General features: G+C 43.3%; 1 protein-coding gene across 3 annotated transcripts; it reads right to left on the reverse strand.

Annotated features, from left to right (window-relative positions):
• Positions 1-50,811: 50,811 nt before the first annotated feature.
• On the reverse strand, positions 50,812-242,723 carry bcl11ba (BCL11 transcription factor B a). 3 transcript variants are annotated; one of them, XM_063043649.1, is made up of 4 exons: positions 241,956-242,723; positions 236,581-236,919; positions 52,556-54,440; positions 50,812-51,293 (listed from the first exon to the last, which is right to left on the reverse strand). In XM_063043649.1, exons 1-4 carry the CDS (start codon positions 242,008-242,010, stop codon positions 51,278-51,280), a joined length of 2,295 nt encoding a protein of 764 aa, XP_062899719.1. In that variant the 5' UTR covers positions 242,011-242,723; the 3' UTR covers positions 50,812-51,277. The 3 variants fall into 3 exon arrangements, with proteins under 3 accessions (XP_062899719.1, XP_062899709.1, XP_062899726.1); XM_063043639.1 differs by having other exon boundaries at positions 50,812-54,440; XM_063043656.1 differs by lacking the exon at positions 236,581-236,919 and having other exon boundaries at positions 50,812-54,440.
• Positions 242,724-271,546: the final 28,823 nt, after the last annotated feature.

The raw sequence follows: 271,546 nt of genomic DNA on the forward strand, positions 1-271,546 counted from the left end.
TTCAACCAGGTTAGAAGATCTGGAAACACCCTGGAAGCAATTAATACATCTGAGCTGACTCCAATCACTGCACCCTTCTCTTGCGACATATTGAAGCCCAGCTTATAAACAACCAAGTTGCTCCAGGACAGTGGCAATGGGCTGACGCTTCCAAAAGCTATTTTTACTCTTAAACTTCCTCAGAATGTTGGTCTCACTGGCATGATTAGCATGTATCACCCTCGCCAAATGGTCCTGCGAAAGACCAAGGACAGCAATGCCGCTTTGGAAGTGTTGGACAGGAGTGAGCGAAGTAGTGAATCAGCACATACAAACATCAACATTTCATTTCCAGGTTCAATTTCATGTTTATTGTCGTCTGTCTGCACATATACACAACCAAACGAGACAGCATTCCTCCAGACCACAGTGTGCCCACACAGCATATATCACGCATAGCCCTCAAAACAAAATACTACCACAAATAAGTGAGTAAAATATAATTCAAAGTGCATGTAGTGTGCAGCACAGGTGTGTTGTGGAGTATTGAATTTTGTAAAAATATCGGATGAAAGCCTGAACAATTCCAGCTGACACTTTAGCTCTCTGCGAGCTCCCAGCATGCAAGGTGTCCATACAGGTTAAACACTGTAGGTTTGTTAACTATTTGCTAATATTGGCTGGATTCTTTCTTGGCCTCAGGACACCAGTGGTATGAGAACAAAAGGCCAAAGAGTTTATCTTACTCTCCATGTCTCGCTCTGCTTGTGGAACTGAACCATTTTTGATCGAGACAGCTTTTGCTTGGTTCTTGGGTCTTCACCTAGACCAAGGAATCGCAATTGATCCGTGCCTAGCATGGATCCAGGGTGATTTCACAAGTCGGATATCCGAACTCTCCTGACAACAGCAACAATTAAGTCCCTTGACAAGGCCAACAATCTACGAATCGTGAGCCCGAAATTTCTATGGAAATCTTTGTAACTTACTACATCATATTTAGCGTGGTTTGTTTGTGCTTTCTGTTTTATGATAATAAAGTAGGCTTAAGCTACTTCATTGTGCTGGCACAATTATTACCACATCTCTGGACACTCAAGCTGATTTTGGATCTTTTGGGTCTGATCAACCTAACCCATTACAATAGGGAAACAGTGAGCAGTAAACACTGTCCTAATGATGAACCCTCGGTTGTGGCCGGGTATTCATCAGTCTCACAGCCTGAAGGAAGAAGCTGTTACCCAGTCTGGCAGTCCTAGTCCTGATGCTCCTGTACCTCCTTCCTGAAAGCAAAGAGTCAGAGAGATTGTATGTTCGGTTTAGGGGTCTTCAAGAATGCTTCAGGCATTTGTATACAATGCTCCCAGTATTGTCACAAATGTGGGAAGAGTGATCCTTTTGGCAGTATTGTTTATCCTCTGTAGGGTCTTGCAGTCCTTAAGACCATAAGACACAGAGCAGAATTAAGCCATGTGGCCCATCGTGTCTGCTCTGCCAGACCATACTGAGTGTTCCATCATCCCTCTCAATCCCAGTCTTCTGCCTTCTCCCCATAAGCTTTGATGCCCCGTTTAATCCTATTAAACTACGCCTCCAACAGGCATTGGTGGTAATGAATTCTACAGATTCACCACCCTCTGGCTAAAGAAATGTTCCATCATCTCTTTTCTAACTGGACGTCTCTCAATTCTGAGCTGTGCCCTCTGGTCTTAGAATGCCTCACTACAGGAAACATCTTCTCCACATCTACTCTATCCAAACCTTTCAATATTCAACAGGTTTCAATGAGATTCCCCCCCCCCCCCCGCCTCATTCTTCTAAACTTCAGCAAGCACTGGCCCAGAGTCAAGAAACATTTCTCATATGTTAACTCTTTCATTACTGGGATCATTCTTGTGTATCTCCTCTGGACCCTCTCCAATGCCAATATATCTATTCTTGGCTAAGGGGCCCAATACCGCACATTATATTCCAAGTGCTGTCTTATAAAACCTAAGCATTACATCCTTGCTTTCGTATTCTAGTCTTCTTGAAATGAAGGTTAACTTTGCACTTGCCTTCCTTACCGCCAAGTCAACCTACAAATTAACCTTTAGGGAATCCTGCACAAGGACTCCCTCTACACCTCCAATCTTTGAGTTTTCCCTGTATTTAGAAAATAATCCATGTCTTTATTCCTTGTGCCAAAGTACATGACCATGACCCTGCATTATATTTCATCTGCCACTTCTTTCCACATTCCCCCAAATTATCTAAGTCCTTTTGGAGACAACCTTCTTGACAACACTGCTTGCTCCTACACTTATTTTCGTATCCTCTACAAACCTGGGCACAAAGCTATCAATTCCTTCATTCAGATCATTGACACAAAACTGTCACAACACCTAATCTTATGCCACACCACTAGGTCTTCTGAAACTCCAAGTATACAACATCAACTGATTCTCCTTTCTCTATCCTGCTGTTACTTAAACATATATACAGTACTGTGCAAAAGTCTTAGGCACATACATATTGCTAGGGAGTCTAAGATGTCTGCACAGTACTATAGTAATTTTATGTATTGCACTGTACTGCTGCCACAAAAAAAAGACAGATTTCATGACATATGTGAGTGATGATAAACCTGATTCTGATATGGGTCTCTACTGTGGACTGAGAGTGAGAAGGGGACAGGGAGAGAGGAATCATGGTTGGGAAAAGGGGAAGGGAGAGCCAAGGGAGCGGAAAGTAGCAGAGAAGCATTCTATAATGATCAATAAACCAATAGTGTGGCATCAAATGACCTTGTCTAGTGTCTCAGGGCTGGGTCTTTGCAATCGCACCTCTCCCCACCCCTGTCACCCCTTCTATGCCACCTATCCCACACCCCTCCCACAGCACTCTATCTTGCCATTCCCAACATCCTTTGCTCCCGCCAGATTTTAAAACTCAGTCTGTTCCACGTTGACAATTACAGTACTATGCAAAAGTCTTAGGCACCCTAGCTATACATATGTACCTGAGACTTTTCCACAGCATTGAATATATATATTGTATATATGTAAGTATGTCTAAAATATATCTCCCCTTCTGCCTTCACCTCATAATCTAGGCCACTATGCCTATGGCAACCCACATGTACAGCTGTGTGATGTTTCCTTTCTGGCCACGTTGAGTCTTACCGGACAATCTGTGAATTTATGCTTCCTATATCACTGAGAAAGTGAGCATGCAGGAAGTGGACAGGGAGAAATGGTTTACCAGAGCAATCCCACAGAATGGCACCTGACGTGGGAAACCAACAGCTTTTCTAGTAGGTCACATTACACGCTGGGTTTGACAACGCTCTAATCTTTCCTAGTTACCGATACTGTTATGCTTTTCGAAAAAAAGATTCTGCATATGAAAGATTCTAATCTGATTTGAAAGTAATGAAAATCAATCTGAAGCCATTTGGAAGTGCACCTTATTACAATGATTAACGCAACTGAACCCAGAGATATATCTCTGAGCCAAGTAGAAAAAGATCTTGGTGGATCCCTGCTTTCACCTGCTCTCCGTCCCTGAACAGTTATTCTCCATCTCTGCTTCTCCCTTTGGCTTCTTTGGCTATTTGGGTTTTTGCTCCGTGCATGCTGTTTGACAGTAGACACTCTGTTTCTTCCAGCCCTGCCTCATTCGGTCGAGATCTATCTGTGTCAGCACAGGGAGGGGTGACGCTGTGACCCAAAAAGAAAGCGCACACCGGAGATTAGTCTTACTGATATAAAACGCAAGCTTATCTAAGTATGCTTCCTTTTCTCTGAACGCAGACCACAAGGTAGGGGGTGTGTGTGTGTGTGTGTGTGTGTGTGTGTGTGTGTGTGTGTGTGTGTGACTATGTGTGTGTGTGTGTCTGTGTGTGTGTGGTGGGAGTAGACTGGGTTGTGGGTGGTAGGTGCCCAACCTGTGTGGGCATAAGACAAAGATGGAAGCATTTGCAACTTCACAGAGCCTGCCTAACTTCACAGAGCAAAGTGTTCAAGGTAATTGAATTCACTCCATGTGTAATTAAGACATGGATAAACTGCACTGATAAGACACAAGTTACAGACCAGACAATATTTTATCTGTTGTGCAGAAGGTTGGCACACCAGAACTAGACACTATTCCAGCCAAGCTGCTCTAATATAGTGACAACACTGGCATCCACGAGATGGAAATGCACCCAGGTATATCCTGTACACAAAAAGCAACACAAATGCAATCCAGCTATCTCCTGCTTCATTAGTGCCCCCTCCATCAACACCAAAGTAATAGAAGGTATTGCAACTGTCATAGTAACGTCAACTGGCACTTGCCATGACCTGATCACTGAGGCTCGCTTTGCCATGAGCTTTCAGTTCAAAACCTTGTTGCAGCTTTGAATCTAAAAGAGCTAGTCTCCAACGGTGAGCTGTGTTGACTGTCAAGTAGCATTTAACCAAGAATGGTCCTGAGGACCCATTATGAAATTCCATTTAGTAGTATTCTTGCAGGGCCAGGGGGGTGGGGGCGTGATTTCTTCACAGTCTGGAACTGTGACTTGCTCAAAGATGACCGCTGGAAGCCAATCATCTCAAAACTGTGACCTCTCCCAAGCTGTAAGCTCACTGATGATTACACAAAGAAAGCACAGCAGAGCCTCTGCCTCTGTCAGAGCTTACGAAGACTTGACATGGCAGCTAAAACTTTGACAAACTACCATAGATGTGTAGCAGAGGAATATTCATTGGCTGCATCATAGTTTGGTATGGAAGCACCCTTGAACAGAAAATCCTACAGAAAGCTGTGGATACGGCCCAGGTAAAACCATTCCCCTCCAATGGAGAGATTCCTCCTCCGAACAACACTAGTGAACCAGATGTGTTCTTACAAAAAAAAGGCTCACAAAAGCATTCAGTCATTCATCACAAAAACAGGCCCTTCAGCCCAAAATGTCTAGACTGATCCCATTTGTCCAAATTACATCTATATCCTTTTCTATCTTGCTTATTGAAGGACCTGCGAATAAACATGGCATGGAAGGATACAGACCTAATGTCCACGTGCTTTTCTGCTTTGCTGCTACACAGGTCCATGAATAAACATAGCAATTGTTTCCAAATGCACAGCCTCCTCTGGTAGTTCACTTCCAAATATCGAACACTATCTATGAAGGAAAAACACCTTCCTCAAATTCCATTTAAAGCTCCTTCCTTTCACCTTTAAATCTACACCTTCTTGCTTTTGATTCCATGGGAAAATGATTCTATCTACCTTTTCTATGCCTTTTGTTTCATTATATACCTCTCTTAGGGCACCCCTCAGCCTTCGTTGCTCCAGCGAAGAAAGGCACAGCCTACCCGATGTCTCCCATTAGACTCCTCCAATCCAGACAGCATACCAGTAAACCTCCTCTGCACGCTCTACGTTGCAGCCACATTCTTCCTACTGTGTGGCTGCCAAAACTGTACATAACACTTCAAGAATGGTCTAACCAGAATTCTGTAACGTTACAACATATTGCTTCACTTTAAGAACTCTTTGCCATGACCTATGAAAGCAAACATGTCATATGGCTTCTCCACCATCGTATCCACCTGTGTTGCCATTTTTCAGGGATCCATGAACTTGAGCCCAACAGTCCCTGTATTCATCTACATTCCTCAGCACCTTCCCATTTACTGTATACAGTGCTGTGCAAAAGTCTTACTAGATATAGCTAGGGTGCCTAAGACTTTTGCACAGTTCTGTAGTAATTTTATGTATTGCGCTGTACTGCTGCACCAAAGGAAAAACAAATTTCATGACATATGTGCGTGATGATAAACCTGATTTTGATATGTCTCTGTTTTGGACTGAGAGTGGACTGAGAGTGGGCAGGAAGTGGGGAGTCATTGTTGGGAAAAGGGGAAGGGAGAGGGGAGGAAGTGGGAAGCACCAGAGAGACATTCTGTAATGATCAATACACCAATTGTTTGGAATCAAATGACATTGCCTGCTGTCTCAGAGCTGGGTGTATCTAGACACCCATCCCCCGCCCTTGGCAGACCTTCTCTGCCACCTGGCCACCAGTCTCGCACCCTTCCCACGGAACTCCACCCTCGCCATTCCCAACTTCCTTTGTCCACAACAGATTTACAAATTCGCTCTCCGATACACGTTCACCAATACAGTGCTGTGGACAAGTGTTAGGCACCCTATCTATATAAGACTTATTCACAGTACTGTACAGTATGTCTTAAAATACACCAAAATACTTCCCAAAATACACCAGCTCACACTTATTAGGATTAAATATCATCTGCTGAAGTTTTGCCATGTTTTCCAACCGATTTATATTCTCCTGTAATCTTAGACAAACTTCCTCATAAAGAGCATTAATTTTGGTGTCATCTGCAAACTTACTAATCCTACCTCCTATATTCACATTCAAGTCATTAATATACAGGCTATTCATTCTTTTTCTGTGTGTGTTCACAGTCTTCTGCTGCTACAGCCAATCCACTTCAAGCTTCCATATGTTGTGCATGAAGAAATCATGGCAGTGCCTCTACTTCCTTAGAAGTTTACAGAGATTCAGCATGGCATCTAAAACTTTGACAAACTTCTGTAGATGTGTGGTGGAGAGTATATTGACTGGCTGCATCGCAGCCTGGTATGGAAACACCAATGCCCTTGAACAGAAAGTTTTACAAAAAGTAGGGGATACATCCCAATCCATCACAGGTAAAGCCCTCCCAATCATGAAAGCAGCATCTGTTATCTGGGATGCCCAATCACCCAGCACATGCTCTTTCCTCGCTGCTGCCATAAGGAAGAAGATACAGAAGGTGCCTTAGCATTCAACCACCAGGTTCAGAAACAATTACTACCCCTCAACCATCAGACTCTTGAACAAAGTGGATAACTTCACTCAACTTCACCCGCCCCTTCATTGAAATATTCCCACAAACAATGGACTCACTTTCAAGGACTCTTCGTTTCATTTTCTTATTTCTTCTTCTTGCTATTGCAGAGTTTTTTTTTCTTCTGCACTCTGGTTGAAAGCCCCAGTTCATTGATTCCATTATGGTTACTATTCTATAGATTTGTTGAGTATGCCCACAAGAAAATTAATCTCAGGGTTGTAAATGGAGACATATATGTACTTTACTATAAAAATTTACTTTGAACTTTAAACTTTGAACCTTGTGGATTCAAAGATGCTCTTCTGCACACTACTGTTGTAATGGGTGGTTGTTTCAGTTACTGTCACCCTCCTGTGAGCTTGGACCAGTATGGCCATTCTCCTTTGATCTCTCTTATTAAAAAGGCCTTTCTACCCACTGATCTGCCGCTCACTGGGTGTATTTTGTTTCTCGCACCATTCTCTGAGATCAGCAGTTTCTGATATACTCTGGCACCAACAATCATGTCACAATCAAAGTCACATAATTCACATTTCTTCTCCATGTTGGTGTTTGCTCTGAACAACAACTGAGCCGTTTGACCACATCTGCATGCTTTTATCATTGAGTTGCTGCTACCTGATTAACTGATTGGATATTTGCATTAATAAGCAGGTGTACCTAATAAAGTGGCCACTGAGAATACAACCTGTCAGACACAGTAAATTAACTCAAATCAGATCACAGAACTCATCCTGGCTTTGAATTAATTAATTATGTTACTTTCTTTTCAAAACTAGGTGTGCATACCAGCTCATCCAGTAATGGATCGGTTGTACCAAGTAAGAGCTAGGACTATCATGTAAAGCCTTAATTTAAAATTTTCCTAACCACCGACAGACTTATGACAGTAAATGATAGATTATTTGACTAAAGTTATCCTTCAGAAGTAGTTCTCAGGAATCAATATGCATGAAGGTTCAAAAGATAACATGATTAAAGGGTATGATCAGGAAGTGCAATGTGTTTCCATATATGGGCATACTGCCATTGTATTGGATGATGAAGACATGTGATATACCTACTTTGCAACAGTAGCAGTTTCTGCCTAGGAGCTGAAAGGACTAACAAGCATAGAGATTGGATGTTAAAAATTTAGCTTTATTCATAAACTATTAACACCACATTCCGAGGAAACCACAGGCAGAGAAAAAGTAACTACTATGTCTGGTGGAGGCAAACCAGAACATTGGGTTATAATCTTAAAATCAAGTGCAAGCAATTCAGGAAATATTTCAGAGGGCAGTGCAAATGTGGAATTCTCACCTGAGAGACGATCAAAGATTCCAAAGCACAGCAGCCTTCCCTATCATTGCGAAAGACTTCAGAAGAGGTTTGGAGAGGCCTCTGAACAACTACTACTGTCATATCACCTGTAGGACTAGAGAAGCCAATACACTTGACTACTGTTTTACCACTATCAGGAACGTTTCCCATGCCATGACACACCCATGCTTTCGACAGTTCAATCACCTGGTGGTACTTTTACTCCCAGGGTATATGCAGAGACCAAAGACCGCAGCATCAGTGGTGAGGAGCAAGGAGGTATGGTCAAGAGAGGCAGAGAGGCACTCACATGAATGCTTTTGGTCAGTACACTGGAAAATATTCAGGGATTCATCTTCAAATCAGAATGAATATGCTACAGTTGACACTGACTTGACTAAGCCTGTATGAATGAGTTTCTGCCTCCAAGAGTGTACCAGACATACCTAAACCAAAAGCTGCGGATGAAAGAGGAGATTCACAGTCTACTGTGGGCTAGGTCTGTGGTGTTCAAGACCGGTGATCCAGAACTACACAAGAAGTCCAGATACAATCAATGGAAGGCTATTTTAAGAGCAAAATAAAACCTGATTCTGATTGAAGTTAGAGAGTGAATTGGAAGCACATCAGCTCTGGCAGGATTTGCAGGCCATTACCTTCTACAAGGTGAAACTTAACATCATGAATAACTGTGGTGCTTCACTCCCTAATGAGCTGAATGCCTTTTCTGCAGACTTTGAAAGGGAGAATAAAATACCCCTCTGTGAATCCCTGCTGCATCTGGTAACCGTGTGATCTCTGCGTGGAGGCCTACATCAGATTACCTTTCAAAGGGGTGAACCCTCACAAGGTGTCCGGCCCTGATGGTGTACCTGGTAGGTCTCCGAAAATCTGTAACAACCAGTGTTCAAGGACATCTTCAATCTCTCACTGCTACAGTCCGAGGTTCCTATCTGCTTCCAAAGGGCAACAATCATACCACTGCCCAAGAACTGCAGGCTAAGCTGCTTCTATGACTCACCCAGTGGCACCTACATCTACAGTGATGAAGTGCTTTGAGAGGCTGGTCATGGATAGAACCAACTCCTGCCGAAGCAAGGACCTAGACTCACTGTAATTTGCCTCTCGCCACCATAGATCTAAAGCAGATACAATCTCAGTCACTCTTCACTTGGCCTTGGATCAGCTAGACAATAGCAATTCTACTTCTGACATATGTCTGCAGGACTGTGAAATACATAAACATTTACATATAACATATGCAAATGTATACTGATTATGTATTGTAATAGAGATCAAAGAAAATTAAGGTACAATACAGAGGCCTATTACGTGCTTTAGAACTAAGTCAAGTGTCTTTGATGTAAACCAAGAAATTGCAGATGCTAGAGATCTGAAATAAAATCAGTAAATGGTCATTGTCAGTCAACAACAAACACCAAGTGCTGGAGGAATTCAACAGGTCAGGCAGGATCTGTATACTGGTATAAACAGTCGACTCCTCACATCAACTGTTTATTCCCGCACATGGATGTTGCTTTTTCTGCTGAGTTCCTCTAGCATTTTGTGTTTGTCGCTTGGGTTCCGGCATCTGCAGAATCTCTTAAGTTTAAGTCTGTCAGCATTAGTGAAAAAAGTCACTGAAGTTCCAAGTCATCAGAGGAAAGGACTCGGACCTGAACTGTCAACTGTTTTTCTTTCCACAGATGCTGCCAGACCTGCAGTTTCTAAGATGTGTTTGTACCCCACACTGCTGTGGTACTGAGCACATTTCTTTCGATGTGCCTTCTGCAAAAGTTCCACTGACAGGAACAAAGGTACAAATCTAGGCCTTAATGCAATAGCACATGTGCATTCTAATCTAATTCTGAAACATGATTTATTGACCAAATTTCAGTAGCGTACAACATGTATTGTATTCAACACTTTGAGTTCCTCCACCAAATTGTCTAATGGTTGAGATTCAGGCATCTGCAATCTCTTGTGTCTCCATTTGACTATATGGCGATTGGTCAAACTCCTTCTTCCCCAGAACATACTGGGTGCAATACTACACTGCCATCAGCTATTTGGTGCAGCATCCTAGCACAATATATGAAAGCTACAGTGAACTGTCAGGTCAACAGAAAAGATCATTGACTTCAGTCTACCTTCACTGCAGACCTTATATCTGTCCAATACAAAGAAGCAGGAAAAATCATTCTGGACACTACCTACTCTACAAACTCATCATCATCACCTCTGGCCCCCTGACCCTCAACACAGGAGCTCCCCAGGGCTGTGTCCTAAGCCCCCTCCTTTACTCTCTGTACACACCTAACTGTGTTGCTACGCACAGCTCCAATCAGCTAATTAAATTTGCAGGCAACACTACATTGATTGGCCTTAACTCAAATAATAATGAGGCATCTACAGAGAAGAAATCATCAGCCTGACACAGTGGTGTCAAGAAAAACAACCTCTCCCTCAATGTCATAAAACAAGGGAGCTGGTTGTGGACTACTGGAGGACTGGAGACAGGCTAACCCCTATTGACATCAGTGGATCTGGGGTTCAAGTTCCTCAGTATACACATCACCGAGAACCTCACTTGGTCTGTACATATGGGCTGTATGGTGAAAAAGCACAACAACGCCTCTTTCACCTCAGACGGTTGAAGAAGTTCAGTATGAGTCCCCGAATCCTAATGATTTTCTACAGGGGCATAATTGAGAGCATCTTGACTGGCTACATCACTGCCTGATATGGGAACTGTACTTCCCTCAATCACAGGACTCTGCAGAAAGTGGTGCGGACAGCCCAGTGCATCTGTGGATGTGAACTTCCCACTATTCAGAACATTTACAGTGACAGGTGCGTAAAAAGGGCCCTAGGAATCAGTGGGGACCTGAATCACCCCAACTACAAACTGTTCCAGCTGCTACCATCCGGGAAATGGTATCGCAGCATAAAAGCCAGGACCAACAAATTCCAGGACAGCTTCTTCCACTAGGCCATCAGACTGATTAATTCATGCTGATGCAACTGTATTTCTAAGCTATATTGACTGTTCTGTTGTATATCTTACTGTACATATTATTTATTACAAATTACTATACTTTGCACATTGCACATTCAGACAGAGATGTAATGTAAAGATTTTTACTGCTCATGTATGTGAAGGATGTAAGAAATAGTCAATTCAAATCAATTCAATTCAATATGCCATTGTATGACATGGGCAATCATGGCCTTCCATCTCACTTTAATCTGAGAACTTCTAATAAGCTCTTCCAAACTTTTGCTAGTCCATCCCTTGATGTTACTCATGAATGTCAGGTGCTATCAACCACAACTTTTTCTTCCGTCAGTTTTTCTCGTCACTGCAAGATGTTTAAGCTTGTCTTTTTTCATTTTGTAGGGTGTGTGACCTTACAAACTACCTTTTTCAAAAGCTCCCTTCTGGAGTGCACTATAAGACTGTTGAAATAAAAACTTCACACCATCTTAAAAGTTTCTTCTCCCAGGCAGTTAATCTGCCCAATCATTCTTGTTTGTCCCTACCCGCTCTATTACTCCCATTACTACACTGCATTGTAGACACTTTTTATAAGGCTATTTGGATTTTAACCATATAACCATATAACAATTACAGCAGAGAAACAGGCCATCTCGGCCCTTCTAGTCTGTGCCGAACTCCTACTCTCACCTAGTCCCACCGACCTGCACTCAGCCCATAACCCTCCATTCCTTTCCTGTCTATGTATCTATCCAATTTAACTTTAAATGACAACATCGAACCTGCCTCAACCACTTCTGCTGGAAGCTCGTTCCACACAGCTACCACTCTCTGAGTAAAGAAGTTCCCCCTCATGTTACCCCTAAACTTTTGCCCTTCAACTCTCAACTCATGTCCTCTTGTTTGAATCTCCCCCATTCTCAATGGAAATACATGCTGGTGTATATGTACAGTATTTATACACATTTTATTCTATATCCATACTTTAACCTCTAACTTTATATATAATTCTTTGTAATCGTTGAATTACTTGCATGCTTTCCATCCGTGCTGAGTTGAGCGTTGAGCTAGCAACTTGGCCTTGTAAAAACACACAAAATGCTAAAGAAATGGCAAAGTTGCCACCCAATGCGCCACAAGACGTGGAAAGGAAGAACAAAATTGTTGACTGTTTGTTTTGTTTGCATGTTGCACCAACACACTGCAGGAAATTCCTAATACGTGTAAATATATATGGGGAATAAAGTTGATCTTTGTTCTTTGCAAAGCACCCACTACTGAGAACTCTCTCTATGCAATAGTACTCCAGCGATCAACATTGACCCCTTTGCCATTTCCTCAGTTAGACTGTGGTGAAAGGATTATTTGCTGTACAAGCCGTACCTCACAGAATATTGTCATTTGAATAAAATTAGCTTTGAAAGACAACCTTCTTGAGTGATTACAAATAAAAATTTGACAAAATATAAAAGTGGAACAGCAGGCACTGTAGTTCAACCTAAGTCACCCATGCATAAAATGCTTTGACTTTTTATGAAAAGACATGATAAACTGCTGTATTAAAACAAATTTCTCTTGAGCTTTTACCTTCTATTTATTAATATATAAAATGGAACTGCACCAACTTCTCAATGTTGCATTCTCAATTGCTTTGCTAATAATATATATGCAGTAAATAACATCTATTTGCCTTCTATTAATGGTTATTAAAACAATATTTAATTGTAAAGGAGGATGTATCAGAACACTGAATGTACGGAAGGGTTTCTTTGAACTTAAAAGTGAGCCTTAATTGAAATCAACAGAGATATCAGTGGCAATTTGGTACGCTCAGATCACAAACGATTCTTCCTTGTGTTTGGAGTGGCTTGGGAATTCCTGAGCACAGCCTCATTTACAGTAATCGCAGCATATGAGATTTCAAGTGTTAAAAATTTTTCAAATCTTGCTCTTTCTTCATTATTGAGAAACCTTTTGCTACCTAAACCCAAGAATTATGTAAATCTCTAAACTTGCCTGTAATAACACACAAAAAAAAAGCTGTGTGAAAATTGCAACCTATTTCATACCATTGTTGTCGGAACTGACAAGACAAGACACTTAATCCCACAAAGCAGCCAAGAGAATGTGCCATAATGCTTTGCGTAGGCAGGGAAATCTGAATATCAAAAAAGAGCTTCACTCACACACCTCAGAAGTGGCACTTTACTGAAGTGCACTTTCCTTTCAGCACTTGTTAAAGCTGTAGTAATCTTCTTTGTTTTTTTTTATTATTTTCTATCTTCTTTCAGACCACTTTAGTGTACCTTCAAGGTAGCCTACCTTTTATGTTAATAAAGGCGTGTGAGTGACTACATGGTGAGCCAATGTGTTCTGTGTCGAGCTCCTGGAGTATCATACAACACTTCACAATATTGGCGATCAATAGGCAACAGAAAGGTACCGGAACCAATCATCATCTAAAATTCCTTTCTATGGTTGAGTTGCGTTGTTCTCCAATGTTGGCAATTTACATTTCAGAAACTCAATTGTGATGTGGGGAGGAAATTTCGTCGCTGAACCTTCTGTGCTGTGGTCTGGAATTTTGTCTGCATTGGCACACAAATAGGTTCAATGGGTCAAATGGTTCAATTCAATATCAGAGAATGTAGACAGTAAACAACCTGAAAGTCTTACTCTTCACAGACATCTATGAAACAGAAAAAAACCCCGCAAAGAATGAATGACAGAAAACAGAACCCCAACGCTCAACCTCCCCCCAATGCACAAGCAGCAGTAAGAGCATTACTCCTTTCTCCTCCCTCTCCCCAACTTGCTACAGCAAAATCACCAATCCCCACGACCTAAAATGCAAGTAATAGAAAGTCCCCAGGGACCATGATCTAGAGTCCATCAAAAACTACTGTCCATTCCAACAATCAACATCAGACAGGCTCCCTCTCTCACTAGCACTGGAGAGAGAGATATCACTCCCGCCACAGCGAGAGGGAGACCAACAGCTAGCTGTTTCAACATTATAATCTGCAGCATCACTTAATCGAGTTCCTCCAACTTGAGAGCTTGCATGAGAGAGAGAGAGAGAGAGATTGGATCGAGGTTTCTTTCTATCATGGGATTTTGAGCTGGGTGTTTTTAGACCATAAGACCATACAGAAGCAGAGTTAGACCATCCAACCCATTGACTCTGTTCCACCATTCCATCATGGTTGATTCATTATCTTTCTCAACCCCATTCTTTTACCTTCTCCCAATAACCTTTGATGTTCTTACTAATCAAGAACCTATCTACTGTACCTCTGCTTTAAATATGCCCAATAACTTTACCTCCACAGCCGTCTGTAGCAATGAAGTCCACAGATTTACCTCTTTTGGCTGAAGAGATTCCTCCTCATCTCTGTTCTGAGGGTTTTTAGTCAATACTTACTGTTAAAGTATCCCCGTTTAGGAAAAGTGTTGCAACACAGTGACATTTACGAAGCACCTGAATGAACATTTAAATCACCATGCACATGAGCTATGGACGAAGTGCTGGTAAATGGAATTAGTGCAGATAGCAACTGCTTTTACCCCTCAATCATAAGGCTACTGAACCAGAGGTGATAACTTTACTCAAATTCACTTACCCATCACTGAAATATTCCTACAACCTATGGGCTCATTTTCAAGGACTATTCATCTCATGTTCTCCATATTTAATGTTTATTGATTTGTTTATTATTGTTCTGTTTGTTCTTTTTTGCATTTGAACAATTTGTTGTCTCTTGCACATTGGTTGTTCATCTTATGTGTGGTTTTTCATTGGTTCTATTATGTTTCATCGCACTTACTGTGAATGCCCACAAGAAAATTAATCTCAGGGTTGTATATGGTGACAAATGTGTACTTTGATAATAAATTTACTTTGAACTTTTGAACTTTGAATGTTGACGGTCAGCGTAGATATGGTAGGCTGACAGGTCATTGTGCTCTGTGTTACTCTGTGACTGCGGTATAGATGTATCTCAGCTGTAGAACACGAGAACAAATAGGAGGAGGGCCATATTTGCCATTCGATAATCTGGCCCCAGCCTCCACTCCACTTACCTGTCTGATTCCTCAAAGCTCTTTGTTTCCCTGCGATCAAAGTTACATCACATCAATGAATCTCAGGATTTAGATAATTATATTCAGTTGGGTATGCTCAGCAGAACAGGCAGCTCCTGGAGCCTGCTGAGAGCTTCCATCATTAACTGTAGATATGTCATGTGCAGCATTGTATATTTATAATTAATGAATCAACTTTGGATACCTCACTGAGAGTAAATGTGTATCACCATTTTTTGACAGAACATTACAGAAGCATTCTCAGGGAGATGAGGCAGTAGATGCTACACACAGTAGCTACTTTATTAGGTATTTCCTGTACCTAACAAAGTGGCCACTAAGTATACAGTCATGGTCCTCTGCTGCTGTAGCCCATCCACCTTAAGGTTTGACATGTCATTCATTCAGAGCTGCTCTTCCACGCACCACTGTTGTAACATGTGGTTATTTGAGTTTCTGTCAGCCACCCCATCAGCTTGAACTAGTCTGGCCATATTTCTCTGAATTTTCTCATGAGCAAGGTACTTTCGCCCACAAAACTGCAGCTCAATGGATCTTTTTTTCTTTTCTCACCGTTCTCTGTAAATGCTAGAGACTGTTGTGCATGAAAATCCCAGGAGATCAGCAGTTTCTGAGATACTCAAACCACCCTGTCTGGCACCAGTCGTCATTCCATGGACAAAGTCATTTTTCCCCATTCTGTTGCTGGGTCTGAACAACTGAACCTCTTGACCATGTCAGCATGCTTTTACGTATTGAGTTGCTACCACATGATTGACTGATTGGATATCTGCATTAACATGCAGGTGTACAGGCGTACCTAATAACGCGGCCACTGAGTGTATACTCAGTGCTACAGTCTGTGATCCCAGTATTGGACAGTGGGTGCAACCTGTGGCGGTGAGATCACACGTAGCAAGAAAGCTCGGCTGCCCACACCATCCAGCTGTAATAGGAATTGCCCTTCTAAACTGTTGTAAAGTCACCACAGAATCGCCTCTGCTTTTTAAACACCTGCACAATCCCCAAGCAATCCGAAGCGGGATGATAGCGAGAAGTGATCATAATGGGACATGGCATTGTGACTCATTTGCGGCTTTAATTAAGTTTGTCAGAGTGAATGATTGGGTGTTGCGTGAAGGAAACCAGTAGACTGATGGCATTATCACAAATTAGATATTAAGCCTGACAGCTCTTTTCATTTTGGCCCAGTTTGTATCCCACCCACCTCTCAATATATGGAACACCATTGGTGGGAGTAGTCGTGGAGGGTTCTGTAACCCACTTGCTCAGCATGCAGGCTGACAATGAAGCAACTTGAATCCTGCGCAAACCGAGCTTGTAAACAAAAACAATACTATTATCAGGCAGGCACAGCCACAAAGTTAATTCTTAGCTTACAGTTAAGCTGTCGTATGCACCGACTTCAGGTTCTGTGAGGATATATGGAAGGCTGATCTTAGAGCCTAATAAGATGTCACTGAGTCTTAAGACTATAAGACATAGCAACAGAATTAGGCCATTCAGCCCATCGAGTCTGCTCTGCCATTTAATCATGGTTGATTTATTTTCGTTCTCAATCCCATTCTCCTGCCTTCACCCTGTAATATTTGACCCCCTGAAGGCACAGACACAGGAAGGATGAAGCAGTATTCTAAAGGGAGGGTGAGGTAACCATGGCTGACCAGGGAAGTCAAAAACAGCATAAAAGCAAAAGAGAGGGCATGTAATATAGCAAAAATTAATGGAAAGATAGAGGATTGGGAAGCTTTTGAAAACCAGCAGAAGGCAACTACAAAGGCCATAAAGAAAGAAAAGGTGAAATATGAAGGGAAGCTAAACAATAATATAAAAGAGGATATCAAAGGTTTTTTTTCAAATATACTGTAATAAAAGAGAGATGAGAGTGGATTATCAGGCCACTGGAAAATAATGCTGAAGGGGTAGTAATGGGGGACAACTAAATGATGTATTAAATTACTATTTTGTGTCATTCTTCACTGTGGAAGACACTAGCAGAATTCCAGAAATGCAAGAGCGTCAGGGAGTATAAGTGAGTACTGTTGCTATTGCTGAGGAGAAGATGTTTGGGAGGTTGAAGAGTCTGAAGGTAGGTAAGTCACCTGGGCCAGATAGACTACACACCAGGATTCTGAAAGAGGTAACCAAAGAGACTGTGGAGGCATTATTAATGATCTTAGAAGAACCACTAGATTCCAGAATGGTTCCAGAGGACTGGAAAATTGCAAATGTCACTCCACTCTTTAAGAAGGGAGGGATGTAGAAGAAAGGAAACTGTAGGCCAGTTAGTCTGACTTCAACAGTTGGAAAGATGTTAGAGTCTATTATTAAAGATGAGGTTTTAGGGTACTTGGAGGCATGTGATAAAATAGGCCAAGGAATCATTGTTTCCTCAAGGGAAAATCTTGTTTAACAAATCTGTTGGAATTCTTTGAGGAAATAACAGGTGAATCAGTGAATGTTATTTATTTGGATTTTCAGATGGCCTTTGACAAGTTGCTGCACATGTGGATGTTTAGCAAGGTAAGAGTCCATGACATGAGACCTTCTTTCGCAGGAAAGGTACTAGCATAGATAGAAGATTGGCTGACAGGCAGGAGGCAAGGAGTGGGAACAAAGAGGCCTTTTTTGGTCGGCTGCCAGTGACTAGTAGTGTTTCGCACGTGTCAGTGTTTGGACTGCTTCTTTTCATGTTATATGTCAATGATTTAGCTGAAGGAATTGATGGCTTTCTGGCTAGGTTTGCAGATGATACGAGTATAGGTGGAGGGGCAGGTAGTGTTGAGGAAGCAGGGTTTCTGCAGAAGGATTTAGACATTAGAAGAATGGGCAGAGAAGTGACAGATGGAATATAGTGTAGAGAAGAGCATTGACTTTGTAGGGGGAAAGGAACTGATAAAATTTCAGGACAAAATCTTGCATCAGGACCCTGCAAAGTTTAGATCCAAGAAGTCAACAATTCCTTTCTCCCCACAGACACTGAATTCCTCCAGAAGTTTTTGCTCCTGTTTCCAGCATCTCTTGTGACTCCTCCTTTAAGGAATTTTCCTGAATCAATTTTATCTACCTATCACAATTATTTACTATTATTTTAGAAAAATAATCTGCTTAGACCATAAGACCATAAGATATAGGAGCAGAATTAGGTGATTTGGCCCATCGAGTCTGCTCCAGCATTTCATCATGGCTGATCCATTTTCCCTCACACCCCCAATCTCCTGCTTTCTACCTGTATCCCTCCCTGCCCTGACTAATTAAGAATCTATCAACCTCTGCCTTAAATATATCCAATGACTTCGCCTCCACAGCCACCTGTGGCAATGAATTCCACAGATTCACTGTTTTCTCATTTTCTCCATTCTAAAAGGATACCTCTGTATTCTGAACTGTGTCCTCTGTTCTTAGACTTCCCCACCATAGGAAACATCCTCAACATCCACTCTATTGAGGCCTTTCGATATTTGGTAAGTTTCAATGAGGTCATACTTCATTCTTCTGAATTCGAATGAGTACAGGCCTAGAGCCATCAAACACGCCTCATATGACAAACCTTCCAACCTGGAATCATTTTCATGACCCTCCTTTGAACCCTCTCTAATGTCGACACATCCTTTCTGAGATAAGGGCCCCAAAACTGCTCACAATATTCCAACGTTATAAAGCCTCAACATTATATCCTGGCTTTTATATTCTAGTCCTCTTGAAATGAATGCAAACATTGCATTTGCCTTCTTCACCGCCAACTCAACCTACAAATTAACCTTCATGAGGAGATTCTGCAATGTAGCTTTGTTTTGGTATTACAAAGACGGTAATTGGTTTATTGTTGTTGCATGAACCAAGATATAGTGAAAAGCTTTTGTCTTCAGGCCATGCGTACACAAGTACACTGAGGTAGTACAAATGGAAAATCAAGTAGAGCATTACAGTGACAGAAAATGCAGTGTAGGTTGGCAAACCAAGTGTAAGGGCAATGCCGAGATAGATTGAGAGATCAAGGGTTTATCTTATATAAGAGGTTCGTTCAAGAGTCTTATAACTGATGATCTTGCCCGTTACACCACTGGTGCCTAGGGCAGCAGTGAAGGTCCTCTATCTCTGGCGATATTCAGGGTGCCCATCATCATGTTGGTAGTTTCCTCTTGGCTTTCACTACTGTCAGCCACGTGAGTCCCAGGTGGAGACTCAGGAATAGCATCATACTCAGATGTAGAAGAATTCTTCATTGCTGTTTCTCTAACAGATTTGCTTTACCAGTCAGGGTTGTTACCCCAGAACTGAATCCCCGAACCTTGAGGAGTAGTGGACCACTCTTAGTCTGTCCTCTACCTTTTGACCTGTTTGGCATGGATGACCCTGCCAAGAGTCAAACCATTAAGGCCCTGACTCCAGCTAACATAGCTCTCTGGGTTATTCAGGCATGCAAACATCCAACCCATGAGAATGTTGCGGTCCTCTTGGGGGGAGTCTAACAACAACAGGGTGGTAACTGTCCTTGGGCCTGGTGGTCATGTTTTCAAATTCAAATCAAATCAAATCAAATTTAAGTTTAATTTCAGCTTTTTGTACCTTCTGCCTGATGGGAGGGGAAATAAAAGAGATGGACCAGGATGGGAAAGTCCAGTGATTCTATTGACTGCTTTCCCAAGGCAGGAGATGCAGGTACAGTCAATACAGGCAAGCAGATTTTTATGATAGACTGAGTGCTTATATCTACAATGAAAAGAGTTCTAATTCTTTTCATAGACTTTGAAACAAATTAAATCGGTTTATAGTTCTTGCCGATCGATAGGACAAAAAACAAATGGTTCAGTTCTTAATGTACTCAAGCTGTGGTTACTAGAAATCTGAAATAAGGTCAGAAAAATACTATATATACTAAGCAGGGGACAACACCTGTGTATTCTATAAAAAAGGTCATCGTCGTGAAGTGCTACACCGCTTCTGCCTGCAACAAATTCCAGCATTTTCCACTCTTACTTCTCACCTGTGCCAGCTTAGGTCAGGTGAAAGAACTTCTTTTGGACAGGGCACATGGGTCTTCACCCCTTTACTGGCTTTAGCGTGAAGTGGACTGACCATATAGTGGTGTACTGAGGAAATGCTAGTTTACCAAAAGGGATGCTGCTCAGACAATGCTAAACTTTTATCTGAGACTGATAGCAAGATTCTGTTACATAATTTGAAAAAGGAACAAGCCCTCTCGTGATAAGAGATCTTAATCTCAATTTTAGTCGCATTTTCCCCTCAATTAGTATCCAGAACTAATTTTTTCATCTACTAATTCTATCGTTATCTAATATCAGATAAGGTAACAGGTGAGAAGCCATGACCACCAAGCCCAAGGGCAGTTTCCACACTGCTATCATCATTTAAGGTGATAGGGTGTCATTTCAAAGGAGATGTGAGGGGCAAGTTTTTTAACACAGAGAGAGTGGTGGGGTGCCTGCATGTGCTGCTTAGAGAGGTAGTTGAGGCAGATACATTAGGGACTTTTAAGAGATGTTCAGATAGATGATTCAGATACATGAATGTGAGGGAAATGTAAGAATATAGACATTGTGTAGGCAGAAGAGATTAATTAGGTTGCCCACTTGATTGCTAATTCAATTGGACCACACTATATCGTGGGCCAAAGTACCTGTACCTGTGCTGTACTGTTCTATGTTCCATGCTTTAACTAATTCTCAGGTTGTGTATGTTTCCAGCTATTCATTGCAGATCCCTGACTGTTCAAGAGCGGAACATCTTAAACAGCTGGACTTTGCGTGGGGGAGGAGGGATTTCCAGGGTTTTGACCCAACAGCAATGAAAGAATGGCTTTGTAGTTTTAATCAGAATGAATTGCGAATTGAATCCACTAGCTGTTCGTAATTGTAAGAAATGCAGAAACCAGCATCCTATTTGAAAAGCACTTGGACACACTGAAGAGCCGAGACCAGGTTGTGGGAGAAAATAGTCAGAAAATAGTTGTTTTAGTCAGCTAGCTGTGGGAGAAAACGTTAACTGTTGAGAATTGCCGACATGATGATAGTGGCCCATCTGAATGATAATAGATATTCTATGAGCTATAGGGAATAAAGGACTTAAAACCATCACTCCTTTCTCTCTCTTTTGCCCGTTACACAGCTGGAATTTAGGGCAGCAATGAAGGTCCTCCACTTCTGGCAGTGTTCACAGCTTCCTTCATCATGTCAGTGAAAATTATTAAGCCAACTAATAAAGCTAAAGGCTAACAAACTCCCTGGTCTTGATGATCTGAATCCACTTCCTTTAACTGTAGCCACTTGTTACTTAAAATTTTCCAACATCCCCTGGTTTCTAGAGAGGACCCAAATGAATAAAAAACTCTAAATGTAAATGTTCAGTACCTCATATTCTATTTGGTAACCCTCTAGCCGGATGGTATAAATATTGATTCCTCCGCCCCCCGCCTTCCTTTATTCCCCACTCTGACCTTTCACTTCTTCTCTCCTGCCTATCACTCCCCACTCCTGGGTCCCCTCCTCCTTCCCTTTCTCCTATGGTCGACCTCCTTCTCCTATCAGATTCTTTCTCCTCCAACCTTTGACCTTTCTCACCCACCTGGCTTCACCTACCACCTTCCAGCTAGCCTCTTTCCCATCCGCTCCACCATTTTTTTGGGGCATCTCTTCCCCACCCCCTTCCCTCTCAGTCCAAAACATCGACTGTGTACTTTTTTTCCACAGGTGCTGTCTGACCTGCTGAGTCCTCTAGCATTGCTTTGGATTTCTGGTGTCTGCAGATTTTCTGGTCTTTGTGATTTACTCTGAATGCATTGCTGCTAATCAGTAGTCTGGTCAGACTAACTCCTGTCAACAGGAAAATCCAGGGAATCCCATTGTTAAGGAAGTAATAGTAGAAGAGTTAGAAAATCGCAAGACAGAGTCAGCATGGTTTCATGAAAAGGAAATCATGTTAGAAAAATTTGCTCGAATTCTTGGAGGATATAAAACAAGATGATAAAGAGTAACTAGTAAATGTACTGTGCAATTACAAATTGCGTGCACATATAAAAACCCCAATCATCCACCACTCTTGGGGCTTTGGTGGTGCCAGACAGATGTTATTTCTATTAATACACAACAAATGTTTAATTCACCTTTTTAGAAATTACACAGTGTTGGAATAAATTCCTGGCGAACCTGGTGAGTTTAAAGTGAGGCTTGGAAACAATGCCCTAGTGACATTAAAAGGAGTTCAAAGTTCAAAGTAATTTTATTATCAAAGTACATATATGATGGTGGGGGTCCTTGATGATGGATGCTGCTTTCCTGCAACAGTGCTCCTTGTAAATGTGCCAAATGAAACAATGTTCCTCCGGACAAAGGTGCACAACGCAGTACCTATAACTCACACACACAACACATAAACTAATATTAACATAAATAAATTAACAAATAATAAGGTGCACTTATGACACAAGTTAAAAAGTAAACAGTATAACGTTACTGTGTCATGGTCTGGTCCGTGAAGTCCGTATTCCGGTTCACTGTCCGGTCCATCGAACCTTGATCCAGGTTTTCCTGTCTACCCTGTTTCTGTTCTTGTTGAACTCTAACTGAGGCAGCTGATTCTTGTTGGGGCTGGCTGCATAAATACCTTCAGAGACCAGGGTGTGGTTGCTGGATTGTTCTTGTCCTTATTCCTTGTATCCCTTCCTCTGCCTTCTGTTTCCTCGCCTGAAGCCCTGCCTTGTCTTGCTGGAAACTCTCGCCTCACCTGAAGTTCTCGTCTCACCTTGCTTTGCCAGAAACCTTGCCTCGTCTTGCCATCTTGTCCTGGATCCACCCTGTACCTAGCTCCCTTCCTGTCCCTTGCCTCCGCCCAGGTAAGCCAGGCCGTCTTGCCGTTACCTGTGGTTGGTTCTGTCCCTTCCTGTCCTATGCCTCCGTCGGGTGGTGATCCGTGCCCTGCCCAGGTGAACTGCGTCCTGCCCCGGAGGAGCCTGCCTAGCCTCAAGCCTGAAGACTCCAGCCTCCTGCCTAGCCTCAAGCCTGAAGACTCCAGCCTCCTGCCTAACCTCAAGCCTGAAGACTCCAGCCTCCTGCCTAACCTCAAGCCTGAAGACTCCAGCCTCCTGCCTAGCCTCAAGCCTGAAGACTCCAGCCTCCTGCCTAGCCCCTAGCCTGAAGGCTCCAGCCTCGTCCTGCCTGCCTGCCAAGCCTCGTTCTTGCCTAGTTCTGGGGTCCGAGCCAGAGGCAAGACCCAGGTACTGGGTCCCTGTCCAGTCTCTGGCTCGGAGTCCATCCTGCCTTCTATCAAGCCTCAAGCCTGAAGACTCCAGCCTCCTGCCTCCTGCCAAGTCTTGCCTCTAGCCTCAAGCCTGAAGACTCCAGCCTTGTCCTGCCTGCCTGCCAAGCCTCATACTTTCCTGGTTCTGGGGTCCGAGCCAGATGCAAGACCCAGGTACTGGGTCCTTGTCCAGTCTCTGGCTCGGAGTCCAAGCCCGGGCTCCTAGCTCTCTTGTCTAGTTCTGTTCCAGGTTCCTGGTTTTCCTGTCCATGTCCTTGCCATCGCCCTGTATCCTAGTCCTGTCCCTAGTACTTCAGTGTCTGTGTCTTGCACTTGGGTCCGTCCCCAGCCACCGCCGTATGAGATACTGGAGCTCTTCATGCGGAATGAGACCTGGGTGGTGGCAGAGAGTTCAGTAGTCTAACTGCCTGGGGGAAGAAGCTGTTCCCCATCCTAACAGTTCTTGTCCTAATACTATGGAACCTGACTGATGATAGGGGATCAAAGAGGTTGTTGGATGGATGGGAGGGATCATTTACTATAATAAGTGCCCTGCATATGCTTATATCTCAGATAGGTGTAATATCCTCTCTGTAATCCTTGCAATCCTTTGTAGGGACTTGAAGTTAGATGCCTTGCAATTCCCATACTAGACGGTGATGCAGCTGGTCAGAACACTCTCAAACCATAGAGATTTCCAACCAATAGGATAGCGGAATATTCAAGTTTTGCTGTATTTTGGATTTCCGGGAAGCACCTAATCTTGTGCTACATAAAAAAAAAAAAAAAAAATCACTGTAGAAGATAAATGTGCCCAGAGTTTGAGTTAAAATGTTGGCATTGATAAGCACTGATTCATAAAGAATTAGAGAGTTGGGATGAAACAGTTCCTTTTCAGGTTGGCTGTAATTTGTGGGTGTCACAGGGATCAGGGTTTCAACAATTTATAACTTGTATTTATGACTTGGTTGAAGAGTTCAAGTGCATTGTTGCCATGGTACAAAGATGGGTTGAGAAGCAAGATGTGAAGAAGACACAAGAAGCTTTCCAAAAGGAATTAACAGATGGAGAACAATGAGGGAAAATGTGAGGTGTGTCTCTTTGGAAAGAAGGTAAAACATAGAACATAACAACACAGACTTTCTGGACAATGAGTATTTTTTTAAAAGGGGTGAGACTACAAAGTAACACACACAAAATGCTGGAGGAACTCAGCAGGCCAGTCAGCATCCATGGGAAAGTAGAAACAGGATGAAGGGTTTCGACCCAAAACATCAACTGTTTACTCTTTCCCATAGATGCTGCCTGACCTGCTGAGTTCCTCCAGCATTTTGCTCTGGATTTCCAGCATCTCCAGATTTTCTTGTTTGCGAGACTACAAAGTGTTAGAGTACAGAGAGATCTGGGGCTCCAAGTAAATGAAATGCAAGAAGTTAGTATGCAGGTAAGGCAAGTAATTAAGTTTCAAGATTCAAAGTACATTTATTATCAAAGTAAGTATACAGAATACAACTCTGAGATTTGTCCTCCTGCAAATAGCCTCGAAACAAGGAAACACCATGGAACCCGTTCAATGCGGGTGAAAAAAGAACAAATTGCGCAAATGGCAAAAAAGGAGTGAACAATGCATAGACATCAAACATCAAACCAGGAGTGCTGTAGTATTCAGTTCAGCTCACTTCAGCACCGTGCCACTTGCAAGGCTGCAGGACCATTCTTTGCTGAAGCACCCCGGTCTGCATTAATTGCCCCAATCAAAACGCTCAAAAACAGCAAAAAAAAAGTAACCAGAAACTGGGAACACATGCAACATGAAACTCAAATCCCCCAAAACGATTCGGAAGCATAATGGCATGTTGTTCTTTTTGAAAGTGGTATGGTCTATAAAAGCAGGGAAGTTGAGGTTTGACTTGGAGTACTGTACAGATTTGATCATCATACTCAGGGAAGATTATTCTCACATTGCAAGTAGTGAAGAGAAGATTCACAGGGTTGATTCCCAGGATGAAGGTGTTGATTTGTGAAGTGAGGTTGAGCAGGTTGAAGTTTAGAAGACTGCAAGGTGATCTTATTGAAAGATAATATTCTGAGGGGGATGGATAAGGTGGATGCTAAGATAATGTTTCCTTTAATTGGAGTATAGATAACTCTACAGGAGCATAGTTTCAGAACAAGAAGTTGCCCAATTCAGCTGGAGGTGAGCAGGAACTTCTCTGAGGCCATGAGTCTCAAAAATGTTCTCCCCCAGAGAGCTGTGAAGGCAGAAACTGACACATATTTCAACTACAAGGGAGTCAAGGTGTGTGGGAAGAGAGAGAAAGTGGTGTTGAGGCTAAGACTGCAACAGCCATGAGCTTGTTGGATGGCAGAGCAGACTTAAACGGCCAACTGGCTGACTCTTGCCTCCTGTTTCTTTTGTTCTTATGTTCAGTGTGAAACTGAAATGAAACGCTTTACAAACAACAAATCGTGTTTAGGATAATTTAATTAAAACATTATCCATCTGTTTTTTTTCTCTCAGGATCAACAAGTTTTTTTATTGAGTTATCTATTGAGATACAGCGTGTAGCAGACCCTTCCTGTCCTTAGAGTCGTGCCACCAAGCAACTCTCTAGTCTAATCATGAAAAACATTTTACAATGACCAATTAACCTACCAACTGCTACATCTTTCGACTGTGGGAACAAACCCACGCGGTCATGGGGAGAACGTACCTTGAACGAGTGCCCTGGTACTGTAAATTGTAATGCTAACCATTAAGCTACCATGCTCCCCTAACTTTAACTTACTGTAACTGACAGAGAATTATCTGCATCATCAGGACACATATAAGCCAATGATAACACAAATTTTAATATACAGGTCAATATTTTGGCCACAAAGTTTCAATTTTGACTTACCAGAATTTCAGTTCAGTTGTTATTAACAGTGACTTTACAATTTATTATCCAGTTTAGCTGCCTTTACAAAGAAACTCATTATAGTTTTGAAGCTGCTCACTTTTGGGAAGTTTTAGCATTCAAGATTCCAGGGCTATTGTCAAGTTAAATGCTCTGAGTATATTTTCCTGGGTGGAGTTCAGAACAGGTTGCCATTAAGAAAGAGGTACGGGAGCCTCAGGTCCCACATCACCAGCTTCAAGAACAGTTATTACGCCTTAACCATCAGGCTCTTGAACCAGAGGATAACCTCATTCGCCTCAACAATGAACTGTTTCCCTAACCTATGGACTCACGTTTAAGGACTCTACAACTCATGTTCTCAATATTTACTGCTTATTTTTATTTACTTATTTATTCCTTTTTTGTATTTGCACGTTGTCATCTTTTGCACATCGGTTGTTTGTCCATCTGTGGTGTGCAGCTTTTCACTGATCTTCTTTTGTTTCTTTGTATTTATTGTGAATGCCTGCAAGAAAATGAATTTCAGGGTAGCATATGGTGAGATATATATGTGTATAGTATATCTTGATAATAAATTTACTTTGAACTTTGAGAATTAGGAGATAGTTGAAGGCAATGGGGCAGTCAGTGAAGGCTTATTGGAAGGGAATTTCTTCTCTTTAAGGGCTCTGAATGATCTAAAGCTGAGAACTATGGACATTAATTTGCTTACGTTTATTCAGGGCTGTGGTGAATCAATAAGAGAATGAAGGTTTGTGGGGATCGGGCAGGGAAGTGTTGCTGAAGCCAAAGATCAGAACAGCCAATGATTGACAGATCAGACTCGAGGGGATTGGATGGACTACTCCAGTTCGATTTCCCGCGTTAGCAATCATTGCACCGCTACCATTTGTATTTTAGCCTCAGCGCTTTCCTCTTATGTTAGCTTCCTCTTCTATGTTAGTTTTGTGTTTAATCTTTCTTTCTGTTTCTACGGTAGAGGTGAATTGAACAATGACTGTCAGAAAAGAAAACATCTTAGGAATGCAGGAGATGAACAGAATGCCCGTTGGGAAGCGGAAGGTTTCTAAGCATGGTGTCAGTCGGTCAAACATTCCAATTGCGTCGTTGAGTAACTCACTCTCAAAAGAAAGCAGTAAAAATCCACATTATCCCTGGCACTTCACAATTTTAACAGCATGTCACATTGAAAAAGTAGCTGAATTTAAGACTATAAGATACAGGAAACATAGAAACAGAAACATGGGATACTACAGCACACTACAGGCCCTTTAGCCCACAATGTTGTGCTCTAGAAACTGCCTAGGATTTCCCTAACGCATAGCCCACTATTTTTCTAAGCTCCATGTACCTATCTAAGAGTCTCTTAAAGGACCCTATTGTATCTGCCTCTACCACCATCGCTGGCAGTGTATTCCATGCACCACCACTCTGTGTGAAAACTTACCTCTGACATCCCCCTTGTACCTACTTCCAAGCACCTTAAAACTATATTCCATCATGTTAGCCATTTCAGCCCTGGGAAAAAGCCTCTGGCTATCCACATGATCAATGCCTCTCATCATCTAAAACACCTCTATCAGGCCACCTCTCATCCAATCGTCACTCCAAGGAGAAAAGGCCGAGTTCACTCAACTTATTCTCATAAAACATGCTCTCTAATCCAGGCAACATCCATGTAAATCTCCTCTGCACTCCCTCTATAGTATCTATAGTATAGGAGCAGAATTAGGCCATTTGGCCCATCAAGTCTGCTCTGCCATTTCATCATGGCTGATCCATTTCCCTCTCAGCGCCAGTCTCCTGTCTTCTCCCCATACCCCTTCATGCCCTGATTAATCAAGAATTTGTCTTGGGTATACCCAATGACTTGGCCAACTGCGGCAACAAATTCCATGGAGTTACCACTCTCTGTCAAAAGAAATTCCTTATCATCTCCATTCTAAATGGAGATTTATTCCTGTCTATTTCTCTATTCTGAGTCTGTGTCCTCTGGTCCTAGGCTCCTCCACCATAGGAAACATCCTCTCCACATCCATTCTATTGGGGCCCTTCAACAATTGAAAGGTTTCAAATCAGATCTGCCCCTCCCCCATTCTTCTGAATTCCAGTCAATAGTGCTATGTTCCAGTTTACAAGGCTAGGGTTTGTAACCTAAGAACATAAGAAGTAGGGGCAGGAGTCGGCCATGACCCGACCAAGCCTGTTCTGCCATTCAATAAGATCATAGTTGATCTGGTTATAGACTCTGCACCACCTACCTGTCTTTTTGCCAGAACCTTTAATTCCCCTCTTATGCTTAAAAAGACTATCTAACTGCGTCTTGAATATACTTAATGAAGTAGCCTCCACTGCTTCCCTGGGCAGAGAATTCCATAGATTCACTACTCTCTGGCAAAACCAGCTTCTCCTCATCTCCATCCTAAATCTATTCCCATGAATCTTGAGCCTATGTCCCCTGGTTCTAGACTCACTACCAGTGAAAACAGTTTTCCTGCCTCTATCTTAACCATCCCTTTCATAATTTTATATATTTCCATAAAATCCCCTCTCGTTCATCTGAATTCCAGTCAATATTGTCCCAGGCATCTCGACCACCTCATCTCCAACATCAACTTGGTGAACCTCCTACTGTCTCCAAAGCGAGTATCTTTCCTTAAGTAAGCAGACTAGAGCTGCTCACAGTACACCAGGTTTGGCCTCACCAGATCCTTGTACGATTACAGCATAACCTTCCTGCTGTTAAGCAACACACACATATAAAGTGGATTCCAGTTAATTGGGACATATCTGTACCAGGTCATTTTGGTCCAATTAAGCAGTTGCCTCAGTTAGCCAAAGTTTCATGGAAATTGTTTAAAAGGTATAAAAAAGACAAACAAAGTAACAAATTACATAGTTAAGTGAAGTATAGAACAAATTAGAAAACTACTAATACTGCTACAGTACTATCAAACTATGTATTGGTTGCTAATACTTGTTTATAGAGGAATTCATCCACATTGCATTCTTTGGACTGTAAGTTAGCAAAATCAGCACAGACACTAGTGCAGATAATAGACTGCCTGCAAACAAAGCTGTTGACAATTGCATCCTTCAGATATCCATTTTCATTTAACAGTCAAGATGATTGTTGATACATTCAAATTCTTCTTGGCTCCTAACTTGTAGAAGTAATGAAATCATTTCATTTTCACTCCCATCCATTTCAGGCATCTCCAAGCCTCAATGCTTGAAGCCGCAGTGAGCAAGATAGGTCCAAATTGTCTTACGGTTATTTCTCGCCAACTATCAGTGACAAAAATCACTGCTCTTTGAACACAAACACATGCTGTAAGGTTTCACTGCTGTGTACCATCTGTAAGGTTTCACTAATAATTTAATGGTTTCTCTGTAGCAGCAATGTTTGGGTTATGACAAGAGATAATGGGGTTTGGAATGTTGTTATTCTTTCTTGTGAGCCTGGAAGAGAAATTTTCAGGGTCTTTTGCCAGGGAGAGATGAGGAGAGAAGACGTGAATGGAGGAAGTTGGTAGACCGCCGGACGGAGTGGACTTGGAGCGAGGGACTGAAAGGTGGCGACGATCGTAAGAGGTCGATGATGGACGAACAGCTTAGCAGCGAGCTCCAACATTGCGCAGCAGACGGATTCTGAAGAATGGGCCCTTTCTTTTTTTTTCATTTTCTTTACTAACCATATAGTCAAAGTAAGAATTATAAAGCTTAATCGTTTAATTGCATATTGTGTACTGTTTGTGATTTCGGGGTACTGATTTGTAACAAGGGACACATCGTGCAGCATCAACCCAAACGAGATTTCTTAAATTTGGCCGGACCAGGGTTGATCACCCCCTATATTAAGCCGCTAGCCGAAGTGAGAGTTACACGTGCAACTGACACTATTTTAAAACTGTTCGCTTGAAGCATGGTGTAGTATCTAATGGCCGTGCAAGTGTACATAACTGTCACTAGTTAGAAACTGTCGGCAACAAGGTCCTGCTCCGACTAAGCAGCATGGTGTCCCAAATAAACAAAGGGAATCCTGGCAATGTTTTCAATCCAGTTTTGTTCTCCAAAAGTTGTCCCAAATAAGTGCTTGCCCTAATTAACCGATGGCCAAATTGACTGCAATCCACTGTACTCAAAAATGATTAAAAAATGAAGCCACTATTAAAAACAATTAAAAATTGCGGGTAAAATATAAGACTTAAAAAAGTAGAAAGCACTTAAAAAGCCATCTTCTGGTTTAAGATGGTGCTACCAAAGACGTGGGACAGCTTATTAGCAGTTCGAAAGCAAAGGAATTTGGTTAAAAAATTATTAATAACACTTTTTCTGCAGTAGATTGTGGTAAAATATCACCACAAACAATGGAGAGGCGGATGAAGCAAACACGAGAGATGTGCCCTTTTGGTGCCCTGCAAAATCGGCACACTTGGAATTGGAGCTGTGCTGGTTGGAGTGGATGACTCGGAGGGGAGAAGATGTGACGGAGGAGCTCCAATGCCCATCCAACTTACCCAGGTGCGAGGGTGGATCACTCTAAGTGCCAAAACAATTTGGTGAGGTTGATGCAAACATGAGGAATTCTGCAGATGCTGGAAATTCAAGCAACACACATCAAAGTTGCTGGTGAATGCAGCAGGCCAGGCAGCATCTCTAGGAAGAGGTGCAGTCGACGTTTCAGGCCGAGATCCTTCGTCAGGACTAACTGAAGGAAGAGTGAGTAAGAGATTTGAAAGTGGGAGGGGGAGGGGGAGATCCAAAATGATAGGAGAAGCCAGGAGGGGGAGGAATGGAGTCAAGAGCTGGACAGGTGATTGGCAAAAGGGATATGAGAGGATCATGGGACAGGAGGCCCAGGGAGAAGGAAAAGGGGGAGGGGGGGAAAACCCAGAGGATGGGCAAGGGGTGTAGTCAGAGGGACAGAGGGAGAAAAAGGAGAGTGAGAGAAAGAATGTGTGTATATAAATAAATAAGAGATGGGGTACAAGGGGGAGGTGGGGCATTAGCGGAAGTTAGAGAAGTCAATGTTCATGCCATCAGGTTGGAGGCTACCCAGACGGAATATAAGATGTTGTTCCTCCAACCTGAGAGTGGCTTCATCTTTACAGTAGAGGAGGCCGTGGATAGACATGTCAGAATGGGAATGGGATGTGGAATTAAAAGGTGAGGTTGATAACATCTTCTTCAACAGCAAAATACAGGTCCGAAGCAAATCACTGGCGGTGTGTTCTAGGCCTGGAGCGATTCACCACGGCAAGGCCCGGGTACTAAGGTGAGGTACAATATGCTGTTTGAACAATCTAAATGCTGGCCCAGGTAGACTGGAAAGGCAGGTTGTTGAGAGTTGGGCGAGATTTGATTGCTCTAAGCGCCGAGCCAATTTGGAGAGTTTGAAAATGGCTTCTCTGGCAGTGAAATCTAGGCCCAGAGTGATTCACCACAGTGAGGCCCGGTTCCTAGTGCAATTTGAATGTCGCCAGCCCATATAGTTTCTCTGCAATGCTAAGGCTGTGAGACTGCGCTTAGCTGCTATGCCTCATGTCTGTGAATTTTGCAGTGACTTGCTCCACTAATATGATAAACTGGATACCTAGGCTTTGGGCCTACTCCGAGCTGCTCCAGGGATTTGGATCTAAGGACTTAATTGGTTCAGAATGCTGTTTTTTTTGCTTGCTTCTATTGTTTGCATGGTTTATTTTGTTTTTTTTTTCTCTTTCTCTGTGGGCACTGGGGGTTGGTCTTATTTTTATTTTAATTGGGTTCTTTCAGGTTCCTTGCTTTGCGATTGTCTGTTAAGCAAACAAATCTCAAAATTGTATAATTTATACATTTGTTGTTACTAAAGACACTTTGAATCTTTGAAAAACAATTAATCACAAATATGTTAACACCATTGATTCAAACACCTCATATCATCAAATGCATACCTTCCTACCTCAGAGATGCTCCTCTCCATCAATGTGCTCACTGTTCCTGTGCCAAGTCTGATCAAATTGCAGGCAGCCAACAGTGTAAGTTGGCATTCCCCTGCTGGATTCCATGAGGAGTCCAACATCAGAAGAGTGTTAAGAAGTTGGCAATGAGAATCTCTGGTGAAGTTTGGGTCTTCTGCTTGCCAGTCCCACACTTCCTGATGATTGCAGAGAAAACTGACATGATGGAAGTTGTTTATAAAGCTGCAAGAACCAGAAAGCAGTGGAGGCCAGTGGTAATCTGGTTACAATGTAACTGCAGATTTTACCCACTCATGAAGTCTTAATAGCAATTTTTAGATGTAATTAATTGGAAAATATATTAGAGTGCATTGGTGCACACAACAGCTTTATTAAATAGGTATTTAATAACATGTCATTAGTGTAAATGAGAGAATGCTTTCAACCCTATCTTAACTTTGGGTCCCAGCTCACCTTGTTACATGACAGAATCCACATTTATAAAAGAAATGATGTTGTGTCTCAATAGGCTCTTTGAGGGAGGAGTGGGTTCAAGTAGAGGGGCATTGTCTTCCAATGGTTTTACCACTTGTTTAGTAAACATGATTCGCAAAGGCTGGAATCTGCTCACTTAGATAGAAAAGCAGGAACTGAAAAGAGGTAGCTGCATTTCACAGGAGCACCATGGAGAGTATCCTGACAAGCTGTATCTCCATCTGGTATGGAAGCAGCCGAGCGTCAGACCGGGAGTCCCTATAAAAGACTGAGAATGGCCGAGAGGATCACAGGGGTTTCCCTACCATCCACCGGGGACATTTATCAGTAGCGCTGCATACACAGGGCCCTTAGCATTGTCAAGGATCCCACGCATCCATCCATCCAGCATCCTCCTTGACTTTTACCATCAGACAGGAGGCTATGATGCATAAAAACAAGAACGGTCAGGTTGGGAAACAGTTTCTTCCCTCAGGCCATTAGAATTCTGAACTCCCTGCTACATCACATTCAAAGTGTCACTGGTTAATCTGTTCTGTACCTTACAATATTTAATTTATGCACTTTAGTTTGTTATTTATGTGTAATCTATCTTTTATCCTTACTTTCATAAGTTATTATGTGTTATGTGTACTACTGTGCTTTACACCCTGGTCCAGAGAGACTTTGTTGTGTTTGATGATATACATGTATATAGTTAAAAGACAATAAACTTGACTTGACTTGATTTGACTTGAAAGCATGTTGAAAGAAGGTATTATGGTAAGAATTAATTGAATCTAAACCAGCCGGTGGAGATAATGAAATGACTGTTGCAGGAGGGGACTTTGGGTTGTCCATGTTATGCATTTGCAAGGTTCTCCCATTTGTTGGTTGGATACACTCAGGAATTCCAGTTGCTGCTCTAAAATAAACCTGCAGCAACAACCAGCATATGTGTTCTTACCTGAATATCCAAACAGTAGATGATGCAAAAAGCCAAAAAGAGAGCTTGAGGTTCAATCATCTTGAGAAAAGGCAGTGGATTCTCAATTATAGTGTTCCCACTACAGAGCTTTGTGGGTTTACAGCACTGAACGAGATTAACTCAGAGGAGAAGTGCATTCATTTGGGGCTTCGAAACAATGCTCATAGACATCCTGAGACAACTCATTTATAATGAATTACTTTGAAGTGTAGTATTACTATTGGGTAAGTGTGGCACCCACTCCAAGCTGCACAGCTTTAGAACACAGACCATCAAATGGTGCAGGTGCTTCAGCCCACGATGTTGTGCCAACCTCTTAACCTACTCCAAGGTCAATCTCTCTCTTCGCTCCCACATGGTCCTCCATTTTTTGTCATCCACGTGCCTATCTAAGATTCTCTAAAATCTCCCTAATGTATTTGCTTCCGCCACCACCACTGGAAACATGCTCCATGCATTTAACACTCTCTGTATAAAAAAACTATCTCTCACATCACCCCTACACTTTCCTCCAATCACCTTAAAATTACAAACATGAGAAATTCTGCAGACACTGGAAATCCCAAGCAACGCATGCAAAATGCTGGAGGAACTCAGCAGGTCAGGCATGGAAATGAATAAACCATTGACCTTTCGGGTTGAGACACATCACCAGGACTGGAAAAGAAGGGGAAGACACCAGAATAAAAAGGTGGGGGGAGAGGGAGGAGGAGAGCTAGAAGGTGAAGCCAGGTTGGTAGGAAAGGTAAAGGGCTGGGCAGGAAAGAATATGATAGGAGAGGAGAGTGGACCATGGGAGAAAAGGTAGAGGAGGGGGAGGTTATAGGCAGGTGAGGGGAAGTAAAAGGTCAGAGTGGAGAATAGAAGAAGAAGGGAGGGGAAGGGAAAAAATGTACTGGGAAGAGAAATTGACATTCATCAATTAGGTTGGAGGCCACCCAGAAAAAATACAAGGTGTTGCTCCTCCCCTCTGAGGGTGGCCTCATCTTGGCACTAGAGAAGGCTATGGACCGACATGTAGGAATGGAAATCGAATCAGAATTTAAATGTTTGGCCACCGGGCAGTTCCGCTTGTGGCAGATGGAGTGGAGGTGCACTTATCCTGGGAAAAAGTCTCTGGCTTTCCAGTCAGTCTGAGCCTCTCATCACTTTTATACACCTCTGTCAAGCCACTTCTCATCCTCCTTCACTCCAGATAGAAAACCCCTAGTTTGCTCAGTGTCTCCTCATAAGACATGCCTTCCAGTCCAGGCAACATACTGGTCAATCTTCTCTGCACTCTCTCTAAAACTTCCACATCCGTGTGGTAGGTGTGAAGCAGATCTTACTTTAAAGCCATCATTTGAAGGCATTCAAGTATTAGCCTTCTAATGGTGCCCAATAGAACTTTGAATATCCATTTCAACCACCAAACTGGGCCTCAGTTTGATGACATCACCTGGGACAATCCATTCCCTCTGCACCAAAATCTTTGAAATGAGTGGAAACTTCAATTCTTGAGGGTTGCAGAAAACGATTACAATAATTATGCCCCTATGAGATCAGACAGACATTGTTCACTGCTATATTATTCAGTGAGTAACACCTAGAGCAGAAACATGCTCCTTTGACATCGTATGTAAAGTTCCCATGGAGTATATAATCCTCCTACTTTAAAAAGGCCTGTAACTTAAATATGTTACTGATAAATACTGAGCCATAGGTATTATGTATCCCCTTTCTCAGAGCCCAGTCTCAAGTGAATAATTTGGCATTACTCTATAACAACAGTGCCAGCTATCAAGAGGAGGATTAGTTAATGCAACTTTAAGTAATTCATCTCTTGATATTCGGCACTATCGTTGCAAAGCTACAGCAAGTGAAGGAAAGACAGGCTAATTGCCTTCATCTCAAGCTGTTGATGTGCCAAGTTGCTTCGATGGGATACCAAGTCATCCTGCGCCAATTTATTTCATAAACTCTTTACTGTTGGTAAACATCTTTCATCAATGTTAAGTAAATCAATAGTTCTTCCTCCCTCAGGCCACTCAACATTTTGCTCTCATGATCCTCTCACGTGGATCACTCAAGTCCTCCAGAGAGAGAAGAGATCCTTTTACTTACTGCCCGTTACACCGCTGACATTTAGGGCAGCAATGAAGGTCCTCCACGTCTGGTGGCGTTGAGAGCTTCCTTCACCGTGTCAGTAGCTTCTAGCAGAGTTTCTGCAGATGCCGGAACTCTTGAGGAACACACTCAAAATGTTGGAAGAACTCTACAGGTCAGGCAGCATCTATGGAGGCAAATTAACAGTTGATGGTTCAACTGTTTATTTCCTTCCACAGATGAAGCCTGACCTGTTAAGTTCTTCCAGTATTCTGGGTGTGGTTGCCTGCTCAAGTCCTACCTGCTTTAATCACCAACAACATCCAAGTGGCCACCAAGACAGCAATTTTAAATTCAAAAATGTTGATCATTTTGGAGCCTGAAGAACTGAATTTTATTAATATACATGGGAAGCTTTAAGTCAGTGGAAAGATGAACTTACCCTTATCAGGGGAAAAATGGAAGCTGGTGCTGGTGTCTTGCAAGGGCTACATCAGATATTTTATTTGGAGTCCTCACTGCCTTTATATTGGGACAGTATATCAAACAACTCTCGATGGTTGGACAGGTTTCTAAGAACTTGGTATCTTTAACATAATGACATTTCCCCAAGAGATTTCACAGGATTTGATCATCAGAGAAAACCATGATACCAACCTTTCTGGGGGGATATTTAAGCAACACACACAAAATGCTGGTGAACGCAGCAGGCCAGACAGCATCCATAGGAAGAAGCACAGTCGACGTTTCAGGCCGAGACCCTTCATCAGGACTAACTGAAAGAAGAAGTAGTAAGAGATTTGAAAGTGGGAGGGGGAGGGGGGAGATCTGAAATGACAGGAGAAGACAGGAGGGGGAGGGATAGAGCCAAGAGCTGGACAGTTGATTGAAAAGGGACACAAGGTTTGAGGATCATGGGACGGGAGGCCTAGGGAGAAAGAAAGGGGGAGGGGAGCACCAGAGGAAGATGGAGAGCAGGCAGGGAGTAAGTGTGAGAGGGACAGAGAAAGAAAAGAGAGAGAGAGGAAAAAAAGAAAAAAAGAATAAATAAATAAACAAACAAACAAGCAAACAAATAAAAAAAGGATGGGGTGAGAATGGGAAGAGTGGCATTAACAGAAGTTAGAGAAATCAATGTTCATGCCATCAGATTGAAGGATAACCAGACGGAATATAAGGTGTTATTCCTCCAACCTGAGTGTGGCTTCATCTTGACAGTAGAGGAGGCCGTGGATAGACATATCAGAATGGGAATGGGACGTGGAATGAAAATGTGTGGCCACTGGGAGATCCTGCTTTCTCTGGTGGACAGAGCATAGGTGTTCAGCAAGGGGGATATTTGGTCTGTTGACCTAAATCTTGGTCAAAGAACAAAGTTTTAAATAGATAGATGTGCACTATGCCCCTTATAATGAGAAAGGATTTGGCTCAAATTACCATACTGATAGCTGTTGACAACTCAAAGTCTTGCTTCTCCAACGTAGACATGATTTCTTGAAGTTCAAGGGATAAAATCAATGCCAATCACATTCCAATAATCGCGAGTTACTGGTTCAAACCTTTTCCTTTCACAGTGACTCGGTGAGAGTAGTTAACCTCATTGTTGTCCTGAATCTACCCCAGATTTCTAGAGCTAATGAAATGTAAAGCATTAGTTTTGTCTCTGTAACAAGTGAATCTTGAAAATATTCGCCTTCTTGGGCAAATCATATTTTCCAGAGGATAGAATAAATGGTGAGCACTGCACTTTTCTGCGATTATCAGTAAAATACATTCATTTCAAAAACAATCACCCCACAACCCTGAACCTACCAACAGCCCCCACCCACCTTACCACACACAATTATTCTCAATATCATGTGTTAATGGAAACTACTCTTCACTGCCATTATGTTACCTTCCTGTCATTATGGCACAACATTTCCCTGGCTATTTGTAAGCCAGGAACCTTCTGATTTCTGCACAATATCCCATGACTAGCCAGGACTCTTGTTCCTAATGGGAGAATAGACTTCTCTAATCTCAGGGGTTCACATCCTGGGGTCCATGGACTCCTTGGTTAATGGTAGGGGTCCATGGTTTCAAAACGGTTGGAACCCCCTGCTCTACTTCAAGGACTGTACAACTCATGTTCTTAACATTATTTCTCTACTTTTTTTTTGTATTTGCAGAGTTTGTCTGCTTTTGCACATTGGTTGTTTGTCAGTCTTTGTGTGTAGTTTTTCAGTGATTCTGTTGTTTTTCTTTGTCTACTGTGAATGCACACAAGCAAATGATTCATGTGGTGTCATATATGTACCTTGCAATAAATTTACTCAGAAATTTGAAATTCGATCTTGCTCTTCCTCATTATTAGCCAGTAAACTGTTGCATCTATTAGATACCCCATGGTTATGCTGAGGGCAAATTACTTAGTTCACAAAGAATGTGCTTGAAATTGTTTCACTCAGTCATCTTGAGTGCTTGGATTTCTTTCTAAAAGTGCTCAGTAGTTGCCCGTCAATCCTGACCTCCAGTGCTCTCTGCATAGATATTGTACATTCTCCCTGTGACTGTGAGAGTTTCCTCTTGGTGATCGGGTTTCTTCCCGCTTCCCAAAGACATCCTGGTGGCTCAAATGCCCACTGCAAATGAACCCTAATATAGACGATTGATTGAATTGGTGGGAATGCTGAGAAAAATGAGTGGGGGAATGGGAATATTCTGTGAGCTGGCATTGATTTGAGGTACTGGATGGCCTCATGTGTTGTTTTGAAATATACATGGTAAAGTGGGACTTGTCTGCTTAATCATCACTCGCAGACCCTCCAATCAATAAACTGGGGTCTGGCCATAATACTAAAGGTAATCAGATTGGCTGTGTTTGAGAGGGAAACCTCCCCTCTCCTCCTTCAAAAATCATTCGTAAACAGCTGACTAACGTAATTATAGCACTTGAATCAGTGTTAGAAAATCCGGGGTCTGAAATCCCTCAGAAAACTAGATCTGCGTGGTTTTTCCCTTTGTCTAGTGCTCGGTGAAGATGTTTGCCTAAGCATAAAGGAAATCTCCGAGTATGTCCCAGACCACAGCTGGGTTTTGTCTGCCAAAGCAGCCCCACCCTAGCATTAGAAGGATTTCTTGTACTTAGCATGAATTTATACTGTATGTCTTGGTGACTCAGACCTCAGGGTTTTAGTGCACTCGGTCATCTTCTGACTTATACTGCCACTGTTACGTTGATGTACACTCAAAAGCACTTTGCATTAATGCACAAGTCACAGGAGATATGCAGTCTGTAACAGCAAAGTCCCCTTGCAGCTGGTTAACTGTTTTGGAGCTTTCCATATAATGTCTGAGGAAGATCTCGATTCTCTTTTACATATATCACCTCAAACCTGAAAAGAAAATCCACGCCAGGCCCACCAGACTCAAAAACAGTTCCTTTCCCCAAGCAGTAAGGCTGATCAACACCTCCATCCACTAACCCACCCCCCCCACATGCCCCGCCACCACTACTTTATCATTTCCTGTCAACCACTCCTGTGTCGATGTATATTAGTGGTCTTATGTGTTTATTGTGTTTTATTTTCTATTACCGAGTACTTATTGTGGATTTTTTTGTGCTGCATTGGATCCAGAGTAATAGTTGTTTTGTTCTTCTTTACACTTATGTACTGGAAATGACATTAAACATTAAATGTCTGAATAGTACAATTGGTTGTGTTTGATTTGCAGATAGCAGCCCCTCGCCTCTGTAATTTACGTCCATGTAAATATAAGAGATTGCCTCTCAAAGTCCAGCCCTACGTCCCCATCGTGAGGGGTGGTAACAGGTCGGCCAGCCAACAGGGTTCTGCTGAAGCTGGATAGGCCAATTCACCGAACAGTGGACACAGTGGATTACAGAAACTTTGATGAACTCCAACCAGACCATCGAGGAGATGGGAGGTCACCAATGGCTTCTGCTCGACTGGGAGCTAAGGGCCCAAGAAGAAGATATATAATAAATTAGAGCAAGAGGATGTCATTTTGAGACTTCTCTAACTTATCTGATTATTTCCTTAACCTCGACCCCTAATTCCAGCCTGATCCCTGTCACTCTTAATACCTCTGTAATCCAGAAATCTCTCACAGCTTCCACAGCTCTCTGCATGTAGGATTTCAAAAATTTCCAATCCTCTCAACAATTCCTTCTCATCTCAGTCTTAAGCACATCTTGCTTTATCCCAGTTCTGGACTCCCCCATTAGGGGAAATACCCGTGCGGCATCAATGCTGTCAAACGCCCTCAGATCACATCTCAGCTTTCAGAACCCCAGTGAGTTCAGACACAGTGCAGTGTATACTTCCAAAGCTACTTAGGTGTGTAGTTTTTGTGGTTGTAAATCTAAAGCAACCTGCTCTGAATTGTCTAGACTGAGATTAAAACCACATATTATGGGTTGGCGAGGAAAATTGCTTGTGTGCGGATAAAGCTCATTATTGCAAGCTAATGGAATTATCATCATCCTCTGTATAAATGATTTCTGCACAGATTCACCTGGAGAGTTCAAGTGACCACTGAAAAAAAAACATTCTATCAACACCATTATTCATTTTAATTATAAAAACAAAGACAATGCTTGAAACGGTATTGCAATATACCTATACCCTTCCAATGTCTGCTGGTTTCACTTTGTCTCTAATACATCAAATTCCACTGTACAATGCCACCTTTCTATGGTTAATGCAATAAAAATTTTTTTTTTCATGAGTGAATCACTTTTTAAATTATTTCCAAGTAATTTTGTGTAAATGATAAAATTAGACTGAGAGTTTCTTTTGTGAGTCATCAATGCAAATCAACTTTGGACTGCATCGTCCTTACAGTTGTCTGCTGATGGGAAAATGTAGTGCGATTCCAACGACGGAGTATTGCAAGGTCTACGAGGAAGGTACTTACCACATCCTTGTCATCTGTTTTGTACCACCTAATATCAACAAATACCCTGACCACTGATTCACACTCTTCAGACCCACCCAGGTTTACCTTCAGATACACAGTCCTCCCTTTCCTCATACCCACAAGACCAAATCACATTATCACCAAATACATGGGTCCAAAGCCTCCTCAACCCCAATTACAGAGCCCATGACCAACTTTCCCATCACAGCACTGATAGAGGTTTAAAGTAATGGGCCAATGACTCGAACAGTAGACATCCCAGCACAATGGCTCCATTTCCAGATAAACACCTTCACCTATCTGAAGTGGATTCCTTTCAAGCAATGGGTCCAACACCATTTTCCCTTCTTCCAAATCCAACTCATTTATCCTTGGGAATTTCGGCATCAGACCAGTTGACTGGTAAAATAAGATATGAATTCAGGGCTGCAAAGCCCCAGGAGGGAGACTTTTCCTTCCCCGGGTTACCTTGGAGACTTTAAAGTTCAAGCTATGCTCCCCTAGCTGCCTGACACGTGGATGCACAATTAAACCACTCACCACATTGAAAAGGTACCTCAATGAGTAACTGAAGAGCTGTAACACACAGGATTGTGAACTAAGAGAAGTGAGATTAACCACTTTTAACCAGTCTGGCCACAATGACTCAAGTAGACTTGCTTCTGTGCTTGATGAGCTGGGACAAGCATTAAAGAAAACTTGCATTCGGCCGTGGATATGGCTAGGCCCAAAGACAGGATCATAGGCAATGGAGAGGTGATATAAATGGCTCAATTTAATATCAGAGAATGTACACAACATACAACCTGAAATTCTTACTCTTCACAGAGCATATCCTGGCTTTTAATTGGAATTAGTGGAAGATCATGCTATGGAGAGTAAACAGGGGAGTTGGACCAACCAAGCTGCTTACCCTTGACACTCTACACACTGTCTTAATCTCTCTGGGTTCATGCCAGAGATTCTGGAAGGCATGCCTGCATTTTTAAGCACCTTAACAAACCACAACAGCTCTGCAATTTCCATAACACATTTTTAAGACCATGGTGTGATAATTGACAGAATTCCTGCTGCCAAATGTTGCCCTTGCCTACAGAAACAGTGTGAGTGGCATCAAAGCAGATGACAAAAGAAATAACTGAGGCTTATAGAGAATAAGAAGTAATGCAATGAGAAGATGAGATGAGCAATTGGCTTTGAACATGGAGCCTGGTGAGAAATTCAGTGCATTCACAAACTATCGCCTGGGTAGCTTTCATTTTAGTTGAACTTGCAAGAATTTTCTTCCCTTTACCTTGCTTCATGGAAAATAGAAGGAACAAAAGAAAACTCGTAAAACAGAGCCAAGGTTTCACGATCATATTTGATTCTAGCATTTAGGTTTGAGTTGGCTATCTGTTCAGTCCTAATGTGGATGTTGTTGATATGTGTGTGTGTGTATATTTATTTATTTATTCATATATTTATATATATTTCTGCCTGTTGCACTGCTGGCATTCAGGGCAGCAATGAAGATCCTCCATCTCTGTCTGTATAGAAGGATTCTTCATTGCTATTTCCATAATAATATTTTTTGACCAATCAGCAGGGTTGTTGGCCCTGAGCTGAACTGCCGCCCCCCCCCCCACCCGCCAAACCTGGAGGACCACTCTTAGTCTGGCTTTTACTGTGTTTGGCAAAAGTGACCCTACCAAGAGCCAAAGCACAAAGCCCTGACTCCAGCCAACATACCTCTCCGGGTCACTGAGGCATGCAAAGCTCCAAATGATGATAAGGTTGTGGTCATCTAGGATAGTTAACATGTGGGACTAAGATTAAAACACCAGGGTATCAATGCAAATTTCCTCACCCTTACACAAGTACTGTATTAAATTTAGTCAATAAAATATTAGAAAATTAGAAAAACTAACCTCAACGATGGTATTCACCAAACTCTTGGATTGCTCTGGAAACTCATCTGGTGCACTAACATACCTCAGTGAAGGAAATCTGCTATCCCTACCTAGTGCAGGAATGTAATTGACTCATAATTGCAAGCCCTTCAGTTGCATCATGACTTCAATGTTAGGGCCACAGCCATTGAAGGAGCCAGCTCCCCAGGAGTAATCCAAGATAGGCAATAAATGCAGCCACAGAGACATCCTAAAGAAAACACAAATACAAATCTGGCTGGTGCATTGATTTCCTGTTGAGTTTGACAGTGAGAAATGAATTATTATTAAACTGAGGTAACAACTAGCAAAGTTCTTTAAACTGTTTATGTGTACAGCAGAAGTAAGTAAACCTTACCACATGCAATATTACTGGCAGTATGTTGGCAGGCTATAGAAAAAATCCAATGAAAACACAATCTGAGAATGAATTGCAGTCTGTAACATTATTTGAACCCCAGCATTCTAACTTGCAGCATACTATTGGGTATCTTTCATTATGCAGGACAGTTTCAATAGTGGAAGCTGGAAAAATTTTATTGTGCACATTTTCAGTCTTCTGTGACCTTTTTGATGATATAGGCATTTGGACATCTTAATGTGGAAATCTTGTCTCACTGTTGTTTTATCGTTTGAGGTTGTCATTGAAGCTTAGTGGTTAGTAGGTAGACTTACTTATTTTTAATCAGATTGTTCAGTCTCCAATATTGTGTTTGTGACAGGAAGGTTTAGTCAACCAGTTGAGATAAAACTAAAATTGATGGGCTTGCAATGCAGGAAGAGATAAATAACCTACATGATTAGTTATATATCCAATAATATTTTAAATTGCCCTACTTTGTATACCTGAGGGCCGAGGGCCGCCAACTGCAACATAGTAGAGTTTTCCCAGTGCACCTATCCTTTCTATAACGCACTCTCAGGTCAGAAACCTCCTTTTCCTGCCACCTTTGTCTTCATTTCCACCCTTAAGTTTTCCTGCCTCTGGGACACACTCTCTTACTTTTGCCATGTTTGATTTTCATGTTTCTGGTGAACCAGATGATTTACTGATACGGGGAAAAGCTTGTCTGATATAAAAAAAGGGTTTCAGCCATTAGGAAAAGATTACAGGTTATTCCTGGTTGTGATTTTGTTAATCATTCCTTTGGGCACTTATCTCACTGAAGGCAATGCCCCATAAAGGTGGCATTGCCATCAAGGACCCCCATTACCCAGAATATGCCCTCCTCCCATTGCTACCATCAAGGAGGAGCGACAGGAGTCTGAAGATGCACACTCAGCGATTCAGGAACAGCTTCTTCCCCTCTGCCATCTGATTTCTGAATGGGCAATGAACCCATGAACACCACCTCAGTACTTTTCCCTTTCTTTTTGCACGACTTATTTACTTTTTATATAATTCTTAATGCAATTTATAGTTTTTATTATTATGTATTGCAATGTACTGCAGCCACAAAACAAATGCTAGTAATATTAAACCTGATTCTGGGGTAAAATGCTCACCATCATCATATCAAGGACAATTAGGAATGGGTCATAAATATTGTCTTTGCCCACAATACCACCACCTTTAATATATAACCACCAAGAGGACCACTACCTTGTCATAGGGTTTGGAGGCTTGCATGCCTCAGTAACCCCAAAAGCTATGTTGTTTGGAGTCAGGGCTTTATGCTTTGACTTATGGTAGGGTCGCCCATGGCAAACAGGTCAAAGGGTAACAGCCAGACTAAGAGTGGTCCACCGGACCTCCAGGTTCTGGGGTTCAGCTCAGGGCCAACAACCCTGACCGGTGAAACAAAATCGTTATGGAAACAGAAATGAAGAGTCCTTCTACATCTGAGTGCGATGGTATTCCAGAGCCTCCACCTGGGACTTGCATGACTAAGAGTAGTGAAAACTGAGAGGAAGCTACTGACAATGAGGAAAGCCCTGGACTCCATTAGAGATGAGGATCTTCATTGCTGTCCTAAATGCCAGTGGCATAACAGGCAGTAAGTAACATATAAAGAAAAATGCAGTATTTACTTCAAGCCTAAAAATGTATACAAAATATAATTAATACCCTGCCACTAATAAGGTCTCATCACTAGGAGAGCGAGCTGTTTACTGTTTATTATTACCTATTATACTGCACTGCTGCTGCAAAACAACTTTGGCAACATAAGCTAGTGATATTAAACCTGATTCTGATTCAGTGGCAGCATCCATGTGGCTAATTCTCTCCTGCTCTCCCTGTCTCCATTTTGCTGGACGTACCACAGCGTCTAACTCAAAACACCTCTATTGAGAAAGTCTTGCTTCCAGGTAAAGCTATCCCCCTTCCACCAAAACCTGGCTGAGCCCTTGCTCTGTTTTCCACCGCATGAAAGGGACACCCATGATCTGAGGAATGATTTCAAAATTAAATCCCTCATAGATTCTTAGATTGCTATCCAAAACCGAGCCTACCACGGGCAATAGTGATTGACAGGAAAGCAAAATACATCCCTTTCAGCATCCTCTTGACAAGGCTCGTCTGTTCTGTCACAGTTAGAATAGACCGAGGTTGGGAAAAATTGTGAGCATTTTAATTCATTTTGTTAAATAAAGGAATCATTACAATAAATAGACACAGTAAAGTCCTTTTTATATAAATATAAGCAGTCAATTTCTTTTATTAGAAAACCTTGGATAAATTGGTGCCAAGGGATATGAAGTAAAAACACAATTATATTTATATATATATATATATATATAAAAAAGGGCAGCTGTCTACCAAATATAAAGGGAAAACTATTTTGACTATGAGCTGTAAATGTACCAATGGAATTTTGTGCGTGCTTTACCCAAAGAATGAATTCTACTCAGAAGATATAAGTTGGGCTTGAAAAGGTCCTTTATTAAAAGATGGTTAAAATAATTAAAAAAAAACATGGTGTACTATCTAATCCCCAATGATAAGTCACATTATGCCTATGATCACGAACAGATAACCTATCAAACAAAACTGATTATTACTGGCCCGGTCAATGGATTGGGTGGGCCTTTAAGACTTAGCGACGTGCCACAGTGAATCGCACAAACGTTTCATTATCATCTCGAGTGCTGTCTGATATTTTATCTCAGCCGGAATCGATTGTGCTCAACCTGACCTGTCATACCATCATTTATACAGACGCTGACTGCTGAACAAGTACTGAACTCCAGATTCTTACATGGGGAAAAAATAGGCAGAAAGGTAAAAGTTTGAAGATTGTAAAGATAACTTTTGATTTATTTTTTTTTTCACTTGAAAATGGGACAAACATTTTGGATGAGTGTATGAGTGAAATGGTAGACACAAGCTGAAAACAGTGTGGCTTAGAAAAGGGCTTGATTTTGTACAGAAAACAGAACAATAAATATTTCACAAAGCCAAGCTGATGTGACCTCAGGTCAACACTTCAACATAAAAAAAGGATAAAGTGCATCTGTTTTAAACAGAGCACAACACAAGCAATAATAAATAGTTCAAACCTGTAGTATAAGACCAAATCTCAAGTTACAATAAAGAGCTCTAAATACAGAAATAGAAAAAAAGCTAATAAAATATTTGCCTTGCCATTACAAATAGGTCCAACTCAAGTGGCATTGATTTGCTTTGCATTTTAAGTACAATTCTTAAAAATACAACAGCACCATTAAAGTGTTTGGTCATGATTAAAAAAAAACAAGCTGTGGACTGTACTTCACAGAGGCAGGATGAAACATGAGCTCTTGAACTTTGAACTTTTTATAATAGTTTTGTTTCTCGTACTTCTCCAAACAGGTGAGTTCATGATGTTGTCAAGATAGTGGTAAACAGCAGGGTGGGGACCTTAGTCTTGCATTGTGACACATTAGGGCACAAACTGCTAATGGCCGGAACACATTAGCCAGTGAAGGGCAACAACATCAGAGAATTAAATCGTACCATGTTAAAGGAGCATTGTTTAGACTCGGAACAACCTGGTGGCAAATGCTCATATGGAAATAGGGAAGTGGGGGAGGAATTATAGCCATGGAGCACAGAAACAGGCCTTTTGGCCCATCTAGCCCATGCCAAATTGTTATTCTGCCCAGTCCCATTGACACACAACTAGACCATAGCCCTTTATACCCTTTCTGCCTATGTACTTATCCAAATAAGTACTTCTCTTAAATGCTGAAATTGAACCCACATCCACCACTTCTGCTGGCATTTGCCATCTAGACTAGAAAATAAGCCCATTATTTTTAACCAAGTTTAAAGGGAAGTAGATATTACAGTTCTTTACAGGAACTCGTTCAATTACCCTTGCTTGGTTTAGAGGTCGTCAATCCCAGGTAATGGCATGTGACACCTTCAGCGGGTGTTTCCTTTGGTACTGCACATCCTCACCTTCCCCATGATGAGGAGTGACAACCTGTGCAAATAACAGACCTTTGTCTTTTTTTCCAAATGCCCATACCGAATGGTGTATGTGCCATGTCTGCGTAACAGGCAAGCCCTTGGTCACTGCCTCACTGAAGACCTCCTTCCTCCTTGGGGGGTTGAGGAGGCAAGCCCCAAAAGCTGCATTCAGTTCCTAGCCTCCCTCCCATAACTCACAACAAGAGGCACTTGTCTTTCTGATATGTACAGCTCATGTTCCTTTACCAACAGTTTTTCTTTGGAAGTCATTTGACGATGCCACAAGCAAACACTGCCACATTGTAACCAGGAAATAAACCCTGGCTGAAATGAACAGGGAACAGATATGTTACAATAGGTTCTTGATCAGTCAGGGCGTCAAAGGTTACGGGGAGAAGGCAGGAAATGGGACTGAGAGGGATAATAATGGCCTAATTCTGCTCTTATGTCTTATGGAACCTATCAGCAGAAACCGTGCTGATGCTCTTCTCTTCAATTCTGGTTCCCATTTAATTCCAACTGAGCATAATACAAGGCCGGCTAGTGGCGTAGTGGCATCAGCACCGGACTTTGGAGCGAAGGCTCCTGAGTTCGAATCCACCCGGCTCCCTTGCACACTTTCCATCTGTGCTGGGTTGAGCATTGAGCTAGCAACTCTGCCTCGTAAAAATAAGAAAGCCTGATAAAGTCCCGATGACTCCACTTGGAGTTAAGGGCTTTCTTCTTCTTCATAATACAAAGGATATCCCTTTTTAACAGGCGTGCTGAGTAATTTCTTTAGCCAAAGAGTGGCGAATTTGTGGAATTCATTGCTGTGGAGGCCAAGTCATTGGGTATATTTAAAACAGAGGTTGATCGGTTCTTGATAGGTCAGAGCATCAAAGGTTATTGGGAAAAAGTAGGAGAATGGGGTTGAGAGGAGAAACGAATCAACCATGATCAGAATGATGGGCTGAATGGCTTACTTCTACTTCTATATCTTAAGGACTTTATGTGATATCACTGTCAGTCCTCCCTTTTTCTACAGTGTATAGAACAGTTAAAGGTCAAAAGCTGACACTATTTTTGCTGTAGGTGAGTTATGTGAAGATGGCAAAATCTGACTAATGCTCTCTGCCACTGGAATGAGTTGTGAAAATGTCGATCAATACACCAGAGAAGATGGCAGAAGCCCCAAGGACAGAGGGGGTTTGGCTCCACTGATGGTAATTCAAAATCATTACACCATTTTGCCCAACCCAGGAACGATGCAATGGGTAGACTGCAGCATTGATACTAGCCTTGGCTTTATTCCATCTACCTGGACTGGGTAGGATCTTGCAGAAGGAACGAGGACATCCTTGAGAACAATGACTATCTCCAGAAAAATGGGGCAAATGAGTATCCGGACACCTTGTTCTAATAAAGAAAACTCAAACAAAATGACATAGCCAACTAGAGCTGACATAATCAACTACAAATGGCCATAGTTGCAGAGTAGTAGATATGCATTGAAATCACGGCAGCTGCTTTTCTTTTTATTTACAGAAATGGCTGAATAAAAACCCACTGGCCGATTAAGTTACTTAGCCTGTAAGCAACTTAAAATAAGAAGAGGTTAATAAATTCTGTTCATGGCTTTTAGGGAGTGAAGCACAAACATTTCAGTTCTTGAAATATTGCATTTCTCTAATGTACCAATTATTCGCTCAGGATGGTTTGTGTTCCTGTCTTTAGTGCAAATTTCAAAGTGTCAAAATACACACAATTTCATCCCACCTCTTTGCGATTATTACAAGTATTGAAGAACTGTGGAATGTGAAATTAGGAGTGAGTGATCCTGTTAACACAAGAAACCAAATGGCAGCTTAGATCAACATACACTTGTACCTGCCTCATCGGTTTTACACAGCAGCAGATCAAGGAGGCCCAAAACCCAAATCCCCACGGAAACGTTGGACTAAACAGTGCCATGCGCGCAACATGGATGCATCAGGGACAAAAAAAGAAAAAAAATGCAGAACTATTAAAGGTAGGTCCACTGTTGGGAAATGCAGTATCGATTCACTCCCACTGACAGTCTCTAGCATTAGTGACATCTAGTGGCTTCTAATACTGCACAAATCAATGTTAATCATTGATTTTTTTTTTCTTCAAGAAAGAACGGTCCATCTATTTTACAAAACAAATAAAAGGCAGAAATGCATCCAACATAAGGAAACCTCGTCCCTGTGAACATACTCCGGCCCAGGATGTACACGACATTGACTCAACCACTGTCTTCCATGCCACATACTGGATGATCCTTAAAGCAGCGTGAGATACACATGTTTTGGTCTTCAATCAGTTGGATTTACATTGATCTAACTCTGACCACAACGGATCGAAACAGAGTCTGCGTAAACAGGGAGAGTGAAGGCAGCAGATCACAAAGAAAAAGAAACTCAGAACAAAACTGGTAAAAACTGTAAACCATGCATATCCAACACGGTGGAAAACTGGGTGATGGTGGGAAAGTGGGAACTGTACAACTGAAAAATCACATTATCAGTGACCAGCAATGCATTTCCTAATTCCTTTTTGTATTTTTTTTAAACAAAAGGTCGTTACACGACCTTTTTTTTCTCCTGTACAATAAGATTTCAGAACATACAAATTATTTTTGCACTATTTTTATCCTGCCAAAATTAAAAAAATATATTATGGCAGCCTGTGTGATTTTTTTCTTCTAATCCACTACCAAAAAAAAGGTACTTTTCTTTTTGTTGTACCTTTAAAAGGACAAGCAAACAGTTAAAAAATACAAGCTGCTGTATGAATACAGCAAGTGCCTACACTATTATGAACCAATACCAAGTAACCATTCCAGAGAAACAGAGGGAAAAAGTACAGGTCAGAAGTGTGATTTAAGCAAAGCAATTACATGAATATGCACTTTTCTACTAATTTTTTTTCTTGCCTACATATGGTAGCAGTAATCGTTCTTCCCAATACAAGTTCTATACAATTTTTGAAAAAAGATAAAACACTCAAGGCAAAAAAGTCTACTAAAACTGATAGTCAATTAGACTTTACAATTACAGTGACAAGAACAATTTTAGACCCACAAATTTACTGCAACAATTTCCATTTTTGAAAAAAAAAATTTTTTTGTTTTTTTTCTCTCTCTCCATTTTGTAAAATGCCCAGGCATTCTCCATTAATACAAATACTGGTACACTTTTACAGTGATCAAGAAACTGTAATATATATATATTAAACCCCGTCACCAGTTGAATCAGAGAACCAATATACACATGGCCATAATGGCACCCATGTATTTACTAAGCAAACTTCGGGAAAAAAAAACCTCTTGATCATTCAACAAACACGCACGCACGCACACACAATATTTTTTTTGTATTTTTTTCCACTCTTGTAGATATTCAATACTGTAAACTTATTCGAGACTGAGTGCACTAAATTCTGTTCAGAACCAAAAAAAAATAAGGAGTAGCCATTGTTCCTGATGAGTAACTGTCTTTATGTTCTTGTTGGGATTCTGGAGGCATCTTTTATTTTACTATTGAGCCTTGCTACAGTGGGGCTCCCACAGTTTAAGCAGCATCCTGCAGTGTCAAATGATGAGCATAGATCGGCAGACCAGTTTCCGAAGTTGATTAGCTGGGTGGGGTGGGGGCTGGGTTAACTGGGGATTAGGAATGTTGTCACATCTTCACCAACTTGTAGCGACTGGCGTGAAGGTCCGCTGATTGCTTTATTTTGTTTGTCTATAAATTCTGGATTGTTGGTGCGTGGAGAACTCTAGAATCTAATGACGTACATCTTTCTCTTGTGTGATTTTTTTTCCTCTCTTCTTCAAATCAGCACTTTTTTTTTAAACTTCACAAAAAGTGGTTTTGCATTTGTCTCAGAGACTCATTAGGAAGATCAAGTATTCAAGGCACTCATGTCAAATCGAATGGCAGTATAAAAACTGTCAAATGACATTAACTTTTTTTTTAATATAGTGCCAGCATTGTGAATGCTACGCTAAGCAACACTGACACTTTAATCTCAGTTGTTCCCTAATGTATATGATAACCCTTTTTGGACCATAGAATTCCCATAGTTTTTCTTGTTCAGAAGTCGCAGTTTCTATAATTAAAAAAACAAATACGTTAAGGTGCGGGTTCAAAAAAAGGAAATATCTCAGGTACAAATTTAGCTCTTTAAAACACAATGGCCATAGACCATCCACTCCTGTTGGCAAAATACCTGTGCATTTCAGCAATAATGCATATCGCATACAATCAAGCACAGATGTTTTGGTAGGCATTGGCAATAATGCACTTCTGATTTTGCTTGGTTCACTTTCGCTGTGCATTTTACTCACTAGTTAGTAACACAAACTAAAAGATCGTTATTGCTTAGGTTAAATTTCTGGCCGGTATCACTGGGCACTGGATAGTAAATTCCCTCTCTCATCTGCCTGAGCTTTCTTTCTTTACTTGTCATAAACTATATTAGTTTTAGCCAGGGGGAGGGTGGGGGTCAGTGACGAAAATTGACAACGGCAGTTCCAGATTCCAGTGGCTTTTAAGATCAGTGCTACATTTCGAACCCAGTTTGTGATTTAAAAAAAATGAGTTAAGTGCTACGATTAGGATTGTGATCCGCTGTGGCTCTCCCTTTTTCCTTAAAACACAAATTGTAAGAAAAATATGTTTTTTGTGCAAATCCAATCTGCCTCACCCCAACCAACCCCCTCCTTGACACCGATGGCAAAGAAATTAAAGGAAATCAACAAAGGCGGCTTCTATCCAAGAAATTACTGTGTTAACTATTCGGTTCCAAATAAGCAGCGGCCCCAGAGAAGGGTTATTTCGATGGATCTGCACCTCAAAATGCAAGTAATCTCAGGTTTCCGTTTCTTTCTAAATAAAAAAAGAGGGTAAAATCATAAGGGATACCCTAAATAAAACAAAAGTTTCAAACAACGAAAAAATAAAAGAAAAATTGTACCTGCACATGATGCTTGAAAAAATATTTAAAAAAACAATAAATACAGAAATTATTGCACAGTGGAAAAGGCTCAACATTATTTTACTGCCTCTACATCACCCTCAGGTTTGATTGAGCATCTCAGACAGAAATTATACCTTGAAAATTAAGTGCCACAGGAGGCACTCTGGGCCGACTTTCTCAGTTAGCAATTAATTAAGCTTTACAATTGAATTTTTTTTTGTGTGTGTTTTTTTTTTGTTTTAAAACCAAGTCTCTTTTACTTCAAGGAGCTTTAGCTTCTTTCTGCTTGTTCGATTTTAACGTCGCTTGTCAGTAAGTGTTCTCCGTGCCATTTTTTCATGTGTTTCTCAAGGGTGCTGTAAACGCTGAAGGGCATTTGACAAATGTCGCACCTGTAAACCTCCTTGCCAATCTGGCCGTGCGTTTTCATGTGACGTGTCAGCTTGCTGCTCTGGGCGCATGCATAGTTGCAGAGCTCGCATTTGTAAGGCCGTTCGCCCGTGTGGCTCCTGCGGTGGACTGTCAAGTTGCTGCAGTTTTTGAACACTTTGCCGCAGTACTCGCAAGTGTCGCTCCGGCGTCCTTCCTTCGAGCTTGGCCGCCCCGGGCCGGGACCTCCCATGTGAGGGGTGCTGCCACTGCTGGCGGTGCCGCTGCGTCCGGATAGACCTCCGTCCAGCATGTCCCCGGGAGGGGTGGAGAATCTCAGGCTGCCGTTCTCCGACGAGTGCTCTGAAGAAGTGGCGAAGGGGGATTGTCTGGAGTCACCGAAGCCCAGGAAAGGGTCTTTCATGAAGTGCCTGGACGCCGCGTAGCCCACTAGCCACTGCGAGTAAACATTCTCGGAAGGGATTAAAGGCCCCGAGGGCAGGTCCAGGTCCTTCTCCATCTTGATTCTCTTTGAGGAGGCGACGGACGGAGAGGGGCTGGTGATCAAGGGGGGTTTCCGAGGCATCATGATAGGGAAGGTCTCCCCGGGCCCAAAGCTGCGCCCGTTCACCGTCCCGTCTTCTGGACGGTCCAGCTCGCCGGCGACCGAGTCCTCGTCCCCGGTGTCCCTCTGGCCGTCGGATGAGCGCTTGGAGAAGGTGTTGCGTTTTTGCTTGTCTGCCAGCACGTCCCCATAGTGCTGGATGGCTCGCAGCCCCACGTTCTCCATGACCTTGCCCAGGACACAGTGCTTCTCGTTGATGGGCAGCTTGAAGCCGTTCTCCCGGTTGCGGCTCAGCTCGGAGTCCATGCTGAAGCTGGACTCTGGCCGGCTCTCGTTCTCCAGCTCCTCCTCCTCCTCCTCCTCTTCCTCTTCCTCCTCCTCCTCGTTCTCGTTCAGGAGGCCGGCGCCAAAGTTGGTGGCTCCCCCGCCCTTGAGCCCGCAGCCTTCACCGGCGGGGTGCTCGCTGGTGCCAGGCTCGGGGGAGCTGGTGGCGGACAGCCCGTCGTCTGACCGGCCCGTCACCGAGGCCCCCTTGTGCAGGTGCGTCTTCATGTGCCGTTTCAGCTTGCTGGCCTGCGAGCAGGCGTGGTCGCACAGCTGACACTTGTAGGGCTTCTCCCCTGTGTGGCTCCGCCGGTGGACGATCAAGTTACTCTGGAACTTGAAGGTCTTGCCGCAGAACTCGCAGGACTTGGTCTTGGCCTGCGACTGTGGTGGCGTGGTGCTGCTCGGGGGCATGGGGGGCAGCGGCGGCGTGCTGAGGAAGGGCGACTTGGGGCTGGGCTGGAAGGGCTGGAGCAGACGGTGCATAGGATTGTGCCGGCTGGGCGAGAGGGGCGGAGTCGAACTGCTGTTCCCCGCCAGCTCCCGAAGCCTCCTGGAGAAGTCCATGGTCTGAGACTCCATGCCCAGTGGGTGGTTTAAGCGCATTACTCTGTCAAAGGCACTGTGATGCTGAGATACCAAGCCCATCTCGTCGGCACTAAGGCGGTCCAAGCGATGGGGGTCTAGGTGGTGCCGAGGAGGCGGGCTAAAGATGGGAGGGGTGCTGGGGAGGCGTCCGTCGCCGAAGCCAGGGTGCTCCTGGAGGATGGGGCCTGTCATCCGCAGCAGGCTGAAGGGGTTGTTCTCGCCCAGGAAGCTGGTAAGAGGCGACTGCGAGATGGGGTCCGGGCCCAGGGAGGGGGGAAGGCCAATCCGAGGGGTAAGGGGGCTGCTGGACGGGTGCGTCTCCAGGTAAATGCGGAATCCGTGTGTGTTCTGTGCATGTTGGAGCAGGAACCAGGCGCTCGTGAAGGGCTGCTTGCATGTTGTGCAAATGTAGCTAGAAGGCTCATCTTTGCCTGCAAGAAAACAGAGGAAACCATTAGTTCAATCAGGTTCACCGGCAGCCTCTTTTTATACAGTAGCTGAGTGCAGAAAGACGCAGGCAGAAAAATCATGGCGGAACACTACCCACACAGCAAACTGACTTTCCAAAAACCTTCCTTTGGAAAGTGCTGTAGAGCTATAAAAACAAAAACTTCACGCCGTCTTAAAAGTTTCTACCCCCAGGCAGTTAATCTGATCAACCATTCTAGTTAGCTAACCCCCCCCCCATATCTAATCCCTCAGTCACTGCAGTTTGTAAACACATTAAACCACTTTTTATAATTCTGCTTTCATTATAAATACATGCTGGTATTTATATATTTATGCACATTTTATTCCATTTCCGTACTTCTAACTTTATTTTTACATAATTCTTAATAATTGTCGAATGCTGTTGTTTTTGCTGCATGTCGCACTGTCACACCACAGCAAATTCCTAACACATGTCAATATGTATAGTAAATAAAACTGATCCGTGATCCTTGACAGAATTGTTCTCAGACACCAAAGACAGGAAGGAGTTGGGTTCCATAGAGGACAGGGTGAGGAAGCGCACTAGAGAGATGCAGGGAAGGGGTTCCGCAGGCGAGGGCTTGGTCGTCCCATTGAAAATCGGGCATGAACAAGGTTGAGGAGGGTGCAGAGATCTATTGGCTGGAAGAGCTTTAATAAGTGTTGTGAGGACAGTCCAGTGGAGGGCTCCTGAGCAGCGGGTTGAGACATAGATGTAAGCCAGTGAGCACAGGATAGAGCAGGGTGAGTGGGAGCTGGAGTGAGTCTGGAAACCTTGCATACTTCTTATACAGATCAAATCATTACACAGTGCATTGAGCTGGAATTAGGTAGAACAGTAACAATGCAGAATAAAGTGTAAAAGCCAGCAAAAAAGTGCGGTGCATGTAAATGATGAAGTGCTAGATCATAATGAGGTAGATTGTGAGACCAAGAAGCCATCTTATCATAAAAAAAGATCGTTCATGATTTTGATAACAGAACAGAAGCTATCACTGAGCTTTCAGGCTTTTATATTTTCTGCCCAGTGGGAGAGGGGAGCAGGGAGAATGTCTGGGGTGAGATGTCTCTGATAATGCTGACTGTTTTTCCTCAGGGACTGAGACGGGTAGACAGAGTCCACAGAAGACAGGCTGGTTCCTGTGATGTGCTGAGGTGTGTCCACCAAAAATGTCCAAGTTACTGGGAGCCAACTCATCCTTGAATGACTCATCCTGTTGTCACACATGGCAATGTAGTGGTTAGCACAAGGTTTTACAGTCCCCGCAACCGGGGTCGATTTCCTGCTGCTGCCTGCAAGGAGTTTGTACTTTCTCCCTGTAACCGTGCGGGTTTCCTCAGGGTGCTCCTGTTCCTTCCCACAGTCCAAAAACGTACCGGTTAGTTGGTTAATTGGCCATTGTACGCTATCCCGTAATTAGGCTGGGCTTAATCAGGGACGGCTGGGCAGCTCGGCTCAAAGGGCCCGAAGGGCCTATCCTCGCCGTAACTCAGGAAGTAAATTTTTAAAAAACTGCTGCACTGGTGGTCAGCAGAGGAGTGGGGAGGTGTGTTCAGGCAGGGGAGTTAGTTCATAATAAATGGTATGGGCACCGGTAGTAGGGTACAGGGGAGATAAAATACCCGGCCCCAGTGTGTGGAGTGTGTTCTTCACTGCCAAGACTCCTGACTGGTGTTCGATAAATGTACCAAGGAAAGAGGTGAGTGAGAATACCTGGGCTCTAACAACGCTGACGCAGGGAGAGGAGAATGAGAATACTTGGACTCTAACAATGCTGACACAGGGAGAGGAGAATGAGAATACCTGGGCTCTAACAACACTGACAGACACAGGGAGAGGAGAGTGAGAATACCTGGGCTCTAACAACGCTGACAGACACAGGGAGAGGAGAGTGAGAATACCTGGGCTCTAATAACGCTGACAGACACAGGGAGAGGTGAGTGAGAATACCTGGGCTCTAACAACACTGACAGAGGGAGGGAGAGGAGAGTGAAAATACCTGGGCTCTAACAACACTGACACAGGGAGAGGTGAGTGAGATTACCTGGGCTCTAACAATGCTGACAGAGCAGAGGGAGGGAGAGGCGAGTGAGAATACCTGACAGACACAGGGAGAGGAGAGTGAGAATATCTGGCCTCTAACAACACTGACAGAGGGAGGGAGAGCTAAACAGCCTCCTTCTGAGAGCGAGGGTCATCTGACACAGGTAATGCTCACTGCTGCTTTGTGTCCGGACCTTTAACACAATGTGATATAGGGGACCAAAAGAGAAACTATGTGTGCAGTTGCCCTCATCACTTGTACATTTCAATGAAAGTCAATTTTCTATTAGTCTGATTTAATGCTTTGACAGAATCAATTATAATACACACATCTAAAAGCTACTTTTAATAATTACCGAACAGAGTCTGGACTTAGTCAAGTAACATTATCTTCACTGGTGGATGAAGGTAAACTGAACACCAATACTAAAATAGGTTAACGGTTGAGACCTGTTAATCTCCCTCGAGCCGAGACCTGTTAATCCTCACATTATCAACAATTCAATTTTTTTAAATTTCAGAGATACAGCATGCAATAAGCCCTTCCGACCCAATGAGCCACACCTATTTAACCCTAGCCTAATCACAGGACCAATTTACATGTGACCAGCCCATGGACGGATTTCCAACATCTTCTCAAATGGGCATGGGAGACCCTGACTGAAATGACTGTGTTTCAGTACCACTGCCTCCTGATCTCAAGTTCAATCTGAAAGTGTCCTTTTGGTTGTCAAGAGCCACTTAAAAACATGTGAATTCATTTAGCTCCTTCCATGACTTCAGGGCTTCTGAATGGACTTTACAATGTGTGCTGCCTTGGAACTCTGTAATACAAGTATTCCTCGATTCACCAACATTCAATTAGTAATTTTTCTCTGCAATGCTACTGATCTTTTGGGGACATATCTTCCTAAATGATCTCCCTCATGTTTGGGAACATCCATCCCTCGAGATGAGATGGCCAACCTGATGAATGGTGTGATCCTGTCTATTAAATAATCTGTTTCGGCCTGATCTCCAGAAGCAAGTATTGACTCATACGGTAAACAGGCCCTTCGGCCCAACTAGTCTGCACTGATCAAGATACCTCATAAACCAGTATCTGGTCCATAGCCTTCTAAACCTTTCCATATCATTACCTGTCAACTGTCTTTTAATGACTGCTATTGTATCTAGCAACACACACAGAATGCTGGAGGAACTCAGCAGATCAGGTAACATCTATGGAAAAGAATAAACAGTCGACGTTTTGGGCCAAGACCCTGCTTCAGGACAGAGAGTCTCAGCCAGAAACATCGACTGTCTATTCATTCCCATAGATGTAGCCTGCCGTGCTCAGTTTCTCCGACATTTTGTGTCCTGACGAAGGGTTCCCGCCCGAAACGTTGACTGTTCATTTCCACGGATGCTGCCCGACCTGCTGAGTTCCTCCAGCATGTTTGAATGTTACTTTGACCCCAGCATCTGCAGAGTATTTTGTGTGTGTTGCTCTGGAACTCCAGTACCTGCAGAATCTTCCCTGTTTGCTTTTGCCCTTGCCTCAATTAATACCTCTGGCAGCTCATTTCATATATTCACCATCCTTTGTGTAAAAAAGTTGCCCCCTCAAGCTCCTACTAAATCTTTGCCCTCTCATCTTAAACCTATTCCCTCTAGTTCCTGATTCCCTGCCCTATTTAAGCACTTGATCACTTTATACAAGGTCATCTCTCAGTCTCCTACACTCCAAGGAATCAAGGCGTACCCTGTCCAACCTCCCCCTACAACTCAGTCCCTCAAGTCTTTCCAAATCTTTACTGCATGCTTTCCAGTTCGATCACATCTTTCCTACAGCAGGTGACTAAAACTGAATCTTCCTCGGGGAATTCTTCTTTCCCCTCACTGGAAAAGCAGCACTTCTGCCAGCATAGCTCTCCCTCAGTTCTGCACCGGCATTTTAGCCTAGACTTACGACTGAGACTCCGGTGCGGGACTTGAACCCAAGACTCAACGGCAGGGCAGAGGCGCGGCTAATGTCGCCGTGAATTAGGGCCTCCCCAGGGGTGGATGGGAAAGGAAGCAAAGAGATTTGGAGCGCAGCTTGTAACGCAGGAACAGCCAGCCCACTGACGGCTGTTACAAACTGAGCCTTGCACGTTATCCACGCAGGCCCCGGGTCTCTGGAGTTCCTGCTGCCAGTTCGGTATTAAGGTTGTCCACCCAGCTCATCTGCACCACACAGGGGCTGTAAGGAGGTCCCAGGAGTGGTATTCTATCCGTTTAATGAGCAACCGCATCCTTCACCTTGGGTTTTACCTACTTTTCCTGGCTTTAAATTAATCAATTAATCAGAGACAGCTGTTCAATTAGACGTCTAAAAATTTACAGGCGATCTCTACAGCCATTTCCATATGGTGCCTGATGAGGGGAACTTTAATGACCTGCTCACTGCTGCTCTACTCAATGAAGAGTACCATTAATGTTTTTTCATTAAGGCTGTCCCAGTACATTGTGTTAATATGATAGCCTAATTCTTTATCTTTTACTGACAGGAGTTAACCCTCGCCACCCCCCAAGTTACACACAGCGACAGACGAAGGCTCAAGAAGGAGCCTTCCTCCTCTGCCTCTCCTTTGTCCCCGCCCCCCGCCACCCTCCCAACTCTGCAAAAGGCATATACGTCGAGTAAGTGTCAAGATACACAGTACAAAGAACATTTATTATGTTGGCCTGGGAATTCCACTCACACTGGTGCCTGGCCAAGGGAAAGAACGCAGCAAAATAGTGGGGAGGAGATAAACCCATTGCAAGGCAGTGAGGTGAAACAGACGGTATGGCTCAGGCATCTGTTGAACACACCGTCTATTGTTCAATCTCACTGCAGCCTATAGAATTAATAATCAGCTACTGGGTGTATTGGGTGCCTCATTCAAAAATCACCCGCTATATCACTGCCCAAGACAATACTACTACCAGGCTGATACAACACCAGTGACCTCTCACCACTCCAACATCAATGCACAGCCAGCTAACACACAGTCTTTTCATTACAAGTGTTCAAGGGGTGAGCCTAAAATGTAAACTGAATTCCCACAATGAACAAAGTTTTGATATCCTCTCGCTGACCCCAGTCGGCGCTCTAGCGGCCTCCAGGCAGGATCTTCACAAAGATGCCTTTAAATGTTTCCAACCAAGCTCGCTCACAACCCTTTAGCGCAGTGTCCACAGCAGATCCGTTCAGTTCGGCTACCCCTATGGTGGAAAAAAAAACAATGCCTTGCATTGTGAACCTCTTGTCACTTGAAAAGCATGTCCCTGGCTACGAGCCACAGGAACTGGAAGGGACCTTTCGGGCAATCAATCTCTCAGTGATTCTTCACTGAATTTAACACTTCTACCTCCCTCCCCCCTCCCATTTACCAGCCTCCCCCCTTACTCTGCTCCACAAGAAAGGCATCTTGCTAGCTTTTTAACCCACACTTGTCTCCGTATCTTTTTTACCTCCTTGTAACTCAGACCGATGGCACTCAACAACTCATACCCATTGTCTAATATTTATTCTTTCTACAATCTCCTGATAATTACTTTTCATTCGTTAAATTTATTTATTTATTGAGATACAGTGCAGAACAGGCCCTTCTGGCCCTTTGAGCCATGCTATCCAGCAACCCCCCAATCTAACACTATCCTAGTCGTGGGACAATTTACAATGACCTATTAACCGAGCAACCAGTACGTCTTTGGACTGTTAGAGCAATCTGGAGCACCTGAAGGAAACCTACGCGCTCACGGGAAGAACGTACAAATTCCTTCAATGCAACAGCAGGAACTGAAACTGGGTCACTGGTTCTGTAAAGCACTGCGTTAGCCACTATGGCACCGTGCTGCCCCACTCTTGGTGTCAACTACCGCAAAATAACTAAAGATGGTGTCATAAAAGAGTGAGAGAGAGAAAGAGAAGGAAGGAAGAAAGAGAATGGAAAAATATGTATATGGGGGGCAAATCTTGCTTGTGGACTTGCTTTGATCATCGTGCTTACAGCAAGGATGTATAAAATTACTAACAGCAGAGATAGGGTCAAAGTGAAGAGTCTTTTTTCCCCCAGGGTTGGGATCAAGAACTGAAGGACAAAGGTTTCCAGTGAGAGGGAAGAGATTTAATAGGAGCTTGAATATAGTTTGGCTATATTGCAATAGTTGTGATTGTAAGTAATCTTGCACTGTAAAAGTTGCATTAGAGCAGGATTATCTACAAAAAATAAAAAGTTAATTTACTTCATTGTCTGTCAGGGTACTCAGGAACTCGGGAACACTCAAGCACCAAGTCGTGGTATAACAGAACAGTAGCTGGCTCCACCGTGCAGACTTAAAACAGGCTTGCTGAGTATGATTGCAAAGAAACCAGCATAGTCTGGCTAATGCAAACAGTGCTCCCTAAACTATCAACTGTGTTAGAAGCAATTTAAATCATGAAAACACATTTTACAGCAGATCTTTACAAGGTTGCTTAAGAGAAAATTTATTGGTGACTCAGAAACACTGGAGATTCTGCAGATGCTGGAAATCCAGAATAACACACACACACAATGTGGGAGAAACTCAGCAGTCTGTGTTTTGGGCTGAGACCCTTCATCAGGGCTCATGAGCAGCCTTGATAAAGATCCTGATCAAGGGTGCTGATCTGATATGTTGACTGTTTCTTCATTTCCATAAACGCTGCCTGACCTGCTGAGTTCCTCCAGCATTTTGTGTGTGGTGACTCAGAGGTTTGGCTCTGTGCTGGCTTTACATCTGTATCCATAGTAGTAAGACCTTATCTGAAGCCCTACCTCTGAGCCACTAGATTCCCTGAATCAGTTAATCACTGTTTTCTTTAATTCTCCTGCCTTAAACAGTCACTCCCTCCAGCATTAGAACACTGCGACCACAGTGTGCACCAGCTGCAAGACTAATTTCAACATCTCACCAAGGCTTTCCCCGTCACACCTCTTGAACTTATGAGCCCACAGCCAGAGAATGGGGCAGCAGGTGTTAGGGAATGCCATCCCTTTTCAACGCCCCTCCATGTTTGGTATCCTACCCTTGCACCAAATTACCTTGCCTTTGTCACTGTCACATGGCTGGCTTCCTATCTAACTGAATGGGGGGGGGCGGGGTACCTTCCCAATCCCAGCTATGGTAGTCAAGAATTCACCTCAGCAATGACATTCTCAAAGGCGTTCAGGAGAGTGCGATAATCGCTAGCCTCACCGGCATTTTCTCTCATGGGCCATACAAAGCAAAGGCATGATCTGAAAGCTACGAGAGGCAAGTTAGAGCACAAAAACTTTCCAAGGCCAGACTGAACTGCAAACTCGCCTCTCAGCCTAATGCACAATGTCTTCCCATGTCCAATGAGCGCTCGTCAACACTAATACAATGTGCCTGTTCATAATTTGGTTTAGAAGAGTGACATTTTGTAGTTTTATCATAACTGAGGCCCAGTGAAGAGAATAAAATGCAGACTGAAGCTGTACAACCATCACTTAAACCATCTGAGAGTCTTAACCCAGAGCAATGATTTAGATTCAGCAACTGGGATCAACTCTTCCTTAAAACCAGATTCCTTGATGATGGTGGGATTAAAAAAAAGCACTAAACAGGGTTGGACCACTTACTTTTTCAGTGTAATGTTTATATTAACATACCTGCCAATAGATTTGGGAGCTAAATGCATTGTCCTTTGAAACTGTTACCTTGTTGGGTAATCTGTTTCACTCACGAATGAGTTTGAGGCAAGAAATCTCACCAACGCCTCAGCTTTCTGAGGAGGCTGAAGAGAGCTGGACTGTGTATACCAATTCTCACCACCTTCTACAGTTGTGCATCCTAACATGGAAACTGCACTGTGGTCGAACAGGAGGGCTCTTCAATGGGTGGTCAAAACTGCCCAACTCATCAGCGGCACCAGTCTACCCACCATCAGGGACATTCTTACAGAATGGTGCCGGGAACAGGCCAGCAATATCGTGAGGGATCCCACCCACCCTGCTCGTGGACAGCTTTCCCCACTCCCATCAGGGAAGACACAAAGCAATGCTCACGCCAGGACTAGTGATATCCCCAAGCTGTCAAGCTGAGTAACACCTGCAAAATGCTACAGGAACTCAGCAGGTCAGGCAGCATCTATAGAAACAGAAACATAGAAAATAGGTGCAGGAGTAGGCCATTCGGCCCTTCGAGCCTGCATCGCCATTTATTATGATCATGGCTGATCATCCAACTCAGAGCTCTCCCCCTGCCTTCCCTCCATACCCCCTGATCCCCGTAGCCACAAGGCCATATCTAACTCCCTCTTAAATATAGCCAATGAACTGGCCTCAACTGTTTCCTGTGGCAGAGAATTCCACAGATTCACCACTCTCTGTGTGAAGAAGTTTTTCCTAGTCTCGGTCCTAAAAGACCTTTATCCTCAAACTGTGACCCCTCGTTCTGGACTTCCCCAACATCGGGAACAATCTTCCTGCATCTAGCCTGTCCAATCCCTTTAGGATTTTATACGTTTCAATCAGATCCCCCCTCAATCTTCTAAATTCCAACGAGTACAAGCCCAGTTCATCCAGTCTTTCTTCATATGAAAGTCCTGCCATCCCAAAAATCAATCTGGTGAACCTTCTTTGTACTCCCTCTATGGCAAGGATGTCTTTCCTCAGATTAGGGGACCAAAACTGCACACAATACTCCAGGTGTGGTCTCACCAAGGTCTTGTACAACTGCAGTAGTACCTCCCTGCTCCTGTACTCGAATCCTCTTGCTATAAATGCCAGCATACCATTCGCCTTTTTCACCGCCTGCTGTACCTGCATGCCCACTTTCAATGACTGGTGTATAATGACACCCAGGTCTCGTTGCACTTCCCCTTTTCCTAATCGGCCACCATTCAGATAATAATCTGTTTTCCTATTTTTGCTACCAAAGTGGATAACTTCACATTTATCCACATTAAACTGCATCTGCCATGAATTTGCCCACTCACCCAACCTATCCAAGTCACTCTGCATCCTCTTAGCATCCTCCTCACAGCTAACACTGCCACCCAGTTTCGTGTCATCCGCAAACTTGGAGATGCTGCATTTAATTCCCTCATCCAAGTCATTAATATATACTGTAAACAACTGGGGTCCCAGCACTGAGCCTTGCGGTACCCCACTAGTCACAGCCTGCCATTCTGAAAAGGTCCCGTTTATTCCCACTCTCTGCTTCCTGTCTGCTAATCAATTCTCTATCCACATCAATACCTTACCCCCAATACCATGTGCTTTAAGTTTGCACACTAATCTCCTGTGTGGGACCTTGTCAAAAGCCTTTTGAAAATCCAAATATGCCACATCCACTGGTTCTCCCCTATCCACTCTACTAGTTACATCCTCAAAAAATTCTATGAGATTCGTCAGACATGATTTTCCTTTCACAAATCAATGAGTAACAAGTCAATGTCATGGGCCTCCCAAAACCTTGAATCTATTCCTTTCCATAGATGCTGTTTGACCTGCTGAGTCCTTCCAAAATTTTCCATATGTTACTGTTGATCTCCTTCAGTACCTGCCGGCTGTGAGATCGCATAGTCTTCTAACAGACGTACACGAAACTCATAATGATCAATGTGAATTCCATTAAAAAAGCCAAATCGTGATTTCTTACGCTCTAACTCATTAGTGACTGATACAAATTACCTTACAAAACAACGGTTAAAAGGATGATGCATTTAGCTCCCAATACATTGACAGGTGTGTTAAGGCAACGTTATTCAAGTTTGCTTAATGTCATTTCCAGTACACAAGTGAAAAAGAGAATGAAATAATTGCTCCGGATCTGACGCAGGACAAAACAATAAATAACACAATAAACATTAATACACAAGATAGCTTATATACATAGATTGATTGTGCGTCCACAAAGTGACACTAAGCACTGTACATAAGGTGCCTCAGACAGGAAATGATGAAGTAGTGGTGGTGGGAGTTGTGGAAGAGTGGGTTAGTGAGTGGAGGTGGTGATCAGCCTTGCTGCTTGGGAAAAGTACCTGCTTTTGAGTCTGGTGGTCCTGGTGTGGCAGGGTGGAGATACGTCTCTACTAAAGGAGGTGCAGGGGGTGCTACTTCATCTCCGCTAGCCTGCAGGTCAACCTTGGGCAAGGTGTAGCATCTGCTTCCCCCCCTCCAACCCTCCACCCCGATCAGGATCACATGAAGCCACAGAAGTAGGCGGCGGATGGTCGTGTGAGCAGCTAGTGCACATCACAAGTCCTGATGGACGGAAGGCTCACAGTGTCTGAAGAGTATTGATAATGGCAGGGGTCGCTTGTCCTGTAAAGACGCCGCCCAAAAGAAGGAAATGGCAAACCACTTCTGTCGGAAAATATGCCAGGAACAATCATGGTCATGAGGCGATGATCGCCTACGTTATATGGACACAGCACACGATGACGATGGTGGTCCTGGTATGGACGCTGCATAGCCTCTTCCTTGATGGGAATGGGACAAACAGTCCATGAGCAGGGTGGGTGAGTTCCTTCACGATTTTACTGGCCCTTTTCTGGCATCTTTCTGTATATACACTGTGAGATCAGTGAAGGACCAAACATGCCTAGAATTTCTCCTACTTTCTCTTATTTCAAACAACACAGGAGGCCATCTGACTCATCAAGTCTGTATTAGCTCTAAGAGCAGTCACATTCCTCTATTTCCTCGAACCTATTCTCCCACGTATACTCCCTTTGTGTCCTACGCATTCCTTCACAGTTGCCTATTATCCTACCAGCCTGTCCTTGAGATGTGGGAAGAATACGTGGGGTCCTACGGTGCAGTAGGGGTTAGCGCAACACTAGTACGGCTCGCAGTGTCCTGGAGTTCAGAGTTCAATTCTGGTGCTGTTCTGTAAGGAGCCTCTGTACATCATCCCCGTGGAATGTGTGGGTTTTCCCCGGGTCTTCCGGCTTCCACCCACAGTCTAAAGACGTACCAGGTAGGTTAATTGGTCATTGTAAACTGTCCCGTGGTTAGGTTAGGGTTAATCAGGGTCATTGGGGGTTGATGGAGCAGCCTAGCTCGAAGGGCTGGAAGGCCCTACTTCGCGGGGTATTGCTAAATAACGAACCAGTGAGGCCGGATCTCACTGAAACCTATCAAATGTTGAAAGGCCTCAATACAGTGGATGTAGAAAAGATGGTTCCTCTGGTGGGGGAGTCTCAGACCAGGGGACACCGCCTTAGAATAGAGGGGCGTCCTTTTAGAACAGAGATGAGGAGAAATTTCTTCAGCCAGAGAGTGGTGAATCTGGGGAATTTGTTGCCACAGGCAGCCATGGAGGGCAAGTCATTAGGTATATTTAAGGCAAGAAGCTGATAGATTCTTGATTAGTCAGGACATGAAGGGATATGGGAAGAAAGCAGGAGACTGGGGCTGAGAGGGAAAATGGATCGGCCATGATGAAATGGTGAAGCAGGTGCGATAGGCCAAATGGCCTAATTCTGCTCCTATATCTTATGATCTTTTCGTATCAAAGTTCAAAGTAAAATTTATTATCAAGAGTACGTGCATGTCACCACATATAACCCTGAGATCCATTTTCCTGCGGACATACTCAACAAGTCTACAGAACAGTAACTGTAAACAGGGTCAATGGATAACAAACAGTGCAGATTCAAATATAAATAAATAGCAATAAATAATAAGCATGAAATAACAAGATAAAGAGTCCTTAAAGTGAGACTATCGGTTGTGAGAACACTAGAAATAGAATGAGTACAGTTATCGTCTTTTATTCAAGGGCCTGAATGTTGAGGGGTAGTAACTGTTCTTGAGCCTCATGGTGTGAGTCCTGAGGCTCTTGAACCTTCTACCCGATGGCAGCAGTGAGAAGAGAGCATGGCGTGGGGGTACTGAGGATCTTTGATGATGGATGCTGCTTTTCTACGGCAACCTCTCATGTAGATGTGCTCAATGGTTGAGAGGGCTTTACCCGTGATGTACTGGGCCGAATCCACTATCTTCTGTAGGATTTTCCTTTCAAGGACATTGGTGTTCCCATATCAGGCCTATATCTTATGGTCTTAACTAAATAAGTAAGTATATAAAATGGAATACCTCAGGTTAAAAACAAACTGCTGTGGGAATTCAGGGGACTCAGCAACAGTTGAGGGGATGAAAGAAATTGTTAACATTCTCAGTCCTGATGCAGGATTTTTAACCCAAAGCATCGACGATTCTTTTCCTCCCTCATGGTTGCTGCCTGACCAATGAGATCCTCCTTTAGCCTGTGTTTTGCTCCACGTTCTGGCATCTACAGTCTCTTAGGGTTTCTTGCTGATTTTTAAGGAAATCAGGTAAGCTTACAAAACACAGCTGGGAAACAAGGGCAAAGGTACCTCAGACAGAAGGGGAACACACACTATTACAAGTTCCACACAGAGAGCCCTGGAGCTCAGGAACCTAGTTCCTGCAACCCAGGAAGCACCGGTTCCTTCAGGTTGTCATAGCCAGGGGAGGTAGTGGGGATAAGCTTCCAAGATCTATTAAATGCTCCCAGTAGTGTGCGTCTCAAATAGCCTCTGATAACTAAGTCCAGCTCCTAGCCTTCACATGTGGCTTAGCTACTAAGCCCAGGAGAAGGAGCCAATGCGGGTTACTGGTACCTTAAAACCAGATGGTGTCCATCAGCCGTGGTTGGCAGCTAATCTAGAAGGAAAACTCTGATCTCAAACCTCCATTGCCTTGCGGAAAGACCTCTGGGAAAAACCCTGGGAGTAAACCCCAAGGAAAACTCCAAAGCTGGAGTCCCTAAGGCAGTCCTATATTGAGTTCAAAGCTGGCTGGCAGCTCCTGCGACACCACTGGTACCAAACTGTATCGGTCTCTTTGGGTTCATCAGATGTGTGGAGAGGGCGAGTCTGGTACATGAGTAACAGCTTGCTCTCCATATTGTACTGCCCAGGCTTGTGTATCACATAGATAGCTGGAACACAATATCCATGGTCAACCATGACCAACTGCTGCTACTTGACCAGGTCTCTGAGTTACTAATGAAGCATTTTAACAAGTGTAACACTTTACCTATTCAGATATCTTCCCCAAGGGAGGTTGAAATGTCTTGTCAGACCTCTTGAATGGGACATCATTTTGGATTGGTCAAAATTTTTCCACATATTTCTGATGAGTTTTTAACTTTGGCCTCTCTCTCTCTCTCTCTCTCTCTCTCTCTGTTTCAGGTATTAAATGGAGGAAAATAGAAAAAAAATCCTGAAAGTCAGTTGGCTTAAATCTTATCCATGTCTTTCCTACCCCTTCCCCACCCAGCCCTACTCCAAGGCAACTTCACTGAGTACTGCCCGCCATTGAGTACATCTACATGGAGCGCTGCCACAACAAAGCAGCATCCATCATCAAAGACCATCGCCCCCTCCCACCCCAATCATCCAGGCCACGCTCTCTTCTCACTATTACCATTGGACAGAAGATACTCAGGGCTCACACCACCAGGTTCAGGAACCGGTTAATAACCTCTAACCATCAGGCTCCTGAACGGTGTGGATAACTTCCATCACCACTACTCATAACTGATCCTATCAATGACAGACTTGCTTTCAATGACTCTTTACAATTCATTCTCAGTGCTTCTTTTAATTTGCAGCTTGTTTTCTTTTGCACATCAGTTGCTTATCAGTCTTTATGTATATTTTTTCATAAATTCTATTGCATCTTGTTCCTGTAAATGCCTGCAAGAAAACTATTTTCAAGGTACTGTAGTATGTACACATACGCACACACACACACACACACACACACACTTTGATAATAAATTTACTTTTTGGGTTTTTGAACTTTTGAGTTTGAAGCCCATCAGCTTTCAGGGAAAAGTAAGTAAATTCACAGAACACAACTATGAAGCAGGAGGAAAAGTTCCTTAGATTTAAAAAGGGGAATATAGTCTTTTTCCATTACCATGAACCAGTGACCTGGCTATGCATTAAAATGAGTTCCTTTAAATCTGGACAGATCCCTGATGAAGTACTCGGCTGCAGGATAATGGCATTCTATCGATAACAATAAAGGTGCAAAGAAATGTCCCACAAATCCAAACGAAGTTCAATTCAATTCTGGTACAGGTTTGTATACGAAGGGTCCAAACAGGATCACGGCCACCCATCCCACAATCTCTTTGACCCACTACCGTTACAGAGCAGGTACAGAAGCATCAGGACTAGGTCTGCCGGACTGGGTAACAGTTCCCTCCCCTGTTTGTAAGACGAATAAATACCTGCCACCACCGAGGTCTTGTCACCAGGACAGCAAGCTGTTCACTGTTTACCTGTGCTGTGCACTGTCACGTGCCTTTTGAATGATATTTTATGAACTTATTTGTGGTAATATTTTGTCTTACGTGCTGTGTGTGATATATGTATCATGGGTGCACCGTGGTCCAGAGGAATGCTGTTTTGTTTGGTTGTATATATTTAGTCAGATGATAACAAAGTTGAACTTGAAACATGCAGTAAAATAACAAAACACCTTCAACATAACTTGCCAGAAATAAATATGTTTTGTTTTTTTTTTAAATTAAAGCAACAACTGATATCCCAGCATGGGCTGTGTTTAGCTCAGCAATGCACGGTTATCAGCTGATGAGATTTCATGAAAATCAATCTAAGAATGGGTAATTGAAAACCTCAGATTGTTAACAGTTATGTTTTCCATTAGCCCCTTTCGTTGTAAATCTACACAAACCTCCAGACTAATCCCCCGAGTCAACGTACAGACAGTATTTTAATTTTAATGGAGCTATGCGGAGCATACATTTAGCAACTAAGTGGTAATTGACATTACACAGACACAGTCTCATAGCCACATTATATAGGTTAGCAAATACAGAGGGGAGTCATTAATGGGGCAGAGCAAACAAATGATAATGTATGTATGCAGTGCTGAATGATGTGATGTTGAGAGTGTTGGGTCTTGTGGGATTTATAAAACAGGAAAAAATGGCAACTGAGCACAAGTAAATTTGTCTCATTTGTCTATTAAATTAAAGGTCAGCCTTCTGACCTGAAACGCAATAAAATATTGTAACTTCAGAATGGGACTGAGCTGGCGCTTCCTCTGACTTCTTGCCGACACCCAGCCCTTTTGTACCTGACGTCAGCTTTGATTTACTCGACCACGTTCCCACCTCCAGGTCAAAGGGGGGGCTTGCAAGTTTGGGTGAGGCGTCAGCCCTCCAGCACCTAATATTCCAAGCTAATGCTCATGCACAGCCTGAAGGTTTGCCAAGAAATCAGAGTCATCTCCTACCCCCACCCTCCCCCAACAGCACTCTACCACCTCACCCCACACAATGGTGCAATGTTTGAAGAGATTCACCTCGTGTCTCCCAGTTGACGTGGTGAGTTGACTACGGCTTGGGGAAAGTATTTCCGAGTCTGGTGGTCCCGGTGTGAATGCTACATAGCCTCCTTCCTGCTGGGAGTGGGAGCAGGGCGTGTGGAACCCTTCATGATGTTACTGGTCCTTTACCGGCACCCTTCTGTTCGTGTATCTCTGATGGCAGCGCAGGTAGGCCGGTGATGGTGATGCGTTGCGCAGTTTTGCCTTCCTGTCTGCTGCAGTCGTCCCAGCAGTGTGGGCAAAATGACCACCTTCCGAGGCGTAATAAAGACCAGCAGCAAGAAAAGGCTAACTGGGCACTCACCACATTTACTCCTGTGAGACATGTTTATGCATGCTATTGGATTTAATTATTTAACAACTATAACTTAGATGACAAGATTTAATTTTAGATGACAAGAGCTTAGATGACAAACATGAGAAATTCTGCAAATGCTGGAAATCCAAACTAACACACACACACACACAAGATTCTGGAGGAACTCAAGAGGTCTATGGAAATGAATAAAGAGTGGACGTTTCAGGCCAAGACCCTTCTTGAAGTTGGCTGGACACCTCACTGTAAGGCTGGGTTCTTACTTTGTAGAGTGCATTTCAGCAACTATACGTGAACAATTGTGGGGATTCTAACAAAGAACTTACAGAACAAATATACCTCCTTCTCAGAAGCTGAAGACCTGCCATGTACTTTGAGCGGTTTGTGCTTTGATTCCACCGTCTCCAATTCTTTTGACCTTAACACATATTAATTCATAACTCCATCAGTACTTTAAAAAGGTTGGGGGGGTGGGGTGAATGGCAAGCAATCCGAAGGTAAAGTGAAAGGGACTTGTAAAGACAAACGATTCTACAGGATAAATAACGAGAAATTCTGCCAGAAATCCAAAGCAACACACACAAAATGCTGGAGCAACTCAACAGAGTGGAACAATGGGAAAAAGGGAAGGAGGAGGGGACCCAGGCTATAGCCATGAGAGAAGAGGTAAGGGGCCAGAGTGGGGAAGAGAAGAAGAGGAGGGGGAGCGATTTATTTTTAACCAGAAAGAGAAATTGATAGACATGTCATCAGTTTGGAGGCTACCCAGATATAAAATAAGGTGTTGTTCCTCCACCCTGAGGGTGGCTTCATCGTGGCACAAGAGGAGACCATGGACTGACATGTCAGAACGAGAACGGGAATCGAAATTAAAATGTTTGGCCACTGGAAAGTTCTGCTTTCGGCAGATGGAGCTGAAGTGCTCGACGAAGCGGTCCCCCCAATCACAACAGGTCTCACCAATGTAGAGGAGGCCGTATTAAGAGCACGGCACACAAAAGATTCCACAAATGTTAGAAATCCAGAGTAGCACATACAAAATGCTGGAGGAACTCAGCAGGCCAGACAGTGTCTATGGAGTGGAATAAACAGTTCTGATGAAGGGTCCCGACCTGAAACCTCAACAGTTTATTCCTCTCCATGGATACTGCCTAACCCGTTGAGTTCCTCCAGCATTTTGTATGTGAAGGGGGCTTAGTGATGTCACCAATCAGCACTCTCTGTTTGTTATCCTAGAACAAAGTGGGGCCTGCATCATATCCTCAAGTGGAACATCAGCTTGCGGAAGGTAATGTCTGGAGTACAGTTAGCTTCTACCCCAAGCCCCTGGTAATACGAGTACTCCTAAGAGAGGCTGAGAAAGGAGGCTTGCCCTCTTGGGACTCTCAAACAAGTCCAACTCTTAGTCATAGTAACATATACCTAATGCTGGAAGAACTGAGCAGGTCAAGCAGCATTTATGGAGAGGAATAAAGAGTCGACACTTTAGGCCGCGACCCTTCACCAGGACTATATCCCTGAGTATATATATTACAAGAGAATGAATCTGATTGCTGACTATATTCCTGAGTATATATATTACCAGAGAATGAATCGGATTGCTGAATCTATGGTTCTCACTAGATGTAATCTTCCATTAGACAGCGGAAGCTGCAGGTTGGTCCTCTGTGAGTGAGTATGTGTGTGTGAGAGAGAGAGAGAGTGGAGTGGGATGAAGTCACTGTTCAGGGCAAGATACCTAGCAAAGGCTTAACTAGAAGTTCAACACACACAAAATGTTGGAGGGACTCAGCAAATCAGGCAGCATCAATGGAGGGGAATAAAGAGTAAATATGCTGAAGGTCTCTACTTTACCCAGGAAAACACACAAACACAAGCACTGGCAAATGTCTGGTCATGATGGAGCTCGGGTGTGCAGATTCTCCTGTCAACCCAGAGAAAATGTGACCCAGCACGAGGAGATAAGATGCACAAAATGCATCAACACTTTCTCAACGGCAAAAATTAGTACATGCACTCCAAAATGTTTTCTATAATATTAAAAGGAAAGAAAAAGATTGCATGTGCTGGCAATCTTAAACAAAAATAGAAAATACTGGAAACACTCATCTACCTACGGGAAAGATGACGATAAGATTGAAAGAGTACAGAGAAAATTCACAAGCATGTTACCAGGACCCGAGTCATTAGGGAAAGGTTGAATAGGTTAGTACTTTACTCCCAAGAGCATACGACAATGTGGGGAAATTTGGTGGAGGGGTAGAGACAGAGTAAAAGGTTAAACATTACCCATCGCACTTTTTCGACTGAGGTTGAGTGAGACTAGCATGGGTCATGGGTTAAAGGAGAAAGGTGAAATGTTTAAGGGGAACATGACGTTTTCAAACTAAGATGGTGCTGGTGAAGCACAGCGATGACTTGTTGACAGCAAAAACGATCATTAACTACTTTATTAATCACACTTTTTCTCAGAAGTGATCACTGCAATTGATAGCCTGTAATTTCCCTTCTGGAGCTGAGCTTTCGAACCGCCTATATGACCTGTCATTTTTGTGGTGTGAACTAAAGTCTCAAAGGCACAGGATGGTTGCAGCATGGTGCGTACGGGCTGAATTATGGCAACAGGACCAGGGCTGGAGAGCGGGGAATGAGCCAATGTTTGGCTGCTGGATCAGACTTGAAGGTGATATGAAATGGCAGAACCAAGGCAAGGCAAATTCAAGGTGGTGGGACTCAGGCCTGAGAGCGAGGAGCAAACCGGGGTTTGACTGATTCAAGCTTGGGGCCGAATTGGAAAGGTTGGATACGGACCAAATTGAGGCAGCGGGTCCTGGACCTGAGAGGGTATTGAAGACGGGTCCTGGACCTGAGAGGGTATTGAAGACGGGTCTTGGACCTGAGAGGGTATTGAAGGCGGGTCCTGGACCTGAGAGGGTATTGAAGACGGGTCTTGGACCTGAGAGGGTATTGAAGACGGGTCCTGGACCTGAGAGGGTATTGAAGACGGGTCTTGGACCTGAGAGGGTATTGAAGGCGGGTCCTGGACCTGAGAGGGTATTGAAGACGGGTCCTGGACCTGAGAGGGTATTGAAGCGGCAGGGTCTTGGGTCCGAGAGCAAAGAATGACCCGTTGTTCGGCTGATTTAAGCGTTAGGCCTGATTGAAAAGGTCAGGGTGTCATGGCAGGAGGCCAGGGATGGGCTGATGTTCGGCTTGCTGCTCCGCGAGGTTTACTCGTCTCTGCGCTGAACTGAGGCTGGATAGACTCCTGGATAGGCTTGGTGTCTGAACTTTCCTGAACTTCAATTCTGAATGTGTGACGAGAATACACATAAATTAAGATGTTTGCTGGGCTGGGATAGCACCAGTGGCATCAGCAGTTGGTCTGCCACCTGTCCTCAGGGGAGGGAGAGATAAGGAACAATGAAGCAGCATTTGGAGATGTTAATGAAGGAGCCATCAGTCTGGGTATTGTCAAGATCGGCTCCCCCTTTGAACCCTGAACTGTTTGAAGTGATGGACAGGCGATACCCCAGCAGAGGGATAAAAAGGGACAGGTTCGCTAAGGCAGGACACACACGACACCCGAGGTAACGAGACCCTGGAAGCGGTGCGCCTCTCACAAGTCGGTGGAAAGTACCAGGCCATAAACGCACAGGGTGGAAAGGTACGATCAGCGGGAACCCGGTGTGTGTCCACCCTCGCTTGGGTGCCGGGTTCACTGCAGAGGATCGTCCGCATCTGGAGGAGGGGTCACAGTCGGTGACCTCAGGTGACACCACAAAGGACCCGACCGAAAGCTGCTTGTGAGCAATATCGCAGGTCTGTGAGTGGAAGCCGTTCTGAAAGATCAGTCGTTCTCGTTCTCTCTCTCCTTCCCCCCACATTGTCCATCGCCATGGCAACGATTATTGCAAACTGAACTAAATTGAACTGGACTTTGTGTCACTTTGAAATTGGTCATTTACCCCTAGACAATGATAGAGCTTGATTGATCCTGTTATCTTAATTCTGTGCACATGTGTGTTTATCATTGCTGAACTGTTGCATTTATTATCCTTTCGATTACTGTGTTGCTTGTTTCTTTAATAAAACTTTCTTAGATCTAGTAATCCAGACTCCAACTGAGTGATCCATTTCTGCTGGTTTGGCAACCCAGTTACGGGGTACGTAACAAATGTTATTAACTCACTTCTACTGTCTGCATGATTTTGTTCCTGCACATTGGGCGTTTGATGGTCTTCTTTTCTTAATGGGATCTATTAGATCCCTTTGTTTTGTGACTACTTGTAATCCCAAGGTTGTGTACAGTATACACACACACTGATATTAAATATACTTTGAACTTTTGAGGAGGAACTTCACTCAGAGGGTGGTGAGAGTGTGGAACGGAAGTGGTGGATGCAGATTTGATTTCAACATTTAAGGAAAATTTGGATAGGTACAGGGATGGGGAGGGTTATGGAGGGTGCAGGTGGATGGGACTAGGCTGATTAATAGTTTGGCATGGACTAGATGGGCCAAAGGGCATTTTTCTGTGCTGTAGTCTTCTATGACTCCATGACTTGTAGGTTGGGCAGCATCAGTGTAGAGAAAAGAACAATGCTGATGTTTCTGGATGATAACCTACTGTGAGGAAGGTTACCAGTCTGAAAATGATTCTTTCTCACAGATGCTGCCCGACCTGCTGAGTGTTTTCGACATTCTTTGTTAGCTGTGGTAATATTATTTTGCCGCAGATTTGCACCCTGGCGTAAGTTTTTCAAAAAAAGGGGGTTTGCTAAGCAGAGTTTACGGCGTGCGTACCAGAAATATCAACCAAAATCTTTTGTGGTGCAGATGCTGTTCTTTTACTTTTTACCATTTTATTCCTCCTCTAACCCCAGATGATAAACCAAGACCAGTAATCCGCTCTGTTTAAAAGCCATCCTCTCAAGTACGAGACAGCTTGCAGACTTGTCACACAGTACAAAAGTCATCAGTAACTAAATGTTCTTAGCTACGCCGCAATTAGGCAAAATCAATATGATGTGCCAGAAATGGTATTTTACTTTCAATAAGGCTTTCGGTTGAGTTTATTCAGAATATTTTAGCCGCCCCCAGGGGGATTTTGCTCAGTCACAGATGGCAAATAAAGTCTTCAGCCCTAGGCTACATGGTATTATGCTAATTTTAATGTCAGATGTACTTTTATATACAGCTCTATTTAATCACCCCATTACTCTGCATTTCCATATGAAAAGAAAGCCCTCAGCAGTTTGGGCACAGCCCCTATGCCCACGATGGCTGCCCTCCCCTTCAGCACCAACTACTGAATCTTGCACTGGTCACTAATACCTTTCCCCATAAATGGTTCAACAATAATGACCAAAGTTGCAGCAGCCGCTTTTCCCACAAAGCCTCCAGAATTTGCAGCAGCTCTGACACCAGCAACAAGGGAGTCGCCGGTAACCAATGTTCCAACCCCAAATAGGCCCCGTGGTTCAAATTTGCCACAGAAGACATGGCTGAGAAGATCCATTGCAGTGGATCCATTGCAGCCGATTGTTCAATACACATTAAAAGAGAAAATAATCCCAATTGTAATAACAGTGAAGTACAACCAACAGTCAATTTCTTGCAATTTTCTACAGACGTTTCTAACAGGCTGCATCACCGCTTGATATGGGCTGGGATGGTAGGGGGTGGTGGTGGGGGGGGCGGGGCTACTGCACAGGACCAAAGTAAGCTGCAAAGAGTTGTAAACTCAGTCAGCTCCATCATGGGCTCTAGCCTCCGTCGTATCCAGGGCATCTTCAAGGAGTGATGCCTCAAAAAGGCAGCATCCTTTTTTCAGACGTGAAAGAGGCAGAGGAATGAAGGGTGGGGGGGGGGGGTGGCATTACCAGTCAGGGAAAATGTTACAGCAGTGCTCAGGCAGGACAGATTAGAGGGCTTGTCTACCGAGGCCATATGGGTGGAGCTGAGAAACAGGAAAGGTATGACCACATTAATGGGGTTGTATTATAGACCACCCAATAGTAAGCCAGAATTGGAGGAGCAAATCTTCAGACAGATTGCAGACAACTGCAGAAAACATAAAGTTGTGAAAGTAGGGGATTTTAATTTTCCACATATTGATTGGGACTCCCATACTGTTAAAGGTCTAGACGGGTTAGAGTTTGTAAAATGTGTTCAGGAAAGTTTTCTAAATCAATATATAGAGGAACCAACTAGAGAGGATGCAATATTAGATCTCCTATTAGGAAACGAGTTAGGACAGGTGACCGAAGTGTGTGTAGGGAAAACTTTGGTTCCAATGATCATAACACCATTAGTTTCAACTTGATCATGGATAAAGATAGATCTGGTCCTTGGGCTGAGGTTCTAAACTGGAAAAAGGCCAAATTTGAAGAAATGAGAAAGGATCTAAAAAGCGTGGATTGGGACAGGTTGTTCTCCGACAAGGATGTGATTGGTAAGTGGGAGGCCTTCAAAGGAGAAATTTTGAGACTGCAGAGTTTGTATGTTCCTGTCAGGATTAAAGGCAAAGTGAATAAGAATAAAGAACCTTGGTACTCAAGGGATATTGGAACTCTGATAAAGAAGAAGAGAGAGATGTATGCCATGTATAGGAAACAGGGAGCAAATAAAGTGCTTGAGGAGTATTAAAAAGTGCAAAAAAAAACTTAAGAAAGAAATCAGGAGGGCTAAAAGAAGACATGAGGTTGCTTTGGCAGTCAAGATGAAGGATAATCCAAAGACCTTCTACAGGTATATTAAGAGCAAAAGGATAGTAAGGGATAAAATCGATCCTCTTGAAGATCAGAGTGGTCGGCTATGTATGGAACCAAAAGAAATGGGGGAGATCTTAAATGGGTTTTTTGCGTCTGTATTTACTAAGGAAACTGGCATGGAGTCTATGGAAATAAGGCAAACACGTAGTGAGGCCATGGAACCTATACAGATTGAAGAGGAGGAGGTGCTTGCTATCTTGAGGCAAATCAGAGTAGATAAATCCCCAGGACCTGACAGGGTATTCCCTCGGACCCTGAAGGAGACTAGTATTGAAATTGCAGGGGCCCTGGCAGATATATTTAAAATGTTGGTATCTACGGGTGAGGTGCCGGAGAATTGGAGGATAGCACATGTTGTTCCGTTGTTTAAAAAAGGCTCTAACAGTAACCTGGGAAATTCTAGGCTGGTAAATTTGATGTCGGTAGTAGGTAATTATTGGAAGGAGTACTAAGAGATAGGATCTACAAGTATTTGGATAGACAGGGACTTATTAGGGAGAGTCAACATGGCTTTGTGCGTGGTAGGTCATGTTTACCCAATCTATTAGAGTTTTTCGAGGAGGTTAGCAGGAAAGTGGATGAAGGGAAGGCAGTGGATATTGACTACATGGACTTCAGTAAGGCCTTTGACAAGGTCCCGCATGGGAGGTTAGTTAGGAAGATTCAGTTGCTTGGTATACATGGAGAGGTAGTAAATTGGATTACACATTGGCTCAATGGAAGAAGCCAGAGAGTGGTGGTAGAGAATTGCTTCTCCGAGTGGAGGCCTGTGACTAGTGGTGTGCCACAGGGATCAGTGCTGGGTCCATTGTTATTTGTCATCTATATCAATGATCTGGATGATAATGTGGTAAATTAGATCAGCAAATTTGCTGATGATACAAAGACTGGAGATGTAGTGGACAGTGAGGAGGGTTTTCAGAGCCTGCAGAGGGACTTGGACCAGCTGGAAAAATGGGCTGAAAAATGGCAGATGGAGTTTAATACAGACAAGTGTGAGGTATTGCACTTTGGAAGGACAAACCAAGGAAGAACATACAAGGTAAATGGTAGGGCACTGAGGAGTGCAGTAGGACAGAAGGACCTGGGAATACAGATACAAAATTCCCTAAAAGTGGCGTCACAGGTAGATAGGGTCGCAAAGAGAGCTTTTGGTACATTGGCCTTTATAAATCGAAGTACTGAGTATAAGAGCTGGAATGTTATGGTGAGGTTGTATGAGGCATTGGTGAGGCTGAATTTGGAGTATTGTGTGCAGTTTTGGTCACCAAATTACAGGAAGAATATTAATAAGGTTGAAAGAGTGCACAGAAGGTTTACAAGGATGTTGCCGGGACTTGAGAAACTGAGTTACAGAGAAAAGTTGAATAGGTTAGGACTTTATTCCCTGCAGTGTAGAAGAATGAGGGGAGATTTGATAGAGGTATATAAAATTATGATGGGTATAGATAGAGTGAATGCAAGCAGGCTTTTTCCACTGAGGCTAGGGGAGAAAAAAACCAGAGGTCATGGGTTTAGGGTGGGGGGGAGCTTAAAGGGAACATTGGGGGGGGGAGCTTCTTCACACAGAGAGTGTGGAAGTGTGGAATGAGCTGCCAGATGAAGTGGTAAATGCGGGCTCACTTTTAATATTTAAGAAAAACTTGGACAGGTACATGGATGAGAGGTGTATGGAGGGATATGGTCCAGGTGCAGGTCAGTGGGACTAGGCAGAAAAATGGTTCGGCACAGCCAAGAAGGGCCAAAAGGCCTGTTTCTGTGCTGTAATGTTCTAAGGTTCTATGATTCATCCACCATTAAGGACCGCCATCACCCAGGTCATGTCTCGTTCTCATTGCTGCCATCAGGAAGGAGGTACAGCAGCCTGAAGGCACACATTCAACTATTCAGACATAGCTTCTTCCCCTCTGCCAACTGACTTCTGAATGGACATTGAACCTACCTCACTATTTCTTTAAGATTTATTTTTGCATTACTTATTTAACTAATTCATATATATATTTACTGTAATTCACAAATTTTTTTTCTTTTATTTTATATTGCATTGTACTGCAGCCACAAAGACAGTGAATTTCATGACACATGCCAGTGATATTAAACCTGGTTCTGAATGGAGAAAGAGTAAGTTAACGGCGTGGTATGAAGTGATGCTCCAGAGCAGGGATTCTTAACCTGGGGTCCACGGATAGCTTCCAGGGAGTCTGTGAACTTGGATGAGAAAAGATTTACATCTTTATTTTCACTAACCTCTAACTGAGATTTAGCATTTCCTTCAATTATGAATGTAGGCAACAAACCACATTAGTATTAAGCAGTACCTGTGACTTGGTCACCAAAGGAAATCACAGATATTTTCAGATCTCATTACAGTTGTTAAATGTATAGTTTCGTTGTTTAATGAGTTAATAAAGAAGCACATATATTACTACATCATGAATTTGTTTTTTTAATCTTTTGATAACTGTCTTTCAATATAATTGGTTTTGTTTGCAATCCTGTGTATTTTATTTTATATATTTAAATACATTATTCTGAGAAGGGGTCCATAGGCTTCACCGGACTGCCAAAGGGGGTCCATGGCATTAAAAAGGTTAAGAACCCCTGCTCTAGAGGTGGAAATCGGTCTTGGATCTGATTTGGCAGACTTTTCTCACTGCTGCCATCAGGTACCAGGTACAAGAGCCTCAGGACTCGCACCACCAGGTCGCAGAACAGTTACCATCAGGCTCTTGAACAAAAGGGGATAACTACATTCATTTAAGGACTCTTCTTATCTTGTTATTTTATGCTTGTTATTTATTTATATCCACATTTGCAGAGTTTGTTGTCCATTGATCCTGTTTACAGTTACAGTTCTATAAATTTGCTAAGTATGCCTGCAGGAAAAGAATCTCGGGGTTGTAAGTGGTGACATGCATATAGAACCATAGAACATTACAGCACAGAAAAAGGCCTTTTGGCCCTTCTTGGCTGTGGCGAACCATTTTTGTGCCTAGTCCCACTGATCTGCAACTGGACCATATCCCTCCATACACCTCTCATCCATGTACCTGTCCAAGTTTTTCTTAAATGTCAAAAGTGAGCCCACATTTACCATTTGATCTGGCAGCTCATTCCACACTCCCACCACTCTCTGTGTGAAGAAGCCCTCCTGCCAATGTTCCCTTTAAACTTTTCCCCCTTCACCCTTAACCCATGTCCTCTGGTCTTTTTCTCCCCTAGCCTCAGTGGAAAAAGCCCGCTTGCATTCACTCTATCTATATCCATCATAATTTTATATACCTCTATCAAATCTCCCCTCATTCTTCTACACTCCAGGGAATAAAGTCCTAACCTATTCAACCTTTCTCTGTAACTGAGTTTCACAAGTCCCGGCAACATCCTTGTAAACCTTCTCTGCACTCTTTCAACCTTATAAATATCCTTCCTGTAATTTGGTGACCAAAACTGCACACTTGATACATTTTACTTTGAACTTGGGAATTCAGAGAGATTCGAGGTTTCTTTCTGAGGTTTAATATCACCGGTATATGTCGTGAAATTTGTTTTTCTGGATAAGAGATTAATTAAATATTTCTAAACTCTACCTCCACCTTTGTGTAGAGGTGGTAAGATGGCAGTATTGGTCTCACAAGTGGGACTATGATAATGTCACCTTGCCTCTGACTCACTTCCAAGCACCACTTCCTGCCAGTAATGCAGCATCACAGAATAAGCTTGATTTAATGAAATATACTGAGTACATCTTTGAGGGAGATCAATTTACTGGACTGCAGGGGCACCAGGGGTCGTGGCAAGCAGACACTAGATGAAGTTGAAACAAAAGATCACAGCAGGCTTGAGAGTGCTGTGCGAAAGACCAGGCTGGAGGTCTACCCTTGCTTCTATTTCTCACGTTTGCCTCTGCGCTTCACGTGTTGACTGTATAGCCGGATGTACAGAGTCTGTGGTTACCTTTTGCTCCAAATCTTGCTCGTTTCTTCTCAAAGGGTGCGGCAAATCTTGGCAGAAGAAGAAAGGCTTCCGCTTAAAGCCCTTCTCCTAGATCGAGTAAACAGTCAGAACCTTCAGCCCTCTTTAGAGAGATCAATAAAGAGACTGGTAGAAGGATTAAAAGGGAGATGTGTCAAACTATTTTTTTTTAACTAGAAGCTGATGTGGAGTTTACTGCCTGTGTTGTGTCACACTTTAAAAACTGCAGAGAGCTGCAGGTTTAAGGACCTGGATGATGGGATTAGGGCAGGTTTCTGTTCTTAAATCTGAACGGACATGTTTGCTGTCCACAGTTTCGCTCAGCAGTACATTTCTAAATGAGCCGTTCTCAGGAGCATTGCTTCCAGACCTCGATCACACCAAAAAAAAAACGGAATCAGGTTTAACAACTCAGGCGTATGTCGTGAAATTAGCTGATTTGCGGCAGAAGCACTATTAGGTGCATAAAAGTATTACAAATTACAATTAAGAAATTTATGTATATAAATATACCCTACCAAGAGGACCATAACCTTGTCGTAGGGTTTGGAGGCTTGCATACCTCAATGACCCAGAGAGCTATGGTGGCTGGAGTTAGAGCTTTATGCTTTGGCTGTTGGTAGGCTATCCTTTGCCAAACAGACCAAAGGTCAGAGGCCAGACTAAGAGTGGTCCACCAGTCCTCCAGGTTCGGGGGTTCAGCTCAGGACTAACAACCCTGACCGGTCAAACAAAATTGTCACTGAAACAGCAATGAAGAATCCTTCTGCGTTTGAGTGGCCAAGGACTGACATAGATGGAAGACTTTCATTGCCAGTGGCATAACGGGCAGTAAGTAAAATAAATTAAATAAGTAGTGTGAAAAGAGAACAAAATTAGTGAAAGAGAAGCTGATAAACAGAAAGGCCAAACAGACTGAGATGAAATGCACAGACGGAGGTTCATCTGGGTTCTATGAACCACCGGCTCAATGCCATGCTTCTAGGCTCCAGATTCCAAATGATACTACTGCTTTATATATCATCAGGTTGAGGGAGTCACTGACAAGGGCTGCATTCCCTTCCTACACACAGCTGATGGTTTAGACCAGAGGTGAGTGTATGTCTGCAGGCATGTGCAGACCAAGATCAATAGATTTCTTTCGGTAAATGTCATGAGATAATCGGTTATGCTTTTTTTTGCAGCCATCTGAATCAGAATCAGGTTTAATATCACAGGCATATGTCGTGAAATTTGTTGTTTTGCAGCAGCAGTACGGTGCAATACATAATAATGAATAAAAGCTATAAATTACAGTAAGAAATAGAGGTAGAATATTAAATTAATTAAGTAGTGCAAGAAGAGAGCAAAAAATAGCGAGGTAGTATATATGTGTTCATTGTCCATTCAGAAATCTGACAGCCGAGGAGAAGCTTTCCGATCTGACATACAGTACATAATTGCCAAATTTTATTTGATTCCAGCTCCCGTGGAATCGTTGAAAGGAGCCAGACTAGTGCTGCCTGTTCAGAGATTGGTACGGTGCATACCCTCATCACTTTCCCTGCACTACTTATTCAGGGCAAAGGCCAGGAAAGATGCAAATCTAAAAGTTCTAGCCCAGCTTAGAAGCTCACCGATGACTGTGGCCATACCAAAGGCAAGGTAAAGTGAAGGTCTCAAAACCTGACTGGCAGATCATTTCACTCCCCGCTTGTTTCCTGCTCTGTTGGGCTTGGCCTCTACCCTTTGTGACCAATCACATTAAAACAACAACCGGCATGTACAAGGTCAACCATATCACTAAACCAGCACCAGGCTGAATTGAACTTGCAGGCCTCAAGGCTTCCTCCTTGGGAATTTGTACAATGTGGTTGCTTTGCAAAGATAAATAGAGGTCACATCCATCTTACCTGGACAACGCTGCAAAGGCACTGTGACGAAGGTTTTCACCACTAACTTCCCATGAGATAGGTACTGTTAGACTTGCCCACGTCCACCCCCTTCATACCTCTAGATGTATGTCCCAAACTTTATCTTATGCTCTCTAGATTGTTCCAGTCTTATTTTTAAAGCAAGACTGTTATTGTTGACTGGTGCCAGGTCCCTCCCCAGTCTATAAAAGAGGAGCAAAGTTCAGCCATAGAACCTGCAGCAACCGAACAAAGAACAGGCTCTTTGGCCCATGATGTCCGTGCCAGGCATGATACAGACAAAATCATCCCCCCCTGCCTGCACGTGGCCAATCCCTGCCTGTGTAAAAGCCTCAGAACACCACTATCCTACCTACCCCACTCCCTGGACCAAACACCCTGCAGCCACACTCTCGATGTCAGCGGGAGAGGTGTGAATTTCAGAAAAGATGTCCCCTCGTTCTTCGAAAAGGTTTTGTGTGGGGAATCATTAATAAAGGTGGCAATCCCAAGACAGGACAAGGCAAATCACACCAGAGCAACTTAGAATAAAGACAGTGAGAGCTTCTTTCGATTTGAAAGACGTGTTAAAGATTACAATGGCCTCAGATAGGATAAAGCAAGGGTTCCCAAACTGGGGTCCATCGACACCCTTGTTTAATGGAATTGGTCCACAGCGTAAAAGCGGTTGGGAATCCTTGGGATAAAGAGAGGGAAGCTGAACCAGGGAATGCAGATTTAAATTTTTGCTCAAAAAATATGAAAGTTAGAGGAAGACCTTCTAAACAGAAAGTAGTTATAATCTGGAACTTTGTCATGGACACTTTGCAGCCCAGCTGCAAAAGGAAGAGGGTTGAGCATGGGGCTAGTAACTCTAAAAGCAACAGAAGCTCCAAAGACTTTTATCCCTGGGAGGGGAAGGATGTTCACCTGGAAGACGTAGGAAGTCATGTGGTGAAAGCAGAAGCCACAGGGCTGATTATTTTTTGGCCCAGAACAGCACACTCTGGTGACCCGCTGTTGGCAGCCTATGTCCCAGTCGGGGTGATGGGCTTTATGACCGGTTGGCTCAAACCACAAGGCATGGCTCATTCTAATCGGCCATAGAACAAATCCGATTCTCTGGGACAGATAGAAAACGCAATCACTGCTCATTTGAACGAGACAGAATGTGGGTGGCTGTGGTGCACTTGACGGAATTTCAAAATGCCCCAGTGGGGAGCTCTGGTCCAAAACTTTGCTGGCATTTTCACAGGGAGCGTGTCATTCCACTTCAGTTCGCCTCTGTTGGAGCAGATGGACACAGCTCAGGTTTAGCAGCAGGCTACTACACTAAGCAACGGCACAAAGCTAAGCTTGCAGCGTGGGACTGAAGCTGGGGGGTGGGGGAGGGACCTTTTGGTCTAGCAGAGGAAGGAACTATGACAGAACAAAATGACAGCTCTGTGTAGTGCACCCCAAGGCCCAGCAACAAGAAACCTACAGAGGAAGAGTCTTACTGTGCAGTGCTATCTCCAAATATTCCCTTTACGCACAACATGTGGCTATGTTCATTAAAGGAGACTATCCACTACACAAGGGTAAACACTCCAAATAAGCAAAATTCTTCTACGAAATAAGTCACCGAATTTCATAAACAATTACATAGTTAGCAAGTGGTGTAACCCACAAGCCGGAAAAGGGCAAATGAAACTCAAAAGAGAACTGCAGATGCTGGAAACCTACAACAAAAACAGAAAGTGTAGGCAATACTCAACAGGTCAGGCGCCATTCTCTGCCTAATCTGCTGAAGAGTTCCAGAATTTTCTGTCTTTGGTCCATACTTTCACTCTGGTGGTGAAGGTAATTAGTCATACGAAACTGAAAGAAAATAGCAAGTCCTAGTGGCAGCAGACATCTGTGGAACGCTCTGCCTCAGAAGGCAGTGGATGCCAATTCTCCAGGTGCTTCAGGAAAGAGTTAGATAGAGCTCTTAAGGGTAACGGAGTCAAGAGATATGGGGAGAAGGCAGGAATGGGGTACTGATTGTGGATGATCAGCCATGTTCACAGTGAATGGTGGTGCTGGCTTGAAGGGCCGAATGGCCTATCCTGCCCCTATTGTCTATCGTCAGACAGGAAGATGACAAAATCCACTTATTCAATCAAACATCTTCCAATATTTAAACCTGTCCTCAATTCACCAAGCCTCAGCCAAGAGAAAATTGGTGGTTTGGGTGTCAAATGTCAGAATGGCTGATGAGAAGCTGCCCATGGTTTTTTAGCAGGCAATAGTTTGGAGGAAGGGATAGAACAATATGACATACAACCCAGAAATGATACCCACCGAAGATTACCTTTTGGCAATGTGGAGCAGACCAAGTGAATTTCATCCAATGCTGTCAGCTCTATACTCCTACTTGTAGTAATAACCAATTCTCCCAAGATAGAATTGAAGAAAGGCACAGTCGACGTTTCGGGCCGAGACCCTTTTTCAGGACTAACTGAAAGAAGATCTAGTAAGAGATTTGAAAGTGCGAGGGGGAGGGGCAAATCCAAAATGATAGGAGAGGATGCTCTGTCCGCCAGAGAAAGCAGGATCTCCCAGTGGCCACACATTTTAGTTCTACATCCCATTCCCATTCTGATATGTCTATCCACGGCCTCCTCTACTGTAAAGATGAAGCCACACTCAGCTTGGAGGAACAACACCCTATATTCTGTCTGGGTAGCCTCCAACCTGATGGCATGAACATTGACTTCTCTAACTTCTGCTAATGCCCCACCTCCTCCTCGTACCCCATCCGTTATTTATTTATATACACACATTCTTTTTCTCTCTCTCCTTTTTCTCCCTCTGTCCCTCTCACTATACCCCTTGCCCATCCTCTGGGTTTTTCCCCCCCCTTCCCCCTGGGCCTCCTGTCCCATGATCCTCTCGTATCCCTTTTGCCAATCACCTGTCCAGCTCTTGGCTCCATCCCTCCCCCTCCTGTCTTCTCCTATCATTTTGGATCTCCCCCACCCCCTCCCACTTTCAAATCTCTGACTAGCTCTTCCTTCAGTTAGTCCTGACGAAGGGTCTCGGCCTGAAACGTCGACTGCACCTCTTCCTACAGATGCTGCCTGGCCTGCTGCGTTCACCAGCAACTTTGATGTGTGTTGCTTGAATTTCCAGCATCTGCAGATTTCCTCGTGTTTTAGAATTGAAGAATGTTACTTTCCTTCAACAAACGCCTCTTGCACGGGCCTCAGTTAAAAGAATTTTCTGTGCTTGTAGGTACAGCTTTATCTGCAGATTTTTATGGGGAGGGGCAAACAAAATGTAGTAACACTAGCTATAATCAGTCAGCTTTGCTTATTACTGTTAAAAATGTAAGGACCTGCGCAATATCGAGAAAGTGGAATGAGGATTAATCCAACTATTTCCCTGGAACAGCAGCTTTGGCTTATTGAGATAAACTGGAGGGACGCAGGTGCAGACACACCCAGCCCTGAGACACTATGTAGGGTCATTTGATTCCAAACAATTGATTTATTGATCAGTATAGAATGTCTCTACAATGCTTCCCTCACCCTTCCCCTTTTCCAACCATGATTCCCCTCGCCCTGCCCCCTTCCCACTTTCAGTCCACAATAGAGACCCATATCAGAATCAGGTTTATCATCACTAAAACATGTCATTTTTTTTTTGCAGTGGGAGTACAATGCAAAAGACAAAATTACTACAGTACCATGCAAAAGTCTCAAGCACACTAGCTATATATGCGTGCCCAAGACTTCTGCACAGTACTGTACCTTATTCGGTGACTTTATTAAGACTAAAAATTGAACTGACTGAACAGAGTGAATGCAGGGAAGTTGTTTCCCATTGGCTAGACTAGAACAAGGGGGTTCAATTAAGGGGTATGTCATTTAGGATTGAGTTGAGGAGCAATTTCTTCACCATGAGGGAAGGTGAATCTTTGGAAGTCTCAGCTGTGTGTGAAGCCTCAGCATTGAAATTACTCAAATCAGACCTATCAATTTCTGAATATTAGAATGGAGGAATATGGGGATATTGTAGGAAAATGGGGTTGCGCAGAGGACTAATTTTGTCCTATATAAATGGAAAAGGGAACAGATGGTTGACTACTGCTTCCAACTGAGAGATAACTTGATAGAAATGTACAAGATGATAAGAGGCCTAGATAGAGTGAACGACCAGAGACAAAAAGGATCTAGTGCTTTCCCGGCATATATGACGAATAAACTCTTCTTGGGCTTCAAGCCGGGTACAGGTATCGATTATAACTGATGTTTCAATGACAAAGTCTGCCTGATTCTTTACGGATGAATTCCTTTCCTTAGATGCTGCATGACCTGTTGAGTTCTTCCAGCGCTGTTTGTGTGTTGCTTTGGATTTCTAGCATCTGCAGACTTTCTTGTGTTTATCTTTTTGTCTTTTATTTTCATGTTTGTACTTTATTATCCCATATATAAAGCACTTTGAACTACATCGCCCTTATGAATTGTGTTCCATAAGTAATTTATTATTGTTATTCTTATTATTATTATAAAGTGCCTTTGCCCATCTGCTGTTGAAGTTCTGACCATCAGGAAACTGGACCCCCTTCCCTGAAGAAGATGGCAGAGTCTGTCATCAAAATGTTGGTTATAATCGATACCTGACCTGGCTTGAAGCCCGAGAAGAGCTTAGTAACCAGAGACATCTTCCCTAGAATGGCTAATAGGAGGGGGCATATAACTTTAAGGTGACTGGAGGAAACTACAGCAGGGATATCAGAGATAGTTTTTCTTTACACAGAGTGTGGTGGCTGCGTGGGACGCCATGCCAGGGGTGATGGTAGAGGCAGATACACGGGGAACATTTAGCAGACTCTTAGATAGGCACATGGTTAAAAAAAAAATGGAGAGCTATGTGGGAGGTAAGGGTTAGATTGACCTTAGAGTGGGTGAAAAGATTGGCACAATATTGTGGGCCGAGGGGACTGCACTGAGCTGCATTGTTCTATGTTCTGATTATTATATTCAAAGAGTAACGGAATGAAGAAATTAGGGGTAATAAAGTGGGAAGGAGAGGATAGGGGTGCAAGAGTGAGGAAGGACCTTAGCAACCATTTCCAGGCAGTCTTTTGGCATTCACTGTTGTCCATGAGTGGTGGAGAGAGCCCACTAACAGTGCAACCTGCCGCAGCACCCAACAGGCCTGCCTCAGCTGAGCTGAAGGGATTGGCACAATATTGGATATCGGCCGATCAGGACCGGGGGGGGGGGGGGCGGGTGGCGATATAAACGTGAGCACTCCCAAAGAGAAACACCAACAATTATGCACAGGATGTCACCTCGACTGGTGATGAAACATCTGCAAGTTAATTGCCAAGCTCGGCGAACACTGCAACATCAAATGCCTCAACCCGAGCTACTGATATTCACCACCATCATATACAATGTTATGTCAGTGTACCATCTGTAGCCTTAGCAAGGAGCTGTTTCAAGTCAATTTAATTATGTTTTGAAAAAACACAAGGGTATAAAGTAGGTTTTTAAATAAAGGGAATGATGCCACAAAACAGTACCGACCATGATGAGATTGGGCTTGTATGCCCAGCAAAAACATCCCACCAAAACCCTGAAGGGAATCCAACAGTGTCAAAGCCAACTTCTGTTCACACAGTTCACGTGACCATATATGCCTGCAAAGTTTACTATGTTTTCCCGAGTGGTGTGGAGACTGGTGGGAAAAGGGCAAGAGTCTGGAAAACGTTCTGAAAGGAAAACCCAGCGGCCACACACCAGATCTCCCAGGTCACCGGCTCGGTGCGTGGGAGCGACCATCGCTGGTTTACGGCCAGGCCATCACTGAAATCGTAAAGCCATTGTTTTGCAGCCTACTTCAGTTTTACAACTGTCCGACACACAAGTGAGAAAGTGAGAACGATGTTGTGGCAGGGGGAGGAGGGTGAAAGACAGGTTTTAAGAGGGGAGAGGGAAAGAGGAGTAGGGAGTGGGAAAGAGGAGTAGAGAGAGGGAAAGAGGAGTAGGGAGTGGGAAAGAGGAGTAGAGAGAGGGAAAGAGGAGTAGGGAGTGGGAAAGAGCAGTAGGGAGTGGGAAAGAGGAGTAGGGAGAGGGAAAGAGGACTAGGGAGAGGGAAAGAGGAGTAGGGAGAGGGAAAGAGGAGTAGGGAGTGGGAAAGAGGAGTAGGGAGTGGGAAAGAATAGGGAGAGAGAAAGAGGAGTAGGGAGTGGGAAAGAGGAGTAGGGAGGAAGGTGAATGGAGAGGTAGAAAGTCAGGGCAACATGATAGGGTGAAGGAAATGGGATGGCAGGTAATGAGATAGATCAATATTAGAAAGATTGGGGAACAGGGAACTAGCATAAAAGAGGAATTGAGGTCAGAGTAGATCAGACTTGCTCAAATTGAATGGTGGGACAGACTTGAGGGGCCAGGTGACCCTGCTCCTATTTACTTGAGTTATTGAGAGACAGGGATAGAAAGGACTAACAAACACTTACTTCAAAATGATCAACAAGCTTATAAAATCAGATCTGCAAATTTCATAGCCACCCTTATCTGAAAAATTGGCAAAGAAATGTATTTTTAAAACATTTTCATGACAGGATTCCTGAGGCACTCTGCATTTCTGTTAACTGTAGAACTACGGCTGTCATTTTGTGCACAGCAAGTTTCCACAAACAGTAAAGTGACAATGACCATATTGACCGAAGATAAACACTCAGCTGGAGACTGGGGCTAATTCCTTTGACCTTCATTGAAACAGTACCAAAAAATCTTTAACATCTATCGGGAACAGCAGCCAGAGGTTCAGTTTAAAGTCTGATCCAAAAGACAAGGTCACAGTAATATCATACAATAGATAATGAAGAAAAGCCTGCATCCAGTCCTTAGTCAATTTCTAAATTGTGGCCAATGCCCTGAATACAGTCTGCTCCAGAAGATTCATCCTTTGTTGGAAAACTAGATACACTTTTCCTTTAGAATATAATGAAACTCCAGGTCCCTCTCTGCTGCTTGGGCCTCTCCTTTGCATTCACAGCAGGTCAGAAGCAAGAACAAGAAACATCACTTTTACCAGTACCCTAAATTAATACCTCATCAGAATGGACTAAGCAACTGCACTTTGATCAGAAGAATGAGAAATATATTTTTTTATTTAGAGATAAAGCATGGAACAGGCACCTCTGGCCCAATGAGCGGTGCCACTCAGCAACTCATCTATCTAACCCTAGCCTAATCACAGGACATTTTACAGCGACCAATTAAGTTTTCAACCGGTCAGGCTTTGGACTGTGAGAGGGAACCAGAGCACCTGGAGGAAACCCACACACTTACAGGGAGAACGTACAAACTCCTTACAGACAGCGCTGGCACTGAATGCTCCGAGCAGTAATACCATCGCACTAACCGCTGGGCTATTGTGGCACCCTGACTGAGTCACCAGAACTGACAGGTTGGTGTTGCATCATAGGAACACTGAATCATTAGATTGGAAATGAAATACTCTTTCTTATGATGTTAGCTGTAACAAAGAATTATACACTTACAGAGTGATTCAGAAAATGTTCTAATCTGTTAAATGCATTCAAATGCGAACAATGCAAAATGCTGCTAAGTCTGAGGAATATTTGAGTTGGCCAAAGGAATTTAAAAGAAACATTCTCCAGTGGCAGTGTCCATGACATGTTTTCCTCTTCAAGGGAGCATTAACGAGATGAAAGGACTAAAGCCCATAAAGAACAATCAAAAGGAGAAAGGTAGGGAAAGGAGAAAAAAAGAATGAGGAAGTGATATGCCGGGAAGGTGGACCTATGTTTGCATAAGACCGTAAGATATAGGAGCAGTAGTCGGCCATACAGCCCACTGAGTCTGCTCCGCCATTCAATCATGGGCTGATCCAATTCTTCCAGTTATCCCCACTCCCCTGCCTTCTCCCCATACTCTTTGATGTCCTGGCTAATCAAAAACCTATCTAGCTCTTCTTTCAGTTAGTTCTGACGAAGGGTCTCGGCCCGAAACGTCGACTGTACCTCTTCCTAGAGATGCTGCGTAGCCTGCTGCGTTCACCAGCAACTTTTATGTGTGTTACCTATCTATCTCTGCCTTAAATGCACCCAATGGCTTGGCCTCCACAGCCGATTGTGGCAACAAATTCCACAGAGTTACCACCCTCTGACTAAAGTAATTTCTCCGCATCGCTGTTCTAAATGGACGTCCTTCAATCCCAAAGTCGTGCCCTCTTGTCCTAGATTGTGCAATAAAAGCCTCTGTAGAAACTATAAATTTAAACAATCTCCCTCAGAAGATAATTAGCGGGTCAACTCGTCTGAACTACGCTGCTAAACTCTGAAACTCAACACCTAAAACTATAAGGGATACAGGCTCAGTTGACACTTCTAAACACCAGCTCAAAGACCATTTATTTAACCTTGCTTTTAACTAATATCTTTGTGTCCTGAAGATGGGACTTGGCCCAAAACGTTGACTGCCTGTTCATTTCCTTAGATGTTGCCAGACCTGTCGAGTTCCTCCAGCGCTGTGCGTGTGTGTGTGTGCGTGCGTGCGTGTGTGTGTGTGTGTGTGCGCGCGTGCGTGCGTGCGTGTGTGTGTGTGTGTGTGTGTGTGTGTGTGTGTTGCTTTGGATTTTCAGCATCTGCAGACTTTCTTGTGTTTATCTTTTGACTTATATTTTCACGTTTGGACTTTATTATTCCATTTGTAAGGTACATTGCCTGCATGAAATAAGTTCTATAAGTAATTTATTATTGTTATTATTATTATTATTATTATGATAATAAAGTGCCTTTGCCCATCTGCTGTTGAAGTTCTGCCCATCAGAAAACTGGACTGGGCACTCACGGTCACGATATGCCCTAATGTGGGTCTCCTTTCCCTGGAGACACAAGAGACTGCGGATGCTGGAATCCGGAGCAACACACTAAGTGCTGGAGGACCTCAGCAGGTCGGGCAGCATCAATAGAGGAAAATGGATATAACATTTCATATCGAGACCCTTCATCTCCTCTCCATGCCTTATGTACTGACGCCATGATGTGATTAATATGTGTGGTGACCATTAACTACTAATAATAAACACAAGAGATTCTGTAGATGCTGTAAGCACAAAGCAATACACACAAAATGCTGGAGGAACTCAGCAGGTCACGTAGCATCTTTGGAAATGAATAAACAGTCGATGTTTTGGGCTGGAAAGGAAGGGGGGAGATGCCAGAATAATGTGGTAGCAAGTAAGGAAGGAGGATAGCTAGAAGGTGATAGGTGATGCACGGTGGGTGGGAAAGGTAAAGGGCTGAAGAAGAAGGGATCTGTTAGGATAGGACAGGAGGAGCGGAAGAGAAAGGGAAGGAGGTGGAGACCCAGGAGAAAAGGTAAGAAGCTAGAATGGGAAATTGAATAAGAGGGAAGAGGGAGGAAGAAAAAATTAGTGGATGGGTGGGGCAAGAGAATGGAGACAGAGAGGAAGTGATATATTGAGTGAGCAATAAAAGAGTTAAGATGCATTCGTCAGTACACAAGTGTAAAGGAGAACAAAATGATTGTTACTCTGGATCTGGTGCAGCATAAAACAAGAATACAATAAAAAAACACAAACATTTAAATACATAAGATTGTAAGATTAGTTTAAATACATAGACTAATTGGAAAGATAGCAAGCCAAAAGTCAGGAAGAGGGAGAGGGAGGGGAGGGAGTGAAGTGGGGGGAGTGAAGGAGTGGGGTAGGGAAAGGGAGGGAGAGAAAGAGGGAAGAAGAGAGAGAGAGAGAAAGAGAGAGAGGAAGAGAGGGGAGAAAGAAAGAGGGAGAGTGTGAAATAGAGAGAATGAAAAAAATGAAAATAACAGAGAGAGGAAGCGAACCAGAGAAATAAGATGAAGGAAAAGTGAGGCCATGAGCATGTGAAGAAGGAAGTGTTTTTAAACTAGCCCTGTCAGTCAGCATGGTCTGTCACTGGAAGGAACGTGGTGCTTGCTTTGGACTCCATTCATACAATGTGTTGGCAAAGGCTGCTTGGAAAGCACACAGCAAAAGTGCCGTCGGAGAAGCTTGCACTCACATCCTAACAGTTCCTTCCATCCGTTTTCTAACATCACACGTGCCAAAGGAAGCAAGAGATCAACAAAAAAAAACCTTTTCAGCGAGGGCTTGCCAAATGTTTATTTATTTTCATATTATAATGAAGTAACATGTGTTCGCAGACTGCCTTTCTGATACAGCCTCTCCTGACTTATAGAAAGTGTTTATTTAGGCAGCGGTCTTTATATACACAAATCATGACTTTGGACGTCTTCCTAAAGTCTAACAGCTACTGCTGACTTCCCCTGTAAACTATAGCTCTGGTTCTAGATGTTAGATAAGGGCCATGATTGCCACTAAACTCAAAGACATTTTTTTTGGGGACATTTCAACTGTTCTCTTCTCCAGCCAAGTGTGACTGGCCGTTTCTTTGCTAACCAGCCTTCTCTCTGTGCACTCCCCAGTCAATTAGTCTCCACCTGAGTTGACAGTGGAAGGAGTCCCCACTGATGTTTGCAGCTTTGCGTTCCAGAGTGTGGACAGAACACGGTTCGCGGACGAACTGTCCAACGTAATGCAGGGCTAACAGAAAGCTTCGATGACAACAAACTACAGAGTGGGCACAGACTGCTGGCGAACAGGTTCTAACTAGAGTCAGTTGAGTGCACTTACGTGGCCGTTAGACACTACACCATGCTTACAGCGATCAGTTTTTAAGTAGCTTCAGTTATGTGTGTTTGTGTTCAAACAGCAGTGACTAAGTCACTGATAGTTGGTGAGAAATAAGCAGTAAGATCATCCGGAACTGTTTTCCTCACTGTGGTTTCAAGCATCAGGATCGGAAATGTCAGAAATGGCCAGGAGTGAAAATGAAACAATTTCACTACCACAACTATATAGGAATTATGAGGAATTTGAAGGTATCAACAATCATTTTGAATGTCACAATGAAAATGAAGATTTTGAGGATGCAATAGTCTAAGGCAATGTATGAAGGCTATATATTATCTGCACTAAGCATCTGTGCTGATTTTGTTTGTTTATCATCAATCAAAAAAAGCGTCAGATGAATTTCTGTGCTGATAACTATTAGGAATGAATACACGGCTTTATAGTACTGTAGAGGTACTGGTAGTGTTCTAATTTGTTCTGCCTTTCATTTAAATACATAAATTGTTACTCAGTTAAACATCACTTTGTCTTCTTTATACCTTTTAATTATTTCCAAGAAACTTTGGCTAATTGGGCCAAAATGTACTGGTCCTCATGTGTCCCAATTTGAGTTTGAGGGAATTTAGTATGTCACTAAAGACGCCCACAAATTTCTACAGATGTACCATGGACAGCATGCAAACTGGCTGCAAACACCATCTGGTATGGCGTGGGGGGGGGTGCTACTGCGCGGGATCGAAATAAGCTGTAAACCTAGCTCCCTCATGGGCACTAGCCTCTGTAGTATCCAGGACATTATCAAGGAGCGGTGCCTCAAAAAGGCAGTGTCCATCATGAAGGACCCCAGGACCCCATCACCCAGGACATGCCCTCTTCTCATTGCTACCATCAGGAAGGAGGTACAGGAGCCTGAAGACACACACTCAACAATTCAGGAACAGCTTCTTCCCCTCTGCCATCAGCTTTCTGAATGAGCATTGAACCCATGAACACTACCTCACTATATTATATATATCTGTAATTTGCATATTTTTTCTATTATTATGTTTTGCATTGTACTGCTGCTACAAAGACAACAAATTTCATGGCACATGCCAGTGATATTAAACCTGATTCTGATTAATTGGAATCCACCGTCTATCACAGTAAAATATTTTGAGTATGTTTATTCTATATCCTCCCTCCTTAGTATAGATCGGTATGTGATAGCTGTATGGACACGCAGGCAAAAGAGACTGTTTCTATACTGTATGACTGATTTTAATTCTGCTGTGACAGCTTTGCTGGATTTTTCCCTTTGGTGGAGTGAGGGAACAGGAAACACTTGAAAGAACAGACTTCCAGTCCATGAAATATCTCCTTCATACTCTGGCTTCACATTAAGAATGATGCACGTCTTAAGCCACCTTTATGTAACAGATCTAAGGCTTACTGTCACTTTAACATTGAATAGCATGAGAGCTTACTTGGTTGTTGCCTGAAATGGAATAGATCCAAGGAATTCTTGGCGCTGTTAATAAACTTGTACACTGCAACACAACTCCTGGGAATAGGTGCAAGGCCTTTACAAATTTACAATTTTAAAGTGGCTCTTGAAAAAAAAATGTTCATTACACTGTGACAGCTGCAATAAAACCCATTAGCAACTCTGCTTTTCTTTAAACAAGAGAGCGAAGTGATCTATAGTTTCCAGTCCAAAATTTTCCAAATAAACATTCAAAATAAAAACTACAAGTAACACATATAACATGCTTTGGGAACTCAAGCAATGTGTAAGGAGAGGAATAAACAGTCGATGTTTTGGGCTGAGACCCTTCATCAGGACTGGAAAGGAAGGGCGGAAGAGCCAGTATAAGAAGGAGTAGGGAGGGGAAGAAGTACAAGCTAGAAGTTGATAGCTGAAGCCAGGTGGATGAGGAAGAGTGTGAAGTGAGAAGCTGGGAGGTGATAGGTGGAAAAGGTAAAGGACTGAAGAAGGAATAAAAACTAAGCAATATGATCAGGAAGAGGAGAGGATTACAGGATAAAGATTCTCAAATGATTTATGATGATATACAGTAAATCCTTCTATCATTCTTCCCAGTCAAAAGGCAATGTATGAGAGACTTGTATTAATCAGTGAAGACTGAGAATTCAAGAATACTGTGCTAGAAATGGGACCCTGATAGGACACTGAGGACCTGGAGTCCATGTGGTAGGAGCACACAGACACTCAGCATGAATGGCAGAGGGAGTACACGTCCTCGTAACTTACCCAATCACACAACCCTTCTGGGACCTCTTGCCTTGTCCACGGCAGAGTGCGTTTCACACCCCGATCGGTCATCTTAGAAACATAGCTGGTCCTCCTTGATCCCAAGGGACAAACTAGGAAGAGTTCTCAGCACCAGAGAGGTTGTGACAGTGCAGGAGACGAAGATGCAGGTAAGTTACGAGGATGAAGCCAATGCTGCAGAATTTTACTTATGAGGAGAGGTCATCTCGGCTAGGGTCATTGCCTACACATCTACACGAAACGTTGTTGCAGGAAAGCAGCATATATCATCAGGGTCCCCCTCCACCCAGGTTATGCTCTCTTCTCACTGCTGCCATCAGGAAGAAGATACAGGAGCCTCAGGAAGGAAACCACCAAATTCAGGAACAGTTATTACCAAAGGAGATAATTTCACTCAACTTCACTTGCCCCATCATTGAAATATTCCCACAATCTATGGACTCACTTTCAAGGACTTCATCTCACGTTTTTGATTTTTATTTCTTATTTACTTATTATTATTATTATTTCTTTCTTTTTGTATTTGCACAGTTTGTAGTTTTTTGCACACTGGGTGAACGCCCAGATTGGTCTGGTCTTTCATTAATTCTATTATGGTTATTATTCTATTATGGATTTATTGAATATGCCTGCAAGAAATGAATCACAGGGTTGTCTATGGTGATATGTTTGTACTTTGATAATCGATTTACTTTAAATTTTTGCGACAGAGGGTTGATTTAATGATATGTGAATTAGGAGGGTCCACAACAAGAAAGCTGTAAAAGAATTGAATGGTGGGGGGTGGGGGTTTGAAACTCAAGCAATGCGCAAGAAGCTGAACAAACTCATCAGGCCAGGCAGTACCAAAGAAGGGAATTAGAAACATCAACTGGCCACCTTCCATGGATGCTGCCTGACCCAATGAGTTCCTCCATTGTTTAATGTGTTGCTCTAGATTCCTACATCTATAGTCTCTCAGATACAGATTCACACCTAGTTATTACACATACATCGAAACATATGGGGAATTGCGTCTTTTACATAAACAACCAACAAGGTTTCAAACTGACTGCCTGAAAGTGCGTAGAGGCACAGGCCCTGTTGGATGGATGATCACATGAAGCCCTCTGGGGCTGCGGGCCCAGGAATGAGCAATGGAGTTTAACCTAAGGTCTCAAAAGATCAAATTCTTTCACGTTAAATCCCAGCACCAACTCCACTCACCCTGGCAACTGGCCTGAACCCTCATGTCAAACAATACAAGGAGCACACTAGCTAGACCCTTGCACTGAAGCTCAACTCCAGTGTTGTCCTTGAGTCTGCCAGCCAGCTAGACACTCAAGGCCAGCTTCTACGGTGCCTGACTTTCCCACACCATTGCATAGCTTGGCTGACAATAAGGTAGCACACAGAAAGGAAATTTACTGATCAGAATCAGATTTAATATCACTAGCACATGTGAAATTTGTTGTTTTGTGGCAGCAGTACAATGTAATACATAATAATAAAAAACTATAAATTACATTAAGAACTTAAAGGCATCCGTTAGTCTTGTGAGACCATGGATCTGCGCCTGGAAAGCCTTCACTCTCCAGGGCGCAGGCCTGGGCAAGGTTGTATGGAAGACCGGCAGTTGCCCATGCAGCAAGTCTCCCCTCTCCACGACACCAATGTTGTCCAAGGGAAGGGCAAGGGCCGATACAGCTTGGCACCAGTGTCGTCGCAGAGCAATGTGTGGTTAAGTGCCTTGCTCAAGGACACACAGGCTACCTCGGCTGGGGCTCGAATTCACGACCTTCAGGTTACTAGTCGAGTGCCTTAACCACTTGGTCACGTGTCCACATTTATAAGAACTATATATGATTCAATTAAATGAATACTGCAAAAACAGTTTAAAAAAAAGAAAAAAAGTGAGGTAAATTACATAGGCTGATTGTTTGGTGGAGGGGAGGAAAACTGTTCATAAACTGTTGAGTGTGTGGCTTCAGGCTCCTGTATCTCCTCTCTGAGGGTGGCAATGAGAAGAGGCTATGTCCTGGATGATGGGGTCCTTAATGATGGATGCTGCCTTTCAGAGGCATCGCCTTTTGAAGAGGTTCTCGATGCTGGGGAGCCTAGTACCCATGTTGGAATTAGCTGAGTTTACAACTTTCTGCAGCTTTTTCCAATCCAGTGCAGCGACCCCTCCATAACAGACACAACCAGTTAGAATTCTCCCCACAGTACATCTGTAGAAGTTTGCTGGAGTCTTTGGTGACATACCAAACCCCTGATAAAATATGTCGGGTTTGTGGCTTCGCATACTACTTAACAAATGGATTCCCCTCACCAACCAAGACTGAGGGATCCTTTGATAGATAACTGAGCCAACAGCAAGGCTGGGACAGAGAAATTAAGAACAGGAATAATCCAAACCAAAGCTTTTCACGGTGCAACTAATCAGGCTAAGGGGATGAGTAATCACAGGCGCTAAAAGTGTTTTAAGTCAAACAAATCTCAGAAGGAACTGTCAGAGATACAGACTCAACCATTCAGCAGGCTGGCCATAAAACCTGCAGAGTAAATTGGCAAGAGCAGCATCTGAGGATTTGCATACATCACTGGCATTTTGATGCACCGTGTCGATGTCCATTTGGCTTCATCTCATGCCAAGGCAATCACCAGCATGGCAAATGCTTCCTTATATAAACACGTCCTGACATTCACCACTACATAATCCTCTCAGATTGGCTGAGGTAACACAAGGCCTGGAGCTAAGAAGGTAATGTTCTCTTTCAAGTGTGTATGTAGGTAAGAAGGTAACATTTTCTCTCAAATGCATGTGCGTGGGCATCCTTGTTCACCTTTGTCCATGCGTATGCGTGTCTAAGCAAGACAGGGAGGTAAGACAGGGGAAGGGGGCAGCGGGTGGAGCGAGAGAAAGAAAGAGGGCCAAGAAGAAAAGCTCTACTGCATGTGAGACGAGATAGGGAGCGTGAGAGGGAGCAAGCGCACCACTGTGAGAGCCAGTGTGAGAGAAGAGAGCAAGAACTTGTACAAGAAACACAATTATACAAAATCGTACAAGGGAGTACAAAGTTATGAGGGGTATAGATAGAGTAAATGCAAGCAGGCTTCTTCCACTGAGGATGGGTGGAACGACAACCATAGGCCATGGCTTAAGGGTGAAAGGTGAAAAGCTTAAGAGGAACGCGAGGGGAAACTTCTTCAATTAGAGAGCCATTAGAGTGTGTGGAACGAGCTGCCAGCACAAGTGGTGCACATGAGCTCGATTTCAACATTTAAGTGAAGTTTGGATAGATACATGGATGGTAGGGGTATGGAGGGCTATGGTCCCAGTGTAGGTTGATAGGAATAGACAGTTTTAATCATTTCGGCATGGACTAGATGGGCCAAATGGCTTATCTCTGTGCTGTACTTTGCTATGACTCTGACATAGCAAGTGTGAGAGGTTGTGAGTGTGTGATAGTGAGTATAATATTGTGGGCAATGGATGCAGTGGGAAAGCGGAGAGCTTGTGCATGTTCTGGTCATTTCACTACTATTCTGGTATTCTCCAGTATGCCTCTGAGATTTACTGTACAGTTAACGCTTGTAGGCAAAAATCCACCAACATTCCTCGTTTAACTGGTAGATTCAAACTACTTGAACTCGCCTCATGCATACCAGGCTGGAAAAAAAGCTCATGATACTGGCAAATAGCTGGCAATAATCTGAAATCCCAGAACTCAACTTGCAATTTTCTAATCTTGGCAGGTTCAGTAACAACATTTTAATATCTGTGGACTTTCCATTAAAAACAAACCTGGTTTTATATAAACCTCATAATACTTCAATAGCCCTCTGGGGGATTGTGCTAACTCTGATCACACACAAGACCAGACTAGTAAATGATCCACATCCAGTAAAAACAACCAGCAGACAAGCTCTATACTGGGAGCTCCACAAGCATGTGACATTTCCAGTGGGTTTCCTATGGATCTCCTAGGAGATTAGAGCTGCCAACTGACTAGAGCCAAATGAAACTTGTACAGAGCGCGATTCAACTTGTGCCCAAGCACAAAACCAGTACTACTGGATAGGTCACTTGCTACACATCCTCTCTCCAAGGGGAACCAAGATTAGGTAATAGGACTGTCTCAACCAACGGGCTCATAAGGCAGACAGGATAACTTCTCTTACCCCAAAAGTGAACTGCCCACAAACAATGGACGTTTCGATTCATGTTCTCAATTGCTTTTCTATTTATTAATATTTTGTTCTTTTTCATTGATTCTATTGTGTTTGTTGTACTTTTTGTGAATGCCCACAAGAAAATAAATCTCAGTGGAGTACATGATGACATATATGTACTTTGATAATAAATTTACTTTGCACTTTGAATTTTCAACTCTCACACACTTGTCATCAGGAAAGAGAGAAAAGGGAAGGGAGAGAGGAGGTGAATGAAGGAGCAAAGGGAGAGAGTGGTGGAGAGGGCAAGGGAAGACAGTGATGAAGGGAGTGGGAAAATGGGTGGATTAAGAATAAGAGTTAAGGGTGGGATGGAGGGAGAAGAATTTGGAAAGGAAGGAGGAAAAGGCAGATGGTCCAAAAGTAAAGGAAGGAACTGAGAAAAAATGAGATGAGGCAAACTGATAATTCTTCTAGCGTTCCTTAATTTAAAATGCACACCAGCTCAGCCATGAACTGGCCCATAATAGAACAATGAAAATATTCTGTTCAGTGGTACTGAATCTACAATCTCCAAAGCAGTTTCCTGAAGGAAATGTCTCCACTTGGAGCACAAGTTCAAAGTTAAAAGTAAATTTATAATCAAAGTCCATATACGTCACCAGTTAGTATACTGAGGTTCATTTTCTTGCATGTATTCACAGTTAGTACCAAGAAACACAATAGAATCAATGAAGAACTGCACATAACAAGACAAACAGCCAATGTGCAAAAAACAACAAAATGTGCAAATACAGTACAAAAAATAAATAAGCAATAAATATCGAGAACATGAGTCATAGAGTACAGCACAGAAACAGGCCCTTCAGCCCATCTAGTCCATGCCAAATCCGTTTAAAACTGTCTACTCCCATCGATCTGCCCTCCATATCCCTACTATCCATACATATCTTAAACATTGAAATTGGGCTCACATAGACGACTTGTGCTGACAGCTCGTTCCACACTTTCATGACCCTAGGAGTGAAGATGTTTCACCTCATGTTTTCCTTAAACTTCTTACCTTTCACCCTTAACCCATGACCTCTGGTTGAAGTCCCACCCAACCTCAACGGAAAAAGTCTGCTTGCGTTTACCCTATCTATACACCTCATAATTTTGTATGAGATGAAGTGTCCTTGAAACTAAGTCCATAGGAACAAACTTCTTTACTGATGGTTGCCATTTTGGAAGATGAGATACTTTGCTTGGAATTATCGTGGTGGTTGAGAAGGGAGTGTAGAAGCTCTAGTCACTGTTCATTACGATTTTCCATCCAGCTCTTCAGAGAGAGGGAGAGAGGCAGGAGAAGGAATGCAAGAAGAACAGGACAAGGAAGAGAGAAGGGACAAATAGGAGGATAGAAAGAGAGGTAAGTAAGCCTAAAAGCAGGCTGCAGTCAGTTAATACTTGTGAAGAGCAGTCACCGCTCTAGGTCAACGAATGTGGCAGCTAACTTATAAAACAAATGTCCCACAGGCAGCACTGTGATAAGACCTGACTGAGCATGGTATGAAACTTAGCCACAACGACGGAGCTGATGCTCTACAGCATCGTGCCATGAGATTGTACACGTTCATCTAGACAACAAATTGTTATCATCAATGGCTGATACCTCCAACTGTACAATATTTTCTCAGAACAGCTTTGTACTGTACTCAGAGGGAGCAGCATTAGATCCCTACCTTGAACAACCTACACGTGACTTCCTAATGGTTTTAATGCCACACTTGAAAACAAAATCACTTCACTGTGGGCAAGAATTGAGGCCTTGCCACACGCCAACGATAAATGTCAATCAAAAGTAACTGACCCACATTTTCCACAGACTGGTGACTAAATGTCAACAGTATGTAAAGGCAGTTAATCTGGGTATTTAAAAGAGACACGGGTAGGCACTTGAAGGGAAGTCATTCATACAGGGGAAGGGGATTTAATAAACTATCCTTTAAGGAGCCAAGAGCAATACATACAAAATACCCGAGAAACTCATCTGGTCAGGCAGGGCTGGGAAGGAAGGGGGAAGATGCCAGAATGAGAAGGTGGGAGGAGGGGAAGGAGTACAAGCTAGAAGGTGATAGGTGAAGCCAGGTGGATGGGAGGGGTTGAAATACAAAGCTGGGAGGTGATAGGTGAAAAAGGTGAAGGGCTGCAGAAGAAGGAATCTGATAGGACAGGAGGGTGGACCATAAGAGAAGGGAAGGAGGAAGGGCAAGATAAAGATTCTACGATTTTAACCTATGTTTTTACTTTGCAAGTAGAATCGACAGAATAAAACAGAATCGGTGATGGACAGGCAAAAGTTTTGAACAGCTCATTAGAACTTCTCAGATTAAAGACAGATGGAAAGACGGTGATCATCCACGTCAGACAACACGGTGTATAGTGATGATGATGAGAATCAACAGAGGAAATTTTGGCCTCATCGTCTGTTTACAGGGCAAGATGAGAAAGGGTGGGAGGAGTCTCAAAGGGGTGTAAACTAGTGCGGTCAAATGGTCTATTTCTGTGTGTTAATGAAACTTCAGAACAAATCTAACACCTAAGTAAATAATTCTGTCTAAACTGGTGACTGTACTTAAAAGGTAATCCAACCAAAAATTTTTTAAGTATATTACACTCTGCCAGCCCCATGATACCCCTAGCATCCCCTTCTCCCACATTAAAGGAGCTGTCCAAACACACACAGAACAGGGGATATTTTATTAGGAGCAAACTAATAGGCAGTGTCTCCTCATTTAGCAAAAGTTCAAAGTTCAAAGCACATATATGTCACCATATACACCCCTGAGATTCATTTTCTTGCAGGCATTCACAGTAAATACAAGAAACACAATAGAAACAGTGAAAGACTGCCCCCAACAGGCCAGAAGAACTAATATGCAAAAGACAACAAACTGTGCAAATACAAGAAGAAAAATAATAATAATAATAATAAATAAGCAATAAATATCGAGAACATGAGATGAAGAAATCAATCTGGTATAGTCAATGGGCAAAGACATCCAATAAGCTGTCAAATCCCACCCTCTTTCAGACTATTTACTTAAATCAGCTTTAGCTTACTGTGTTCAATCAGGCTTTCCAATATTGACAAAGTTATAGCTGGAGCAAAGAAGGAATAACTCCTGCTGGTCAGACTTTAAAAAAACCTTTAAGGCTTAAGAGGTGAGAGATCATGACTGATATGATTCACAGAATTTCTACCACTTGCTGTATTTTTCTGGTGAAGTAATGCACTCTTAGGAGTTGCCATAGTTTCTGTATGTCCACTCCCCTGAGGAAAACTGTGTTTATTTACTGCATCATTGACTGCTGGCTGAGAGTTTGTTTCCCTGCCTCACCTCCAACTCACTGGCTGTCAATAAGCATTACTTGTTTCAGTAAAGTCAATTGCTGAGATAAAACAGATACAAATTTCAATCATTTAAAGATGCAAAATAATAAAACTAGCCCTGCAGTTCAAGTCCTGTTCAATATTTTATATTCACCCAATAAACCAGTGCGTATTCTTCTGATATTTTTGTTCAGTTCTCAAATCACATTAATTGAAGCCCTCATTCTTCCTTTATTATTCTACCACTCTAGACTATAACATCTATGATTCTTACTAGAGTGCTAGACAGACAACAGTGCAAAAGCAGGCCTTTCAGCCCATCATATGCATGCTGGCCATCATGTAACTATGAATACTTGCCTCGTTTTCCTTCACTCAGCCTGTAGCCGCCCACAGCACGGTGTTTCAAGTTCTCATCTAAACAATTTTTCAACATTGTGAGGTCATCGCGATCCACTACCCCTTCAGACAGCAAATTTCAGATTTCGAACACCCCTTGTGCGACGTAAAGCTATTTAGCTCTATGACGATATCCTGATCTTACACAGTTTGTACCCATAGAAAGTAAATGTTATCACTGAAATTTAGTATTCTGTCAATGCAGTGGAAATTTATTTTTTAGATTTAGAGATACGGTACAGAACAGGCCCTTCTGGCCCAACGAGCCACACCACCCAGCAACCCACCTATTTAATCCTAGCCTAGTCACGGGACAATTTAGAATGACCAATTAGCTTAAATCGGTACATCTTTGGACTGTGAGAGGAAACCGGAGCACCCGGAGGAAACCCACATAGTTCACGAGGAGAACTTTGCAGACGGCGCAGGACGTCAGAGATCCTTTAAGTCTTAAAGTGCTGTCTGCTCCAAGGTCCGGCTGAGGGCAATCCACTTAAAACAAAGCGGGAAAATGATCAGAAACAAATTTCTCCCAAAGACCAGTATGTGCCTTTACAGTTCAGAGGGTAATGGATAAATCTCCAAAGACATTAGCAGTAACTTTCCATAAGTAACTTCGTGAAATAAAAACACTGAGGAACTGGCAAATGTTATAAGAGCTTTGATGCTTGGAGGCTGCTGTGTTTACATTGCTGGGGATCTATATTTAAACTGAGGAGCTCTTCACCATAAGAATGCTGCACTGATTGTACTGTGTGTAATCAGTGAGCAGCATTCATTGCTGTGTCTCAACTTAGAAGTTAAGGGGAAAAGGCAAATGGGAAAGCTGCATCTCTCTCTTTCAACCTTCAACAATGCAAATCACCTTGTGAAACATTCTACGAACAAAGGATTCATCACCCCTGGTTCAGTAAGTGTTATAGGAGCAGTGGAGAAGATAGAAATGATGAAGAGACAGTTTGACGGCAGTGGAGCAGGTTCAAGGGGCTGAATGGCCTCTTCCTGCAAGAGAGGCAGCTATCACTGTTCCCAAGCACACGGTAGCGTAGCAGCAAGGGCGACGTCATTACAGCTCAGGGCGTCTCAGTTCGGAGTTCAATTCCGACACTGTCAATGAGAAGTTTGTATGTTCCTCCTGTGTACGCACCAGTTTCCTCCAGTATTCTCCCACAGTACCGGTTAGTGGATAGATTGTCCTCTTATTAGGCTAGCGTTACACAGGTGGGCTGTTGGGTGGTGCAGCTTGTTGGGCTGGATAAATAAATAAGTCGGCTTCCAGCCTTTTTATCATCAGCCCTCTACAGAGTCTGGAAACAAACCTATTGAGGTTATGTCGAAGAGGGGGGAGGTCTCCCCAAACTTCCCTGTGGCAGCCTTTTGTGCACAATCTCCCACTCTACTTTCTGCATTATATTAATGCCTACACTTCTGAAGTACTTCGATGGCTGTGAAGTGGTTTGGGATGTCTCAAGGTTCTGAAAGGTGCAACAGAAATGGAAGTAATTTTTCTCTGAAGAATAAATATACCTTCAAAATCAGGGACCGAATCCAAGCCAGCACGTCTGCATTGCTAAGCATAACCTCAAAATTGGAATTCTATCCAATATATATACTCAATTCTTGCCAACAGGGATAAAGAGCCAAATAGGAATTTTTGTATTTTGTTAAGAGTAAAAGAAATACGCAGAGCAGTATAGAGGCAGGTTACCAACTGTGATTAACTTTGACATGTTTGGAATAATTGGAATTAGTGGATCTGAGCCGTGCTGTCTTTTCAAACAGGGCTAAGATATTCTGCAAACTTTTGTCAAGTAAGAAGCAACTCTGTAGCATAGCGGTAAGCATAGCTACTACAGCTCAAGGCATTCCAGAGATTGGAGTCCAATTCAGGTGTCCTCTGTAATAAGTTTGTGCACCCTTCCCGTGACCGCGTGGGTTTCCTCCCACAGTCCTGAGATGTACCAGTTGGTAGGTTAATTGTGGCCCTGTGATCAGGCTTGGGATGTATAGGTGAGCTGCCGGACAGTGCGGCTCACTGAGTCTGAAGGACCACTTCTGTGCTGTACCTCTTAATAATTAAGTACATAAATGGGGTGAGGTGTGGGGAGGATGGGGGTTGCTGTTGTGTGACCGTTGCTTCATGAATTAGTCACAACTAATGATGATGATGCATTTCAGACAGTTTGTGTACCTGGAAATAAACAGAGAAACAACTTGCTTAGAGGCGGAATAAAAATAATTTGTTTTCTTTAAGAATGTCTGCAGACCACTATTTTAATTCATTAAACTTTGGAGAGACCCCCTTCTCCATCTGCAGAGAAAGCTGTGCTTTGCGGCACCTAACAAGTGCGAGGGACATCAGGAACTTGGTGTGATGGTAAATCAGGAATTATGTGAAGCTTGCAAGGGTGAATGTATTTCCTTCAACTATGGGGAAGCTTGTGAATTGCAAGGTGCTGTATCATTTCTGTCAGCTTTAGCTCACTAGTACCGTGCTGGCAAACTTCTGAAGATTTATGTACAAAGCAACCCTTCAGCCCATCACAGGATCAAGTCTACTGCAAACTTTGTCACCCATGCAAACTGACCCACTGTTCTTACTAGTGACTACTAAAAGCCTCTGCGTACCACCTTACTCAATGAGGCCCTCACCGCTGAGTCAGGCTGTCCCTCGCTCTAGGGACTAGTACACAAAGAACAGATAATAAAGATACCCATCCTCTTTCCCACCTTCTTTATAGGGCCTCTGCCCCTTCCCGCTTCAGTCCTGACGAGGGGTTCCGGCCCGAAACGTCGACTCGTTTCCACGGATGCTGCCCAACCTGTTGAGTTCCTCCAGCGTGTTGTGAGTGTTAATAAAGATACCCGTTATGGAGGGTGTCATCATCCCAACAAGCAAAAGAGGCTGCAGAACAAATAGAGGCCACTCGGCCCATCGTGCCCTCTGCTTGATATTGGCAGAGAGCACATGGTGCACCAGAGGAAGCTATGGCTGGATAAACCAGAGGACACACCTCCCTGGAGGAGGTCAAGTGATAGGATGGCGTGTATAGGACTAACGCAGAGTGCAAAACAGAGCTTACATCGCAAATTGGGTTGGACAGTGATGTCTGTGCCCATGTTGTCTGTGGTGCTTCTGTGTACGTATGTTGTATATGCACGCCATACGGTTAAAGCAAAGTGAATACCCCACATTCTGCCCCACACATCTACCCCAAGATGGGCCCGGTAGCGCAGATAGTGGTTAGCACAATTCTGTACAGTACCAGTGACCCAGGTTCAATTCCTGCCGCTGCCTGTAACTGTATGTTCTTCCCATGACTGGGTGGGTTTCCTCCAGGTGCTCTGGTTTCCTCCCACAGTCCAAAGACGTACCAGTTGGGAGGTTAATTGGTCATTGTAAATTGTCCTGTGATTAGGCCAGGGTTAAGTCAGGGTCGCAGGACCAAAAGGGCCGATTCCACACTGTATCTCAATAAATAAATAAAATAAAAAAATTGGGTCCACCTTCTGTTGAGCAACACAGTTTGCGTTTGTCCTGTTTCAATTATAGAACCAAACATAATGCAAAAGGCTGAGATTAAATCAAAGAAATGCTTCAAACGATACTGAAGTTGTGAGAAGGTAAGAAAGGGTTAATTGAACTCAACAGGAAAGCTGTCATATGGCAGTTCCATGTGCCCTTTCAATTATTGAAATGATCTGTTGAGCTCCCTGGGGAGATGTCACACTGCATTTCACAGCGACATTGAATGACTACAAGTTATATTAGAGGCAGCCTATTCCAATAGACGATGGGCGGTGTCACATTTGTAGACACGTGAAAGAGAATGATTGTTGGGAATGGGGGAGAAAATCTTTTTTTTGTCGAGTGATACGCAATAAATAGTTGCAATTCTACGTGGGATGGCAACAGATAAATCATTTAAAAGGATGATGATTTAATAAAAGGTTAAAGTCCGTGTTGTCTGTAATCTGCTCCATATCTGCCACAGAAAGTGATGCAATAGGCTTTCCTGTAACTTGACATGGAAACCTACAACACCCTTCCCATTCCAGCAGCCTGTGCATCACACACAAATACCATGGCTCTGTGGTATATGAAGAGACATTTGCAGGAACAATTAAGGGATGAGGTTTCCGGCATTATGGGCATGAATGAAGGAATGCAAGCAGGAATAATGCTAGCTTCTGCCCGAGTCTGTTTCACTATCAATCATGATCAAGCCTAGCCATGTGCTTCCAGTCCGCTATGTTGTTCAGACCTCATCAACCTAATGTTGGGCACATTTTCACCAAGGATGACACATTGCCCAACTCTACATTTCATCCACCTCTATACCCCACCACATAGAGTCACAGAACACTACAGTACAGAAACAGGCTCTTTGGCCCATCTAGTCCATGCCGAACTATTAATCTGTCTAGTCCCTTCGCCCTGCACACCAAACATAGACCTCCATATTCCTCCCATCCATGTACATTTACAAACTTCTCTTAAATGTTCATATTGAACCTTCATAGAAAGTTCTAAAGCTCTGACAAACTTCTAAAGATGTGTTGTGGAGAGCGTATTGGCCGGTTGCATCACTGCCTGGTATGGAAATACCAATGCCCGTGAAGGGTAAATCCTATAAAAAGTAGTGAATATGGCCCAGTCTATCACAGGTAAAGCCCTCCCCACCATTGAGCACATCTACACGAAGCATTGTCACAGGAAAGCAACATCCATCATCAGGGATCTCCACAACCCAGATCATGCTGTCTTCTCAATGCTGCCATCAAGAAGAATGCACAGGAGGCTCAGGACTCACATCATCAGGTTCAAGAACAGTGCCACCAGGCTCTTGAAGCAGAGGGGATAATTTCACTCAACTTCATTTGCCCCATCACTGAACTGTTCCCACAATCTATGGACTCACTTTCAAGGACTCTTCATCTCACATTCTCGATATTTATTGTTCATTATTATTTCTTCTTTATTCTTTATTCGCATAGCTTGTTTGTTTTTTGCACACTGAATGCCAACCCTGCTGGTGCGGTCTTCATTGATTCTATTATGGTTATTGGATTTATTCAGTATGCCCGCAAGAAAAAGAATCTTGGGGTTGCGTATGATGACAGATATGTACCTTGATAATGAATATACTTTGAACTTTCATCCACCACTTCTACCAGCAGCTCGTTCCATACTCCCACCACCCTGTAAGTGAAGAAGTTCCCCTTCATGCTCCCCTGAAAAAGTTCATCTTTCACCTTTAACCCCTGACCTCTAGTTCTAAAGCTACACACGCAAAACGCTGGAGGAACTCAGCAGGTTAGGCACCATCGATGGAAAGGAGTAAGCAAACAATCGATATTTTGGGCCGCGACCTTTCTTCAGTCTCATTCAACCACAGTGGAAAAAGTCTACCTTGCACTTACTCAATCTATACTGTACCCCTCATAATGGTGTATCCCTCTATCAAATCCCCCCTCAGTATCCCATGCCCGAGGGAATAAAATTCTAATCTGCTCAACCTTTCCCCATAATTCCTTCAAATTGGGAACATTGCAGTCAAGTCTTCAAACCCCAAAACCTGGTCAATAAATAAAGCTTCAACACAGAGCTGGTTCAAATGGGCGGGGCTGGTGTTGTGTCGGGTGAGGAGTTGGGTTGGGGTGGTGACCCTCAATGGTTAGAGAGATCAAAACTTTTGTCCTGAGGGCTCCATACCGCCCTTAGTAAAACCATTCCAATGGATGTCTTATCCCAGACTGCACCAGCAGTGGGTTAAGATAATGACAGCAATGACTAAAGCACACCATGTGTAGCTCAGCTCTTCCAATCAATAGACACAATGCTCAATGTGCCAATAGGACAGGTTCCCATTCATTCAGTAAAGTTAGGGTTAATCGCAGTTCAATCTACACAGGATTTCTGGGCCGATAGCCATTTATTTTTCTCTGTATAATTTATGGTTCTGTGTCGTGTCGTTCCCATTAAATTTCTTGCATGTGTACTTTCTTCTGAACCTTATTTTTTTTCTCAACAGTTACAGTATAAATATTACTTCATTACAGTCAATTGAAACCTCATTAATAAGAACACCTTGTCGAAAAAGACTCAATCTTTTGTTCCTCAAGAAGAGGGCCAATTTCTTTTTTTCAAACACGCACTCAAGGGACTTCATTGCAACTGTGGTAACATTAGTCATGAACAACAATATTAAGGGGACTGCCAATCCACAGGGTGTTCTAACTCTGGTATGGATTGTATTTTAAATATTGCACTTTTTATTGGTTATATTAACTAATCAGTCGCTTGTTTAGGGCCCGCGTAATCTTTCAGGAATTCCTTTCATTCTCCTTGTGACATGGTGGCTGTGGTAAGGTTTTGGATGTGTGCGGTGGCCGTGGTAGGGTTTTAGCTGGGGCTCAATCAGAGGGAGATGCATACCATGACCTTACTACACAGTAGAACCATACTGAAAAACAACCCTAAACAGGTATAGTTCTTCTATAAAGTGACAGTTACATTCCTCAGAAACTTCACCCTGATAGAAATTTGCATTGCAGCAGAAGAGATTTCAAAGCAGAGATTTAAACAGGTTTTTCCAAATGTAATCGTATAACCGTTGTGGCTTGTGTAATGCAGCAGCCCTAATCTATTAATCACATTATAACTAATTTGGTATTATGAAAACACACATTATAGCGGAAGTACCTGTATGTAGTCCAAATATTCCTGACAATAAGACAAGCATAACCTTAATATTAGGTAACGTTTTCAACATAGTCTAAGTTTAAGGCAATGATTGCCCACTATGAACATACATCTCCACCAATGACATCACGATAGCTGTAGGTTCAGAGCTGTTCACTGGTGGGTTACCCTCCAATGAAATGCAGCTGAATGAAACAGGCTGCTTCTGACTGGAAGATGGTTACATCATAGTCTAGAAACTAACTGTGATAAAGCGAAGGTTTGATGGATCAAAGTGGTTCCTCAAACCCATTTATAAGCATAACTTTTTTATTTCCCAACTCAATACTCAATCAATGAGTGTAGAATTAAATACGTAATAGCTTCCCTTGCAGGATGGTCTACTGAAACTTTTGCAGCATTCTTAACTCTGCTCTGGTGAGTAGAAATATGGCCTGATCTACAATGTACTAAAAGGATGTGAATAGGTCTTTATGCCTTAGTGCAGTGGAGTAATTTCTCCCCTCCCGCCCAACCCCTCCTCATAAGCTTCCAATTTTCTTAGCTGAGGAAATCCCATGTTTTACATTTGGCCGAGCTACCCGGTGTTAGGACATCCCTGTCTAAGATGGGACCACAGAGAGGCTTACACACTTGGGCAAGCCAGGAGCGTGGACCTAACTCTGGAAGCCAGGGTAAACCAGAAGAAAAGTGTTTACACCACTTAAGCCCAACGCAAGCAGGAAATCAATCAAGAAAATGAGCCTTGCCACTCAAGTCGTCATGGTCATGCACATTAGGGCTATCAGCTGCATGGGCTACTTGCCACAGTCCATAAAAATGTCAGTGCAATAGTAATTAACAAGCACAGACCGGCTACTGAGTAATTAGCTTTCTTTCACTAGACTACAATGAACAAGTCCATCAGGCAAGCAATGGGATATAAAGGATTTGTTTCTTTTTTAAATGAAGTATTTTGTCTTCCATTATCAGCCTGGTTAATGCAATAGGGGTGTGAAGCCAGGTACGAACCCAACTGGCTAAACCCAACTACATTTAGGGTCACAGTCATGTTCCCATGAGGTGGTCCTTTTTTAACTGTTTTATCTGTGTTGCATTTTCCAGACCATCAAACAGGTCCAGATAAACTGGTGCATAAAGCCACAGAAATGGTATCGAAGTTGGCCAGGCATTCTTTGCTTTGTTACAAGAAGTCATCCAATTAAAGGTGGTGTAGTGAGAAGGTGGGAGATATTTCTTTAAAGCTTTTACAACATGAAGAACTTTGCCAAGCAGTGGCTGAGGTAAAAGTCACTGCATTGTTCATGGCTAAATATCTGAAAGAGGAACAAGGAGATTGAGGAGAGCAGTGGGATCAGTTTTGTATCGCTCTGATGCAGAAAAAATGAGATAAATGGCCTTCATCCTTGCCATAAATTTGTACAGGTCTCTATCTCACCAGGGTTTTATACTAGTACATGAAGGGAGATTTAGCTAGGTGGCAAGAGGGTTGGGATTGGAGGCAATTTGATAAGCCTTAAGCAACCCTTCATGTAATGCCAAGTATTCTTCATGGGTTGGTGCTCATCTCATGCTTCCAATGGCTCTTAAGAGTAACACACACAAAATGCTAGAGGAACTCAGCAGGTCAGACCACATCTCTGGAAAGGAAGAAAGAGTCAACGTTTCAAGCTGAAACCTTTCTTCAGGATGACTTTGGCCCAAAATGTCAGCTCCTTCTTCCTTTCCATAGATAATCCCTGACCTGCTGAGTTCTTCCAGCATTTAGTGTGTGTTACTCTGGATTTCCAACATCTGCAGAATCCCTTGTGTCCAATAGCTCTTACTCATCCACATAACCTGTATCCAATCCACTGCTTTAAGTGTAGCTCCTAATTCCCCCTTTGGGCACCAATGAACAACTTTGCACAGTAAAGTAACAGAGTCCAAAGAGAAAATTCAGCTGAAAGATCGGTGCCTTTGTTAGTCTTGCAACAAATAAAATGAGTGGAACTCCCCAATAACTTTTCCCATTTTCATGCATTTACCTAGTTCTTTCCAGCTTATACATATGGGGCTGGAAATCCTGTTCTCATTGTTGCAAGAGTGATATCTCTCTTTCCCTTGCGGGTGAGGGAGAGCTTGTCTGAGATGTTGAAGTGTTGGGATGGACAGTAGTTTTTGATGGACTGTAGATCATGGGTTTTGCTATTGCTTGCATGGTTGGTAGTGGGGGGCTTGAAAGTGGGGGGGGGAGGAAGAGGGTTGATGCTTTTGCCGCTACCTGTGCGTGGGAGGGGGAAGGGAGCTTTAGGGATCTAATGTTTTCTGTCATTCATTCTTTGGGGATCTTTTTCTGTTTCGCGGATATCTGTGTAGAGTAAGAATTTCAGGTTGTATGCTGTATGCATTCTCTGATATAAAATGGAACCATTTGAACCATTTAGTCACTGGTGCTAAACTCACAGATAAGAAAAAAGGTCACACTGCTGTAGCTTACTTGAGGCCAAGTGACGTCCAAATAACCAAGTGGAGAACAATCCAATATATTGCACAAATGACTTAGGATTTGTTTCTATGTACTGGCATTTCTTTACAGTTTACCAATGAACAATTTCATAATGTTCACAGGTCTCCCACACCATTCTGTAGTCCCAATAAAGAACTGTTTCTTCCAGTGATATTAAGCTTAGAGATGGCATCACAGAGCTGGGACCCTGGTATTAAATCTCAGGCTCCCAAGGCTAATCTGTGAACATGTCCACAGTTTTTTTTAAGTGTTTACAGTTCCATGTACACATGCATGCACAATGACAAACCTAACTTAATCACATAGATATCATGGTCAAGTTAGTTTCAACCTCTGGATCACTAGCTCAGTCATAAAGCCATCAGACCACAGTATCCCTGATCGTATGCAATCGTATATAAGCATGAAATATATACAAACCATTTGATGTTGCGATGTTTGCCGAGCTTGGCAGTTAGCTTTCAGACATTTCATCACCAGTCAAGGTGACATCCTCAGTGCGCGGTTACTGGTGGTTCTCTCTGGGAGTGCTCGTGTTTCTATAGCACCCCCCCCCCCCGTTCAGTTGCCTTAGTCCTGATTGGCTCCCCCTTCAGTTAACCTTTGAATTCTATTGGCTCTTAGGAGTTCGTAGATGGCACCTATTTTGATATGTTTGTTTACAGAGTTATCAGAAGAGAACTATGCTTCTAAAAACACTTTGAAGAGCCAAAGAAATGTGAGCCAATAGAATTCAAAGGTCAACTGAAGGGGTAGCCAATCGGGACCGAGGCAACTGAACGGGGTGCTATATAAACACAAGCACTCCCAGAGAGAAACACCAACAACTGCTCTCTGGGGATGTCACCTCGGCTGGTGATGAAACGTCTGCAAGCTAATTGCCAAGCACAACATCAAACGCCTCAACCCAAGCCACCAATATTCACCACCATCATATACAAACCATGGTTGTGTTCATTAGTATTGAGAGTCTACATTGCAAAGCCACACACCTCCAACCCAAATTTCACAGACAGAAGCCCCTTAAAGGGGAGCACAAGTCATCAGAACACTTTTTCAGAACAGTAATGAAGATATTACATCTAGTTGAACAGAGAAAATCACAAAAATGTCTCTTCAGATGCTTTTGCAATGTACTAGTGGCTGAATGCAGTATTAATCAGCCGCTCACTTGTATCAAAGTGCTATGTAAATGGTAACGCATTGCCAGCTCTTGACTGGACAGTGTGAAATGAATAATTAATGCCAGTTTGTTATTGCCAAGAGTGAAAACATAGAAGTACATGTGCTTCATGTTTACTTACTAAACAAATACCCAGCTTCATTCAGGTGAAACACAGTGACAGCCTTATTAAGAAACGATTGCATTCCTAGAAAGTGTCCTGTATTGTGATTTTCTATTATGCGGGGCCATGTCTTAAGAGTCATAGAAAAGTACAACAGAGAAACAAGCCTTTCAGCCCATCTAGTCCATGCTGAGCTATTTAAACTACCTATCCCTATCCACCTGTACTGGGACCACAGCCCTCCATACCCCTACCATCCATATACGTATCCAAACTTTGCTTAAAAACTGAAATCGAGCTCGCGGGCACCACCTGTGCTGGCCGCTCATTCCACACTCTCACCACCTTCTAAGTGAAGAAGTTTCCCCTCATGTTCCCCTCAAATTTTTCACCTTTCACCCGTCTGCTTGTCTGTCAAGAAACACAAGTTACAAAAAATAAATGTTCTGCTTATTTATGTACTTCTCTCAATAAAAATTGTGGAAGAGCGAATTTTATTCTGTACCTCAAAAATTTTGGAATGAGATTTATAAATTTCACGATATTAAACCTGATTCTGATCCTAAATTCTGTTCCCGTAACCCAAGCAGTCAGAATGCAGGGGTCCTCATGTTCAATAACTGAGAAAAGATGTGGACATTCTGGTCCTGTTTTGCCATTTTAACAAGCATACCAAAAGGTCAAAGTGCACATGTGTACCAGATGAAAGGACATGACGGTACCCAACAGTGTCTATTACTCAGTTTTTACTTACTAATCAGGAATGCAATTAGCCACATCTGGATTCTCAATTAGCCACATGTGGCTATTGTCTAATGTATTGGACAACGCCGCAGTAAATCAACTAATGAGCAGCATTTTGTAGGATCAAGCAAGTGGCTCAAAGGTTAAACCTTTGCCATATGCTCCCTTATTCCAGGGGTCTGTGGATCGCCCTGACGAGGTTGGGCTAATGTGAACAAAAATACCTGTCAAGTAGGTGGCATCGTTACACAGATCCTTTCACTGTATCTGCGCTAATGAGCAGTGAGAAAGGAAAGCTGCCGTGGACACACACTTAACAATCAGTCAAAGGGCAAGGCCAGTATTAGAGTGTGGAACTACACTGGCGACATTTGCAAATGACCTAAATAAAAATCGGCAGTGACAGAGCAGCAATGCAGATTAAACTGTAAAAAAAAAGGGCACAGCATAGAACATCTTCGGTGTCAGCTTGTTTTAATATTTCTTTTGATCCACTGAGTTGCTTATTAAATCATTAATGGCTTTGAATATGACACCACAATTGTGACTTGAATATGGATTAATAAGCATATTATCCAGGAAAGTAGTATGCACTTTACTATAAGCAGTTTAAAAAAAAGCGTCTGGCTATGTATCGCAGCCTTGTAATTCTACACAGCAGTGCCATAAAGCTTATGAATAAAGGTTATCAGGTTAACATGTTGTCTCCTTCCCTCCCTCCGCAGCTACTGCCTGACCCGCTAAGCATTTCCAGAGTCCTCTGCTCTCACCGCAGCAATTTCCCGTTTCAGAACCTTCCTCATATACAGTCAGAGAAAAGTACAGCACAGAAACAGGTCTTTCGGCCCATTAGTCTGTGTTAAACCATTTAAACTGCCTACTCCCATCGTCCATAGCCCTCCATACCCCTACCATCCATGTACCTATCCAAACTTTTCTTAAACGTTGAAATCTTTTGAATTACTATTTAATTAATGAAGTGAATTGCAACAAACTTAAATTAGAAAATTAATTTTAAAAAAAATTACAACAAACTACTAAAGTAACATATTCACAGATGGATCTGTAAGGTGCTATGTAAAACATTTGCCAAAATCAGCACATGGTTTGAATGCAGTGAAATGCAGCGGTTGGTAATTTCTAAAATTTATGTAGGTAGAATTACTCTACATCCTTTTTCCTATACATTTCCTACATTTGACTTAAGATGTTTCAAAAGATGTTTCTATCTACTTATTGTGTTTAGAGATACAACGCAGAACAGGCCCTTCCAGCTCAATGAACCGCACGGACTAGCCATCCCCTGATTTAACTCCAGCTTAATCACAGGACAATTTTAATGACCAATTAACCAACCAACTAGAATATCTTTGGACTGTGGAAAGAAACTGGAGCACCTGAAGGAAACCCACACACTCAAGGGAAGAATATACAAACTTTCTTACAGAGGACATCAGAATTGAACTTCAATGTTCCAAACTGTAATAGCAACGTAGTAATTGCTTTATTACCACGGTGCTCTGTGCATCGATACATCTTTTACCATGACCAGTAAATGTCTATTTTCTCAGCCATGGCAAGCCAAGGAAAGTTTTATAAAGGCTACTTAGCAAGATGTCATTGATTGTTTAAGCCCCAGAAACCTTCCTGTGAGATTATTGGTATGGACGGTGTCCATCTCGTCTTTGGAGAACACACAAACAGTTCCATGGGATCTTTTACATCATACGGAGAGCCTAACTCCTCATTTGAAAGACCTGCTGTACATGTTTTAGTGGGTGTTGCTGGGGAAAGAGCTGCAGGTTCAAAGATCAATGTAATTCATGAAAAGCTCAAGCTTTAGAAATAATCTCGTCTAGTCAGAGGCCGGTTCAACATTTATCAGGTATCAGAGGCTAATCTGAAAGTAGTTTATGAGATGATCCTGAGGATGGAAGGCTTAACATATGGAGAGTATTTAATGGCTCTGGGCCTTAACTTGCTGGGGCTTAGAAGAATGACGGGAGATCTCATTGAAACCTACCGAATATTGAAAGGCCAAGATAGAGCGGACTAGGAAAGGATGTTTTCAGAAGTGGGAGATTCTAGGACCAGAGGGCAGATTTTCAGAGTATGATGCCCCTTTAGAACAGAGATAAGGAGGGACTTCTTTAGCCAGAGTGTGGTGAATCTGTGGAATTCATGAATGGAGTGGACTGTTGAGATTTTGCCCAACTTCTAGACTTTTCACACTCAGCTTGGTCTTGGATTTGTTTTTTTTTCTTTGTTTGACCTGCACATTTAAGCTGTAGTCGCTTTTCATGAGTTTGAGTTCAATGTCCATTCAGAAATCAGATGGCGGTGGCAGGGGGAGGGGATGGGGGGGGAGAGGCTGTTCCTGAAGTGTTGAGTGTGTGCCTTCAGATTCCTGTACCACCTCCCTGATGGTAGCAATGAGAAGAGGGCATATCCGAGGTGATGGAGGTCCTTAATGATGGATGCGCCTTTTTGAGGCATTGCCTGTTGAAAATGCCCTCAATGCTGGGGAGGCTAGTGCCCTTGATGGAGCTGGCTGAGTTTACAACTTTCTGCAGCTTTTCATAATCCTGTGCAGTGGCCCCTCTGTACCAGACGGTGATGCAACCAGTTCCAATGCTCTCTATGGTACACCTGAAGAAATTGTGATTGTCTTTGGTGACATATCAAATATCCTCAAACTCCCAGTGAAATATAACCGCTGCTGTGCCTTCTTTGTAATTGCATCAATACATTGGTCCCTGGATAGATCCTCAGAGATGCTGACACCCAGGAACTTGAGACTAATCACTCTTTCCACTTCCGATCCCTCGATGAGGACTGGTGTGTGTTCCCTCAACTTCCCCTTCCTGAAGTCCACAATCAATTTCTTTGTCATGTTGCACCCTTCTAGAGACAAGATTGAGTTGTCCAACTTGGGGAACCTTAATTTCTTAGTCTGTATCAATTGTCCATCAGTGACATTATCCTGCTTTTGTTCTTTTTAATTTCTTTGGAAGCGAAGGATGTACCCAACCTATCCTGACTTCCTGCTCTACTGTGACTCCAAAAATAATCTGCTGTGCTTTACTGTCACTGGTACAAAAATCCCAGGCCCCTCTGACTTGCAGATCTACCTTCACTAGGAGGTCTCCAATGGTTCAAAAAGCTGGCTGACTCTCACTTCAATACGGCTGCCTGATAAAGCTCATCTTGTCAGTGATGCTCACTTCCCATGAAGGAGAATAAATGTGACTTCAAGAACAAGAGTTTCCTCCAGGTGCTCTGGTTTCCTCCCACATTCCAAAGAAGTACATTTAAGGTTAGTGTGTTGTGAGCATGCTATGTTGGCACCAGGAACGTGCAAGACACTTGTGGGCTACCCAGCACAATCCTCACTGATTTGATTTTACACAAACAATACACTTCACTGCATGTTTCCACGTATATGCAAAAAATAAAGTTAAATTTTAAATCTTTATTTTTAACACAATGCAAACCTTGTCTCAGAGAAAAAAATATATAATCTCATTTATATTGCTATCGCTCAGTAATATCTAATTCTCAGGAACAAAAAAATGAAGCAAAGAGGATAGGAATGATCATATACATATATTTGCAACGAGAATTTAATTTTATTCCAAACATATAAATACTCTCTCTTTGCATTTCGCTGGCAAACGCTCTCAAATAAATAGAGAAAATTGCACTGCAAAAATGTTTTCGTGTTAGAGTGAATCATTGGCTATAATTAGTGTGACCAGTCTAATAAAACCATTACAAGATGGAGGTCAACTAGCTCTTAGAACTGTTAATTTTAATTTAAATGTATTCATCATTCGCTCTTAATGGCCTCATTCTGCGAACAGCGCTTTAATAAATATTGCTGAATTACAGGTTAAATAGTTAAATTAAATTATTGCAATTACAACACAGTGCAATTGAATATAGTTTACCTTTCTGTATTTAAGGGGGAAGGGAAGTAGGGAATTTAAAATCGACAGATTTCAGATTAGTTTGACGTGATCAGTACTATTGCACCAGCTGTGACTTTATGTTCTTAGGAAATCTGAAAATAGATATTGCGCAGCCAACACAGACTGTAGTGAATGCTTGGGTTGCACAATAACATCCAAAAATGCACGATAATGCACTGGTATACACTTAGTGGCACCACACAAATTATCCTCTTTAATTACAAAGCACCTCCCTACTTATGTATCTCTGGAGAATGAAGAAAACTGAACACAGTTGAATTACTTAAAATTCTCCCTCTTCAGTCACCTGACATCTGAGGATGGTATACCATTGAATCCTGGGATGCTGACAGGGCTTTGAGGATGGAGGAGATCACTGCACACGACTGGAAAAAGCTGAAGAAGGTTGAAAGCCAGCTCCATCATGGACACCAACCTCCCAACAACGAGGACGCCTTGAAAAGGCAGTGCCTCAAAAAGGCGGCATCTGTTACTAAGGACTCCCATCATTCAGGCATGCCCTCTTCTCATTGCTACCGTCAAAGAGGAGGTAACACCACACACCTCAGCATTTTAGAACAGCTTCTTCCTCTCTGCCATCAGATTTCTGAATGGACAATGAACTCATTTACACTACCTCACTAATATCCCTCTCTTGTTGCACTACTTAATTTATTTATATATATGTATGTATGTGTGTGTTTAAATTTACATGAATTTCTTACTGCAATTTATAGTGTCTTTATTACGTATTGTCGCAAGAAAATAAATTTCATGACATATGCCAGAGATTTAAATCCGATTCAGCTTTCCCTCATGGAGGAATCTGAAGTCGGGAGGCTGTGGTTTCAGAACAAAAGGTCATTCACTTAAGGCAAAACAGGAGGAATTTCTTCTCTTGCAATTCTCTGATGGCGATGGAGGCTGACACATTGAATATCTTCCAGGATGATGTAGACAGATTCTAGTCCACGGGGGAGTTGAAAGTTATAGGAGACAGCCAGAAAAATGGGGTTGTGTCCAAGATCAGATTAGCTATGAACTTATTGAAAGGACTTGTTGGGAGCCATATGACTTCTTTTTGCAGCTATTTCTTATGTGGAATTACTTTATATTTATTGCACACAAGCTGGCCATTCCATCCATTTGGTCTAAGTCAGTACTACTGCACCACGTAACCACATCTTCCACGTCAGCAAATCTTGCAATGAGAACAGTTACTGATCCAAACAAATTTGCTCTGTTTTCCCTCTTATCATGAGTGCCGTGCCTGGTTAACAGTGATAGAGAGAGCAACAAGCGAGAGTTCTTTTGGGATGGATATTCACTCTTCAGAGACCAGAGGGCCTTTTTTGCCAAGCTCAGCTTTCTAACACAGCATTTGACTCTTGCAGGGGTCAAACAGCTGTTTCTGAGTAAATTAAACTTCCAACTAATTTTCCTTGTTCAGCCTCTTGTCATAAGCAAATGCACAATAGGGTCCTCATTGGCCCATTGTTTAATCAAGTGAAAACAATGGGGTCCACTTTGGCTTAATTAAACAATACATTCACCCAGACTGGCGAATGTAACTGAGAAATATCACATGTATGTGAAGTCACCAAGTAGCAAAATAGCAGTCGGGCTTGTTAGGAATGGTCAGGGAATGACAAGACGAATGACAGAAAAACAGGATGATGACTAGGAATAGGGTTCCCCTGGTCCTCACCTACCACCCCACCAGCCTCCGGGTCCAACATATTATTCTCCGTAACTTCCGCCACCTCCATCGGGATCCCACCACTAAGCACATCTTTCCCTCCCCCCCCCCGCATTCCGCAGGGATCGCTCCCTACACAACTCCCTTGTCCATTCGTCCCCCCCATCCCTCCCCACTGATCTCCCTCCTGGCACTTATCCGTGTAAGCGGAACAAGTGCCACACATGCCCTTACACTTCCTCCCTTACCACCATTCAGGGCCCCAAACAATCCTTCCAGGTGAGGCATCACTTCACCTGTGAGTCGACTGGGGTGATATACTGCGTCCGGTGCTCCCGATGTGGCCTTTTATATATTGGTGAGACCCGACGCAGACTGGGAGACCGTTTTGCTGAACATCTATGCTCTGTCCACCAGAGAAAGCAGGATCTCCCAGTGGCCACACATTTTAATTCCACATCCCATTCCCATTCTGACATGTCTATCCACGGCCTCCTCTACTGTAAAGATGAAGCCACACTCAGGTTGGAGGAACAACACCTTATATTCCGTCTGGGTAGCCTCCAACCTGATGGCATGAACATCGACTTCTCTAACTTCCGCTATGGCCCCACCTCCCCCTCGTACCCCATCTGTTACTCATTTTTATGCACACATTCTTTCTCTCACTCTCCTTTTTCTCCCTCTGTCCCTCTGAATATACCTCTTGCCCATCCTCTGGGTCACCCCCCCGCCCTTGTCTTTCTTCCCGGACCTCGTGTCCCATGATCCTCTCGTATCCCCTTTTGCCTATCACCTGTCCAGCTCTCGGCTCTATCCCTCCCCCTCCTGTCTTCTCCTATCATTTTGCATCTCCCCCTCCCCCTCCAACTTTCAAATCCCTTGCTCACTCTTCCTTCGGTTAGTCCTGACGAAGGGTCTCGGCCTGAAACGTCGATTGCACCTCTTCCTATAGATGCTGCTTGGCCTGCTGCGTTCACCAACAACTTTGATGTATGTTGCTTGATGACAATCCAGTCCTTGCCTTTGACTTCTGCAATGGACGACTTGTTTGACTGCAACTTGCCTGCTTAGCTTATAGGAATTGTACCTGTGGTTTTGAAAATCCTTTGTGCTTTAGAAATTGTTTTCAATTTGGAAAACTTCTATAAAAGATAGAAATCCTCTGTGAGTTTTAAATGTGGTTTAAGAATTTTATCTAAATTAAACATATATCACTAAAAATAAATGAACTGTGTTTAAACTACTTTGGCAGCTGGAAGTATCTTCTCCTTCGTGGGGGGGACGGGGGCAGAAGAAGTGGTTGAGGAAGCTATATTAACAACATTTAAAAGGTACATGAACAAGAAAGCTTTAGAGCAGGGATTCCCAGCCTTCATTATGCCATGGATCCATACCAGTAACTGCGGGGGTCCGTGGATTCCAGGTTGAGAACTCCTGCTTCAGAGGAATATGGGCCATAGCAGGTTAGTTTATATGGGGATGATATGCTCAGCAGGAGGCAGTTGGGCCAAAGAGCCCAGTTCCATGCAGTGCAACTCTATGACTCCAGTTCCATGCAGTATAACTCCACCACTCCACTTGGTGCAAGTTAGGATAAGAGGCAACAGGGATCTGATCAGAGGGCGGAAGACAAGACCCAGCAGGATTTTCTTAGTACTGTTAAGTGTGGAGGTACCAAATCCAGCATGGATGAATGAATAACACAGCAAACATGAATACATTTTGTACTTGAATGACAATTGTTATTAGACAAGACTTAAACAAAGCATACTGTCAAAGTCTCAGCTATTAAAAATATGCTAAAAATACAATGCTGCAGTGAGAAAAATAAAACTTTTCCATGTTGTTGCACCAAACTTTCCAGAGTGGCTAATCGCAGCAGCTTAGTGAACTGTCAAAGCTGCTCTGACCCAGGAATTGCTCCTCCGCGAGAGTCACACACCACCTCTTTCTAAATTGTTTCATTGTTCCAAGAATATGCCCCGCTTTTGTTTTTATTTAGAGATATAGCGCGGTAACAGGTCCTTCTAGCCAAACGAGCCCATGCCACACAATTACACCCATGTGACCAATTAACCCCCTAACCCGAGATCAGTATCAACATTTGTCTGACTGTACGCCCGGAACATTACAGGAACCATTGTTGTGGTTGTTGTCAAGGTTTGGCTTAAGCTTCTTCAGTTCAGAGATCTGAACTGGATGCAACGATAAGTGTGGTCTAGAGGCAATGATTCTGGTGGTCAATGATCTTTATTTAGTACCCAAGTTCCAACTGTGGTGGTGCACTGGAGAAGTGTCTCTACCAAAGGAAGAGCGAGGCACTCTCTCCCTCGCTAGCCCGTAGGTCACCCTTGGGCAAGGTGTTGCACCCGCTTAGCCCCCGCTCAGGGTCACATAAAGCCATGGGTGGATGGTCGTATGAGCAGATGGAGCACATCACAAGTCCTGGTTACACGACCACTGCAGGCAGACAATCACGGAAGAGTACTCATAATGGCTGGGGTCACCCACCTCGTAAAGACACTGCCCAGAAGAAAATCATGACAAAACCACTCCTGTAGAAAAATCTGCCAAGAACAATCATGGTCACGGAAGGACCATGACAGCCCACATCATACGACACGGCACATAATGATGAAATTCACAATCTCACACTCTCTTGAGGGGTGACCTGATAGAGATACATAAGATCATGAGGGGCATTCAAAGTGTGAAATCACGAAGCACATGTAACGAAAACACATATATTTTCCCAGGGAGGTTAATAACCTATCCCAAGAGGAGATAGGTTTAAGATCAGAGGTGAGAGATTTAAAAAGATACATCAGAGGCAGCTTCGTCACGCAAAGGTACTTGGAATGAGACGCCAGAAATAATGGTTGAGGTGTCACTTCAGCAACATTTAAGAAGGGTCTAAATAAGTACTTGGACAGGAAAAGTTACTTTGAACAAAATGTGTAGATGGGACGAGCTCACTGGAGCAGCACCATCAGCATGGACCAGATGGGCCAAATGGCCTGTTTCCATGACAACACACAGACACTGCCTGATGCCCTGGTATTCTTTACAGAATATTACAAAACATTAGACAGGCACACACAAAATGTATAGGTAGTGAAAGAGTAATCGTGCTTCCCCCAGCATTACTTAACTCTTCTGACTTCTGTCTCTCTACCCACTCTACAATACAGCTCTACTAAAGGGAGACAAAGATTCAGGAAACGTCTCTCTGACCCTTCAGACAAATAAAACCAGCTCCGGATGAACGAGTTGTTTTCCAACAAACAAGAAAATGAGCATCATGTGGTCCCATCATCTCAACGTGCAAATCTCCGGAGGGACATGAAACATAAAGCAGTTCCCACTGGACAGCAAACAAGCTGGGGTGGCACATGTTTTGAAGATATAACTGACCTAACCTTAACCCAGTCAACTATAGATTCACTTACCCTCACTAATTAAATCAACTTGGAAAAAACAGTCTGAAAAACATCCTTGCCAACAGGTGTCAATGGAACGGGAGCTTGGGATGGCCAAGGTTTCGGAAGAAATAGTTATCCTTACACTGGCTTTGTAAAATCCCACTACACGTTTCATCTGGACAAACTATAGGTAGTGAAAAGCCTACACTGAATACAAAGTGGTTAAGTTACTGGATCAGTAACCAGGGACATGAACTGGAGATCCTAACATGTTAAGTATGAACCCCAGAACTGCAAAAGAGGAATTCAAATAATTAAATAAATCTTAGGGAGATTTCAAAAAACTTGTATCTATACTGATTACTGGGTTGTCAAAAGAACCTATCTGATATACTAATTCCCTTCAGAGAAGGAACTCAGATACCCTTATCCAGTTTAGCCTGTAAGTGTGTCACTACTCAACTCCACTGTCATCACTCAGTTCTCTTCTCCCCAATCGGGCAGATTATACAAAAGCTTAAAAGTCTGTGCCACCAGACTCAAGGAAGGTTTCCACCGTAAATAGACTCCTGAACAATGAAATGGACTTGACCTCACAATCTATCTAGTTGTGAACTTGCACTTTATTATTTACCTCCACTGCACATTTTCTGTAGGTTTTACACTTTATTCTGCTTTTTGTTATTTCTATATCTTATTCTGGCTCAGCTCGCTCTGGGGTGGCACAGTAACATAGTGGTTAGCACAACGCTTTACAGTACAAATGACCAGGGTTCAATTCCCACCACTGTCCGTCAAGAGTTTGTACGTTCTCCCCATAACCGCATGCGTTCCTCCAGGAGCTTGGGTTTCCTCCCACAGTCCAAAGACGTACCGTTTAGTAGGTTAGTTGGTCAATGTAAATTGTTCTGTGATTAGACTCTGGTTAAATTGGAGGTCGCTAGCCTTGCAGCTCAAAGGGCCGAGGGGCCTGTTCTGCACTGTATCTCAATAAATAAATAAATTGATCCTTTAAAGGGGACTGGTGGGCATTCGGAAGTTAGGGGAGAGACATGAGGCTGCAGTGCTATATTGAGAACTAACCCAGGAATCTGAGCAAAGGGGTCTTCCTTGCACCAACACACAGCCATTCAGCTCCTTGAACCTCTTCCACCATTTCATTATAAAGGTGGCCCTTATGTTAGAGGAGGGGTTACTTTCATAGAGATTCCAGGTAACATGAAGCCACGTTATGAAAAACAGCTGAAAAAACTGAACTGGTACATTATTTTTTCCCAGGCAGATTTTGCAAGAGTGAAATTTATTCCATTTGTCAAAGTTTCGATGAGTGATTTGTGTGTTCTGTAAGAGCGCATTTCTGTAACTTGAATGGCCATAATGCAGGTGCCATCAGTATACATTGAGTCTATCTACTCACACCTCTTGCTCAATGTACTGTGAAATGATTTGATCTGAATAAGCAGACAAGCTTTTCTCTGGATATTGGTACATGTGATAATAATCAATCAATAAACCAACTCCAATCAATACAAGGTTTGAGATTTCCAACCTATCTCCACCCACCCACAACATTTTGGGGAAAGCAATTCCAAAATTCTACGGTACTTGGGCATCCAACTGAACAGCTATCCTCTGAACATGAGCAGATGACCTGCTGGCTTCTGATCTACATGTTCGAGATTCAAGATACAAAATTGTTCATTGTCATTCATGAGCAAGAAGAGAACAAAATGATTGTTACTCTGGATCTGATGCAGCGTAAAAAAAAATCACAATAAGCACAAAGAACACAATGGAAAAAACAAAAAAACACAAAAAAATATGTTCAGTTAGGTATCAGGGATAATGGTAAGACACAAGGGAAGAAGTACACATATTGAAACATGGTGCATCAAGCAAATAAAGCATCAAACACTAGGAATTAAAGAGAAAAACAATGACATCATGTTTACCTAATGAATGACACGGGAAGGGTTCTGGGAGTGACATGCATAACTGTAATCAGTTGTTGCAAAGCAGCGATGAAGAAAACAGGCTTCAGAGCCACTCTGCCGATCAGCAGAGCACCAGCCTGTGGTGTCACTACTCTCGTCAAACTGCACTTCCATCAGTGCTTTCACCACTTAATGCACCAATGGCAGGGTCCAGTGCCACATGGCTGACCATGTGTCCTCAGAACGATCAATGTAAAAACTTCAACAAAACCCCACCCTGAAAGGGAAGATCACAGAGGAGTACAAGTTTGTATGCAGATTGGAAGATCACCATTCAATGTTATAACCTTGGCTACGGGGAGGAGCAGTTTAGGGTAGTGGTGAATATTGGTGGCTCGGGCTGAGGTGTCTGATGTTGTGGTGTTCGCCGAGCTTGGCAATTAGCTTGCAGACGTTTCATCACCAGTCGAGGACATCCCCAGTGTGCACTTGTTGGTGTTTCTGTCATGCAATAGACGCCATCTACAAACCCCGAAGAGCCAAAGAAATGCAAGCCAGTAGAATTCAAAGGTCAACTGAAAGGGTAATTAATCAAAACCGAGGCAAGTGAGCAGGGATCTATATAAACACGGGAAACACCAACAACTGTGTACTGAGGATGTCACCTTGATTGGTGATGAAACGTCTGCAAGCTAATTGCCAAGCTCAGGGAACACCACAACATCAAACTGGGAACGGAGATAGGAATTTGGGAAGTCCTTCTGCCTGAAACTTCACAGCTCCTAAAAGGGATGCAGACAGCTGTACTGGTGAGGCTGTGCATTACTTTGGAGTTCAGAGGGCTGGGAGTTAACCCTCATCTCTTCAGCTCTGAGTTTGAACACTGTGCTGCTCATGCCTTAGTCTAGAGTGGAAGCACATTCACAAGGCCACAGCCTGGGCTACCCCTGGTAACAACTCTCATATGTATGTGCAGTCGATGATAAAGATGTCCCACTGTCTTTAACAACGAAAAGGGAGCCTTTTCTGGTTAGATGCCGGTGACTAGTGGTGTTCTGCAGGAGTTGGGGTGGGACCACTTCTTTACACATATACGTTAATGATTTGGATGACGGAATTGTACAAGTTTATGGCCAAGTTTACAGACGATACAAAAATTGGTAGAGAGGCAGGTAGTATTGAGGAAGCAGGGAGTCTGCAGAAGGACAGATTGGAAAAATAGGCAAAGAATTGGCAAATGGAATACAGTGTAGGGAAGTGTATGGTCATGCACTTTGGTAGAAGGAATAAAGGCATGGACTATTTTCTACATGCCGAAAAATTTCAAAAATCAGAGGTATAAAGGCTCTCGGGAGTATTTGTTCAGGATTCCCTAAAGGTTAACTTGTAGGTTGAGTCGGTGGTAAGTAACGCAAATACAATGTTAGCATTCATTTTGAGAGGACTAGAATATAAAAATCAGGATGAGGCTTTATGAGGCATTGGTCAGACCCCAGTTGGAGTATTGTGAACAGTTTTGGCCCCTTATCTAAGAAAAGACGTGCAGGCATTGGAGACGGTCCAGAGGAGGTTCACAAGAATGATCCCAGGACTGAAAAGGTTAACATATGAGCAGCATTTGATGGGTCTTAGTCTGTATTTGCTGGAGTTTAGAAGAATGAGGGGGGAATCTTTAAAGACCAAGATAGCGAGAATGTGAAAAGGATGTTTCCCTTGCTGGGGGAGTCTAGGACCAGAGGCCACAGCCTCAGCATAGACGGATATCCCTTTAGAACAGAGATGAGGAGGAACATCTTTATCTAGAAGGTGGTGAATCTATGGAATTCATTGCAATATACGCTGTGGAGGCCAAGTCATTGGGTACATTTAAAGTGGAGGTTAATAGATTCTTGATTAGTGAAGACACCGAAGGTAACAGGGAGTAGGCAGGAGATTGGGGTTGACAGGTTTAATAAATTAGTCATGATGGAATAGCGAAGACTCGATGGCCAGAGATTCTTAATTCCGTTCCAGTGTCTTGATGGAACTAAAATTTGACATTGAACCAGTAATGGAGATGATCAAAACCTTGGTCAAAGAGTCAGGATTTAAGGAGCAACTTAATGAAGGAAAAATAAATTATACATAATTTCAGCAGTTGTAAAAAGTGGCTTTCAACAAATAAGGATAAGCAAAAGGCCGGAATAAGAGGAACACAGATATCCCTGAGGTTTACAGCTATCCTCAGATTATAAACATCGACTTACAGATACCAATCTCAACGAGCTCCGATATTATTAAATTTATAATTCCAATGTACCTACGTACGTTTGTGGCAACAACATGCAGAACTAGTTTCCGCTTTCTCTCAGTCTCGGCCCAAAAAGTCAGCTGCTTACAGTATTCCTCTCTAGAGACGCTGCCTGACCTGCTGGGTCCTTCTGTCCATCAGGCTTCTGAACCAGTGTGGATAACTTCACTCACTCACCTCAAAACTGAACTGATTCCACCTTCAGACTCACGACAAGGACTCTACAACTCATATTCTGAGTATATACTCTACATAATAAATAGTTCTTCAAAAACTATTTTCCTGTAAATGCCTGCAAGAAAATGAATCACCAGGTAGTATATGATGACATATAGATACTTCGATAATAAATTGACTTTGATTTCTGAGGACAGAGTGCATGGGAAGATGCATGAAGCTACACAGCAGTATTTGTGTAACTGGCTCCTCAGGCTGGCACCTCAAACCATCTATAACCACCCTGAATTCATTTTGTGCATTCTTGCTGCTTCCTTTCCCTCCCACCCTGCCAACTGGTTAAGTCGGTAACCAAAGGTCATTCCGCAGTCTTAATTTCCTCTCGGTCAAACAAAAAAATGTCGACAACCCGTGAAGGCACTCATCAGTTTAATGGCAAACAGTAAAGGACTTATGCTCAATTATCATTGGAGGTTTTTTTTCCACCAGAGTCTGTGCTATCTCACCAGATAATTTGCTGACACTTAAACAGCTTTAATCAGTGAAGTCAGTTCCTGAGGAAAGATATCGTCACTCTCACTTAACCTCTGAAAGCTTCTCGGCAATTTACTAACAGTTAAAAATCAACGCTGGCAAGGCCACAAGGAAGTGCTCCATCTGGCATTCAAATCTAAAATCACTTGGGACCTCTCACCAAGGTTAGCCTTCCTTGGAAGTCACACCCAGTTTCAATTTGACCCCCAGTCATTCCTACATAGAACATAGAGGCTTCTACAAAGGCCAAACTGTGTGTCAACCCACAATAGGAGTCTATGTCTGAAACAGGTCCAAAGTCAACACTTACTCAAAGGTGCCTTTTATGGTTCATAAGTTCTGATTTACATTTCCAAGCCCCTTCTATAACTGAAAGCCTCAAAATGATAAAAATTCAAAATGTCGCTCAAAAAGGTAATGGCCAGACTTGCCCTGCAAACAACCTACAACCAATCGGCGCAACCACTCGATCCCTCTTCTGTGCTGAGGTGACAAGCTTTTTTAAGAAGACAGTACCCTCTGTTTGGACATCATAAAGCAAACCTCACATCAAGGACATGATAGTAACATTGAAATGTGAAAGGGTCTGAGGGTGTTTGACATAGTAGATGTTGCAGATGACCATCTTCCCTTACGTAGTATGTCCAAGACTATGTGGCATCATTTCAGAATAAGGTGCCATCTGCTTAAGGAGGGACTTCTTTATTCTGAGGGAAAACTCTCAACTCCATCGAAACATAGAAATGAGGTCCGCGATAAAGACAGGTCAAGACAGATAGTTGGACCAGGAGAACAAAGGGTTTGGGGCACAGGTATATGGATAAAGTGGAGATCAAGTTCAGCACAGCAGATGCTACATGGCTAATTCTGGTTTCTCACGTCCTTGGGGCAATATTTTTCTGGCACCAGAGAGGCCGATTTTTAAATGAAATACGAAACATAAACATGAAAAAGTCTACAGATGATGGAAATCCAGAGCAACACACACTAAGTGCCAGAGGAACTCAGAAGGTCAGGCAGAATCTATGGAAATGAATAGATAGTCAGCGTATTAGGACAAGACCCTTCTTCAGAAGATCCTAAGTACTTGGACAGACATGAAAGATCTATGGCATTGTTTTCAGGAGCTGCACTAGTGTTCTACAAAACTGGTTACTCTTCAGTCAACACTATAAAGCAGAATAACATTTTGCTGTGTGCAGGATCTTCTCACATGCAAAGAGGCTGATACATGGGTTTGTTTTCTCTGGAGACAAGGAGGCTCCTTGGTGACCTGAGAGAGGTATTTAAAATTACAAAAGGCATAATTCAGGTTGATGATCAAAATCTATTTCCCGTGATAAAGATTTCAAAAACAAGAAGGTATAAGTTAAAGGTGAGTGGAAGGAGTTTTAAAGGGATTTTTTTTCAAGTTAGAGATTAGTTAAATTCTGGAATCCACTGCCCAAGGAAGTGGTGGAGTCAAATAAAATGACTATGTCTAACGGACAGGCATTTGACCAGGCAAGGAATAGAAGGATGCTGACTTTGCAGAGGTAAATGTGATTAGTGTAGAGGTTGGCATGGACGTTGCGGGCTGAAGGACTTATTTCTGTTTTGTACAATTCTGAGTCCTTTGGCTATTGTTCTGCTTTGGGAAGTCCTGGCACCAGGAAAGGCCCTACATGAATGCACAACTGCACCTTGGAATTACCGGCAAGAGAACTTTCTTTATTGGCACAAAATAATGGGAAGAAGGTGAGAGGACGCATAAGAAGTGCCCTGGGGCCAGTACCTGATTAGCAGCATAAAGCAAAATGGAGTCCCTCGAAGCTTTTACATCACAATGTCATTATCAGCAGAGCAGAAGAATGCTTACAGCTTGTTGCTTGCTTGTGTTGCCTCGATATTGGTTTTACCATTGGTTTTCTTAACCCTGAGCCCAAAGCTTCAAATTTATATGACACCAAATCATCCACTCTGTTACCTCACTGCACCCACCACAATGTGCATGGCTGCCATATCTGCCAATATTGTCATCCTTCCTCCCTCATTAGGAACAGTTCTTTTGGTGATGGTTTAAAAAAAACTGTACTCGAAACTCCTTGTCGTGAATCTGTCATCTACTCCCATGAAGAAAGACAAATCCCTGAATTAACAAGTCATCTGGGGGGTGCCTCTGACAAAACAGAACTCCTTCCACCTCACGCTGTGGTGTTAACCAAGACTCTGTGCTCCACAGTTGGAGGTAGCTTCAGAAATGTTATTGCTGCTATATCACTCCCTTCACGTGGGGAGACAGCAGATCCCACTGAAGTATTTTGAAAACTCAAGTCACCAAGTGAGGAACTCAACCTGCAGTGTTCTGACTTAGAGGTACGAGGACCACCAAGTGTGCACAGCTGAAGAGGCAAATTCCTGTAGATGAACGAGAGGGAGGTATGGTGGGGGTGGGCAGAAAGAGCTAAGATAGACCAGGCAGGGGTAGAAATTCACCCAAGATTGGGTCACTTTTATGCTGTTTGTATGGACTGCTTGGGGGGGAAAAAAATCAAGCAATTTATTCCTTGCCGCACCCAGCCCATCTCAGCAGAAACATTTTCTGCTGCCTACGTCCGGAAGACAAAAATTGCAGATTGAATTATCTTTAAATGATATCCATTTTATTGTGTCACTTGACAGCAGCCGGGTCTGAGTTAACATGTTCTGTGTGAGTGAGGTTGCGAACTCAAGCTGTGTTAAATTGACCTGACAATTCTGCGAGATAGCTCTGTTATTTAGCCCTGCAGTTCATTAGTTTAAATCTGCCACTTGCTGTTGGCAGGCTCTAATTTCACACCTCGTCTTACTGACGTTGCATTCATTGCGGTAATAATCAAACAATTTCCACCCCCCTCATCTCTTCCTTGTGGAAAGCGTTGGATAATAATGACAGGAGGAAAAGCTGACTTAATATCAACATCAAACAAGATGCTTGCGCTATTGTTTTTTTTGGAATGGGTGACCACTTTATTTGTTGTTATTCATCGTTAGTAAAAGTCTCCAAAGGGTCAGAAAAAAGTCTAAAAGCGCCTGTCTCCAAACTCTTGGGATCTGTGACAAAATGCCCATTTAATTTGCAATATGTAAGCATTTAAAGGCAAATCATTTCTTGTGAATGGATTTTCAACAGAGGTAAAACTTTAGCGAACGCTATTTATACAATGTGGGGTGCCACGGTAACGTAGAGGTTAGTGTCACGCTATCACAGTTTGGGGATTGGAATTTGGAGTTCAATTCTGGCTGTCCCTTGTAAGAAAGTTTGTACATTTTCTCTGGGAACCAAGTGGGTTTGCTCCGGTTTCAAAGGTTCAAAGATTCATAGTACATTTATTATCAAAGTATTTATGCAGTATACAACCCAGGGATTCATCTTTCCCACAGACAGCCACGAGACAAAGAAAAATATCAACCCCCCCTCCACCCCCACCAGATGCAAATGGCAACAACAAAGAAAGAGTGAAAAACACAGAATATAAAACCCGAAACTGGAAGAGTCCAGGCATATTCAGTTCAGCACCGTGTTTGTTATCTGCAGGCCACCCCAGTTTCCTCTCATAGTCCAGATGTACTAACTAGTAGGTTAATTGGTCATTGTAAATTGTCCTGTGAATAAGCTAGGGGGTCAAGTGAGTGGTTGCCGGAAGGGCCTGTCCATTCTGTATCTCCAAACAATAAACATAAAAGTAAACAATCTGCTGGAGGAACTCAGCAGTTCAAGCAACATTTGTGGGATGAAAAGAATGGTTGACATTTCAGGTCAAAAGCCTGCATCAGGTTATTTCTGCACAGAGGGAAAAGATTCTTCTCTGGAAATATACAAATTTAATTTTTATTTCATTTATGTATTTAGTGATACATCGCACTGTACACCCTACTAGCCCTTCGAGCCGCGTGGCCCAGCAATCCCCAACAAACCCGATAAAATCCTAGCCTAAATCATGGGACGACTTAGAATAGACCAATTAACCTGCCCAGTACGTCTTTGAACTGTGGGAGGAAAGCAGAAGACTCAGAAAACCTGCGCATTCCACAGGGAGGACGTACAGAGAGTCCTTACAGAGGATGCCGGGATTGAACACCAATGCCCCCGAGCTGCAATAGCGTTGCGCAAATCGCTACACCACCGTGGCACCCCACCGATTCTCCAGATCAGGGCCAGCTGACAACCCTTCTTGCAACATTCAGTCAGTTTTGCAATATTCAATGTGCCACATTTAATTTCTAACTTTTCAACCAGTTCCTTCTAAACAAAAACCGCAGACCAAGCAGGGTTTCACCATGTGTTAGTTAATCGTCATGGGTACTACACTTGCCATATATAATCTGGTAGATCCTATTTGCCCTGTCAGATGCCATTTACTCCCTCACACCCCATCATGAATCACTTTATCTTTCTAACAAAAAAAATAAAGAGAAATAAAATTGTTTTCTTCCTTGAAGTCACGTTAAGTTTTTTTTACCCAGATTGGCTCACAGCAGAGTCCTGGAGATTAATTTATGGTTCTTCAAGTGGAGTTCCCAGAGGGTTGGCAACACTTGACTAGCATAACTAGGCTGTGGCCAAGTTTAGATTATGACATGGTCTATTAGTCTGGCTGTATCAATTTTTATTCCAATTTGTCTAGCTTGTTTGCACCAGCAATCCCTCAGCATGAACATCGCTCTCAAACCCCATGAGTTCGACCCCCATGCACTTGAAATTCAGAGACAATCTCATCAAAGCAAATGACTGTTCATTGACATCCAGCCTAAGCACAGAAAACAGGCCTCTTCCAAAAATATTACATACTGTACCTCCAGAATTTCCCATTAAATCTTCAAGCATTTCCCCCTGTATATTTAATCCAATACAGAGAGAGAAACAAAATATTAAGTTTTAAGTTTATTCATAACTCTGGGTAGAAATATTTCTGAACACATTTTAGATCTCTGGTTTAATGGTACACAGCATGAGAGAGAAAAAGAATTGTATTATTTCTGAAGTTGTAATGTGAAGCAATTTCCTATTATACAATTCTGCCAAGCACGTGTTACTAGAGATTTAGCGTAAATATAGCACCTTGCTAATTAGATTTTCTCTGAAAGTCTGCGTATCTTTCCTCAACCTCAGTGAAAGTGATTAGTGTGGTTTCATGGTAAATGGAATCTATCTGGGAAGAAATTGATCCTAAGAGGAGATAATCCTCTGATTCTCTGTCGTATCAATACGAGCCAACACGGAGGAACTGTTTTGTTTGAGTGTGTGTGTGTGTAAGTGTCAGATCCCAGATAAATGGTACCTGGTATCAGTTCATCTCCAATATTTACTGAGTGATTTATATAGTTATCAGACAGAGGAATTGGGAAACAGCTGCTTTCTATCGGTGTGCTCACTGTACCAGCGCAGTCCTGTTATCAAAAGCACATTCCTAATCAACAAGCATCTGTTCCTCGTTTTCATTTACAGACATGTTGTTATTTATGCATTAATCTTCACCTCTAGCAGAAATACAGCTTCATGGCAGCAAGCCTCGACAGATAGAGATGTACCAACGCCTTGAGGACAGAATTAATGACCCTCACCCCTCCTATAAAGTCGAGGCACACACCCCCATATTAAAAGCCAGCCTTCTCTTTTAAGTCAATTTTATTTTTCTCTAAAAAACGTACAACCCTCCAACCTTGTCTCTATTAATTCTAAGGAAGCCTGTTTTGGTCGGAGTTGAGTGCATGAGGGGACATTTTCACTTTTAAAACAAATCTTTGCTGTCCACGCACACAATGCACCCTTAAGCAACAGATTAATGACCCTATTCTCACCTTTACAAATGCTAATCCTTCACTGTTCAACTTAAATGCCTCTGTTTAACGCCTCAACAGTTCACTAAACACTGAAGTCTAACCAGTGTAAATGTCATATTCTGCCAACTCACCCTTCACGATCTTAAATTAGATTGAAAACTCGACACAGGGGTTAAATGGTTTCAATTTATAGGGCAGAGAGAGAACCAAAGTCTAGCATGGAAACATTCACTTAAGTGTACAAACCAAGTAAATTTTAGGTCCTTGTGGTTAAATGAGGTTGCCCATATCTCTATATACTGTTAGCTATTCATCCAGAAATGTTGTTGGAACACCGGAAGGGGTGTGAGCCATTATTCACTGGGGACTCACTCTGCATCCACATGTACAATAACCATCAATGCAGAAAGGCGACAGTAACAATGGTAAATGAACAAGTTAAATAGAAAGCTTCAGACAAGCAAGAGAAGGCTGCATCCATCTTGCCTGACCTACAGGAATCCATTACCCTGCAGTTTACTGGCCAGTATAATATTGAATAAATATGGGCTGTTTTCTCTGGAACATCTGAGGCTGAGGAGAGACCCAGTAGAAGTTTACGAAAATACAAAAACACATTGATAATGTAGATACAGGAGATTCGGCAGATGCTGGAAATCCAGAGTAATACACACACAATATTAGAGGCATTCAGCAGGTCAGGCAGCATCTATAGAAAAGAATTAACGGTTGATGTTTCAGGCTGAGATTCTTCATCAGAACTGGAAAGGAACACCTTCTCATTCTGGCTTCTTTCACCTTCCTTTCCAGTTCTGGAGAAGGAATCTGATAGGAGAGGAGAGTGGACCGAGGGGAAGGGGAGAAGGATGAGCATCAGTGGGATGTGAGGCCAGAGCGGGGAACAGAAGTGGGGGGGGAGAGATATTTTTTGCCGGAAGGAGAAATCGATAAATCGATGCTCAGGCCATCAGGAAGGAGGCTACACAGATGAAATATGAAGTGTTACTCTTCCACCCTGAGAGTGACCTTACCATGGCAGGAGGCGGCCATGGGCCAACTTCTATTTACTTATTGAGATTGAGCGTGAAATTGGACCTTCGAGCCACGCTGCCCAACAATCACTGGTTTAACCCTAGCCTAATCACAGGACAATTTACAACAACCAGTTAACCTGTACATCTTTGGGAGAAAACCAGAGCACTTGGGGGGAACCCCACATGAACACAGAAAGAACAAACAAACTTTCTTACAGATTGTTCTTCCTTTCCGCGCCTCGTGGTGCATTGGGTGGCAACCTTGCCATTCTTTCGCATTTTGATTGTTTTCAGAGGCCAGGTTGCTAGCTTGATGCTCAACCCAGCACAGATGGAAAGCGTGCAAGGAGCCAGCAGGATTTGAACCCAGGACCTCTCACCTCGAAGTCCAGTGCAGATGGCACACCAGCGCCAGATGTCTTTTCTTACAGAGGACGCTGGAATTGAACTCCAAACTCTGATGCCCTGAGTTGCAATAGTGTTACACTAACCGCTACGCTACAGTGGCGTCCCTCGGTTCTTGGATGTGACATATCAACACTGCTTCTATCTTGATGGATGCTGCCTGACCTGCTGAGTGTTCCCAGCTATTTCACATTCCAGCATCCACAATTTTTTTTCAATTTTCATTATAAATTCTTCATATTTCTGGTTTGTGCTTGGGAAAAACGTAATTGAAATTCAGTAACACCCCTCAGGTCAAACGGTGCCCAGCTTACATCAGAAATAGTTAGATTTATTTGTAGAAAATTCCTCTCTAATTTACTTTATCTTTCTGAAGGAAGAAGACCAGTAGCTGGGGTAGAGTTCCACAGAGACCAAACACCTAGGAGCCCCAGCAAAGCCGTTGTCATCCGCTAACGGACCTCCAGAAACAGCTCAATCACTTGCAGACTGCCTGTCAATCACAATCTAAGCCAACATCGATTTATAGAGTTTGCTATAACTATCACTGCAGTCGCCGTTCCACTGGACTTTATGGATTGCGTGTTGGTAAACAATCATACATTGAAGATCTAACCAGGTCTGTGTTCCCCAGGGACCAAGTGGCTAAAGTTGCCTACATAATAAGAAATAACTGACTATGTTAACAGTGAGGGAGCATTTTGTCACCTCGCAAAGATTATCTTCATAAAGCAGTACAACGTAGGAACAGTCCCACGATGTTACGCAGAACTAATTAACTAGTAATTAAATGCCGAACTAAAGGAATTCCTTCTACCTACACCATGTCCCTATTCAAAATTTATAATTCAAGATCATTTCCGGTACACAAGTGTAAAGGAGGACAAGAGACTTGTTACTCTGGATCCAAAGCAACATCCTTCTATTCTCCGCACGCTGGAGTCTCGTAAACACCTCTGTTGTATTTCTATCCGCTACCACCCCGGAGCGTGCTCCAGGACCCTCCACTCAATGTATTGAAAACAAACTTGTCCTGGACATCTCCTCTGCATTTACACCCTCTCACCTTAAATCAGGGGTCCACAAACACCTTGCTTAATGGCTTAGTTTCACAGCATAAAAAAGGGTTCGGAATCCTTGCCTTAAATGCACACCCTCCTGTATTCAGTAGATGTCAGTACACCTTAATTTTTTAGAAAGGTTAAAAATGCTAAGAATAGGTTTAGAAAACTAATAATTCAAGGTCAATGGTATCATCCTTAACTAATTTCCTAACCCTAGTTGCCATTATGAAGAGGCTGATAAGCCTTCTCCTTCCACCACTGTGGTCCCTGGGATGAGGGTCAGTTTGTACACTGCTACTGGATAAGGAATTGCGGAAATCTGACCTATCAACCTATAACTGATGATATCACCAGGTTTTCCTCAATCGTACCACTGTTACCCTCGCGCCAATGCATGTGTTGCTGGTTTCCAATGCACAAGCCACAGATACCTGGTAAAATTCCCAACATGCACCCCTGTGGGTTTGCAAAATAAGCCTCTTCCCCAACAGGTCTATGTAAAGGACAGCATTAAAATGTTTGAACAAATTTCCATGTGAGCAAGGACTAAAACCAGCCATTCTCGAAGGCCAGCCCTACACCCCTCCTCACCTTTGCTTTTCAGAAGGCTCACTCCAGTCTCTCTTTGATTAGCCAAGTGGCAGCAAGTTATCACCTCAGGTTCCTGACCATTTGACTCAGGGTGTACAAGTAGTGAGAATATAGAAAAGGCAGAAAGAGAGAAGGTAAGTTGAGAGAAGAAAAAATATGAAAACAGAAAGTGACAGAGAGAGAATAATAGACAAGAGTTCTTTTTTTTACCAGAGAGTTTTAATTCTAAGCAAGAATATTCTAAAGGCTTTCTCTATGATAACAATTCCAGACCTTCCTGCTTCAATTCTCAACACTGCTGGTTCAAAAGTAAGGGTCCTGTGATTTTAACCATTAAATAAACCACAGAGAACGAAACAGAAGATTTTCTTTAAGCATGATCTTGAGGAGAAAACAAGTGCAAGATAAAATCTAGTAATTTGCTCTTTTTTGTGTTTGATTTAAACAGGCAGCAGCATAGCTTCATACGTCGGCTTGGCAAATTGAGGAGAGAGAGAATGAGAGAGAGAGAGAACGAGAGAGAGAGCGAGACTGCAGACTCAACCTTTCTCCTTCATTCCCGCTAACCTCAATACAGTAAGATAGTATTTATTTGCCCATTATTTCTCTAAATTATTTACATGGTGGTTTTGATTAACTGCACACATTTAAGGCTGTAGTGTAAAAAAAAACCTGTGGTTTAAAATAGCTTAGAAAGTTCTGATTTAATAACAGAGACACACACGCACGCACACACACATGTACACACACATAGACACACAATTAGCTCAGCTTAATCTGTTCAGTTGCTCAGTTCCCCAATTTCTAGTCTAAATCTTGGTTTTAAACAGAGGAGAGTTTACAAACACTTAAAATTCCTTTAGAATAAAAACAGGTAATGCTCTTTTAGGCGTTCATTCAGCTGTTGCTTAGAAACAAGGATCTGAGAGATCGGCACAGATTTGAGGCTTAAATCTACGTCTGTCACGGCAGTGCTATGCTTGGGGGTTGCTGCGGGGTGGAGATGCCATATTGTGGGAAGACGTTGGACCCAAAGGCTCATACTTCCCTCTCCAGCAGACCTAAAAGATGCCCGTGACACTACTTGGTTACTGTGACTTTGCTATTTGTGGGTCCCCACTGTGCACAAATTGACTGTTGGGTTTTCTACATTAAAATAATGGTTATAATTCAATACATATTTAATCATCTACAAAGCTATCCAAAGGTTGTTAAAGGCGCTACATAGGAAAGCAAATCACCCGTTCTTTCCAGCATATAAATGTTTTGCACATTTGTATTACTTTAATTATTGGTCCTGATACAGCCTTTTAACCCAAAATGTCGACAATGTTTTAATACTTTAATGTAGGCTTTAACACACGGGTTTTCTGCTTACTTGACTAACAGCTATTTTAGGCTCAATAACATGCCATGGTTTGTGACTCATTTTATTTAGCAATACAGTGTGGAGTAGGTCCTTTGAGCCACACCACCCCAGCAACCCCAAACAAACCCAATTAACCCTAACCTAACCGCAGAACAATTTACAATGACCAATTAACGTACCCGGTACGTCTTTGGACTGGGGAGGAAATGGGAGCACGCGGAGGAAACCCACGCATTCCACAGAGAGAACGTAGAGAGAACAGCACAGGAATTGAACTCTGAATTCAGGAACATCCAAAGCTGTAATAGCATCGTGCCAACCACCGAACTACCATGCACAAGCCTTCCAGTCAAAATCAGCACCAAATGGACTTCCCTTCTACTGGATTTAATCTTGCACCCATCCCCAAGTGCTCCAGTGTCAAGACCTGTTGCTTTGCACAAGTACGTCATGCACATCTTGGGAAGTCCATTTTGGGAGGTTGAAGAGAAACACCTGCTTTGCAGATGCAGAAAGCTCCCAGGAGCCTGACGAAGGAGTTCCGGTTTTTGTTCAGCAAATGCTGCCTGTGGAAGAGTGAGGCTTTCTTTTGGGAACTGCTGAACATGGCCTGGGAATGGGATTCAGTTGCTCACACCATTCTGCCTCTCAAACCAAGTATTTTCTCCCACAAGTGTACGTAGACAAGACAGTCATTCGTATGGATCACTATGTTTCTAATTCTACATAGCTGCTGCAGAGAATGCTTCCTAGCAAAGAGTCTTTCACCAAACTGAAAGCAGAAGATGCTAGAAATATTCGGCAAGTCCGTCAGCATCCATGGAGAGAGTGACTTTTCATCAGGGTTTCTTTTTTCCATTCTTTCTGCGCATATTAACTTTTTCTAACTCGGCTGCAAGGTCATTAACCTGAAACCTCAGCCCTGCTTCTCCCCCCATAGAGGCCGCCTAGTCAACTGAGCATTTCCAGCTGTTTCAGTTTCACTTGAGACCTTGGAGAAACTAGGGCCAGTCACCCCTAGGCTTTGTCGGGGCATTTTCTTCTACACCAGGACAAGAAGCCAAGAGGCTCCAAATGGCTCCAAGGAGGCAAGACAAGGTCAGGCTATGAATCCTGTGGCTAGCTGTCTGCTCCTGGCTTCCACAGATGTGAAAATAAGGGGAGCTAATTCTACCTCCTCTGGTTTCTAATGCAATTTAAACACGGGTTGTGAATTCATTAATTCTTTAAACAGTAAGAAGAGGCTATTACTACGTTCCTTAAGTAACACAGAATGGGGTAGCATGGGAACAAGCCCTTCGTCCCACAATGTCTGTGCCGAACATAATGCCAAATTAAACTTAATTCCTTCTGCCTTCGTCACTTCATTTTCTGTATATTAACGTGCCTAACTGTTCAACACCAATATTGAATCTGCTTCCATCAATATCCCCGTGAGCTAGTTCCAGGCACCTGTCACTTTCTGTGGAATAAACTTGCCCACACATTACCTTCACCTGATTCAAGATTATCTAATGTCATTTCCAGAACACAAGTGTAAAGGAGAACAAAGTAATTTTTACTCTAGATCTGATGCAGTACAAAAAAACACACAAGATAAAGAACATAATAATAAAAAAACATAATAAGTATAAATATATAAGATAGCTTGTAGACATATATTGACTGTATGTCCATAAAGTGATGCTAGGCACAGGAGTGTCTGCACATAAGGCGTCTTTGACAGGAATTGATTAAGAAGTAGTGGTGGGAGTGAAGGAGTGGGTTAGTGAGTAGAGGTGTTGATCACTCTTACTGCTTGGGGAAAATAACGGTGTTTGAGACTGGTACTCCTGAATTGGATGCTACGTAGCTTCCTCCCTGATGGGAGTGAGTCAAACAGTCCATGAGCAGGGTGGGTGGGATCCTTCGTGATGTTACTGGCCCTTTCCTGGCACCTTTCATCTCCCTTAAACTTCGCTTTCTCGCTTTAAATACATGTCCCTTCTGTTTATTGCATGACATATTGTGTACTGTAATACATGCTGGCAATCAGCTAATTTCTCATCACATAGGAATTAGATTTCTTTATTGATTTGCCCATTTCATTTCCCGCCCTCGCTGCACGTTCACTGTATTGTTGCTCCTACTTCTGAACACTCCAGTGATCTAAGGTGACCCTAGCCTGTAAAACGGCCCATTAATCACTGACTTAATGGGCCATAATCACATAACAAGTGCCTCACACCGTGTCAATGGCCGATTCCCAAACATACCCAAGAGTGGGATGATGTGCCAGTTTAGTGGTGCGTGGCAGTGAAACTGACGTTAACCAGCAGCCCTGCTTGTGACTTCAATCCAGGTTTATGAGTCAGAATCCTGGTTCAAGGGTATCATTTCAAAAGCAGCTAATGCCCATGTCTGCAGAGATGGCTGAGGGGTCTCTTTGTTGGCATACAAATATATGTCAGGAGACTGGAAAGGAATTAGACTCTGGCCTTCAGCACTTATGATGTCATGACGGATCCATTACCGGCTGCATTTTTGTTTGGGCAGCACCTAAACGGCAACTAATTTCCAAAGAAAATGACCATCTCTGCCTCTTGAAGTCAAATAACTCAGATTCTGGTAAGATTTTGATCCTTCAAAATAATACTGTACCAAGTAAGCACACAAAAATCAGCCAAGCCAGCTCGTTGGTATCTGCAAGAGGGCAACAGCAAACTCAAGGGTCGCTAAGGGCAGAGGTTTCACATCCCTGACACGTCCCCCATCCCAGCCAACCAACATCAGTTAACCTTACAATCAATGGCCACAGAAGCTAGGCTCCGCAAATCTGCGGTTCTCGGTAATTCTCTGAACCCAGTCCGTAGTCGTACGGCACAGAGCCAGTCCGCAGTCGTACGGCACAGAGCCAGTCCGCAGTCGTACGGCACAGACCAGGCTCTTTACAGTCTATCTTAGCCATGCATCCAAGGTGGGCCCGGTAGCTTTGCAGTACCAGCGACCCGGGTTCAATTCCCGCTGCTGCCTGTAAGGAGTTTGTACGTTCTCCCCGTGACCGAGTGGATTTCCTCCCACAGTCCAAAGACGTACCGGGGGTTGGTATGCTAACTGGTCATTGTAAATTGTCTCCTGATTAGGCTAGGTGGATTGCTGGGCAGTGTGTCTCGAAATGTCGAAAGGGCCTATCTTGTGCTGTATTTCAATAAGTAAATAAATAGAATGCACATCTAAACTAGTTGCATTTGCCCAAATTTGGCCCATAACCCTCTAAACCTTTCCTATTCATGTACTTATCCAAGTGTTTCCTGTTGCCAGAGGACAACTACCTGAGGCATCATACAGGAGTGTAGTCAAACAGAATTTGATATCAGGCATAATGGTGCTGAGGTAGAAAACCAGTCCAAAGGGTTGCTGCTTGAAAGAACACCTTAAAGGAAGCAGGATAAATAGAGGGGCAAAGAGATTTTGGGAGCAACTTTTCCACAAACTATTGTATCTAAAGTCATCTCCACAAATGTTGGAGCGATTATTCAAAGATTCAAAGAACACTGACTATAAAAGTATGTATACAGTACACAGCCTCGAGATTCGTCCCCCTGCAGACAGCAACGAAACAAAGAAACACCATACAACCCGTTTAAAGAAAACATCAAACACCCAGAATGTGAAAAAAGAACAAATACGTAAATTGCAAAACGTGAGCAAAATAACACACCAAAAACAATAAACATCTAAGTATGAAATGGTATAGGGGTGTTCAGTCAATGGTTGACTGCAGGCTACAGAGGCAGTTTGCGATGAGACACCACAATGAAATCTTGCAACCAGAAACTAGAATCACGGGCAACACGAATGGCAGACTCCTCCAAAATGAATTCAAAGCCACGGACACTAAACATCAAACCGCAGACTCCTCCAAAACAAGTTCAAAGATGCGCACACTAAACATCAAATCGCAGAGTCCTCTGAAACGAGTCCAAAGCCTCAGACACTAAATATCAAACCGCAGACTCCTCCAAGAAAGAGTCCCACTTGCAGCCTGGACCCTATTCTCCTGCACCTTCCACTGACAGCAGCAAACAATAAGGAGAGGGACACCTGCCAAACGCAGGCAGAAGGCACGTTTGACTGGTCTCCCTCATTGAGGGTGTCTGATAGGGGAGAACAGGAGGACATAGGACATAGATCAGAACTTGAGAAAGGAGCTGAGGCAGAGAGGGCTGAGAATGGTACTACTTAAAAATGATCACGTAGGATACATTGGGAAAGAAAGGATATTCCTAAGTACAGAGCAGAAATACTCCAGTCTGGCTCAACAGGCTTTAACAGGAATTCGCCGAGGATAATTTAAGAGAATGCCTTTGAAATAAAAGCAAAGAAATTAGCAAGAGTATCGGAGTAGAGGTCAACTCAATCAGCGAAGCAATCATTAATTCCGCTCCGAGTTGTTGCTCCACTGACTTGATATCCCTTGGTATTCAGGGGAATGCCGGCTTTAATTGGAATATTGGAATAATTCTCTAATACCTGTCTCAGGGATCGGTGTGATTTTGTCTCTTCTGCTTGTTTTTTCCTTCTTCTCCTTTTAAAAAGGAAAGATTCTACTGGTGAAGCTGTAGCAGGACAGGTAGTTAATTAACTCTAGACAGTTATGTATAACCCCGCATGTGGCAGCCACAGCTTCCTGCTTTGTATGTTACTTTTTAAATCCAGCCTCTTACGAGTGCAGAAGTTGTTACTGGAGATAATTCCTGGACCTGCAACCCTGCAGTATTATGTGCATCCAGATTGCTTCCTCTGCCACTCATGGTTAGGGACGTTTGTCATAGAGTTGTCACGGCGGATAAAAGAAAAGCACAAAGAAAAATTTAGTCAAGAGTGACAATCAATAGGCGCTGGCTTCTGTTAACAAAATTGCCTATTTCTAGAATGTATGTTTTACATAATTAAGTGGTTTCTGTTACCTTGTCCGGCAGCAGAGCTATTTCTTCTCTCTCTTTCTCATGTGCACCTACATTCGGACTTCATTCTTTGCCTCACTTTTGGCACCCAACCTTCACCAAACTAATCCCATCCCCACCGCCACCCCTTCCCCAACACTTGTAGTGGAAAGCCTCTTCAGAAGAGGGTCAAGGACAAGAAATTTCAGAAAGAAGAATCCCATCACTCGCACAGGTATATGGATAGGTAAAGGTTTGGAGGGATATGGGTCAACCACAGGCAAATGGGAGTAGCTTATATTGGCATTTTGGTCAGCATGGACTAGATGGGCCGAAGGTTCTGTAACCGTGCTGAATGACTCTATGACTCCACTAGAGATGCAGCTGTCAATGAATCAGAAATATGAAAAAACCACATGGAGCTGAACAAGCTACATCAAAATCAGGGAAATTCTTGCCCTTTCATTGTAAAATAATCCAATTATGTTTTCTGGATCTCTGTGATGCTCTGCCTATAAGTTCCCTTTATTCCATCTATTTCCTGGTCCCAGAAGTAAACAGATTATATGATTTCCTGATTCGATGAGTCCTGATGAAGGATCTTGCCCCAAAACATCGACTACTTATTCCCCTGCCTGCGAGTCCCTCCAGAATTTTGTGTGTGTTGCTCTAGATTTCCAGCGCCTACAGAATATCTTGTGATTATGAATTCCAATGCTTTTACATCTTAAATGATGCACAGACTGGAACTAAACTTGCCATCTTATTCAGAGAAGCTGTGAGGATGCCAAAGACTGGTTTTGCCCTTTCAATAGTGACGGTGAAACCAACCACTTTTGAAGCATAACTGGTCTGTTTCCTCAACAGGGACAACTTTGAAGCCGGCTGACAACACATAACTGTCCGCACTTTTGGGAGGTAAGACTAGAAAACCGCCCTATTCCACAGAATGACCATCCCATCCTGGCAAGCCCAAGAAGTATTTCTATTATTCTGAAAGGGTTCTACGAAAGATAATTTTGTTTTTTTTTTCAATTGTCTTCAGCACAGCCCCTGAGTGCCAGATAACTCTGAGTAGTTCAGGAATTTGTGCAATTGTCTTTCTTTGAATATTTATTCCTGGAATGTGGTTTTTCTGGCAAGAGCAACATTTATCACTCATTTTTAGATGCTCCAAAAAATGAATGGAGCATTTCAGAGGCAGGTAAGTTATTAGAGTCACAAGCAACCCAGGCAAGTCAGAACTACAAACTTCTTGAAGAACAGAAACAAACTGGCTGGCTTTTTACAGCAATCAGGTAGCCACAGCACTTCTATGTAAAACTCCTCAATTTATTTTTAATTCTGCTGCTCCTATGGTGAGGTTTGAATGTGCCTTTAGATCATCAGCCCAAAACTCCAGATTGCTGGCCCACAATGCTGGAACACTGGCGTCTATCCCACGACTGAGGCTAATCGCTCCTTTTCTCTTCCTTTTTTTCCCCATTGGGAAAAGCACGATGTTTTCCTGTGGTAAAGCTGTGGTTAACTCCCTTGGTTGTCTTTTATGACTGCACTTCAAAAAGAAACAGGGTACTTTGGCCAAAGTGTATACACATGGTTTTCGTGAAGCACCATTTGCTCACTGGCAGCTGAGCGCACTGCCATTAACTTTCTCATTGGCCAACATTTTTCCTTTGGTTTTACATGAATCAAAAGTGAGGTGGTTAACCTAGAAGATTACACGAGTGTGCTTGTGTGCAGGAGTGCCAGGTGAAGGGAAATTTCTCTCAGAGGGGCAGCTGACACGGTGACACAGCAGGTGGGCCGCTACCTCAGAGCGCCAGCAACCCAGGTACAATCCCGATCTGGGGTGCTATCTGTGTGGAGTTTGCAGGTTCTTCTCGTGACTGTGTGGGTCTCCCTGAGTGCTCCAGTTGAATAGCATCTTGGGAAATGGAATGGTTAGGACAGCATAAAGTTGACAGGCAGAAGGGCTTCCTTCCATGCTAGATAACAATACCCAATCATTGGTAGTCACCAATCAGCAGCAGACTCTGCACTTAGTGACAGATCTGGCAATACTGGGCCAAGATATCCAGCTGGGTATGGCGGCATAGTGTTTATGTTATCGGACCAGTACTTTTGACCAGGCAGTACAAGTTGATTCACTCAGTGACAGGCTTGGGTTGTAAAATTCAGTTGGTTACATATGGAATAAAAGTATCAGTTACAGTGATGAACCTACAAGACTGTCCTAAAATCCTACCCTTTGCCCTTACCCGATTTGTCCTATCGGTTCCAATGAACAGATTCCTGTGCTCATCCCTGCAATCCTATCTGGTCATTCTTAGCTGCCTCAGAAAAGGTCCACAAAGCCATTTTATTTCATTTAGACCAGGGCTTCCCAACCTTTTTTATGCCATGGTCCGTGGACCCCCGGTTAAAAAGCCTAATTTGGAGATATTTTATTTAAAGATACAGCACATTAAAAGGCACTCCCGGCCCAACGAACCCACGCCTCCCAATGACACCCACGTGACCAATTAACCTATTAACCCGTACGTCTTTGGAATTTGGGAGGAAACGGGAGCACCCGGAGGAAACCCACACCGCGGTCATAGGGAGAATGTACAAACTCCTTACAGTGGTGGGACTTTACTTGGGTCGCTGACGCTGTAATAGCACCACACTAACAGCTACATTACCCATTTAGCTCAAGGACAGTCAGAGAAGAAATTTAGGACATGCTGCTCAATGTAAACTAATTGCAAGAACAAGAAGCTGAGGTGTGGAGACCCATCCTGTGACTGAACACACACAACAATGGCACCTGTGACTGCTCCCTGAGTACAGGGACGGTTAACCAACACTTTGCTGATGACGTCAATGAGAAGACATGTCCACATCTGAAAACCATTCTCTCGGGCAAACTGTTTCTCCCGAATCCTTAAAGAGGTTTTGTCACCTCTCCCTTAAGGAGGTTTTTCTTTGTTGTTTGCTTTCCTTGAATATGTTAAAAAAAAAGGCTCAGCTGACTTAGCCTTCAGCTAAGTATTAAATGTTTTCTGTAGAGTTACTGGAGAAAATTGCTATTGAGGTGGACTGCCTGGAAGAGGTGCAAGCTGTCAGAATATTTGACTGCCAAATGGTGGCCTTGTTCTAGCCCCCTTTGCTGGACATTGCTCCCTGGCGCTCACTGGGATTTTCCAAAACCGTGGGACGGATGCTGATCGACTCCAAGTAGTTCCACGGGTTTGGTGGGAAATGGCAGAGCGCAGAGAAAGGGTTGCCAGTGGATTAGCGGTAAGGAATGTTCTGGTAAGGGGTAAGGATTGGAGGCAACGTGACGATGCAAAGAAGCTAGCGCCAAGCAAACGGCACAGAGGCAACTGCGTTGCTTCCGCCAAATGATTTCTTCTCCCCTTTTTCACGCTCCCATTCAAATGGCCGGCAGCCCTGCCAGCACCTCAGCCCATGGGAGCTTTGTCCATCAGCAAGCTCAATGTTTAGGCAGACAACATGTGTGCCCAGGGAAGAAGCTGGACTGCAGCCTGATCGTGTCCTGGATCAATACCAGTGGTGGGCACCTTCCCACTGGCAAACCGCTAGTCAGAACCCCAGAGCTGAGCAGACGAACACTGCAACAGCTTTTATTATTCTGACAGCTTTTTTTCCAAGGGAAGCTTCTCCACTGCCACCTCTCTTCCTGTCTCAGTACAGTAAGGTACAACTCAAGTTCAGGCACTCAATCAGAATTTTGGACTGTGCAAACCCAGGTCGGCTCAGATTACAGAATTGTTGCTTTTTTATGACTAGTGGCGTTCTGCCATGGTTAAGTGTTGAGCTCCTGGCTAAGCTTCTAAATTTGAGATTTTACTTTTATGTTTTTACATCACATATATATTTTAAGAGAATGTAAAAGGCCTTTTTTTTATTAAAATGAACTGTTCCCTATGGATTTTCAACAGAGATCCAAATCCGGAGAGTAGTGGAATTTCGTAATTTATACAGTATTAGTCATTTTGATCTGTTTTTACTACATACATTAAACTTGTGGCCTATCAAATTCCATGAAAAACTCTCCAGAGTTATTCCCCAGGATTTTGTACTCTGAGCTCCCTCCACACACAACGCCCCCCCCCCACCACTAATCCACTTAGAGCCAGGGGGCTTTCTTTAAAGGAAAAGATCTGAGGGTACGTCTGGCATTAATTGTGCAGAGGGCGGGAAACTGGCCCATTTTCAACCAGGTACCGCGCTGGCATCCGAAAACCAGCTGGGGCCAATCGTGGGGTTTGGCTTTACTGTTCCTAATTTAATACAGGGTCACGACAATCTGCAGGAGCGCAGCAGGGCTGTCACCGGATGGTGTTACAGCATTCCACAACACCTCTCCTTCTCACCATCACTCATCTGCCTTGCACCCGTGACCGAGGAGCTACAGAACATCGAGCTTTGATTTCCCCTTAAACCTGGGATTCAGGTCCCTAGCTCCTCACCAGTGTTGCCAGTATGGACGCATGCAGCATGCAGACAGGCTCTACAACACACTCATCTTGAGTGGATTGAAGGGCCTGTTTTCCCCACCAACACCTCCCTTCTTCAACCACCCACCTACACACTCGGGGCAATTTACAGCGACCAACTAACCTATCAATCACACATCTTTGGGGTGGGTCGTATATGGTGACATATACGTACTTTGATTACAAATATACTTAAAATTTTTGAACTTTTCTCCCACCAGGTCATCACTGAAATTGTAGAGGATGGGGAGTGTCAGCTGTTCCTGGAGTCTTCCTGGTCTGTCAGGTTTAGCATCACCTACTAACCCACTAAGGAAACACCGGACTACTAATTCAAACACAAAAGAATGCAGATGCAGAGATTTTGTAGATGCTGGAAATCCAGAACAACACACAAAATACTGTGAGGAATAAACAGTCTACATTTTGGGCTGAGACCCTTCATCAAGACTCCTGAAGATTTTTGGCCCGAATCGTCGACAGTTTATTCCTCTCCGTAGACGTTACCTTGCCTGCCGAGTTCCTCAAGACTTCAGATGCTGGAATCTGGAGCAACTCAGTGGGTCAGGCAGCATCAAAAGAGGGAAATTAATAGAGGTTCACCAAGACTCAAATCAATCCATCAGAAGGGTCTCAACCCCAAACGCTGAGTGTCCATTTCCCTTCATGGATACTGCCTGTCCCACTATTTTCTTGATATTTGTTGCTTATTTACTTATTCATTATTATTATTTCCTTCATTTTGTATTTGCACAGTTTGTTGTCTTTTGCACACCAGTTGAACACCCAAGTAGGTGCAGTCCTCATGGTTTTTATTCTATAATGGATTTACTGAGTATGCCCGCAAGAAAATGAATCTCAGGGTTGCATATGGTGACATAAAAAGTACTTCAATAGTACATTTACTTCAGACTTTGAACTTTCCCCCAGCGCCTCTTGTGCTGGACGCCTAATTCATCCCAGTTACACCACCGGGCCCCAAGCACTGGCACTTGTTCCTTGCCAGGGTGGTATCACTGCACCGAAGAAGGCAATCACTTTCAAAGCTCACAGGAGGAGTGCAGGTCCTTAGTGGCTGAGTTGCAGCCCATGAGACGCAAAGGCAGCAAGGTGCAAAAACAAGTCATCAGATTGCAAGTTCCAGCCCTTAGCTTGCATGTCACAGAGGGACGAAGGGAATCCACTCCCCAGCAAGGATGACACCACCCGCCAATCAGACTTCGACAGGCATTAACCTTCAGCTAATGCTTGCCCTAACCATACAAAATAAGAGAAATAGAAGAAAGAGGAGCAGAAGAAGGCCATTCCACCCTTCAAAGCTTGCTCTGCCATTCTGTAGGATCTTGGCTGATCACCTATCTCAACATTAGTTCAAATTTTCAAAGTAAATGTATTATCAAAGTACATATCTGTCACCATATACAACCCTGAGATTCATTTTCTTGTAGGCATTTAGAAGTCTCTTTCAATGACTTCTGTGGGTTGGTGTTCTATATTCTGTGTTTTTTACTCTTTGTTTTCTCAGTTTGTGCGATTCTTTTTTTTGTATGTTGGGGGAGGAGAGGTACCTCTAATTTTCACCTTTTCTGTTTCTCCAATCTCATTTGATTTTTTCAAAAATTTGGCTTATGTCAGTCAGTCTACCTTTATGGAGCAGCATGATAGCATAGTGGCTCGCACAACGCTTCACAGTGCCTTCGACCCGAGTTAAATTCCTGCCGCTGTCTGTCAGGAGTTTGTCTGTTCTCCCAGTGACTGTGTGGGTTTCCTCTGTGTGCTCTGATTTCCTCCCACAGTTGGTAGGTTAGTTGGTCATTGTAAATTATCCCGTGATTAGGCTAGGGTGAAATCAGGGGTTGCCAGCAGCATGGCTTTAAGGGGCGGAAAGGCCTGTTCCTTACTGTATCCCAATACATAAATAAATAAGTCTATAGGTTGTGGGGTCAGGATTGACAATAGCGACGACTGCAAGAATATAAGAGTGATGGATGGAAGAAAGGAAATACGGAGTTAGTATCTGTATTTTGCTAGGCTGAACTCTTTCTTTTATATATTTTTTCCAGTGTATTAAAGACAAATAACAATATTTAAAAGACATTTGGATAAGCACACGGATAGGAAAATTTTAGAGGGATATGGGACAAATTACCAGAGGGGGTCACCTTGGCTGGCATGGACAAGTTGGGTTAAAGTGATTGTTTCCTTGCTGGTTCACTCAATAACTCTTTCCAGACCACCTGATCCTTTTGCATCTAAAAATTCATCCATATTCTTTCGTCAAATTTTCAGTAAGCCTGGCTTTACAGCTTCCATGGTGACAAATTTGAAGGGTTCAACATTTTCCTAGTGAAATTTCTCCTCATCTCAGTCCTAAATCTCTCGCTGGTAATCTGAGACCGCGACCCCTTGCCCCAGACAACCGCACCAGGGGAAACATCCTCCTTACATCTAGTCTTTCTACCCTGTCAAGAGTTGTTTAAAGTTTCAATTATATCCCCTTTCATTCCTCTAAGCTTTGGTGAATACAAACCTAGGCAGACGTTTGAGTCATCCGGTGATCACTGCACCATGGGCTGGAGTTCATATTAACCCTAAATGCCCAAGACCTCCAGACCACTGGTGTGGCACCACCATTTCCTCAGGGATGTGCCCCAGTCTCACTCATGTGCCAAAGAAAGGTACAAAACACAGACAGCAGCTGTTTAAGGGAGTAACATCAGTGTTTACACAATGCAATCTGCTCCGTGTTGTCACCTGGTTAATGAGATTTCTTTTGAAAAACTTTATGCTCGTAACCTTGTGCTGCGCCCGACAGATTTGCCCAGTCAGCTGCCGGTCCACTCAGCCGCATTATGTCAGTCGACTCGCGCTTCAGCACCTGTCCCTACTCTAGAGTGCAGGAGGTGCAATCATTAGCAAAGGTGATCCTTCTGTCAGCTGGTTTTAATTATAATGCTCACTGAAACATTTTATTTCATCGCAAAGTACCCACTTTGGCCAGTGTTATGAAGGGACTTAGGGAATTTGCTGGCCTGCTCAAGTATGTCTGGCATATATACACACACACACACACACACACACACACGCACACGTACCTGCAGTGACAGTCTAAACTGGCTGCAGGTGACAGACAGCACCCAATCGCAAGAATCCACCAGTTTTCCATGAATGGAGTGTGCCCAAATGCAACATAATGGCTTTCAGTTGCTCATTTTATGGGATCTGGGCATCACAGGCAAGGTGAGCATTTATTGACCATCCCTAACTGCCCTTGAGAAGGTGGAATAAGTTGCCGTATTAAGTTACTTTCAGCCCCTCTAGGGAAGCTTCTCTCAAACTACTGTAGGCCAGGGAATTCTAGGATTTGGACCCAGTGATGGGACTGCCTTATGTTCGTGAAGCGGGCAGGTCAGTGACTTGGAAATTAATACCCAGGTTGTTTCAGTGCGAGCCACGCTGCAGTGGTTCTGGAGTCCAATGCGGGCCGGATCTCCTTGCCTGAAGGAACAACGGTGAACCAGACATTCTCTGTTTTGCCTGTTTAACCTCTGGTCCTCCCCCTCCCCCACACAGAGCTTCTTCCCCAAGGAGCCTCCCGTCCAACTAGAGCTGGTCAGTGTTAGCAGGGTGCTTGCTTCCTTCAGTCTCCCCTCACTATATAAACGCTGGCCATGACGTGTCCCCCTGAGACTACCGTACAACTGAGAAGTCCTGCTTCCACCCCAACTCCCATCGTTGTATTCACTCAGTGCTGGCTTCATCTCTGATGAGTGACCCAACAAAGGAATTACTAATATTAAGCAGGGCTAATATTAAGCAGGGTTCCTGCACCTGACAGCTAAACAATAGGCAACCAACTCCGAGTGCCACCAGTCAAATAAAAACACGATTACCTGTGTATATGTTGGGTTCTCTATCATGCCTTCAAAAGCCACACACATAATTGGGTAGATATCTGGTTGAACCATGCATCAAGCAGAGATTGGTTGATCTGGGTTTGGCAAGAGGGTTAGGGTGTTGGGGAACTAAGGCAGTTCAGTGGCTGTTAAGAAAAGTGAATAGCCACAAACTAACCAAGTTGCAGAACAAGATCGAGGGCCAGAATGGCCCATTTGGAAGTCTGCATGCTTCAGTCACCCAGAGAACTATATCGGCTGGAGTCAGGGCTTTATACTTTGCCTCTTGGTAGGGTCACCCATGCCAAACAGGTCAAAGGTCAGAGGCCAGACTAGGAGTAGTCCACTGGTCCTCCAGGTTCGGGGGTTCAGCTCAGGGCTAACAACCCTGACTGGTAAAGCAAAACTGTTATGGAAGTAGCAATTAAATATCATTCTATATCTGTGTGTGACTTAACCTGAGTCTTCACTCGGGGTTTACATAAATGACAGTTGATAAAACCAAGAGGAAGCGACTGACATGATGAAAGAAGCCGTGAACACTGCCAGAGATGGAGGGCCTTTGTTGCTGCCCTAAACGCCAGAGGTGTAATGGGCAGTAAGAAAGTTAAAATGTCAAATACCAGGACCACCATGAGTCAAACAGCTCTCCTGAATTTTGAAAAAAAAACACGAGTTCAACGAGAATTATATGCTGTTGTGCAAAACCAACTCCAGGAAGGGCGGCAATGTATTTGTCACTTTGTGTTTCATTCTACCTGCAGTGGAAGGTCTGAAAATGAAAAATCAAAGTAAACTGGAGAGAATTGTGTACTTATTCATATATTTATACTTACTTATATTTAGACATATATATATTTTATATATATACACACACATACATACAAATACAGTACATACATACACACACACATATATACATACATATATATTTATTTACTGTATTCAGTTTTTTTCTCTAATATTATGTATTGAATTGTACAGCTGCTGCAAAGTTAACAAATTTCATGACATAAGCCAGTGATATTAAATCTGATTCTGATTCTGAATCCGGCCTATCCCCTGCTCTATAAAGCACCGCAACTTCTCCCTCTTTTATAAAGAACCTGGTATATTTGTGCCTACTCACACATCTGTTACAGTTTAAAATATTTTTCATGGAGAAAAAAATTATACATTTCGCCACAGTCTATCATGTATACATGTCCTGCCAAATGGGATGCGAGATTGCTTATTTGCTCAGCTGGGTGCAATAGTGTATCTCTGAGCAGGCAGCTCAAATTCCCTGCTAAAAAAAGAAGCTGTCAAACAGAAACAAGTTTACACTTCCAGTCTAACAATGATTTTAAAACAGTCAACACGGTTCTGCATTGAATCCTGTCATCGGGATGTGTCCGCATCCAACAAGAGTCAAAATGTCTTCCGAAATATTCCTTCTCCCACTCGCCTGGAATGAGCCACAGAGGAGATCCAAAGGCAGGTGTGGGGAACACGTTTGTTTATTTTCTTACACGCCATCTCCCCTCCCCCTCAATGTCAGCCAGTCCCTCCTCACCCCTGCGAACCATGTCTTGTGTTGGGGCTGCACGGTGGCGTAGTGGTTAGCACAACGGCTTATGGTACAAGCGACACGGGTTCAATTCCCACCGCTTGCCTGTAAGGAGTTTTGCATGTTCTCCCTGTGACCGGGTGGGTTTCCTCCCGGAGTTCAAAGACGTACCAGCTGGTCACTGTAAATAGTCCTGTGATTAGGCTAGGGTTAAATTGGGGGATTGCTGGACAGCGTGGCTTGAAGGGTCGAGCGAGCTTATGCTGCACTGTACCTCTACAAATAAACGAACAACCACTTGAAGCTTATCTCTATGACCACTTGGCAACAGCCTTCCTTCAGGTTTCAAGGAGAGGAATCCGAAGGAAGCTCTGATTCTCTGCTGAGACCCAGCAATAACAGACACACCATACAATCCTTAACGCAGCGTTCAATCAGACAGACACAGCTACCTCGCCCAAGAATGGTGAAACTTCAGGGATAACGTAAAATGCCAATGCTCCTTGTTTACTGCAGAAGTTGGTGTGAAGAAAGTGGTGGGAAAGTACAACAAGCAATCGATGTAACGCTACCAGTATTGGCCTCCAAGGGGACCACAACCTTGCCTTAGGGTCTGGAGGCTTGTGTGCCTCAATGACCCTGAGAGCTATTTTGGCTGGAGTCAGGGCCTTGTGCTTTGACTGTTTAGGTAGAGTCACCCGTGTCGAACAGGTCAAAGGGTAGAGGCCAGACCAAGAGTGGTCCATCAGTCCTCCAGGTTTGGGGGTTTAGCTCAGGGCCAACAATCCTGACTGGTCAAACAAAACTGTTACAGAAACAGCAAAAAAGCTGCCCTAAACACAGTGGAGTAACAGGCAGTAACTACCATTATTGGGGCGCCTCAGAAGTGTAGAGGTTAGCGCAACGCTATTACAGTTTGGGGGTGGAGTCGGAGTTTAGAACTCCATTCTGGTTTATGAGGCAAGAAAATTTGTACGTTCTTTCCGTGACCACGTGAGTTTCATCTCGATGCTCCAAAGATGGACTGACTGGTAGGTCAATTGGTCATTGCCAATTGTCCTGTGACTAGGCTAGGGTTAAACCAGTGGGTTGCTGGGCGGTGAGGCTCGTTGGACTGGAGAGGCTTGTTCCATGCTGTATCTCTAAATAAATAATTATAAAAATAAATAACCTGCTTTTACACTCTCAGTCACAGGCACAGGCACCTCTAGAAGTTTGCCTAGGAGGGTTAATTTCTCGTACTGACAAGAGCAGAATTGGTAAATTGCGCTCTGCAGCTTCTTCTTGCAGAAGCTGGTGAATCTCCGGAATTTTCTATCCCGAAGAGCTGTGGAGACTGAATTTCAAAAAGGATGCAGGTAAATTTTTGAAAGATTGGGGAATCAAGGAGAACAGGGAACTGGCACAGAAGATGAATTGAGGCCTGGGGCACATCAGCCACGATCACATTGATGGGACAGGCTTGAAGGGCAATGTATCTGACTCCTGCTCCAATGTTCTTATGAAGCATTAGGGCTCTATTAACTTTCCTTTAAGATCACCAATGGAGAGTAATTATTGAGCCATTTAAAACACCCTAAAGAAATAATGTTTGCAATTATTTAACAATTCTCAATCCAAGAATCACAAACTAGAAAAAGACATGTTTTGGGGCCCAGAATTCCTAAAATTAGGAAAATAAGATTATACCAGATATTGGGAAGGGTGAAGTTTTGACACAGTTGGAGCTGGTACATCCCAGAACAATAGTATCACTATGTTTTAAACAAACCAGATGAAACTTGCAGTTTAAAAAAAAACTGAGGTAACCACAATCAAGACCACATTTCAGTTCTGATTGGGGTCTATGACTGGTAAGAGCCTTTGGTTTTTATTACAGCAACTTTGGAAGACCCATGGTTTTAGAGAGAGCACAGAATAGAGTGATTAAAGTCCACAGAATCTCAACCGACATCACAGAGGATGGCCACCTTGATCAGTCTGGGGAAATACTAAATCATCTACCTTGCTTTTGAATTCAGATTTTGCTGCCATTTTGTTGTACCATCTCTAATGGTCCAAGGAAGATTTATTTTTAAAATTTGAAGTGATATTTATTTATTTTACTTATTTAGAGATACAGGACAATAACGGACCCTTACGACCCAACAAGTCCCTGCCACACACACACACCCATGTGACCCATTAACGATTTGGAATGTGGGAGGAAAATGGAGCACCCGGAGAAAACTCAAATGGTCACAAGGAGAACATTCAAATTCCTTACAGACAGTGGCGGGAATTGAACCCCGCTACCTGGTGCTATTATGCTAGCCACTACGCTACTGTGCCTCCCCACTGGATGCACTGGATAAGCAACACGAAACCGTTTGCAGATGCTGGAAATCCAAAGCAACACACACAAAATGATGAAGGAACTTAGCAAGTAAGGCAGCATCTGTGGAAATCAATAAACAGTCGACGTTTTGGGTCGAGACCCTTCTTCCGGACAGGAAAGGAAGCAGGATACATAATGGGATTAGTGCAATGATGTGATTCCCACACTGAAAGTTTTAGGAACAGCTTCTTTCCCCTTTGCCACCAGACTTGTGAATGGTCCATGAATCCATGAGTGCTACCTTTTGCACTATTCATTTAATTATTTTTCATTATAATTTACAGTTGTTTCTGTCTTGCACTTGCACTGCAGCCACAAAACAATAAATGTCGGTGATAATAAACCTGATTCTGATTCTGAATAGAGTTTTTCAGCACTTCAGGGGTCTTTGACATTCAATCATTAGTTGCTCTGATTGGTTGCTTCTTGCACTACTCCTCAAGCACCAGGAGCTCCATCTTGTCATTGCTGCAGACTCACACTCAAAGCACAGAATGCAGTGACCATTTGTCCACCAGGGGCTCAGAGCCCCTTGGTGTTGATCCACAACCCCCACCCCCCTCCCACCACAACCAGACTTGGGGTCAACCTTTATGTTCCCACGTAACCACATGGTGTGCACACATGTGCAGTGATCCTCTTGCCTCGAGAGCAACGGAATAAAGAACAAAATGGCTGCCGGTTTGTTTACCAGGCTACATGGCACCACATCTGAAGTGTCACCAGTTAATCTGCTCTGTACCTGACAATATTTAATTTATGCACTTTACTTTGATTATGCATAATTCAACTGTAGATTCTATTCTTACTTTCAGGTTATTGTGTGTTATATGGTTTATGTGTACTACTGTGCTTTACACCCTGGTTCGGAGAAAAGGTGTCTCATTTGACAGTATAAATGACAATAAACTTGACTTGATATTGTTTGCTTAAGCATTCTTGTTAATTTAAATAATTCATTACGGGTTATATGTATAAATATGTGAAATGCATACGTCATCATGCTACCATGTGATATGTGCGCGCCTCCCTTAAAGTAAACATGAATTTAGATTCACATTTGAGACCCCCGCATCTCCCTTTGAATTAGCTTAATGTTTTGAAGCTACAAAACATAATACGGTTGGTGTCATGAAGCACAGAGCAATGCTGAACCAGTGAAATGATGTCATGTGAACCGGAGGCTGCTACACCCTCCAGTACACGCTCAGGCTTTTTCAAAAATATGCCATCTTTAGGCCTTTTTTTTTGCCTCTGTTGCATTACTAAGCTTTTCCACTCTCAATCTGTCACTACTTCCATTGACACCAATCATTATTCCTACCATCTGCTAACCACTGTGAATTATAATTGTGAAACTTTTACTCAGGTACCAACTTCCCTCTCCTTCCACAGCAACCTGAATTGATGCAGCACCTTGCTGCTCCAGTGGTGTTATGATCCAGCCTTTGTGCATGGCGAGTCATACCACAGATAGAGCTCTTAAAGATAGCGGAGTGAAGGGATATGGGGAGAAGGCAGGAAAAGGGTACTGATTGTGGATGATCAGCCATGATCACAGTGAATGGTGGTGCTGGTTCGAAGGGCTGAATGGCCTACTCCTGCGCCTACTGTCGACTGTCACGCAATGCCACAAAGGTTAACCATTCAGAGATGTCGGAGTATTGGAACCAACAACCAAAGGCGCAGTTGGAGACGTAGATTTTAAAGGAAGGGAGGGAGGTATACGACTGCAAAGAGTTAGCAGGGGAATTCAGAGCATCAGGATGAAGAAATGTCTGCCAGTGGTGCAGGAATGGGCAAGAGGCTAGAATTGGGTAGTTATCTGTATTCTTTTAGAACTTTAAGAAAAAGTTGCTAATGCTTCATAAAGATTAAATGGGATAACACGCCACTATTAAACAGCAGACAGACAGGAGGACTTTATAACTAATAATCCCACACAATGGGTTCAAAGCCCGAATCCAATACAGGCCCATCCAATAACGAATGGTACACTACAACCGAAGTTCTGCCCAGGCTGGAAATCTGAAAGGAAAGCAGGAAAAGCTGGAAGGACACCACAGGTCAGGTAATATCCACAGAGACAGGAGCAGAACTAATGTTTCCAGTCAGTGACCTTCCATCGAAACTGGTGCCTGGGAATGGTTGACTTTCATCTCTTGTGTTTGAATTAGCAATAGACAGAGGTTCTGCACTGTGAAGGATGTGCCAACTAATTCATCTCCCTTCCCTTTCCCATTCCCTGACACAATTATAGATTTCTTTTCTACCCCCTTTCCCCTGCCTCAGGTACATGGCCCCATTCCCTTCTGAGAGCTCCTACTGAATCAATTTCTTCCGCCCTCTCAGGCAGTGAATGCCTTAATCTTCCGAGGCTGGTGCCGTCACCATCTAGAACGGAAATACGGAATGTTTTATGTGTGAAACAGCTTCCGCGCCCTTCCCCCACCTCTCCCCTCAACATCCCCCTGTGCCTCAGCCTCACCACCCCTCCAATTTCACCCGGCTTGTTTTCAGTTGAGGAAATGGGCCAGGGATAACCCCTGGCAACACTGTGTACAATCCCCATGTATTTGCCGTATAGTCCTGTCATCACCTGTAGGCCCTGCAGCAAGAAGCATCTGTTTTTTATTCCCATTCACTCACTCGCGCGTACTAAAAAAAAATAAGACCAGCTCTGCCTTTACTTTTGAACGTGTAGATAGAAAAAAAAAATCAGTTTAAAAAAAGAGCCATGGTGAGTGTACTCAGCTCCAGTTACGGCCTAGCCTAAATTAAAATGGCTGCCGCTCTTTCCATTAGATTTAAATGAAATCAAAACCAGATGAGGGTTGAGACATCAGCCCTTTATCAGCACATTACACTCGCCTTTCCAAGTGTAGCATAAAGCAATGCTGGTGGTGAGGGAGGTAGAGATGGTGGAATTGAAAAAAAATGTTTCATAAGTACTATTCCTTTCCTTGTAGTTTTCCATTCCAAATGGCATACACAAGCAAAATATAAGGTCATAATCTATGAATGAGTTGGAAGGGAGGAATATAAAATGAGGAAAGTGGACTTTGTAAAGCTTTTCCCTCAACTCAGTTCTTTTGTGGGACTTTCAATACTTTTTAAATATATTACTGCCACTGCCTGCCTCAAAACCTCAAAAGACAGTAACTGGGTTTTTACGAGTGCCTCGTGGTTGCAATAATATCAAAATTTTATGTCTGGAGTTGTAAAAGACAAAATTAAAATTTCTTTTATGCACAGGGTTGTAAAGGGTGCAATACCCTTCCCTGGAGGGTGGTGGGTTGTTGACTATTTTCACGATCCATCGACTTCTGTTCACCAGGTAAGAGGGGCCAGGCAAGGAAAGTGGACATGAAACACATGGTTGGCCTGAGGGATCGAGTGATCTGTTGCTGTTTCTGTCTCACGTGTTCTCAGCTTCAGTGATGGGATTTGAAATCCTGAGTGAGTCAGGCCTCCATATTATAAAACCCACACAAGCCAGAGACTCCATTGAAATTCTTCACTCGCAATGGAATTAAAACGCTTATTGCTTACAAGTTATCACACAGTCTGCAAGAAATAGCCCGGCTCCAATTCATTCTGATACAACACTTCAGTCTAAACAACTATAATGATTCCATAGAGGTGGATTAAACAAATTTTAATCATGCATCACATCAAACACGAAGAGTATTTCAGTTTTGACAGCACATTAGCACTGCATAAAAAAATAGTGCTCTGCAGTCTTGATCTCCCAAGCGTAACAGGTTATCATAAAGTGCTTTTTGCACGACTGTGGGATGTCTCAACACACACGTATCCACTCATATATACACACACACACACTCACATCTCTGCAACAAGATATTCTGATGTACTCTTTCAAAATCAAACACCACCTCTGATTTTCCATATATATCATGGGAAAGGTATCCTTTAAATAGCACTGGATACCCACCCGCTGTTTGCTGCAAACAGGGGATATGCTTGCTGCAGTGTTCCAGGATCTGCTTGTGCAGGGAAGATCGGTAATCGATTGGGAAGAGGGATGCAAAGCCTGCTCACCTTGACTTTGCAAGGATGCTGGTAGGTCTGGGAAAGAGCAAGTTTCTCCAGAAAGTAATGAACAGGCTGTGAATACGATGAGGGTTGAGAAGATGTGGACTAATTCAACATATTATGAACAAAAAATGGCAGTAGCCAAGTTAGTTAAACAGAAGCAAGATGGCAGTCACTGACCTGACTGGGACTGGTCACCACACAGTGAGGAATAGGTGAAGGTCAGGCCCCACTGTCATGCCTCTCACCATGAGTGCCTTCACTACCTAGTGAACCCCCGATCTCACTCCACCATCAGTGACCTATAACTCCCTCCCTACCTCTTTCATTAATACTATTAAAACACCTTGGTCAAATACTAAGGGCCACGTGCAAAATGCTGGAAGAACTTAGCAGGCCAGGCAGCGTCTGTGGAAATGAAAGAGTTTACATATTGGACCGAGACCCTTCATCAGAATTGGTCAAATATCCTTGTACTTCCTTTGCGACTTGATGATAGAATTTGCTTAAAAACACCTCCACAAAGTAGCTTGAAACGTGTGGGGGGGGGGCAGGAACAGAAGGATATTCTGCTGGAGGACAGGCCATGGAGAATAAACCAGCTGAGTTCAACAGCTGTTTGCCAAGTCGTCATGGAATTATTACCGGATAGGATAGAATCATTCAGCCCATCAAGTCAATGTTGTATCTGAGAATACAGCCTCATTCCACAACACTACTACCATGCAAATTATGATCTGAAGTGCCTAGTCAACTCCCTTTTGAAATCCTCGATTCACCACCCTTACAGCAGCAAATTCCAGATCATAACCACTCTCTGTATAAGGCTCTCTACATCTCATAATCTGTAATTTTAAGTCTGTGCTCTCTGCTCCTTATATCATCCGCCAATGGGAGCACCTTCTTTCTCAACATGAATAAAGCAGCCGAGGTCTCATCAGCCTCTATCATCTCCAAGGGGAGTATCTTCAACTTCTCCAGTGTACCTCGCCGCAACAACAAAGCCAGGCCTTGGCTTGGGAACATTCGGCTTCAAAATAAAATTAAACAGAAAGAAAATAAATGTTTAAAGTTTTTAAAAGTCAGGCTACTAATTTCTTGCAAATGCCTGTAAGACGATGTATATCAAGGTGGTATATGGTAACATATGTACGCACTTTGATAATAAATTTGACTTTGACATTGATTGGCTTTTGGAAGGATTACCCATTTCCCTATCATCTGTGGTATGTGCCTTTTCTGAAGATATGCCTGGCTGCCATATGGTTCCAAAGACTTCTAGGAAATGCATCTCTGAAAAAAACACTCCCCCACATGAGTGAGGCTCAATCTCAGTTCTGCACGTATTAATCCTTTCCTTGTACATACACGTGTAAAATGTCCAATACATTCACTTGCTGGAGAAGCATGTACCTTAGAGAGACTGAAACTCCAGCGTGTCATGAATCAGCCAAACTCCTTTATTACCAATACAAGTTGTGATCAGCTGACTTCCATCTGTTAAAAACCTCAGTCATAAAGTTCTTTTTTAGAACATTTCACGGCGCACCCAATGAATATAACACTATAAAATCAACATCGTTCAGCATTTAATGTACAAACCAACTATGACACTGCCAGTACAAACATCGCACTGGTTCTACATGAACTGCAAAGCAAAAACGATTTTCCACAAATTCCTCAATTTATGTGCTCACCCTGAAATGGGGGGGGGGGGGCAGGGGTTGCAGGTTTGATATCCCAATTCATCAGATTGGCATCACATTAGGGTGCCAAGTCACTGTTTCATTTCTGGGCCACAAAGTGAAGGGACAATTCCAAAATTCCAGAATAGTCACTGCCCCACACGTCACAACCAAATCCACACCTGGTGGCACACACACCGTGGACGTTTGAACACTCAGCATCCTGCTTTGAAGTGCCCATGCCACCTGCACCCCTGCCAGCACCCCCCTCCCGCCAACACACATACACCTGGGCATCGACATGCCCAGCCCCTGAAAGCAAGTTAACTCCTGCGCTACCCACGCTGGAAGACTTGAATAACACAGGCAGCGTAATTTATAAAGCGGAGCCCCATGACACTTCTCTGAAGGGTTCCTGATGAGGCATCTTGGAAATTCATTCCCGGACTTCTCCAGGCCAGTGCCTTAGTATTTGGCAACTCTTGTGGATGTTAGAGTTTCCACTGAGGAAGAGAGAGTGCTGGACTGGGCAGATGGCTTGCCAACATTCACAATTGCAGCTAAAACATTAAAAAAAATAACAAATAAAGGAAACCAAATGTGTTATATAAATAGAGCATTGCTGAGTAACCACAGAATGCAAAACAATCTCTTGAACAAACTCACTGAGTATTTTTGGTATTCAGCATCTCCCTGGAGGAAGATATTCCAACCCAATCACAATTACATCCCAGTTTTGTTTTTCATGTGTTTTAACCTCCAAGCCAGTTGCAATGATTATGGTGGTTGGGGTGGGGGCGGGGGGTGGGGAGCACTGGCAACAGTGAGTGTTCAAATCCTCACAAGGCATCTTCAGAGAGACGGTGCAGACACACAACCTTATCCTGGAGTGGTACATCTTAAAGTAAGGTCACATCAACCACTGCCAATCGTATGTCATGTGGAACGCAATGGAATTTTGCAGAAACAGGTACAGTTTCTTCACTTGTATTCTTCAGGTGGAAACACAAGAGTGCCTTCACAGAAAATTACGAACTTACAAACAATTCATTGATGCTGGGATTCTCTAGAATGGTTCTGAACCACAGTCAGCTTCAGTCACAAGGCCTCAGATGCAGGTTGTGACAGAAAGATACACTGACTGTAATTGCAAAGAGTACTCTGCAGCCTAACAACTGATTATTAAAACTAACGATAATATGGACTTGTACTGCACCTTTGACAAGTAAATCAATCTAAAATGCTTTACAGATTTTTAAACATAGAATATAGAACAGCACAGTACAGAAGTAGGCCCTTTGGCCTACTATGCTGTGCCAAATTCATTAAACTAGTAATTAAATGGCTAACTAAACTAACTCCTTCTACCTACACAATGTCCATATCCCTCTATTCACTAACCATACCACCAAACAACTATATACAGATAAAATTTTTCACAATTCCACCAGGGGTAGGCCCAAGCCCGGCTGCAAAAGGAGAAGGTTTGGATCTTGGGCGACCAACCCCATCCCATTAAAATCTCAGAGCTATGGGAACACCAACAGAAGCTCCAAAGCTCTAATCCCTAGGAGAGAAAAGATCTTCGCCTAGAAGACGTATTAAGTCTTATGGTGAAAGTTGAAGCCACAGGGCCAATCAGCCTTTAGCCCAGGACAGAGCGCCACTGTTGATGGCCTATGCCCCAAAAGGAACGATAGGTTTAGGAAGAAGAAGAGAGATTTTGTGTACAGCTGAGTTTAAAGAGAGGCTTGAGAGAAAGAGGCAGGAAGACAAAGATGTTAAAATGAGGACACATCCAAGTTTAGGATAGGACTGAACAAGGGAGGTCGGCAGGTGTTGAAGGATTGTGGATCACCAGAACAAGTTTAAGTAGGATTATGAGAACAAGGGTGAGAATTATCAAACTGCAGAAGGACAGAGTTAGATAAAAGAAAATATTAAACTAAAGTTACAGCGGCTAACATTGGAACAAGTACAACAGGCCGGATCATACAACGTAAAGGTGATCAGAAACAGCAAAGGCTCCATTGTACCACCAACCTTCGCATGCAGGTAATAGTATAATTGCACTTGCACTCTTCCATTGACATTTCACTTGCAAAGGAATAACATCAGCCAAAGATTCATTCACTAAATTTACCCAACAATTTACCTCAAATAGAGAGAAAAATTCTTCACATTCCACACTGTCCCTAACTTTAGCCCAAACCAGCATTTAAATTGCTAAATTACCAACTGCGTGAACATTTTGAGCAAATTTTGGAATATGCTTGAAAAAAATACAAGCAACTGCAAACGTTAGGCATCTGACACAAAAAATGCTGGAAGAACTCAACAAATCAGGCAGCATCTGTGGAAAGGGAAACGTTTCATGTCTGAGGCCATACGAAAAATTTCAACATGGCAATTCTTTCCTTGCTTCCTGTTACAGTACGCACCCACCCACGCCGGCTTCTGGGGTTTAGAACATTCCAATTCTCTGGAGTATGGATTGCTGGCATGGCCCATTTAAAGAGCCAGGCCCTCTCCGCTAATTGGTGGCCATGTTTTGATACCAGGATTTTAATATTTAAAGAGCACCTGAATTCATGTTTGGTGCTTAATCGTCAGCTCAGCTTTAGTCCAGTCTACAGTTGTGTTTTTTGAATTTCTGTATTGTTCAGATTTTCGCCTAACATCTAGTCAAGAACCCTGCTCTCATCTCAATTCCGAAGCCGTAACTCAAGTCTAGCTTCAGATACTCCAGCACTTGGGTCATTACCATCCTCACCTAGGTCCCTCATCACATTGCCCATAGTTGTTGAAGTCAAGTACTGAACAGAACTATAATATTAATCTTACTTTCAGTGTTGTGTGTGTTAAATATACTGCGTTGTGCAACTTGGTCCAGAGGAACATAGCTTCATTTGACAATATACATGTACACAGTTGAAATGACAATAAATTTGAACTTGACTACTGACACCTAATTCTCTCTCCAACATGTCTTTCCCTTCTTTTGATGAATATGTAGTACTCAGTGTTATTTCTCCCTTTGCACATATTGGTCCTGTTATTTTTTAAATTTTTTATATTTTTTATTTTATGAAACATCTTTTTTTAAATAATGCTATTATTGTTCTGCTTTTGACATTTTTTAACGATGTACTGTAGCAACCTGTATTCCTTTCCTCGATTCATTTGGAATGGAAAACTAAGCATTTAATGACAGTCTTCATTTTATTAAATTGCAAACTGATTGAAAATCTCAGGAGATAGAGAAATTATGAAGGGTTAAATCCCCGATAACCAACGCAAATCTCCAGTGGTGTACAATCACTTTAACCCAGACTTAACAACATACTCACTGTGGATACTTCATTTCACTTATACAGAGGAGTCTTTTGCACCTTGTCATTTATTTTTATATAGTAGTCAAAAATTCAAAATGTTTCTTTCTTAAATAGGCTGTTCACCCAGATGGGTCGGGGAATTAAACAGCAGACCTACGAACAACACACACCTTTCATACAGGTTAATAAAGAAAAAATACCAATAGTTTTATTAATCAAAAATTAAGTCTAATCCCAACCTGGCTCTCATTTTGTCAAAGTAAACATCCTTTACTGAAGTAATGTTTCATTCCACACTTCAATCACCTGCTCTGAGGAGTTATTTATTTATTTAGCAATACAGCATGGAACAGGCCCTTCTGGCCCAACAACCCAACTATTTAACCCTCGCCTAATCATAGGACAATTTACAATGACCAATTAACCTATTGATCAGTATGCTTTTGGACTGTGGGAGGAAACCCAGACATTGACGGGGAGAATGAACAAACTGCTTACAGACGGTGTCGGAATTGAACTCTGTACTCTGACGCCTCGAACTGTTGCGCTAACTGCGGCGCCCCACTCTGTTCAGTTCCTTCCCCGCGCCCCCCCCCGCCACCACCGTGCAAATCAGCTTGCTTCGTAACAGTTTCCTTCTAAACCTGTTCCCTTTTGCCTTCAACCAGTGGAAAGAAACTGAGACCCTGCCTGAACTTCTCAGAAACGTGAAGGCTCCTAAATGGCTTTCTCTAAGAGTAAAGCGACTGGGCAGGGATTTTCGGTGGTGGAAGCAACCCAAGGTCTAAGCTAGAAAGCAGAATGGGAGTTCCATTTAATGGAATTCTCATTCTGTGGAGATGTGACAACAACAACACTGTTGACAGCCTCTCCTGCGACTATTATACTCCCAGTCAAAGAATTATCTTCTTTTTTTATGAGTAAAGATGTTTTATTATCTGCCGTCTCTTGGGCCTCTACGTTTTATTAATAGTTTATTTATTTGTTACTGGCTACATACAGTATATTGGAATTATATTATGCTCCTGCCTCTGTTACACAGCATTCTGTGTATATAGAACATAAATTCTCCCACTAAACGATGGGGAAGCAATTGCTTTATTTTTCTGTCCTGTCATGTTCTTTGTTTAAATTCTTGAGTACAGTAATAGGCATACTAGGCATGTACATAGACAATGCACGTTTCCCTGTTCTGAATTACAGGTTCATCTTGCACTTTCTTAACCTGCACACTGAATGGAATTCACCTCAAGGAGTCATGCTGGTGTTGGAATCTAGCTCAGTGTGATCAGCTGAACTTTCCCAAATCCACTCCTGTAACCCGGCAATTATAAAGAACGTAACGGAGGATAGGATTTCTATCGGAATGTCCGGACTCTGTCATTCCATACTTTTGGTAATCCAGGTGGATTTTTAAAATATATAATAGTTTCCATATAGAAACAAACACACACACACACACACACACACGCGCGCGCGCGTGCGTATACGTACACTCATTATTAGGTAGACCTGTACACTTGCTCATTGATGCAAATATCTAATCAGTCAATCATGTGGCAGCAACTCAATGCATAGAGGAACGCAGACATGATCAAGAGGTTCAATTGTTGTTCAGACCAAACATGGGGAATGGGGAAGGAAGAAATGGAGAAGAAATACGATCTAAGTGACTGAACATGGAGTAATTGTAGGTCTTCTGGCATTTTCACGCACAACAGTCTCAAGAATTTACAGAGAATAGTGCAAAAAAAAAACTCAAAACATCCAATAAGGGACAGCTCTGTGGGTGAAAATGGCTTGTTAACGAAAAAAGTCACAGGAGAATGGCCAGACTGGTTCAAGCTGACAGGAAGGTGACAGTAACTCAACTAACCACACGTTACAGCAGTGGTGTGCAGAAGAGCATCTCTGAATGCACAACATGATGAACGTTGAAGTGGATGGGCTACAGCAGCAGAAGACTACAAACATACACTCAATGGCCACTTCATTAGGCACAAGAGGTAACTAACAAAGTGGACACTGTGTGTATACATATGAAAGCCCACACATTGGGTTGTTGCTACATGATTGGCTGATTAGATATTTGCATTAACAAGCCGGTGTAGAAGTCTACCTAATAAAGTGGCCTCTGGATATATAAATATCTGTGTGTATGTATGTATAAAATATATGGCTAACTATTCCGCCTTTTGCCATAGATGTTTTAAAACGCGAAAGGCAGAAACCAGAAGAACAAGTTGTCTGGATCTGGATAGATTAAAATCTCTCATTGCTCTGACAAACAAAAGATAATATGAAAGCAAACTATATATAAAATAAATTCCACCTCTAAATGCCTGGGTTATTGTGTTTTTCTACCTGGTCATCTTAGATTTTTTAAACGAAAGCAAAAGAAAGTTTACCGCTGATTTCCTCCAATGTGTGTTGGAAGACGAGAAGCGACGTGCACTGGGGCTTTAAGCAGGCACTCTCCAACTAAAGGACTACTGTCGTCCCCAGCTTATTCTAGCTGAATCAACAAGAAAGGTTCCAGCTGACCGGCAAATCAAAGGTGGTTTAAATGGTTGCCTTGTTTCCCTCTGCAGCCCTCACCTTCCCATTTCTATCCCCACCCAGACCCTACCTTTTCCTATTACACTCGTTGAATCAAAACATTCATAGAGCACAAAAATAAAGATAAATAGTGTTAACAGCCATGCCCATGAACCCTTGCCTTGAAGAGTCTGGAGACTTGAGCAGGACTTGAGTAGAAAGAGGGTGGAGAACTCCCAGGGTCAAGTTCAAAACAGAGAATGGGAGTTTCAATTAATGGACATCTCATTCGAAGTTATGACTCCAGGATTTCCTCAGTGACACTGACAAAGTTGTGGGCAACTGCTTCTACAAAGAATTACTTTCTTTTTTTAATGATTCAGGAACAGCTTCTTCCCCTCTGCCATCCGATTTCTGAATGGACATTGAACCCATGAACACGACCTCACTACTCTTTTTTGTTATTCCTTTGCACTACATATTTAATTGAACTATGTTATATATATCTATATTTACTGAAATTCACCGTTTTCTTTTTCTCTCTTTTATTAAGTATTTTGTTATACTGCTGCCGCAAAGTTAACAAATTTCACAACATATGCTGGTGATATTAAACCTGACTCTGATTGATATTTAATTTATTTATGAGTGGAGGGGGCCAAAAGTTTGCTACGTGAGTAAAATCTGAATGAAGACAAAACCCGAAACATTTTCATCCCATCAAGAACTATCTGAATGCCATACAGGGTTTCACTGCCACAAAACTGGTTTAAGCATTGGCATTTTTTGGAGTGAAGCATGCACAAAAGTCAGTTTATACAATGGAACGTCCCACAATTATCAAACTGATGACAACGGAGATAATTTATTTTTGTAACTGAAAGAGGAATATTGACCAGATCACCCCATCGTTCTTCAAAATATCACCGTGGGACCTTTCACATCCACCCTGTCCAGCCCTTGAGTTTAACATTCCCCCTAATGGGCAACATCCAGTTATCGTGACACTCAGGGGCACATTTGGTATCTGCTCTCAGGTTTCTGAAGGAAGATTTGAAGACCCCTGTACTCCAGCGATCCCTCTCTCTCGACGGTGAGTGAGAGCCTATCAGTCCATGTGTTGGTGGGCTTGGAGAAGTGATGTGCACGATTGTGACATTGGAACAGTGAGCTGTTGGTCTCTTGTTGTTGCAGGAGCGATCTCTCTCCCTCTCCATCGACTGAGAGAGAAAGCCTGTCTGAGATACCGAAGTGCTGGGTTTTGGACTGTAGTTTTTAATGGACTCCAGATCAAGGTCTCTTTGGGGGCTTTTGCTTCTGCTTGCATGCTGAGGGGGTGAGGTGTCAGTGCTTCTGTGTGAGGGGAGAGGGGGGCTTTGGGGTTCTGATGTTACTATCTTTCACTCTTTGGAGTCTTTTTTGTTTCGTGGATGCCTCTGTGAAGAGTAAGAATTTCAGGTTGTATACTGTATACATTCTCTGATATTAAATTAAACCATTTGAACCAATGAAACGGACTCAGAAGCCTACCAAATGAGCTACAAGTAACGCAGGACAAAGGGTTAAACTTGACACTCAAGCAGACATCTGTCCGCTCTTCTTGTGTTCCCTGAAACCTGTCTGAGGTAACGTTGCATGATAGCACAGTGTGTAAAGGATTTGTAGACCCAGCCGCAAGGAAGCAGATAATAAATTCAACAATCCAACAACTGTTTGAACTGAGTGAAATATTTCAAGACCTTTCACAGGAGTGTTACCTCAGACAAAACCGAGCACTAATCCTCTTGAGGAAGTGTTTAAAATTGGAAAGAAGCAGGGAAACTTGAGGAGAGAGTGTGAGAGCTGATGGCCCAGGCAACTGGCAGAGTCCTCTAACCGGGGTTAAACTCACACTACCTGATTAATAAGGCACAGTACGGCTAATCCAGGACCACAAACTGCAACGTAAAAGGCAGTTTGAGAGCTGCCTGTCACAAAGCTGCATCTTTCAAAATTAGCTCCTGCTTTAATCACACCTTGTAGACATTGTAACACAGGCTTCTTTGCCAAAAGTTGCTGAAGGTTTAAGCTCGCTGCCAACAGATCCCAGCTTTGAAATCTTGGGAACCAAGCCTAGTTCCTGTCAAAATTTTCCAACAACCAACTTAAGGTTCTGCACAACTTCAGTTTTAAGGTTCCACGTGAGCGTTTCTATCGACAGGTTATGGTGAAGGAAGGGAAAGAGGAGTCTAGTATCCTCCAGCTGCCCCAGGTCAGCAGGAGGTCCACGCCCGTGCAAGGCATTTATTTTCGCTCCCTTTCCAATCCCTTGGTACAATTCTACAAAGGCAAATACACAACCACACTCTTGCTATCCGGTTCCTTAAGGTTGCTAGAGCCACCTTATTAAGGGGTAGTCGTGGGGATAAGCTCCCACTGCCTATCAAATACTCCCAACGGCATGCATCTCAAATAGCCTCTGACAACCACATCCAGCTCCTGGCCTTCATCTGTGGCTCAGCCATTAAGCCTAGCAGAACCTTTTCTGCGGGCAGGCGAAGGGGCAAAGGCAGGTTACTGATGCCTTAAAACCAGGTGCTTCGGGCAGATGGGGCTCATCAGCCGTGGTTGGCAGCTCATCTAAAAGGAGAACTCTGATCTCAAACCTCCACCGCCTTGGGGCCATACCCATTCATGATGAAGTCTTCGGTAGTAAAACCCTGAGGGGAAAATCTAGAGCTGGAGTCTCTAAGGCAGTCCTACACTGATTTCCATGTTGACTGGTGACTCCTGGTGCCAAACTGTACTGGTCTTTGCCGTTCCTTTGGATTCATCAGCTGCGTGGAGAGGGGGAGTCTGCTGCACCAGAGCAGCCTGCTCTCCATATCGTACTGCCCTGGCTCTCATACTGGGTTGCTTATGACATAGACAGCTGGGACGCCATACACATGGTCAACCCTGGCCAACAGAGGCCTCAATTCTTGGTACTTCTACAAAGGCAGATAAGCAACTCTGTTCTTATGTTGTCCTATTTCAGGATGTTGCAAGGAAATTACTTTGAAGTGCAGTCGTTCTGGTACTATCAGAAAAAAACCATCTAACTTTCACACAGAAAGATCCCACAAAAAATTTAGTGGTCACCGGACTGTTTGAATGATATTGGCTGAAGGGTAGACATTGGCTGCTCCACCGGGAAGTTTGTTTGAAGTTATACCACCGTATGCCTTTATGCCATGCAATCACATGGCCACTTTAGTCAAAACCAGATCGGGGTTGATCACACGTTCCAGCTCTTGGCCCATGGCCTTGTTGAGTGTGATCTTCAGGTGAGCAAGAACCTGAGCCGCCGCAGGCACGGTCCACTGAGTTTAAAGCTTCCACTCAAAAGTATCCTCCTCAGTCGGGATTTAGCGTTCAGGTCCCTAACAAGCTAACAAACTGACCTAGCATCAAGAATGTCTTCCACTGCTTCGCCGTTGCCAGGATTAGTCAGCACACAGGGCAGCACCCAGCCCTGGTACCGGCACACTCTCTGCCCGCAGGGATATGGGGCTGTGGATATGGAGCAGGGACTCTGGTCAACCTCCAGCCACCTCCTCACCCTCCCTTCTCCTGTAAGTAGTGGATAAGGCTCCTTCGCTACCCTCACAGACACAAGGGAACCCAGGTGCTGGAACCTGGAACCAAAAGCAAACCATTGGAGGAATGAGCCATAGAGCTCCTCCAGCCATTTGGCTTTTGCTGCCCGTAGAGTAACTCAGAACAGAAGTGCTATCGATCCAGAGCAGCACTGGCTGACGAGGTTGCACCAACTTGACACACAAAAAGCATAAGCCCATAACGAGAGCTTACTCCAGTTGTCAGCAAATACCTTTACATCATCCTTCACCTTCAGCGGGCATCAGTTCCAATGGCTAACTTATAAACTAATCACAACTTGCCAATCCTTGTTAGCTTATTTTGGATAGAAACTAAAGCGGCCTTTTTATCCTGTCTTCCTTCATTAACATAATAATTCATTCTTCAGCTTGACGCAGGGGTTCCCAACCTTTTTAATGCCACTGAGCTTCACCATTAACCGAGGGGCGCGTGGTGCCCAGGTGGGGAACCCCTAGTTGCCAGAGGGTGGTGAATCTGTGGATTTCAGTGCCACAGATGGCTGCGGATGGCAAGTGATTGGCTATATTTAAAGTGGAGGTTAATTGGTTTCTGATTAATCAGGGCATCAAAGGTTATGGGGAGAAGGCAGGAGAATGGGGTTGACAGGGCTAATAAATCAGCCATGATGGAATGGCAGAACTGAATCAATGGGCCAAATGGCCTAATTCTGTGCTTATGTCTATGGTCTCGGTGACACCATTTATTGTACAAGCACTCAACTGTGTTTCAGATTAATCCAAGGGTTCCCAAACGTTTTTATGCCATAGAGCCTTACCACTAACCGAGGGGTCAATGGACCCCTGGATTAATGTCTACCCGATGCTTTGCTTTTTTTACCATTTGACTTCCAGCTTTCTAACCAGTACAATTCATTGAGCTGACACAAAGAGACAAAGAGACATGTCAAAAGGCAGTAAATCGGTCATGAGATCAACAGACAGCTGAAATGCTCTCTGCTTCCATCATTTTGCACTGTGTTTCCCGTGTCCTAAAGCAGCACAAACACACACGGTATTAATTCCTTCCCTTTACTAAGGGTCTGTAACCTGGGGCTTCTCACAGATATACCGTCACACAATTACCTCATTGCTACTTAGGAACGTGAGAAAAGAGCAAAAAGGAGCAGGAGAAGGCCATTAGATCCTTTGAGGTTTCTCCACCATTTGACCAGATCTTGGCTGGTCTACCGCAAAGCCATTTTCATGCCCAATTTCCATATCGTTTCATTCCTCCAGTTTCTGGAAATCTGTTTTGAAAACAGTCAGTGATTCCATCTCCAAAGCCCATTGGGGAAAGAAAATTGCTGAGTGATGAAAACTTTCCTCATTTCAGTCCAAAATTACCTACCCCTGAGAGTCTCTAGCCTCAAGTTCTACACAGCCTCCTAGCATCTATCCAGATGATTTATCTGAGAATTTTGTACGTTTCAATGAAGTCATCTCTTGCTCTTCTGAACTCTGAAGAACTGCCTGCTCTATGTTTCACGTGGCAGGCCCGCCATACCCGGAACCAGTCTAGTTCATGTTTGCTGCCCTCCTCTACAGAAAGCATTCCAAGATGCTGGAAATCCAGAGAAACACACACAAAATGCTGGTGGGCCAGGCAGCATCTATGGAAAGGAATAGAGAGTCGTTTTGGGTCAAGACCCTTCATCAGGACTTCATCAAAACATAAGGTAAGGTGAGTGAGAACATAACTTCATGCAGTCTCATTAAAGCACTTTGGTAAGGTATCTTTACTCTTTACCTAAATCCTCTTTCGTGCCTTCCTAATTGTCCACTGCATTTATGTTAATCTTCAGTGTAGAAACACAGGCGCCTCCACCTGAAACTCAACACACCCCAATCTCTCACCGTTTGCACTGCAGTTCTACCTACTGAAGCGGATAACTCTCACAATTTTCCACACAGCATGCTGACTGTCATGGTGCTGTTCACTTGAAGTCCTTTAGCATCATCATCACCATTGCTACTCAGTTCCCCTCTTCATTTCATGATGTCAGCAAACTTAGAAACTTTCATCCACCTCGGCCTACTCATTGATGTAGATTGTGAATAGCTAGGCCTGTATATTGTTCTTTGCATTAGTCACAGCCTGCTAACCTAACAAGGATCCACTTATTCCATTCCGAATCTTTGCTTTTTATCCTCTGTTTTGGTTAATGTCGACACAGTACCCAATGATGATGATCTGTTAATGAATTCTGACTCCACACCTAGAGTCATAGAGTCACAGAGCAAAGATACAGGCCCTTCAGCCCATCTAATCCATGCCAAACTATTCCCGTCATCTTTTTGTACCTAGTTCCACAGACCCGCCAACCTGTAAATTGCTTCAAATTCCATTTGTATTGACCAACTTGCTGAGGCAACGTTTTCTGAAAATCCAAGCACACCACATCCACTGGTTTCCCCCCCTCACCTATTTCACTGGACACATTCTCAAAATGATTTCCCTGCCATAATTTGTGTCACCTTTGCTCAGTATTAATATTTTCTACGTTCCTGGATATCAGCTTCTTCACCCTTACTTCTACTCATTTGCCCATCCACTGATGTCAGAGCTACCTTCCAATTTGCAGGAACCATTCCAGAATTCATAGAGTTTTAGAAGATGATAACCGGAACATCCCTTTCGCTTGGGGCGATACGGTAGCACAGTGGTTAGCACATTGCTTTACAGTGCCTGCAAACTGGGTTCACTTCCCGTCGCTGCTCGTAAGGAGTTTGTACTTCTCCCCGTGATTGTGTGGGTTTCCTCCGGGTGCTCTGGTTTCCTCCCACAGTCCAAAGACGTACCGTTTGGTAGGTTAACTGATCATTGTAAATTGTCCTGTGATTAGGCTAGGACTAAACTGAACGACTGCTGGGTGGCGTGGCTCAAAGGGCCAGAAGGGTTAAATCTGCACTGTATCTCAATAAATAAAATAAATAAAAAATAAACATTCTCTATCTGTAAGGTCTCCTTTTCAAAAACTCTAGAATGCAAGTCATCAGGTACCTGGGATTTATGAGTTTTCCGATTCTTTAAAGTAGTGTTTGTTTTCTAATACTAATTTCTTTGACTTATTCATTTGAGCTGGACTTTTGCTCACCAGAATTTCTGGGAGACTTTTTTTTTGCATTTTCTTCCATGGACAGTTAGAACACATTGTTTCATTTCTCTGCCAATTCCTTATTTGATCATAAATTCCCCTGCTTGTAAGGGACCTTTTGCCTTGTTTCTATTTACAAACTTATGTCTAGAAGCCTTTGCTGTATTTTAAAGAAATCTTGTTAGTTTACTCTAATTTTATTTCTCTTTCTTAATCAATCTGTGGTTCATCCTTTGCTGCATTCTAATACAGTTTTAATCCTTAAGTTTTTCTGGCAACTTTATGGGCTTTTTTTCCTTTAGATTTAATATCATCTTTAATTTCTCCTGCAATCCATGCTTGCACTATTTTCTGTTGTGTCTTTGTGCCTTAAAGGAATGCGTTTACACTGAAAACCGTGTATTATTTCTTGAGAAGTTAGCCGTTGCCTATCCACTTTAATACTCTTCCCAGACACCAGAAGCTAACATTCCCCAAGCTACCTCCGTGCTTTCCTTTATTTAGATCGGAAACCCTGGTTTCAGATTGCACTACATCCCTTCAGAACTGAATGTAAAATTCCATCAGATTATGGTCAGTCTGTCCTTGGAAGTCGCTTTACAAGATTATTAATTAAGCCTTTCCCATTAAACAGTAAAATTGCTTGTTCACCAACACAGTGATTCTGAAATCCACACAGTAACTACTCCAATATTAGAATTTCATTATTAGTACTAATTTGATTTTAGATTAATAGTCCCCTCCCCACAAATGTCAAAAATCCTAGAATATTTAGCTGTCACTTTTGGTTACCAGACAGCCATATTTTCTTCAATGGAAATTTTCAGTAAAATTAATCAGATCTATTTGACAGCTATCTTTGCGATTAATTCACATACCTTGCTGTAAATTTAGCTATAGATAGATTCAGATATAGTGTCTTTTTTTATATTTGGCTTTGTAACATTTTTCCACACTCTAATCTCATTCACTGCTCGTCTTTGCTGTTTAATTTGCTTAGCAGGTTTTTTTTTTAAAACTCCGCTTTCAGCTTTGTTTCGCTTCTTCCTCACTCCGTTCCCACTCCCTTGGCAATTTAAATCCTCCGGCTTGCAGCCGATACTCAGTGATCTGTGCGGCACAAAATTCCAGAGGATGCTCCTCCAGCAGCCGAGCTCCTTTCATCCGATGGATTGGTTACACTGTTGTACCATTGTGCAGGTACAACGCGTTTGCCTACAATCAAGCCCCTTCATTTTGGGGGGGGGGTGTAAATGGAAGAATGAGATGGGACATCTCTTTTACTGAACCTTTCATCGGCAGGACAACTGCTTACAAAGAACACAGAAACTTAAGTCACTCCCTTTATTGAACAGCACTTTGACTCCAGCATTCATACCAGTTGATATTTGAGTGATAGCGTACTCCTGTCACTAAAAGCACAGGTGTGTGTGTGCAAATGAATCAGTGTATTTATCAATGTGTATGAATTAATGGTGATGTGGGAGCATGTCAGACGGTTGGTACAGTACGATCTAATCAGGAAAAAATATCTCCGTTTTGTACTGGAGTGTGGTAAACCAATAGAAAATTCACTAGAGTATCATGATTACTCCCCTCCCAAAGAAAAGCTCAGTAATTTAATGTACAATTACCGATGGAACACCTCCTTTCAGGGAAGAGGGTAGGAGAAATCTTCCAAAAAGGTTTAAATCGCATCCTGCAGCCAGTGTAGGTTCCAAAAGGACACTACAGACTTGTGGGATTAAATCAGAATTGTCGTCATGTACATTCCTGTAGAAACTAATATATTTAATTCTCTGCAACAAGAAAAATATTACATGCCAGCAATTTATTTTTTTTTAGAAAAGGCTTCAGCTCTGCTTTTTGAGACTGATCATTATTATTCAACAACTGAATCCTAATAGGAGGAGGCTATTTATAGAAATATTGCAAACATCAGTAAAACAAATGCGTTCACAATTTCACTGCAAAAAAACAGGCAGAGAAAATCTCCTATCCCTACCAGCTTCACCACTCTTGAATCTATTAGTGGAAAACACATGCATTCAGTCTGGCTGCTTTATTTTCAGGAATAGTGTTTTGGTATTTTTAAAAGATGAAGAACCAGTCCAAGCTGTTTGTGTGCTATCATTATTACTTTATGTAGCCGGGTTTCTTGTTGAGTATTGTGAATGAAATAGAAGCGGCTAGGGTGGAGAAGCTGGGAGGCAGGGGAGGGAAGAGAAAAAGGCATCCATCAAATTTCTCATCCTGACCAGTCTTCATTTTGGGCCACAAAATTCGATGACATTTGGCTTTAGTAACAGAGCTGGGTCATCGCCACATATCGCAGCTTCCTCCATCCCGACCCTCTGAGAATCCAAATGGATTCATACATGAGTAATACTGCAATCTATCGACAAAATGTCACTCTGTCTCATCCAATTCCAGGCAAAAGTGAAGGATTTGGAGATGCAGAGTTTATTGCTGCAGGGCTTCAAGGAAATATCTCACAGGATATTATTTGAAGGATCCTAACAAGGGCCTCATTTATTTATTAAAACTTTCTCCTGTGACAATACACTTTTTCCTGCCAGTCAACCATGTTCAACCCCAAAGCCAGTCCCAGTTAACAGGACTTTCCCCATTAAATGGTCTTCAACTTGAAATGTTAACCCTATTTCTCTTCCTGTGGATACCGACTGACCGACTGAGTATAGCTAGTGTTTACTGTTTTTATTTTAGACCCAGCAATGTCAGTAATTTTTTTAAAATTTTGATTTGCTCTCATGTGAATCTCTTTCTTATAGAGCTCTGCAAATCTAGTGTCCTCAAATGCAAGACAATCACGATTAACTCCAACAGAGAATCCAGGCAAAAACTCCCCGGCTATGAAGTGGCTCTGACTTGAAACGTACTGGCAAAAATCGTTCTTCTAAGGGGAAGGTGAGTAAAGGAGGACGAAAGCAACCAATTGCTGTGTTAAGAGGATGAAATAAATCTCTTTCCGGCTTTCTGTGCTGGTAAAGTTGCTGATACATTGAATGGTCCAATCCTAAGCCTCACATCTTTACAAACTGGCTATTGGTCTAGTAGCACAGCCTGAGATACTAAACTGGCAATCCAGAGGCCTGCAATAATGCTCCACAAATGGCTCAAATCCCACATCATCCTTATTTAATCACTATAATAAGTACACATAGATATCTAGATGTTTGGGGGCCAAAAGGCAAGCTGGAGCTGTGGGGGGTTCTCTACATACCAGTATGTTCATCTAATCAAATTAGGCTTGAAAAGAATTTGACATTTATTTACTTGATAACTTACTAAATTTACTGATATACAGCACGGAATAGACCCTTTCAGACCTTCAAGCCGTGCCACCCAGCAATCCTCCGATCTAACCCGAATCTTATCATGGGACAATTTACACTGACCAATTAACCTAGCAACAGGTAAATCGTTGGACTGTGGGAGGAAACCAGAGCACCCAGAGGAAACCCACGTGGTCACGGGGAGAACATACAAACTCCTTACAGGCAGCAGTGGGAATTGAACCTGGGTCACCAGTGCCATAAAGCATGGTGCTAACCACTATGCTACCGTGCCACCCACTTCACATGAAGCAATGAAATTCTATAACATAACACCTACTTATTAATTGAATAATTAGGAAATTTCAAAGTTTATAGATTTTAAAAATCAACCCGAATATCACAGAAGGAAAAAATAAAAAAAAGTTAAATGCATGTTAAACCCAATGAAAGGGTCTTCCTAAAATGGAAGTCCTATAACAGCTTTAGTGGGGAGGTAATGGGTGGGGTTGTGGGTAGCATCTTATATACCAGTGCAACTAATGGATTGATTTTTGTCTGGAATAAAAAGATAACAGAGATGATTATGGAACTAACGGATTGTCATAAAAGCCCCTGCAATTCACTAATGTTCTTGCGGAAGGAAATCTACTATCCTTACCCATTCTGGCTTCTATATGATCCCAGACCCACAGCACTGTGGTTAATTTTTAACTGCTCTCAAAAATGCTTTGCTAGCCACTCACTTTAAGATAATTAGGGATGGCCAGCAAGTGCTGACCTTGCTGGTGACGTCCACATCCTGTGAATGAATTGGAAAAAAAGCTGCAATAAAACGCAGCTCCATTCTTCAAATGGCTTGTGAGATAAAGACACCGGATAGAGGACAATGTGTAATGTCTCCATCAGCTGCTGGATAAGTTCACCTTCATACAAATTCTGAGAAGGTGCAGTAAGAAGTCATCACCTTGCCGATCAAATCCACATTCAAAGTACTTTGGCCAAATTCACAGACTTCATTCAAAGTTCAAAGTAAATTTATCATCAAAATATGTACTCTATATGTTACTACCTTGAGATTAATTTTCTTGCAGGTACTTACAGGACAAAATAAATACTGGAGAACTTACAAAACACTGTTCATAAAGAGACAAAGACTGACAAATTCCAACGGCGAAAGAAAACAACTTGTGCAAATAAAAAGCAATATAGAGAATATGAGTTGTAATGAGTCCTAAAAAATGAGTTTGTAGGTTGTAGAATCAATTCAGAGTTGTGGAAAATAAAGTTATCCATGACGGTTCCGGAGCCTGATGGTTGTAGGGTAATAACTGTTCCTGAACCTGGTGGTGTGAGACATATGGCCTCTGTACCTCCTGCCCGATGGTAGTAGTGAGAAGAGTGTGTGGCCTGAATGTTGGGGGTGTTTGATGACGGATGGGTGCTACTTTCTTGTGGCAGTGCTCCATATAAAAAGGTGGGGAGGTCTTTGCCTGTGATGGACGCCACTGTATTCTACACTTTCTGTAGTTTTTCCCTTCCTGAGCATTGGTGCTTCCATATCAGGGTCTTCATTTTTTAAGAAGCTGTTTGATGATGTTTCTGGTACAGGTCACGAAACTAAAAGAAGACATTCCCCTCAAAACATCGGGAAAAACAAATTCCCTCAATTTTTGTGATACTGTACCTTTAACAGTGGACAACTATATGTCTCTCTTGCTCCTTATTATGTCTTGTCCTCTCTCCTTCATCTCTAGCCTTTCCTCTCTGTGCAAAGCTTGACCCTCAATGGCCCACATTACAAGTTTATATAGACAGAAAACAAGAACCTGTTCAGCTTCATTGACGTACTTTTCAGCCTCTAGTGATCTACACTGGTTGTGTCCACTGTTAGAAACACATGGACATTTGCCAGCTCTGCCGACATCAACCCAAACCATTAACCTTGTATTTTCTCTCTTCGTAGAGGCCGCTTGCTGATTATTTCCAGCCTTGTATTTATCTCAGAAATTTTGCTGGCAATAGTTAACTGCAGGAATAAGATAAATCAAGCCAGGCAAACAAGAAAATCAAAATATCTACAGGTATGCACAAGCTCCGTTTGAATTCCCTCCCCACCTGAATCTCCAACAGGACTTTCTTACTGAATACGATCCTCTAAATCCCATTGTTTAATGCATAGCTAGGAGTTTCACTAGTCAACCATTCAATGACTAACTTTAAAATAAATATAAATAATGCATTAATGAATGGATCTTTTATAGATGGGAGGTACTTCCCACCCAGGAGAGGGAATAGGCTGTGGTAACACTGTAGAGCACATTTTCATCGCAATGGTTCCAATGAAATATTTTTTATATAAGTTCCTTGCAAGAAGTGGTATGGGAATGAGCCATTCACCACACACGTGGGAAAAGCTTTTTAAGTCATTCAGTCGCAAAGGCTGTTGTACCACTCAATGAAATCATGGCATACCATATCCCCGCACCATCCCACAAAGTTGGCTCCCTATCCTCCCCCCACCCCAAATCTTTTGTCCAGAAACAAAAGATTCTTAAACTCAAATTTAAAATGATTAGGCATTACTGGCATTTCCTTCTTGTGGGAGTGTTTGCCTCTACTTTCACCTAGCGTTTGGAAAAAAATAGGCATTATCTGATTTTAAAAGGCAGGGAGGAAAGGAATTGTCCTGTGCTCCTGTCCCAGTCATTAATCTTTGTGTTAACATTATTGATCCTTTTTGAAACTCCAGAAAGCCACGGTCAAATCACTTCCTCACCTACTTCCCAGAGAACAGGAGCTAGGTCGATGTCATCACTTCTCCTAATCTGACCCTTGGATTCCCCTGGTCATACTGAGAGCGCAGGATGTAAAACATAGGTAGACACTCTTCCCCCTCACCCCCCATCCCTCAGAATGAAGACATTGGAGAATTGAGTTGAGGCTTCGCTGGCACAAAAAGGCTCTCGATTCACGCCTGCCCACATCCTAACCTCATCCCCGAGCCGTGTCAGGCCTCCTATTTTTAACAACTGATCTAATCACTTTCATCTCCTTTCGCTGGTCATCAAAAATTCCCCATGTACTGGAACTGCTTTAAAGTGCTACTTACAATACTGCATTAAAAATTAATTACACATGGCATTTTATTGATAGTGCATATCTTAATGAGCACCAGCTGTGTGCAGCAACCAAACTCAATTTAAAGACAGCAATAAAAAAAAACAGGCTTCCATCTCCCCCCCTCTCTCCTGCACCCCCCAACCCCAAACTCCCTTTCATAGTCAAAATGTCAACATCTTGCATGGATTTAAAACAGAGAACTTTGATTTAGTACTAAATTTAGACAGGTTTTTGAAGAGCTGCACGGATTCTGTCCTGGCGCTTTAGGAGCGTGGAGTTTTGTTAATCTACATTTAAAGCAGCTTATTGAAGTCCCTGGAGGGCATGGTGTTGTGTGTCTCGCGTCCGAATAAACAACTGATATGTACACTGCAGGTTAAGGGTTTTTAAAAAAAATTTAAAAACAGCCGATTAAACATTTCTCTTTAAAGAACTGGACAAGACGGAAAAGATTTTCCACATTTTTTAAAAAATCCTAATCCAATTTCTTCCATGGTTTATTTGCCAAAAAAGAGAAGTCAAAATAAATTTATGTACTTGATACAATTTAGATTTACTCCATATGGAGTGCAAGATTTCTGATTAAATCCACATCTCCCCCTCGATTATTTTTCCGATATTTTCATTAGGATGCTGGTTCCACAGAGTAGTAATGCAAAGGAATTCCTTTCATGTGCCAATTTCTCAGAGCGTTTTTTCTTCCTCTGCCTCTTTTCCGAACGTATCAGCTTCACACGGGGCTGACATTTGCGTTGCCAGACATTATCCGAAGGGAGAGGTTTGCAGCAAGGCTGACTGGCTGAGTTTAACCGAGACGGAGGGAGTATGGCTTTACCGACACACCTAATCTGATCACTATCCATTCCCCCCACCCCCCCCCACCAGATTTCCGCTGGTGGAAGGTTCTACCACTGGCTGACCAGAGGTGTGGAATCTGGAGCCAGTGAGCCCAGGGCAATGCCATGTGTCCTATCGCTAGTCAGGCAGAGATTCAGCAGAGGCTCTCTGGGAGCCAGCCTGACCTTGACAGATGACCTGTACAAGGAATAATCTCCGTGGGTGAAATAGAGCGCAGCAGGTCAATTGCAGTGAAAACAAAATCAAGTTCAACCGCCTCCAGTACGGGCTTTAACACACACTGAATGACAAGCTCCAGAATACGTCTCCAACCTCAGCCATAAAAAGCAGGGCAAGTCTGACCGTAACTTACAAGGGGTTCTTCACCTGAGTAAAGTGACTGCAAATAAGTGAGTCACTCGTGCTTCCGATTTAGTGAGCTATCGTGACAGAACACCCGCAACACGGGGTCATTGCTGCAATATCTTATACTTCTCGTTGACTGGCCAGCTTTAGAAATAGTCATAATTTATTCCACACACAGAACATAACTCACAGATGTGCTGCAGAGACTCTCGGGCATTCATAACCTGGCAACAGGACAGGACTAAATGTTGTTTATAGAAAAATCTGCCTTATTCATAATAACCTTATACGTAATTCACTAACTTGCTCTGGGACATGAAAGGTGCCACATAAAGACAGAGTAGTTTAGTAGCTCTTATTTCTTCTTCTACATTTAAATTCTATTAGTTACGTAGAATAGATCTATACACACTTTTGTTCTTGATCCAACTTCTCTTTGGCATCTGCAAATCCTTTCTACGTTCAGGAAGAGATGTAAAGAAAGTAATAAAGTTAACTATTTCAAAATCTCTCTACTTGGAGCAGAAAATGCTAGAAAAAAAACTCAGCAAGTCAGGCAGCATCTGTAGAAGAGAAACGGTTAACATTTCCGAATCCGACAAAAGACCACAGACGTGAAACATTAACTGCTTCTCTTCCCTCAGATGCTGCTTGAATTGCTGAGTCTTCCCCGCACCCCCCAGAATTTTCTGTTATTGTTTCAGATTTCCAGAAATTGCAGGTTTTTTTAAAATTTTACTTTCAAAATCTTCAGTCCTTCTTGGAACTACTCCTTCTTTGTTACATTTTCTTCTAAGGGTCTCTGCCTCTGATTCTCAACACTGATACACAAACAAAGCTAATTTCTCCTTTGTCCCAAATGGATGAGTGTATCTCCATCTACCCAGGAGACGATCAGAATGTCCAAACTTGTCCATTAGGCTTCATCTTGAGATCTTGTATCCCAAAAATAGCTCGGATACCACAAGGGGGCTTGCACTACCCAATGCTCGCACTGAATAGCACTCAATAGAATCTGAGTCTTGGTCACACCAATCAATGTCTCCCAAAATTTGATCTACCCCGGAATCTGATCATCAGGCCAAATGGCCCAAACTCTGCTCAGCCTGCTACCCACCTCTTTTCATACAACGAGCTTGTCTTAAACTTGTCGACATTTCTTCAAAACAAAGTAAGGGTTAGACAAATGAATCGTACAGCTCTGTAAACTTGTTCACATGCACAGGTTTGTACAAACTAGCTTTGAATCGGACCTTGTCCATATTAAGCTCTGCCACGGATGGTCTCAAGTCCGGCGGCAAAAAGGAGAAGGGTTGGATTGTGGGGCTAGCTAGCCATCCCATAAAAACCAAGTGTGTGTGTGTTGCTGAAGATTTTCAGAGTCTGCAGAATCTCGTACGTCTAGGTCAGGCACTTACCTGCAGCAAGACACAGAACGCTGGAGAGCTCAGGTGGTATAGAGGTAGGAAATAGATAGACAACCTTTCAGTCCAGATAGATGCTGCCTTGACCTGAGGAGATCCTCCAGCATTTTGTGTGTGTTGCATCTAGATTTCAGTTGTGTTAACTAGTGTCACTGTCACTGGGAATTGCCAGACTGCTAGTGGGGCACAACAGGTCAGAAGTTATATTTATAAGTGAAATGTTTATATTTATAAGTAAAATGTTCTCAGTCCACTGGATCTTACTATTACAGTGGTAATTTTCAGTAGTACTGGAGTTCAATAGCAGCTGCAAAAGCACTGCTTGCAGACGGATCTTGGGTAGCTGGAAACAAGGGTGACAGCTCTTCCTGGGTACCAGATGCACTGTCCCAGTGAGAAAGCCAGTCAAAATGGCGACCACTGGGTACTCGGATGTTTCATGACTTTCTCTCCACTCTGCTCTCCTATCCGATTCCTTCCTCTCCAGCCCTTTATCTTTCCAACCTGCCTGGCTCCATCTATCATCTTCTAGCTATCCTCCTTCCACTACCCCCACCCCCCGACATTTCTAATCTGGTGTCTTCTCTCTTTCTTCTCAGTCCTGAAGAAGGTGTTCAGCCTGAAACGTTGACTGTTCATTCATTTTCGCAGATGCTGCCTGTCCTGCTGAGTTCCTCCGGCGTTTTGTGTGTGTGTTGCTCTGGATTTCCAGCAACTGCAGACCTTCTCGTGTTTATGCTTTGCGGCTGTCTCTTCTCTCATCACCCTGGAGGGAGCTCGACCCCTCACTCACGACCTAACATTGCACCAGTCAGAACACAGAAGAAAACGACTTGGAAAAGCAGAACAGAACAGAACGTGGGAGGCAGAGTTTAGCACATGTGCAGGGATAGGGGCAGCTCTGCCTCACAGCATGGGCGAGCTCGCAGATGACTTCAGCACATCCACGTCGAACAGGCTCCCTCTCCCTTCACCCACCCGGCCCCCTCCGCACGTGGCTTTGCATTTCATACTGCACCCAAAAAGTCTCCCTCATTTCCAAAGGTGTGGGGGAGGGAGGCAATCAAGTAACCAACTAGAAAAGAACAACTTTCAACACTAAATACAAACATTTAAAAAATCCTTTGGAAGAGAAGATGACAGGGGGTATGCAATCACACTCTTTTTTGTAGTTACTAAAATATATATTTTGAAATACCAAGTCAATTATAAGTAGAAGAATTGCTCTTTGTTAAATGGCTAATATGGTGGTACTCTAATAAAATCTCCAGCACTTCCCGGCAAAAGCAGTCCTACAGCCTCCCCTATGTGGGAACAGCGAGAGTGCTGCCTGAAACTGTGCATTCAGCAGCCGGCAACACTTCTCTCTCCCTGCAGGGTCCAGACTAGGTAAAATTAAATTAATTACCACACCCGTACAAATCCCCATTCCAGATTATTCATTTCAAATCGCTTCCTGGAGTGCAGTCAAGGGAAGCGGACAGGGGTGTTTGGGGGGGGGGTGCGGGATGGGGGGAAAACGCATAAAAAATCTTTTACGGGAAACTTTTACAGTTCAAATTAACTGGCAATAGGAAATTATTTATTTATTTGTTTGTTGAGATGCTGTGCAGAAAAGCCCCTTCCAGCCCTTCAAACCACACTGTCCAGCAGTCCCCTGATTTAATCCAAGCCCAATCAAGGGGCAACTTACAACAACTGATTAGCCTATATCTTTGGTCTGTGGGAGGAAACCCACTCGGTCACGGGGAGAACGTACAAACTCCTTATGGGCAGCATCAGGAATCAAACCCGGGTCACCGGTAAGGAACAGCAAACTCTGAAAGGATTGATAAAACCCTGAGAGTCCAATGAGAGGTTTACCAACAAGAGCGGATGATTGCAGTCAATGTGGGCTTCCTCCACCCTTTCCCAACACATCAGTGTTACCAGAAACTTTCACTAGAGCAGAGAGTGTTACCAACATTTTGGCAGTACTTGAACAGGAAGATCCCATAACCATAAGATGCAGGAGCAGAATTAGGCCATCTGGCCCATCAAAATTGCTCTGCCATTCCATCATGGCTGATTTATTATCCCCCTCAATCCCATTCTCCTGGCTTCTTCCCTCAACCTAATCAAGGACCTATCAACCTCTACTCCACAGCCATCTGTGGCAATGAATTCCACAGATTCACCATACTATGGGTAAAAAAAAAACCTTCCTCATCCAAATGGACATCCCTCTATTTTGAGGTTGGTCCTGGACTGCCCCACTATAAGAAACATCCTCTCCATGTCCATTTAGATGGTAGGGCATCGAAGAATGCAGTAGAACGACGGGATCTAGGAATAATGGTGCATAGTTCCCTGAAGCTGGAATCTCATGTGAATATGGTGGTGAAGAAAGCTTTTGGTATGCTGGCCTTTATTAATCAGAGCATTGAGTATAGGAGTTGGGATGTAATGTTGAACTTGTATAAGGCATTGGTAAGGCCAAATTTGGAGTATTGTGTACAGTTCTAGTCACCAAATTATAGGAAAGATGTCAATAAAATTGAGAGAGTACAGAGGAGGTTTACGAAAATATTGCCTGGGTTTCATCTCCTAAGTTACAGAGAAAGGTTGAACAAGTTGGGTCTTTATTCTTTGGAGTTTAGAAGGTTGAGGGGGGACTTGATAGAGGTGTTTAAAATTATAAGGGGGATGGATGGAGTTGACATGGATAGGCTTTTTCCATTGAGAGTGGGGGAGATTCAAACAAGAGGACATGAGTTGAGAGTTAACGGGTTGAAGTTTAGGGGTAACATGAGGGGGAACTTCTTTACTCAGAGAGTGGTAGCTGTGTGGAACGAGCTTCCACAAGTGGTTGAGGCAGGTTGGATGTTGTCGTTTAAAGTTAAATTGGATAGATATATGGACAGGAAAGGAATGGAGGGTTATGGGCTGAGTGCAGCTCAGTGGGACTAGGTGAGAGTAAGAGTTCGGCACGGACTAGAAGGGCTGAGATGGCCTGTTTCCGTGCTGTAATTGTTATATGTTTATATAATTGTTATTCTATCAAGGTCTCCCGATGTGGCCTTTTATATATTGGTGAGACCCGACGCAGACTGGGAGACCGCTTTGCTGAACATCTACGCTCTGTCCGCCAGAGAAAGCAGGATCTCCCAGTGGCCACACATTTTAATTCCACATCCCATTCCCATTCTGATATGTCTATCCACGGCCTCCTCTACTGTAAAGATGAAGCCACACTCAGGTTGGAGGAACAACACCTTATATTCCGTCTGGGTAGCCTCCAACCTGATGGCATGAACATTGACTTCTCTAACTTCCGCTAAGGCCCCACCTCCCCCTCGTACCCCATCTGTTACTCATTTTTATGAACACATTCTTTCTCTCACTCTCCTTTTTCTCCCTCTGTCCCTCTGAATATACCTCTTGCCCATCCTCTGGGTCACCCCCCCCTTGTCTTTCTTCCCGGACCTCCTGTCCCATGATCCTCTCGTATCCCCTTTTGCCTATCACCTGTCCAGCTCTCGGCTCTATCCCTCCCCCTCCTGTCTTCTCCTATCATTTTGCATCTCCCCCTCCCCCTCCAGCTTTCAAATCCCTTACTCACTCTTCCTTCAGTTAGTCCTGACGAAGGGTCTCGGCCTGAAACGTCAACTGCGCCTCTTCCTATAGATGCTGCTTGGCCTGCTGCGTTCACCAGCAACTTTGATGTATGTTGCTTGAATTTCCAGCATCTGCAGTATTCCTGTTGTTTTCTTTCAGTATTTGATAGGTTTCAATGAGATCCCTCCCCCTCCCACCCATTCTTCTAAACTCCATTGAGTACTGACCCAGAGCCATCAAACACTCCTCAACTATTAACCTTGGCGTGACAACAGCAAGGCAACTGGGATTTGGCGATATTGGTTGAGGGCTAAGTATTAGTCCAGGGTACCAGAGAGAGCTCTCCACGATGGCAGCATTAGTGTCTTTAAATGGACAATGGACAAGACTGTACCTCAGTCCACTGTCTCGTACTAACGGGGGCCCTTCCCAACTATTGGGTTGGGGCATCAATATAATTGTCAAGCGCTCCGGTATGGGGACTCTTGCTTCACTCAGAGGGTCGTGACAAGGACACTCAAACAATCAGATCCGCTTCACTCACAGAGGGCTCAGCAAAAGAGATTCAGACACAAGTATTTTCCCATCTACTCCACTTCCACAACAGAAGCTAAACATCTGTCGTCTGCTGCTGACAAAAATTTAAACAAAAATAAACAAGTTGGTTAACAGGATATAGTTTGTTTCCTAAATACGACTGGGATATTTGATTGTTTTACATAGAGGCGTTCTCTCGGCCATCCTGTACTCGAACAGCGCATTGCTCAGGAGCCGGTCCCTGGCTTCCCTCTACCTCCACTTCACCGGTTCCCCATCTGCTGACTCCTTCATTGTTTCTATGAAGGTTTAAGTTCCCACCCCAAAGTTGGCACCTCAGCAACACCAAGTTGAACAGCATGGGAAAATGAGCCCAGTCCCTCCTGCCTGTGCTGCCTCTTTATAATTAGCCCCCCCCCCCATTCCCGACGTGTATGAAAAGAAATTCTCTTCTGAGCACACATCCTTTTGTAGCTTGCTACTGAATCTGCCGAGCCACAGTGGTAATGGATTTTTTTTTAATGCATGGGCAGAATTTGTGAAAGAGAAGCTGATTCTCAAAATTTACAGCCAGTTAAAGTGGTCAATAAATAGCTAGGATTGCCAATGCTCTCAAACTCTCGGGGCCGTCCCGGGAAGAACATAATATTATACATTATACACAGTGAGAAAGCAGCCATTAATTCTCTGGTGTGAATGTCACCGGCTGAAGATCACCAGCAGTACACTTCCACATTCACAGCACCTGATGCCACAACAATATACCAACAGCACAGCAAGGCTTCCACGCAACATTAAAAACAAAACATCGTAAACAGACACCGGGAATTACTTCAAGGCAAGAATTTAATCCGGGGAATTCAGATGATTATTCGAAACTACTTGACCTTCAAAAAGCCCGGTGTGCGAGGCGATTTGCACCCCGGGGTTAGATCGGTGTTTGCGGTAACTCAACCCATGCACCATTTCCCTCCACATAATGGCTTCTTTTAAAATCCGCTTGACTGGCCTGTGGACCAGGGCTGCAGAACCATTCAATCTTGCCTTCCAGAAACTGCGGCGGCAGCAGAATCAGTAAGGAAGGGGATAAATATTTGACGAAGGAAAATTCAAAAGGGCACAGGGATGTGGGACTGAGTGGGTAGGTATAGTGGTTCAGAGAGCTTCCTGTGCCCTGGGGTTCTGTAATTCCAAGGCAGAGCTGTTAGTGTACGGGACTAGCAAGGGACAATACTTCCATTGAATCATAAAAGCATTGAAGACTGGTATTAACACAGTACAGAAGGCCACTCAGCCCCTCCAACCTATCCCTGCCCGCAGATGAGCAACCCAATCAGTTTCGTTCTTTTGCTCTTTCCCAGTAGCTCTGCAAATTATTCCCTGTCAATTGGTGAGCTATCATATCTGAGTTACCTCACCTTCACCACCCCTGCAGGTAATGGATTCTAGGTTAAAAAAAAATTCTCTTCTCTACCTTCCCACCAAAATGTTTGATCTGTATATCTGGCTTTTAAGGCTTCCACTAATGAGCAAAATCTCCCTCTTTCTGAGGGGTTCCCAAGCTGGGGTCCACAGACCCCTCAGTTAATGGTAGGAGTCCATGGCATAAAAAAGATTGGGACCCCCTGCTCTAACTGAACCAATGTAACAATGATAGGGGCATGAGATTACAATACACGCCCAGTTAATCTCATCATCTGCAGCCCCAGCGAGGTGTGCCTGAAAGGAATTCTGCACGCAGTATGTTTACCACCGTAATCTTTAGGTTAGCTGACAGTGTTAGACAAAAAGCAAGAGTTCATACACTACAATGTGGGCTTGTCGCTCTACAGTAAAAATGGTGATTATACACCGAAACAGAAGAGTCAACGATTTCTTTCGGTGACTGACAGATTATTTAATTGCCATAATAATTGGTTAGCAGAGCTTCAATCAATACCCCTCAGCAGCTCGAGGGAGGGGTACAGAGAAATAGTGGAGGGGGGGTGCGGTTGCCAGATGAAGATAGTCACTTCTCGTTTGCTGTGCTGAATAGAAAGCCTCCCCCCAACTCCCAGGACTAATTCCCCAACATTGACACCACAGCAGCAAGTTCAATTCTCAATGCTGAAAAGGGTTTCTTGTGAAAAAGGGGGTGGGGGGAGAGACTACATTTAAAACCAACAGGTCATGAAAAATTGAATTTTCTTCAAAGTACGGATTCTATGGATAATAGAAATTATTTCTCCAAGCTTTATTTATATTTGTTAATTCCATTCAAGCTCAGATAACTATTTTTACCCTGTGGTAAGGAACAATTTGCTGTGCAAAAATACTTTACCAATCAATTCTGCTGATGAATTAGTACAAACTGTATAATGCTTTATTTTCATAGGATTTACATTTTGTTGAGACTTATTTTCACTCTATAATGCCGATGGTAAATAGCATTAAATCAGCTGAAGAATAAAAATTGCCTGTGTTTCAGTATTAGGATTTTAAAAAATAATCAATCTTATTGAAATCTGAGATGATGAGATGTGTTTCGCATTTCTATCAACTAATTCAGTTCTTGAACTAACCTATACAACCCTAATCACCTCCTCAGTATCACAACACTATGCCTGCTTCACACTATAATGGTCATGTTCTAATTGTGTTCTTTCTTGTAAAAAATGCCTATAATTTATGTTTAAATTATATTTCTCGTGTATGGAGAGGGTTCTAACTGGTTGCATCTCTGTATAAAGGAGCCACTGCACGGGATCAGAAGCTGCAGAAACACAGCCTGCTCCATCACGGGCACTAGCCTCCTCAGCATCCAGGGCGTCGTCAAAAGCCAGTGCCTCAAAAAGGCAGCCTCGGTCATTAAGGATCCACATCACCTAAGACATGCTTTCTTTGCATTGCTACCATCAAGGAGGAAGTATTTGGGCTTGAAGGCAGACGCTCACCATTCCAGGAACAGCTACTTCCCCTCAGCCATCAGATTTTTGAATGGACCGTTTGTGTGATCTTTTTTTTGCAAGTGGATGGTGGTGGGGGGGGGGGAGGAGGTTGATGTTTGAAGTTTGATGTTTTTCTTTGAACAGGTTAGTTCCTTGGTTCTTTGTTTCGTGACTGTTTGAGGGGAAGACGAATTTCAGGATTGTATATTGCATATATACTGCGATAACAAGTGTACTTTGACAACGAACTCGCGTACACTATCGCACTATTTTTTTCCTCTCTTTTTGCACTGCTTATTTTATATATATTTCTTATTGTAGTTTAGTTTTTATTATTACATACTGCATTGAGGTGTTGCCACAAGACAACAACTTTCACAACATATGCCAGCGATATTAAACCTGGTTCTGATTCTGATGTTGTGTGCCTGTGATACGGATGCAAGTAAGTTCATCATTGCAACTGTGCGTTTCTGTACTTGTGTATGACAACAGATCCAAATCTGACATTTTTACATTTTAGTCATTTCGCCTGATGGGGCTGGAAAACCCAGCTTTAAATTCATAAATTGTGTTGACATAATAAAATTATGTACAACGCTTGCGCTACAAGATACAGGTCCAATTCTTCATCGAGTCCCCGAACTCGGATATACAGTACTCCCAGGGCAAGAGCGAGGTTACAGCAAAGATTTGATGTTCGTCCCGTCTGAGAACCTGAATCGGGTTTAGTATTGCTAGCATACGTTTTGCAGCAGCGGTGCAGTGCAATACATAATGATAAAAAAACTATAAATTACAATATGTTTAAGGGCAAAAAGAGAGCAAAATAAAAAGAAAAATAGAGGTAGTGTATATGCTGTCCATTCAGAAATCTGATGGCGCAGGGGAAGAAGCTGTTCCTAAAACATTGAGTGTGTGTCTTCAAGCTCCTGTATCTCCTCCTTGATGGTAGCAATAAGAGGGCGTGTCCTGGGTGATGTGGATTCTTAATGATGGATGCAACCTTTTTGGGGCATCGTCTTTGGAAGTTGTCATCGATAGTGGAGAGGCCAGTGCCTGTGAATGAGCTGGCTGAGTTTAAAGCTGTTTGCAGACTTCTGAAGAGGGAGATGCAAAGGCCCAGATTTTGGAACTTGTTCACGTTGTACATTTTCCTTTTCCTTTGGCCTTCCTCGGTAACCAATCATAAACATGAGAAAGTACTGAAGAACAGTCTACAGTCTGTTCATTTCCATCAAAGTTGCCTGACCTGCTGAGTTCCCCTCGCATTTTATGTGTGTAACTCTGGTACCCAAGCCTTCAGTTTCCCAGTAAAGAATTCCCCTGCTAAATCTTTAAAGTACTTAAACCTCTCCATGACTATCAGCCAGATAGTTTAATATTTATTGTGGCAAAACACAATAGTGGATAATGAACAGGAAATAAATAATTATTTTTGAACACTCCAAATAATACCAAGTCAACTCAACAAGCCTTTATGAAAGATAAATCACATTTGACAAATTTTCTTGAATTCCCTGAGGACGTTGGCTACCCCAGGAGTTGGTTTTGGCTCTTAATTTTTATACTCTTTACATTGATGATCTTGAATAGAGAACAAAATGGAAGGCTACCTAGTTTGCAGAAATAGGTGGAGTTTCAGGTTGTGAAGAGAACACTGCGATTTTGCAAAAGGATATGGATAGATAGCATGGCAGGGCAAAACGTGAAAAGCAGAGTTTAATGTATATTTATTTATGTACTTATTGAGATACAGAATGGAATAGGACCTTCTGGCCCTTCGAGCCACGCAGCCCGGCAACCCATGATTTCACCCTAGCCTAATCACGGGACAATTTACAATGACTAATTAACCTACCAACTGGTACGTCTTTGGACTGTGGGAGGGACCCGGAGAACCTGAGAAAACTCACACGTTGCACCGGGAGAACGTACAGACTCCTTACAGTTGACAAATCCAACACCCCGAGCTGTAACAGCGTCGCGCTAACCACTATGCTAGCCTAATGTGGGGAGGTTATGCACTTTGGAAAGAGGAATCAAAAGGAGAAAAACTGCATTTGGGTAGCGATCAGATCGATCTAGGTGATAAATCACAAAAATAACAGCAGGTCAGTCCAACAAGAAGTTATCAAGGCAAACAGCATTCTACTCTTAATTGTAAAGGGGCCTGAGTTTAAGAATAGTGAGGTTATATTACAGTTGTACAGGGTATTGGTGAGGCTGCACCTGGAACACCGAGGAAAGCTTTGCTTTCCTTACCTAAACAGCGATATAGTAGCATTTGAGACAATCCAAGACAGGCTAATTCCTGGAATGAGAGGGTTATGATATCGAGAGAGGCTAGATGGTTTGGGTCTATATTCCTTGGACTTTAGGAAAACAAGGGGTGACTGAATGGTCTATTGGCACATTCTATGATCGTATATGATCCAAAAGAATGGCTGAAGAGAAATATTTCTAATGCCTGAGGAGTAAGGGAGTACAGTGAACTGTCTAAATATTAAAACCAGACTCTTCAGCATCGGAGATAACAGATTTCCAACACGCTTCGCAAATGGCATTCGTTGCCTGGCTGACTGTTAACTTTAAATCAGAAATACATTGGTTTCCACTAAAGTAAGGCAAGTGGGACCAGAGCAGCCATGAACTCCTGAGCAGGGGCTCCCAGCCTGGGGTCTACGGACACGGACCTCCCCGTTAATGGTAGGTTAATTATCTAACATCCACGCAATATGCGGCACTACCCTTAACACGCATGCCTGGCAGATGCAACTTTCCAAAATGTGACCACTCCACATCAGGGCACAACATCTATCCCATAAATATTTTTATTTAAACACTCCAGCTTCATATTTCACAACAGTATAGAAGGAATCCATCTGAATGGGTCTCAGAGCAATCTCATCCATCTTATTCCCTCACTTACTTCCCCGTAAGCCAACTCCTCTCAATATCCGGCGATTCTCTGACACCTCGTAGACACTGTCAAATACTCTCACACTGCGTGTGTCCCTGCGTTTATTCACCCACTCCGGAGGCTGCATATTCGTACCTGATCCCTACTACACCACGAAGGTGACAGCTTGCACCATCTTCCACCTGCCTTAGGACAAGGGCAGGAAAGAATTAACAGGTTCTTGAGGATATTATTTCAGCCCTTCTACCCACCACTGGCTGGTTGGACAGAAATCAAAATACATTCGCGGGTTGGAGATAAAGCAGGAGAAAAAACGGAAAAAGAGAGAGGATTTACAAAGTGTGACAGCAGATTATTCTATCAACAAGAGCTGTAGCCATGGTGTAAATACTTAAGGAGTGAAACAGCAATAAAACAGCACGTGTCACCTGCATTTTTTTAAAAATATAAAACCAGTGAGCCAAAAAAAGATTTAACAATCCCAGGAAATGAGATCCGTGACATGTCACAGAAGAGTTAAAAACTGGGAAATCCAGAGTGCTTTCAGGAGAGATTGGGGACCAGGAGTGACAGGCGGACAGGGAAAGCAGTGAGGCTCAGCAGATACATGGCAGAAGCATCACCCCCATCTCCCTCCCTCCCCCACGCCGACATTAATTCTCAAAAGTCATGAAAATTACCATGCATGAATGCAAAAAGCATGATCAAAAGTAATTAACAGAGCTTCATATGCAAATTTTATTAATGCAGAAGTACAAAGTCATTATGCAAATTAAAGCTACGTCAACTCTCTTGACAAATATTCAGCACCAGAATCAATTTCGGCAAGAATTTTTTTATGTACGGGGAGGAGGTGTATTGGGTTGAAATTTTGGTGGGGTGTGGGGTAGAAAGATGGAGAAACATCAAGGGGTGAACCACGACAAGTTAGCGGGTGCTTACAATGGGATACGGAGTGGGGGAGCTGAGAACAAAATTAAAGAACGAAACCTCTGGTTGCTGTTGTAAGTTTTGACAGAAACACAGCAACTCATCAAGAATCGATCAACACCAGGCAGCCAATCAAAACGGCAACACGCGTAATGAAGGCGATTGATGAGTGTTTGGCTTTTCTGCAGGGTAATGAACTAGAATCCAGTCAAAATATGAATATTCATGAGGCTGCTCCTGCCTTTGATGATTAAAGAAATTTTTAATATTCAAATGAGCGCTGCCGAATTATTAACAAAGAGCAAGTGTGCAGAAAATAGAAATAGGAAGAGGTAGATTTGGGAAAGGGAGGGGCTGGAACGCACAACTAGATATCCATATTATGGTGTTAAATACAGATTTTAAAAAAATAAATATGAAGTAAAGGAGAAAAGATGACACATATTTAATAAGGATAAGACCATATCGACTATTTTTATTTATTTATTTAGTTGTAGGAATACAGCTGGGGAACTGGTCCTTTGGGTCGTACCACCCAGCAACCACCTACTTAACAGTAGCCTAATCACTAGGCAATTTACAGTGACCAATTAAACTACCAACCGGTACATCTTTGGACTGTGGGAGGAAACTGGAGCACCCAAAGAAAATCCATGCTGTTACGGGGAGAACGTACAAACTCCTTACAAACCACGCTGGCGCCAGAATTGAACTCCCAACTCCGGAACACCCCAGACTGTAACAGAATCGCGCCAAGCACTACACTATTTTGGCACCCATATTGGGGATAGACCTGATATATACGTATCAAGTCAATCAGGCAAAGACAGCTGCTTTTCAGGGGGATTATCAACTCAGGCATTGTTGCCCTTCTCCAAGTTACCCCATGACTCCTTTGGAGAAATGGCGGCAGAAGGTGACACATCAACCCTCCCCACCTCTGGTTTGCGCCCCTTCCCCCAATGGCTACCTCCAACCTACCATGAGGACATCTGATTATGGAGTGAGCATCCCTAACTAGCCATCCACACATACAGGGGCCATGGTGGGATGCCTCCCAAAACATATTGCCGCGGAAACTGGTCAACATCAGCCATCCATCAGCCACAAGCCCTTCCAATTGAACATAGGAGAATTATCAGACATAAGCTGACGTGGCTGCATAAGGAGAAACAAGTACAGTTGGACAGAGAGGCAACTTTCAAAGGAAATCAAAGCAAGAGGCACAGTATTGAGAGGTTTTGAGCAGGTATTCTAGTGCTTAGGGCCGTAGAAACATGGTCATTAATGGTGGAAGAAATTCGGGGTGAGGTCTTGGAGAGTTATAGAGCTAAGGACATATTTGGGATGGGGAGAGGAGATTCTCTCTGGGCACCTGACCCTGATTAGTGCAGCCCGCAGTTCTACTGGCCTTTTTCTCTATTGCCTCGGCCTAGGATGACAGAGAAGGTACAAGAGACTGCAGATGCTGGAATCTGAGTCCTGTTGTAGGGTTTCAACCCAAAACATCAAACATCAACAATTCCTTTCCTCCTACAGATGCCGCTCAACCCAGTGTGTTCCTCCAGCAGATTTGTTTCTTGCTGAAAACAAGAGCCTATTTGCTTTCAGAGAATCCACCCATTCATACGGTTTCAGTGCCACACCATGCACAGCACAAACCCATGGCCGTCGGGAAAGGTGGGCACAAATTCTTGCTCCCTTTTCAATCTGAGTTCACATTTATTGAAATTCCAATACCCACCCACTCACCAAGTCTCCAAAAATAAAAAGAGTTGGTGGAAATGCCAACTCTGCTTTCATTTGAATGAAGGGCTTAGAAATATTATTTCTCATCATCATCACACCAATATTTGCTGCATCCTATGCCGTGGGTGATCATGATCTTTGACCATGATGGTTCTTGGCAAATTTTTCTACAGAAGTGGTTTGCCATTCCCTTCTTCTGGGCGGTGTCTTTACAACCATTATCAGTTCTCTTCAGAGACTGTCTGCCTGGCATCAGTGGTCACATAACCAGGACTTGTGATATGCTCCAGGTGCTCATACTACTATCCACTACCTGCTCCCATGGCTTCAAGTTACCGGGATCGGTGGGGGGGGGGGCTAAGCAGGTGCTGCACCTTGCCCAAGGGTGACCTGCAGGCGAGCGGAAGGAAGGGGCGCCTTACACCTCCTTTGGTAGAGACATATCTCCATCCCGCCACTTCCCAAAAGTAAAGAAAAACAAGGAGGGTAAATTAAATCTGAAAGCATTTATGGAGACACAAGAGCCTGCAGATGCTGGAATTTGAAGCAACATATAAATAGATAGACAAATTCAGTGGGTCTGATAATATCTATGGATGGGTTGAATCCCTTCGCCTGGATTGATCAACCAGATAAAGGGTCTCCACCCATATCCCATATCTGTGAATGCCCTTTTCCCTCTGTAGACGCTACCTGACTTGTTGAGTTCCTCGAGCTTTTTGTGTGTTATTTCTGAAGCATTTGTAACCAGTTCTGGAGATTTTCAGAAATAGGATCAGAATCAGGTTTAACATCACCAGCATATGTTGTGAAACGTGTTGTTACATGGCAGCAGTACATTGCCATACATAATAATAAAAACTGTGAATTACAGTATATATATATAGATTAAATTAAATAAGTAGTGAGGTAGTGTTTAAGGGTTCAACATCCATTCAAGAAGCTGTTCCTGAATTGTTGAGTGTGTGCCATCAGGCTCCTGTACCTCCATCCTAATGGTAGCAACAAGAAGAGGGCATGTTACTGGGTGATGAGGGTCCTAAATGATGGATGCCGCCTTTCTGAGGCATCACTCCTTAAAGATGTCCAGGATGCTTGGGAGGCTGACTGAGTTTACAACTTTCTGCATCTTATTTCAATCCTGTGCACCAGACGATGATGCAGCCAGAATGTAGTTTGTAGTCTGCTTAAGGGCTCAATCTTGTCAAACATAACCAGTAAAACCCTGGCAGTGGGAAATAAATACAGAAACGAAGATCCAAATATTCCACATCCATTTGTTCTCCTTTATGGAATATTTCTAAGTTCTCAATTAACTGCAAGATGGCAGCATTGTACTTAGAAAGGAGCAGCTCAAATGGGACAGAAAGCCATCTTTATCTGGACTGATTTTGTAATCTCTGTGAATGGCCATGCTCTGACAGAACCAACTCACAGACCTGCACAAGCACAAACAATGTGTTCACACAAAACGAATTTCAGTGCTTTAATAGTCCCCTTAAAGTACGGGAAATACCGAAGGCTTTCTTTTGGATTTCAGTTCGAGGGAAATCAAACAGCTTTTGATCAGATTACATTTTCCGAAAACAAGATTTCTGAAGGTCCATTTATGACCCTTGTGCATTGCAAAGCGCTTTATAGCCAATGAACAAATACATTATCAATATGTTATCAGTTGCTTCTCCGCGAATTGGGCTAATGGAGCTGAATGTAAACATGTTGTAAACACCAAAAGCCAAGCTCAGAATTAATCCATTTCTGCTCGGTGGACGAGTCCCAGGAGGAAGGGAACTCTGGGATCGGCACTGCAGGCATAAGCTTCCTCTCCTGGGAGCATGGATCAGAAATTCAGGCAAGGAGACCGCCGGGATTTTTCATCCCGTTAATTTTAACAGATGGAAATTCCTGAGGGTTACACTGGACTCTTCGCCCAAATTCCTGATCGGCAATCCCACTGGGGGGTAGCAAGATCCTCGAGTAAGAAACTCAAGTGTTTTACTGCTCACAAAGTGTGAGTAAAATGGTGGTCAGAGGTAGGCCTTTGGAACCTCAGCCTTAACGCTTCTGCAGCCTGGATCACAACAGTGGGTCAGAGATTCTGCTGCAGAGATAAGGTACTGGCTCTGGCAACCCAAACACGAGCAGCCAGCGTGGGCTGTCCCTCTCCAAATTTAAAGCAGAATCAGTTATGCATTGCTGGATTATGCAGCTCAGTGCCAGAAACTTAACAGTGAGCAAAGGTTACCCTTCTAATTATCCTCAACAGCTCAGGTTCCTGTTCCATGACTAAATATAGACAAGGAGGTGCCAAAAAGTGCCTGAAAGTCCTACACACTACTGGCAATGCAGGTAGATGGGAAAAAAAAACAGATTAAGAAACACCCAGACAGAACATAGACCTGTTCTAATAGCTACCACAGGCGGCATGTTGATAGGGGCTTGGAAGTTGGGCCTTTTCCTGTCTCACGGACGCGGAAGGGCAGTTGGACAGTTGCCCTCCTGCAATGCACACAAAAATGCTCGGAGGAATTCAGCCTGTCAGGCAGCATCTGTGGAAAGGAATAAAGCATCAACATTTCGGACTGAGACCCTTCATAAGTCACGTTGGTTTGAAACCTCAGTTGTTTCTTCCTCTCCATAGATGCTGTCTGGCCTGCTGAGTCCCTCCAGCATTTTGTGTGTGCATAACTCTGGATCTGCAGCATCTGCAGAGTCTCTTGTGCTCTCCTCACATGCTTGTGAGTGCCAGGAGAGGCAGGCGGATTTGAGTATCAAAGGGAGAAGTATGGACCAGCAGGGACTTCTCAACCGGGCCACTGTGTCACTGTGTTGTGGGAAATACCAAACAAACAGCAAAATGAGGCCCACTGTGGTGGATGCCAGCTCGTGTTGGGTGTGCCAATGGTGTGAAGAAAAAGAAGCAGAATTTTAAAAAGGACCTCGCCTGTGGTGGTGTTGGAGGGACAGGATGGAGGAGCACTGCAGCGTTAATTTTACCCAGAATGTTTCTGAATTATTGAAATGTGAGCCAAACTTAACTGCACGCTCAGCATTATTACAATCAGCATCACATCTCAGGTACGATGTAAACAGGCCTGCCTGCATCAATTCTGAAATAGCCTCTGTAGGTACGAATGACTCATTGATCTCAAATCAACCCCACAAGTCATCGACAACAAAGCACATCCCTAAAGAGGATCCTTCGACACACCAATTTAAACATTCTCTATTGTATTTAATTGCTCCCGCATACAAAATATTATTTTTCTAAAGAATAAATTGCATTTATTTAAGCGGCTTTAGTTCGGTGGTCAAAACTTTCTTTTACACTTTGGGGAAAGCTTACAAGTAGGCAGCTCTCCCTCTCTTTCTTCAGTATATTATCCCATTAGGGGGTCAGTAATGGCTTTGCAGAACGAAAGCCAACATTTTGGAACGACCACTTACAGCAGTTTAAGCACCCCCAACATCTCCTACGTTGATTTTACAATTTGTTGTTAGCGAGCTTTTTGCCTTTTATAGAAGAGGAGTTTCGATATCAGTGGGTTTCAGAATAGTACAGGAGGCAACAGTTTTGAAGAAAATCCCAGTCACAATAAATCTGGCAGAAGATCTGTACAAGGCCAGCATTAGTAGAAACCTAGCACAGTGTCCCAAGGCTGGATTTCCAATCCAGCCTATGTGCGTAATACTGTAACGTAGCCTTGAGAATAGCAAGGGGAACTAAGCCAAATAAAGCAACTCTAATAAACGTTTCCAGACCAAATCGTGACAGGATTAATACTGAAAAGGAGGGAAGGGAAAACAAAAAAAAAAGCAAGCCTGTAAAGATACTTTGACACTAAATCTTTCCAATTCTGTGTTGTGCTCGAGTGTACGCACTTCACAAATGGAGTGTGGCAACTTGGCTGCTGGGTTTCCTACCTTTTAACAATGCATACCTCAAAAAGTACTTCTGTATCCCCCGGGAGAGTGGGAGAAAATAAAAGTCGCTCTCAGAAAGATCCGCAGTAAAAATGAGTACAATGCAAAGTTAAACTTGTGATTTTAGATGTGTTTTTTAAAATAAATGGGCAGAAGTGAAGATTAAATAGTCAACAGATGCATTTGTCTGGCCTACTGAAAGCATCACATTATGTTCGGCTTATATCACCATTTTTAAATCAAAATTGTACCAAAGCCCCAGGAAGGCAATAGATGGCGGGGGGGGGGGGGGTCATAATTTTGATGTTACCTGAAGATGGGTCCACTCTCTTCCGGACTGTCTCATGAAGCAAGCAAGACTCTTCTCAAGTAGGAAGGTGCGAAAATCAAAGCGGGAATCACGAGAAAAAAAGAGGGAAGACTGCAAAAGCTGGGAATCACGGATTAGAACAGAGAGTGCTGGAGGTACAAGTCAGGTCTGTAGAGAGAACAAGACCCTTTATCAGAACTGCATGCTGATGAATGGCCTACAGCCCAAACATTAACTCTTTATTTTTTTCTGGGAAATGGGAGTTAAATCTACATGCTCTCATAATCTATCCCAGAATAGATTGTAAAACACAAGAAAGCAACTATACAAACATGGACAGAAGGCTTGAGGTGTGTCATGAAAGGAAAGATCTGTATTTATACAGGTCGAGTGCAACTAAAGATCATTTTGATAGAGCGGCGACTTGCTTCCTGAGGGAAGGGTGAGGCCAAGGACAAGCAGTCAGTCTGCAAATTACACCCAGGTCTTTCAGTAAACACCTCCACAGATGAAGGCTGGTCAAAATTTGTCTTTCTACCACACAAAAATGGATGTTTGATCACTTGTTACATTTACATTTGTGACTTCTGCTAACTAAACATATTAAGGGATGATGTAGGGAGTCATGTCACAGCTCAACTATGACCTTAATGCTCAATAAGTTTGAGGAATTAAACTGCTCCGCTTGTTCCACACAGTCCTACCTCTGAACGTCTTTAAACAAATCTGGCCAGTAATGGGTTAAACATCAGTTGTTCACTGTTGCCAAGAAACGGATGTTATCAGAGTTCAATTTCTGAATTGGTTTATTGCGTTTGTGATGAAAACTCTAAAAATGAAGAGTATTCGGACTCTAAGGCATTAACCTTGCCTCTTCCCTTTCAAAATCTGAAAGACCTGCTGTGAATTGGCAGCATTTTCTGTTTTTAATTTCAGGTTCCTAGCATGTACAATGTGCTTTTTTAATCTAGATTCTAGCCAGAACCAAAACTCTCTCAAATTCAAACTCAATCTTTTTCCCCTTTCAATTGATCAAACACCTTATCCACCTTGATAAGACACCACAGCTGCTATCAATCCTGACGATGCAGAGAACAAGAGAGCTAACTGCGAGTGAATTACAGGGCTGAAAATTCAAATCAATTTAATTGCAGTCTTTAATGTGGCCCCAACCAGCATTGAGGGAGGCTTGGAATACTACAGTTGGAAGAGAGCTGAAGATGGATAACACAACCTGGGATTGTATACAAGCACATGCAGCTAACTGATGGTTAAAGCTTATAAGCATATAACAATTACAGCACGGAAACAGGCCATCTCGGCCCTTCTAGTCCGTGCCGAATGCTTACGCTCACCTAGTCCCACCGACCTGCACTCAGCCCATAACCCTCCATTCCTTTCCTGTCCATATAGCTATCCAATTTTACTTTAAATGACAATATGGATGAACGCGAGCTCAATCAAACAGTTAACCTGGTCTCATTAAGCCCTGCTATATGTATCATGAGTCTGTTTTAAACGTAACAGTAGAGCTTACACATGAAACTCAAAATATAAATTAGTGATGCATTTTCCTGATCAGTTTCCCTGAAATGGAAAAGAGGGGGGAAAGTGTGCAGCAGAAAAAGAAGCAGGGTTCAGATGGGCTGAATGGCCTGTAACTCACACACTCAAAACAAAAATCAAGATTATTAAAGATGGCCCATTTGATTTACCTGTCCAGGACAGGGGTTCCCAACCTGAGGCCCACGGACCGCTCAGTTAATGATAGGAGACTGCGGCATAAAAGAGGTTGGGAACCCCTGGTCAGGGAGGAAACTGACACTGTGGTAAAAAAACAGCCAAAGGGAGTGGTTCTTCCCTTTGTCTGTCCTTTAGTATCCACAGCGAGGGACAGCAGCCTCTGCTAAGTCAACAAGGCAGCTGAGATGTAAAACCCATTATCTGGGTAGAAGCATGTGCAAGTCCCTCAGCACACTGCTGAACAGTTCCTTGTGTTGATTATAAAGTGAGCCCGGCAGTTTTGGAAGCATTGGAACTAACTAAATAAAACCAACAAGTAACTACTGTTTAAAAAGCCTTACTCAACTGCTGTAAGGATCTTGTAACTTCTCTGATTTTTCTAGCAAGCAGTTTACCAGAAACGAGTTGCAAGTCAAATCAAAAGTCAAAGCATATTTATTATCAACTACTTCAGACCCATTTTCTTGCGGGCATTTACAGGAAAATAAAGAAGAACAATACACTTTATGAAAAACTATGCATAACCAAAGATTGACAAACAACCAATGTGCAAAAGAAGAGAGACTGTGAAAATGAATAAACAGATAGATAGATAGATAGATAAACAAACAATAAATAGACAACACACACAAAATGCTGGAGGAACTCAGCAGGTCAGGCAGCATCTATGGAAATGAATAAACAGTCGCCGTTTTGGGCTGAGACCCTTCATCAGGACTGGAAACAGAGCAGGAGTTATAGAATCCTTGAAAGTGAGTCTATAGGTTGTGGAATCAGTTCAGAGTTGAGGTGAGTGCCTTACTTTATTTCAATACAGTTGAGAAATCTGCACTCTGTAACTCACCCTGCCGTCTCCGTCTTATTCCCAGCCCCTGTGCCTATGGTTGATGCCTCATTCCTTACCCTTACGTCTTGCATCCATCCCCTTTCTCCCACCATAGCCTTTACTCACTGTTTCTGCCTTGTTCCCCAATCTCTCTGGGAAAACAGAGGAGCCAAATAAGTAACAACTCAGTAGTGGAACTCTCATCTCTGCCTTGAAAGCTTTCCGGTTCGAGTCGCACCCAAGACACTTGAGAGACAATCTTTCATCTTAAAGGGTACAGGATGCAAACAAAGTAGACGGGTACAGGATGGAAACAAAGCAATGTTCTAGATGTTCGACTACAATAGGATGAGGGAATACTGCTTTGTCAATAGCATCAAATGAAGTGTTAAACTGTGTCCCTTCCACCTATAAGGGAGAAAAGGAAGCACTATTTTAAAGAGAAATGGCCCTGCCTGAGTCAATACTCACCCTTCTACCCACATCATAAGCCACAAACTGGTCATTACTGCACTTCCACTTATGGGTGTTCGCAAGATGGTTGACATGCTTCCTACAACAGTGACCTCACTACTGGTATGACTATCGTAACGTGAGGCCAATCAGCCCATCGACTCTCTGCTACCCTGCTGTAGAGCAAAACAATTCTTTTTCCACCCTTTTCATCATAGGCCTGCAACTTATTTCCACCACCATTCCAGGTGGTGGGTACAGATCATTACCACTCCCATGTGCAGTAAACATTTTCCTCTCATCACTCCCTTTCACTTCAAATCTTTGTCTCCTGGTCCTTGAAATTCTCAATTTGTCCTATCTGGAGCAGCCTTTGTATAACCTTCCTGCAACCCTCTTTTTTAACACGGAGAAAAATCCCAACATCTCCAGTCTCAGTTTATGGTTGAATTGGCCCATCCTTCGAACATTCCGTGCTCCCTCTCTTGGACTTTCACTTCCTTCCTAAATGGGGTGACTAGATATGGACGCAATAGTCCGGTTATTCTAGAGTTTTATTAAGCATTTCAAGACATACCAAAATCATGAAGGGCAGCTTATGAATACAAAGATATCACTGTTTAAACCCACAATAAAAATATTTAATTTCCAGACTCTTAAATTGCTTTGCATTTTGTGGGCATTTTTTGTACCTACATCTTCTACCAAAATCAGTGTAAGAGGCTTCCTTGCGAACTCTACTGGACAACCTCCACTGATCCAAATCACTTCTAAAGGTTTTCTTCATCTTTTACATGGATCTACCATAACTTACCAACTAACTGTGATGCCCAGGGAAATCCTAAGGTGGTAAAAACCTCTAAAAAAAAGTAAAATCTGCTTTGCCTATTGATCTCACCACTACTCCCAACCTTTATACCTGCATTTTGGACCCCTTCCCTATCTGCCCTGCATCTGGCAGCACTCCTCAACCCCTCATTATCCGAGCAGCCCATGCTCTAGGCATTAATTCTTTGTTAAATGAGATTTATTCTCCATATGAACATCGAAACACCCAGTGAAAATGCCTAGGTAGAAAAGTGCATGTCTGTACTCCCAGCTGGTCCAAGGTGAGTGGAGGAGCCTCCAGAACAAAGGTTCTCCCCCTAAGAGTGTAACTTTCTGTCAGACAAAGTCAACTGGTGCGCAAACAAGCTTCAGTTTAAAAGGCACACGGCAGGATTCACCAAGAGCAAGTAATGAACATGAAGATATTTCAACACCGACGGGGAATTCTGGTACCAAGCTTCTCATAACCGCCTTCCAACAGATCAGGAGTGTGAAACTCACAGGTTAATCCCAATGTTTAAATTCACATGGGTACAAATGAGAGATGGATAATAAACCTGAAAAATCCTTTCCCCTTCTGTATTACAAAGTTTGGAGCTTTCACTGTCACTAACAGAATGCATGCTGACCTCCTACTTACATTTCTTCTCATTACTACCATCAGACAGGAGGTACAGGAGCCTGAAAACATACACTCAGTGTTTCAGGTACAGTTTCTTCCCCTTCGCCATCAGATTTCTGAACAGACAATGAACCCATGTACACTACTTCAGTACTTCTTTTTCTTTTTTTTTTGCTCTCTTTCTGCTCTGCTTATTTAACATATATATTTATTATAATTTATATATTTTTGTCATTACACATTGCGCTGTACTGCTGCTGCAAGACAACAAATTTCACAATGTATACCAGTGATATTAAAGCTGATTCTGATTCTGAACAAAGGTGTTCTGACTCTTAGGAGATTTCCCAGCGGATTCCAATTAAATAATCATTCAATGTGCACACTTGCATATTCTCCAGTGGGTAGCCATCAAAAGTAGGAATGATAAATTCATGAAGTCATACAGAACCGAAAGAGGCCCTTCGGCCCATTGAATCCATGCTGACCACCCATTTCCACTAAACCTCTTTTGTTCTCCCCACATTCCCTTCAACTCCTTCACTCATAAGCAGATAGGGGCATTTACACTGGCCAGATAACCCACCATCCTGCACAGCTTTGGGATATGATAGGAAATTGGAAGGCCTGGTGGGAACCTGTTTTTCATTGTAATTTATTATTTTTTATTAGATGTTGTACTGCTGCTGCAAGGCAGTAAATTTCATGACATTTGCTGGTGATATTAAACCTAATTCTAATTATGACATCTTCATATTAAACCTATGGAAATCCATTGAATGGTGCATTAAAAATATTCAGCGCAACACACACACACACACACACACACACACACACACACACACACACAGACAAACATGCTTGAGACATTCATGACACTTACTGTACTCACACAACAACCTGGTGATGGCAAGTGACACAGAAGTCAGTGTACCATTTGGGAATGCAGACTACTGTCTGCAGTACAAAATGATTTGCCGTGATTAGTTCAATTGAGGAAGGAAAAAGATATAAGAGTGCTGTGTAAAAGTCTCAGGCACTTATATACAGCTAGAATACCTGAGTTTTACACAGTATTGTGGTAATTTTATGTATTGCACTATACTGCTGCTGCAAAAAAAATTCATGATAACACACACAAAATGATGGAGGAACTCAGCAGGCCAGGCAGCATCTATGGAAGGAAATGAATAAACATTTTGGGCCAGGACTCTTCTTCATATGTGCGTGATGGTAAACCTGATTCTGATATGGGGTCTCTATTGTGGACTGAGAGTGGGAAGGGGGCAGGGAGAGGGGAGTCGTGGTTGGGAAAAGGGGAAAGGAGTGGGAAGCACCACAGAGACATTCTGTAAGGATCAATAAAACAACTGTTTAGAATCAAATGGCACTGCCTGGTGTCTCACGGCTGGGTGTGTCTGCACCCGTGCCACAGCTCCCCCACCTTTCCACCGGCAAACCTCTGCCACCTGTCCCACACCCCTCCCACAGTGCTCCACCCTCACCATTCCCCAACATCCTTTGCTCCTGCCAGCCAGATCTACGAACTTGCTTTCCGCTCCACGCTGACAAGTACAGTACTGTGCAAAAGTCTTAGGCACCCTAGCTATATATATAGCCTAAGACATATGGACAGTACTGTATGCAGAAAGGAACAATGCAGTAATGCATTACAAGGTATGTTTTATTTCCCTGGTAACGGGAACCTAACATAAAACAGCAGATTCTCAATGACGCTCAGTTGTACAGGTTTTAACCTCAGTTTTTATTTTAAAAATGCAGCGATGTTGAGAAAATTTGCTAAGGAACATCTCTGCTACTGGTGACCAATTATGTTAATTTTTAGGGTTTTGTTTAACCCGAAACTCTGGTTCTTCCATCAGGAAGAGAGAGGGAGGCAGTATGACGAAATAGAGCAGTCAGGAAAGGCTAAGCAATTTCCCATTGCCCCTGTTCCCCTTCCTTCCCCACCAAACCCCTGACAACAGCTTCATGGGGAACACAAAGAATCGCAACCACTCCTCGACTGACACTAACACAATAAGGTTCAAGTGATATTACCCCAGCCAAACTTGTAACTGGCAGCGATGTTGTATAACGCACTGAAAGCCTTTATGTTAACCTGTCGAGATTGATATTCTGAAAATACAGCACACACACACAAAAAAAAGGCAATTCTGCACCAAGCCTGTAGCACACTACACATTCTTATGACAGACTCTGCTGTCAAACGAAAAAAAATCACTGTTCAAGTATCAGGAAACAAATCCCATGGCTGAAGTCTAGGAAAGCGATGGTAGGTTACGTCCACCTCAGCTCTCAGTGCCTCAGATGATATATTCAGAATGATACCCAATTCCATACCATCTATAAAAGCTTTTATGCTGTTCGTTCGACATTGTCTAGCTTGCACATCAAGGCGTTAAAAATCACAGACTGCACATACTGGGAAAGATTTTGTTTTTGAACAGAGATTCTGCTGAATGGACCCAAGATTTATTCAATGTGAAAGATAGACATTTTGATTAAATGCATTAAGATCCTATTATCAAAGCTGCTATTCAAAACACAGCATCTAAGCAGTTAGAGCTTTAAAAATAATAAAATTGTCCTTTGTGACACTGCAGTCAGATTCTTAATACCGGTTCTCCAAAGTCTCTGCTTTGGCACGTGTTGATTCGTTTCCAGCTAAGGAACTGGCCAGAAGTTCAGTGGATAAAAAGAACGCTAACTTATTAACATAAAGCAGTCCTACAGACTGAGGAATCCAGGCTGGGGAATCTGCAAACAATATTAATACAAAGGCAGGGAAGTTGTAGAAACAGATGAACTATACATAACACACGCAGGAAGGTACTTCTTGTATGCCAAGTGTTAGTGTATCGCAAACGCATTTATAAGGGACTAGGTTTACAATTCCATAGCATAGAGTGCAGAGGAAATCTTCACTTTACTTTTAGATAGAAGCCTTTTGAAGGCTCATGCATAAAGAAACACTTTGTTAAACATCCTCCTCATTCGCACTATTCCTTCATCTCCCTGTTCTATCCGCACAAAATCAAACACAGCGTTTTTCCTCTTTAGTTTCTATGAATTATGAATACAGCTGTCTTATCCCGAAGTATATTTACAGATTTTCAAAAGTAGATAGTATCTTGTTAGATTGTAATAAATGGGGCCCAGGAGAATACTCTCAAGTCAGTCAAGGCAACCTCCAAACAATAGCTCCTTCCTCATTCAGATGCATGTCTTCAAAAAAATGTCGCAATTAAGGATGCTGCAAAGTACTTTTAGCAGCCGCTTTTCCTACTACAATTGAACTAATCACGACAAATCATCTTGCACTGCAGAAAGCTGGCTTGTCGGTTTACTTAACCCTCTCCAGTCTCCAGCTGCATATGGACACAAGTCACAAAGAAGATATCCTACATCTTAATCGGATATTCCAATTAATGTCTTTGTGTTTTGCTTTATTAAGCAATAATAATTTTAATAATGAATACAGACTGTAATCCTCTTTCATTTAAATTCCAAATGTTTTCTATAAATGTTTTCAATTATAGGAAAATTAACTTTGCAGGTTTGATTCCTGTAATTTTCTGACCACAATGTAAGTGCATAATTTTAGATTTTATTTCTGATGACTCTTATTTTTTTTGTAACTGTTGATATTTTCTAGCTCCCCTACCACTAACAGTTCAAAAAATGGAGAGAATGTTTCTTCACAGTTTCTGTGCACAGTTCAACACTTCTCAAATTCACAGCACTGTCCACGATATAGGATATATCCAAATCCTCTGTTATCCTAAAGATAGCAGACTCAGAATCAATTTCAGCATCCTATTATCCTTTAGGGCTGCAGTACAGAGATCCTGAACAGCATACCACTAACAGGGACACGAAACATACCTGATTCTGGCGGGAATGAAACGAAATGAATTGGAAGGTGGGTTCACAAGAAATAGAGTGACAGAGCTATCATCAAACTCTCCTGGAAATTACAAGATTTGCTAACACATTCAATCCAGTCTTGCCCTAGGCACTTAAGCAAGGCTGTACCCATGCTGCCCTGGATGGTAAGGCAATATCATCCCCATTGTATTCTTCCCGCAATGTGCATTAAAATGAATCTTTTCACCCTGTCCTTGACACTGCAATGCCTTTCTATTCAATCTGCCCTGAATATTAAGACATTGTCTGCATCTAGTACATTAACTCAATGTTTTAAATATTCAGTGGTACCCAAAAGATTAACATGTTCTATTTAACACTAACCTTGCATGTTATGAAGAATTTAACTTAGTGAATTCAGTGCCATTTATTACAGTCAGCCAGTATTTTGCTCAATGTTTTTCAAAGATCTCCTGTGTATTACTGGCAGTAATTTACCGTTCATGACCTGTACATTAAGGCAGTATTTTACCCTCTCTATTTCTTCCTGTATTGTATATCAAGGTGGGGTTTAAGCTGTTTTATTCAGGAGTATCCTGAGCAGTGATTTGCCCAAAACATGTAGGTATGGTACCTGCATGAGATGCATTTCACTGATGCACAGGGCAAGGTCTGTTTTTTTTCTACCGACACACAACTTGAATATGCGATTTTAAAAAATGGTTAGTTTTGCTGGATTTGAGTCACAGCTTTGCATATCATCTCTCTGGATCTTGATATTTCTGAGGACCTAACCTGATCTCAACATATCGACGCAGCAAGACAGCGGTTATATTTCATTAGGAGTGTGAGAAGATTTGGGGTGTTACCTAGAACACTCGCAAATTTCTCCCGATGTACCATGGAGAGCATCCTGACTGGCTGCATCACCCTCTGGTATGCGGGGGCGAGGCGGGGTGGGGAGAGTGGTGGCTACTGCACAGGATCGCAGCAAGCTACAGAGAGTTGTAAATTTAGTCAGCTCCATCATGGGTACTAGTCTCCATAGTATCCAGGACATCTTCAAGGAGTGGTGCCTCAGAAAGGCAGCGTCTATCATTAACGAACCCCACCCCACCCCCCCATCACCCAGGACATGCCTTGTTCTCATTGCTACCATGAGGAAGGAGGTACAGAGTCCTGAAGCACACACTCAGCGATTCAGGAACAGCTTCTTCCCCTCTGCCATCCACTTTCTAAATGGCCATTGAACCCATGAACACTAACCACCTCACTACTTCTTAATTTATATTTTTGCACTATTTATTTAACTATTTAAATATATATACTCACTGAATTTCAGTATTTCCCCTTTGTTATGTACTGCTACCGCAAAGTTAACACATTTCATGACAAATGCTAGTGATATTAAACCTGATTCTGACCATGTACTGCCAATACTAATCAGTTATGACTACAGCACAACTAAAGGCAGGGGCACAACAAAAGGAGGAATGGACAGCACACATTTGCAGAGAAGGTACAGGAGCAACGTCACACTCATACTAGGGTAAAGGTGGTCTGTAAGTACCCAGCAGAACAGACTGCCTCCACCCAGAATCACAGAGTGCCATTGTCTGACGTTCAGAATTTCATACGCTTGCACAAAGAGCTGTTTGCTCTCGGGGACCAGAGAGAAAAACCAGGTGTTTTTACTGAGCAACTACAGAGCCGCCAAACAGCAGCAAAAGAAAACACTGGCAGCAATTCCTGGGCTGCTCCAGACGGGGGAGGAAATTTCACCTTCTTTTAAAATCAACAGCCGAACAGTACAAAGGTCAGACCCAAACACAACAGATCAACTTTGCAACCCCTGATGCCAGCCAGCGGCACTCCCTTCACTTCCCTGGGCAACCAGGTCACAACAGCGCCAGAGCAACACACACAAAATGGCGGAGAAACTCAGCAGGTCAGCCAACATCCATAGAAGGGAACAAAGAGTTGACATTCCGGGCTGAGACCCTTCTTCAGGACTGAACCAGACCGTTATTTGACGTGTAGATGCTGGAAATCCAAAGCAACACATATAAAAATATTGGAGGAACTCAGCAGGTCAAGCAGCATTGATGGAGAAAGAGTAAACGGTGAAGGTCTCGACCCGAAACGTCGACCGCTTACTCTCTTCAAATGATGCTGCCTGGCCTGCTGAGTTCCTCCAGCATTTTGTGTGTGGCAAGGTTGGAGTGCACCTTTCACATTGCGATATCTTAATATTCAATGAAAGGGAGAGTACTGGCTGGAGAGGGAAGTTGGAAAAAGAGGGGAGGGGGAAGAGAGCAAGTGGGATTGCATGGAAGGTAAAGGGTTACTACACGGTCCATGTATGGAGCAACTGTATACAGTACTTTTGGAAAGGGAATGTAATAATGTAAAATACAACAACAACATTACACTCCAGGCAGTGAGTGGGTCTTGCACAATTGCTGCAATATCAATCGGTCAGTCTAATGCAGAGAAATCCATCCTTGATAAACTAATGAAGAACTTCAGTCAGAATATCAATTCACCCTGCGTACTGGACTTCCTGATAAGTAAGCAAACTATTGAGATCTAAACTTAAGTAAAAATTTTGTTTTTCCAGAATACTAATCATTACGTTTCAAGTCATGGATTGACAGAGAGGAATGTGTGTGTATGTGTGTGTGTGTGTGTGTGTGTGTGTGTGTGTGTGTGTGTGTGTGTGTGTATCTTTGCCCATTTGTGAAACACATTCCACACACTTCATTCTTTTTCAAAACTCTGGGATTTGACTGCACATTTCAATTTCCTTGAGGTTTGCTGTGGGTTCGAACTAATAATACACTACCAATAAATCACCTAGATCACATGATGACCAGATCACACTCTCATAATCAACGTCCCCCCCCCCATCACCCCCGTTACCTCCCCAAGTCTCTCACCCACCCAGTATATGTACATCCCTCCAGACAGGGCCTCTCTTTTCCCGGGCTCACTTCCCAGAAACCCCTGAGTCACTTTTTCCGACATTAATCCCTGGCTACTTACACTTAAAATACTGGAACCATCATCTACTGGGTCTGGCTCAATTTTCTATTCCTGCATAACTGTGTGTCTGATAGCACTCTTCAGCCACTTGACATGTGCAATGGCAATTTGTATTCATAAAATAGTCAGCACGTCTTGCACAAAACTGAAAATGAGTTTTTTTCTCTGCTACTGTGAAGGCTTTATTGCTCTACTTGTAACCAATTGGGTGGCAGGGTGGAGACACATATCGACCAAAGGAGGTGTAAGGCATTCCTTCCCTCCACTAGCCTGCAGGTCACCCTGGACAAAGTCGATCACCTGCTTAGGCCACCCCCACCCCCCAATCAGCATTATGTGAAGCCATGGGAGCAGGTGGTGGATGGTCGCATGAGCAGCTGGCGCAGGTCACAAGTCCTGGTTATGCCACCACTGACACCAGGCAGACAACCTCTGAAGAGTACTGATAATGGCCGGGGTCACCCGCCTTGTAAAGACACTGTTCAGAAAAAGGCAATGGCAAACCACTTCTGTAGAAGAATTTGCCAAGAATAATCATGGTCATAAGACCATGATCGCCTATGTCATATGACTTGGCGCATAATGATGATGTCATACGACACAGCACACATTATGACGATGATGGTGGTGGTGGTGGTGTTTTTAGGAAGTTGAATTATCTGTGTCAGAAGCTTAACCATCCTTTTCCATGACCATGGATGTCAGCACCCCTATTCTGGCTTTCTGCTGTGCTCTCCTGGTGTAACCCAACCTCGCTTCCTCATCTTGTCTGCAAACCATCTTCAAACTCATCTTCAGCTGCAAACCAACTACTGTCCCATTTCTCCCAGGCAGTCAGAGGACTCTCTAAGGAGTTGCAAAGCTTCCTCTGCACCTTCTGGGCTTGTGATAGATGCCCAAATTATAAAGCATGAAACACTCAGGACATGAACGTAGAAAGAAAATGGAAACAAAAATCAGCGAATGGGGTAAAGACAAAGAGACTAGAAACAAGGGCAAGGAGGGACTTACTGAAAAGGAGTGGGAAAGAAAAAGGCACCAAGAATAATTGGAAAATACATTATAGAGGACAGTGACGGATAGAAAGCAGAACCTCTTACAGGAAGATAGTGAACAATTAATGCTGACAATTGAACAAGAGGTAGCTAATTTAAATAAAAATAGTATCAAAGCAGAGGAGTACACAGCCAACCAATTCCCTCAGCAGTGACTAACTTCAATTATTCCTGAGATCAGGCAATTCCTGTTCAATTTACCACCCCTCCACTGATCACACTGTTAAAAGTTCACACAACAGTCTTCGTCACCAAATCAGTTACAGCGGCAATTGATGCAGGTAAGTAAAACAGCAATGTACTAATGCAAGAACACAGCAGAAACCCGATGTTGCAACTGCATCCAACGTCCAACAGCTTCTGATTTTAAAAAAAGAGACTTCCCAGCACACAAAAATAAAACGTGTTTGGCATTTGTCCAGGCAGGGAAAGGGACTTTCCAGTCCAACAATGTAACAGAATACCTGGTCGCTGTCATAGTGGTGTTGATGGGAGCTTGCCACATGCAAACTAGCTGACATATACTGTTCCCATGACTTATGGACTCACTTTCAAAGACTCTTCATCTCACACTCTCAATATTTATTACTTGTTTATTATTTTTTCTTTATGCATTTTCAGAGTCAGAATCAGGTTTGATATCACCGGCATACGTCATGAAATTTTGTTAACTTAGCAGCAGCAGTATGATGCAATACATGATAAATATACAAAAAAACTGAATTACAGTAAGTATATATGTATATTAAATAGTTAAATTAAAACCAGTGCAAAACAGAAATAATATAATAAAAAAGCAAGGCAGTATTCATGGGTTCAATGTCCATTTAGAAATTTGCACAGTTTGTTTTGTCTTTTGCACGTTGTTTGACCGCCCGGTTATGTGAGGTCTTTCATTGATGTTACTGTGAATGCCTACAAGAAAATGAATCTCAGGGTTGTATCTGGTGGCATATATGTACTGTGATAATAAAGCTTTGAACTTTGAAATTTACATTGAACTTTGAACAACAACCAATCTGACAAAAGTTCTTTGGTTACATCACCTGTTTGGACATCCCAAGCCCATGATGAGATTGTAACTGCGTTATGTCCTATAAGTAATATGAATCACTCCCATTAACGGCAGCACCTTGGATATACTTCAACACAGAAGTGGAGAGAACTTGCCAACACCATTCAAAGTTATGTACAATATCTGTAAGTTACGTATAATTTATGTTAATTTATGTTAACTAATATTTGTCATGTTTGTAATGTACTGCACTGCTGCTGCAAAAAAGCTAATTTTCATGACATTTACACCCTGCATACGTATGCCTATGACAATAAATCTAAACTTGAAATGAGCAATTGATATTCCTTTCCACACAGGAACCGACTTGCATTGATGTAGCACCTTTTATTCAGAATATCCCAAATCTCCTTTCAGATAATGAAGTATTTTCAGTTTAATAATGGTTGTAATGCAATATAATCTTTCCAAAACAGATTCCTGGAAAAAGGGAAAATGTGTTTTCAGAAAACAGATACAAATTGTATAAAAAATAATGTATCTTTTAAAATAAACACAATGTGCAGCAGAAAGTTTAAACCTGTTCATAGCTCTTGATCTATATTTATATTGGACCTTCGAGAAAAGATACTGGATAATTGGGGGGGGGAAGATTAGAATAGACTATGAAAAAGCAGACTTGTGACTTCACAATCTACCTCACTATGATCTTGCAGCTTATTGTTTACCTGCATTGCCTGTCTTTTGTAGCTATTACGCTTTGTTCTGCATTTTGTTATTGGTATACTTTGTACTACCTCAGTGCACTGTGCAATGACTTGATCTTTATGAACTGTATGTAAGACAAATTTTACACTGGGTCTCGATACATGTGACAATAATAAACCCATTCCAATCCCAGCCTCATTTCTCAATCATCAATTCACAGAAACAGGAACCCCAATATTTCATTTAAAGACACTTCCTGTGCAAAGATTTTAATGACGTACTTTTGATTTTAGCCTTTCGTTGCAAAGCAGTAACAGCATGTCCGGCGGTGCATCGCAGCTCGGTTGTTCAGGGAGGAATCTGAACCTCAGCCATACTGGCACAGATATGGACTTCCTTAGCCAAGGTGGATGGTCGAGAACAGTAATAAATTATGGCCTTCTGGCCCAACTCGTGCATGCCAGCCAAGGTGCCTACCAGAGTTAATCTCATTTGCCTGTGTTTGCCCCATATCACTCTAAACCTTTCCTATCCATGTACCTGTCCAAATGCTTTTTAAATGTTGCAAATGTACCACTTCTCGTTGCAACCTATTCCGTACACTCGCCATCCTTAGTGAGAAGAACTTGCCCCTCAGCTTCCCTTTTTCCCTTCTCACCTTCATTTTGAAACTCCCCTACCCTGGAAAAATGACTTTAACCTTTCACCTTACCCATGCCTCTCACAATTTTATGGACATACTTATATTTTTCTGGACCATCAATCTGCACCACCCAGCAATCCCTCGATTTAATCCCAGCCTGATCACGGGATAATTTACAACAACCAATTAACCTACTAACCATTACGTGGAGCACCCGGAGAAAACCCACACGGCTACCGGGGCGTAAGTACAGACTTTCACAGGCAGCCGCGGGAACTGAACCCACGTCGCCTGCACTAACCAGCATGCCACCATGCTGTTATAAGATCACTCCTCTCCATTCTACTTTACTCCAAGGAAAACAATCCCAGTCTCTCCAGTCTTTTATAACTTGTGCCCCCCACCCCGCCGTCTCAGTCCCTTGTCGACCTTTTCTGCATCTTTCTAGCTGCAATATACCATCACCAATAAAAAGTAAAATGAATTTCAGGAAGTGTAGCTTCATATCTTCTGTGAGGGTAGACAATCACAGGTGGTCCAAATGTCCACCTATTTGGTGGGCTTCAAAATATCATGTGGTTATTGAGGGACAGAAGGAAGCTATTTAATCCCTCAAAGATATATTAACTGCTGGCTACAAAAATCTTGCCAGCTCCATTTTCCTAAAGCCCCAACAAATTATTTCCAATCCACTCTCAGAAGCTCTGGTTGATTCCATTCCTACCATGCCTACTGTTATTGAGCTCCTGATCATAATTGCTACCTGAGTTAAAAAGGTTTTTTCCTAAGTTCAAAGCAGGTTTATCATCAAAGAATACATATGGGTCCCCACGTTACCCTGGTACTTTTAACCCAGGATTTTCAATCGGTGACCGACGGTCCTTGAAGCTCTCATTAACAGAAACAGCTCCCCACCTTTACTCTATCTGTCCAAACCAGTCATAATCTTGTACACCTTTATCAAATCCTCTCTCGATGATTTCTGCACCAAGCAGGTTTGTCTTGTCCTGACTTGCCACCCACATTCAGAGGCCCAATTTCAAATTGAGACTCACTCCAGCCCCTTGGCGGCCACTTCAAGCATATCTCTCTCTCTCTCTCTCTCTCTCTCTCTCGGCTGTTCCAGCCATTTTTTTTTCAAGTTTACCTCAAATGGATTGCATTGTATTGATATGCCCGCAGAGTAACATGTAACATGTACAGTTGTATTGGAACCGAACACCCGCTTTGTTGAGTTTAACCTCCTATATAATTGCCTCGCACTTTTGAAGAATGAAGTGGAAATGAAAACGACTGAATTTTCTTTCCATTCAATGCTGGATGTGGTGCAGCTTAATGGACTAATTGTTAAAAGAAGCTGCAATTTACTAACAGACAGCAATAGCACTGATAATGGGGCCCTATTGGACAGAAGCAGAGGCAATAATGATTTTTTTTTATTTAGTTAAGTAAATGCTGTTAGCAAGGCCAACATTTATAGTCCAACCCTCATTGAGGAGATGGTGGCGTGCTGTATTCTGAACTCAGTGCAGTCCTTCTGGGATAGGCTCTCTGACAGTAAGGTAATAAAATTTAGACCGGGGTTCCCAACTTTTTTTATGCCATGGACCAATACCATTAAGCAAGGGGTCCAAGAACCCCAGGTTGGTAACACCTGATTGAGACTTATTAACAATGTGGGTGTAGCAAGTTACTTCTCAGTCAGGACAGCATACAGTTTGGAGGGAACCTGCAAGTGGTGGTGTTCCCCTGTTGCCATGGTCTTTCTTGGCGGTAGAAACATAGGAAAGCACTGTTGGATTAGGCTACATATTTTGCAGGATGATACGCAATACTGTGCAAGTTGATTTGCTGAGAAGGTGTGTGGTGTGTTGGTCTTCATTAACCAACCCACGGGCCATAGTTTAAGTGACAGAATAATACATCACAGGAGGGTGGCCATTCGGCCCATTGTGCTTCTGCTAACCCCAGTGCCCCAAAGGCAGTTTCAACTCCCCCCATTCACAAGGAAACATGAGCAATCGGTCAGCCCATCAAGCCTTCCCCAACCATTCAACATGCTCACGGCTTATCAACTCTGGCATGAACTATTCTGTGCTAGCTTCTCATAACCCTCAATATCTCAGTCATTCAAACAGTGTACCTTGGTACATGTAAAAACAATGAGCTATTTTACCAGTTGTACCAAGTACCTTAAAATGAACTCTTGACTTCACAATCTACCACTGCACCTTAATATTTACCAGCACTGCTCTTTCTCTGTAGTTGTTGCATTTTATTCTGCATTGTTCTAGCTTTACCTTGTTCTACCTCAGTGCACTGTGTAATGGTTTGATCTGTATGGACAGCATGCAAGACAAGCTTTTCACTGTATCTTGGCATATAAGACCATAAGATATAGGAGCAGAATTAGGCCATTTGGCCCATCGAGTCAGCTCCACCATTTCATCGTGGCTGATCCACTTTCCCTCTCAGCCCCAGTCTCCTGCCTTCTCCCCGTATCCCTTCATGGCCCAGATCTATCAACCTTTCTCTTAAATATACCCAATGACAGCTGTCTGTGACAACAAATCCCACAGATTCACCACTCTCTGGCTAAAGAAACTCCTCCTCATCTCTGTTCTAAATGGATGTCCTTCTATTCTGAATCTGTGCCTTCTGGTCCTAAAACCTCCCACCATTGGGAACATCCTCTCCATATCCACTCTTTCGAGGCCTTTCAACATTCGATGAGATTCTTCCCACATCCTTTCTTAGATAAGAGGCCCAAAATTGCTCATTAATACTCCAAGTGAGGCCCTATAAAACCTCAACATTACATCCTTGCTTTTATATTCCTGAAATGAATGCTAACATTGCATTTGCCTTTCTCACCACCGACTCAACCTGCAAACTAATCTTTAGGGCATCCTGTACGAGGACCTCCAAGCACCTCTGCACCTTGAATTTTTATCAATAATAAACTAACACTAATTCCATTTTATCTACCTATCAAAAGCTTCGCTAGATCTGGCCCCTGTTGCAGATTACCACACTCTGCAAAGTGCAACCTCAGTTTTAAGTAACCGGGCCCTTATCTTGTATCCACTTCACCTCAACTGAGACGAGAGAAAACATCTTAGCTTCTACCCTGATATGCCCCCCTCAGGATCTTCCATGTCCCAATAAGGTCTCTGCTCATTCACCTAAGCTCCACCGCACCCGCTGCTCTAAGCACTTATTTGATCCCCTTTCAACTAAAATTAGACTTGAAACAAAAGATGCACACTAGAAACCACTGCAGAGTTTACAGCCAACTTTGGTGGTATCAATTTCCTTCCAAAAGGGAAAAAACATGAATTCCAAATTGCCCTCTGCACAGGTTTTGTGAGATCTGATTTCTCGCCGCCTGTTCCCAAAGTTATTAAACTTCTCAGCGACTCGAGGAGACAGAGAAGCAGAGGCTGCCTGCTATTGTGTGGAACAGGTCTGACTGACTTGCCAGTCTGTTGCAATGACTGCTTTACATCGGTATTTGTTACTCTAGGCTCTAAAGCAGAGAATGTTCTTCGTCCTTCTCACTGCAGAAGGCAACTGTCTGCACAACAAAGGAAGCCTTGCACGGATAAACCCGAGGACCAGGGATCACAAAAAGAAAATCACACGTTGAACAAGCAGAGGCAAACAGATAAAAGGAGCGTCTCTGTCCTTGGACCTGGCAGGCCTCCTCCCCACCCGCACCCTTCCCCCTCACTCCCCGGCCCAAATCAATGCTTGGACTGGCTCCTCACTTTAGCGAAGGTGAATTGGCTCCCGGCCAAGCTTAGCTAACTTTGCACTTCCTGCACAGGAAGCTTCTCGATCAGCATACAGATCTTTACAAGCTCATAAAACCCACCCCAAGACACCTCTTAAAAGAAAAAGAGGAAAGCGAAAATCAAAAATACAGTGATCCGTCTCATTTCAGCCCGACATCAGCAATGCTATGTTCAACTGGGTCTTCCCAGAGTCACTGTGCTGCTATTAACCCATCGAGGTTCACCGCCAAGAAATGCGGGTTTGTTTTCAGGTACGGAGGCTGCGCACATTTAATTGGCCTATAATCTTTTGTTTTCCGGAGGCCATTAAAATGTACTGCTCTGCTGAACTGCACTTAGGGTCCAGCTTTATGAACTGTAGACAATATGTGTGCGACCAGTTCAAAGAAGCACAGCAACCACTGTACGATGGTGCCTGCACTGGGAGACAAGAAAGACTCCGGCATCTGCCCACCACAACTGCTCAGCAAACAGGTCTAATGTGGTAGCAAACCAAGGCCAGGTGCTGCAACGCTCTGACGGCTCAGTAAGTGTATGCTGTCGAGCCACAGCAAAAAGCAAGACGCCCTTCTCGCCGCTGAGTAACCGGACACAGGCCGGACGATCGGGGGTGAGAGTGCAGGCAACCACAACTGGGGCGTGCTCCATCTCCATCCGGTGTGCCCACACCGTTCTGTCGGATGGTGACCAGGGAGCGACAAACCTGCCTTCTGTGCTCCTCCTAGACACCAGAGACCCTGCACAGACAAAATGCTGGGGGGGCTCAACAGGTCAGGAAGCACCTATGGAGGGGAATAAACAGATGACGGTCGGGGCCGAGACCCTTCATCAGGACCGGGTCAGGACAAACGACTGCTCAACTCCCTCCACAGGTGCTGCCTGACTTGCTGAGTTCTTCCAGAATCTTCTCTGTGCGCTATCTGTGTTCCTCCTTCCCTAACAGAGGGCAGCGAATACCTGGAATGTGCTGCCAGAGGAAGTGGTGGAGGGGGGGTAATTATTGTAAAATTTAAGAGGCACTTGAATATGTACGTATATGTAGGAGGAGGACTTGGAGAGAGTTAGGGAGAATGCGGAAAACTGAGACTTACACTGGTTGGCATGGACCACAAGGGGCCTGTTCCCATGCCCTCGATGACCCTCAGCTGGAAAATCGCACCATTCCCACCACCGGTGACAGTTATATTCGAGGGACGAGGGAGCAGCCCTGCTTGGCTCCACCTCACAAATTGCAGTGAACGCATCCCAACAGGCGGCTCAGTGGCAAGAGCCGCCACCTCCCGGTTCCAGCCGCTCAGCTCCGGATCTCTGTGTGGGGTCTGCATGGCCTCCCGTGGGCTTCCTCCATGTGCTCCAGACTCCTCCCACACCCTAAAGATGTGCAGCTCGGTAGGTTAATTCAGCGCTATAAATTGCCCGTGGTTAAAGAAGTAGGATTTGGGGAGAATTGATAGGAAAACGGAGGGAAATAAATAGCATAAATGCGAATATAGAAACTGCATCTCCATTCAGTACAGCAACAGCTGAGCATCGGACTGGAAGTCCCTGAAAAGGACCGTGAGAATGGCCGAGAGGATCATAGTGATCTCCCTACCGTCTACCGGGGACATTCATCAGGAACACTGCGCATGCAGGGCCCTGAGTATTATCAAGGATCCTACCCATCCATCCAGCATCCTCTTTGACTTTCTACCGTCAGGCAGGAGACTCCGGTGAATAAAAACATGAGCGGTCAGGATGTTAAACAGTTTCTTCCATCAGGCCATTAGGGTTCTGAACTCCCCGCTGTATCACATTCAAAGTGTCACCGGTTAATTTGTTTGTACCCTACAATAGTTAATTTATGCATAACTCATAGAACCGTAGAACTATAGAACACTACAGCACAGAAAACAGACCATTAGGCCCTTCCAGTCTGTGCCGAAATTTTATTCTGCTAGTCCTATTGACCTGCATCCAGTCCATCACCCTCCAGACCTCTCCCATCCATGTATCTATCCAATTTATTCTTAAAACTTAACAGTTAGATTTAATTCTTACTTTCCGAAGTTATTGTGTGTTATGCGTATTGCTGTGCTTTACACCCTGGTCTGGAAAAACTTTGTCTCGTTTGACTTGACTTGAACGTAGTACATCCAACATTACAGGTTCTTCAACCCATGGTGTTGTGCCAGCCTTGTAACCTACTCTTAATTTACCCCTTCCTTTCCACATAGCCCTGTTTTTCTATCATCCATGTGCTTGATGGTCAGTCTGGGTTTAGTAGGCCGAATGGCATCTTTCCAAGCAGATGGCTCTATAACCCTATCCCAATGACTGCAGCTCAGTTGGTAATACCCTCCCCTCAAGTCAGAAGGCTCTGGGCTGAAGTCTACTCGAAATCCAGCTTGAGAAAGTGCACCACAGTTGTTGAAAGTGCACCTTGGACAAGATACTAAAGTTGAACGTAAAAGGCAGCATTTCAAAGATGATCATTGGTGTATTTCCCCCTATCTGTGCTTCCACCAAGCCCTCAAGAGACAGATTATCACTCTACTGAGAGCTTGTCTTGTGTGTGAACTGACTGCTGTCTTTCCCAAAATTTGTGACAGTGACCGAACTTACTGCTTATAAAGTGACAAAGGGCACTCCATTGTGAAAGGCCACATGTAACCATTATCACCGGCAGAACTTCCTCACCGTTACCATTCCAACCAAAGAGGGGCGGTACTGTCGCGTGGCGGACAGCACAATGCTTTATAGTACCAGTGACCCCGGTTCAATTCCCACCACCGTCTGTAAGCCCCAAGACCGCGTGGGTTTCCTCCCATGGTCCAAAGATGTACTGATTAGTAGGTTAATTGGTCATTAATTGTCCCGTGATTAGGCCAGGGTTTCTGGGCAGAGCAGCTCAAAGGGGCAGAAGGGCCTATTCCGCACTGTATCTCAATAAATAAGTTTACCATGTAAAAAAAATTAACTTAAAATTATCGAATAAAGTGATGCCTAACCAGGACATGTCCAAGCACTGTACTCAACTCTAAATAGTTTTCACACCAATGAAAGTTATTAACCCAGTTTGGCAACCAGTCCAGACCCAGTTATGAGTAGCAATTTATTGGAAATTTCATCATGTGGAAATAGTTTGAATGCTTATAGTTGAAGGCATGTTTGCTTGTGTTCCATGTTGTGAGGAGATCACAAACTCTCTCTGGATTATGAACACCCCTATATACAGAACAAGTTCCCATAAGTTTATTGAATTCAAGTCCCATGTACCTACATAGGATCGTTCCTAAGGGCAGATACTAGTTTCCTGTCTTCCTCGATGTTTGGTAATTGTTTTCTTTTCTTTATTAGTCACTCTTTTTGTTGATACCATTCACTACAAGACTGTGGTTACCATATTAGGTAAGTTCTGTGTAATTCTGATTTATGGACAAGATTGACAAGACTGCCTATAAAAGCAAATCCTTGGGACAGCGTATATTAGCATATCTCAGACTTGCAACGAATCTCATCGGCTAGTCACACCCATGAGCCCTGTTAACCTAGTGCAGTGACACCACCTGGCTTCATAATTGGACAAGGAGCACACTTGCACGAGAAGTTCCACAACCACAATGGACTTGCCCTGCAACACAGGTCCCAGTCAGAGTGCAGGTGAGACAAGACCAACAGACCAGGGCATTGGCTGGAGTCAAGGCTTTGTGCTATGGCTCTTAGTAGGGTCACCCATGCCAAACAGGTCAAAGGGTAGAGGCCAGACTAAGAGTGGTCCACCGGTCCTCCAGGTTCAGGGGTTCAGCTCAGGGCTAACAACCCTGACCGGTAAAACAAAATTGTTACGGAAACAGCAATGAAGAATCCTTCTACATCTGAGTGTGACGGTATTCCTGAGTCTCCACCCGGGACTTGCACCACTGACAGAAGTGAGAACCGGGAGGAAGCTATTGACATGATGAAGGAAGCCCTGAATCCCACCAGAGATAGAGGGAACTTCAGTGCTGCCCTAAACACCAGCGGCATAATAGGAAGTAAAATACTGGGAGATTTGATCCCTCAGTTTATAAGCACTGTTCCAACAGTTTTTAATAGCCAATTAGGAGCAGTTGGTCTGCCTGGTAGTACTATGGATACAGGTGGTCGAGGGGTAGATGTGGACAGAGTAGGTGATCGTCCAAACAGCACTCTAAGCACGTAATCAATCAGTCATCATTTAGGGATGCCCAAATCCATTAAAGGAACGTCACTAAACGCTATAGCTTGTGAATGACTGGCAGATTTCTCAGAGTTCTGAATGTAATAGGCTTTAACACAAAGGGAAAATGTTGACGTTCCGTAAGTCTTCCTCACCACTGGCAGCCTTTCGAAAGTTGTAAATTTAACAAGTTACAAATCACTTCAGAGGCCAATGCCAACGAGTGAACTGACAGCGTTAATTACAACGGCCTGAAGGACCAGCAGACCAAGGGATGGCTGTACCAGTCACAAACAGGAAGGAAATGTTAGTGAGAGTGAGTAAAAAGGAGGGAAGAAAGAAAATAGTCTCAGTGGCCACTTTATTAGGTACACCTGCTTGTTAATGCAAATAACTAATCAGCCAATCACGTAGCAGCCACTCGACACACAAAAGCATGCAGACATGGTCAAGAGTTTCAGTTGTCGTTCAGAATGGGGGAAGAAATGGAATGATTGTTGGTGCCAGACGGGGCGGTTTGAGTATCTCAAAAACTGCTGATTTTCTGGGATTTTCACACACGTCTCTGGAGTTTACAGAGAATGGTGTAAAAAAAAAACCCAAAAAAATCCAGTGAACGTGGGTGAAAATGGCTTAAATAGAGAGGTCAGAGAATAGCCAGACTGGTTCAAGCTGACAGGAAGGCGAGAGTAACTCGAATAACCACACTTTACAACCGTGGTGTGCAGAAGAGCATCCCTGAATGCACAACACATCGGACCTTGAAGTGGATGGGCTACAGCAGCAGAAAATTGTGAACGTACACTCAGCGGCCATTTTATTAGGTACAGGCAGGCAGTGCCTAATAGAATGGCCATTGAGTGTATACTATTTGTGGCTGGTTCCTGGCTGAGACATTTGAGAAGGTACCTTGGGCTTTCCAGCCGGCCATTCTCTGATGTAGATCGAAGCTTTCCAGTTGAAAACGTTCCCCTGCAGTCCATTTTAAAAGCAGGCCCTGATTCAGATTTTTACAGTGGAAACCCCTGTTGACAACATGAAGGCTAAACAGAATTGAGGCAGAAGAGTGATTGTCCGACATCAAACTGCTGAGAAATAGCTGTATTCTTTGCTTTTGCTGCAGTGCGCTCTATAAAATTACCTGGAACAGCACGTCCGTTCAGCCTTTCATATATACCACCCCTTTAACAGAGTGCTCCTTTGCTTTCTCACAGCCCCGAAAAATAGGAACAAAGAACAATAAACAGGCTCTTCAGCCTGCAATCTTTTAACCTACTCTAAGATCAATCTAACCCTTCTCTCCAGTTTTCTATCATCCATGTGTCTATCTAAGAGTTTCATAGACGCCCTTAATTCCGGGGCTCCCAACCTTTTTTACGACATGGACCGCTACCATTATCTGAGGGGTCTGTGGACCCCAGCTGAGAACACCTGCCCTCTACCTCTGCCTCTGCTACCACTCTAGGCAGGGTGTTCCATGCACTCACCACTCTCTGTGTAAAACAAAACTTACCTCTCACATCCCCTGCCATACTTTCCTCTAATCACCTCAAAAACAGAAGCAACACACACAAGATGCTGGAGCAGCTCAGCAGGTCAGGCAGCATCTACGGAAGTGAATAAACAGTCCACCTTTCAGGCTGGGACCCTTCTTCGGGACTGGAGAGGAAGGGGGAAGTTGCATTAAAATTAAGGTCCTTTGATGGGCTATGGATTAGTGTGGACACGATAGGCGAAGAGGTCATGTTTGTGTGCGGTGTGATTCTATGACCCTGTTGATCCATTCCCCTTTTAAAAGGGATGATCTACTCTCCTGGCTGTCTCCAGGACTGCTGCAATTCAACATGATTCATCACCGCCTCCTCAGCAGCAATTAGGGATGGATGGTAACTGCTGGCCTTGTCAGTGATGCCCACACCCTGCGAGAGAACAACTCATTTTTGCCCTCACCACGCCTTTGAAGCTCTACCTTCCAGACCTTAAGCACTCACTGTGTGAAAACGTTCTCCGCTGAAGCCAAGAATCACAGCGGCGGCGGGGGGGGGGGGGGACTGGTGTCGGCATCAGTTCCTCTTTGGCAGTTCCTTGAGGCTCAGCAGGGTTTGCTTCCAAGTGACAAAGGGCTCAAACCTCGATCGACAGACTCAAACATGTGAGTAGTTGGGTAAATCATCAACACCATCGTAATGTGCCGTGTAAAACATGGATAATGCACCCCCCTGTGATGCCCTTATACCGGGATGACAGAACTGTGTGAAAATGAGCTGGGGGGGACCCTGCACTTCTGCTGCGGGCATCAGGATCATCACCAACCAAGTGCAATTAACTTGTCTGGATTGGTGAGAAGACAAAATCGGAATACGTACAAGTGGAAACTCTCTAGTCCCGCACCCTGAGACCCAGCTACTGCCTGACCACAGGAAATCTGGAGAACAGAAATTGCCCCCAGTCATCTTCCTCTGAACAGGGATACGGTTTTTCTTAAATATACAGACTTTCTGGCGTCATGTATGGGTTCTGGGAATGGTCAGTACCCCAAAGTTTCACAAAGTTGGAAACAGTGTTGGCCGTGTCTGCAGAAGCTGCACAGGTAGGTTAATGATATATACAGATCTTATCTTAAATTAGTTTATTAGCGTAGATCTGTACTACATACTGGACCATGGAATGATACAGAATATCAAACTAGGGAGTTTCAACCCGCACTATCCGGTTAACACTGTTACGGAACCTAATCTGTTGAGCTGAGCACAGCTACCACACCAAACCTACGCCATGACAAGTCAACATCTAAATGAATCCGCCGTCCGGATTTACAGAAGCTTCCGGATCTCCCCCTGGTCTCCTGGACATGGGAACAAACTCTCTCTGTAGGACAGGACAGCACAACGGGTTGCAGGGGAGCACTGAATGAAATGGCCATCTGATCTCTGACCCAACAAGAGAAACTTTTCCAGGGTATTCTCTAAATCAGAATCCACCCAAACTTGACTGCAGTGGTCCCTGAAGTATGAATGGATATCAGGAGTTCCACAGATTGCAACTGTGATGATGATGCTGGTCAAATGGTGGACCAAACACTCCTTCTGCCATACCAATTAGATGGTAGTGTTAAAGAGATACAAACTCTCTTCAAGCACTATTGAGGAGGGGAATGGTGGAAGTATGTCTCTTCAGTAGGTAAACCACAGACTAGACACTGCTGCTGAACTGGCCACACACAGGTATAAGTAGAGCTGAGTTCTGAAGAGCAAACTGGAAATACAATGAGACAGTGAAAGACTAAAGCAAGTGCTCCAGGTGACCTGTTCCCAAGCAATATCTTGCGTCAATATTCCCAGATCCACCTGCCTTATCGAGGTCCAACCAGCCTCTGAGGAAGAGAGTCCCACAGCCCCTACAATCCTCCATGAGAAAACTACACCCCATCTGTCTGATATAAGCAGGCCCTGGCTTTCAGTCTGAGGCTCCGAATTCTAGATTCTCCCACAGGAAGAAACACACCCTCCACGACAGTCGTGTCACGAACCGGCAGCATTTAACATCTTGTAATCAAGCCCGCTCCTGCAAGAGAACCACAAACTCGTGGTAGAGTTTGGAGGCTTGTGTGCCTCAATCATCCAGCGAGCTGTGCGGGCTGGAGTCAGGGCTTTGTGCTTTGGTTCTCAGGGTCACCCCTGCCAAACAGGTCAAAGGGTAGAGGCCAGACTAAGAGTGGTCCACCGGTCCTCCAGGTTTGGGGGTCCAGCTCAGAGCTAACAACCCTGACTGGTCAAACAAAGCCATTACAGAAACAGCAATGAAGAATCGTTCTAACAGACAGAGACAGAGGACTGTCATTGCGGCCAGTGACGTAACAGGCAGTGATTAATTAAGCCTGCTAACCCTTTATCCAGCAGATAAAAGTCTAGCTTGTCCAGCCTTTCCTCCTGAGACAACCCAGCTATTGCAGGGGTTTAATACATTAACATCCCTTGCTAAGCAAGGAGACCAAGACCGCGAAGAGTAGTCTAGATGTAGAGTCTCACCAAAGACCACTATGGTATTGAATTTTCTTCATTAAAAACTATAGCATTCTGTCACTTAAAGACTTAATTTAACAATGAAGGGATAAGCAAGATCCGTTTAAAGCCAGTCCACTGCCGGTGTCAGGTCTGCTCCCATTCAGGGATTGTAATTGTGCCTCATTCACCCCCACTGAACCGGGACGGGAGCAACCACTTTAACTAGCGCCCCAAGCGGTTTGGCCATCTCAGCGCAGTCCCTGGACTCTGAGGGGGGAAGCTTTCCCTGGGTGCCATTTTTTAGCCAGTTTGGGAGCCCGGTCCAATGTTTCTGTAAGTCTCATTAATCCATGTCCAGTTATCTGCGCTACAGCAGCCTCAGTTTTACAGACGAGAGCGGCTGCCAACATTCCTGGTGCTGTGTGCTGGCAGACAGCAAGCACAAAAGGCTAATTAGACTTGGCCAGCCAGAAACACTGACCTGCCCACAGATCCCAGCCCCAACTGGTGACCACCAGGTTCCAGTTACGTATGTGACAGAGGTTGGGGGAGAGAATACAGAAACCCAATTTAAAAACAGACACATCTTACCAAGACAAAACTCCGGACAAGGCTGGTAGCCGTTCAGCTCAGGAATCAACTTGTTCAAAGGGCTGGAAAACTTTGGAAGCTGAGACACACACACACACACACACACACACACATTATAGCAACCCCAGAGAAAAGCAAGTTCTCTACATCAATAGCTGTGCTTTATTTTTAAACTACCATGTTGGGTATATCAGGAATAGAATCAGGGCAATTCATCACACAGAAAATATCCATATTTTATTTTATTTTATTTAGAGATAGAGAACAGATCCTTCCAGCCTAACAAGCCACATCGTCCAGCAACGCGCCTTCCCAACCCTAGCCTAATCACAGGACAAGTAACAATAATCAAATACTGTAACCTGCTAACTGGTATGTCTTTGGACTGTGGGAGGAAACCTATGTATTCACGGGGAGAACGTACAAACTCCTTACAGACAATGCTGGAATTGAACTCAAAACTCTGGAATGCCCCAAGCTGTAAAGGCATTTTGCCCACTAACCCACCCCTCCACAACCCCAACCACCACTGCTTTATCATTTCCGGTCAGAGTCACCTTTATGTACAGACATTGCTGTGCCTAGCATCATTTTATAGACACACCATCAATCTACGTGTATGAGCCATCTTATAAATTTATATTTATTGTATTTTTCTGTATTATTGTCTTCTTTACCTTACTGTATTTTTTTAATGCTGCATTGGATCTGGAGTAACAATTATTTCATTCCCCTTTACACTTGTGGACTGGAAATGACATTAAGCAACCTTGAATCTTGTATCCTCCCTCATTCCAGAGGGTGGAGTTTAACACAACAAAATGGAGGCTCTCGTGTGTGATCAGTGAACAGAATGGCCCACTGCTGTAAAGGGCAAATTTCGGTGGCATAGCACCACCCCATCCCCAAGGGTTCTTCTATTATTTACTTGCTCTCAGGCAGGCTGGCACTTTTTCCCCAGATTCGCTTTAGGAAAGATTACGTCAATTATTTGGCGATGGGTCTGGAGTCACCAAAGGGTCAGACAAGAATGCCGGTGGTGCTCACGGCTCCCTGGATTGTCACTGCCATCATACCTGGGGGAGATGAAGCAGTGCGAGTCTGCTTTCAGGGAATGCAGGAAACTGATGAGCGATGGGCCAGAGAAGGGAAATGTGGAGATTGGAAAAACAGTACCCAAACAACATGCTCTTTCTGAGTAAATCTCTCAAAACAATTCACGCCTACAAGGGCCTACAGCAGCTTCCCGAGAGGTGGGAATCCCAAGCTCCCCCATACAAGCACGGCAGCCTGGCCGCAACCAGCATTCTCGGTCTGAAAGCTCAGCGGCCTTCAGTTCTTCAGCACCAAGGCTCAACCACACAATATCCTATACAATTATTTATAATTTCTTCCGTATATGAAATTCTACAGCACAGGAACAGAACATTTGGCTCATCTGCTCCACGCCGACCAACATTCCTAGCTAAGCCTGCCTTTGGCCCATATCGCTCTAAACCAGGGGTTCCCAACCTGGGCTCCACAGACTCCTTAGTTAATGGTAGGAGTCCATGGCATAAAAAAGGCTGGGAACCCCCTGCTCTAAACCTATACCTGTCCAATTTGAAGTGTCCATAATATACTGTACCTGTCTCAACTGCTTCCTCTGCCAGTTCATTCCATACACTGGTCACCCTCTGCCGCTGTCGGGAAGGGGGTCCAGGAGCTTTTGGTCCCACACCATCAACTTCAGGAACAGTTATTACCATCGGGCTCCCAAACCAGAGGGGGGATAACTTCACTCACCCCAGCACGGAACTGATTCCATAACTTATGGTTATAAGTCCTGACGAAGGATCCCAGCCCGAAACGTCAATTGTACCTCTTCCTAGAGATGCTGCATGCACCAGCAACTTTTATGTGTGTTCCATAAGTTATGGACTCAATTTCACGGACTCTACAGCTCATATTCTCAGTTTCATTCATTGATTTATTTATTATTATATTTGCAGAGTTTGTCTTTTGCACATTGGTTGTTTGTCAGTCTTTGTGTGCAGTTTTTCATTAAGTCTATTATATTTCTTTGTTCTGTTGTGAATGCCTGCAAGAAAACAAATCTCTGGGTTGTATATGGTGACATATATGTACTTTGATGATAATTTTACTTTGAATCCTCTGGGTGAAAAGGTTTCCCCTCAGGTTCCTGTTAAATCTCTCCCCTTGCACCTTAAATCTGTGCTCTCTAGTTCTTGATTCGCCAACCATGGGAAAAATACTATGAGCAATCACCTATCCACACTTCTTGTGATTTTATACACATCCTTAAAATTACACCCATTCCCTACACTCCAGTGAGAACAGCCCCAATCCGATCAACCTCTGTGTAGCTCAGTCCCAGCAATATCTGTCTAAATCTCCTCTGCACTCTTTCCAACTAAGTGACAACTTTCCCAAAGCAGGGTGACTGAAACAGAACAAAATAAAATACATAAAAGTTGCATCCCCATGCGATTATTCCAAACACTCCTTTAAATATATCAGAAGCAATACAAATATAAACAAAAAAAAACACACAAGTGATTCTGCGGATGCTAGAAATCTAGAACACACACACACACACACACACACACAAAATCAGGCAGCGTCTATGGAGGGGAATAACCAGACCTTCAGGGTGAGGCGGCACTTCGCCTGTGAGTGTTGGGGTCATCTATCCAGCCTCCTCTATGTTGGTGAGGGCCGGCGCAGGCTGGGAGGCCACTTTCTCCAGCACTCTTGCTCTGTCCGCCACAAGCAGCTCTCCCTGCCACTACTCATTTCAATCCGACTTCCCATTCCCACTCTGGCATCTCTCACCATAGTCTCCTCTACAGCCACAGTGACGTGTAACGCATTTTGGAGGAGCAACACCTCATAGTCTGTCTGGGGACTGATGGCATGGATAAGATTACTCTGACTGCTGGTAATTTCAACCCCCCCACCCTCTTTACACCTTCCCCTCCCCCACATTCTTATTCTGGCTTCTGCCCCCTCCCTTCCCAGTCTGAAAGCAAATAAATTTGTCATTTCAGGTCTATGGTAAACACAGGCCACAAAACAAGAAAAAAGACCTAAAATTTGAGAATTTACAGGATATGTAACTAGACTGAAGCTGCATTGCTGAATGCTTCATCATCAGTAACCACTTTTGGCTTTCAGTTATACATTATAGAATGCTTCACAGTTTTTCATGAGAGCTTATACTTTTGGCGGATCCCCTCTCCCGCAACCAGTCATCACCTTCCTCAGCATTTGATCTCTTCTCGGGAACCGGACACGAGAAAAGAGTTAAATCGGGTGATTAAATAACGAGGTGGCAAGTCACTCCCGAAAGAAGGGGGAAAAGGAGGGTAGCCCTGAGGGAGTGAAAAACAGGAGAAAATCATACACACACATGCACACTCACGCAGATATACACACACACACACACATGCACACACTCACGCAGATACACATACACACACACACACATGCACACTCACGCAGATATACACACACACACACACACACATGCACACTCACGCAGATACACACACACACACACACATGCACACTCACGCAGATATACACACACACATACACACACACATGCACACTCACGCAGATACACACACACACACACACACATGCACACTCACGCAGATACACACACACACACACACATGCACACTCACGCAGATATACACACACACACACACACACACATGCACACTCACGCAGATACACACACACACACACACACACACACATGCACACTCACGCAGATACACACACACACACATGCACACTCACGCAGATATACACACACACACACACACACACATGCACACTCACGCAGATACACACACACACACACACACACACACACATGCACACTCACGCAGATACACACACACACACACACATGCACACTCACGCAGATACACACATACACACACACACACACACACACACACTCACTCATACACAGATATCGCATGCATGTATGCACACATGCACAGATTCGCACACACACACTCTCTCTCTCTCACACACACACACACACATACGGGCACATGCAAACACCCACACAAACATTGAAATATGTAGCTACACACAGAGGTGCGCACGAACTCACATAAACTCAGGCAATACTTTTTTCCTCCAATATCTATGCACACATCTCCTTTAATCGGGTCTCTTTCCCACCTGGTGTTATATCTCGGGCTTCCTGTATAAATAAACTTTGATGTTGAGACAGGGAATTGAAGCCCGGTTTCACTCGAGAGTGCCTGAGTCTAGAGATTGTCGGGACTGGGGCAGCGGTGACTCCGGCTATCGTGCACATCTGCAGCTCCAAACGACCAAGTTCTACATTCTCATCTTTACATTCACTTTAGCTTCACATTCACATGTCTACCGTGAATTGCAAAGATGAGTAACACACATCAGACTTGGGAGAAAGCCTCAGCCACGGGCTCCCGACCGGCTTCAGCGAGGCTGCACAATTTGTCGTCTTTTGCACATTGCTGTTTGTCAGTCTTTGTTTCTGTATAGATTTTCATTAAATCTATTGCATTCCTTTTATTTCTCCTGTAACTGCCTGCAAGAAAACGCGCGTTGGTGTGTGTGCGCGCGTTTGTGGAAGTGTTTTGAGGACGTGTCCGTGTTTGTGTGCACAGGACAGGAGCGGGTTGGGGATCAGTGCAGAGAGCACACACCAGGGACGCTGGAGATCTCGGCGAAGAATCTGTAAACGGGCAGCCGAGGGCACCCGGTGGAGGCAGGCACCGGGGCAGCAGTGCAAACAATATGACACCAGCACACTTCCACCGCTCTGCTGAAATATTTTCCTCCACCTCACTACAAACAAAACAGTACCAGTTCGAAGTTTTCAACGCAAGGCTTTACCAACATTTGGGATTTGGCTCGGTGGAACGTTGGAGCGAGGGGAGAGAGGGGGAAAGAGAGAAGGGAGGAAGGGGAGAAAGAGAGGGAGAAAGGTGGAAGAGAGAAAGGGAGAGAGATTGAGAGGGGGAAGAGAAAGCAAAAGGGGGGAGAGGGAGGGGAGGGAGACGGGGTAGGGAGGGAGAGGGATGGAGGAGAGAAAGACAGGAAAGAAAGGGGAGAGATAGCAAGAGAGAGGAAGAAGACACCTGCGAAGGACAGTGTGTTGAAATAAGAGGGAGTGAGGGTACATGGGAGGGGGAAGGTGCAAGAACAAGAAAGGAAGTGAATATACGGGAGACAGGGTTGCAGGCTGGACTGTGGGTGGAGAGAGGAATGCAAAGAAAGAATGTTGGAGTCTGTGTGTTGGGGGGGGGAGAGAACGTGGGTGCTGTGGGAGTCGAAATCCTCACTCTACCTGAGGCACATCCACAAAGCACACCTCAAAGTGCCAGCAGACTGTCGGGACACCGGGGCGGACCGGTGGGATGAAAACAGCTGCTGCCTTCCTTCACACGGCCGACTACCGATCAAAACCAATAAACAATGAAATACAATAATCCTCCACCTCCACCTCTCTCAACATCACCTCAAAATCCATTTCTCTACATGCAAATTCACAGGTTCAAAAGCCATTTCACCACATGGACAATCACCGAAACAAAACTGAATTCTTCAACATTTTCTTCCAAGTGATTTACATCCTGAAAATTTTTAAATGCTAAAATAAAACAGTTCTCTTAATACTAAAGCTTTTAAACCTATTTATAAAAACAATGAACCATGTACATTACTTCACTATTTTTTCTCTCTTTTTGCATTACTTGTTTAAACTTTATATACAATGGATTCCGGTTAATTGGGTCATTGGTTAATTCATTTTTGCTCTCTCTCTCTCTCTCTTCTTAAAACGACTTTCTGAATTCTTGGGACAACTCTTTACGAACAAAAACAAATCCAAGAGAATTGCCGGGGTATCCTTTGTTTATTTGAAACACTATGCCACTTAAACGGGGCAGGAGACTGTTGCTGAACGGGTTCTAACTAGTGTCAGTCACGCACACTTGTGTGGCCATTAGATGCCAACACCATGCTTAGAGCAAACAGTTTTAAATGACGACAGTTGCATGCGCCTGTGCGTAAAAAAGCAGTGATTTCTGTCATCGATAGTGAGAAACTAACAGAAAGACAATTTGGAGCTGTTCTGCTCACTGCGGTTTCAAGCATTCAGGCTTGGAGATGTCAGAAACGTCTGGGAGTGAAAATGAAACGATTTCACTACTTCAACAAGTTAAGAACTATGAAGAATTTTAAGGTATGAATAATCATCTTGAACGAAAATGAAGATTTGGAGGATGAAATCACCAAGAGCACTGTATGAAGTCAATCCTCTGCACTGGGTGTTTGCACTGATTTTGTTCATTTACAGTCAAAAGAACGCAAAGTGGATGAATTTCTCCGTCGATAAATATTAGGAACTAATACAGTTTTATGGCCCTGCAACAGTATTAGTAATGTTCTAATTTGTTCTCATCATTTGTTTTTCAGGTTGCCCTATATATACCTTTTAACTATTTCCATGAAACATCAGCTAATTAGGGTAGCCGCTTAATTGGGTCAAAATGCACTGGTCCCTGATGTGTCCCATTAATGGAAATCCACTATGTTTACTTCGTTTTTATGACACACACCAATGATATTAAAACTGATTCTGATTCCAAAAGAACGCCAGCGTCAGCAATAATGTTTTTTAAAATTACATTAAGAGATTACAGAAATGCACTGCAAACGCTTATTCTGGAGATTTACGGTTAAGCTGCACACCGGACAGAAAATATACAAACCCTGATTTCATGCACACGGATAGGTGTGCGTGCAAGCATATGCACATACATACACACGCACACATGCACAGATAAACACAGATACACCCACAGAAACTCTGAGGAAGTGCCAGATGCTGATCAAACAACCCAACAACATGAAGCCAGCAACTCTCCCAAATCTCACTCGCCGTCATGGGACAATTTAAAGAATACGCTTCTCAGATGCTATCAGTACGCCTGCTGGGACAGGTACAAGCCAAGCATTCAGACTCGGAATACCCTCGGGTAAATGATGCGGAGCCATCGACCTGAACCGCAAGAGACCCTCTGGTGAAGTCTGCGGGGGAGAAAGGGGTTCTGAGATTTGCACCCAGTCATCACGAGGGAATAGCAGGTCAGGATACCACTACAGGGAAAACTGCCAGAATGTCCACATTCGGCTTCCTCGGTTCATCCAAACTCCAATCTTGGAAGAGCATTGTTTTTAATGCAGACATGATTTCATTCAACCCATTACACAACTTAGTATTTGTTTAGACAGCTCAGCAACCCCTACACGAATAAGCAGTGAATTAAAACACACACACACATGTGCACTATAAAAATCAGCCCCTATAAACAACGTCAACAAGGAAATCCAAACCACGCTGCCTCCGCCCTTAACTTTCATTTTGCCTGCGTGGGTTCTTTTGTTGAATAAAGGTAAGTCTTCCTTCTGGGTTAGGCAAAACTGACTTCCTGGGCAAAAGGTAAAGGACTCCTTTCTAGAAATCAGGGAACAAAGTCCCTTGTAGAATCCAGGCACAAAATGAGATCGTTACCCTTCAACAAAAATCAGTTCCTACTCTTCACCGAGTCAGGGTGACAAGAGGAAGGTGATTTTCCTCCAAAGACATAAAACTAGCCAACACAATTAAAGCAGGTATCTTGCACAATATTCCAGAACACCGTTTCCAAAACAAGACAGTAAAATATCAGCACTATTCATGATTAAAGCAACCTCTTTTCTTAACATTATAGTCAGCAGGGTCAATACCTCCCAGACACTTTCTGGAGCAACAGTGTGGAATCATAACTAAAACAGTAATGCTTATAATAAAAGCACACAAAGGTATCGGGAGGGCAGGTTGCCCAATTTGTGGAGAAAATGCGTGCGTGTGCGCGCAAGCTAGGATGTGTACGTAGAGGTGTCGTGTGCTACACACAGTAACGATGGGAGAGTCCCAGAGCAGTTTGTGCACAGGTGCTTTTTAACCTCTACCACCCCTCCATGTTATATCGAGAGTGGATCACTCACAAGGTGGTAGTTTGAAGAAAACCTTAGGGAAACTTTTAACCAAACTCTGACTTGATCTCTCAACAGTGACGTGGTATTGTTGTGGCTGCACTCACATCACAGAGTACAACAGCACGCATGCGCGCACACACACACATACACACACACACACACACACACACACGCACACACACACGCACGCTCACACACACACATAAGGAAAGAGGCCAATTATCAGCTCACTGAGGGGTATTTGACACACTACCTCCTGCAAGGTTTTCCTGCTTGGGGCAAATTCCTTTCGTGGGCGTTAGCAGCCGGTCATCTTCCTCTGGGGTGACTTGGATGCCAATCTCGACGGGTTCAGACACCCTCCTGGGCTCCGGGTGAGGAGGCGAGGGACTGCGTTTATCCACTGCCTTGTCAAAGCAGCCGGCCGCCGCGCTGCACTGCTTCCTCTTGTGCTCGATGAAGATGAGGATGTCGGCCAGCGGGAAGTGAGCCTGGCACTGGCCGCAGGTCAGCAGGTCGTGGTCTCCGCCAGCGGGGCCTGCCATGGACGCATCCTCCTCGTCTGTGCTTGCTGCCTCCACATGGTTAGCCTCTGTTTCGTGTGGGACCAGACAGAGAGAATGGGGAAGAAAGGAGAGCCATCTTTTAGATAAAGTCACCTCACAACTCGGCCCATTAACATAATAGGAAAACATAAAACCCAATGATATAACCCATAATTATTATAAATAATTATAATATTCACACATGTTGCATACTATACTGTTAATGTAGTTTGTGTATCTCTCTTCATTTATGAAAGAATGCAATTCTATTAAACAATAAATTTATTTGAATGTCACAAGCAGATTATATTTCTGCCTGTGCAGATGAGGCATAGCAATTTTGAATCTATGTGGGGAAAACTATTCTAATGTAACATATGTTTATATAGATATAACCCAGACTTAATAAAGAATTTTTACTAGTGTGTATCACTATGAATGTGTAATATAAAGAAAATATGCTTTATGCATTTGCATAGATAAATTATTTTCGATTACGCCAAAAAATTGGCACAACCACCACATCAGCTGCTGATACATCCCAGCCAAACAGAAGATTTAAAAATATATGTATTTTATTTGAAATCCTGCGGGACTGCTAGGCTGGGAGAGGCACAAGGCAGGAGGCGTCCCCTTTTCCTTGCCTTTATCTGCACTTTACAGTCGGCAATCTGAGTGAAGGGTTGTGCAGATATTTTTCTTATTGCTGGATGATCTATGCTTCAGCGGAAATCCGCCACAAACAAAGCCTGAAGTGCAAAGGCCTGATCTCGAACAATGTCGCTGAATAATCATAAATCTGGATAATATGCCGCCCCAGCTTCCTGCCTAATTCAGTGTCATTTTATGCCCCAATTTGGGTTCACTCCTCTTGTTTGTTAATTTACACAGCCCGTGATGATTGGCTGGGCAATTATTCTTTGGGAGGGGAAGCAGGTAGGAGGGGGAGGTCAGGCATGTACATCACTACCCTCCCCAATTTGCTTCAGGACTATGTGTAGATTCACAGACAGCCAACAGGCTGTAACTCCTCAAGTGCAGAGGAGGGGACGGCTGCCGAAATATCGATCCAGTCTAAGATTCTCTCAATTCCACATAAGAGGGCAAAGGATGCCATTTTTAACAGGGAAAGCGTCACAAGTGCTGGCGTGCAAGACCCTTTCGTGGAACTGCTTCTACTTCCTAACCATCAGCAGGTTTTAATAATAAATAATTTTATTAGGTTGTGTTTGTGACAAAATATGTACAAGCACGTTCCTACATGAACAGGGTACAACAGGGGTGTGGGGGGGGGGATGGGAGGAGCAGAAAAGAGAGAGTGAGAACGATAGGGAGAAATGGAGGAAAAGCGCGAGATTGGGAAACAAAAGCATGACGAGGAATATTCTGATTCATCTGCCTCCCCAGCCACTGTAGCGACAAGAGTATAACGTTGTACTGCTCTGCACAGACACTCCCTCAAAGTTCAACAACTTGCGCTGTCACCGAATTACAGGAAGCCTCATTATTTTACGGGTACAATTTCGTTTCTCCGTCACTTGAAAGGACTTAAACAGATCTTTCAAGGCTTATTAATCGGCACCAAAAGCCTCCAACAGAACGGCAGCTACAAACAGATTTGTGAGACCCGAGAAGTCGTATTTATTTTCTGCTAAATAACACGTCTGTGTGTGTGTGGGGGGGGGAAGCCTTTGTATAAATCTAGGCCAGTGACATATATTTTACATATGCACACTACAACGCACAGTAGTGACACCAGCTCAATAAAAATATTCTGCATTTCATACGCAAAATAAAATCTATGATATTTAATATCAGAAGACTCAAAAAAATGGCAAATATACTCTTGGTGGCTGTTCCATCATTAATCAATTCCCACATCTGCTGTCACTTTTGGAAGAAAATGATGATATTCATCTAACCTACTCATTGACGTGTATACAACTGCTGAAGTGTATCCTCTCTGCATTAATTTATTTCTAAATAACTTGCTTAAGGCACTTTTTGTTATATTCTGGGTTTTATAAGCACGAAAACCAGTGACGGAAGGCTGAGATGTGGAAGGGCACCCTGATTGCTCCCTACTCATCGCTGGCCTGGGATCTGATCCTCTCTGGAGCCAGCCAAACAAGAACACAATCCCTTCCTGCCTTAATTCCTCACCAGCGCTGAAGAGAAATTCACATTTTTACCACCGTCAAAAGATTTCTCCCTCGCACAGATAATGTACAATTAAAAACAAAACCACATCAGTGAAGCAACACAAAGTATCTCTGTAAATACGACAAATATTTCTCTGCCCACCACACACAGAGATCTTTTTTTCAAACAGAATGACAGTTACACTCTTCCATATTCATTATCAGGTGCTGAAAACCTTTGAAATTAATTCAAATAAGAATAAAAACAATACCAACATATTTCTTGGGAACGTTTCAATCCATTATTTTAATTATAACCTCTGTCTGGAATGAGCCAAGTTCCTCTGAAGAGAGTGTTTTGGTTTAACAGAACTAGCATTATGTTTCAGAGGTTGCTGCTGTATGCTAACAGCAGGCAAAATGCAAAAACAGGTAGTCTTTTTCTGAATAAAAATATGAAAAGAGTATGTTGCATTGAAAATAAATCCAACGACGGAGTGTAGTATAGATGTAGAGGGTGCATTATTTATGTCTGATGGTAAGACAGGTAACAGCCCTGGTCAATGGATCAGAAGGAGCTTTAACACAGTGATGAGTTGACTTGGAGCGCCCCTTAGCGGTAGCCGCGCATCGCTGCCGATCCCCAGCGCGGGACACGCGCTTTAAGTTAGAGCCCTGGACAAAGTTTAATAGATAGAATTGCAACTGTCTAAAACCCGACCTAAGATCGAAAATCTTGATCATCCTGTTCTGTTTAGGATTTGTTTCGGCAAAAAAAAGGGATGCATCATAAATTGTGGGCGAAGGCCCCCGATTGTTGTTATTTTTAAAAATGGAAATTTTAGACTTGCTAACGCGCACACTCTGTGCCCCAACCCCCCAGCTCTTTATGCAAAAACAAAGACAGGCAGGAGTCCAGCTCAGACCTGGTGCAAGCCCAAGTTCAATGTCTAATGCTCCATCTCCGCAGCCGTTCAGTAACCTTCCCCGCCAGACCGCGCGCAGGATGCTTTCACGTTGTATTCATTAAAAAAAACGTTTCTATTGCAAAGTATAAACTCGTGCAAAAAACGCACACCTTGCACACTGGAACCCGTATTTAAAATATTTCCAATTCTTCAACACCCCCCCCCAACCCCACCCTCCCCGAAGCACACACACTGCACTCAGAGTCTCCGACAAAGCGGCAGGGTGAAAAGGGAAAGATTCAATCGGTAAAGCACCCTTTGCACTGCACTCCGCACGAATCACAGTGCTCGGGGTCCGCGGTGCTCAGAAGCACCGATGCAAGTTGCAGGTCGCGAATACACTAAGCAAATGGGCTCAAACTACAGCGGCGGGGTACTGCAAATCTCTGTCACGGGCGAAAGGTATTGGAAAAGGAGGGAGAGCGCCAGATTCCTTCTGGTATTCCCGAGCTCGGCATTGACAACGAGGGAAGAGCAAGTTTGGGCGGGGGGGGGGGAGGGGGGTAGAGAAATAGCTAATCCCACAAATGTGCATTTAAATAAATGAAACTTAGAGCGGGGAAAACGTGGCTTCCGATTTCCAAATCGTTTATTTATCGCTGAAATGCATTCGCTGAATAGGGCCGGAATCGTTTTCGAGGGACAAATTCCTAATTTTCCTCTCTATCTCCCCCTCCCCAGCAAAACATCGCGCTGTCAAAAGAAAATTAAGAATTGCAAAGCCTCAGACTCGTCTACCTTTACAGCGAGTTACTGAGCTCTCAAATAAGAAGTCTGCGCTTTATAACAGCATAAAGACGGAAGCGTACAGCAAGAGCGACTATTCTATATTCTTTTAGTGAAAAATGCACACAATAAATAGCAGAACGTCTTGGATTTATCCCCTATTTAAACAGTGCTTCCATTCAAGCATTTTTAATATCTACAAACAAGAAACATTCTCCAATCGTATCTAAATACATTTACCTTTATCCAGTTTGCAAAAAAAATGCAACCGATCCTCAACAAAAAAATAAATGAGATTCCAACCTCAGCACGGAGACGCATACAACCAGCAGCAAAAATAAGAAACATTTTTGGTTGGAAAGAAGAAATGCAATCGCAATTATTTTTGGGAGAGGAAAATCATAATCTCCAGAATTTCAGGCTAACAATAAGAAACAGATCGCTTGTTTGGAGGGGTTACCTCGCCGGCTGCCTCCGCAGCGAAGTGGATTTATGCTATTTCTTTTTCGGGGAGGGAGAAGAATATATTTATTTAAATTTTAGCAGAATAAAAATCATAAATATTCCGACTTTCTCCTTATTTGGCCACGTTTCGAACGTTGCGATCGCCGCGTTCCATCCACTGTCTCGCGCTGGGCAGCCCCGCTCACGCGCCACTTGCAAGTTTTCAAACATTTTCTTTTTTTTTAAAACACCCTCCCAAAAAAAAAGCTACAAAAATAAACAGTACAACGGAAAAGCGGGCACCCGCACAACGATCCATGCAAAAAGGATAGCTCCAACTCTCAATTGCACAAACTTTTTTTTTGGAGGGGGTTGTTTTCAGCAAAATTACAAATTATAAAAACACGGGGGAGAAGGAAAAATTGTAACTAAAAACAAAAATTGCAAAGCGACATCCAGTTGCTACACACAAAGATCCGCATACAAAGCTCCGAAGGCATAAAAAGATTACATATTTCTAAAAAATCTTTCTGAAATATATTAAAGCGCAATTAATTTCCTTCAAATCGATTTAAAAACTAACTCTGCAGAATTAAAACTCTGAATGTTTTGTTGTCATCCTGACTATTAGAGGCAAAGTGTGCAACTGCACCTTAAATTTCCCTTTAAAAGAAAAGCAACCCCAAATAACAATATCTACAGGCTGAAATATTATTTAAATATATGCATATTATTAAAATAAATCTATTTTATTTTGCAATGAGGTAGATTTCTTTCGTCTATGTGGGGTTTTTTGTTACTTACGCGAAAATTCCCTTTTACTTAAATGCTGAGGGTTGCCTTGCTTGCGGCGAGACATAGTCGGTCACATCTGGAGCGGAAAGACGGCGACTCCAGAGAAAAATATCTTCATCACAGCCCCTGACAGAAAATAAATTGGAAATAATGCAAAGATGGCGGATGGAGATGGATTGTGGGATAGCCGTCAGAAAGAGAGAGAGAGAGAGAGAGAGAGAGAGAGAGAGAGAGAGAGAGAGAGTGAGAGAGAGTGAGAGAGAGAGTGAGAGAGAGGGAGAGAGGGAGGGAGGGAGCTGCTACCACACACACATTACACACACATACACATTACAGCAGCAAACACACACACACACACACACACACACACACACACACACACACACACACACACACATTCAAGTTCAAGTGCGGACGTGACGCGCCCGCGAACTTGAACGTCAAGGCGGTGAATTGGCCGCCAGCTCAATGAGGGCTACTACTGGCAGAGGCATCACACTGTAGACAGCGAGCCTCTCATTCACTCACTCACTCAATCGTCTCTCTCTCCATCTCCATCTCTCTCTCTCTCTCTCTCTCTCTCTCCATCTCCATCTCTCTCTCCCACACACACACACAGACACTCTCTCTCTTTCTCACACACACACAAAATCTTTCTCCTTCTCACATACAATCTCCCACACACATTAACACACAGTCTCTCTCTTTCTCTCTCTCTCTCTCACGCACACACGCTCTCCCTCTCTCTCTCACTCACACTCACTCACTCTCTCTCTCTCTCTCTCTCTCTCTCTCTCTCTCTCTCTCTCTCTCTCTCTCTCTCTCTCTCTCCCTCTCGCTCACTCGCTCTCGCACAACAAACACAGGCGGGACCTGATGCAAAGATATGTTTGCATCAACACTCTTTGTATTTCAAAACATTCATTTTTGGAAAGGGAGGGGGAGATGTGGAATAAATGCCTTATTTTTATTTTGCGTTTACTGGAAACTTTGTTGCAAGCTCCATTAAGAAAATGGGTTTCGGGTCTGACCACAAACACCGCTTTCAATTGACTGCTAACTTTACATTAATCGCCGTTGTATTCTGAAAGTTAAGGTGGACTCTCTCGCCCCAGCGGCGTGCGAGGCGAATGCCGTCTAATAATTCTTCCTGTGTTTTATTTTTTTTAATAGTCTATTTCTATTAGGTGTGACTACTTAAAGAGCGGCGGGGGTGGGGGAATGCTGGAAGGTATTCATCCATCTGCTATTCTGAACACACGCACACACGGGTTAACCTGAGAAGCTACTTATTGCGATGTTCCCAGTCTCTTAAGGAGACGCAATTGCACCGTTTACTACTGGCGACGGAGCGTATTGTACTGACACTGACTCACGCGTTATGAATGCATTCGGGCTGATCTGAGTATTGTAGAGTTGGCAGCAACTGCTTATTTCAATGTTTGACGTATCTTGTTATTACCCGTCTTAAGAAATAAGCCACATATAACATGGGGGCACTTCGACATCTTCCTGCCCCTGTGACATTGAATCCCTGTTCATCCCTTTGGAATGGGCACAGATGAAATATCAACCACTTACTGAAATCTCTGTTTTTTTTAAGTGCAATCCACCCCCCCCCCCAGCGAAATGTTATTCTTAAGGAGCATAAGGCAAGTAGTGAGAGCATTCGTTCAGCCGCGATCAAGCCTTGCGCATAATTCCGCCCCAAAGCGGCGCGGGAACTGTGATCAGATTCCAATGTATTTATTTTTCTGTGAAAGAGTTTTATTTTTTCAGTTCACAGAAATGACAGCAAGAGATGATCTGCCTTTGGTTCAGACAGTCTTTATGAATTAACACGAACCATATCCAGGCGTGTATTCAGCAGAGAGGAGGAGAGGGGAAAAAAAACACCGCACACGTTATCAATTATGGTGGGGAGGGGAAATGATGTTTAGGCAGAAGATGGAAGGTCTCATCGCCTCTTCCTCGCCGGGCACCGCCGTGATAAGTAGCAAAAGAAAACACAACCCCCTGACTGACAATTGACACAATATACTTTCGGTATGCAAAGCCCCACACTCGTCAGTATTGATCAGTATTATCTATAGATAACCCCCACTCGCATTTTGGATCTCAACTTCCCTTTGAAATAAAATCGCGAACCTTTCATTATTTTTTAAAAATAAAATAATATTTAACTCGCTTCTATTTACAGGAGGAGGGCACCCTGCAAAACTTAATGATTTTATTTCGGAAGAAGTTCGAGTTTTTTTTAAAGACCAGTAAATATTTTAATAGCGAGGGACTCACCGGCACGCATCGTACGCTGCGTTGCCGGTGAAGTGTATTTCGTTAGCAGAGGTGAGAATGATTAACACCAGAACATATTTGTTAGATTATTACATAAGTATAATCTCTCTCACACAAATCAATCCCCAATCAGGAGCTGCTGATCTGCTCATACCTGGCATAGCAACGTTCTGCATTCATCTGCCGGACTAAATGATTTTAAATGAAAGAGTTCCGTCACACACACACACGTGTGTGTGTGTGTGTGTGTGTGTGTGTGTGTGTGTGTGTGTGTGCGTGTGTGTGTGTGTGTGTAATGATATCATTTAACTTTACTACGTTTCATGTGTAGCCGTTGACAGCATTATTTAGAGGAACCAAAAAAAGCGGAAGCAATTTAATTGTAAGGTATTTAAATGGCACATAAATATAAGTAATAGCTGTCTCCTCACTTCCAGCCAATATATTTGTTGTTATCAGTCCCTCACTCCTTCAAGCCAATTGCAAATTATAGAAAGTAGCTTGCTTAAGGTAAGGTCACTGCTTCTCCCCCACCCCACCCCCCATAACACTGGTACCACACAGCATCCCCTGTGTAAGCTTCTGCAGGAGCAGGGATTGAAGCCGAGCTCGACGAGGGAGTTGGGATGGACGAGGTAAGGTATTCCTCACCACCAGCCCTGCGTGCTGACTGACCCACCGGACAACTGGTGTCTGAGTTTTTGCCCAAATGCAAGAGCTGGACTCCTTGTTCGGCTGGTTAAGGGAAAGTGTCCAAGTCAAGTGTTCTTGTTTGTTAAGAAGAAGTTCATGGAGGGGAATCTCACCCCCACTCCCTTCCTAGTTAGCCAGACTGCATCTCCTCTTCAGCAGAAGCCGGGGGGACCGATGCTGCTGAAGACGGAGTGGGATATAGCAGAATATGACTAGCAGCTCTCCCACTGAAGGTATGATCCCCTGACCTGAGACAGTCAACGCCCTTTCCAAACAAGTGACCACCCCATCACCATTGTTTTCTTACGAAACATTCAAAGATGTTAAAACGGGCACAGGGTTTAATTTTTGACGTCCCCCCAACACAGCGGGGGTTTCGAATTAGACTATAAAATTGGCCCAAGTTAGTTCCGACCAAAACTGCCTGCTGTTTATAACACTATTTCTCTGTCGGCCGCTCTCTTCCACGTTGTTTCAACTCTGCACTCGACCGTTCCAACACTTCGCTCCGCACCCTCCTTACCCATCCACGGGGACCATCGCGCACTATGCCGAGCTCACACCTGGGACTATCCCAAGCTATGCCGAGCTCACACCTGAGGAGGGAACTTAAAGAAGAGCGGTAAATAAATAACAGCTTAATCAGACCCGCTAGACAGGAGTCCTGGGATTTTTGAATTAGTTACCAGGCTCCTCTCTTTTCAATAATATTTTCAAATACGTTCGTGTCTATGTGTGTGTGTGTTTAATATGTTTTTGTTTATTATAACTCTTATTTTGCCAATGACAGCGAATTTTATTTGCAATAAATTCTATCATACATTAAATTCAAAGCAGCACAGATCTGTGTTCTGCCTTAGCAGCAGCAAGTGAATCTGTTAAAATGGGAGTTGTAGCATAAATTAGTTGCATTGTACTAAATGTGCGTTCCTTTTCCCACCTGCAATCAGAAAGGCGAAGAGGCTGGGGGCTGGGGGGGGGGGGAGCTGCGATTCCACACGCAGAAGCCGGTTACATGTAGCTCGGATGAGCTCTGATTCATCACATCTGCATTTTGTTGCAGTTGATTCTTTTCTTTTTTTCTGAGTAGGAAATATTCTCCTCGCTCCCCGCCCCCCCCATCCTATCCTATCTTTCCAACAATTAAATAGACTACTAAACCTGACAGGGAGACACACTGCGAGATGCCATGCATCTAACTTGTGCCCTGCAGAATTGGCAACAGCTGTTTAAGTTAGCATTGGGCTTGTCAGGTTTTAGAGCTGCGGCGTTTAACATATGCTGCGACTTCAGTGTTTGTTTCTTATTTTCTCTCTCTCTCTAGTTAAAGCAGGTTACCTCTAGCAGCGGAGTCCATTTTCGGTAATCCAGTTCAGATTAAAGGACGATGGACCAATGCGTGCCTTGCAAATTGGCACATTAGCTATCGTCAGGTTTTCCTGCTATTTATTGCACGATTTCTCTGTCCGGCAGTCTCATCCGTACTTCTGACACCTCTGGACATGTCTGTTCTTTACCCTCACTATTTCTGTCCCCCCCCCACCCCATCCCCGTTGATCTGCAATAAAAGCGCGCTAACCCTCTCTCTTCCCTGTCATGCGTTTGCTAATTTGCATTGGGCAGTGTTAAGTCATGACAGAAGGTTCAGTTCCTATCCTTGTTCTCCACCATCCCCTTCAAATTACTTATAGAATATCAACAATTCCAGCTCTCTGACCCGATTTGCACTCCTTTAATTCTGGACTTCTCTCCGTCTCCAAATGTAGTCAATCCAACTTTAGCGACCGCATCTTCGGTGGCCAAGCGTCTAATCACCGCAGATACCCTCCCGGACCCCATCCACCTCAGCTAAGGCACACTTAACAATTTTGACGAAGTTTTTGGCCACTTGGCTTCACATCTACTGACATGGTTCAGTGAAAAGAAGGATGGGTTGTAAGCGTCCCTGTAAAATAACTTACAGGCGTTGTACTTGTTACACTAAGGGCGCCAGGCCGTGTAAGTGGGATTCAGCGGGATTTCGGTAACACACTCACACTAGTCGGGCGAGTTTCTCTGCAATCAACCATAAACAAATTTCCCCGGGAAACAATGTGAGAATTGTTTAGAAATATCCATCTATCAATGACATTTCGCCACGGAAACCCACAAAGGTATTTTTAACGCTAATATATATCCACTAAGAAAAATCTTCCTGATTGGGGTTTGCACTGTGATTTCATTCAGCCCCCCGCTGACACAGTATCTAATCTCTCGTTTCCAAATACATTCCAACCACAAACGTATAAAAACTTGGAAAGTTTAAGCAGCTTTAAACTTGATCGCTGCGTTTGAACTTCCATCGCCACCGCAACAAGACGGGTTCAGCAAAAGATGCGACTCCGAAACTCGCCTGAAACAAAAATGTAAGAGATTGATTGGTGGGCGAGGGGGGGGGTCCTTTTGGCTGTTAAAACCTGCCTGGGGCAAGGACACCGGGGGAGTTGAGGGGGGAAGGTTTGATATCACTCCACGAGGAGTAACAAATGCAATGCAGCAACTAGCGAGTGGCCGCTGCCCATACTCGCTCTACGAAACTTCCTGCGACACTAGTGCGAAAAAGTGAAGAAAGCCGTCACCTTGATGAAGCGAGAGGCCCCTACACTATCCGTGGCAACATTGCAGTTGACTCGAGAGATAGGGGGAAGTTTGGAGATTTTAAAAAAATGGTGGACGCACACTGGATTTCTTCGTTAGTTTGCGGAACCCTTTCTGATTTAGAGTGTATTGACTTTTATTATGGGTTTTACTGGAAAAGGAACGGGTCCGTGGGTACGGGAGCAATTACAGCACTTGATGCCGAATCGAGAAGCCCCAAATCCAAAATAGGAATTGGGGAAATTGACTGGAATTGGTTTCTGCTATACTAATCAATGAACTGCCACCCCCCCCCCCGGAAGGAAGGGAGGGTTTAACAGCAGAATGGCGTTCCTCACCTTGTCCAGATTATTTTCTGTGGCGTCCAATCTCGTTGTGTGATTGATTTGGGGATTTTGGGGATTCTGTATACCGGCAAACAAAAACACACACACACACACACACACACACACACACACAGCTCATGTTGTGAGGTATTCATACAGAGACAATAGACACAGGCGAACCGACGCAGTGAAAAATAGCTACACGCTACAACAACATTGTGACCAACGTTCTAACTAAATGCAATTAGCTGTCTTCTTCTGGGAAACTAAATGGGGGGGGGGCTTTGGCTTGCAAATGCTCATCTTAATACGTTCATTCACTTCGCTACGAGGCAGTGCAACATTCTCCGTTCAAACCCAGCACTGCACATTTGCCAATTTATTAGAGGAATAATCGTTTTAAATGTTTATTTTTCGCAGACACGGTTCGCATCAGTTTGTATTCTATGATTTCGAGAACTTGCTCAGGGCATTTTTTTGGAGGGCGGGATTACGTGAGGGCAATGTGGCTATTTTGTAAACTTCATCCGTTTTTTTAAAAAGTTCCCAAAGCAGAGTATATTGGCAGTAAAAAGATAATTACGTAAAAACAATGGCTCCCTAAATCAGAGTATGCACCATCAAAATAGACCAAAGACCTGAAGTGAAGTTTCAAACAATTTGCCAGGAAGGAATTGTCTCTCTCAGTGAAGGGCTACTTCTAATTTCCATTCTGTTTTGCGCGTGTTTTGTGAGTGAGTGTGCATTGATTTGAAAGTGCGAGTCGAAGGCTGCTGATTCCACGAGAACGAGCTTGTCTCCTCGCCATATGGGTCGTGGAGTTTCAGATGGTTTGATAACTAATAACAAAAAGGGTAACCTCGTCCCAACCGACAGACACCCTCCCCTCCAAAAAAAACACATATCCTGAAGTATATATTTAATTAGAATGACAGAAACCTTTTGCAAACCTTTGAGAGGGACTTCATTTTCTACGCTCTATCCTGGTCTCAGGTGCCCAGGTTCTGTGGTGCAATGTGGCAAGGCTGTAGCTTAATACAAAAACCATTCTCCGTTTAAATCGGTGAATTTAGAACATAAATTAGAGGTCCCTCTCAGATTAAATGGGAACGGCTGCACTCTGGTAGCCGCTTCCTTGTTTAAAAATCTTTCCTTCCAACATAAACGAACACATAAACCAAGGCTCACGTGTCTGACATAAAGTCAGCCACTAAGGATAAATCTAAACAAAAAAGAAAATTCGTCTGGGGGATGCTCTCTTTTTTTCCAGCGTTTCGGCCCAGTTTCAGCAACAAAGAGAAATAAACGCCGGCAAGCGGCTCAGATCGTAAACAGTCACCCAGTCAATCACAACCCATTGTAGACGCATCAACACAAGCTAATTTGCGGCGGCATTGAAGCTGATACCAGGAGCCCAATTTGATTGTCATGGGTAATGTTTTAAAGCTGTAAATACATTGAAGAAGTATTCATTCTGAAGTTTTGGCGCAATGCATTGGAATTTTCTCCTCCGCTTTCTACTTGGTTATTTTTGTAACAGTTTGGAAATTTGTATTGGCACCAACACTCGCCACGCAGATTCACTCACTAAACACTGTTTACACACAGGCTGGTCTTTCCGATTCATCGTGGCTACCGTGATTGTGCCGTCAGGATTTCAAAAACTATAGGAATCGTTTTTTTAAAACCATTGACACATCGTTTCTGCTAATTCACGCTAACCTCAAGCGGGCTGAGTCATGTGAAGTTACTGCTGGTTAGATCCTACATAACTGCGTGATAAAAGTACAACAGGCTCGGACAAACTTCTCATTGAATCGAGTGTTAATGCTTGTGCTGAGATTTTAAAAAAAAAATCCGATTAACAAAGTTTTTCCCGTTCACTCGCCGCCATCCTCTTCAATGAGAGGACTATATTGTTGAAGAAAATGTGAACCTGAAAGGGAAAGAAGCGAAGGAGAGAGAGACAGACAGAGAGGGAGACAGAGAGGACAGACAGACAGATAGAGAGAGACAGACCGACGGGGGGGGGGGGGTGCGGCGGGAGGAGTTGACAAGCGGACATCGTCCTATCCTGAAGGAGCGTGCATATCAATCAGCCTTGACAGTGGGCGGTATGAGAGCTTAGATCTGTGACACGAGAATGGAGTGAAGTGAGTTTGTTTACAGAACAAACTGTTCCAGGGGCTGGTCACCATTCGTCCCATCTGCATCGCACGCTTAGCGGGCTGAAAACTTGACTATTTACTCAATAACTAGCTTTCCCCTCTCTAGCCTCTTCCGTTTTCACTTTAAAAACCTTTCAGGCAGATTTCACTTTTTGAAAATAGCTTCCCGTTAATAGTTAAATTACCGCAACCGCGTGTGTCGGTGACAGGAACCCCCGCGGAGACTAACCATCCTCTTGAGAACGATGTCACTCCAAGTGCAGCGCTTTCCCTTGGAAAATTCTACTTCCTTGGAGGGATTACCTGGATTTGTCCTTCCCCGGGGGTCGCTCAGTTTCATCACACGCCAGGGGTGTTACCTGTGATTTTACACCGTGTTTGGACACTTACTTCGCCAAAACATTTACACACTAACGTCTCCAGCATCAACATTTTAAAACCAAAAGAAAGTTCTCTGAAACTCGGGGCAAAAGAGCCAATAAAGATATTTCAGGCCGTCCTCGACTGCAAAAAGGGTTCTCAGTGGACGCAGGGTGGAGCGACGCGTGGTGGCAAGAGCGATGCCTCCCAGATGAGAAAATCGTTCTAACACTTGCGAATAACTCATCCGCCAGCCCCATGCATCACTATCGCTATTTATCCTGGTAAATCTCTACAACAGATAGACCATTAGAGAAATAAGCAGAAACCAAACAGCCTTCTCAATTCATTCTGCTATTCCAACGCAGCAGAAGAATAAAGCAATTATGATACCACCTCTGTAACAAATAAAATTACAACCTATTTTAAATGGGAAACCTTGTAATACCCTTCCGTCAGTCACATGTAGATGTAATTACATCATAAGGAGTTGGTAATATTATTCGAAGAGTCACATGAGCTCATTAATGTCCAACAGTACACACTGAAGCACACTGCCAGCCCTTAGCAACTCAGTTGACAGCACACCTACAATGTATATATTTTCTAAATAAATTAAAAGAAAAATCTTTAAAAGGCTGTAACCTGATCTCAGGCTTCCGAATCTGTTTACCAATTGCTCAGGTTTCATTGTAATGATTTATGATGTCATCCAAGCCCCTTAATTGGGTTACAGCCTGGTAACTCACCCCCAGGTACCTATTATTCTCTGTATAATTACAATATGTTTTGGTGCCGTTCTCTTGCAGTGTCCTTGTACAATTAATAGGCCCTCATGCATTAAAACTATTGCTTCCCACTCAGAAGTTCTCTTCAGTTTACAGTAGCAGCAGCAGGTTATGTAGCAGGAGAGCAGTGCAGAAGAGAGAAAACCGTTTGAAGTATGAACAGGAAAATTACCTTAGGAGGCGATGATACAAAATGTTATTCTCCTCGTCTAGCCATTACCTCTTCCTTCAGAATCAGAATCAGGTCTATTATTGCTCTCTCTCTCTCTCTCTCTCTCTCTCTCTCTCTCTCTCTCTCTCTCACTCACACACACACACACACACACACACAAATACATATATAATTATAAAATTATATATATATACATATATATAATAATGTATACAAACGTTTGTATTTGTGTAGATTCTTATCTATTCTTTTATATATTAAATGGAATATATATATAGTGCAAGAGAAGAGAGCAAAAAATAGTTTATGGGTTAATGGACCGTTCAAAAATCTGATGGTGGAAGGGAAGAAGCTGCTCCTAAAATGTTGAGCGTGTGCATCTTCAGGCTCCTGTACCTCCTCCTTGCCGACTTAACACCCACTAGGTTAAGTGCTATCAACCAACCACCATTATTCATTGGTTCACAGGGTGTGGACATTGTTGCAATGATAACTTATTGTCCAAGGCTAATTGTCCCTTGAGTCAAGGAAACTATTTCAGAGGGCAGCCATGACTCAGTCACACTGTGGGTCTGGATACATAGCAAAATATAAATTTTTTTAAATCACCTGTATTGGGTGAGAACATGTAAAATGCTAAGGACATCATTTTCTGTAACCAAACAGCTTTGCTCTGAAGTGTCGTGATTTGTGGAGACGCAAGAGACTGCAGATGCTGGAATCTGGAGCAACACACGCTCTGCTGGGGGAGCTCAGCAGGTCAACAGCCTGTGTGTGTGGGGGGGGAGGGGGCAAGGGAACTGCCAATACCTTCCCAAAGGAACAATTCCTCTCCTCCCCCCCTCCCCCATAGAGGCTGGAATTACCTGTACTGGATTCCTCTTCATTCCAATACAACCAGCTCACAGTGGAAGCTTTCCACAGTAGCAGCCAATGTCCCCAAGAAAAGCCACACCACCTTTGTCGGATGAGGAATAGGTTTAACTGCTGTCCTCTTCTTCCCTATTCTCCATTTGTCCTGTCTTCATATGGTTTGCTTGTAAATCACTCCAATTGACAGACTGTTGCTTATATCATTGAACATGACCAACTCTACACTGTTGTCTGGTGAACCACTGACAAATACAAAAACATTTATTCTCACACAGAAATATAAACAGAATTTGCCTCACAGCTACAACTACCCAGGTATGAGAAACCACACATCACTCAGTAACATACTATTATTTATTCGTGAACACAGCAGGCCAGGCAGCATCTCTAGGAAGAGGTACAGTCGACGTTTCAGGCCGAAACCCTTCGTCAGGACTGAAGGGTCTCGGCCCGAAACGTCGACTGTACCTCTTCCTAGAGATGCCGCCTGGCCTGCTGCGTTCACCAGCAACTTTGATGTGTGTTGCTTGAATTTCCAGCATCTGCAGAATTCCTGTTGTTTGCTATTATTTATTACAAGTTTTGTATGTGCCCTGATTGATATTTTGGACAAATATTGTTGGCAGCTCATCTTGGAGAAGGAAAACTCTAATCTCAAACCTCCACTGCCCTGCGGCTATACCCACTCATGGGGAAAACTTCGAGAGTAAACCCTGAGGAAAAGTCTGGAGCTGGAATCTCTAAGGCAGTCCTACGTTGAGTTCAATGTTGACTGGCAACTCCTGCGACGCCGCTGGTGCCAAGCTGTATCGGTCTCTGCCGTTCCATTGGATTCATCAGCTGCACGAGGAGGGGAAGCCTGCTGCATGGGCAATAGCTTGTTCTGTCCTGGTTTGAATATTCCATGCCGGATCTCTAAATAAATAAATAAATATCCTGGGTTTGAGAAACTTGTTATATAAATACAGCCTTTCCTTGTCAGAATAAGTGATGCAGGAGTTATGTATGGGACTATATTGAACCTCCTCTGATAACCATAGGGTATTTGGGGTTTCAGGATCTTACAGCCCAGAAGGACTCTAATATTGAATATCTTCCACTATTCCTTCAATAGATTGGGCACAATTATGTCTGTCATGATGAAGCTTTTGGTTTTTGTCCATTGCCCAGCACTGCAACGTAGTAAACATGGTTAAGGACAAACTCAGTTGTTATTTCTTAGTTTGATTGGACAGCCAGCCAGCAGTTGGTTCAGTAAATAACGTTTCGCCATTTTTCTTTCAATGAAGCATTGGAATTCTGTACAATATAACCCAGAGGAAGTTGCCATCTGGAGGAAATGTGTTTTCTTTAAAACAGAGAAATCTGTGAACATATTAGAATTCGTTGTCCTTTCTGACTTTGTGCTATGGCACATTACGGCAGTCCCTGACACTTCACGTTAAAGTGTTTGAGTCTTTGTGTCACAGCACCTGATTTCCTACTTGTGCCTGACCTGCTTTCTCTCATCAGCAAAGCAGCTTAGAATGTTCCATCATGGTAAGGGTTACCATGCAAATCCCAGTGCTTTGGTGTCTGTACGGTGGCTTTGTAAAGGCTGCTAAGGTAGAGACTGAAAAGGGCATCGGGAAAAAGATTGCCCAAGATGAAATCTCTCCTTGAGACCGTGTGTAAGGTAGAATGTGGTGCAGGGGTCAGTGTGGGAGGTCAAAAGGTTTGGGATGGGTTTCTGCTGCACAGGAAGAGAGAGGCAGATTTAGTGGTTCAAAACTAAGGTCTTTTGAGGATAGGCTGAGCAAGCATTGGCGTGATGGAGGATGAGAAGTGACTTGATAGAGGTGTATAAGATGATAAGAGGTATAGATAGAGTGGACAGTCAGAGACATTTTTCCTAAGGTGTAAATGGAGGGGAACAATTTTAAGGTGAGAGTTAGAGATGTCAGAGGTATTTTTTTTTACACAGAGAGTGGTGGGTGTGTGGAACACACTGCCAGGGGCGGTGGTGGAGGCAGATACATTGCCACGAAGAATGCCAGAGATGTAAATGATGGACTGATGTAAGTGTGGGCTTCAGGTTCATTAGGACAGCCTGTGTAGCGTAGTACAGTGGTTACGCTACAGAACTGGCGGTCAGAGCTCTGTAGACACACGAGTTCAAAAAACCCGTAATGGCAGCTGGGGAATTAAACTTCAAACAATTAAATAAAGCTAGAATTAAAAAAAGAAGTTAATCTCACTAAGTATGGATTGCTGTAAAAATTCCAGCAGGTTTATTCTTATCCTTCAGAGAATGAATGAAGTCATCCTTTACTGGTCCGATGTGTGTGATTCCAGATGCAACTCTAGCCTCCTTCATTCTGGGGCAATCAGGGATAGGCAATATCTGGTGGGCGTTGCTCCTTTTATTTAAACAAACGGGGGAATGTGGGAAGAGGTAGCAAGGCTGCAGAGATGGAAGGAAGTGGAATGCACAGGGGGCTTAGGACTTTTGCAGCTCAGCTCAGGATCAGAAGGACAACCAGGTTACAAGTCAGTGATAAATGATAGGGATGACAAATAACCTGCTTTACATGTCTCCTCCCCACTTCCCCAGCTCACTGGAGACAGTACTTTTAACAAAAAAATACTGAGAGCTATTTTTAGTAAAACACGGTACTCAACGGCTCTGTAAAAGATTCTTCCTTCACAACAGGGCTGCAACCTATTGAGGAGATCAATCCTTCGCGTCCCGTGATCTTCACATATAAAATGGTCTAGCAGTGACATCTGAAAAAGCTGTATTGGAAATCTTTTTTTTCCTTATTTTTTTAATCCCTTGCAATATTACATTCCAATTTGCATAAACCCTTCAGAAGAGACTACAAAGGGCTGTAGACTCAGCCAGATTTGTCATGGGCAAAATCCTCCCCATTATCAAGGACATCTTCAAAAGGCGATGTCTCAGGAAAGCAGCATCCATCGTTATGGACCCTCACCAATCAAGGCGTGCCCTCTTCTCATTACTACCACCAGGGAGGAGGGACAGGAGCATGAAAAAGCACACTTGATGTTTCAGGAACAGCTTCTCCCCTCTGCCTTCAGATTTCTGAAAGGTCCATGAACCCAGGAAAACTACCTCATTATTCCTCTTTGCACTATTTAATTATATGTTTACGGTGACTTATTACTTACTTACTGCCTGTAATGCCTCTGGCATTTAAGGGCAGCAATGAAAGCCCTCCATCTCTAGCAGGGTTCAGGCCTTTCTTCATTATGTCAGTAGCTTCCTCTCGGTTTTCACCTCTGTCAGTCACGCAATTCCTGGGTGAAACTCAGGAATATCATCACACGCAGATGTAGAAGGATTCTTCATCGCCGTTTCCATAGCAATTTTCTTTTACCAATCAGCGTTGTTAGCCCTGAGCGGAACCCCCAAACCTGGAGGACTGGTGGACCACTCTTATTCAGGCCTCTACCCTTTGACCTTTTAGGCATGGGTGACCCCTACCAAGACAAAAGCATAAAGCTCTCACTCCAACTGACATAGCTCATTGAGACACACATGCCTCCAAACCTTGGCAAGGATGTGGTCCTCTTGGAGGACTCTTAGCAACTTTTAATTGTCGTGCACTAAACCGCTGCCACAAAGTAGAAAACTTATGTCAGTGCTAATAAACTTGATCTGAATTTGATATTTTGCCAGGTAACTTTCAGAAGCTCCTCAGTTTGAGTGCTTGTCGTGAAAGACACTTGTCAGAGGATGCCATATCATGAAATCATCTCACTTGGATAGGGATGTGCAGAGAGTTTAGGTAGTTATGAATCCTACTATATTTGGCTGATTCCCTTAAGTTAAGAATGACCACAGGTGGACGAGTAGGGATAAGGAGGTGGGGGGAAGGGCGATTTCAAGTAAACTCAATGCCAAGGTTGGTTTTGAATAGTGATTTGATTCTAATAAGTTTACAACTGAACTTAAGGCAAGAGGACACATCTGGACATTCGATGAACACAGGATCCAGTTTGAATAGAACTTAAACCCCCCCCCCCAACCCGACTTTACTGAATGATCTCAATAACACGCTAACTCTCACACCTATCTAGTCTTAGGCATGAAGCAAACAAAAGTGGCAGGGCCGGTGTAAACGACGGTCCAGTCTGACCAGGTTTAGAATTCCTCTCCTGCCAGTTCTGTCCCGTGAACACACAGTGAGACCTCGGCGTCTCCAGACTAGGGTGAATGGGACTGAACTGTTGGTTCGCAGCTCCCCCTCTTGGCCGATCTTTGCATTTTCACCAGACATCCAGCTCCTGGTCCCAACTTCCCTCTGCACGCCTTCTCCAACTCAGGCTCTCCCGGTCAAGTTAGCGTGCTTTCCGTAGCTGCCGAGCACTACCAGCTACCACCTGCATTTTTTTTTACAGTCTTTAAGAGAGGGATCTCTATAGTAAGACGAGTGGACTTTACTCAAAAGGCAATGCCTCAGAAAGCCGGTATCCGTCATTAAGGACCCCCATCACCCAGGACATGCCTTCTTCTCATTGCTACCATCAAGGAGGAGGTACAGGTCTCTGAAGACACACACTCAGTGTTTCAGAAGCAGTTTCTTCCCCACCACCATCAGAATTTTGAATGGAAAATGAATCCATTTATATTACCTTGCTTTTTAAAAAAGTTTTACTCTCTTTGCACAACTTCTTGAATATAATTTTATAAGAGTGAAACAGGTCCTAAAAATCCAGCTGAATGGGAAGAAAAAGATCAGAGCCATCAAAGCATTCACCCTACCAGTCATCAGATACCCAGCCACAATAGTGTGCTGCCCAAGGAACGAACTGGAAGCCACTGACATCAAGATCTGGAAATACAAATAATACATGGAGGATTCTGCCCAAAGTTCAACGTTGAGCAACTGTAGAATAAAGAAGGATGGGGACTTGGAACTGTCAAGATCACAGTCCTGGAAGAAATGCAAAACACCATGAGTATGTCAGGAAGATGATCTGCTAGGAGAATACCTCAGACAGCAGTCAGGGGACATGGAAATGGAAGTGGGTGAAGCAGAGCCAGAGGACCAGAGGCCATGACAGGACAAGCCACTGCATAGGATGTATCAACACCAGATGTCAGAGGTGGCTGACATGGGGAAGTCCTACCAATGACTGGAAATGGCAGGGCTGAGGGTCAGTACAGAGGGCTGTTCATGGCTGCACAAGGACAGGTGCTGAGCACAAGATCAATAGAAGCAGAGGTCTATCACACCAGACAAGACCCAAGATGCAGACTGTGCAAGGAATCCACTGAACCCATCCAGCACACAATAACAGGGTGCAAGATGCAGGCAGGGACAGCAGACACTGAACAGCACAACCAAGTTGCAGAAACTGTGTGCAGGAACATCTGCACTGAGTATGGAATGGACTATCCCAATTCCAAATGGGAAACACCCGATAAGGTAGTGGACAATGACAGAGCTAAGACCCTGTGGCACTTCCAAATACAGACTGATAGGCAGATACTGGCCAACCAACCAGACATAGTAATACTGGACAAGAAACAGAAGAAAGCGATAGTAAGAGATGTGGCAATCCCAAATGACAGTAACATCAGGAGGAAAGAATATGGAAGCTGGAGAAATACCAGGGCTTGAAAGAGCAGATAATAAGGTCGTGGAAGGTTAAAGGCAGAGTTATTCCAGTGGTGATAGGAAAACTTGGAGCTGTGACTGGGAGAGTGGCTCCAACAAGTCTTGGGAAAAACATCTGAGATCTTGGTCCAGAAGAGCGCACTGCTAAGAACAAGGAAACTGCACTGAACACTCAAGTTCTCAGACCTCTGGTAGAGGACCTGAGATTGAGGGAAAAAATACACAAACACACCACCCTTAACGGGTAAGAAATATATATATATATATATGCCAGTGATATCAAACCTGATTCTGTGAAACATGTCACTGGGCACTTAATTCTTTTGGATATAACAGGGCAACAAAACAGATGTACCGAACAACCACATCAATAGTTTTGCTGTTAAAATGGGAGTGACCGTCTGAGTGAGGAAGTTTCCCCTCATGCTCCCTTTAAACAATTCACCTTTCACCCTTAACCAATGAATGACCTCTGGTTGTCATCCCACCCAACCTCAGTTGAAAAAAAATGCCTGCTTGCATTTACTCTATCTATACCCTCATATGTGACAGTAATTAAGCCCCGATTATCAATTACCCATGATTCCTTCAGCATCTCAAAGTCTCAGATTTGAAAACAATCATTCAACATTTCATCGTCGTGGCTACCCCTCGAGGTCGAGGATGATGGTCTTCGTTCTGTTGATCTACTTATGGGCTCTCAAGTGGCTTATGAGTCTACATTCAGGACAGGTAGTTCCAGGTGGCAGATCGGACTTTCGTTGTTGCTGCCTCTCTTTCCATTTTCTTCTCTTTTCTTCTAATTCTGCACATCTGTTGGCTTTGAAAGTTGCTGTTCCTTCTCGGATGATGGCTTGCCAGAGTTTCCTGTCCTTGGCATTGGTTTCCCAATTGTTGATGTCGATGTTACATTTCTTCATGTCGGCGTTTAAGACGTCTTTGAATCTCTTCTGTTGTCCGCCTCTTTTATGTTTGCCTTCTTTAAGCTGGGAGTAGAAGATTTGTTTTGGCAGACGTTCGTCTTTCATCCGAACAACATGACCGCTCCATCTTAGTTGGTTCTTGATGACGTAGGTTTCAATGCTTGTTGTTTTTATTTCATTTAGCACACTGACATTGGTTCTTCTATCTTCCCAGCTGATATTTAAAATCTTTCGAAGACAGCGTCGATAGAACTTTTCAAGTGCCTTCAGATGTCATCGGTATGTTGTCCAGGTTTCTGATGCATACAGGAGCGTTTAAGAATTCTAAAGGTTCACTGCCCCCTGAGTGAAGAAATTGCTCCCCCTCGGACACAGTAGCCGGTTTTTTGTTATTCTGAGGAGAATATTTGATTCCTGAGGCCCTTCCAGGGACACTATCCTCCCAGCACCTATTTATGTCAACTCCCTCAGCCATAGATTACATCCTCATCTTAATCTAAAATTAGTTGTAGGATTCATGTTTGTATTCTACTTTCTGTTTGTATTGTATTTTGTGGTGCATTTATTATGGTAATTCATCACGCGGTTCGGGGTGTGGTAGAAGCAAATGAGTATTGTTGTGTATTCTCACTTTATCTTAGTTAGTTCAGTTTAGTCTAGCTGAGAGTTAGAGGCAACCGGGGAATGATACTTTTATGTTGACTGTTTAGTATCACTTATTACTTTAAATACATATAGAACGTTAATTCTGATATTGTTTAAGTACGCTAACTTCACTAATTGGAATGTCACTTAGTTTTTTTAGTTTTTATTGTTATAAGATGGTTCACCTTTGCTGGTTTCGCAATGAAGGAGTGAATGTAGCTATTTTTTTGATTTGGACACTTGCTATTTGGAATGCTGTCATACAGTGTCAATTACCCTGGCCTAGTCTCTCAGCGGTTTTGGCTTGTTTTCAAGTAACTGGCACATTAGTGGACATTGGTTTAAGGTGACAGGGGTAAGATTTGAAAAGGACGCTGACGGGCAACTTATTTCACACAGGAGGGTGGTGAGTATATAGGAGGAGCTGCTGGAGGAAGCTGTAGAGGCAGGCACAATCAAAGGCATGCGGACAGGTATGTGGATAGGAAAGGGCTAGCGGATATGGGTCAAACACAGGAAAATTGGGCTGGTTCAGGTCAGCAACTTGCTTGGCAAGAACAAGGGATCTGTTTTCGTGCAGTGTAACTCCACAACTCTGTTACCCTCCCCACAAACTCATTTTCACAAGACAAGATCATTGCATTCACAATCTAACAACTCAATGATCGTGTAGCAAGACTTAGAGTCAAAGAGTTGTAGAGCATTAGAGCATGAAACCAGGCTGTTCAGCCCAATGAATCCGTGCTGACCATGATGATCTCTCAGCTAGTCCCGATTTCCTGTGTCGGCCCATGTCCCTCTAAGCCCCGCCTCTCCATGGACCTGTCCAAATGCTTCTTAATTGATACTATTATACCTGCCTCAGCCCGTGCAATAAACCACAAAAGTATTCTTGTTTCAAGGATTGAACAATTGCACAAAGAAAAAGTGCAAAGTGCAATTGCACAAAGAGCTAAAGCAAAAAGCAACACAGCAAAGCGACTTGTCAATATGTAGGTCCTCCACTAATCAGGGTCGACCATAAATGTTGCATCTGAGCTGTCTACGTTGATACTCAAGCCATTATGCAAGGCAGGGGAGTACGATGTGCAGAGCAAGCTGCTGTCCGTGCAGCAAGCTCCCCCTCTTTACACAGCTGATGAATCCAAAGGAACGGCAGAGACCAATACAGTTTGGCACCAGCAGCATCGCAGGAGTCGCCAGTTAGTGTTGAACTCAGCATCAGTCTGCCTTAGGGACTCTAGCTTCAGATTTTTCCCTCGATGTTTGCTCCTGAAACCTTCCCCATGAGCAGGTATAGGCGCAAGGCAGCAGAGGTTTGCGATCAGAGTTTTTCTTCTCCTAGATGAGCTGCCAGCTAGAGCTGACGAATCCCATCTGCCCAAAGCAACTGATTTTGAGGGACCAGTGACCCACCTTTTCCCCTTCTCTTTTCAGTAGAAACAGTTCCATCAGGCTTAGTAGCTAAGCCACACATGAACGGATTTGATTGTCATGGGCTATTTGCGGTGCACAACATTGGGAGCATTTAATAGGAGCTTATCCCCACTACTCCCTCGGCTATGATAACCTTAAGGAACCGAGCTTGCCAACGCACCATACAATTTAAGCAAGAGTCACTGATTTTAAGCGCAGTGCCCCACTGTGTATCGTGTAGCATCCACTAAGTGACTACAGAACCGGAATTGAATCTAGATCATTTTCAGTTTGCTTGTCTCAATGAAACATTGGATAAACTTGCCAAGCCTCAGAAGTTTCTTTCATTCTGCTTGAAGATATTCCATTTTTAAAAAATGTATTTGTTCGTCAGTTTTCCATGGCATAATTTAAAAGCAATAAGGGTTAATTCAAAAAAAACTTTATGAACAAAATTAGTTTGCCACAGAAATGTCATCTACTGATGTAATACACAGATATTCAGCTGGCAGAAACTTTTATTATATAGCTGGTTTCTATAGCAATATTGCTATAAATGTTTAAATGCAATGTAAGGACTTATTTGACATTTGATTTGATTGATTCTCATTATAACACACTTTGATATTACAAAGCTCTTATATTAATAATTTTCTTGACTGTTTCCAATAAACCTGTGAGTCCAATGAACTCATCATAAGAACTAATCCTGTAGTCTGTAGTGGTTTATATTCAACACGTATATTGATCGTTTGTTTCCAGTTTCTCCATGTCCTCACCCTTGTCTATTTCCAGCCTACTCAAACCCAGTGAGCCACTGAGGTTCCAGTGTTTGTCTAGTCCTGACTCTCATGTTCTGTCAGCTAGTGCTGAGCCATTAGTTAACCAACCACTCAGCTTTGGAGTTCGTCCAGTTCCTTTGCGTCCTTTTACGTCACACTTTAAAGTTCAAAGTTCAAAGGAAATCTATTATCAAAGTACATATATGTCACCATATTCAACCCTGAGATTAATTTTCTACCAGGCATACTCAATAAATCCATAATAGAATAATAACCATAATAGAATCAATGAAAGACCGCACCAACTTGAGAACTCAACCAGTGTACAAAAGACAACAAATTATGCAAATAAAAAAGAAGGAAATAATAATAATAATTAAAAAATAAATAAATAAGCAATAAATATTGAGAACATGAGATGAAGAGTCCTTTAAAGTAAGTCCATATGTTATGGGAAAATTTCAATGATGGGCAAGTGAAGTTGAGTGAAGTTATCCCCTTTGGTTCAAAAGCCTGATGGTTGAGGGGTAATGACTGTTCCTGAACCTGGTGGTGTGAGGCCAGAGGCTCCTGTATCTTCTTCTTGATGGCAGCAAGGAGAAGAGAGCCTGTCCTGGGGGTGGTGGGGGTCCCTGATGATGGATGCAGTATAATGCATCTGTAGAGGGAGAAACAAGATCAACAGCATTTCATGTAGATGTGCTTAATGATGGGGTGGGCTTTACTCATGATGGATTGGGCTGTATCCAGTCCTTTTAGTAGGATTTTCCATTAAAGGGTACCGGTGTTTCCACACCTGGCTGTGACGCAGCCAGTCAATATAATCTCCACCACACATCTATCGAAGATTGTCAAAGTTTTAGATGTCATGACGAAACTTCACAAACTCTGGAGGAAGTAGAGGCATTGCTGTAGTTTCTTCATAATTACACTCATGGGCTGGGGCCAGAACAGGTCCTCTGAAATAATAACAAAAGGACGTTAAAGTTGTTGACCCTCCCCATCTCCGTGACCCATTCATTAGCATCAGCTTGAACCCTTCCTTAAATCTCTCAGGAGTAAATTTTGTTCAATGCCTTCATATCTTTTTTTTTATGTTAAAGGTTAAGGTTTGTTGAAGACACCACCGTTGTTGGCCAAACCAAGTGACGAGAGAGATTGAAAATCGGGTTAAATGGGGTGCTACAACAACCAAAGCAAAACCAAAGAGCTGATTATGGATTGCAGGAGGATGACGCCAGAGGTCTGTGAGTCAGTCCTCATTAGGGGATTGGAGGTTGACAGGGTCAGCAACATTAAATTCCTTGGTGTCATCATATCAGAGGACCAACACATAAATACCATTACAAGAAGGCACAGCAATGCCTCTAATTGCTTAGAAGTTTGTGTAGATTCAGCATGTCACAAAAAAATCTTGACAAACTTCCATGGACGTTCGGTGGAGAGTATCTTAACTGGTTGCATCACTTACATGGAGCACTGCCACAAGAAAGTAGCATCCATCATCAAAGTCCCCCACCATCCAGGCCATGCTCTCTTCTCGCTACTACCATCGAGCAGGAGGTACAGGAGCCTTATGTCCCACACGACCCAGTTTAGGGACAATAGTAACCCTATATCTATCTGGCTCCTGAACCGGGGTGGATAACGCCACTCATCACAACTGATTCTACAATCTACAGACTCACTTTCGGGACTCTTTCCAGCTCATGTTCTCAGTCATTTTTATTGCACAGCTTGTCTTCTCTCGCACGTCGGTTGTCTGTCAGTTTTTGTTTATGTATCATTTTTTTGTAAATTCTATTGCAATTCTTTGCTGTAAGTACTTGCAGGAAAATGAATCTCAAGGTACCATGGTATGTGGCACCATACAGTATACGTATTTTGATGATAAATTTTATTTTGACTTTGAATTTGTCTATACTGATTACTGACACTCATCGTCACATGCATCATCCTCTGACCTCTCCATGGCACTGATCATTAAGATACAAAATACAAGAAATTATCGCAATCTATGTGTGGGTGGGATGTACAGAATCAAACAGAATGAAGGTGTTTCCATTGCAATGTTGTATCCAAATCCAGCCTTCTAATTTCCTTCCACATGAAGCCCTGTCTTCCCTGTGCTCACTTTCTCCCTAAAGATTCATTCACTGATTTCATCTTGTCCAAACGATCAACAGCCTTTTGTCTGTACCCTATTGACCAAGCCAAAGTTTGATGTGGACACTGGTTTGTAATGATCTTTGGACATAGGCAGCAACTCTTCCAAAGAAATCCTTTCTATCTACAGTAAATACTGCATAAAATTACAGCACAGGAGAAGATCACCTAGCATATTAAGTTTGTGTTTGTTTGATTTTTACAGAACAGTTCATCCCATACCTATTTGTCTTCCTATTCAATTCTTTTCTGAGATCCATGAATGACAGTTTCCATGGCCCTTTCAGACATGGAGGTCGAGATCATAGTCCCATTCTTTCCAGCGTTCAATATCTTTCCAAAGTCCTGCTGAATGTGTTGTTAAGACTCTTAATGAAGCCTGATTTAGGATAAGAATGGTACTAGCTTTGGTTCTATTCTCAAAAATAACAGCATATATCTTCTTGCACACACTTGAACTACACCATTCTAGGTCAGTGATGGCAAATTCCATGTAAGCCCTGTCAATAAGAAATAACAATATTAAAAAAAGGTCCTATAATCCCTCTAACCTGCTGTGCTCTTCAGAAGATAATGCTTCCCTTGTCCACTCGTCCATCCCCACTGATCTCCCTTCCGTAACTTACCCCTGTAAGTGGGACAGGTGCTACATCTGCCCCTACACCTCCTCCCTCATCATTATTTGGGGCCCAAAATGGTCCTTCTAGCAATACTTCACCTGTGAGTCTGTCAGTTATTTACTCTATTCAATGCTTCCAGGGCGGCATCCTCTACGTCAGTGAGACCCGACATAGATTAGGGGACCGCTTCGTCGAGCACCTTCCACCTTCTGAAGGTCTAACACAAAAGGTAAGGTATCCCATTGGCCACCCATTTCGATTCTACTTCCCATTCCTATCCCAACATGTCAGTCCGTAGCCTCTTCTACCGTCACCATGAAGCCATTCTCAGGTTGGAGAAGTAACACCTCATATTCTGTTTGGGTAGTCTCCAATTTGATGGCATGAATATTGATTTCTCTAACACTTAGTATTTCCCCCTTCCCCTTTCTCCCTTTTTCCATTTTCCTCTTTCATCCCTTCCCTTTTCCTCACCTGCCCATCAACTCCCCCGGTGCCCCTCTTCCTTCCTTTTCTCCCATGGTCCACTCTCTTCGTCTATATCAGATTCTTCCTTCTTCAACCCTTTACCTCTTCCACCTATTACCTCCCAGATTCTCACTTCAACCCCCTCCTCCCACCCACCTAACTTCACCCTCACCTGGTCTCATCTAACTAACACCTGCCAACATGTACTCCTTCTCCTCCACCCACCTAACTTCACCCTCAACTGGTCTCACCTAACTAACACCTGCCAACATGTACTCCTTCTCCTCCACCCACCTAACTTCACCCTCACCTGGTCTCACCTATCACCTGCTGCTCCTTCTCCTCCCACCACCTTCTTACTCTGGCTTCTTCCTCCTCCTTTTCCAGTCCTGATGAAAGGTCTCGGCCCAAACCATCGGCTGTTCATTCCTCTCCATAGATGCTGTCTGAACTGTTAAGTTCCTCCAGAATTTTGTGTGTTTCCAGTACCTGCAAAATCTCTTGTGCTGGTTGAGTTGGGTCCACTTTGCTCCCAATTTTTATATCCTCTGATCCTATCATATCTAAATACCTACCAGACACAACCTTCAGTGAAGCCAATGTTGGAATGTCTGGGGTGGAGAATTCAAAATGCTCACAGCTCACTGCAGGAAGATATTTCTCTTCCACGAGCTGACCCCTTATCCTATCACCATGACTCCTAGAAGTAGTCTTTCCAGCCGGAGGATGTGCTCTCTTAAGATCTCAAACGTTGATATATTAAAAATTGATAAAGACTGGGTTTCTTCGTTCAAACAATTGTCAACTAAATATAGTTTACCAAAAACCCATTTTTTTTTGGTACTTACAAATTAGAGATTTTCTGCGATCTCAGGTATATACATTTCCTAATAGTCCTGATAAGAACGTATTAGATGAAATTCTTAATATTAAATCATTTTATAATGGTTCAATATCCAATATTTATGATATGTTGTTGGGAATGAGAAATGATTCTTTAGACAAAATCAAAAATCTTTGGGAACAAGATTTACAGACTTCAATTTCTGAAGAAACTTGGAATGAAATTTTTAAATTGGTTAATACTTCATCGTTATGCTGCTCATCATTCCCTCCTACAATTTAAAGTGGTTCATAGGGCTTATATGACCAAGGATAAGTTATCTAGTTTTTATAAGGATATATCTCCCTACTGTATAGGTGTAACAATGGAGAAGCTTCAATTATTCATATGTTTTGGACATGTCCAAGTCTTGGAAAATACTGGAAGGAAGTATTCCAAACTTATCCTGTATTCTTTAAAGTAAATTTTAAGCCTAATCCTTTGACTGCCCTATCTGGTATTGTTGGAAGGAAAGATATCATTTTGAAGACATCTGATCTGCACATTCGGGCTTTTATCTCTCTTACGGCTAGGAGGGTGCTTTTGTTTAAATGGAAGGATGATATTCCGCCTAATCATGCTCAGTGGTTACGGGATGTTATGGCACGCCTAAATTTAGAAAAGATTCGTTGTTCAATTTCTGAATCTAACCAAAATACTCAAAATTTGTGGGGGCCGTTTTTAAATTGTTTTCATAATCTTTGACTTCTCATTAAAGTACAGAAGTTGGTTAATAGCATATTTTATTGTCTGAGAAGGGTTTTTTTTCTTTTTTTTTCCCAAACAGCTTCGACTTTGGTAGTGGGTATAGACCTTTTATTTTATAAAATTGTTTATATTCTAATATAAGAATTAATGTAATCTATATGAATATAGAGTAAGGAGTTCGTTAATGTGATTCAATACACTGAAAAATACATATTTTCTCTTTTGTTTTATAATATGTATTCTCTTGGACTCTGTATTCTTCTAAATAGAAATCAATAAAAATATTGAAAAAGAAAGAAAGACTGGGTGACCAACACTACAGGAGGTCAAATGTCCTTCTGCTGTGTAGTCTGTGGGATTGAAGATGATTTACTTCCAGAGTAACAGACACAAATTGCTGGAGGAACTCAACAGGGCAGGCAGCAGCTGTGGAAATAAATAAACAGTCAACATTTTGGGCCGAGACCTTTCATTAGGACTGGAAGACACCAGGGCAAGAAGGTGGGGAGGGGGGGGAGGGGGAGGGGAATGAGTACAAGCTAAAAAGTGATAGGTGAAGCCAGGTGTGGGAGGGGGTGGTGAAGCAAGAAGCTGGGAGGTGATAGGTGGTAGAGGCAAAGGACAGAATCTGATGGGAGAGGAGAGTGGAATGAGGAGCAACACCAAGGGTGGATGATAGGCTGGTGGGGAGAAGAGGAGAAATAAGAGGGGAACAGACTGTGGAATAGAAGCGAGAATGGGGATGGGGGGTGCAATTACCAGAATTTAGAGAAATTAATGTTCGTGCCGTCAGGCTGGGGGCTACCCATATGGAATGTGAAGTGTTGCTCCTCCAACATGACAGTGGTCTCATCGAGGCCATGGACTGACATGTCAGAGTGGGAATGGGGACTGGAATTTAAATGGTTAGCCATCAGGGTATCCAGTTTGTTGCGGATGGAGTGAAGGTGCCTGACTTACTTCCATGCCAGGTCTGTCAGCTCTGGAATGGCTAACAATGCCATTGTGGGAACTGCAGAGACAGATACGACAGGAGGTATCTAATGGTTTGTCAGGCTGTCCTCTACTTGCCATTGTCTCTGTGTCCCCCCGATGCACATTCTCAGGGTTCTAGAGTGCCTTCTACGCAGCCTTACAGAAAGAGCCCAGTGCACCGACTGAGTTTTTCTGCACTAAGTTGGCTTCATTGCAAATTGAGAGAGAGTTGAGGAATTGTGCTGACAGCAGGCAAGCAGGAAATGATGTTGCTCAGGTGTCAGAATGGACTGCAACCAGCGGGAACTGACTAATCTGGAAAATAATGTCTTCTGTAAGCAGAAGGAAAGATGAAATATTCAGCCGACAGGTGGGAATTTGATTTCTCAGTACATTCAGAGACAGCAGCAAGGTTTAAGCCTGGGATTCGGAAGAAAGCTTTCATGTTTGGTGAAGGTATAGAAGGAAAATGCCCAGAGTCTTGCATCTGATTACCAAAGTCGGTGAGTGTGAACATCAGAGGACTGAGTCAGCTGTCCATGGGCGTTGACATTCATACGATGTCACTTGCATGTACCTGCCAACGTTTGCTGGTGTGAACATCAGCATCATGCCTACTGTAACGAAGAGTTATGGAGTTAACCATGGTCCCTGGGAGACGTTCAGACTCTGCGCAGACAGCATCTAAGGTCAGGATTGAATACCGGAGCCATACCGTAGAGGCTCTATTACACCATGCGGCAGATTGTGCACAAGTGTGAACAGAGAAAGGGAGTTCGTTGTACATAGGTGTGAACAGAAAAAAATGGTAGTTGTGCAGTAGTGAGAGATGAGTAAGCTTCTGAATATTGGTGCCGAGTGATTCCCCCAATCCACATCATTACCTACTATGTAATTAGCAAGAACTTGTACAACACTACCCCCCTCCCCTCCCCTACACAACAGCAAGCTGTATCCTCTCTTCTCCTGAGCAGCATATGCAAAATGCCAGGGGAACTCAGCAGGCCAGGCAGCATCTATGGAAAAAAAGGAAACAGTTGACATTTTGGGCCAAGACCCTTCTTCAGGACTGGAAAGGAAGGAGAGAAGTCAGAGTAAGTGGGGGGAGGGGAGGAAAAGTTCAATGTGCCAGTTGACAGGTGAAAGAGGGAGAGGGGGAGGGGTGAGGTAAAGAGCTGACAGGTTGATTGGTGAAAGAGATACAGGGCCGGAGAGGGGGGAATCTGATAGGAAAGGGTAGAAGACCATGGAAGAAAGGGAAGGGAGAGGATCACCAGAGGGATGTGATAGGCACCTCTCCTCCTGTCCTCTCCTGGCCTGAGGACTATCACAGCAACGAAATTATTGTCAAACTCAGTGCACCAGACTCATCAGAATGGAGACCCAGTGCTGAGGGAACAATGCCTGTAAAATAATATCTCAGTTCAGCATTCTCATGGACAATGGAAAGAAAACTAGAATGAACAGTTTGTTTTAGAAAAGGAGTCCATTGGAAAAGAAAATCCAAAACAGCACACGGTGGAATTCTGAAAAAGAACAAGAACTGGAAATGCTGGAAACACTCATCAGATCAACCTGTTTCTCTTTCTAAAGAATGCTTCCATATTGCCTCTGAGGTCTCCTTTGGTCAGGGTCGACCATGAATATTGCATCCTCGCTATCTAGCTACGCAAGTACGATATGGAGGGCCAACTGTCGCCCATGTAGCCGGCTCCCCCTTCCACACAGCTGATGAATCCAAAGGAACGACAGGGACCGAAACAGTTTGGCACCAGCAGCATTGCAGGTGTCGTCAGTCAGCGTTGAACTTGACAGAGGACTGCCTTAGGAGCTCCGGCTTCAGATTTTTCCCTCGAGGTTTTACTCCCGAAGCCTTCCCCGTGAGTTGGTACAGCTGCAAGGCAGGGAGGCTTGAGATCTCGCTTTCTTTCTCCCAGATGAGCTGCCAACCCCAGCTGATGAGCCCCTTCTGCCCAAAGCAACTGGTTTTAAGGAGCCAGTAGCCCAACTTTGCCCCCTCTCCTGTCAGTAGAAAGGGTTCCGCTGGCATGGTAGCGAAGCCACACGTGAAGGTCAGGAGCTGGACTTGGGTGTCAGAGGTATTTGAGATGCACACCATTGGGAGCTTTTAAGAGGCCGTGGGAGCTTATCCCCACTACCACCCCTAAGGAACCATATTGTGACTTTAAAGGAACATAGTAAAGTGCTGATGAACAGGATTAGTATATGTGGATGCCTGAGCATCACCATGGAGACGATGGGCTGAAGGGCCTGTTTTCAGCATTGTATGACTCTAGAAACCGGTGTCCAATAATATGATGCTTGGAATTACCATGAGACCCTTCAGCAGTGTAAGTGGATACACAGCTCACCTAGGAAGGAACTTCAGGGGGTAACTCACCCAATAAATTGACTGGCTGTACTGGAAAAGGACTTTGCTTCAGTACCTGCTTATTTGCATGCCTTGTTACCAAATTAAAACTCACGTCGAAATTGAAGATGAAGCCACCTGTTCAACTTCCAGCTGAAAAATCATTGCAAAGGCCAAAAGCTGGAAATGGTGGAAAAATTGACAAATTGTGAAGGCTGTAACTGTTGAGTAAAACAGAATCCTGGAAATACTCAGCAGATCAGGCAGTGTCCATGGGAGGGAGAAACAGAATAGTCATTTCAATGAATGGGCCATTGACCAATTCAATCTATTCCAAAGGCTGTTGATTTGAAACATGTCTCTCTCTACATACTGTATGTTGCCTGGCTAGTAGAGTGTTCACACCATCTTCCAGGTTTAACTAAGATTTACTGAGGCTTCTCATCTTGAGCTCTGACCTATGTGGGTGAGAGGAGAGGGGCTTATGTTTGCTGTTGCTTTTTGCTGCTTGTTCTGTCTTGTTACATTCTGTATTGTTCTGCTGAATATACTGTCCACGGTACTGTATGTTGGCACCAGAATGTGCAGCCCCCAGCACATCCTTAGGTTGTGTTGGCTATTAACGCAAATGATGCACTTTCACTAACAAGAGAAAATCTGCAGACGCTGGAAATCCGAGCAATGCACACAAAAGGCTGGAGGAACTCAGCAGGCCAGGCAGCACCTAGGAAAAGAGTACAGTCGACATTTCGGGCCGAAACCCTTCGGCAGGACATGGGTTTTGGCCCGAAATGTCGACAGTACTCTTTTCATAGATGCTGCCTGGCCTGCTGAGTTCCTTAAGCAGTTTGTATGTGTCGTGCGCATTTTTACTGTAAGTTTTGATCTACACATGATCATTAAATGAATCTGAATTGATGTATCTTGTTTTCTTCCATTACTTTGAATATCCCTCTTTTAAATTAAATTTGTGGTGATATTTCTCAGTGAAGCCTCTGCAGGACTTTTGTTGCATGAACAGACTGTGCCGATGAGAGGCAGTCTGCAACACCCTTCAGAACCCCCAGCAAGTATTTTTTTAAATGCACGATGCAGAAAAATAACAACAACAGTAACATCTCTTCTGTTTTCCACATGTCTCCCGAGGCTCCAGGCACGTGCCAACTCTCTCGGTGCGCCGTCCGGTTCAGAGCCGTGTCCCGTGAGGCAACTCATGAGCCAGCTCCCCCTGCCACCGCGTACACTAAGTGGCTGCCACACACCCTAATTTCTCCACTGAGCTGAGATGCTTGGAGCCAGCTAATCCGAAGTGTGGAGGGATTGGAGACTCAGCCAAGATACGATGGACGGTGCTCCTTGCATGTTTCACGAGAGGGGGCACCTCTTGCTTTAAGACCATAAGACGTAGGAGCAGAATTATGCCATTCGGTCCATGGAGACTGATCTGCTGATTCATCATCCGTAACAAGATAAGAAATAGGAGCAGGAGTAGGCCATCTGGCCCGTCAAGCCTGTTCCGCCGTTCAATAAGATCATGGCTGATCTTGCCTGCCTTTTCCCTATAACCCTTAATTCCCCTACTATGCAAAAATCTAGCCAACCTTGTCTTAGATATACTTACTGAGGTAGCCTCCACTGCTTCATTGGGCACAGAATTCCACAGATTCACCACTCTTTGGGAAAAGCAGTTCCACCTCATCTCCG

This window comes from Mobula hypostoma, chromosome 1 (genome assembly GCF_963921235.1).
Source record: "Mobula hypostoma chromosome 1, sMobHyp1.1, whole genome shotgun sequence".
Taxonomy (NCBI): Eukaryota; Metazoa; Chordata; class Chondrichthyes; order Myliobatiformes; family Myliobatidae; genus Mobula; species Mobula hypostoma.

Coding starts and splice junctions, on each gene's coding strand:
- bcl11ba (XM_063043639.1), bottom strand. CDS start 242,010: ATGTCTCGCCGCAAGCAAGGCAACCCTCAGCATTTAAGTAAAAGGGAA. Junction 236,920..241,955: donor AAGTAAAAGGGAATTTTCGC/GTAAGTAACAAA, acceptor CACACGAAACAG/AGGCTAACCATGTGGAGGCA. Junction 54,441..236,580: donor GCAGGAAAACCTTGCAGGAG/GTAGTGTGTCAA, acceptor GTTTTCTTGCAG/GCAAAGATGAGCCTTCTAGC.